At 40.4% G+C, this 240,406-nt stretch overlaps 9 protein-coding genes across 45 annotated transcripts in view; 1 reads left to right on the top strand and 8 right to left on the bottom strand.

Moving 5' to 3' along the window:
• Nucleotides 1-3,886: 3,886 nt before the first annotated feature.
• LOC134669369 (synaptotagmin-4) lies at nucleotides 3,887-64,679 on the bottom strand. Its single transcript, XM_063526885.1, has 10 exons — nucleotides 64,302-64,679; nucleotides 35,874-35,996; nucleotides 24,322-24,491; nucleotides 23,030-23,184; nucleotides 16,364-16,498; nucleotides 15,554-15,667; nucleotides 10,427-10,538; nucleotides 9,405-9,532; nucleotides 8,225-8,417; nucleotides 3,887-7,567 (listed from the first exon to the last, which is right to left on the bottom strand). The coding sequence occupies exons 1-10, from the start codon at nucleotides 64,351-64,353 to the stop codon at nucleotides 7,451-7,453; spliced, it is 1,299 nt and encodes a 432-aa protein (XP_063382955.1). The 5' UTR covers nucleotides 64,354-64,679; the 3' UTR covers nucleotides 3,887-7,450.
• Nucleotides 64,680-65,082: 403 nt separating this feature from the next.
• LOC134669423 (tropomyosin-1) lies at nucleotides 65,083-82,668 on the bottom strand. Of its 4 annotated transcripts, XR_010098896.1 has the most exons (9): nucleotides 82,507-82,668; nucleotides 74,681-74,844; nucleotides 73,945-74,099; nucleotides 72,426-72,530; nucleotides 71,628-71,745; nucleotides 69,920-70,021; nucleotides 68,851-69,028; nucleotides 65,712-66,683; nucleotides 65,083-65,375 (listed from the first exon to the last, which is right to left on the bottom strand). XR_010098896.1 is itself a non-coding variant. In XM_063526999.1 (8 exons), exons 2-8 carry the CDS (start codon nucleotides 74,792-74,794, stop codon nucleotides 65,293-65,295), a joined length of 855 nt encoding a protein of 284 aa, XP_063383069.1. In that variant the 5' UTR covers nucleotides 74,795-74,844; nucleotides 82,507-82,667; the 3' UTR covers nucleotides 65,083-65,292. The 4 variants fall into 4 exon arrangements, 3 of the variants coding, with proteins under 3 accessions (XP_063383069.1, XP_063383071.1, XP_063383070.1); XM_063526999.1 differs by lacking the exon at nucleotides 65,712-66,683 and having other exon boundaries at nucleotides 82,507-82,667; XM_063527000.1 differs by lacking the exons at nucleotides 65,083-65,375; nucleotides 65,712-66,683 and adding an exon at nucleotides 67,464-67,606.
• Nucleotides 82,669-85,284: 2,616 nt separating this feature from the next.
• On the bottom strand, nucleotides 85,285-129,541 carry LOC134669411 (tropomyosin-2). Of its 33 annotated transcripts, none has more exons than XM_063526952.1 (11): nucleotides 129,380-129,541; nucleotides 116,837-116,987; nucleotides 115,046-115,171; nucleotides 104,382-104,515; nucleotides 103,305-103,422; nucleotides 99,873-99,943; nucleotides 98,024-98,099; nucleotides 96,987-97,049; nucleotides 93,932-94,001; nucleotides 90,011-91,204; nucleotides 89,421-89,668 (listed from the first exon to the last, which is right to left on the bottom strand). In XM_063526952.1, exons 2-10 carry the CDS (start codon nucleotides 116,948-116,950, stop codon nucleotides 90,549-90,551), a joined length of 1,428 nt encoding a protein of 475 aa, XP_063383022.1. In that variant the 5' UTR covers nucleotides 116,951-116,987; nucleotides 129,380-129,541; the 3' UTR covers nucleotides 89,421-89,668; nucleotides 90,011-90,548. The 33 variants fall into 33 exon arrangements, with proteins under 33 accessions (XP_063383043.1, XP_063383040.1, XP_063383030.1 ...); XM_063526951.1 differs by lacking the exons at nucleotides 99,873-99,943; nucleotides 103,305-103,422 and adding exons at nucleotides 101,091-101,161; nucleotides 101,979-102,096 and having other exon boundaries at nucleotides 129,380-129,540; XM_063526973.1 differs by lacking the exons at nucleotides 89,421-89,668; nucleotides 90,011-91,204; nucleotides 96,987-97,049 and adding exons at nucleotides 85,285-87,656; nucleotides 96,523-96,585 and having other exon boundaries at nucleotides 129,380-129,540.
• Nucleotides 129,542-142,520: 12,979 nt separating this feature from the next.
• LOC134669421 (mortality factor 4-like protein 1) lies at nucleotides 142,521-150,757 on the bottom strand. Of its 2 annotated transcripts, XM_063526995.1 has the most exons (7): nucleotides 150,663-150,757; nucleotides 150,432-150,549; nucleotides 150,239-150,351; nucleotides 149,720-149,794; nucleotides 148,621-148,683; nucleotides 147,363-147,450; nucleotides 142,521-146,407 (listed from the first exon to the last, which is right to left on the bottom strand). In XM_063526995.1, the coding sequence occupies exons 1-7, from the start codon at nucleotides 150,688-150,690 to the stop codon at nucleotides 145,834-145,836; spliced, it is 1,059 nt and encodes a 352-aa protein (XP_063383065.1). In that variant the 5' UTR covers nucleotides 150,691-150,757; the 3' UTR covers nucleotides 142,521-145,833. The 2 variants fall into 2 exon arrangements, with proteins under 2 accessions (XP_063383065.1, XP_063383066.1); XM_063526996.1 differs by lacking the exon at nucleotides 148,621-148,683.
• Nucleotides 150,758-154,818: 4,061 nt separating this feature from the next.
• On the bottom strand, nucleotides 154,819-175,660 carry LOC134669366 (glycosylated lysosomal membrane protein B-like). Its single transcript, XM_063526883.1, has 7 exons — nucleotides 175,374-175,660; nucleotides 173,826-174,071; nucleotides 165,342-165,524; nucleotides 158,378-158,605; nucleotides 157,560-157,693; nucleotides 156,414-156,545; nucleotides 154,819-155,819 (listed from the first exon to the last, which is right to left on the bottom strand). Exons 1-7 carry the CDS (start codon nucleotides 175,434-175,436, stop codon nucleotides 155,645-155,647), a joined length of 1,161 nt encoding a protein of 386 aa, XP_063382953.1. The 5' UTR covers nucleotides 175,437-175,660; the 3' UTR covers nucleotides 154,819-155,644.
• An 898-nt stretch (nucleotides 175,661-176,558) lies between these two features.
• Nucleotides 176,559-186,725, bottom strand: LOC134669413 (tRNA (guanine(26)-N(2))-dimethyltransferase). The gene is made up of 10 exons (XM_063526981.1): nucleotides 186,594-186,725; nucleotides 186,271-186,495; nucleotides 185,847-186,034; nucleotides 185,238-185,466; nucleotides 184,754-184,902; nucleotides 184,511-184,679; nucleotides 184,107-184,327; nucleotides 177,646-177,783; nucleotides 177,095-177,262; nucleotides 176,559-176,753 (listed from the first exon to the last, which is right to left on the bottom strand). The coding sequence occupies exons 1-10, from the start codon at nucleotides 186,636-186,638 to the stop codon at nucleotides 176,618-176,620; spliced, it is 1,668 nt and encodes a 555-aa protein (XP_063383051.1). The 5' UTR covers nucleotides 186,639-186,725; the 3' UTR covers nucleotides 176,559-176,617.
• A 7,411-nt stretch (nucleotides 186,726-194,136) lies between these two features.
• On the top strand, nucleotides 194,137-235,470 carry LOC134669432 (nuclear cap-binding protein subunit 1). Its single transcript, XM_063527009.1, has 10 exons — nucleotides 194,137-194,285; nucleotides 194,374-195,155; nucleotides 197,387-197,805; nucleotides 198,263-198,400; nucleotides 199,723-199,826; nucleotides 229,431-229,684; nucleotides 230,242-230,485; nucleotides 231,368-231,483; nucleotides 234,272-234,460; nucleotides 235,259-235,470. The coding sequence occupies exons 1-10, from the start codon at nucleotides 194,240-194,242 to the stop codon at nucleotides 235,370-235,372; spliced, it is 2,406 nt and encodes an 801-aa protein (XP_063383079.1). The 5' UTR covers nucleotides 194,137-194,239; the 3' UTR covers nucleotides 235,373-235,470.
• Nucleotides 201,190-211,573, bottom strand: LOC134669406 (mucin-2-like). Its single transcript, XM_063526933.1, has 2 exons — nucleotides 211,455-211,573; nucleotides 201,190-205,231 (listed from the first exon to the last, which is right to left on the bottom strand). Exons 1-2 carry the CDS (start codon nucleotides 211,491-211,493, stop codon nucleotides 201,824-201,826), a joined length of 3,447 nt encoding a protein of 1,148 aa, XP_063383003.1. The 5' UTR covers nucleotides 211,494-211,573; the 3' UTR covers nucleotides 201,190-201,823.
• A 1,959-nt stretch (nucleotides 235,471-237,429) lies between the features above and the next one.
• The window catches only part of LOC134669441 (fructose-1,6-bisphosphatase 1), a 10,174-nt gene continuing 7,197 nt past the window's right edge, over nucleotides 237,430-240,406 (bottom strand). The window contains exons 4-6 of the mRNA XM_063527018.1: nucleotides 239,966-240,192; nucleotides 238,236-238,414; nucleotides 237,430-237,638 (exon numbers count right to left, since the gene is read on the bottom strand). Of these exons, the coding sequence (XP_063383088.1) occupies nucleotides 237,462-237,638; nucleotides 238,236-238,414; nucleotides 239,966-240,192 (583 nt within the window). The 3' untranslated portion in view covers nucleotides 237,430-237,461. The remainder of the gene's footprint in view (nucleotides 237,639-238,235; nucleotides 238,415-239,965; nucleotides 240,193-240,406) is intronic.

The following is a 240,406-nucleotide window of genomic DNA, read 5'->3' as shown; positions in this document are numbered from 1 at the left end:
ATTCATTTAAAACTATTTTTAACTTAGATCATATAAGTCACTTGCTATGTCGAACTGTAGCCTGGTCGTGTCAATTACTGTGTACAGGCGTAGATTTTAACGTCCACATTTTCGTAATTCGCATGGCTTAGACCTTGCTATGCTGATCTTAAACGGGGGTGTTACTAATGGAATATTTCATGCAAAAGTGTAATAAGACATTTTTATTGGAATTGTATTTTCTTCTACACTGGTAACACAAAATAAGAGTCGAAATTTGTGTCGTTTAGGAGAATTCGTAAGGAAGAATATAAGTGTTCAAAATATTTATATTGCACAAAAAATCTTGCCACTTTTTAAAACTATTTTAGTAGGTTTCACTAGTCACTAGTCAGTGTCAGAAAGCTACTTGGAAAGAAATGACATTCAAATATTTTCAGCATATTTACTTTGATATATCTCTGATAGTTACTTGGTCCTCTATCTATGGCCACGAAATCTTGTAATATAACACCATTGTTTTTGTAAATACCCACTCGCCTGCACAGTAACCTGGTACAGGTAGCTGTCATAGCTAGATGAAATCAAAGACGTCCAAGTAGGGATTGTATTAAAGTGACAATATAAATGTGTCGGAATACTTAATTTAGTTGTGTTACTCTCTACGTGGTGTATCCTAAGGCACGTCCAGACGGGACGATGACATTGACAATTTGATCAGAAAAAAAATTGGTCAATCTCATCTAGCGTCCACACGTACACATTTTCATAATGGGATTGGGATCGGCAAGCCAACGTCCTTCACTTTCATTATTGCGTCCACACCACCTGATTAAATTGACAATTTAATCCGATTGGGCGAGAAATTGTCCCGTTTGGACTGGCCTTTACTCCGATCAATGAGACACTTCAATCCAATTTTATAGTACCTAAACATAAACATGTCGCAGAGCGACTTTATCAAGTAGAACAATTGTGTCTCGTTGGCTGGAGTACTTTTGTATCATTGGTAATCCTGTCTGATTGGTAATTGATAAGGTAATTTTAACGCTTATTATCTTATATATTTTACACGAATCGCTTTTTTACACGTCGACAAACATTTTAGTTTCATAGCGTCACCTTTTATACTCGTATTGCAACTAGCGAAAATCTTAAATCAATCTATATATTTTTATGTTTTCGCTAGTCGCAACATGTTTAACTTGTATTGATAACGATAAGAAAACACGTAGAAAGCACTGAGCTTAAACGGAAATACGAAAAACAAAAAGTGTGCAAATAAGATTGATATTGTGATTATTGTGAACACCTTGGTTATAGTGACACCTTCAGAAATGTATCCTAAGATTGCTTTTAAGGGATATTTCGAGTTGAATGTATCTGTAAATAGCATTATTCTTCGTTATCCTATCTTCTATTTTTACACGACTGTCCAAAAAAGGAGTGTATTGTTTTTACTAGTGTCTCTTTGAGATGTAAGACTTGTAGAGCTCTTTTACTCTTTTAGCTCCGCCATTTTAAAAATATCAAAAAAATAAATCGTCTTAAAAATAGGTATCCTCACAAAATTTCATGAGTAGGTAGTGGTTAAGAAATGAGACCTATTGAGGCCGAATATATGAAAGCATTTTTGCCTAAGATGAAACGAGGCTCTTCACATTGCTCGGTCAAATAGGTAGTTGATTGTAAAGAGTGAAACTGAATTGAACTGTATTTTCGGATACGTAAACTTTGTGACTTTGAAGGTGTCGCTATTATCTCATTCCGTTTCTAAAAATAAGTTTCAAAATTGCCACCAATTCAGATGTGTTTGTCGTATTGATTTGATCAAACTCGAATATCGATCTAAAAGTTGTCACTATAGCGAAATTGGTCTCAACTGTATATTTCAAATTTGTTAAGCTGTGTTATATGTATTAAGATTTGATATCAAATATACAATTCATTAAAGAGATGTGATTTGTTTTACTATTCCTAACTACATTTTCGATTTCAACATATTATCAATGGAGTAATTTAGTTTTGATTTAATAATAATAGATCCATACATAAACGTGTATTTGCTATTTAATTAGTATGTCTGTTCGGGCAATGCGCATTTTCACCACCTCATAAACCTAAGCTCATAAAGTACCTATGGTTAGGTATGTCCTCATAGACCAGGTATACGAATACCGGTATTTTAAACATAGTTATGACATATAGTTCGTTTTTTTAGCATTAGAAAGAACTTGGAAGAAGGTAAGCGATTTTGGCATGTCTTTTAATTGAAAAACGCTTATTAAAAATCAGTAACTATCATTTATGAAAGCAGAAGAATATAAATGATTGTATTAGATTCATAATTGTTACATATTTGCCGTAACTTATTTTTAAAATGAGTTTTTCAATTAAAAGACACATCAAGATTGTTTACCTAATTTCTAATGCTAAAAAAAACGAGGTATAGGTAGTAATAAAACACACAATTATTGTGAAAGCACCAGTCAATAATTTATTCACTAATATTTCTTAGTATACAAACATGGTAGGTATCAGTGAGGTGACATCGACACTAATACAATATACGTGCGGCGAACGCGGGACATTACTCGAGCATAGTGTTCGGACTTAGGTTCGGTTGCACCAAACGGTTCGTATCGTTAAAGAGTTCGCAAAATTTTTATGTATGGGAAGTTCCATAGTAAAGCGCCGGGGCGCGCCGGCTGACGTTGATCAGTCTGTCAAATGTGGTTGGTGCAACTGGCCCTTAGACTTCTAACGGTCAAATTGTTGCTCTTTGGAAGTAACCTTTTGAATGCCGAGGAATTGAAAAGTTGTCTTGGAGTATGCTGAAAAAGTACACACCCGCAAGTCTTTTTTTTATCGTCTTATGTTGGTATGGCATTCAAAGGGTTGTGACATTTCAAAGAAGAGCAATTCACGCTTACCAATCAACATACTTTAACCATGGTGTCACTTTTCGAGTATAATCATAATAATCCAAGATGTTTAGTTAAATTACCAATTTTCCCCAAGTCCAAACACTTTCAATCTTATGATATTACAATAATTGCTCTTTTGAAGAGCTTCGCTACACACTCGAACATTTATTTATTAAAAAAAAAAACAATCGTTGCAGTTCACGAAATAGTTATTTCCATAACTTTCACATTATATAACGATTAAGGTCAATTCGAATTTAATCGAAATGACGTTATTCTTATTAGAAACACGATAGATTAAAAATGTGTAGTTACTTAATTAAGGCCAACTATGTCTACAATTTAATTTATTCCATTGTGTAACATAAATGTTTCACACAATTTATATGAAACTTTTCGTTACACAATGGAACCAATTAAAAAGTAGACATATTAAGGCATTCATTGTAATAACTTTTGTTAATCTATCAAAATATCGAAATAGGGGTATTTTTGTGTCACAAGCTTTAAATCAAAACAACTTTATGATCTATGAATTCGTTATGTTTAGGTTCATAAGTGTGTACTTACAATTAAGAATAGAATCAAACGGTTATTAACATTAAAGCATGACTATTTACATTTACACCAAGGAATGTTGAAGTATGGAGTATTATACAAGATAGTTCGTTATAGGCATAAGATAATCGTGTACACAGAACTTTGATTACCTAGTGCTTTCGGCAGGTACATTCAATCAAGCTCAATTTCATACCATACCAATATAGCTATTACATTTTTCTTTCATAAATGTAAGTAAGTATCTTTCTATCATTTGTACTTTTACTTAAAATGCAGATGTCGAAAAAGAATCAAGTGCTTAAGATTAAGTGAAATATTTGTTGGCTGTGCTGCGTATCGTGCAATTTATTGTCACAACATGAAAAATTATTAAATAATTGGTCATGACTATTTCCATCACTGTCTATTTTTGTTTAAACAAATAAATAAATAGGTAGTTTCGTTTTTGTTTCGTAGATTATGGGTAGTTATTTAATTGTTTTATGTTATGTTTTAACCATACTTACGATAAATTGTGACACTAAATATGTATTATATTAAACACATAAAATACTACCTAATGAGGCAATGGTTTTAAAACATTTCCAGTCATTCTGTAATATCCACTTTGTTTATTTTTTGTATAAGTTGCAAACTTCCACGATGATTAACCAGATCTACGCTTTTTTACATTCATGATTAAATAGTAATTAATTTTTTTTTTATAAATGTGGATATTTAAATGAGCTTACAAATATACACTTAATTATTGTAGAAGTAAAAGATTTATTCTACATCCACGAACTACGTAATGTAAGTATAAAATAGATTGATTTCCCTATCCTAGCTCTATACATAGTATTTCCTTCTGACTACACTGATAGTGTTGAGTATTGATGTTATACTAGATGTAATTACTTGAAAAATTATAAATATAGATAAAAAATGTTGTCTATGCTTAAATAGGACGTTTAAATCATTGAAATTTTAATGAACTCTATTAAAAACAAATGAAAATGAACCGTTCGCTTAAATTTTCTTTGTAAAAAATCAATCAACTAAATATGTCACTATATATTAATTCCAATTCAGATGAACAATAAAAAACAAGTCCATTCCATATATATAATCTCATTAAATAAAAAAAAAACTGTTGTAATTTAATATATTACGTTACACACTTAAATACATTCAGAGGCCCCATTCAGGCAATTAAATATTTTTTTTAACTAACCCTTTTAGAGTATTTAATATTATCTATTGTATTTAATTGTTACCTTTGTGTAACGACAAGGAATCATACATGTACCTATATGGGTAACTATCGTTACACAAATGAATAAATTTATTGTAGACCATTGAAAATTCTCAACTATGTAACTATTTCTCAAATCCATCCATAAAGCATAGACAACAATGATCGACTATGACATGTTTATCGTATTTGAGTTAGAAAGGGCCGCAAAATGTGACATTTTCAACTAAAAAGTACCACATTGTCGGATTTGTCTGTTGTCGATTAGTTTGCTTAAATTTTGAAGATTTATAGCGTCATAATGACACCCAACAATACTACCGGTTTGGTTGAAAAGGCCACAAATGTAAATATGTAACTTTACAAGTTTATGCACCAAGAGTAACTTGGACCATTCAACATTTCGTCAACCATGAGATGTTTCAAATGCCAACGATAAGTAGAATGACACAATTACTTTGACGATCTAATGTTATTTGCCACTCAATCAATTAATTAACACTGATACAGTTGACACCCAATCATATTTGGTACGAGTACCTATAACAAACAGTGTTCAGATAATGTTGTAGGTACTTTTGTACCAACGTATTCGATGTCGACTGTATCATCTCAGTAGTGAAGCTACTATCTATAGATACCTGTATTGATTACAAAGCCTTAACGATACTGTATGATAATTTATCTATTCATATGTCAATGGCCATCGTTACTAATTTACAAAATAATCTTGTAAGAACTGAATAACGTCAAAAAACGTATTAAGGAATCAAATCGCGATTAAATTGCATCAAGTGTAGCTTACTTACTGTCCAAATATCTTCAATACATATATTAATATATGTTCCTACTTCCCAATGTTACATCAAGTGTTTATATACAGATATGTAGAGTCGAAACGAAGCAGTACCGAGGTTTTACTTCTTCACAATAAACAATACAATCTACATCTATATTAAACACGAGATCCCGGTGTCTACATTCAAGTTAAACTACACATAAAAATATTAAAAACGTTTAGTTTTTGAAACATTGAAAAATCGAGTAGTATACAAAGATGTGTGCGTAATTCTTTAGCGGGTCCTGATATCGGTTTGGTCTGGAAATAAGAATGATTTACTAACTACATTATAATTACAAAATTATAGCTAACTCCATATCTTTGGACTTTGGTTTGACCATGGTGGTGGGAAACCTTCGAGCTTCGATTATACAAACGTGCATCAATAATAAGTGAAGTAAATATAAAATATTCGTAAAACAATTATAACATTTTTTTCCTTGTTTGTGCCTGTTATCCGGCTACAAACGAGTTCTAGTAAACGTATTTTGATAAATATTTATCAAAATCAATCGTCGCACACAGAAAATAATATATATTTAGATAAAGAAACTATAAATGTACGTAACAATAAACGGAATGTAGTTTTTGAGTAAACAAGGCGCTGTTGTGTTTTACGCTCATAACTACGAATAGATAGACATTCCCAATAATATTGAGGATGGAAGTATTGCAAAACATTCCTTCCTATTTCAAAGCAAAGTATCATAAATTTGACCTCTCCAATAACTGTCTTTACCAAAAACGCGTCAGGCAAATAAATATGGAAGAAATTAAAATTAAAAAGGGTGGTCAAAAAGATGGCATACGATAGATTGCTCTCGTCTAACCCACAGTTGATAAAATGTAACGTTTAATTCAAATCCACATACGTCCCATGATACCTTTTTGATCCGAATACGTTTTCTCGAAAACAAAAAAAAAATCTGATACTTAAAACTATATGATGTAGATTTCAGGTAAGTACCTCTTTACTTTAAGTTAGGTTTGTTATATTGCCGTAGAATTGTTCAACAGTGGTCATTAAGATGAAAATCCTGAAAAGTTTAGATTTAGAAGTAATTTAAACACTTTTTTTTTAAACTTCCATAGGTACGCGAAGAAACTTAGGTTTTAGTTCGTCATCAATTTATTCGGTTGTGTAACGAAACATAGTCATATATATATATCTGGAGAAAGTTTTCGTTACGCAATGGAATTAATTATATAATTTGTTAATTTGTTGACGATGCAATATTTTTTTCATCACACTTGCTCGGAAAAGATGTATTTACACGTAGGGCTTGCGGGCGGGAAATTGAAATTTTCGCCCTAGGGCGGAAAAAATCTTTTCCGAGCAAGTGTGATGAAAAACACTTATTTACACGTAGGGCTTGCGGGCGGGAAATTGAAATTTTCGCCCTAGGGCGGAAAAGTGTTTTATACAGAAGTTTGTTTTTATTAATTCTCCTTTTTTTCCTTACAAGTGTGATGAAAAACATTGTGTGTGCCACGGGCGGTAAAGAAATTCCGAACTCGTGAACATTTTAAGCCCTCGCTTCGCGTCGGGCTTAAAATTGACACTCGTTCGTAATTTCTTATTTCCCGCCCTTAATACACAATGTACTATTCAACTCATCCAAAGAAAAAAGGTGTCGTGAAATAGACGTTACAGACAACATCATGTTGTCTCAATCCTTGAGCCTATCTGATGGACTCTTTTTTTTTTGTTTTTCCAATACAAATTTAGGGAAAATCTCAAGTGGCTGGTGTTCTAAAAACGTTACATAAACCTACCAGGTCGGTTACGTCCAAGGCGTGAGACAGACTCATACAAACGTTACATTAGTCAAGTTTCAGGTTAAAGGAGGGTACATTGAACGGGTCAGTTGAGTGAGGCGGGCAGGCGCGAGGCGGGCACTTGGTGCCTCACTCCTTGAGCTTGTGCCAGTCGGCGATCTGGCGCCGCGGCGCCGCCTGCACCTCGCGCCAGTGCTGGCGCGCCGAGCCCGCGCCGCCCGCGCCCAGCTCCAGCCGACCGATCACCTGCACAAGGGATACAATAGTTGGCTCGGTTGCACCAAACTGTTCGTATCGTTAAAGAGTTCGCTAAATTTTTATGTATGGAAAGTTTCATAGTAAAGCGCGGGGGCGCGCCGGCCGACGTTGATCAGTCTGTCAAATGTGGTCGGTGCAACTGGCCCTAAGTCAAGCCAAGTTTAAGACGATCCTGCTCCTTGTACCGGTTGTCCGGACCGGAGTCAGTGGAAGAAAAAGATTCGAACCCTACACCCCAGCGGGAGGTAACGGCAGTACCGTCTTCACCATGCGGGCACACTAGGCCCGTGCCCAGGGCCCCCCACATCCTTAGGGGGCCCGAAAGACAGACAGTAACAGTATATTTGATTACCCATAATAAATAGAACATCATAGTAGAAAAATGTTAATTTAATTAGCTTTCTTTACTTTCCAAAAGGGCCCAAAATTCTTATGTGCCCAGGGCCCCCGGCATAGTTTAAGACGGCCCTGGGTAACAGGTAACTAACAGGATGGAAAGAATAACCCCCTTATTCATAAACGTTTACTAAACTTAACAAGCCGATAATAATCGTTTGTCGGAAAGGGACAAACGATTATTATCGGCTTGTCAACTTTAGTAAACATTTATGAATAAGGGGATAAGAAGATTATTAGAGAATGTACCTCGTTTTTGGTGACGCGGTCCCAATCCAGGACCAGTAGCTCTAGCGCCACGTGGTCGAGGGCGGCGTTGGGCGCGGCCGGGACCTCGAACACGAACGACTCGTTGAACACGGGGTTCAGCGTGCGTTTCTTCACGTGCGTCTTCTTCTTGGCGATGCGCTGACCATTGTACAGTAGGTACATTTTCACGTATCTGTAAAACATATGGTATAATAATATACTCCGCCTGGTACTCTCTTCCCGTCTTTTCTAGGTCACCTGACTGACACAAGCCTACGTCATCAAGCGACAGCGTTATATGATAATATGCGATAGCGCTATATATAGCGGCCATGTTATTGTGACGTAGGCTTGTGTCACTCTGGGAAGAGAAGACCATGTTTTATTAGACTATGGTAAAACATAAAAGTGTCGTTGGCATATGTGACGTCCCACGGGTTAAGGTACCTTATGGCGGTTGGCGCTTACGCTAATTAACGCCGCCGCTCCAATATTATTGCGGCGCTATGCGACATAAGCGCCAGCCCAGCCGCCATAAGGTACCTTTAACCATGGAACGTCACATATTATGACGTTTGATTTCATAAATATTGAGGATGAAATTGAAAAGTTTAGGGGTAAACATATTAACTCACATTTAAAGACGGGTTTATCGCGAATTTATTTTATTACCTCTATTTATCGACGTTTCAACACAGGTTCCACTGGTGGTAAAATCAAAACTGCCGTGCTTACGTGAGAGGCTTTAATTGAGCCTTAATTCGTCATTAGTTTAAAGTATTCCTCTGTGTAACTAAACATATTTCAGTTGGTATTTTCGTTACACAGTAGGTACTCTAAAAATGTAGTGTAAATTGAAAAAAAAATAAGTCATATGATATCAACAGTTATTAAGTATTGTTTACAGTTAGAATGGAGCATACCATCCCTTTTCATATTAGCAGATTTATCAAAGACAGGAGACGGATAGATAGAAGACTACGATAGGTTTATTTCTCGTTCAAAACCCAAATAACCAATTGGGTTTCTGATTTTTCTTCTTAAATAAAGGATGCCCTGAAGGCAGCGGCGTTAACAGCCGCGCCAGTCTCACAGGTTAAGTTTCTGAGGAGTGTATCGCGGCACAACAGATGCTCCAGTATTTTTTTTTGCTGTAAGTAGCAGTTTAAAAGGTCCTTACGGGTCGGCGAGGCCGGTGACGTCCATCTTGGGCAGGTTGCGCGCCTTCAGCAGCACCACGGTGAGGCGCGCGGCGGCCGGCTGCCAGCACAGCGACACCAGCACCTCGCCGCGGCCCACGCTGCGCATCTGCAACATTACACTTCTTAATTACGTTTTACAAGGACCCCTATTCGACAAGCGATGTTTGATCTATCGCGTTGATCTCCCGTTGATGTGGGAAAATCATTAAGTTCTCGAATACGTACAATGTCAAAATTTTACATTAACAATCCACAGTTAGGGTGACAAGCAAACCAAACCGAACCACCCTTAAGTTTAGAGTGGAGTTTTGGTTGTACCAAATGATATTATCCACCGTTGATGGAATCAACACCCAGTATGCAATAAAATCAACTGTTGATTTGACGTGGATGCGAAATCTGACAGTTGTACATGTCGAATTCGGCTCAAGTTATTACAATGTGATTGGCTAGCCTAGATCCTGCCCGCAAGCAAAAAAATGATCTTCAATGCAATCCAGGAATATCAGGGACCGCCATTTTAGCACTTCTCGTAACCGGTCGGTAATATAAAAGGTTCACTAATATTTTATTTGTTTTGAGGAGTAAAGACAGGTGTCGTAATGGGCTGGCTTAGATCAAAAATCACAACAAGCATGTGCATACGCGGTACATGGCACAGATTTAAATCCACAAAAAAAATCCTAGGCTTTGACGACGGGCCTACCGCAGCCCTAGCTCTAACCCACCACTACCAACCAACTAGCTTCATATGTGTATTTTGTATTTCATTATTTCAGTTTAAATAAATTTGTTGTTGCCGTAAAGACCCGGTGCATTATTTTGCTTAAGTATTTTTTAAATTGGGACTTGACCCGTATACCTACTTACATATAGAGCAAGGAACAATAATTTGAAAAAGTTCATACTTATACTATTATTCGTAAGTGAAAGTTTTTCCTCACTAGACTAGCCCATCCCCTTAACAGTATCAATCAGGATGGATTTCAGTGGACAGTACCTTGAGACTACGTGGTTGGATCTCGCGACACAGCGCCATGGCCTCGCCGCTCTGCAGTTGAAGCGTCGACAGTGGCGCCACCACCTCGCCGATTATCTCGTCCCGGGAGTATCTGAAAATAAATAACATTAACATTAGGTGTCTACCTCTAGCAGGCGTGGCTCACTTCACGATTTCGTCGCTTTGCAACAGCTAGCTACAAGTACATCCGTTCCACACCAATTTTGGTGGCTGGCCATAAGCCGCGCGTGGCGCTGTCGCCACCTAGCAGCCATATGCCATATCTGTCCATTCTGTCCTGGCCCCGTAGCCAAGATGCCGATCGCTTACACTCCGTAGCGATCGAAACGCAACTGTCACTGTCCCACTAATATGGAAGAGTGATAGAGAGACATAATGCTTTTCGTTGTCGAAGCGATAGCGATTGTAACCTTGGCTAGGCCGGCTGATCGTAACAGATGCGTTTTGTTAGAGAGTGAGTCTTCTGCACCTAGTACTATTATTATTTCTGTGCCTCTAGCCACAAACAAAGGAAAGAATGATGCTAGTACTAATTTGCAGACGGAGAAATTCTGCAAAATTTTCCACTTGGAGTAATCGCAAAACATTCTTACGATTCCCTACTGAGGTATGAATTTTCCTCTTTCCTTAAGTACAATTTATTTGTGACCACGATTTTTCCGTTATTTATGCCTTATCGATTCCATTGTGTAACGTTAATTAGCCGTTTCAATCTATAAATGTTTTTCGTTACATAAAGGAAACCATAAAAATGTAGGCGAAATTGGGTTCCATTCAATGAAACCCACGTAAAGTTATTGAAAAATTCACCCCTCAATATTTCTTCTTCTTCCTAGCGTAGTGTTATCTCGGCCTTTGCCAGGGTTCGCTTTCCTACTTGCTTTCCCCCAACCCCCTCAATATTTATTAAATTAAAATCAAGCTTCCCACACTGAGAGAAAAATCATCACCAGCAGTGGCCTATTTTATAAAGCTACAAGTTACAATTTACAAGCGGAAGTCTCGTTCTAATACATAGGGTGAGAAAGAGACTTCCGCTTGTAAATTGTAACTTGTAGCTTTATAAAATAGGCCACAGGAATTAAAAAACAGTTCTGTACTGGGGGAAAAAATTAAGTTTTATTAATAATTATGGACGTTTCACTATTTCTGTAAAGTTTATTTACTTCTACAAACAGCTCAGTAATCCCAAATATAATTTCAACAAACAGATAATAGAAATTGCAAGAACTAATAGAAATTGCAAAAGTCAATTTTGTTCCTATTAGTTAACTCTCCTTGTCCCCGGATTAAGTTTATTTTTGTAATTCTAAGTGTGTTTTTGTTGTACTTTTCTCTCAGTGCATGTTATGTCCGTAAACGTAAGTATTAAGTACCTATGACCGACAAGGAACCATGCAGTAGCCCGATAAATAACTATGTATATCAGAAAGTAAGGCTAGGAAGCCGAGTTTTTAATGTGGCAACACTGTCCAGTAGCCGCACAGCCCTATTTTCTTGGATAAAAATTTCGGTGTCATGGTTACTGTGGTTTGGGGGGGTTTCGGGGCCCTACCACCATCCTCTGGGCCCAAGTCAACCTCACCTGCTCGCGGTCCCCCTGCTGACAAACGGACGAGGCTATGGCGAAACGGCTTCTCCCGGCTCTGCCCGGGTTGCGCGGGTCAGATGGTAGTCGCCGCGTGTAAAAAGCCAAAACACCAAACAAAAATGGAAAATCGAAGAAGAAAACGCACCACGGATAGGGCGCCGCCGCATAACGGCGCGCAGGGGGATCGCCCTACCCCTGCGACAAGTGGGCGAGGGCTACCGGGTCAAGGGCGGGCTCGGCCAAAGACGTTAGCCCGAAAGGTCCGCTTTGCCACGTGGAACCTTGGCACGCTGTCCGGGCGTTCCCGCGAGCTAGCCGACGTACTCGCCAGGCGGAGGGTGGCAGTGGCATTCCTGCAGGAGACTCGATGGAAAGGCAACAGGTCCCGGAACATCGGGAATGGATACAAGCTGATGTACACGGGCTCTCCGAGTGGGGACAACGGAGTGGGGGTGGTGCTCTCTGAGGAGTTCAGGGATAGCGTTTTGGACGTAAAGCGTATAAGCGACCGCCTTATGGTTGTAGAGGTGCTTATCGAAGGGGTCGTGACCAATTTGATAAGTGCCTACGCCCCACAGGCCGGTTGTAGCGATGCGGACAAGGCGATGTTCTGGGAGCATTTCGGGGAACTGCTGCAAAGCATCCCGTTGTCGCAGAGTGTTGTTGTGGGTGGCGACCTGAACGGTCATGTGGGTGAGAAGTGTGAGGAGTTTGGGCGTGTCCACGGTGGTTTTGGTTTCGGGAGCCGTAACCCCGAAGGGGAAGAAATTCTCCGGACGTGTACGGCTGCTGATCTAGCCGTCGTGAACACGTTTTTCAAAAAGAAATCCGAGCATCTGATCACCTACAGGAGCGGGAGGAGCGCCACTCAGATCGACTACTTTCTCACTCGGAGAGACTATATCGGCAAAGTAGCCACCTGTAAAGTCATACCGGGAGAGAGTCTCACTGCCCAACACCGAGTCCTTGTGATGGACCTGCTCGTCAAGCCCCGAGGCACATACCGGGAGCAGTGCCGCCCCCAAACCCGGTGGTGGCTGCTTGAAGGAACCAAGTCCCATGAGTTTGCTGCCGCTGTCAACGACCTCAGTGTTGTGACGGATGGCCATTCCGTACAGCAAATCTGGGATAGAACTCAGGCAGCCATCACACGGGCGGCGAAGGCGGTGCTGGGGGTGTCTAAAGGGGGTCGCAGGCTTGACAAGGAGACTTGGTGGTGGGACGCCACAGTCCAGAGGGAGACTAGGGAGAAAAAAGCCCTCTTTAAAAAGTGGCAAGCGTCCAGATCTCCTGAAGACCACGCGGCATACAGGGCTGCCAAACGTGCCACTAAACAAGCTGTAGCCAGAGCCAGACATAACCACTTGCGTCCTCTGTACGATAAGTTGGAGACGTCTGAGGGGCAGAAGTTCATTTATAAGTTGGCACGATCGAGGGTCAAAGCGGCGCAGGACATCTCCAAGTGCCGCTGCGTAAATGACCCTCACGGTAACCTGCTATGCGAGGATCGCGCGGTAAAGGAGAGATGGCGCTCTTACTTCCACAACCTGCTGAATAACCAGCACAAAGAGGTGCAACCTCCGGATCTCCCTCCGAATCAAGGACTAGTGCCACCGATAACGCCGGAGGAAGTCGAGGCGGCTCTTCGCCGCATGAAGAATCGGAATGCTGTCGGAGCCGACGGAATCGCTATAGAGGCGTGGAAGTCGATGGGCTCTCAGGGTGTGAGCATACTCACTGATATTTATAACCGCATACTCCTCACCGGGAAGATACCCAACCAGTGGAGGCTGAGTATCATTACTCCAGTATTCAAAGGTAAGGGCTCGGTGCGGGAGTGTAGCAAGTATCGCGGTATAAAGGTTATGTCTCACACCATGAAGCTCTTTGAGCGCATAATCGATGCTCGGCTCCGACAGGAGTGTACAGTCTCGGGGTGTCAATATGGGTTTCGGCCAGGGTGCGGAACGATGGACCCTGTATTTGCCCTGAGGACCCTCATGGAGGGATACAGAGCAAAGAACACGCCTCTACATTTCCTGTTTCTGGATATGGAAAAGGCCTTTGACTGTGTCCCTCGTGAGATGATCTGGTGGGCGCTGCGGTCCAAGGCTGTACCTGAGGCCTATATTGACACTATCCGGGACATGTACCACGATTCTGATTCAATAGTCAGGACCGCTGTTGGTGACACCAACCCCTTCTCTGTCACTGTTGGAGTACATCAGGGCTCTGTGCTCAGCCCGTTTCTGTTTAGCGTGATATTAGACGCCCTGTCAGCCAGCATCCGAGACTACCATGAGCAGCCACCGTGGCTATTCATGTATGCTGATGATATCGCGCTGACAGACTCTGATAAGGGCCGACTTGTCCAGCGTGTGAACAGATGGAGGGGGTCGCTGGAGAACGGCGGTCTTAAACTAAATGTGGCGAAGACAGAGTACATGGCCTGCAATAGTACAGATCCTCTACCCGTCCGCATAGGCGTGGACATGGTCGAGCGCACGGATCAAGTTAAGTACCTAGGATCTGTACTTAGCACTACCGGGGACATCGACAGCGACGTCAAAGCCCGAATTTCCGCTGCTTGGGTCAAATGGCGGGAGATGACTGGGGTTATTTGTGACCCCAAAATGCCGATTAAGTTGAAGGGACAGGTCTATAAGACCATCATTAGACCTGCCCTTCTGTACGGCAGCGAGACTTGGCCTTTACTAGAGCGGCACAAGCAGGAACTGCGTGTCACGGAAATGAAGATGCTACGGTGGATGTGCGGAGTTTCACGCAAGGATCGCGTCCGAAACGCCCACATTCGGGGTAGTCTTGGCGTCCGTGACATCGCAGACAAACTGCAAGAGTGTCGCCTTCGTTGGTATGGCCACGTCTCGCGCAGACCGGCAAGTTACGTGGGTAACAAATGCCTGGCCATGCCGCCTCCTCCCGGTACGGGAAGAAGAGGCCGGCCCAAGAAGCGATGGCTTGATGTCGTCAAGGAGGACATGCGTGCCAACGGACTCACTACCAGGGATGCCGAAGATCGGGCAAAGTGGTCACGAAGGAGTCGGAAGGCGGACCCCGGGTCCTCGCGCCCCGCGCGGGGGCACCACCGGGATTGACGCCAGGATGATGATGATGATGGTTACTGTGGTTCCCAAGTCGGTCACTGCCACTACGTTATCTACTTGGAAAAACATTGACAATGGAGGAGAGTATTTTCATAAGGGCTTATTTCTCTATGGGCACCATACAAAAATAAGCCCTTTTGAAAAGACACTCCTCAATGTATAGTCCCGGACTCGGGTATGTCCTTAAACTACGTCCAAAACCACCGGTGGACGGGCAGCAGCGTCCCTCAAATTCGGTGTACTCGACTGCGATCGCCAACCCGCCTGCCAAGCGTGGCGATTATGGCATTCACCCCCCATCCGGCACGTATGGAGGTCGAAGGGGGAGGCCTATGTTCAGCAGTGGACGTCTTATGGCTGAGATGATGATGATGATGAATGTATAGTCACCTGTCAAAGCTAAGTACGACGAAGTGCAGAGTGATGGCTGGGAGCTGGTGCGGCGCCAGGCCGTAGAAGGTGAAGTCTTCATCGTACACGGGGCAGCGGGTCTTGCGGACCACCCTGGAATATGGAGCACATAGGATAAGTAAAGGATCTTCATTGTCACCCACTGCTGTTTGAACTTTATAGATTGTCTGGCCGATACAGTAAGGTAAGTATGGTGCATGGTAGGGACTGTATTAAGGTTGACTCACGCTAGACGTGCCGGGGCCGGGCCGGAGCCTCTGGCGCATCGTTTTCTATGGAAAGCACCACGTGATCATCGATCTGCCGTCATAGAAACTGACATGTCGGACGCCTCGGCCCGGTTTAGCGTGATCGTCATCCTTCAGTGAGACGTTGACACTCGAAACGAAAAAAGAACTAGGTGAAAAGGTAGGGGCTAGGGATTTTGGCTGAAAAGGGACACGACTAGTATCCGTCGACTCGCGCTGTCGGATTGGTTGCCCAATACGTTCTTACTCTCGAATGAAGTACTTAGTCGCGTGCAGTCTCCAAATAACTTATCAGTGTAGTATGTAGAGAGAGAGCAATAAAAGTACTTTCTCTAGGCGGTTGTTGTGCCTGGGGACCAAAGTCCGTCGAAAGTTAACTAAGAGTAGTATACATATATATGTAACTGACATTCGGATTTATGTAAGCGCAATGTAGGAAATGCTAACGCCATCTGTTAGAATTTTGCGTCACGACGTGGACAAAGGAGATGCCACACCGGGAAGGTGTTCCCATTGGATATATGTAGTTAACGATACCGACCTGGTCTTGACCTTATGTTGTTTGTCCGGCAGCAGCTGCAGTTTAACATAGGGGTCGGGGCCTGCGGGCTCGCGTCCTGGCAAGCCCTGGCAGGACACCACCGACACCACCAATGCGTTCTTCTCGTTCTCATATCTGAAAATAAAACACATGTAAAGACGTGGAACTTTATAAAAAGTAGAGTTCCATTGGACTTAACTTTATTGAGGTCCCTCTGTTTCCCATAGAGTTTTAAGTCATAATGTATTGTTTGTCATATTATCGTTAGTCATAAAACTGAAACCGTTAACTTTTCAGGATTTTCGTAAGGTTATTTTATATATACCTAGGTTAGGTTAGGTTAGGTTTGTTTTATGGCAATCATGAAAAGTTACGCGTTTCTGAAAAAAAAACAATTATGACTAACGAAAATTCGGACAAACAATACATTATGACTTAAAACTATTTGGGAAACAATAGAGACCCAACTTTATTTTGTGTCATAATCTCATAAGAGTTAGACCGAGATGAGTCTGCAACGATTTTGATGGTAATTTCCACCATATTCCATTTTGTAACGAAACGATCATTAAATAAATCCACTTTCAAGACTCCGAGCCACAAGTTTGCGTTTTCGAACTTTAAGATACGTCAATTAATAGATCTAGAAACGATATGGATTAGATATGTCAGTGTCAAATGAGACGTGCCTTCAATCAAGAACGTCGCTTTTGACACTGACACATCTAATCCATATCGTTTCTAGATCTATTAATTAACGTATCTTAAAGTTCGAATCGGGCAGAGTTTAATAGTTCTAAACTAATCGTGAAACCGCAAACTTATGGCTCGCAGTCTTGATTTCTAGACTAGACGCTCATTTATTTCCTATACCCTACCCTAGAGCCTAGAATAAAAAGCTCTAATCTGTCTTTTATTAAAACAGATATTAAATAACAAAATAAATTAATTATAAATCTAGCCCTAAATTAGCCTGAGGCATTGTTCCCAGGACGCTGGCCGCGTTGACCTCTGCACAGCGACGCTGAGTTTTTGTGCAAAAAAAGGGGCAGCTCGTAGGTCGCCAGACACCCAGACTAGTTTAGTAGTCTTTTACTAGTTTTTTGGTGTCTGACGACCAAGGACGGAGGACGGAGGACCAAGGAAGGAGTTTCAATTGCAAGTGCCGAAAATACGTACCTAGTTCGGTTGCAAAAATGTAATCTGTCTAGGTATAAATACTAATAAACATATTGTGTTACCAAGCCAACACAAATACATATTGAAAAGTTGAGAGCCACCACACCCGCAATACTTCAATAAAAACAAAACCAAAATCAATAGCGTCGGGAGCAAATATCGTGTATTGTATGAAGTTTAATTAGATACTTCAGTACTAGAACCCGTACCACGAGTTTACCGCGGCAGTATTCGCCAGCGCGCAACTCACTCGCAGATCATCTCAGATTTACCGTTAGTGAGAAGTTAATAAGAAGGTATTCTAATGATCTGAGTGCCTAGCCAAAGTGACAATCACTTGCGCTACGACAACGCAACGCTTTGTGTCTCTCTATCACTCTTCCATATTAGTACCTCACCGTTAGTGATAATTGCGTTTCGTTCGCTACGGAGCGTAAACGATTGGCATGTTGGTGACGAAAACGAAAAACGTTGGAAATAAAAACCATTTTGGCGACACACTCTTCTTAGCGTGGCCTGTTCCGGTGTAGGACTAGAGCTATATGGGACATAATCTATGCAAAGGGACCTTATTGTCGATGGCTTATTCGACGATAAGGTCCCTTTTCATAGATAACGTCACATATAGTCACCAGAATCTAGTGACTAGACTAAGCTTATTAAGCTTTAAATATGCAACACAATAAATAAATTGAATATTATATTGTTAAACTCATGGTAAGGGTACTACAATCGTGCGTCGGAACAATAAAAGCAAAATGGTTGCTGCCGGGTAGAGTTGGTCATTATTGTTTTATTTTATTACCATATTTGTACAATATATTTTAACTTGGTGTTTCATAAAATAGGTATTACTTTATATTTTGCAGTCAATTATTTCTAAAATCGAAGCTATGCTGATGATGATCCTTCCGGCCGATTTCGGCTTGATTCGATGATTTCTTGAACTCGCAATTGAATTGCAACTCTATTTTGGACTTATACAAGTAAAACTAAGAAATTTCATTCATTCTAATCATTCCACTAAATGCACATCCATCAGTACCTATACCTTTTAAACTAAGTTTAGAACTATAAAAACATTCTTACCACCTTACATTTACAGTTGGAAAAGCCAAAACTGGAGTCATTTAATGTAGAAAAATATATTACCTATAAAAGGAACAGTAGCGTCGTAAATTTAAGTTTGCACAGGCAACTTTACTTGTTTGCCGTTGGACAAAATATAAAGGTGGTTTTGTTGTAGGTATTATTACTTTGAGGGAAAAATAATGCACCCGTAGACTTTTAAATATAGCGGTATCAGTCACATGGGTCTCTATTGTTTCCCATAAAGTTTCAAGTCATAATGTATTGTTTGTCCACATTTTCGTTAGTCATAATTTGGTTTTTCTCCGAAACGCGTAACTTTTCAGGATTGTCATAAAACAAACCTAACCTAACTATAACCTATCTATTGGATAACCCTACGAAAATCCTGAAAGTTATCGGTGTCAGAATTATGAGGTTATGACTTCCCTTCCTTCTTCCCCGTATCCGGCAATGGCGACTCCATCAACAATTCTTATCCGAATTATGAAATGCCCTTATGTGGCTCGCAAAACCAAACTTTGTCTTGAAGATATGGTCACACGACCGGTGACCGAATGCGGTGAGTTATGACTAATGATAATCTGACAATCATTACATTATGAGTTTGAATAAGTATGGGACTTAAGGCCTATTTTTCCTATGGTTTTTTATTAAGATACTCGTATCCGCCCAGCAGCCGGTGCGGCTAAAGGTTAAGTTTGTCTGAAACAGGCCATAAAGACTTTTACTGCCGCCACGGGGACGAATAAGTATACCTATCAAGGCTTTACGTTTTATTTGTCAAGATGTCTGGTAACGTAGGATATGGAACGTGAGCTATTTATCCTGAAAATAATATTACTTAATAAGAAAGCTCTAAAGCTAAGCAAACCTTTAAGTCACTCCAGCCTGCGGCTGTTGTGATTCTATAGACCCTCGTTTACAATATTTTCCTTACCCCCCCTCGTACCATAATGCACTATTTAGTACTTTTCCACACTGTCAGTTCTTGGAGGATCTATATCTGAATCCCTAAAGTCTTTTCTCCTATCTTTGCATTCCCCAATATAGTTTGTCATAATGATCAGTGTCCTAACACTAAAAACCCTAATTTTGTTTTCCCTAATTATTATTTACTTATCCTAATGTTATTAAGCATATTTTCTTTTTTGCGAAGGTCGCAGTTCTAACCCTAACCTAACCTACTTTTGTGGCAGCAAATTCTAAAACCTAACCAGTTTTCAGAACCTTACATTATGGAAAATAATCGTTATGACAATTGATCGTTAGGGCATGTGCCCATTAGGACAAACCAGTTAGGGCAAGTGACTTTAGGATAAACGTTGTTAGGGATTCAGAATGACACCCGTTCTTGGAAGACTATTTGCAGAAAGTTTCCCCTTACCCGACGTAAGACAGCTTGTTACTATAAATTGCTGTAAATAATGAGTTTGACGCACGCCGCCGCGCGGGGGCGTGAGTGGGCTCCGATGGCTTTTAGTTGTTTACCACCTCATTGATTTTATGGTTTTCACATTGGAAGCGCATCCGCGGGCCGCTGCGGTGTGCGAGCGGGACATCGATGCGTTCATAGCTGTCGCGCTCGCACACGGGAGAAGCGTGTGACAATCGCGTATAGGCAGGGTTGCGAAACTCCTGACTTCGGCCAAACTCGGCTCAGCATTGCTCCGAGCAATTATTAGGGTTGACACGACTTGACGTCCCTTTGCTTGCACGACCACAGATGATAAGAAAATGGCTTGAATTTTGACAACCCTAAATAGCCGAAAGGGATAGTGCCATTTATTAGAAAGGGACAGCATGATTCGACCCTGAACCGCTGTCAAACTTCGGTTAGGAAGTTTCCTTTCTGTACCTACGGCAGTAGGTACCATTATTTATTATAGGTTGCCCTTGTTTACTTCATCATCATCATCATCATCTCAGCCATAAGACGTCCACTGCTGAACATAGGCCTCCCCCTTCATGATGGGGGGTGAATGCTTGTTTACTTATGTCTATCAATTAAACTAAGAACACCTCAGGGAGCTTTTAATTCTAAGCTATTAAGTTACTTAGTTATTTTTTATTTTGTATTGATTGCCTATTAAAGAACTCATCGCGTATTTGTTTCGCTATCAAATTTTAGCGTGGGAGGTACATATCCTTTATTAACTCTTAGTCTAGACGGGTATTAAGATATAAACTGAAATAAATGTCATATACCAAGAAAAAGATAACTTAACGCCTCATATAATAATGTTCTCTTGAACGATTTCCACAGGATATGACTTAGAGATCCAGTTCACATCTAATAGATATCTTACTCTATCTAACGTAAAAGTGACATTGGTTGCCCGAATTGCGCTGCAAAAGAGAACTAGTTGCTATCTAAACTATAACGTATCTAGAATGGATCTAGTACGTGTCGTCTCTTGTGAATATCTTGAAGTTCGAATACGCCAGTAGGTCAACAATTCAACATTCGTCTGGTCCTATCACCACAGTTAAACGTATTTGAGATGTATTGTCATGACTTTACACATATTTTTGAGTACGCATTTCATATTTAAAGGAGTAAGACCCATAAGTGACTGGTTCTCGATATCACCCACCTATATTTATTTAGTAGGTACTTAACCAATCGATTTTACCGCGTATTGCTTGTTTACCCCGCGTATATCCATCTTTATGGCTGTCATTGATGGATTGGTAATAAAAGAGAAATCGCATATTTACTATGGGATTCTAAAAATGCCTTAACGTGTTTCTAGATACTTAAAAGGTCATAATAGGAAAAACTGTGTCATTAGCAGAGTTTTAAACGGAATGAGGTAGTAACAGTTATCAGAATAGACGAATGTATAGTTTTTTTTAGCATTAGAAATAAGGTAAACATTCTTGATGTGTCTTTTAATTTAAAAACTTTATTAAAAAAGACACGTCAAGATCGCTTACCTTTTTTAAAGTTCTTTCTAGTACTAAAAAAACGAACTATAATAATAATAATATATGTTTTATAAATATCCTTGACATTTTTTTTTGTATATCCTTTATTTGTTTCAAACATCAAGTGATTATAAGTTACGGGTGTTTCGGTTAGTTGAAAGGTACTCGCAGGAAATCCCTCATTCCTGGTCTAGAGATGTCAGGAAAGTGCATAAGAACATAAGATGTGTCTTTAGGTAGAGTTGAACCACAAATAAACTGCGATACTGAGTCATCTTGTAGACATAAACGGTATTCGAAAAGTCATGTGATGTAGTCTTAGGATGTAGTCCTACTTTTTTTAACTATAACGTACTACTCTATACATTTTCTATGGAAGAAATACATGAGCGCTCATAGTAGTACCTATGGGCTTCATAGTTAAAGAAAGCTACAGACTGTAGATCAGAATTGTTATATTCCTATCTTTTAAACCAGCACTTCAGCATTGAATAGGTATCTTCCTTTAGCCTGTCTGCCTGCGGTCAGATTACGTCCTGATCGAAATATCGACCGGCTTCCCGGCCGGTACGTTGACACAAGCCAACAATGCAGCCTCATGTATAATGTAAGCGGTTTTCGATTCCTATTGTCCACGAGAAATGGACGTTCACTACAGTCTCGCATATTGGTATCTAGGTATTTTGCGGAGAAAGCACTGTAAGACAGAATAGTAAAAATTGTATTATGAAGTTGGACTATGTAGTTCAGAAGTAGGTGCCTTAATGCCCGAAAAGATGTATAACTAGTAGGTATAGTATTGTACAAACAAACCATGGTATAATACAATGGAAAAGGGTCGCATGGCACCCTGGTAGGGTATCGCAATCCCTTTAAACTCTCTTAAAACTAGATGCGCTTGGTATAGGGCATAGGATTTGAACAAGGAAACGCTATCATCTGTCTCTCTATTGCATATAATATGGAAGAGTTTTAGAGACAGAAGACATTTCGTTGTTGTAGCGCAAACGATTGTCATCTTAGTTAGGCCCCAAGGTCCCGGATCTTGGGGTCCTGAGCCGTATGGCACATCCGTTTTCTATAGAAAGCATTACATTATCGAGAACACATTTTGGGACAAATAATGTCAAGGCTAAACTCGGAGTTTCTGTACGTGATCGAATCAGAAATGAGGAGATCCGTAGACGAACTAAAGTCACCGACCGGATTAGCAAGCTGAAGTGGCAATGAGCAGGCCACATTACACGCAGAGAAGATGGCCGATGGGGTCGAAAAGTGCTCCGAGTGGAGACCACGGACTCGGCGCAGCGTAGGACGTCCACCCACAAGATGGGCTGACGACCTTATTAAGGTCTCCGGAAGACGCTGGGTGCGGGTCGCTTCCAACCGGTACGTATGGAGGTCGAGTGGACGTCTTATGGCTGAGATGATGATGACGATGAATGTCAAAGACAAAACGCGACTCACCGCAGTTTGAAATGCAAGTCGCCGAGCCGTCCCTCGTTGTTGTCGGAGTCGGCGGGCTTGTTCGGCTTCTCGGTGGCATTGGCGTCGGCGAGCTCCTTGCTCAACGGGGCCGGCTCCGGCGCCGTCGGCGTGTGCGGACTGTTGCCGCCGGATGACTGCAAGATAACATTTGTATATTGAGCGGCAGGTTAAGGATGACTCACGTTAGACCGGGCCGTGTCCGGGCCAGAGCTTCTATGGCAAGCATCGCCTGTCATGTCATAGAAAAGTAAGCTCCGGAAGCTCCGACCCGGACAGGGCGCGGTCTAACGTGAGTCATCCTTTATTTAGTCGTTACGTTGATATATAACCGCTCAAGTGTGGGGAAATTCTAATCGGGTTCTCTACTTTCGAGAAATTATAAATTTTTCAAGGTATTGAGCACGTATATTTCAGGACGGGCCTTACGGGCACTAAAAATGGTACTAGTTCAGCGGTGTCACTGACGAATTCGAGCTGATCGTGCAGTCTAACGCAACTAGTTGCGACCAATCGCGCGCGTGATGCGCACTCATCAACCAATCGCGTTGCAGCGGTGTCACACCGCTGTACTGGCCCCATTCATGTCCCATTCTAATTGCCCGTAAGGTCAGTCTTGAGATATACGTCAATGGTAATGAGCGGGTGAAAGACACTTGAGTGTAGGTAGTGGATGACAGTGCCCGGAAGGTAGTAACTTATTAGTTTTGTATTTACAAGGGTCAGCGGCGGAATCGTCGTGGTCGGCATGTCACGGGTGCGGTCGGTGCGGTAGGGTGACTTGCGTTGCGTAAGTGACGCTGAGCTTAGAGAGTAGTGACTAGTGTTGCACTTGCACTTGAGCCTAGAGAACGCACGGTAGTGGCTAGTGATGTACTGACCGGGATCTGCGCGTTAGGCGGCGTGGTAGCTGGCGCAGTCGGTGCGGTAGGTGACGGAGACTTGCGCAGGTAGTGGGTCGCTGAGCCTGGAGACCGCACGGTAGTGGCTAGTGATGTACTGAAGGGGATTTGCGGCGGAATCGGTGCGTTAGGTGGCGAGGCAGCTGGCGCAGTCGGTGCGGTAGGTGACGGAGACTTGCGCAGGTAGTGGGTCGCTGAGCCTGGAGACCGCACGGTAGTGGCTAGTGATGTACTGAAGGGGATTTGCGGCGGAATCGGTGCGTTAGGTGGCGAGGCAGCTGGCGCAGTCGGTGCGGTAGGTGACGGAGACTTGCGCAGGTAGTGGGTCGCTGAGCCTGGAGACCGCACGGTAGTGGCTAGTGATGTACTGACCGGGATCTGCGGCGGGATCGGCGCGTTAGGCGGCGAGGTAGCTGGCGCAGTCGGTGCGGTAGGTGACGGAGACTTGCGCAGGTAGTGGGTCGCTGAGCCTGGAGACCGCACGGCGGTGGCGCGGCGTGGCGGCTGGAACACTAGCGCCTTGTCTGGGCCACGCTTGCCTCCTAAGAGAAAAAAAAAACATATTTACCTATTTGAGATCAAATCACAGTGGAGACATTTAGAATAAAAAATAAGCACGTCCATAAAAAAATTAGAACGAAACTTTATTTTATTTACAGCGATAAATACAACTATATAATTCAGACGGAACTAGACGCAAACACGCATTGACAGATCTCTATCGGTGAATTTCGCGATTTACATGCTGTAGCGGAGTTTTACTTTTAGGGGGATGTAATGATAACCTCGTACTCGGATCGTATCGTACTCGTACATGGATCTCTAAATATATAAAGCACAGTATAAAATAGCTACTGCAATGACCATAAATCAACTCTCGATGGGCGCACAATTCCATCTCCTCTCAATCTCGTAGGTATCTCTTGTTATGAATGTAACCTCAACTCTCTCAGGGAAAATTAGAAGGGCCCCAAGTCCCGTGGCTTATATCGGTGGATGCACGGCACAACTGAATCTCCACAACACAGGAGAACTCATCGTGCATCCCGCAACTCATATATTCTCATAAACTCAGAATCTCATATATCTCTCAACTCATAATATGCGATGAGTACTGAGGTGGGGACCATGTGGTCCCCGACGAGCCTCCACAACAACCCCTACAGCTCATCCATCAGCCTCCATATAGAAACCTCCAGTAACTCAAACCGATAAACTCTAGCCACCTCACTTGTTACATTCAAACTCGAGTTACACACAAAGAATATCACACAATTCTTCAACTCAGATAGATCTCAAGGTCGTCGCTAATTCAAGGTCACTGCAATATCCATATATATCGAAATATAGATATGTTTCGCTTACCAAGAATCTCCTGTACGTGATGCACGCGCCACGGCGTCACACCACCTCTTACGTACCAGAAATTCAGACGACCTCTCTCAACTTGTCTCAACTCGGTTCCCGCCATCTTCCTCGCTGTCACACATGACACTGCCGACCTCCATCGCCAGTGTTACCAGCGAAAGTACGCTAAGAGTGACAGATAAGATACATACCACTATGACAGTCTTCGCGATCTCCGCGACACTCCCCAAGGCAAAAGGGTTACATCAGCAGCGTCATTAGCTGACGCGTCCATTCGGCTATTCGCTCTCTAGCCCAAATGGCAGCGTTCCTCCTTACTCTTGTCGCTTCCTCTGGCCGCTCTTCCATAACACTTGGCTCTCTCACTTCTGTCTCGTGTGTATCAGCAGCGGGAGCTTGCTCAGTTTGCGTAGGACTACTCTCTGAATCTAACACAGAAATTTCCTTCTCGGTTGCAGACTCAGTAGGGATTGTTAGTTCATCAATTTCCATCTCGGGCTCGGGTATTGTTTCTGATGCTTTTATGGGTTGCATAGCTTCAACCATCTCACTGTGTTCAATTGGTGTCTCTGCCTTCTCATTGTCTCGTGTTGGTAGTTGTGCATAATCCGTTGGGCCATACGTATCAGACTCTAAAGGATACAGATGGGCTATGGATCTCGTAAACTCTGTATTGCCAACTACTACTTTGGCTGCTCGGCATTCACCATCACGGCTTCGGATTAAACTTGATATTTTACCAACCTTCCAATTGATTCTATTTTTGGTATCATTCTTAATCTGTACTATGTCACCGACTTCTGGAGACTTCTTTGACATCACTCGTGGTTGTTTATGAGAGTGGCTGAATCTCTCTCGCAGACTTGGTAGATATTGATTGGTGAACATCTCTTTATATTCGTTAAGAATCCTCTGACCTCTCTTCCAGCCTTCAACCAAGTCGACTTTGGTATTGGTGCCTTGCGAGGTTCCCTCGCCAAGTTCTGGGTTTATTTCTAGACATTGACCTAGAGACAGAAAATAAGCTGGTCGCAGCACTCCCTCTGGGTCGGAACCCACTGCAGTCAAAGGTCTCGTGTTCAATACAGCCTCAATCTCCTTCACTACTGTATGCATTTGACCATCTGTTAGTAAATGCTTGTCAAGTGTGCGCTTTAAGCAGTGCTTTACCAGTGCTACTAATCTTTCGTAAAAGCCGCCTTGCCAGGGTGCAAGCTGCGTGATGAATTTCCACTTTATATGTTTCTCCTGGCAGTATGAATGTATTAGTACTTCACTCGTCAGCTTGAACTGTAGTGCATTGTCGGATATCAATACTTTAGGTGGTCCTCTGGCCGCCACGAACCGCCGTATCGCTAGCAAGCACTCCTCAGCTGTCAAAGCCTTGACCAACTCCAAATGTACAGCACGAACTGCTAGACATGTCAGAAGACAAATCCATCGTTTTTCTCTGCCAGTATTTGTTTCCACTAATACCGGACCCAGATAGTCCAATCCAGTAAAGGTAAATGGAGAACTATAATTAACCCTTTCACTAGGTAGTGCAGGTGGCGGTGGCAGTTTGTAAGGACCTCCAGAATACTTCTCACACTGCGAACATCTTTTCAGAGCTTTCTGTACTTGGGCTCGCCCATGAGGAATCCAATACTTTTCGCGTAATATACTTAGCGTGTGTGGAACCCCAACATGGTAGTTGTCTCTATGCGTCTTCAGTATTATCTGGGTTGTGAAGGGCGATTTCTTCGGAACAAGAATGGGATATCTCTTATCATACGACAAATTAACATTCGCGAACCTTCCTTTGCATCTCAAGATCCCATCTTCGTCTACAAAGAGACCTAAGTTTCGTGACAAACTGGTCACCTTTCCTGAAACTTCTTCTGAAAAGAATTTTCCTTGTAACTTTTTAATCTCAGTCACTGTCTCTTCAAACTTCTCTTCATCTGATGGGTTTTGAATAGAATCCACACTTTCATGAAGTGTAGTGACTGCAGGGTTATTCTCCAATTCAGAAAGGTTAAGATCACTATCTTGGTCCTCATAGCCTCTTATTGTCATCTCTGGACCATCCACCGTGTCCAGAGCCCTCCCGGCCAAGCACATTTCTTCCTTCTTCTGCTCCTTAGGCCAATCACTTTGGTCTTGTAGAAGAAAATCTGGACCATGGAGCCATAGATCCTGTTTATGATGCCACAATTCAGGTCTGGTAGCGATGTCTGCAGGGTTCTCTTATGAGTTGACATAGCGAAGCTCTGCGCCTAAGGTATCCTTAATTTGCTTGATCTCATTGACTCGTCTCGATACAAATGGTGGAAGTAATCTACTTGATTTGATCCAAGCTATGACAACTTGACTATCGGTCCACAAATATATCTTGCATATATCTAGGTCTATGTGGCTTTTAACATACCTCAGAAGTCTACTTCCTATCAGATACCCTAGCAATTCAAGTCTAGGAATTTTGAGGTCACTTTTGTCTTCTGCTGGGGTTACTCTGGATTTAGACATGAGAAACGCAGTTGATACTTGCTTTCCACTTATGACGCGCAGATAAACAACTGCTGCATATGCATTCATAGATGCGTCAGTGAAGCAATGTAATTCATACTTCGTACATTCCGACTTTGATCCACTTGCGACATGTCTTGGCAGTTCTACGTTCTTAACAACTTTTAAATTCTCAATTATGTTCCTCCATGATGTCGACAAGTCTTCAGGCAGAATCTCGTCCCATTTTAACTTCCTAGTGCAGATCTCCTGGAACAAGAGTTTTCCTGGTAGCATGAGTGGTGACACAAAACCACAAGGATCATACAGACGTGCTAGCACTCTCAAGACTCCTTTCTTAGTAATGCCTCTGTCTATGATCTCACTCTCAAAGGTTTCGTCACTCAGTTTGAGCTTTAAAGTGTCATTTTCCAAATTCCACACCAAACCGAGGATCTTCATCTCACTTTCCTGTTTAGCTCTCTTTTGCTTGGGAATCTTCTCTACAAAATCTTTGTCGTTGGACATCCAGTCTCGTATGTTCATTCCTAATTCTTTAAATGAGTTTGTAGTTTGAGCATACAAATTGAGAGCCTCTTCTCTTGATTGAACTGAAGTCACTAAATTGTCCACATAGCATTTATCTGCTATCACTGGAAGAAGACTTTTGTTGGTTTTTGAAAGGTGATATCGAATTGTTGCCGCTAGGAGAAAAGGACTCGATATTACTCCAAAAGGCACTCTGCAGAACCTGTACTGCATGATATTGTCTTCAGTCAGTTCCTTTTTCAAATCTTTGACCCAGAGAAACCTGGTCACATCTCTGTCCTCTTCTTGTAGACCAACCTGAAGAAAAGCCTTTTCAACATCGGCGGTGATAGCAATTTCCCCAATTCTAAATTTCAGTATCAATCCTGTAAGGTCTTCCAGCATGTTCGGACCTCTATATAAGCACTCATTCAAGCTCTTCTCGTTTTTCAGTTTAGCTGAAGCATCATAGACCAGTCGACCCCTTTTTCCCTTCTGTTGAACCATATGAAAAGGCAGATAGTGAACTGGATGGTCAGCAGGAATGGTAGGATCCACAACTTCTATTATATTCGCTTCAAGCTGTTCCTTCAAGATTTCCTCATACTCCGTCATGACTTCTTTATCTGATCTTCGTAATACTCCCTTTAATCTTCCAAAGGCAAGTCCAAAATTAGTAGGTAATTTTGGTGGATACTCTATCCACGGCCACTTGACCTGGTACCGTCCTCCACTGTATTTGACAGTATTGTTAAAGTGCTGAACGGCTTCTTCCTCACATGTAGTTTTTGGAGAATCACATATCCCGATGCTCTCAAGTGACCATAAAAATTTGACATCTATGGTGCGCAGAGGAAGATCTGGTTCTGTAAAGTCTTGATTGATATCATGGCACTGGCAATATGTAGCAACTGATAGAATGTCTCTTTCTCTGTTGTTCGTAGCACTTCCTGCGAGGAACCAACCAAAATCAGAATCTACTAGGTAAGTGTTATTTCCCATATCAACACTCTTCCTGATAAATGAGAAGTATAAATCATTTCCAATCAACAAATCGATGCCTTCACCAGTAGAAGCATCGTCCGCCCAGATGTCTATCATTGGTGACTCTATCTTAGCTATGGGTAGCTCTGCGGTGATGTGTGGAACTATATTCACTCTAATCAGTCTTTCAACATTACGTTTACTCACTACTGTTATTGTTGCATATGGGCATAACATTTCTCTGGGCTTTTCTGATCCAAACGTAAAAATCATCAAACAATCTTCTCCATCAGGTTTAATTTGTAATAATTTTGCTACTTTGTTTGTAATGTAAGTTCGTTGACTTCCAGAATCAAGTAAAAGTCTAATGCTCAGACTTCTCCCCTCCGCTGTCCTTACTTGGGTTACTGCCGTCTGTAAGAAATTAGATGGTTTATTCAACGGTACATTAACTGAAGTCATGTTTGAAAGAGCCATCTCACTAGCCTCACCCCTTTGCACCTTTTGTCGACACAGTGCTCTATTATGCATCCTAGAGCAATGTACACATCTCCTCTTTCTTGTGCACTTGGAGGCACGGTGTCCTATTTGAAAGCACACATAACACCTATCTTTGAGCTTCCCGATCCTCTCCTTATAAGTGTTAAATTTGGTGCAGTCCTCACTATAATGTTCTTCATTGCAAAATATGCACATTCTCTTAGGGCGTTTCTTGCTAGGTTGATTTGAAATTGCTTCCCTCCTCTGTTGCCATTTTCTCTTCTTTACAGCTCTAATTTGCAGCGTTGCTGTCGAAGCAGGTGTACTCATCTCCGTTGTGTCACTGGACTTTACTGGAATCACAGAATGTTCCATGTTTGTAACAACCGAACTCTCCATGGCTGTTATTACGGCGTCCAAAGCCTTCCAGATTGCAGCAAAAGAATCATCGGTTGACATAAGCCACACTTGGTATACCACTCTTGATGGAAATTTATTAAGTATGATAACTCTAAGGTGACTAGCATCAACTTTCTCCCCAAGAGCCTCTAATACCCTAAGGTGTTTCTCTATATTGTTCAGAGTGCGCCTACAATCTTCAGGTGAATCCTTAGCTACAGCTAAATTTTGCAAAGCATCATTGTGAGCATCGATGACCTTTGTAGGTTTACCAAAGCGGCTATTGAGAATGTCTACCGCAATCGGGTAATTCGTGTTAGTAGTTTCCAGACCCTCGACTGCTTGTAGGGCTGGCCCCTCTAATGACGCTAGCAAGTATGAAAGCTTCTCAACATTGGCAATGTCCTTATTATCAACATTAGCCGCGAATTTATCCCAAAAAGTGTTCCATTTTAGGATGTCACCGTTATATTTCCCTAACTCTAACTTAGGTAGACGCGTTCTATGATTGTTTTCCCCTTCATGGCAATATAGTTTTATCGCGATTTCTAATTCGGTCAGCGTGTCCTCCGCTTTTACTTGCATATCTCGACATTCATTGCATAAATCTTCTTTTATATCCGTCGCGCCAGACAAATATCTATTTAAATCTGTTGTGAGCACTGACAGTCTATTACTAACGTTAATTCTCACAGCAATTATCCTGTCCCTTGCTACGCCAGTCTCAATGCTGTTAAGGGCCTCTGCGGCTCCCTTTAACGCTTCTGTTAGCCTTTCCAGGCGCAATTGTAATGTGGAAAGCAGAAAGTCCATTTTGTACGCAATGCAAGCTATCGATGTACTTCATATGCTTCTGAATCTCCTGTTAATCTTGCATTTTGTTTGATGCTAATAATGGTTTATTTAGCAGTCTACTTCCACACTTTGGCACTCCTTAATTAAGTATTTGCACACTTTTATTAGTTTTCCACTTCTATAACAAACTTTTCTCACAACACGCAAAAGAAAAACGGGTAAGTTTGGAAAATACGAACCATAGACAAAGTAGACTAACTTATAAACTTCATTCTTAAACATCCTCTACACGACCAGACCGATCGATCTGTCGTATCCGAACGATTCCGTACCAAACATAATAAGTAATACGTGACGTAAATAAAGTCCGTAGGGAAAATAAAACAACAAACAAGTTTCAATATAATTTTTTTTTTTTTTGTAATAAAATTAATGAGGAAACGTGCGCAAAATGACAAATTTACTAAATAAATTTGACAATTGAATTTGACCGAAAGTAAACAGTGGCGTGTTTCTGAACGTGTTTAGAAATTAAATTCAGTATTGCCAGAATAAAAACATAATTACCGCTCCTATCTTATAGTTTGTCAAAAGACTGTCTCACTCCATAGACAGATAAAACTACACTATCTTTGTCCCACTCTAGCACCCAAAAGAAAAGGATGGGTAGATTTTTTTTTTAACACGGTATACAACCCGCGCAACAAATGCTGATTTATGGAAAAGAAAAAAAAAACAAGATCTCGTCTGTCGGCCGGTTCACTGTGTGATAAAACTCTAGTATCAATCAGTAGTATCAGTACTGAGTTCAAGCCATGCACATTCTCTTCATGGCTGGGCAATTCTCTCTTCTCATTCTCTTCATGTGTACGCACCACAATGGGCATACCCAAACCAAAAAAAAAAGTCAAGTTGAATAAAGAAATAGTTCAACATACGACAACTCTTTCTCATTCCAAACACGTGAACCGTAACCAACATATTTTTAAGCATTTCCACCAAAACATGTAGCGGAGTTTTACTTTTAGGGGGATGTAATGATAACCTCGTACTCGGATCGTATCGTACTCGTACATGGATCTCTAAATATATAAAGCACAGTATAAAATAGCTACTGCAATGACCATAAATCAACTCTCGATGGGCGCACAATTCCATCTCCTCTCAATCTCGTAGGCATCTCTTGTTATGAATGTAACCTCAACTCTCTCAGGGAAAATTAGAAGGGCCCCAAGTCCCGTGGCTTATATCGGTGGATGCACGGCACAACTGAATCTCCACAACACAGGAGAACTCATCGTGCATCCCGCAACTCATATATTCTCATAAACTCAGAATCTCATATATCTCTCAACTCATAATATGCGATGAGTACTGAGGTGGGGACCATGTGGTCCCCGACGAGCCTCCACAACAACCCCTACAGCTCATCCATCAGCCTCCATATAGAAACCTCCAGTAACTCAAACCGATAAACTCTAGCCACCTCACTTGTTACATTCAAACTCGAGTTACACACAAAGAATATCACACAATTCTTCAACTCAGATAGATCTCAAGGTCGTCGCTAATTCAAGGTCACTGCAATATCCATATATATCGAAATATAGATATGTTTCGCTTACCAAGAATCTCCTGTACGTGATGCACGCGCCACGGCGTCACACCACCTCTTACGTACCAGAAATTCAGACGACCTCTCTCAACTTGTCTCAACTCGGTTCCCGCCATCTTCCTCGCTGTCACACATGACACTGCCGACCTCCATCGCCAGTGTTACCAGCGAAAGTACGCTAAGAGTGACAGATAAGATACATACCACTATGACAGTCTTCGCGATCTCCGCGACACATGCCTTTATGCCTAGAAGCTAGAATGTAGTAAATGAAAGTAACCTAGCTTGTGCAGCGAATTGCGTCGCTTGGCGAGCCAGCAGGCAAGCCGAGTGAGCGTCGCGAGCACCAGCACTAGCAAACAGAATGTCAAGTCATGCCATAGTTACCTAGCTCGTGGAGAGAGTTGCGTCGCTTGGCGAGCCAGCAGGCGATCCCGGCGAGCGTGGCAAGCTCCAACGCGCCCGCTCCTAGCACTAGCAACCAGAATGTCACGTTGCCATAGTTACCTAGCTTGTGGAGAGAGTTGCGTCGCTTGGCGAGCCAGCAAGCGATCCCGGCGAGCGTGGCGAGCGCCAACGCGCCCGCTCCTAGCACTAGCAACCAGAATGTCACGTTGCCATAGTTACCTAGGTTGTGGAGAGAGCTGCGTCGCTTGGCGAGCCAGCAGGCGATCCCGGCGAGGATGGCGAGCGCCAACGCGCCCGCTCCTAGCACTAGCAACCAGAATGTCACGTTGCCATAGTTACCTAGCTTGTGGAGAGAGTTGCGTCGCTTGGCGAGCCAGCAGGCGATCCCGGCGAGCGTGGCGAGCGCCAACGCGCCCGCTCCTAGCACTAGCAACCAGAATGTCACGTTGCCATAGTTACCTAGCTTGTGGAGAGAGTTGCGTCGCTTGGCGAGCCAGCAGGCGATCCCGGCGAGCGTGGCGAGCGCCAACGCGCCCGCTCCTAGCACTAGCAACCAGAATGTCACGTTGCCATAGTTACCTAGCTTGTGGAGAGAGTTGCGTCGCTTGGCGAGCCAGCAAGCGATCCCGGCGAGCGTGGCGAGCGCCAACGCGCCCGCTCCTAGCACTTACCAACCAGAATGTCACGTTGCCATAGTTACCTAGCTTGTGGAGAGAGTTGCGTCGCTTGGCGAGCCAGCAGGCGATCCCGGCGAGCGTCGCGAGCGCCAACGCGCCCGCTCCTAGCACTAGCAACCAGAATGTCACGTTGCCATAGTTACCTAGCTTGTGGAGAGTGTTGCGTCGCTTGGCGAGCCAGCAGGCGATCCCGGCGAGCGTCGTGAGCGCCAACGCGCCCGCTTCTAGCACTAGCAACCAGAATGTCACGTTGCCATAGTTACCTTGCTTGTGGAGAGAGTTGTGTCGCTTGGCGAGCCAGCAAGCGATCCCGGCGAGCATGGCGAGCACCAACGCGCCCGCTCCTAGCACTAGCAACCAGAATGTCACGTTGCCATAGTTACCTAGCTTGTGGAGAGAGTTGCGTCGCTTGGCGAGCCAGCAGGCGATCCCGGCGAGCGTGGCGAGCGCCAACGCGCCCGCTCCTAGCACTAGCAACCAGAATGTCACGTTGCCATAGTTACCTAGCTTGTGGAGAGTGTTGCGTCGCTTGGCGAGCCAGCAGGCGATCCCGGCGAGCGTCGCGAGCGCCAACGCGCCCGCTCCTAGCACTAGCAACCAGAATGTCACGTTGCCATAGTTACCTAGCTTGTGGAGAGTGTTGCGTCGCTTGGCGAGCCAGCAAGCGATCCCGGCGAGCGTCGCGAGCGCCAACGCGCCCGCTCCTAGCACTAGCAACCAGAATGTCACGTTGCCATAGTTACCTAGCTTGTGGAGAGTGTTGCGTCGCTTGGCGAGCCAGCAGGCGATCCCGGCGAGCGTCGCAAGCGCCAACGCGCCCGCTCCTAGCACTAGCAACCAGAATGTCACGTTGCCATAGTTACCTAGCTTGTGGAGAGAGTTGCGTCGCTTGGCGAGCCAGCAGGCGATCCCGGCGAGCGTGGCGAGCGCCAACGCGCCCGCTCCTAGCACTAGCAACCAGAATGTCACGTTGCCATAGTTACCTAGCTTGTGGAGAGTGTTGCGTCGCTTGGCGAGCCAGCAGGCGACCCCGGCGAGCGTCGCGAGCGCCAACGCGCCCGCTCCTAGCACTAGCAACCAGAATGTCACGTTGCCATAGTTACCTAGCTTGTGGAGAGTGTTGCGTCGCTTGGCGAGCCAGCAAGCGATCCCGGCGAGCGTCGCGAGCGCCAACGCGCCCGCTCCTAGCACTAGCAACCAGAATGTCACGTTGCCATAGTTACCTAGCTTGTGGAGAGTGTTGCGTCGCTTGGCGAGCCAGCAGGCGGTCCCGGCGAGCGTCGCAAGCGCCAACGCGCCCGCTCCTAGCACTAGCAACCAGAATGTCACGTTGCCATAGTTACCTAGCTTGTGGAGAGTGTTGCGTCGCTTGGCGAGCCAGCAGGCGATCCCGGCGAGCGTCGCGAGCGCCAACGCGCCCGCTCCTAGCACTAGTAACCAGAATGTCACGTTGCCATAGTTACCTAGCTTGTGGAGAGTGTTGCGTCGCTTGGCGAGCCAGCAGGCGATCCCGGCGAGCGTCGCGAGCGCCAACGCGCCCGCTCCTAGCACTAGCAACCAGAATGTCACGTTGCCATAGTTACCTAGCTTGTGGAGAGAGTTGCGTCGCTTGGCGAGCCAGCAGGCGATCCCGGCGAGCGTCGCGAGCGCCAACGCGCCCGCTCCTAGCACTAGCAACCAGAATGTCACGTTGCCATAGTTACCTAGCTTGTGGAGAGAGTTGCGTCGCTTGGCGAGCCAGCAAGCGATCCCGGCGAGCGTCGCGAGCGCCAACGCGCCCGCTCCTAGCACTAGCAACCAGAATGTCACGTTGCCATAGTTACCTAGCTTGTGGAGAGTGTTGCGTCGCTTGGCGAGCCAGCAAGCGATCCCGGCGAGCGTCGCGAGCGCCAACGCGCCCGCTCCTAGCACTAGCAACCAGAATGTCACGTTGCCATAGTTACCTAGCTTGTGGAGAGTGTTGCGTCGCTTGGCGAGCCAGCAGGCGATCCCGGCGAGCGTCGCGAGCGCCAACGCGCCCGCTCCTAGCACTAGCAACCAGAATGTCACGTTGCCATAGTTACCTAGCTTGTGGAGAGTGTTGCGTCGCTTGGCGAGCCAGCAAGCGATCCCGGCGAGCGTCGCGAGCGCCAACGCGCCCGCTCCTAGCACTAGCAACCAGAATGTCACGTTGCCATAGTTACCTAGCTTGTGGAGAGTGTTGCGTCGCTTGGCGAGCCAGCAAGCGATCCCGGCGAGCGTCGCGAGCGCCAACGCGCCCGCTCCTAGCACCAGCAACCAGAATGTCGCGCCGTGCCATTCGCCCGCTGCAACAAACACAAAGTGAATATTAATTAAATAACAATTTGTAACTCCAAATAAATACTTTGTAAAAAATATTGCAATAATACCTATATCGTAAAATTAATCTGTCTCTTCTTTGTCGTACTAAAAGTTGTCTTGTTCAAGTGTTCGTTGTAAAGGCGTACCTACCTAACCAATAGGTACCCTTAATTAAGAACGTTCATTATGTATGTAAGTGCAGCAGCTGCATACGTACGTAAGAAGTTACGTACCTTAGGTTTAACGATATATGTATTTGTTGACGCAACTTTCAACTATTAACCACGTAACAAATACCATCAGCATACGTAACGACACCTCAAGAAACCAGGAAGCTCAATAACATAAAGTCTCAGGCTTCTTCTGACAACGTACTTATATAAAATGTATCGGATTCCTTCACGCTCTTACATGATATGCGTGAAAGAGAGAACGTTGTCGTTTCCATTCCAATATCAGTTTTACTGTAAATAGTATATAAAGGAGCAGCTTGCACATGCACTAGGCACGTGCACTGTGACCTACTTTCTTGGGAGTTACGACCCCATCTATATCCAATTCATTGCAACATTTATGTTAGAAGCTAGAAACAAATCAACGTTTGGTTTAAGAATGACTCACGTTAGATCGAGCCGTGTCCGGGCCGAAGCTTCCAGGGCTTACTTTTCTATGACATGACAGGTGATCACGTGATGCTTTCCATAGAAAGTGATGCGCCGGAAGCTCCGGACCGGTCACGGCCCGGTCTAACGTGAGTCATCTTTTATATAGACTCAATTCCACTCTTGCCTACAACGTCTTCCACATTAAAGGAGTTAAAATTTCATCCCAATTTCATATTGGTCATAGCTACACTACACCACTATCTAAGTATAGCTTACCTACACAAGAAAATAACTAATTAATATATCATTCCTTCAATTTGGTTCTTTCTAAATTACATTACATAATACAAGTGTTTGTCATTGGGTGGCTTTCAAACAATTTCCAACTTTTTAATTTTTGTTATAGCAGGTATCTTTGTAAGTAACCTGTCCAAAGGATATTACCTTCACCGACCCCCACTTTAGTATCGTAGGCACGTAGGCCACAAGTTATACAGTTTTGTGACATTACGGTAGAAGTTATCGTATGACATGTCCCCTGTGCGTCGGAAATTTGATATAGGTTACTGGATCCTCGTAATTTTTACGAGAATTTTCGTGTAAAAAGTTTTAGTGGATAAGTAATCCCTCAGTTTCTGTCCTGTTAAATTAATGCAATTTCCTGAGTATGAATATAATTCGCTTTCATAGTGTCAATCATTTTAGGTAGTAAATATTAGCAAGAAAACTTAAACGCCTTGCGGCTCGGCCACAACATTGAGCGACTTGCGACAGCGGCAGCGATAAAACCATAGGTAGGAGCCAGATACAGAGGTCGGACTTTTCGTTCCCACCTATGGTTGTCGCTGCCTCCGTCGCAAGTCGCTCAATGTAGTGGCCGAGCCGTTAAGCCTCTTCTACAGCTGAGATAAATTTGAGCTAAAAAATCCTATATTGAACTATCGACCCTGGGTAAAATTTTAAGTAAGCGTCGATTTTATCCGTCAATTGGTTATATTATAGCGATGGGACCGGTACCCGCTATGTTACTCTACAAGGTGAAATTTTATTAATTCACATCACATAGGTACCTACGTCATGTCAAGTACCCACAATAAATCCCTCAATGCTTGTTCTTTGAACGCCCCGCAGAATTTAAGATGTAGTGGAATTACAAATTTGCCTGAAATGGAACGTAGCGCTCATTTCCATATATTTATATTGTGAATACGCTTAAAGCTTCACCCTTTAGTGAAAAGACTTGAAAAGTAAACTAGCTTGGCTTTAGAAAATTTCGCAGTGCCTCAGGACACTCTCGAAATTAAAAAGAATCTGAAAAGATTGAATTCCCTAGCATTTTTGAAAGCGGACGTGTAGTTGGCATCTGAGCTCCTTTTGACAAAGTGTGCAGCATACTTAACAAGCTTGTTGGTGAGGAAAACTCACAATGACATCTTTGTACACCTGCTAGAAGAATTCACATATATTTTGGGGAGGGCTGTGTACTTTGTAAAATTTATCTGCAGTGGTATACAGAATCACAAGAGTAAAATTACTGAAGTATGGTAGGTACTAGAGATGCCACGAATATTCGGCAACTATTCGGTATTCGGCCTATTCGGCCACTTTGCCGAATATTCGGTATTCGGCCGAATGTTGCCTACTATTCGGCCGAATACCGAATATCTGTTGCACCTACCTAAAAAGAAAAATCACACACAAATATAACCAAAAACTAGGTATATTTAATATTTAAAATGGATTCCTGGAAAGTAGTTAAATACGAAGGCATGTTTTTGAGCATTAGTTGATTATATACAAAGTTTTTTATTTTTATCATGGGTCTGATTTGATTGACTCTAACTACATTCATTAAATTCTGTTCAACATAAAAATATATCTTAGCAAAAACGTTGTGCTTTGTTGGCAAACAGTTTTCATAATAATTGTGACTAAAAATGTTCGCATTACATGCCGAATATTCGGTCACCGAATATTCGGTATTCGGCCAAGAGAGGGGCTGAATATTCGGTATTCGGCCAAATTCACTATTCGGGGCATCTCTAGTAGGTACCTTTAGGTATTGCATGCTATGCACTCATATCAGATTCAGAATACTACATAACTAATCTCAATGAATACATCAAATTATGGTTTATATTATTCCGATCGAATATCCTTTGGTGTGCCTGGGTGGAATGCTACAACGCGATTGGTTGATGAGCTAGCATCACGCGATTAATTGGTCGCAACTAGTTGCGTTAGACTGCACGATTGGCTGAAATTGCGTGACACCCAAAATGACACCGCTGTATGACCATTCATAGCGCCCGTAAAGTCCGTCTTTACGAAATAATGATACGAGTAGGAGTAGGTATACTCGTAAGTTAATGTTCGCAACAAAAACGTACCTAAGGATGGTATGTGTTTGTTACTAAAATATTTATTGTTTGTATAAGGATTATTTAGCATACTTTTAACCTTAAACCTTTTCTTTTTCTGCTCAAAGCACCTCATTCTTATTGATGTGTGTCCTTTTTTCCGTTTCCGTGATTTTTCATATTAAGAGGCCTTGAAGAAAAGGTCGTGTCGTGTCATATAAGTATTATGAATATAAGCCTTGCGCTGTTGGTGTCTCTATTCTTGTTTTATTTTATCACATTGTGAAAGTTTAAATCCATTCAGAGTTCCGACAGTACGAGACGCAAGTTTAAAAGTACTTTGTACTTGGTCTCAGTAAGACAACCGTGAACATCTTTTTAACGAAACAGGATTACTTTTCTTCATTTATGTTCGAATAGAAAAGAATATTTTATAATGGTAGGTACTTATTTTTGTATGCTTACAGAGTGGTTAGTAAACGAATCAGGCCGCGTAGCCAATATGCCAATCGCTCGTAGCGATCAAAACGCAACTGTCACTATCACACTAATATGGAAGAGTGATACAGAGACATAATGCTTTTCGTTGTCGAACCGATAGCGATTGTAACCTTGGCTAGGCCGACTGATTACCTACTTAAAATTGTTTGATAACTTTGAGTTACTTATTTATCCACACCCACACCTAGATTAATATAGTGGGGCACTTCTTTACAACTAACTACTACTGTATTTCGTCGGGTGACAAGCAAAAGTCACTAAGTACTATCAAAAAAATTAAAGCAACAATGCACTTTATTACACTTGTACGTCCAATAATTTCAATGGTGTTAGTTAGTGACTTTTGCTTGTCAACCGACGATTTATTATATTGTAAAACGAAAAAAATCAATCGTACAGTTGGTGCCTTAACATAAGTAACCACTTTTCTGTACAGCTATATAGTAATGGCGACGTGGGTACTTACTTTCTGTACAATTCGTTGTGAGGTACCAGCGACGGCAGCGACTAGAAATTTCTTTAAATATATTATCTAGAAGAGGCGTATTCAGAGTAGATTCTTAAAGAGTCTTTTGTGTTATTTAAATATTCTACTTCAAACATAAGCATGTCAAAGTAAAATATCTAAGTTTTCAACAAAACAGATTTTAATATCTCAAGAGGCCGTGACCTTAGACCGTGAAAGAGAGATGTAATATAATAGCAAGGTGGATGGGGGAGGGGTAGGCGAGGGATGGGTGACCGCCAGCTGACCCAGTCCCGGACTCCTCTAATGGATAGAACGAATCTTATCCACTTATCACACCATGGCGTCTTGTACAGTACTTTCGGTGATCTAAGTTCTAGAGCAATGTTATGTCAGTTATGTGTGACCCATATTGGCGGCGCTTTAAGAGCCCTTCAACGTGCACACTAGCGCCACAGCTAAATAATCGTAATTATTTAAATTTAACGAAAGATATTGAAAAAAGGGGGCCGCTACGTACTGTATTGTGTATTTGAGTACCTTTTGAATTCATCAAACCAGTTTTTATGTTGCTGGTTTCGTCGATCTAGGAACTCAAAACAAAAACGGCCGTTTTAATTTTAGACGCATAGATTGACGAATCTAGCAACATAAAAACTAGTTTGATGAATTCAAAAGGTACTTAAATACACAATACAGTACGTAGCGGCCCCCTTTTTTCAATATCTTTCGTTAAATTTAAATAATTACGATTATTTAGCTGTGGCGCTAGTGTGCACGTTGAAGGGCTCTTAATTTGGGGGAAGTAGATTCAAATAAATTATTAATTTCATTACATATTATATATTTTGTACTAACACTATATGGGATTTGTGCCTGAAATAAATAATTTAAATTTCAATAACACCCATGTACATTTCATACATTATTTTGAACACCTCTCCCGCTTAGCAATTGTTGCTGCTGACTGTATCATACTCGTAGAAGCCGATTGAGAATTGTAACATAAACCTATATAATGCTATATATATAATTTAAATTATTAAATATTTAGCGTTGTGTTCGAAATACGTACTGGGTCGATCAACTATTTCTTGTTGTTATTTTGTCCCATCAGCCAGGAGACAATAGTAGCATAGTTTCTTAGAAGAGGTGCTGTACCATGTTCTACAAACGTGCTTAGTAGATGTCCCATTATGGAAAGGCTTTGTAACTACCAAAAAATTCAAGTTTGGTTCATTTAAATACGAAATAACTAGTATTTTAAGAGTGACCCAGGAGAACGTAACCATGGCAGCTAGTGACAAGAAAAAGTTGATTCACCCACCTAATAGACTCCATGGACGTGGAGTGGTGCACAAGTGCCTAGAACATTATTATTGAAATCAAATTACTATAATATTTTCCGTTTCTGAAAATGTTCTTTAAAATAACAGTCAATCAACCTGTAGGGATATGGTGGTCGCTCTTCTCTACGTGAAAGCGTGATAAAACGGTGTCTGTCACTTTTTATCCTAATACGGTGTTAAAGAGTGACAGTTATTTTATCACGTGGATAAAGCCATCCATAGTGCGCCGGCTGATATCATATTGTAGCTAAACAAAACCTTGTCACGTCTTGTCACCGAGAGCTTTTATTTATATCTCTAACCTTAACATAACCTTTATTAGCTTATTTGATTTGATGCTCACTTAAGCCGACGACGCAATAAAAGGGGCAGAACTACTGGCAGTAGGCACTTCAGTTTACGAGTGGCGTTATATCTAGATGGTGCCGACAATTTGAGCAGACGATGGAAATAAAATATAATGTAATAGCTTTAAGAGATTATGGTATTTTAACTGAGTAGATGACGTAAAATTTTGGAATATTATATGTAGGTACATGGATATATTCTCGCAATAGGCTAGAATTTTCCAAATGTTTACAGAGGAAAGGGGACGGCTGATTCTCCAATCTCCATACAAACGTAGTCTCCAACGCATTTTCCTCTCTGGATTAAAAAAAAAATTAAAACACTATGGAAAATATTTTTAATTATGGTAGGTATGGTATGGTAGTATCTTAATTTTTCCAAAGGTATGCCGCAACGATTGACTTTTTTCGCTTTTGTAATTATTGTAAAAATTAGGAGCGAAAAACAGATTTTATACAAATATTTAAATGCTCTTAATAATCTTAATATAATAAAAAAAACTTTTATAATACTTAAATTTTTTAAATAAATCTAACCTAGAGGCGTAGTTGTGGTTGATATAAAAGTGTTAAAATATTTTCAATAATAATGTAAATATCGAGAGAGGAACATGAGGGCCACGTTTGTATGAAAAGGCGATTTCGCGCGGGTCCTCCACTTTATTTATTTATACTTTATTGCACAAAAGTTAAACTTGGTCTACAAAAGGCGAACTTAATGCCATGAAGCATTCTCTACCAGTCAACGTTAGGGCAAAGCAAAGAAGATTGTAGTGGCCACTTTCCTCTTAGTGGACGAAAATATCTATACTGAAAACACATGTCAAACATCTCTTTGCTCTAGATTACATTTACAATTCTAAATCAGCACCATAGCTATGCCCCTTCGTTTGTTTTTTTTAAGATCTTTAGATTGTTTAGAGGCAGTGGCGGATTTGCAGTCTTTGCCGCCCTAGGCCCCAGGCCCTGTAGCCGCCCCTTTCTCAGCACCCATCATATTGACTACATTTTCAGTTCTTGTTATCATCAGCGAATTTTTTGTCACAATTTGCCGCCCCTAATATCTTGCCGCCCTAGGCCCGGGCCTACTTGGCCTTAGGGCAAATCCGCCACTGATTTTAAGAGTTAGGAGCGAACAACAAATTCCATACAAAATTTTAAATATCTGAATGCCGCTCCAATACCCATTTTAGTGTACATTTCCAAAGAAAGAAAACAAACTCGGTAAACAAGGTTAGACTCAGAAAACTTCGCTCCAAGTTACACAAGACGAGGAATCACAGTCGGTATCGGAATCCCAATCAGAATATATAATGAACACGAGTAAGGAGGCCAATTCGAACATACGTTTTGATGCCAAAATAATGTCGTTTTGTTATCATTCGAATATTTCGCTCATAATTGTTAGTGCTTTGGCACGAGCGAGACGCAGGGGTGAACGGTAACAAAATGATATCATTTTAACATCGGGAAAGTTCCAAATACCTAATAGCCCTTGAGATGAGAAATACTAACAAGCTGCCATATTCGAACTTCAAGATATTCACAAGAGACGACACGTACTAGATCCATTCTAGATACGTTATAGTTAAGATATCAACTAGTTCTCTTTTGCAGCGCAATTCGGGCAACCAATGTCACTTTTACGTTCGATAGAGTAAGATATCTATTAGATGTGAATTGGATCTCTAAGTCATGTCCTGTGGAAATCGTTCAAAAGTATCTCCAGAATCGCGCAAATGTCAAATTTGACAGGTTAGATCTTAAACATATCGTTATCGTATCTTAGTGATATCTAAAAGATATCTACAAATATATATCTATTTCAAAATCCGAATCGGGCCCAAGGACTTGGATTTTGACTGTTGAACGAAATGAAACCTTATTAATTGAAGTTGGTAAATTCAGTTTGAATTGTAAACCCAATATCAAAATGGGATAAAATTTAAAAGCATGTCACAATAAGTAAAGCAATGAGACTTGAAGTCTAATCTCGTATCTTAGGTGGAGTAAACTGGCGGGGTTCTTGCGCTTACATATTTTCAGTAAATCTTACTAAGTAACACTTAAGTTTAATAAACGCTTTGCCATACAACGTGGCAATGCGGCCAGCCTTCTGGGCACACTGCCCATCGGCAGTGACTTGGGGGACGTTTTTTATTTATAGGCTTTTTATTTTAAGTTTATTTAGTTTAGAGATAGTTTGTATTATTATTTGTAAGCTAATTTAATGTTTTATATTTACTTAATTATTTGTGAATTAAAATTCGAGGTAATTATGATGATAAAAAATTTTACCCTATAATAAACGCTACATCAGAAAATCCTAAATCACATGGTTGTGACATGGTCGCGGCAAGTCAACTGGTGTTGCCAGTGCCACTTGACTGTGTTTCGCGTTTAGTTCAATTTTATTTTATTTCTACAATTCTATGTAGCACATAACAATAGTTATTTGTTTTACAAGGGGGCAAAGTTGTTGTTTAACCGCTCGTGCTAATATTGATACCCGAGCAAGCGAAAGATTCCAAAATTGAACCACGAGCGTAGCGAGTGGTTCTAAAATCGAATCTTGAGCGTTGCGAGGGTTTCAAAGCACAAGGGTTAAACAAAATTTGCCTCCGAGTGAAACACAAAATTTTTCACCACACCAACCCGAAGCAAATATTAAATGTAAAATATCAAACAAAATCAAACCATATCAAATCCAAATGAATGTTATTAAATAGTTATCATCCAAAGTCATAATTTAAAAGTTAATTCTACCACCAAACATTTATATAACAAAACAACTCAAAATTTGCATTTGATTACTTTGCCTCACATGTGAATAAAATGCAACTTCGCTATCCGTTTTTGAAGTGCAAAGGAAGCCTTTCCGAGCTGGTATGGTGAAAAAAAATATACTCGGTATAGCTAAATATGTGTGTAATAAGTGAGGTCAATGTGAGGCAGTAAACAAAGAATCCACCCTAGTTAATTAATATTACGTTAATTCGTCACCGGCTGTCGCGGCATAATCAGATTACGACACGTCCACACTTCCATATTATGAAAGGTTTCACCTGTTAACCTTACCGAGGTCTGGGACGGTACACGTATGTACATGTGACATTGTTTACACACACCTAACGCACCTAATATCTTACTTATTACTAACATAATATGGATTTATTTGTATCCGAAATAAATGCTTTAATTTAATTTCATTTCACTGTTTATAGGGTGAAATTTTAACCACTGTAGTGACTTTATAGGTCATGCTGTCGTGCTGGCCCCACTGTTGCTGACGTCACTGTCATCCATGGGCTACGGTTACCGCCTACCATCGGGCGGGCCGTATTCCTGTTTGTCACCATCATTGTATTATTCAAAATAACTTTTTATTATATCGGCAAAAAACAGGTATTTCTCTTGCCAAATTTATGATGATGATGATGATGATAATTGTCACAAGAAAAATACCTCCATGTCGTGCTCATGCCTCTACGAAGCATTTTCACTACATATTGGGAAAACCTACACTATAAGAATGTAAGTTTACATTTACACGTAAGTTTTATGTACGCGATTAAGGGTCAGGGTAAGGGGCGCCTGCCGCCATAAGGTACCTTTTTCAGTTGAACATCACATATCTTTACTATTTCATATCTAGTGAGTCACTAATTCATTTCCCGAATCGAGCCGTAAGTCAAGTCGAAGCATGCCCTGAAAACCTTGATCTTCAACTGTTTTTCACTCAAGCAACTTTAATGAAAGGGCAAGTGGAATCCCAGCGCTCCACGCCTTAATAATTACGTCGAGGAATCGTCCAGCCATCGATCTTGATCGCTCAAGGGCAAGGTGAGATGTGATCAATAAGCGCCTACGTCCGACGCTATATTCGATCTTTACCATCAGAAACATAAAATAAGCCGAAAAATAAATTACACACAGTTTACACAACTAATAGGTACAAAAAGAGATACAACATGACGACATAAGTAAATACATGACACTAAGTTACAGTAGAATTATTATCGGCACAATTATTTGAAGCTGGGGGCTATACAGCAACAGATGTTGGGGTTTTCCAGTCGATATTGGCGGAACCCCTATCTAAACATGCGAAGTTCGTGTACCATTTCTTTGATATCTAGCAACACTAATGTAATGTAATGTAGAGGCCCAACGGAGCCGACATGTCCCATAGATAAAGGCTCCTTCTAAATACGTAGATAAAAAAAAAGTTACAGTAGAATAATGAATAATGTTATATAAATTCAATAAATGATTACGATTATAGTTATTGGCAAAACGCGAGTCAGTTCGGGCGATTAGATAGACTCAAATGACTCAAAGAAGCACGAGCGACTCACACAAACTTGGAGAATGTCCAGTCCTTAGTTCGAATAGGATTCGTGGTGTTGTGGTTTCATTGCTAAAGTGCATTCAATCCACTCGCAGCCACGTTACCCTTTAAGAAATGAGCGCTGACCGCGAGTACTGCGACACTCCGCGTGAACTTTACACCCACTGACGGCATGAAGACCATAAAACATAAGACATAGAGTGTTTTCCAATGCTCTTAGCGCATCTTGCACCATCCCACAAACCTGGGGTTAACCGGTTAAACCGCTAACTCAGTGTCAAATTGTACTCCAGTGTACCATGTTAACTCCAGGTTTAATCGGTTAACCCCGGGTAATTAGGATGGTGCAAGTGGCCCTTAGTGAGGTAGGTAACAAGGGATGTTTTAGAAATGTTAACTTGCATAAAAAACGGATTAGGGGGGACAAATCTGTCTTATCACTTATGTATAGCGGGATTATAATGTGTATGCAACTGCGTAATTTCCCGCGTACATTGACGAATTAGTCGTCACATCTGAAGGACATATCTGTAACTATATTCCTAGCTAATAGCACACTAATTTATACTTAATACTTATAACTTGTGAACTTAAGTTCAACTTACGCTACGTCTTACGTAGGCGAACAACGCGCGAACGCGGCGCGGCGCGGCGCGGCGAAATCAATCCTTTGATGCCCATAGAAGTGTCCTACGTAAACGATCTCGTTGCGAACGCGGTGCGGCGCGATTTGCACGCGAATGTCAGGCGGCGCGGCGCGGCGCGGCGCGGCGGCGGCCGCTTTCGCCGCGCCGCGCCGCGCCGCGTTCGCGCGTTGTTCGCCTACGTAAGACGTAGCGTTATAACCAGCCAAATTAGCCGGGCTATATGTTAGATTTCATACTGTGCCATTAGTAAGTACAGTCGCCATCATTTATATCGGAGCGGACAAGTTGCTCACAAATATCTGAACACGCCTCTATTGTTAAGGCTTTAGAGTCGTACACGTGTTCGGATATTTTTGAGCACCTCTGCTGTTCCGATATATCTGATGGCGACTGTACTTATGAGAAATGAACATGGTGACGTGATCACCAATTCGTTAAAATTGTGTGAAAAGTATAATAAATTACCTACAATTTTTTACTATGTATTCAGAATTCTGATACCTAGTTGTTTTGTGACGCATTTTCACACCCTTTGTTCATTCGAAGGTTTTTCCTCCTTTCGAGCCTTTTGTCAGTGAAACTATTGTTACATATTACAGTTTAGCCCGGAAAATGTCGTAATAAGGAAGGTACTAGATCTAAATCCGTGCCTGGGGAAATTCCATCTGGACGGCGCGTAAATAGGAATTCAAATTGTCAGCTCATTTCTGATTCGAATTAATAGGTTCAAAGCATCTTTGTGACGGATATTGAATTACATATAGGCAAATCAACTTCTTCTTCCTCGCGTTATCCCGGCATTTTGTCACGGCTCATGGGAGCCTGATGGGGTCCGCTTGACAACTTATCCCATGATTTGACGTAGGCACTAATTTTTACGAAAACGACTGCCATCTGACCTTTCAACCCAGAGGGAAAACTAGACCTTGTTGGGATTAGTCCGGTTTCCTCACGATGTAATCCTTCACCGCAAAGCAACTGGTAAATTTCAAATGATATTTCGTACATAAGTTCCGAAAAAGTCATTGGTACGAGCCGGGGTTTGAACCCGCGACCTCCGGATTGAAAGTCGCACGCTCTTACCGCTAGGCCACCAGCGCTTCCACATAGGCAAAACAATGAGTACCTATGAATACTGTATAAATTAATCTATAAAGGTCCCTATAAAAGCTGATTTCAAATTTTATTGAAATGGATAAATAACAAACATACAATAAAAATTAACCTAAAATTAAAACTACCTACAAAACTAAAACTAATACCCAAAAAACTAATATCTATATCTAAGGGGGGCCTCTGGGGCATAGTGCCAAAGATACTGGCAGCATTTCCTCGCTGACTCGCAATAACATTTAATAAGGGTTTACTAAGTTTTATGAATAAGGGGGTTAGTTTTTATCATATAAATCATCATGCTACGCAGACAAAGTCACAGAGAGAAGCTAGTAAAATAATTAGGTACCAATGTATTACGTTAACTGAAAATAGTCTACGGGTTAGGACTGTCATGTAGGGAAAATTCTGGGCCTACGTAGAAACGATATGAATTAGATGTGTCAGTCAGTGTCAAAAGTGAAGCTTTTGTTTAAAGAAACGTCATATTTGACAATGACATATTTAATCCATATCGTTTCTAGATCTATTAACTGACGTAAAGTTCGAATCGAAACGTCATCCGAGCCTTAAAATATTACATCTTGCGGGGTCACGTCGCGTCGGTCCGAAAATAGGACGGACATTGTTGGAAGAAAAGCAAGCTTTTATAAAGCTCCGTAGTTTGGGACTAGATCTATGTTAGATTGTCCTCAAATATTATTTGTTATTTTATTATTATTCCAAGTGTTCATGTCAATATATTAAATTTACACTTTCATCTAAATAATGTTGTTACTATTAGAATCTTGAATGTAGGTAGTTGTTATAATGTTTGTACTTAATACAGAACTCGCAGAATATCCTTGATTTATGTGCCTACTTAAAGACAAATTAAGAATCACACTCGTATTTATTAAAGTAAGTAGGTACCTGTGTATTTTTAAAGCCCAAAAAATTTAAGAGGGGTTGAAACGGCAAGAAAAAAAATAAAACCGGGCAAGTGCGTGTCGGACTCGCGCACGAAGGGTTCCGTACCAAAAAAAAACAAAAAAAACGGTCACCCATCCAAGTACTGACCCCGCCCGACGTTGCTTAACTTCGGTCAAAAATCACGTTTGTTGTATGGGAGCCCCACTTAAATCTTTATTTTATTCTGTTTCTAGTCTTTGTTGTTATAGCGGCAACAGAAATACATCATCTGTGAAAATTTCAACTGTCTAGCTATCACGGTTCGTGAGATACAGCCTGGTGACAGACGGACGGACGGACAGCAGAGTCTTAGTAATAGGGTCCCGTTTTACCCTTTGGGTACGGAACCCTAAAAATGAAACAGTATATTAGATGGTAAAAAACCAGATTTTATTTTTAGACTATTAACTCTATTAAGGGCCACGTGCACCATCCCACTAACCCGGAGCGGACCGTTAATCCAGTGTCAAATTGTACTGGTAACCATGGTAACTCCGGGTTTAATCAATTAATCAAAAGCATTTATTTTCAGGCAACTGAGGCCCGTATGTAGATATTTACTTATACAGTTATAAAAATCTTCTGGCTCCTCTATACGATGGGCCTACGCCGGCCACTCCAAGGGACGCCGCCAATATCACTTGCTCCCTCTAACGCATAAATGCATCCCTTGGAGTGGCCGGCGTTGGCCCATCATGTAGAAGAGCCATTAAATACTAAAAAATCATTTTCGTGACGCAGTTTTCTGTTACGGCGTCATCTGCTCTGGTGTAGAATAGGCGGTGGTGGCTGTGGTGGTGGTGGTGGTGGTGGTAGGGTGTGGGTTAGGTTTAGCCGGTCAACCCCGGGTTAGTGGTATGGTGCAAGTGGGCCTAACAAACTTAAACCTGCTCTTTTATACCCACAGAACTTAAAATCGTGAATTTAATGTAACAGTATTTCAACAAGCGTTATTAAATTACAACGAGGTTAGATAAAACAAAGAACACTGTAATGTCTGCTGTAATAACTCATTCAGCTTTCCAGACGCTTGTTTTACATAATGAGTAGCCCATACTCTAGGGAATAACCTTGAATCCTTGCTTAAAATGCTCGGTTAGAATAACATTTGATATACCCAGACTCAGACCTAATTCGGACTCAGGTTTTAATGGTGGATATAAATTATAAATATGTTTATACAAAAATCTTAAAACACACTTAGGCCCACTTGCACCATCCCACTAACCCAGGGTTATGCGATTAAACCGTTAACTCAGTGTCAATTTGTACTGGTAATCATGGTAACTACAGGTTTAATTGGTTAACTCCGGGTGGATTCGTACAAGTGGGCCTTAGAAAATTATATAATTGATTTCCACATGAAATAAAGTAGGTAATAATACTTATTCATTATTGGTATGAAAGAGATTAAGTGCCCATCGACGTGCATACTACCGCCATTGCTAAATAATCGTTATTATTTAAATTTAACGAAAGATATTTAAAAAAGGAGGCCGCTACACGTACTGTATCTTGTATTTAAGTACCTATTGAATACATCAAACTAATTTTTATATTGTAGAATTCGTCATCAATCTATGTGTCCAAAAAGTTAAAACGGCCGTTTTTGTTTTGAGTATCATATCTTTCGTTAAATTTAAATAATGACGATTATTTAGCAGTGGCGCTAGTGTGCACGTTGATGCGCTCTTAAGTTTGCTCATCTACTATCGGCGCGATTCGGGAAATGAATTAGAGATTCACTAGATATGAAATAGTAAAGATATGTGAAGTTCCACGGTGAAAGGTACCTTATGGCGGCTGGCGCTTACGCTATTATTAACGCCGCTCCAATATTCAGCCGGGGCAATGGTACCTTTTGCCGTGGAACGTCACATATCTTTACTATTTCATATCTAGTGACTGTCTAATTCATTTCCCGAATCGCGCCGTAGATTACGAAGTACTCCCGGCCCTTGAAACGGGCACAAACATGTTCTATACTGTCCGGCTCGCGTGTCTCGGCGTAGAAGACAATCCAGCCTTTGTTTCATTTTGGTTTGTATAATAATTATACAGCGTAATACAGTTTAGTATCTGCCCGTGTATACACTTAGTATGAGTGTGAAGTTTGCTCATACTAACGATATCGCGTGCATCCCACGCCACGCGTTCAATAGGATTACGGAGTACCTGCTCCCGGCCCTTGAAACGGGCACAAACATGTTTTATACTGTCAGGCTCGCGTGTCTCGGCGAAGAGAAAATCCTGCCTTACACGCGTATTCGGGAAACGAGATAATCACAAGGTCTAGAAACGATATAGAGATCAACTAGATTTACATTAGATATCGCCTAGATGTGACATGGATATCTAAGTCATAACTTGTCGAAATCGTTCAAGAGGACCTCCAGAATCGCGGAAACGTCAAATTTGACATATCTATCTTGTCGAGATCGTTCAAGAGGACCTCCAGAATCGCGGAAACGTCAAATTTGACATATCTATCTTACAAATATCTTTAAATTATCCATATCGTAACTTGCTGAGGTCTAGTAGAGATCTAATACATTTTCAGAATCGAGCCGTTAGTTACATTTGGTTAATATAATATACAGCGTAATACAATTTAGTATCTCACCGTGTGTACGCTTGGTATGAAATTGTGAAGTTTGCTCATACTAACGATATCGCGTGCGTCCCACGCCACGCGTTCAATAGGATTACGGAGTACCTGCTCCCGGCCCTTGAAACGGGCACAAACATGTTCTATACTGTCCGACTGATCGCGTGTTTCTCCACGAAGAGATAATCCTACATTAGTTACATTTGGTTTGTGTAATATATTTACAGTGCCTGGCGTCCGTTGGCTCGTTGGGTGGACGACGTCCGGAAAATTGCGGGTCACTTCTGGATGAGATTAGCTCAGGACCGGGACTAGCGGCGTAGTAGAAGAGAGGCCTATGCTCAGTAGTGGGCGATAAAAGGGCTGATATGATGATGATGATAATATCAGCTTAGTATCTTCCCGTGAGTACACCACGTATGAACGAAATTGTTCATTGCTTATACTCGTAGTATCCTTGCTTTACATACTTAGGGCCGGTTGCACCAACCACATTTAACGGACTGATTAATGTCAATCATCAGCAGTGTAGTATGAAACTTTCCATACAATCAAATTTAGCGAACGCTTTAACGGAGACCATAGACTAGGAATCCTCTAGACCGAGTTAAGAGCAATTATTTCATGCAACCGATGATGCCAAAAATGCGGGGGTGCGCGGGACGAGGTGAGCGAAGTCCCGTGCCGTGATTGGTCCGTTCAAATACACGGACGTCACACAAAGACACTTTCGACTCGAACATGGAGTAAAATTACCGTATATATGCGTGGCAGAGGGGGTAGCGCGACTATACTCAGTCTGGAGGATGTTAAGTCTGTGACGGATACAGACAGTTTGTTGCTACCGACCCTTAGGTACATTATATAACATGGCAGACGGGAGTGTATAAGTAGGTAACAAATAAATTATACCCAAGTGAGCGATCTCTATTTACAAGAGGTATTTTGTCAAAATCCAACAAAGGCACTCAGATAGCGGCCATATTTCAGGAGGCCGATTTCGATATCATATTTTGTTATGGTTTTCTTACTGACATTTAAAAAACCGGCCAAGTGCGAGTCGGACTCGCGCACGAAGGGTTCTTTAGCATTAGGTACGCAAAAAACGGCAAAACAATCACGTTTGTTGTATGGGAGCCGCACTGAAATATTTATTACATTCTGTTTTTAGTATTTGTTGTTATAGCGGCAACAGAAATACATTATCACGATTTATGAGATACAACCCGGTGACAGACAGACAGACGGACGGACAGACGGACAGTGGTGTCTTAGTATTGGGTTTTTATTCTGTATCTATGGATTGTGTGTTAAAAATTTTTTTATAGGTACCTATTTAGTTAAATTATATTCGATGATAATATTTATTCGTACCTACTTGAAGTACGACATTATAAATCAGAATCATCCCCCAGATCTCCGCCATTTTCTAAGATGGCGTTTGTTAAAAAAAAAAAATTTCTCGGCTCTTTTACAGAATAAAAATGTCCAATGGAGCGTACAGGCGAGACGAATATTTCTTTGAGTGAATATCATTTCACTTTTCGTAGAAATATATTAAGTTTGTCCCAATGGATTTACCTTAGCGTAAAATATCATAAAAATGTTAACTTTATTTACTTACTGTATATTATACACCTTGAAATTTACTAACTCTATGGTATTGCAACGCATATACATATACTCGTATTTTATTTTTAATGTCAAATAAGCTTAGTCACTACATCTTATATATAAAACAAAGTCCCCCGTCGCGCCTGTCTGTTTGTGTGTTTGTATGCTTGACCGCGATAAACTCAAAAACTACTGAACGGATTTTCATGCGGTTTTGACCTATCAATAGAGTGATTCTTGAGGGAGGTTTAGGTGTATAATTTGTTAACCCGTACAAAGACGGGGCGGGTCGCTAGTTGATAGTAAACCTAACCTAGGTTCTCGTCAAATATGAAATTAATATACCTACTTACCATATTTCCATCATATTTCCGAAACTTCTATAAAACGACACAGTAACAGGCCTATTCGGATTTCGAGATAATCACTAGAGACGATTTAGAGATCAACTAGATCTACATTAGATATTGACTAGATTTGACTTGGATATCTAAGTCATAACTTGTCGAAATAGTACAGTCATTATAGATTTTGACCCGTGAATAATTAGTTCTTGGATTTTTTTTTCGTAGGTCCCTCGGGGGGATCACTGGGAGTGTAAATTCAAAAAGTAGGCTAAATCAGGCTCCTGCGTATATTCGAAAAATGGTTTTTTTTCCAAAAAAAACGGTTTTTCTTCAATATCTCGGCCATTTTTGATTTTACAGTAAAACCGTAAGGACAAAACTTGTAGGAAATCTGATTCTCTACAAGTTAGTCCAGTCATTATATCCAAAAAACTGACCCTTTCCGTGAATAATCAGTTCTTGGATTTTTTTTCGTACGTCCCTCGGGGGAATTACTGGGAGTGTAAATTCAAAAAGTAGACTGAATCAGGGTCCTGTGTATATTCGGAAAACGATTTTTCTTGAATAACTCAGTCATTTTTGATTTTACAGTAAAACCGTGAGGACAAAAATTTTAGAAAATTTGATTCTCTACAAGTTTGTTTCCCTTCATTTACGCCGTAAAGCGTGGAACATAGGAGATAATGATAATATTTTGAATTTGTCGCGTTTTTCAGGTTTAATATCTAAAATATCGATTTTGGGGGAAAAAAGGTGGGAACCAAAATGGTTCAGAATTTGATTCTCTACAAGTTTAGTCCTCTTCATTTATGTCGTAAAGTTGAAAATAAACGAGATGTTTTGAATTTGTCGCTTTTTTCAAATTTTATTTCCAAACTATCGATCCTAGAAGAAAAATTGTGAGGACCAAACTTATAGAGAATCAAATTTTCTAAAATTTTTGTCCTCACGGTTTTACTGTAAAATCAAAAATGACCGAGTTATTCAAGAAAAACCGTTTTTCGAATATACACAGGACCCTGATTCAGTCTACTTTTTGAATTTACACTCCCAGTGATTCCCCCGAGGGACGTACGAAAAAAAAATCCAAGAACTGATTATTCACGGGAAGGGACGGTTTTTTGGATATAATGACTGGACTAACTTGTAGAGAATCAAATTTCCTACAATTTTTGTCCTTACGGTTTTACTGTAAAATCAAAAATGGCCGAGTTATTGAAGAAAAACCGTTTTTATGGAAAAAAACCATTTTTCGAATATACGCAGGAGCCTGATTCAGCCTACTTTTTGAATTTACATTCCCAGTGACCCCCCCGAGGGACCTACGAAAAAAAAATCCAAGAACTAATTATTCACGGGTAGGGTCGGTTTTTTGGATATAATGACTGTACTAAAATCGTTCAAGAGGACCTTTAGAATCGCGGAAACGTCAAATTTGACATAAGTATCTATCTTACAAATATCTTTATATTATCCATATCGTAACTTGTTGAAGTCTAGTAGAAATTTAAATCACTTTCGGAATCGAGCCGAAAGTATCAACTTTTTCTTATTAGTCCCTTTATTACTGTCATAGCTGGGAGGCTAACACAATTAAGTAATACCAGCCTCTGCGTGTAGCACCTGCTACGCCGTAGAGCCTCTACGCGACTACGACCTAAGGACATTAACACATTCAACACCAAGAACCCGACTGTCGGGTACACTGTTCGTAGCGACTACGCGCTACATACGACGAAACCGTGGCTACGCGCTACGAGCGTAACCCGTAGCACTTAGTGGTATTGAATGTGTTAAGGGTCTCCCCAAATATATCGACGCGCATTCGGCAAAAGCCGATAGGAAAAAGCTTTATGTCCGCGCAATAAGAGCGAAAAAGTCGTCGTTTGGCTCGGCTCGCGACGGCCGACGACGCCGGACGCGTCGACCGGTTTTTCGCTCTTATTGCGCGGACATAAAGCTTTTTCCTATCGGCTTTTGCCGAATGCGCGTCGATATATTTGGGGAGACCCTAAGATAAAATGCCTGTACCAAGCCGTACAGATACTACCGGCCTGATTCGAACTTTAAGTTACGTTAGTTAATAGATCTAGAAACGATATGGATTAGATATATCAGTGTCAAATGTGATGTTTCTTCAAACAAAACCGTCACTTTTGACACTGACACACTGTGACAAAGTACGAAATGGGTCGGAATTTAAATTCCTTGACTGTACATAAAACATCGAGCGCTATTCATTATTAATATGGTGTTGATTTCACATTATTAATTATTTAAACGTCGCGCGTGAATATTGAATTTCAATCCGGTTACAAAATCAATCTTAGTCTCCGAAGCGGAGTAGGGACAGTTCTCGTAATTTAAGAAGAAGCGAGGTAATGAAACTACGAGAAAACGAGGTAATGAAATTAAGTATAGTCCGTCAAGCCAGTTTCGTCAGTAGAAAATTCGTCAGGAGCAAATTTGAAAAATGTAGGCGCGAAGATGGTCCCATAGATATTTTGAATTTTTCGCCTATTTCTACTGACAATGTTGTCTGATAGACTTTAATTACCGTGCGCGTCGCCCCTTCAAACACTATACCTCATCATCATCATCTCAGCCATAAGACGTCCACTGCTGAACATAGGCCTCCCCCTTGGACCTCCATTCATACCGGTTGGAAGCCACCCGCATCCAGCGTCTTCCGGCGGCTTTAACAAGGTCGTCCGTCCATCTTGTGGGTGGACGTCCTACGCTGCGTTTGCTAGTCCGTGGTCTCCACTAGAGCACTTTTCGACCCCATCGGCCATCTTCTCTGCGCGCAATGTGGCCTGCCCATTGCCACTTCAGCTTGCTAATCCGGTGGGCTATGTCGGTGACTTTAGTTCGTCTACGGATCTCCTCATTTCTGATTCGATCACGCAGAGAAACTCCGAGCATAGCCCTCTCCATAGCTCGTTGAGCGACTTTGAACACTATACCTACCTATATTTAATCTCAAAAGGCTCTCAATAACTCACAGACAAAACATCCTCCAGACTGAGCATAGTCGCGCTACCCCATCTGCCACGCATACGGTAATTTTAGTCCATGTTCGAGTCGAAACTGTCTTTGTGTGACGTCCGTGTCTTTGAACGGACCAATCACGGCACGGGACTTCGCTCACCTCGTCCCGTGCACCCCCGCATTTTTGGCATCATCGGTTGCATGAAATAATTGCTCTAAACTCGGTCTAGAGGATTCCTACGGCTCGATTCTGAAAATGAATTAGATCTCTACTAGACCTCAACAAGTTACGATATGGATAATTTAAAGATATTTGTAAAATAGATATGTCAAATTTGACGTTTCCGCGATTCTGGAGGTCCTCTTGAACAATTTCGATCCAAATCACATCTAGTCGATATCTTATGTAAATCTAGTTGATCACTATATCGTTTCTAGATCGTGTGATTATCTCGTTTCCCGAATACGCGTGCTAGTCTATGCAATAGCTATTCACATACACCGCGTTCTTAATTCGTCGTATCCCAAACATGTCCTAATTGTATTGTCCGCAAACCGAATTACCCCGACGATGAAACAGTGGGGGCATCGCTAATCTAATTGTTCGGGAGTTCTACCTAACCTTACTGTCATTGGATAGCTTTTGTTTTATTTTTCTTTTGTCCATTCTGTTGTTTTTGTTTAGTGGAACCTTAACACACATCACATATAGTTAAGCTACAAAAAGTCTGCACCGATTTTGGTAGTCCTCGCAGTGCCAGTGTTATTTATACGTCATAATTTCATAGAAGTTTGACGTTTAAAATAATACTTGCACTGCGTGGGCTATCAAATCCGCTGCAGACTTTTCTTGGTCTGACTCTATTACGTTGGTAGGTAAATAGTTAATTAAAGCCCCTCTGGTAAGTTTGGATAGATTCCATATTTGAAATTTGCAATATCCTTCGACCGCCCACAAGTTCGGATAGATTCCATATTTGAAATTTGCAATATCCTTCGACCGCCCACAAGTTCGGATAGATTCCATATTTGAAATTTGCAATATCCTTCGACCGCCCACAAGTTCGGATAGATTCCATATTTGAAATTTGCAATATCCTTCGACCGCCCACAAGTTCGGATAGATTCCATATTTGAAATTTGCAATATCCTTCGACCGCCCACAAGTTCGGATAGATTCCATATTTGAAATTTGCAATATCCTTCGACCGCCCACAAGTTCGGATATATTCCATATTTGAAATTTGCAATATCCTTCGACCGCCCACAAGTTCGGATAGATTCCATATTTGAAATTTGTAATATCCTCCAACGTGAGTGTCACATATAAAACACAATAATCATTTAGAATTTAATAACAGAAGCTGACGCGAAGGCTGTTTTTATAGATATAATAACTGCTCTTTGCTTTGACCAAGGCTCGGAACCGGTTTTTTTTATAAAACCCCTATAAGCCCAAAAATTTTAATCATAAATAAAAAAACCTAAAACCTAAACTAATTGACTTCTAAAATCTCTGTACAAATAAGTAATTAAATATTTCAAGTGTTTGTGTTTCAAATTGTTGAGGTATTGTTATTATTTTTGCTTGTATGTAAATTCAATGTTGACATATAAAAGTGCCCTTTGGCCGTTTATTATTGAAAACCTTAAAATAGCTAATAACAGTGTCACCGATTTACAGATAAATAAATTTAAATTACTAAAAGACATAAACAAATATAAAACTAAAACTAACTAAAATTAAAATAACTAAAACTAAAAATTAAAAATACCTATCAAAATTTGGTGCCTTCGGGAGGGTGCCCAACACGCAGGCAGCGTTCCCGCGCTGGATTGCGATGGCAATTCTCTGCGCGAGAAAGCTGCCCGCGCGGGGGTTGCCCGTTGCCTCCCTCAGCCTTTTCCCGAGCGCCTTGAGGAGCTTCTGTGCGCCTCTGCCCCACGAACCAAGCGTCTCGACGCCAAATGCGACGAATTCGTATTGGACGCCGAGACAGCTGTATTTTAGCCACCTTTTGTCGCTCCCGAGTGTCCGCCCTTTGGCCTATTTGCTGAATAAATGTTGAAGTTTGAAGTTAAAATACCTTGTCGAAATTGGAATAGACGTTGAATTTGTGATACATTAAATCGTAATTTGATTAGCAGAATTAATCTCAGCTTCGCTCCCAATTAGGACAGGTCGGATTGGAGGCCTACTCGAAAGTAAAAATCTCAACTTGATTTGTTATTAAAACGATACAGGCTACACACGATACACAGCAGTGTGTAAAATTGACCTTAAATCGGACATCATCTAAATAATGGCAAAAGAAAATCTGTCATTTCTGACTACAGCTGCACTACTAGTACTGAACGCGTCACTGTCATTGTCAATTTCCGTAGTAAAATGAACAGTATTTTTTTTTATTGTTTATTAATGCAATGTAGTAATGCAGCTGTCGTTGGAAATGGACTGTCACCTTAAGGATCTCAAAACGTCGAGATGTAATGTAACTACATCGTGTAGTACTTATTGCAGTTACTGAAAACAATATTGGCAGTAATGGTCCTGAATGGAAGTACGAAACCTTACTAATCACTTTGTTCATAAATTACAATTTAAAGTTTGTCCTGAAAAACTTTGAAAGTACCGTAAGTTACATTTTATGAACACGTGCCTCTTCCAGCTTTTGTGTTATAGCATAGAATTAATTTTTAGGGTTCCGTACCCAAAGGGCAAAACCGGGCAAGTGCGAGTCGGACTCGCGCACGAAGGGTTCCGTACCATAATGCAAAAAAAGGCAAAAAAAAAAAACGGTCACCCATCCAAGTACTGACCCCGCCCGACGTTGCTTAACTTCGGTCAAAAATCACGTTTGTTGTATGGGAGCCCCACTTAAATCTTATTTTATTCTGTTTTTAGTATTTGTTGTTATAGCGGCAACAGAAATACATCATCTGTGAAAATTTCAACTGTCTAGCTATCACGGTTCTTGAGATACAGCCTGGTGACAGATGGACGGACGGACGGACAGCAGAGTCTTAGTAATAGGGTCCCGTTTTACCCTTTGGGTACGGAACCCTATTACTATCGTCTGTCTGTCTGTCTGTCAACTCTGTCATGACCGTATTTCTCTTGCCACTATAACAACAAATACTAAAAACAGGATAAATTAATATTTAAGTGGGGCTTTCAATACAACAAACGTGATTTTTTTGCCGTGTTTACGTAATGGTACGGAAGCCTTCTTGCACGAGTTGCGACTCGCACGTGGCCGGTTTTTAGGGTTCCGTACCCAAAGGGTAAAACGGGACCCTATTACTAAGACTTCGCTGTCCGTCCGTCTGTCACCAGGCTGTATCTCACGAACCGTGATAGTTAGACAGTTGAAATTTTCACAGATGATGTATTTCTGTTGCCGCTATAACAACAAATACTAAAAACAGAATAAAATAAAGATTTAAATGGGGCTCCCATACAACAAACGTAATTTTTGACCAAAGTTAAGCAACGTCGGGAGTGGTCAGTACTTGGATGGGTGACCGCTTTTTTTTTGCTTTTTTTTGTTTTTGTTTTTTGCATTATGGTACGGAACCCTTCGTGCGCGAGTCCGACTCGCACTTGTTTAAATTAATAATTTTATATATATTATTAAGCTATTAAGTGTGTAGGGGTACCCAATCCCACACGGGTGAATCAACTTTTCCTTATCTCTCGTTATGGTTAAGTTAACTTAAACAATTCTTAAAAGACCGATTTTATGGTAATTAAATTGATATTTAAATTTAGAAACTGTACCGCAATGTGGCTTCTGATTAAAAAAAATGTTGTCTGTAAAGTCGGTTTACGTATGATAATTATGCGTGATAACGTCACAAGAAAACATTACCATTACATTTCGTAACGTTACCATGGAGATCCGTCCACAACGTTACCATCGAAATTTGTCCACAACGTGACACTTTTTCGTGCATGCTACCGGTGTCCATCAATTTATAGTTATTTATTTATTTAAACCTTATTGCACAAAAGAAAACTTATCGTACAAAAGGCGGACTTAATGCCAAAAGCATTCTCTACCAGTCAACCTTAAGGCAAAGCAGAGAGATTGTGGGCGGTGCAACTGCTACTACTACTAACAAAGTTATCACGTCAAAAACAAATTAAGTCGTGATTCTAAACTTCGAATAAGCCTCCAGAGCTCAGCTAACATAAATTGAAAGCGACGACCTCGTAGCGGCAGAGGGTTGCTAAAATATTTACTCAACAAGCTATATTTATAGAGGAATGTTATTAATGTCAAACTTGAACGGACACTAATTGAAGCTCTCTTAGGCCCACTTGCACCATTCCACTAACCCGGGGTTAACCGGTTAAACCTGGAGTTGCCATGGTTACCAGTACAGTATGACTTTAGGTTAACGGTTAAGTTAGAGGGACTGAGTAGGGTGAGTAAAAGACTCCGTTGACTGGTAATCTTATACTGATTTATTCAATCATACATAGGCGTTTTATAAATCCTGTTATCTTAACATCACAAGTCTAATCGGCGGCGACACATACAATATCTCAACTGAATCAGCGCGTGCTCTAATCTATACCAAAGAGAATTGAATTTAATAAAGAGGTAAAGTCTAAGAAAAAAACGTTCCCCTTAGTTTGACATCCAAAACAGATGGCGCTGTACCGCGCCATATGTTTTGCGGTCACTGTATTGTCAAACGTCAACTTTTGACAATCAGAGTTACCGCAAAATGTATGAATCTGTACAGCGCCATCTCGTTTACCTGTCAAATTTGAAGCACGAGATTGTCTTAGATTTTACGCATCTTACTCTATCAATGTATCTTTGTCTATACTAAGCTATCGACACGCGCTGGCCGCGTAGCCAAGATGGCGATCGCTTACGCTCCGTAGCGATCGAAACGCAACTGTCACTGTCGCACTAATATGGAAGAGTGATAGAGAGACACAAAGCGTTTCGTTGTCGAAGCGATAGCGATTGTAACCTCGGCTAGGCCGGCTGATTATAATTTGCTGACCGCCATAGTACATACTCCCCCCTTAGTCAACCGATACGGTTGACGACCAGGTACTTCGCAGGAGCTGTCCTGAACAAGATATGATTATAATTTGCTGACCGCCATAAACGGTTTAACCACTTAACCCTGGGTTAGTGGAATGGTGCAAGTGGCGCTTAGTAATATTACTATAAAACATATATATGTTTTATTACTTGAAGCAGAGCTTGTAGCATACCCGTTGCTAGAGGTGGGGAGGTTTTGGGATTATACTGAGCAACTTTTACAATAGGACCACCCCCGAAAACGCGACATACATTTTGGCTGGTACATTTTCTATGGGAGGGTATACCGGGTGTGGCCTGTAGTATGAGCAAAAAATTAAACTGTAGGCTGTACTCCTCATACTGACCAACATTTGTTCAGCTACTTTTAAAAATAACTTGTGGTTTGATTTTTAATACACTTTAAAGTTTATTCTAAGACGCAATGTATTGCAAATTTTGTAGTTATTTACAATACAAGTGCGAAAAATAGGAAATTCGAAACGAGTGGCGATAAATTAAAACACGACCGAAGGGAGTGATTTAAATCGACACGAGTTGCGAATTACCTATTCGCACGTGTATCGTACAACGTTTTACAGTACATATGGCCCTTTAAACTTTTGACATCGCACGAAAAGTGCTATTTTACGTACTAGTGCGGGAAAATAGGACCATATGTACTGTAAAATATTTTTTTCGCGATTTCGGGGTTGGTCCCGTACTATAAGTTTCTCAGTGTAATCCCAAAACCTCCCTGGCAACGGGAATGCAGTTATTTTTTAGGCATCGTGTATAGGTATTTAAAGTGTATAAATATATTATCACCGAGGAATAGACCTACATGAGAAGCGTGGAGCGGTATTATCTTATATTAACGGCCCGAATAAAGAACTATTATTGGTCCAAATAAGATGAAACTGCAAAGTAGAACAAACAAAATAATTCGTCATGGCCGCAATTCAATCGTTGTCATTAAATTTGCATTCGTTTGCTCAACTCTTCAGACGAGTGCATGCGGGCTGTCTGTATTCAGCAACCACCAATTCAAAGTAAATTAAACTCAAATAGATCTAATTGATCAAAGACGATTGTACTGATTCTTCTTCTTCCTCGTGTTATCCCGGCATTTTGCCACGGCTTATGGGAAGCCTGGGGTCCGCTTGACAACTAATCCCATGATTTGACGTAGAGCCTAGTTTTTACGGAAGCGACTGCCATCTGACATTCCAACCCAGAGAGGCCCAGAGACCCAGGCCTTACCCGAACTAAGCCGACAAACAACAGTTGGACTTGACAAAGCGAAAACATCGCAGACGGTTGTCACTAAATCTAGGTTAGGTAGGTAGGCAGGTTGTCTACAAAACCCTATTCGATCACGTAAGTTGATTTGTTTTGGAAAAAATATGAGACTAAATCGCATCGCTTTGCGTAAAGGCTATATTATTATTATTTTGGATTTCACGGGCCTATAAATCCCGGTCTTTTGATAGCCTTACGTGGGGTATAGATCCAACACGTAGAAGCCCTTTGGAGAGCTCTGTCATGTAGAATTATTATTATTATTTATTGTGAAAACCAACAGCGCTAAAGAGTGTTTTTTCTTATGCTAATTTATACACTAGTATAGCCATAATTACAGGTTTTCCTGTGTATATCGATATAACCAATAGTTTGCTAATCCAATATCAACACGTAATCATCTCATTGCAGAACAGAGCCTCTACTTGTGATAGTGAGTGTTTGGATGACCCAGTTGGCTCGATGGCTCGGTGGATTACTTATCCATAAACGCTTAGAATGGACTAAGTTAGATGCGCTTGGGATTATCCAACTATATAGGTAAGCAAAACTTGTTAACTTTTAGGATATATAGCTCGGCTTTTGTGTTATATGTTTAAAAAAGTATTAACTTTTAAACTATCCTAATTTAAATAGATGATTTATTTATTTATATAATAATTTTGTTGTTAGTTATTTTTATGATGCTATTTTAGACGCAGTAGAGAATACAGCATGTATTTTTAATACGATCGTATATTCTAAGGGTACGATAGAGTTGGTATGGGTCCGAATAAATACATTTTCATAATTTACTGAAATATGAAGAACAGAAAAGCGTCCCATCTCCTCCTCCTGACGTAACCTCCCTTTTAGCATAAAATATGTCCCTTCATTCAAATTCATTTCATCTGGCTATAATTTGTTTGTCTTCCCCATACATTAGAATTAAAACACAACTTGACCGAATCATAGCATGAGCGATATCTTCAAGTTCGTGTCAAAATAAGATCAAAACTGTGACAGATTTTTTAATCAGAATCGGGCTCCCGTTGTTTCAATGCGTCTGTCGGCTTCAGGCTAGACTGGTTTGGTAAAGTAATGTTGCCTTAAACAGATGATATTGGTGGAACGACTAATTATGTTATGGACATATCTTAGTCTCCTGTAATTAAGGTGGCGGTACTGGTGCTCGACGCGGTCCCAGTACATGTCATCTTGAAACTTAAGTCATTGTCAATAGAGGTGACAACAGGGTCTCATCTATTGGGCATTAGCATGTCGAGCACTGGTACCAGTTACCACCACTTTACCTGCCTACACTTTAATAAGACTAATGTGAGGAAAATTACCTCAATATAATATGTTGTATGTAACATACTAAGTTTTTGTTATGTATGATTTTAAAAGATTACTTAAATTAAATATCTGTTACACAAAATACCTATCTTTTTCCTCAAATCATGTATATGAGAGTCGTATCTAATGAGAATGAAATATGGTCCCACTGGGCAATGTTGTAAGAGCTGTATATTTTGTCTACACTCCGATGTTATTGCGCATCATTTGCTCACACTCATTCCAGCTGTTTTGGTGATCATTAAAAACTTCTCAGTGAAGATTACATTCAGTATATTGTTCTGTTTGATTATTCAGCCTAAGATAATAGGATAGATTAGTATAAATACTTAATATTTAACTTTAACTTACAAGGATCAACGGGCGAGATCGCAGGCCCGTCGGGCGCTGCCAGGATCTTCATGGTGATGGCCCCCGGCAGAACACTACTGGACACAGACACCTTGACGTTTTTTGCACTCTATTAAGTCCCGAAAAATCCTCTCAGATCAGAAATACGTGCGCGGCCAACAGGCTGTTGTGCGACTGGAGTTGCACTCTATCGATTGGGGTAGGTGGTGAGTGCGCGTGTGCGGACCGCGGCCGAGCCTGCGCGCGCCGCCGGCGGCCATCTTGCGGCGGAAAGACGTCATTTGCCGCCAATTGTGAGGTTGACATGTGACAGATGTGGTTCCGGTTTCGTAGTTTATTTTCTAGTTGTTTCCTGAGGCTTTTTGTTGCAGCAGCTGGGGTTTTATTTTGTTATTTATATTCGAGTGCGGTCGGAGGCTAGTGGAATGATTATTTGCGACGAAAAGCTTTATTGAATCTCTAATAGGTGACACTTATCTGCCAGTTTATCTTTTTTTTTACAAGACTGTAGGTAGGTACTTAGTGTCGAATGTTGCTATGAGTATGTATACTTTGTCAAGCCATTTCCGTCAGTAGAAAAGAGCGGCAAATTTAAAAAATGTAGGCGCGAAGAGTTATCGTCCCATAGAAAATTTGAATTTCGGGTCTTTTTCTACTGACAAACCTACCTAAGACCTTCCTAAAAGACCATGAAGTACCATAGGTACTACTAGTATGTACAATACTTTATTATTATTGGACCTCGTTAAGAAATTGCTTAAACTAAAATAAGGAATCAAAAGATGTTATAAATTAATTTTATTGAAAATCGTAAATAAATTTACATAAAATAATAAATAGTTATTATTACATCACGATAGTCGATGTTCATTTCTGCAGGCAGCAGTATGAATTGTTACATAGACAAACGCAAGAGTCTCTCTCTGTCGCACGAGTGTGATAGAAAGAGATGGCTCGTGGGTTTGTATTGGAGTGCGCGGGAGCTTTTTTTTTAATATCCAGCCAGCTCGGCGAAGGTGGAGTCCATCTCGTCAGCCAGAGACTTGTATCTGTCCTTGTTGATACCCAGCTCGTCTGTAGAACGGACATTTTTTTATTAGAATAAAAAAAAACTTGGCCGCTCCTCTACGTTGGTGCTCTATCGTCTAAATTAATGGTGAAATTAGTTCATGAAAAGCGAATTGAAAGTTATAGCATTTTATATGAAATATTAATTGTGAAATCAGAAAGTTACTAAAATTATTATGTTACTAATTTAATTTAATTTGCAGCGCAAGCGTCGGCTTTATTTACTAAACTATTATTAAAATTCTACTTTAGAATAATTTTGGCAAATAGCAAAGTTCACACAGATGTCTGAACTTGTATATTTGCCCTAACTAGTCTAATTTAATTAAGAACAACCAGTACCTTGAAAGCATTGTCCGCCGGTAGCAGCAAAGCGTAAGACATGTTAGTCACAACACGAAAATCGGGGCCTTAAATCTATGCGATCTATACAGGATTGCCTGAACGTCAGCTAGCATGCTCGGAATTTAAACTTTATTTCCATGCATTAAAACAGCTTTTGCATGTATGCAAAAACCACCGTCGTCATTTAGAACCTTCGTGACAAGGATTTGCAAGCTTTACCTAAATGCCTTGTCAAAAATTGCTCCAAAAGCCGTCAATTTTTTAATTTTCTGTTTAAAAGCTAAACTACTCGACATAGACAAAATTTGCTAGACGTTCAGCTAAATGAGTATAAAAGAACACGTCTTTACACTTTAAGTTAATATCAAAATATTTTAAACTTTCGCGTTTTGAACACATATTAACTCACATTTATAGACGGGTCTATCGCGAATTTTATTCAATTACCTTGATTTACCGACGTTTCGACACAGGTTTCACTGGTCGTGGTCGCGGCTGACCACAACCAACTCAAAAACAGTTAAATGTGAATTCCAATTAAATTTTAGTCCTTTACGGAGAAACATTAAATGCGCTCGTTACTTTTTCTCGTGTAAAAATGTATTCTGACTCTGTCAACAATCCTCTAAAGAACAGGGGATTAGCGTGAAAGAAAATTAAAACGGAAATGGCTGCGCTGATTCTCTCATCAGCTACACGTAAACACGCGTAGGCGAGGAGTCTAAACTCCTCGAAGGGCGTACAAACACTTCTAACTGTACATCGGTGGCCCTTATTACAAAAGGCATAAGGTCCGATGTGCAGTTAATAGTGTAGGCGATGGTACAAAATGGACTCTACGGATAACTTGTGTTGGACGGTATTGTCTTAAACTAAGCTAGGGCGGTTAGTATCCTGTGAGTTCAGCGAATGTTCCGTCCAAGTCATCGCATATCGCCTTGTATTTCTCCTTCTCTTTCCACAATGAGTCTGGAAAATGGTGTTATGTGATAATAATAGTCCCTTTTGCAGCGAAAGTCAGGAAATAAAGTTGTATCCAGACGAGACAATTTCTCGCCAATCTGATGAAATTCTCCGATCGAACAGGGCCGTGCGGACGCAAATACCAATTTGATTCCCCGATCACATCAGCAGGTGCGGATACAAAAATGCCAATTTTTACAGTAGAATGCAAATTGGTGATTTAATTTGTGTTATGGACGCTAGATGAGATTGACCAATTATTTTCCTGAACAAATCGACTGATTCCGTCAGTCCCATCTGGATACCCCTTAAACTTGATGGAAAAGAAAATGATCAAAAATTATTAAGACAGTTTTGGGCCTCTGAAGTTCAGCGCGTTGAGAATCATTTAAAAATAGAAAGTTAGTGTGAAAAGTAAAGCATTAATAGTAAAATAGAAGACGGCACCCATTCTCCTATCCTACATAGCAAGGAAGAATTCTCATGGTGCTCCTTCACTGGCAGTTATATAACGTTAATACTTATATACTTAGTATAACATTATGTGGTAAGTACAACGTAATAGAACACTATCAATACTATCATATTGTCCCTTTTACAGATGTAGTGCATAATTGTTTTCCATCGTATTTTCTCGGAAACGTTCGTATTTGTCATGCTACTTCAGTCAGTCTCAGTAATATTTGTACCGAAACTGACTGAAGTAGCAAGACACGTTCGTACGTTTCCGTGAAAATACGATACGACGTTATAACTGCCTGTGTGGGTGCACTATGGAGGTAATAGGCTTAAAGCTATGGGCTACGGAAAGCGCGTTGGACTGTTTGTCTTCAAAGCTTTAAGCGGTTAGTATCCTGTAAGTTCGGCGAATGTGCCGTCGAGGTCATCGCATATGGCCTTGTATTTCTCCTTCTCGTTGAATAACAAGTCTGGAAAATGGTGTTAAATGACAATAATTGACCACTAAAACTAAAATCACGCGGGTTGATTCAAGTATAAAGTAAAAACAGTATCGAACAATTATTTAAAGTCGCCGTGATCTTTAGTTTCAATAGTGAATTTAGAAAACATATTTTTTAGTTGTTGAAGCTTGTTTTTGCCAATATAAAATCTGCTATATTGCTTTAATAGTCTTCTTCTGTTATAAATACAATATTATTAGGTATTAGGTATCAAATTTGTTAAGATACCATACGTCAATCAATACTCGATAATATTTTAATGCATTATTGTGATGAACATAGTTTTAAAATTGATTAAAAAGCTTCAATAGAGAAGTTATAAAGTTCTCCTTAATTGTTAGATCCAGCGTTAATTAAGTTTGAAGAGCGAGCTTCGTATTACAATTTATGATGAAAATTCAAGTCATTAGTAAACAATTAAAATCTACGAATATCATTTTTATTCCAATGAAAAATGCTGAAAATTGCTTGTAAAGTTATAGACATTTGTGCCATGAAATTCATGAGCATACAGTTGTAGTGCATAATTATGTTCCATCGTATTTTCACGGAAACGTACGAACCTGTCTTGCTATTGCGGTCAGTCTCGATACAATAAGTATTGAGGTATTGACTGAAGTAGCATGACAGATACTCACGTTTCTGAGAAAGTACGATCGAAAACAATTATGCAAACATCTGCACCTATTTGTGACATTTTAAAGTCCTCTGCCTAATCCTGTCCAGCAGACGCCTTCACGATCTTGACAATTGACACCTGAGGCCCTCCCTCGAAAAAGAAAACCAAAATTTCGTTGCTTGCCTCTCTATCGCATAGCATACAAGAGCGATAGAGCGGCAGACAAAAAAAATCGATTTTTGTTTTACGCGGTAGGGCTGACACTGATTTCTTGTCTACGTGACAGCGTGATAAAACGGTGTCCGTCACTAACTATACGGTTTTAAAAAGTGATAGTTAGAGCTCATTTAAATAGATGATGCGAGAACTTTACATTGCGATTAAACGAGTTTCATTACATTGCGTAATTTGATCGGTCGGCTGAATTATTGTAACCTCAATAGTCCGCAATGTAACTGAAATCGCATGCGAGTTCGCGCGCCGTCTAAATGAGCCCTTATATATTTTATCGCGTGGATAATACCATCCATAATACCTACGCCGGCTGGACGAATGAAAAAAAAAGGAAAGACCATAAACAAAGTGACCGTACCTTCGAGCCTGTCGACCTCCTTCTGCAGTTTCTTGACGGTCTTCTCGGCGTACTCGGCGCGGGCCTCCGCCTCCTTCAGCTTGCTCGTGAGGGTCTTCAGCTGCTTCTTGAACTCTTCCACGCGCTGGTTGGCCTTCTCCTCGGACACCTCCAGGGACTTCAGGGAGTTACCTACGACCTGGGGCAAGGAAAATTGGGTTAAATGTTTACAATGGAAAAGTAGATTTTTTCAACGGTTTTTTATACCACGTGGCAAACAAGAATACGGCCCACCTGACGGTAAGTAGGCACCGTAGCCTATGGATGCCTGCAACTACAGGTTGCCTTTGTTAAACGTCAAAATTCTAAGAAAATATGCAATAACAATAGCATAGGGTATCTATGCTATCAAAATCTCTGCAGATTTATCTTGGTCTTATAAAGTAGAACAAAAATCATCCTCGAAAAAATGCAAAAAGAAGACTAAAAATTCCACTTCCCACTTAAAATACGTGAGTGACCCGTTTTTAAAATTTAATTTGCAAAAAGATTAATCAAAATTCGGATCCTTATTATACCGACAGCAGGTTAAAATTAAAATAAGGTTGAGGAATACCAATAATGTCATACTTTTGGGATGTTGTGTTTGTCTGTAGAGTCAGACCGAGAAAAGTCTGTGGTTTTCATTTTCAGTTTTCATTTTAAGTCTGTTATATTATATCAAAAACATACCTAAGATATTACTGGACTTGATTGTGTAACTTAGATCTCATATTTCAATTGTATCTGGTTCCCCGCGACACAGGCGTAGCCTAGTGCGGAGACCCCTGACATATTCTGTTATGTGTTCTTTTGATAATAAACTTAAACTTAAACTTAAACTATAAATTACAGTTGCGCTGCGTGGGCTATCAAAATCGTTGCAGACTTTTAATGGTGTAACTCTATCTGTATTTGCTTGTGCATTTAGCTTTAGATAAGTAATCTACTCCAATTGTCCTGACGTAACAATAACTATTGGCAAACTTAATAAATAAAATACTGAATAGACCTTCAACTCTAGATAAAAACTACTAGACTAGATAAAAACCTTCAACTCCTCCTCAAGCTCGCCGATCTTGGAGTCTCCGGACTTGACGCGGTCCTCAGCGACCTCCAGCTCGTCTTCAACGAAGGCCAGCTTGCGGGACACCTGGACATCATATCAGCTTATTTAGTACCAATGTTGACATAATCTAAGCACGTCACCTTGCTACATATAGGTAGGTACAACTGTACGGATATGATGGTAGTTTTTGTCTACGTGACAGCGTGATAAAACGGTGTTCGCAGTGTTGGCCGAAACGTTAATGCAATTGACCATTTTTGGCCATTAACCATCATAAATTGAACCGTAAACTGTAATCGTCCGTTGCGGTTTACGGTTCAATTTATAATGGTAAATGGTTATGCAATTAACATTTGGCCAACACTGGGTGTTCGTAACGGTGTCCGATGTAAAGTATACCACGGTGTTAAAAAGTGACAGTTATTTTATCACGTGGATAGAGATGGATAAAACCATCCATAATACGCCGGCTGGACACCACTGGTGACTTAAGTAAGTACGATCATTTCTTGAAAGTCGTATCGCTCTGGAAATACCGCAGGCGACAGTTCATTCCACAATCTATAGTTCGTTTTTTTTTGCATTAGAAAGAACTTGAAAGAAGGTAAGCGATCTTGACATGTCTTTTAATTGAAAAACGCTTTTAAAAAATCAGTAACTATTCCTTATGAAAGCAGAAGAGTATAAATGACGGTATTACGGTAATGACGGTCTGGCCTAGTGGGTAGTGACCCTGCCTGCGAAGCCGATGGTCCTGGGTTCGAATCCCAGTAAGGGCATTTATTTGTATGATGATACAGATATTTGTTCCCGAGTCATGGGTGTTTTCTATGTATTTAAGTATTTGTATATTATATATATCGTTGTCTGAGTACCCACAACACAAGCCTTCTTGAGCTTACTGTGGGACTTAGTCAATCTGTGTAAGAATGTCCTATAATATTTATTTATTTATTTATTTATTTTTATTTATTAGATTCATAATTGTTACATATTTGCCGTAACTCATTTATAAAATGTGTTTTTCAATTAAAAGACACATCAAGATTGTTTACCTTTATCTAGAGCTTTAAAAAAACGAAGCTGTGCCAGAAAGAAGTTTCTGGAGAAACGTAGTACAGTTGAGGACTGCCAACCATCTTTAAGTAAATCGATCGATTTGTGTAACATTATCTCATCATCATCTTCCTCACGTTGTCTCGGCATTTTGCCACGGCTCATGGGAGCCTGAGTCCGCTTGGCAACTAATCAAGAATAACCAAGAAAAAAGAAATAACCAAGAATCGACTGTCATCTGACCTTCCAACCCAGAGGGTAAACTAGGCCTAATTGGGATTAGTCCGGTTTCCTCACGATCTTTTCCTTCACCGAAAATATATTTCATACACATAGTTCGTTTTTTTAGCATTAGAAAGAACTTGCAAGAAGGTAAGCGATCTTGACATGTCTTTTAATTGAAAAACGCTTTTTGAAATTCAAAAATTATTACTTATGAAAGCAGAAGAATATAAATGATCGTATTAGATTCATATTTGTTACATATTTGCCGTAACTTATTTTTAAAATGTGTTTTTCAATTAAAAGACACGTCAAGATTGTTTACCTAATTTCTAATGCCAAAAAAACGAACTATAAGTTCCGAAAAACATTGACATTATCTCATAATTCATAATATAAAAATAGAATGTACCTCGTCGGACTTGCCATCGGCGTCTTCAGCGAGCAGACGTGCCTCCTTGAGCTGGTTGGTGAGCTGATCCATACGCTCCTCGTCTTGCGAGGCCCTGTTCTCCAACACCTTGCACATACTGGAACAACAACGCCCCGTAAGTACCTAAGTTAAGAGTAAATAGAGTCCATTTACGCTTAGCGGTACGTTAAGCGACGCCAGCCAGTCACCACGGTGACAGGTGCGACATTCGACATATCTCACTGTTGCTGACGTCACAGGCATCCATGGGCTACGGTTACCGCTTACCATCGGACGGACCGTATTCCTGTTGGTTTGGCGTTGTTTATGATGATAATTATTTCGGTAATTCTTGACAGCAAATGAGTTCTGTGTCGGAATTTCGTGACAATTGTCGTGTTTCTTATGACAATTGTCATTAGCTTCGCAAAATAAGTACTTATTAACTGGCGATATAGTGGAGTTTTTTTTAAATGACATGTTGGTGGCAAACAAGCACACCGCTCGTCTGATGGTAAGTGGTTACCGTAGCCGATGGAGGCCTGTGACGTCAGTAACAGTGATGTCGACAATTGTCGCACCTGTCACGGTGGTCCGTCCGTACTCGCCAGTCCATCGGGCTTGAAAATGGTGATCAAATTTTTCTACCCGGACGAAGTTGCTAGCGGAGGCTTGTCTACTATTAAATAAGTCTGGTACAATCAGCAACACCCTTAATTGTCTTTGTGATGTGGACCTTGTGCCTTTTGTAATAAGGTTTACGAACTGTCAGTTAACAGTGTGGGCCATGGTACTGACCGGTTGTTCTCGTCAGCGGACTGCTGGGCCTCGAGCAGCTTCTGCTGGGCAGTGCCGGACCTCTCCTCGGACTTCTCCAGGTCCTCTTCAATCTGCTGCACCTTCCTGTGTAAAGAACAACGTATTAGTACATACCGAAGGCACCAAATTTTGATAGGTATTTTTAATTTTAAGTTTTAGTTATTTTAATTGTAGTTAGTTTTAGTTTTATATTCCTGTTTATGTTTTTTAGGAATTTATGTAATTTAATATTTTGTCAGTGCAATAAACATTCTGAGTTTCCAATGAATGGAAAACATCCATAACATATTAGTACATATTGTTACCTTCTCTAGGAGGTAACTGCACAAAAAATCCCTATGAGTCGTGTATCCGCGTGTCGTGAAAGTGTATCCGCAAGGGCCCCCGAAATCAAAAAAGATAAGATAAGACAAGACATATTTATTGCGCATCGTGTGACCGCATCTTCTAGACAAAGGTTGGTTTTGCAAGTCACATTAGGGCATTTCATAATCCGGATAATTGTTGATGGAGTCGCCATTGCCGGATACGACAAGGAAGAAGAGACATATCGCGTTATTTAAGACGTTTTAGGTGCTAGATCCTGTGGTCAGAAGGTATAGAAATTCTACATGGGCTCGTAATTTCATAAATCTCATAAATCTAAGCGAGTAAATAGAGCTCTTTGCATAATACTCGTAAGAGCTGTTGAAAATTCTTTGCAACAAAGTCCAAATTCATACTGGTTTTTCCACGACACCTATAACGCGGAATGAGGCAGGCCAACCGTATGGTACATGGCCAAAGATTCGTTTACATAGTTCCTTACTTTACATCGAGTCAGAATATTATTCCTCTTTATTAAGAGGAATAATGAAATTGCAAGGGAGAGGCACGACTTCTGAGATGATAAGTGAGTTGGTATGAGCTGGACACAAAAGTACAGTAGCGTTCAAAAGTGCATGGATAGATGTCGACCGCATCATCATCATCAATATTAAGAGGGCCTGGCCCTTTGTCGCTGCAGCACTTTCCATTCGAGCCTATTCTGGGCCTTCGTTTTTAGGGTTCCGTACCCAAAGGGTAAAACGGGACCCTATTACTAAGACATCGCTGTCCGTCCGTCCGTCCGTCCGTCCGTCTGTCTGTCACCAGGCTGTATCTCACGAACCGTGACAGTTGAAATTTTCACAGATGATGTATTTCTGTTGCCGCTATAACAACAAATACTAAAAACAGAATAAAATAAAGATTTAAATGGGGCTCCCATACAACAAACGTGATTTTTGAGTCCGACTCGCACTTGCCCGGTTTTATTCCTCAATTCTGCCCTCCAGTATAATTTTATTTAACCCTTCGTGTCGGACTGTGTGACCTATACATTTAGCTCTACGTTTTTCAATGACGTGCATTATTTGTCTCTTCTCTTTTGCCTTCCGACCCATCGACCGCAATGCCTTAATATTACGGTTCATGCACTTTTGAACGCCAGTATACCTATACGATAGAAAGTACGGACCTGTTGAGGGAGGCGACCTCAGCCTCGGTGGTGGTGAGGGTCTTCTCCTTCTCCTCGAGGGTCTTGGTGGCGGTCTCCAGCTGGTTCTTGCTCTGGGTGAGGATCTCCTCCACCTGCAACAGCTTCTTCTGGAGCTCACGGACTTCCTCATTCACCTGGAAAGAAGATATTTTGGATTAGACAGGGTATGGAAAGAAATGCTCTGTTTCATACTACGAGTAAAGACTAAAGAATAAAGGTAAGTAAAATATAGGTAGGGATATTATAGGCCTGTGGTGCTTTGATCAACAAATGGCACTATGGTCCATCGGATAAATATTAAAGATATGGTTTACAAAATATTTAATTTCTCACTTCACTCACTCACTTTATTTAATTTTTTACGTCGACTGGACGGAAACGGCTTTGGACAGAGTAGCATGGCGGTCTTTGGTGTCGGAGGCCAAGATCCACTTCGGGTCGTTGCGCCACAGCAATGAGTAATTTCTCACTCTCTAATCTTAACGTAAATTGAAACGTAGGAGTAATAGACTTATGTTCGCTTTAAGGAGTGAGACGGAGGGATGGATTGTGCTTTTGGAAGTTTCCCCTTACCTTCTCGGCGCGGAGGTTGGCATCCCTGGCCTGCTGCTCGCAGGTGTCCGCCTTGTCCCTGGCATTGTCTTCGAGCTTCATTGCCTGCTCCTTATCTAAGTCCTCGAGTTCCATTGCCTGCTCCTTATCTAGCGAGCCTTACCTTCTCGGCGCGGAGGTTGGCGTCCCTGGCCTGCTGCTCGCAGGTGTCCGCCTTGTCCATGGCGTTGTCCTTCTCCAGCTTCATCGCCTGCATCTTCTTCTTGATCGCGTCCATGGTGGCGGCTTTGTGTGTTTGCTTTTTCTACAGAAAATACGCCAATGGGCCTGGAATATGAAAAATTATGTGTTATTCAAAGTCATAATCAGGATATTAGGAACCTAATCTACTAGGTACTGGCATTTTTTTTAAACGGATCTTTAAAGTAATTGATAGTAGATTCGTAAAATCGATGCTTCTTTATCACCCCTGACACCTTCTGTAGTAAATAGATTTGTCAAACATCTCTTGTATTGGTAATATAGTCGAATTATCGGTATTCAAGGCTGTCGGTATAAAAACTAAATACTTCATAATGTTCACAATTTTGGCACGATACCTAATTGTTTTGCAATGTCCGATCTAATATATATTTGATGAATACCTGCCTATTTGTAACTAATTAATTTTCTTTGCCAATTAAATTCCTGTAGGTAATAAATATTCACAGTTAATTTGTCGTGATATAATGTGGAAGCATTTATTATAAATAGGGTTTCAGCAGATGTGTACCTAACCAATTTCATAATATGTATGTACCTATATAACTAAGTATTTAAGAAATAGGTACACTAAGTAAAAACTATTTCTTTAAGAACAAGACGGATCGAAGTTAAAGAGAGTCTCTTTCGCTCTTGCATTATGAAAATAACAGGCGGCGCGATTCGGGAAATGATTTAGAGTTTAACTAGATACGATATAGTAAAGATATGTGACGTCCCACAGGTAAAGGTATCTCACGGCGGTTGGCGCTTACGCTATTATTAACGTTGCTCCAATAATACTGCGGCGCTATGCGATGTAAGCGCCAGCCACCATAAGGTACCTTGTGCCGTGGAACGTCACATAACTTTACTATTTATTTATTTATTTATTTTATTTATTTAAACTTTATTGCACAAGCACAGGAAAAATGTACAAATGGCGGACTTAATGCCTAAAGGCATTCTCTACCAGTCAACCATTGGGTCAAACAGAGACAAATGTTGGTGCAGGAGATACATAATTTATAAAGAGAAATGTAACCGAGAAGTCAAATACACCTACTACATACTATTTCATATGTAATGAATCCTAATTCATTTCCCGAATCGCGGCGCCAGCCGCCATAAGGTACTTTTGCCGTGGAACGTCACATATCTTTACTAAATCGTATCTAGTTATATAATCTCTAATTAATTTCCCGATTCGCGCCGAGGAACGCAGAATATTAGAAAGCTTTCTTATTGCGATGTTCGCAAACTCTACATAAATATCATAATATCTCAGGAACACATTAGTATGCGTCACGGGAGCGGCGTTACATAATTTTGTGACCTTGTTTTTTTGTTCAGCGAACTAATTTCATTTGGCTGTTATTTCAGTATACCTAAGCTCAAAGTATTCCTCGTATTGCTCTAGGTACTGTTCAGATACAGGGTCTTCGTGTCAAAAGTTAATAACGTGTCGCTTTCAATCAGGTGTCTATTTAGGTATGCGAGATTTTGGTGTTAAAATAGATTCTGTAGCAGATTTTATGTTTCTTAATGCGTCCAATAAGAATTATTAAGCCATCACTTTTTGTGTTATTAATTCAGGGGTCGTACAAAAAGTGCGGATGACGTCAAACCACTTATAGGATGATTTCAAATAGTATTTTTGATTTTCATAAACAATTATCACGTATCATTTATCAACCTCTTTATTAAACGATATCGCCACTTGAAATGAGTAAGTACGTTTTTGACTGACACATTGTCAATCAGATGAACAATAAATTGACTTCGTTATTGTTTAGCTATTGTATCTTCACGATTATATTTAGCTAAAATTTATATTTACTAATGTATAAGAAAACGCTCTAAAATTTCATCTTTACTCGAATATTGTGGCAATTTTCCGTTTTTGGAGGTACGTGACAAACACGTATACTCTTGCTGTAATCAAGATATACCAACGAAGGTAAGCAATATTAAAAGACATTTACATATTCGTGAAATTAATTTTATTCACTACATCACCCCTACCACCTGTATTATTAATTCAATGGATTTATTTACGATTATTTTGTTACTTCATTAATACTACTTTGTTACTAGTTACATGTCACACGGAAGTTTAAATACAAACTCAAACATCATCCTGTGTGCAAGATTACGTCATTTTTACGTCATCCGCACTTTTTGTCCGACCCCTGGATTATGTAAAAGGTTTTTTATTTCAGTTCATAGATGTCTAATAAAATAATAAAGTTATTTTATAATACCTACTGCTTTTCATATTTAATTTGTTTTTGGTAGTTTATGTTGCAGGGTTCATGTAGAAACTGTATTTATATCAGAAGATCCTCTGTACACATGAAACGCAATACCTATGACTATGAGTACCTAATGACTTAACCATCATCTTTCTCGCGTTGTCCCGGTATTTTGCCATGGCTCATGGGAGCCTGGGGTCCGCTTGGCCAGTAATCCCGAGAATTGGCGTAGGTACTATTAGTTTATACGAATGCGACTGTCATCTGACCTCCCAACCCGGAGGGTAAACTAGACCTTATTGGGATTAGTCCGGTTTCCTCACGATGTTTTCCTTCACCGAAAAACAACGTACATAAGTTCCGAAAAACTCATTGGTACGAGCCGGGGTTTGAACCCGCGACCTCCGTATTGAAAGTCGCACGCTCTTACCGCTAGGCCACCAGCGCTTGTAATAACTAATGACTAACTATTAAGAAAGCACCAAATAATATCTTCGTAATAAAATTCGGATTGTTGGTCTTGTTACGAAGTCTTTTCCATAATGAAATTTTAAATAGATTATGTCGTGTATAATGGCTTTTCCTGCATGGAATTATGTAACTACTGGCACGGAGCCAATACCAGATGGGTGCATACCTAATAATTAAACGCATTCGGGTTCACTTTGACTTTATGTACCTAATGTTACATTGATTTAACCATGTTTAATTATAGAAAGTTTGTTTACCATACGGTTTGATAATTTTGTCAGCTAAAATATACATAAACTTAAGTTATGCAAATATCTAGATTTATATCTACCGGTATCTACCGGTCAATCTTCTTAAAGGATCTCAATGAATCGAAACCTTAGCAGGCAGCTAAAGACGTAGGTGGGCAGTTTCATTTTTTTAACTTGCACTTGACTTAAGTCGTGTTTCAGTAACGTCTAACCGTTACATTCCTGACAAAATGTATGGGATTTGACATTGACCGTCAGTTTTGTAACGATTGCTAACCGGCCGTTAAAGGTGCACAGACTGCACAGTTAAGTGAAAATGCCCACATGGACCTTTATTATATTTATTTATTTATTTAAACTTTATTGCACAAAGTATATACAAAAATGTACAAATGGCGGACTTAATGCCAAATGGCATTCTCTACCAGTCAACCATAGGGTCAAACAGACATCTACAATTGTAATATATATAAATTATATTGTAATAGTGTTACCCTTTTCCGTAACAGTAGGTATATTATAGTACATTGTGCAACATGGGGCGTAAGTAGAATATTGCAAACGAGAGTAAGTTAAATCGCGACGGCTTGCAATATTATTACTCGAGTTTGCAATATTATTACGCCCCGAGTTACACACAATGTTTTTCATCACAGTTGCGATACAAAAATTAAGTATAAAGACAAAAAACTGTTAATTATGGCACTAGAAACTTCATAACTCCCTAGGGAGAACGCTTTTTCTATAACTCCCGCTAAACCTGCGTGCAATTCCACATTTACTGAGCGAGTGTGATGAAAGTATATAGTGTAACCGAAATGTACTAAGTATATGGTTAAACCCGGGGACAATCCCTCTGGGTATTTTCTCGTGTTAATGGAATCTGGTAACGGCCTGACAACCCCAATTGATTATTATTGCCTCTACGATTAAATGCGTATATTAATACCAATTTTAGGCGTCCATAATTTCAGCAGTCCTTCATCTGAGGTTTAACATGTAGCGTTTCGCTTTAATTAATAATAATTTTGTTAATTGAATTTAAGCTGTTGTGAGACATACTAACATTGAATAATTTTACCTAAAGGAGACCTAGGCTCTCCGAAACATGTCGCGCGAGTGACTAAAAACAAGTGAGTCTAAACCGTAAAATTATTCAATTTTGTTAATTGTATGAATTTGAGACTAAATTAAATTAAGAGCCCTTTTAATGTTTTATATAGATAATATTTACCCTACATTATCTAAGTGCGTGTCCGTTACGATTGTATATTTACAGAGACCACGTATATAAAAGTAATGAAAGTGATTACTCGTAATTTTAAGCTAAATATATATAGCCAACATATTTGGTTAATCGATATTAAACTTTATTTTTGGTAAAATATAAATATGTATATTACTGTATGCTCTTTTATTTATTAGGTATTCATGTTCGCGTTTGTTTAAAAGTAAATAAATCCCTGGCACTGAACAGCGGCACAGTTATTATTTTTGTCTGTAGATCTGGGTTGCAGATCATACATATATAAATTAATGATTGAAGTCATTGAAGATTAAAATAGCCCGTATTAATCAATATGGCTTCAGAGTTGCGCCCGTTGCACTATACTATACTTGCACTGAGAGTTCAGGCCTATTCGGATTTCGAGATAATCACAAGATCTAGAGACGATTTAGAGACCAACTAGATCTACATTAGATATCGACTAGATGTGACTTGGATATCTAAGTCATAACTTGTCGAAATCGTTCAAGAGGACCTCCAGAATCGCGGAAACGTCAAATTTGACATATCTATCTTACAAATATCTTTAAATTATACATATCGTAACTTGTTGAAGTCTAGTAGAAATCTAATTCATTTTCCGAATCGAGCCGTTGTTAAATAAATACCAGATACTAAAGTTTACTTCTTCCTCGCGCTATCCCGGCATTTTGCCACGGCTCATGGGAGCCTGAGGTCCGCTTGACAACTAATCCCATGATTTGACGTACTAGTTTTTACGAAAGCGACCGCCATCTGACATTCTAACCCAGAGGGGAAACTAGGTCTTATTGAGATTAGTCCGGTTTATTCACGATATTTTCCTTCACCGAAAAGCAACTGGTAAATTATCAAATGTTATTTCGTACATAAGTTCCGGAAAACTCATTGGCACGAGCCGGGGTTTGAACCCGCGACCTCCGGACTGAACGTCGCACGCTCTTACCGCTAGGCCACCAGCGTTTTATCTATTACTTACTTAAATAACTTATTTACAATAATAACTTAATCACCATGATGTTCGTGAGAGTAGGAAACGTTTTCTCCGTATACCTACTAGTAATTAATACTGTATGTATATAGGTACCTACTGTATTATGATGACGGCAGGAAGCGACCGGATTACATTTGATGTATCCAATCCTAAACGAGAAGCAGTACGGATATGATGGTCATTCTTGTCTACGTGACAGCGTGATAAAACGTTGTCCTTCACTTTCTATCCCGCGATGTTAAAAAGTGACAGTTATTTTATCAAGTGGATAAAGATGAATAAAGCCATCCATATTAACACGCCGGCTGATTTGACTAGTAGGAAAGTAGCCTTTTATATACGGGGATATGAAATACGTTCCGATTTAGGTATCTGACAGTTGGTGCACTGTGTTTGTGTAGGTATCTAGGGATATTTTTTTTCAAAACTCTTGAAATGTTACAAGTGTATAAGGGTGCGATTCCACATTACTTTTCTCAGCTTGTGACATCGAAAATATTTTGACACATCCGTCAAACAAAACTTTGCATTTTCAATTTCAACATTATTAAAGTATAATAATATTTGAAAATGCCGTTATTCTTAAGACTAACTTCATTGACGTCATTCCACAATCTGTTCCAATTTATTTTGTTTTGATTAATAGTTTTTAACATTCTCCAGTTTTTCTAATTCCAAAACTATCTAAACTATCCAGTACATCCTCGCTGATTCCATCTGGCAAACGCCCAACGTGTGGGCAGAAATTCTAGGTCCATCTATCGTTAAAACCCACGTCAAATCTAATATATAACTACCATTGTCTGTGTAATGACGAAAACCTATTTCAAAAGTACCCCAACTAGAATAACAACCGTAACGGCCAAGAAAAAATATTTTTTTTGTAGTATTCTTGCGCTGTCAATACGAAATTTAAACCGGGTTTTCAATAAAAATGTTATGGGTAGTGTGGCAAAGTAAGCTGACTAAATACTGATTTATATTTATAGTACCTACCTATGGCACACAATGTTTCTTGTCTAAATAATCCACCGAAAATTATTTAAGGGAGTTGATTGGAATCATATTGGCCTGTGCACACCCCATTAGGACTTATATATAAGCGAAATCAAAATCCGACCTGCTAGCATCGTCATCCGCATATCATCATGCTAGACCGCCAGACAGTAACTTTACGTGGACCACTCGCTTAGCTATGGGTATATACTATTAAAAATCGCAAACATGTGAGGCATATTTGTCATTTAAAGTGTTAGGACATGGTCATTGAACTTTACCTTCTGTTAGTATTGCGATTAAACTGCCGCTAAAAAAACATTAACGCGAAACGTTAAAATAAATTTGACACCCACTACGAGGAACGCGATTAAGTACCTAATTGAATGTATATTATAAACCAAAAGAAAATATATTTATTTAAATCATGATTTTCGCTTATTGTTTAAACAGAACGCTTAACATTCTCGTAAGTAATAAAATTAATTAGAGGAGATCTATCTAAAACCGAATCTACAAGATATGAAATGTCCCCTCTATTTAGTTCGTACTAATATTTTTTATGCATAAAAAATATTCGTTACATAGTATTTTTTATGTTTCCACTAGTTTAAAAAGTTCTACAAAGAATTCAACAAAGATCCATTCTTTTTATTAGTTTTTATTTTACTGAAATCTAAACCACTTGTATCAAAGTATCTCCGGCCCAAATATTTCAGTTGCGGCCTCGGATCCCGTTTGATCTGGTGCCAACATTCCCCACTGTCACTTACAGCTGTTAACTACCATATCGCTTTTCTACGATACTTTCCACTCAAAAGGTCGTGTCGATAAGAGTCTGTATCTGTATGTATGTATGATACATTCCACGACTCTTCTCTTTCCGAAAAGACTTAGCTCAAACCCTAGTTTAGTCAGTCAACCCTAAAGTTGCATCATATCGTTTTCAAGCGTGTTTCACAGTGTGAATGTGTGCGAATCGTGTCAAATTGTGTTAACTCTGTGTGAGCCAAGCGTATAAATAGATTAGAAAACGGAAACATTCGACATGTAAAGCTCCAGTGACATTCCAGAGCGCCCTAATTACTTGATATATGGGCCATGTCTAATTCTAAATAAAAATTGAGGCGAGTTTCCTAAATAACCGTCCGTGCGCATGCCGCAAATAGGTCGGAGCGAAGGCGGGCGCGTGGGCGGGACGAGGTATTTTCAGCGAGGCCGCGCCGCCGCTGAAACCCGAGTCACAGCAGCGCGGGCGCACCATAAGAAGCATCGCGTTCACTTTCACACTGTGACGTCACTTAGAAGTCTTAGAACCCAAAAAAGAACACAATCCAGAGTTAGGATACTCCACACTGCACAGGCACAATATCCACTTCCTGATCACAACGTGGTTGGCTGCAGGGCCGGATTAAGCCAAGTACTAGTCCTGATAAGGGTCGCGGACGGCGAGGGCCCCCAGGCAGGACACTGCCTCAATCCGGCCCCGGTGGAGTACCCGCGCTCCTCACTCACCTCACGAGCGGGCTGTTCACACGGCGGAGCGACACGCACTGCGCGAGCGCCGCACACCGAGCGCCCGCCCTGCTATTTTCGGTGCCAAAAATCCAGGATCCGATAGCGAGAGACTCTGCTGCCCGTCACGCTCTCGCGCGCCTTTTCAGCTATAAAACTATTCCAATTCAAAGGGTATAGCGATGATGCATCGGGTCGATAGATCGATGCACTGTTCGCAGTCAATGCCGGCTAAATCCGTCGTGATTTGTTAACGGTCTCGCTTGCTCGCACGCTTGCAGAATTTCTCCATTTTGCTTTATCGCCTGGACTATATTTAGCCGGTATCGAACGCCATGGGATCGTGCTTTCATCGCGGTAACATAATCTATGACGGTATCTGTAAATAAAGTTTGTTTGTATTCATTGCGTTAAACTTAAAAGCCGAGAGTTTACAGAGGCGTTTCTTGTTTATCGTAGTCCTTAACTGGTTAAAACGATCTCAAAGTTAAATAAACATCTCTCCTGTACCCGACTAGGTGTGACATTAGTTCAAAACCGGTCACGGTTATCTGCTATAGGTACCTCTCAAAATTGAGGGCATTTTAAACTTCATAGCTTTTGGGAACAAAAACAAATGAAAACACTAAATCGCATACGCTAAATGGGATCGGTACGCCCAGGTACCATCGCCCACACTGTCAACTGTCCATCGGTAAACCTTATTACAAAAGGCATAAGGTCCACTGATGGACGTTAAGGTGTTGATGTTTGTATGCCCTTTGAGGCGCTGGGCTGTCTGCGACTGGCAGCGTTTTGGCAAGCGCAGGTTGGGACGTTCAGCCAGACCCAGAACTCGAAAGTTGTTTGAATGTGTATTGATATATATACTATTTGAGTGTAAATATAGTTACTTGTAGGTCGGTCCTAACAACAACTCTTAACTTATAAGTATGTTTTGTACGAGTACTATTTGATACTACTATTAGTATTACTATTATAATATTTCTAAAAAAAATAGAAGTAATGAAGTTAATGCTAAGTATTTAAATCCATTTTCTTCATCTTTTTTAAAGTGCTTTTCATTCGTTTTTGTGCTTTTCTTAAAGAACATCAATTAATAAACAATATAAAACTAAAAATTTTCACAATTTCTTTCAGGAAACCATTACTAACTTTTAAATTTAATCATCCTAATAACAATTCCAACCTTAACCTTATATCTTATGTGTATACGCGGAACACGGCACAGATTTAAATCCACAAAAAAATTCCTAGGAGAAGCCTAGGAATTTTTTTGTGGATTTAAACGACGACGAGGCAGCCCTACCGCAGCCCTAGCCCTAACTATCACCACTACCCACCAACTGTCTTCATATATATACCTACTTAATGTATTGTTATTTCCTAGTTTCAGTTTTAATAAACTTGTTGTTGCCTCTTATTTTATACCTTTAAACGAACAATTCTTGTTTATTTATTTATATGGTACTTATTTCGGGGATCTCGGAAACGGCTCTAACGATTTCGATGAAATTTGCTATATGGGGGTTTTCGGGGGCGATAAATCGGTCTAGCTAGGTCTTATCTCTAGAAAAACGCGCATTTTTGAGTTTTTATAAGTTTTCCGAGCAAAGCTCAGTCTTCCAAATATTTATTCATATTTGAATGCAAGCATTTTCACAGTAGTCAGACTGACCCTCTCGGGGTGCAAGCTTCGCGCACCCGTGCTACGCCGTAGGCCGTAGCGTGTCAATTTCATTTGTAGGGAACATTTTGCTACGCGCTGACAAAGGGAGCCCGATTCTGATATAAGTATTAGTTATGGTTTTGATCTTATTTTGATACGACGTGCAAAATGAAGCGGGAAGTGGAAGTCGTGCGTGAGATCTGCGCCAATCACCAAGACGATTTAAAAACAATCAATAATAATAATAAATCCATCAAAAATCAAACGCAGATAAGTAACTAATGTATAAGTGTAATAAGAATAACGTAAGTATAAAATAATAAATATTAGCTTTTAATCTTATGTTGAACATAAGTATCAAAATGCGTTTAAATATTTTAAATTATGTACAATATGTACACATGTGCCTGCACTGTACTATTTATGTTTAGTTTTAAGAAACATTTGCTGTGCCCTAACAGGGTTGATGTGTGAACTTACCCTAATGTAATATCTGTCTTGTAACACATAATTATTATGCAATAAATTACGAATTATGAATTATGCTCAAAACCAGTTAAAGTCAAGGTCGTATCGAAACCAGTTAGAGTTAGACCAAGAAAAGTCGTGGGCTATCAAAATCGCTGCAGACTTTTCTTGGTGTAACTATTGTACCTACCGCAATATTAGATATCATAGGAAAAAGTAAAAACCACTACTTTTGAGGTAAGTAAAATTCTAATCTTTAGTGCGAGTCGGACTCGCCCACCGAGGGTTCCGTATTATTTAGTATTTGTTATTGTAGCGGCAATATAAAGACATAATCTGTGAAAATTTCAGCTAGCTATCACGCTTTCATGAGATTCAGTCTGGTGACAGACAGACATACAGTCAGAAAGACGGACAGTGGAGTCTTAATGATAGGGTCCCGTTTTTACCCTTTGGGTACGGAACCCTAAAAACGGAGTAGGTCATAGCCCCTAAGAAGATTTTCGAGAAATATCTGAACACGCCTTTTATTGTCACGGCGTTAAGAGTGCATGTTAAGCCCCCTTCACACTCGTGCGCGTATCGCGCGCGAGTGCGGAACGGGCTTTACAAAGCAGCCAAGTCGGTCACAGTAAAACAAATTATTGTAAAAAGTATATTTTATTGGAATGGAAAGATACAGCAGGTAAGTTTCTTGAAAAGGGAAGCTACATTACAAACTAAGCAGTCATTGAGTTGTAAGTATGGAACCAACATAAGCTTAATCATTAAAAATATTAGAAAATCTACCTATTTCAAGTCATTTTAACCCTTTGACCATCACAGACTGCGATTGACGCGTGCGGCTACAACGCAATTTCAACCTTCGTGTATTGGCATGGCATTCAAAGGGTTAAGGTCTGGTTATAGTAAATAACAACATTCACACATTTAAATTAGGAATTTAATAATGCTGCAACACCTTTGCCAGAGGGCGTACAAATCCTATAAGTCTGTATCTTTAGGTATTTCAATAAAAGTAAACAATTTGTACATTTTCGGGTAGTTATAAAATTTATTGGTTAACCGACCAATTACAAAACCGCCTGGATCAGTCACTGAACGACCTGACTTCAACCTACATTATTTGATCGTGTGTTATTTTCATCTACCCTCAACTGGCTTAACGAGCCATTTGAGGGTAGTTTTTGTTTACTTTTATTTAAATACCCAAAAATACACAGTATAATTATAAGTAAGAAGGGGAAACCGAGGTCGGTTGAAACAGAGTTCCATTTGTAGACGCTAGATTCATTCCACCTTCGAAGATAGATTCACTATGTCCATTTCCATCAAGCTACCTAGATTATCTAATATAATATGCTACGTGCGTCGCGACGTCAGATTGAGAGAATCTCTGTGCCAACCTTCCCTCGTGTCAAGTTTTCAACCTGCCTTGGTCTACCTACATAACATAATATTAGGTATTTTAAATTGTAATCAATGAAAAAAGCTACTTTTATATTGGTTTTTGAAAATTAGAAAGTTATACTCTCGATCTAGTCTTCATGCTTCCTGTTGGTTATATTTGCTACTATTTTCGCTGTTTTTTTATCGGCAAAATCATTTTGTATCAAATATTCCCATGACTCCCATGAGATGCGATTTTGTACAGGAAAATAAGCGACGTCCCACTTTCTAGGTTTGGGAACAATGTGCGCTAGTCAGTCTAACAGCTGTATAAAAAACTCGCTAATTTTTTTCACGAATATGATCCAAAACATACTTGTACATACTGTGACTTATAGCAAAAAATCATGTTACTTCACTTCATAAGATCATCTTTACTTAATTATAAGTAAATGTAGATATTTCAATAAAATTACTTACTCGATAAAAAAATATGAAAATCGCAACTTACGAAAACTACATTCGTTCGTACGTTTAAAAGTAAAAAGCATCAAATAGTCAATTAGAAACTTATTCTAACTCAATTTAGATTGTTTAGTGTTTCTTATTACTTTTAAACATACGAATATTTAAATTACATTAAAAATTTTAATTATATCGGCAGTGATCTACTAAAAAGCGCACTTTGGCCAAACGGAATTATTTGAATTTTCCGGTATTATTTGTCTCCATTTCTTAATTTTTCTTCTAAATAACAATTTTGTACAGGTATCAAAAATTACAATTTTAAAATTTGATGATTTTTTTTTATTTAACATGTTCAATTAATGGCCTGGTTGAGAATTGAGAATAACAATAATATTTCAATATTAAGGTGAACGCTAACATCCATATAAGTATTAGGCATTTTCAAAATTGCTCACCATTATAAGCCACTCTACTTAGTCACATACAAAACCAAATAAATATTCTTTTTTTCATGTGCACATAGCAAAATATAAAGAGAAAGCAAATTGAGCCCGCAGTGCGCGCTGTTATTAGGATTAAAATACTAATTCTCAGTACAGAAGGCGCCCATGGATTTATTGATCCTCTTTAAGTGGAGTCCAGACAGGATGATTAAACCGACCGATTTGATCAGAAATGAAATTGGCGTCAATCTCCAATTTAATCACAAATTTTACCTTTATGGTGATATCTAGCCGTTTTTTCATGACATCGTAGCTTTTAGACTACATTTATCTAATTTTTTCTACTGATTAAATAGGCAGACTAATGGTAATGTCCTCTCCAAACCTCACCGATAACCGCATGCGATTTGCTACACTGTATTGCTGCATTTGATCAATCGAATATTATAATTCATTGCTCCTACGCTTACATAGTCAGCAATTATCGAAAATCGGCAAATGCAATTTGTTGCGCCGTCTGTAGAAGCCTTAATCAGTGGTTTGACTATATCCATAGAGCCCCCTGCACGAGCGTTTAGTTTTTAATCATTTTCCCGCCACATCGCGCAAGATGGCGGCGCGTTTAGTTGCTCAGTAGCCGGACAGGTCGGCGAAGGTCTGGTCCACCTCTTCGGCGATCGCCTTGTACTTACTGCGCTCTTCTAGCACCTCGTCTGTAAGGGTTAGTGGTTAGTAAATATTCATTGTTTTGTAAAACATCTAAGACATAGATGGCGCTGTACGGCTCCGTACATTATAAGGTAATCTTTTTTTGGCTGGGTTGGCAACTGTCAAAATTTATAGATGGCGGCAAAATAGGTTTCCCCGTTTTCTTCTTTGGATTGACATTATGGAAAATATGTTTACATATTTTGATTAATTTGATGTATAATTGTATACTAACTACAACTTTCAATACAATTTTTTTCTAACGTAGTAGGAGTAGACCCCATAGGTGATTGATATACAACAAATTATGTCAAAATATTTTCAATGTTCATATCCAGAGAGGATTCTAATCGGTACCGATAACCCTGATGTTTGATAATTAAGGTAGGGTTTTCTCATCAAATATTTCATTCTAAACGCCAGACTAAAACGAGATATATTTGATTATAATGCGATTGCAATTTTATCAATAATTCGTGTCATCAATGCGTGCATCTACTGTGTATTTAGCAAATAATAAAATACATAAATAAACTACTTACCACTTTAAACCATTTACAAGCTTGATGAATCTAGCTAATTGCAAAATATAAATAAATACCTAAAAGCATAAAAAACCTAGGGGTGCTAAAACAAGCTACTTTGTTAACATTAAATGAGGATATTTCATTTGAATCCAAAGGTCTGTGAATATAAATGGCAATAATTGTAAACAAATATGACTGCTTCGGTAACATCTGGCACAATACGTTTACTGAAATATAGGTAAGGGGTCCATTAATTACATCACACGTTTAGGGGGAGGGAGGGGGTCAAGAAAATGTGACATATTGTGACATGGGCGAGGGGGGACACACAAACTTTGTGACGTCACTTTTTTGTGACTTCATCAGTAACCGAAAATTTATTCAAATTATTTTATTCGCTGTAAGTACTTTTTAATAACAAGTTTTTAAAACGATAATCGTTTTTATTCGTTTAATTTTCTTTCCTAAGCAGTTTTGGGTTATAAAATTACTAATTTTAATATCGACAAAAATATTTTGATAAAATATTAATAATATTTAGGTACTTACTTAATTCGATTTGGCGATTTCGTAGAAAAAATGTGACGTCACACTAGGGGGGGAGGGGTTTGCCAAATGTGACCAAGTGTGACAAGGAGGGGGGAGGGGTCAAAAAACCTAGAAATTCGTGTGACGTAATTAGTTAATGGATGACCCCTAATTAGGTACCTAATAACTCTAATAAGGTATCAGATATTATTATTTTATTAAAATTTAATTTATATAAAGCATTGGAATTAGAGCCAATATCGTTATTAAAGTTAATTGGTTGAAATTTTTGCCATTTTTATTAAATTCCATCTACTTTTCTGAGCTAGACTGAATATATTTAAATACCTTGAGTATTTAATTTTAATACACAATGATGTCCGTGATGGCCACTTGAATTGTCTGTTAAATTAATCCATGACATTATGGGATACTATGCCAAACTCTGCTTAGGGGGCGCCACTAGCACATTCTGAGGACTTACCGCGAAACACGAAATTTCGTTATCTGCCTCTCTTACACTCTAGATTGCATATTCGAACGATAGAGGCAGATAACGAATTTTCCATTTTCGCGGCAGACTTTTTAAGGCAAAGTATGTATGTACCTAATACCCCCTATTGGAAGGATCGTCAATGTCATGTCACGAAATAAAATCTTTTTGAATATGACCTCAAACTCTATTTGATCAGTAGATAAATAAAACAACAGAGCTAATTAATAAATTATTTATTAAATTAAACGAAAATAAATACCGCCATAAACCTATGGTTTTTAATACTTTAAAATCAGGAGTATAAAATATAAATTAAGATACGTTTATACAGATAATTTGAATCGCGGGCAGGTGGTATTGCCAGACTCGGCAGGGCTCGCTTATTCCTTGAGGATGAGTTCCACGAACGCGGTGTCCAGGTCGTCTCCGATGTCCTTGTATTTTTCCTTCTCGGCGACGAGCTCGTCTGTACATTTTAAGATATATTAGTCATAAATTAGGAGAAAATAAGAGTAATTTTTCCTTTTCAACGCACTTTATTTATCATTGAAGTCAATATATACTCTACTTGAGGCGTATACGTTACTTTGGTAGGCTTATTCGCGTTAGAGGTGCTTTTAGGTCTTCGGGATTGGAAGAATCTATTAAAAACGCCTGGAATTTTGTATTAGCAATATTCCGCTTAAACATCAATTGCGCCTACAATTTTCGTAGGCGCAATTTCTAAAAGTAGTAAATTTCCTTGATTTTCTCCAAGTCAAGTATTGCATTTATTAGCAGCGTATGAAAAAAGAAAATGAGTGCTTACATGTCGTGATCCTGTTTATTCCGAAGCCATGCGCCGGTCTTGCTGTTACCTCAAGCGTTTCGCTCGAAAGTCAAATCGTTCATGCGGTTTTAGAATTTAGTAGAAGCGTTTGATAATTATATGGGTAAGGTTTATAGGCTTTAAATGCGTATGAGAGAGTGGTTTGGCAGTAGATCAATGGCAGCAAGTGCAGAGGTCGCATGTGGCCGGGGGGATGGCGTGGAGAGGCCCGTGCACGGGCGGCGGGGCCTCCAGGCCTAGGTCGTTGAACGCGTGGTCCAGCTCGCCTCCGATCTCGTGGAACATCTCCTTGCTCGATATCAGCTCGTCTGCACAAACCGACGCGGTCAGCCCACGGTCGACAGTGGCACGCGCATGCAACACGGACACTAAACCTAATTGAAATACTATTCCATCAGCTATAGCTCGTTTTTCGTTTAATTTGACGATAAAAAATTGAATTCACATTATAATTTGCTACGCCGCAGTTTCGGTTATATAGATTCGAAGCGTATTTTTTGAGGTACAGGCGATTTTTTTACGATGGTGGCGCGGCTTCGGCAGCGGGGGCCGCTTCCGCCGGAGGCGCGGCGGGGGCGCCTTCTGCGGGCGGCGCGCCCTCGGCCGGCGCGGCGCCCTCGGCCGGCGCGGCGGCTGGCTCCGGGGGCGGCGCGTTAGCGGCAGCCAGCGCCGCCGCCTCCGCCGCGGCCTTAGCGGCCTCGAGATCCTCCTCCGTCGTCTGCGTGAGATGGGACACTGAGCCCTCGCGCTCGAAGATTCCCTCCTGCGACAGCGCCGCCGCCTGGAAGACCTCCTCCTCCGCTTTGCGCTGGCGCTCCGCGGCCAGCCGGGCCTGGAGCTCGACGTCGGCGAGCTCGGCGGCTATCCTGGCCTCCTCCATGAGGCGGATGCGGTCCTCCTCGGCGGCGGCGGCGGCGGCCGCGGCGGCCTCCTCGGCGGCGCGCTTGGCGGCCTCCTGGCGCGCGATCTCGGCGAGCCGCTCCTCCTCCTTGCGCTTGGCCTCGGCGATGCGCTCGGCCTCGATGCGCGCGAGCTCGGCGAGGCGCGCGCGCTCGGCGCGGATGGCGATCATCTGCCGCTCGGAGGGGTCCACGCCGGGGATGATCTCCACGAAGGAGTCGTCCAGGTCGAGCCCCATGTCGTTGACGCGCTCGCTCTCGTTGATCACCTCATCTGCGGCAGGCCGAGCCGTCAGTGCCGGGTCGCGGCCGTGTCATGCCCATAACGAACAATGCATAGGATAAGGTCGGGCCATGCCCCGTGCCTCGTGACAATGTACGTTCGATGCTTCTTCGTGATGATTTCGTTTTTGATCATTCCTCTTCCGAATCGTTGATGGATCACAAATGATATGAATAATTACAATGACTTTATTTATAGCTGATAGAATCGATGATATTAGTGAAAGGGAGGTTAGAAGGAGCACACGGATTAGTATCAAAAAAACAACACCGAGTTAAAAATAATGATAATATATATTTATAAACACTTGTGTTAGAATACTCTTAAATTCATTAATTTATTTCTCACGAACTTATCTACCATTTCATTAATCGATAACATTAAAAAGACGGATTCCCCTCGATTTATCGAACGTAATTTTATATTTTTCACATTTTCATAAGTATTTGTTTGTATGAACGGCGAGCGGTACTCGACGCGCCGAACCAAAATCGCGACACGGTGCGGACAATTTCATCGATTAATTTAAATAAATAGCAACAAACTCAAATTATGACACAAGAAAAAATCATACTCGAAACAAAATAGAATATCAAAATACTTCATAGCAAGTATATTCTTATAAATATCATATGCTTACCATCACTCATTAAATAAAACATCTACTTAATCTCTTCTCTAAAATTAAGTAAGAGCTCATTGAATTGCAAACAGACTTGCTAAAGTCGATATCTGAATAATATCAGTTACTGTGGAAATCTTATTTCATTGACGTTGGTATCTATTTTGTTCTACGCTACTGGAATGACTTTATAGTATGACAAACGCTGCATGTATTTAACATTTTGGTCCCCATTTTGGAATGTCAACATTTCCCCTTAGATACTAGAGTGCCGTAAGATCTTACTAAGCTGCATACAACGGCCGCAATCGGCTAAATCAGTCACTCTCGATAAATAATGACTAAAACAAATGAGGATTTATACGAGTACACTTCTCAACAAAAAATATTAGTAAATTTGTGTATCAAATTAAAAAAAATTGCACATGGCAGTGGTGTCGTAGCGAACACTCGACGTTACAATAGAAGCGGCTGGCAATTACTCTATAGCTAGTAACATCTAAGCGCCGGCCGGCTCAGCGGGCATCGATTCTCAAGTCAAAAAAATAAAATAATATCTATGCCGAGTTGAAAAAAAACTAGCGCGCGTTCCGATTTCAAATGACAGTTGTAGGGTTGGGAAAGCGCGCTAGCGTGTCGGGAATCGATATCGATGAGCGGGCGGGCGCGCGGCGGTCACGCGTTCACATGTTCTGGATGTCGTGGAGCGTGGCCTCCATCTCCTCCTGCAGGAGTTTGCTCTTTTCGCGCTCGGCAACCAGGTCGTCTGCAAGGCGACGCGGCCACGGTCAGAACACACAACACATTCAAACATTATCTGTCGTGGTGACATGTAGGGTTATCAGAGCGGCAACATTTGTTTGATCTTACTCAGACTCTTTATCGCGATATGATCTGAACTTAAATCATCGTTGCGTTGAACGCTGCTTAAATACAATGTTAAGACTTTCAAGTCCATATTGAGTTTAAGAGAAAAAGAAATAGAAACTAATAAATGCATCAATCTCTTTATGTGTGAAGGAGAAGGGTGCACTTAAAGTTTTATAAAAGTATGAAAATGGTCACCAAACGACAGAAAATATGTGAATCAAAAACAAAGAAAAAACAACATAAATCAAAATCCATGCTTCAATATGTAAATACAACGATCGAGCAGTCTAACACAAAGACATGCTAAACTATGTAATTAAGTATCAGAGCTCACCTACAAACTTTTCGCATGATATGTAAGATTTACTATTGGAGTTCTATGTTGTTCAAGGTTGTTTTGTAATTGAGCTCTAATATTGATAATTAAAGTCGAACACACAATCGTTTCGGGCACATTTTTGCGTAATTAATAATACATATATTCAAAAATTAATTTTCGGGTGTTTAAAATACCATGTTTGACAAAATAATATTGCCATATCGATTACGATACTATTAAATCACTACTTTACGTCATTTTTTTCTTGCTCATGTGCCAGTAACGACTCTATAATCGATGATGCTTAAAAAATAAAATTATAAAAAACTAAAACTGTTACTATGATTTAAATAAAATCAGTAATTAATAGCGCAATGAAGTAAGTAAATAAGCTTTACGTCTATAGCTGAGCTTAGCTTTGAGAGTCAAGAAGAAAGCCAGTTCTGATGACTGTGCATTAATGATCAAGCTCTGTCAAACATGTTATAACTTGACTTGAGGTACTTTAAATTGACTTAACCGTACTGCTGTAGAGTGTAATAGATCTGGAGAACCTTGAAAACTAGCAATTGGTAGATCATATTATTAATTTTCCTAGATTTTAATTTCATATTTATACATTTTGACGAAGCATCCATGATAACTATCAGGTTTAGTGTACCAAAATTTGATTATTGTCGCTTATATAACTGTTAACGCGATTTGAGAAAAGCTATACACTACACTTACTATATATGAGAATAAGACAGAATATGAAAGTCTGACTTTAACAAATAACTGGATGCCTTACGTTATTTTCTCGGTGCTCTAACTTGTTTTTTTTTTATATTCTAGAATGCTTTGTCAAAACGTCACCCGACGTTTCTTATACAATTTCTAACATATTTGAAACAGGAATATATATTACCTTCGAGCCTGTCGACCTCCTTTTGGAGTTTCTGCACAGAGCGCTCAGCGAACTCAGCGCGGGCTTCAGCCTGTAATTGTTAAAAAAAAATTAAACACCTGCCCTTATGGCGAAAACAGTCCAATTTTACCAAGAATCCAAAAATGTAACGAAAAACGATACAGAATCGTAATCCAATTTAACATTTACGAATTATAATTACTTTAAATTGGACTGCTTTCTTTTTAATCGACCAAGAACATGCAAACTTTCTTTAGTTAATTTTATATTGACACAACGGATTCGGTAGCAGTTAAAGAAATATCTTTTGCAGAATAGGTATTTACCTATTCTGCAAAAGATATTTTGCATCGTGAAATTATTTGAATCGTGAGATTTACTTTTTTCCTTTTACAAACATGAACTACAGACAGGTATCTGACATCGGTGTATTATTCAAAATGATTTTCGAGAAATATGCATCAACAATTTATATTAGGAAAATTTATCGATTAAACTTGTCCCCACATTAATCAATAAAGTTAAAATGAGAAATAATCGGACAAGGAAGTTAATCATAAATCTACATAATTATAATAAAGAAACCTTATACAATTTGCTACCGAAAATCCCAGTAAAGAACTTTAAAACTGTTAAATTTAATTAAAAATATATCTATAAAAACAAATAACACATTGTTAAAGAAAGCTGAAGCACCACAACTCATGCATTTACCTTCACCGCAAGCAGCTATGTTGCCGGTCACTAACTAGACAACAATATACCGTTACCCACTACTAAAATACTGTGTAGTGTGACTACAAAATATGATCATGATGTGATGCTTATATCTAGTAATGATACTTTAATTGTATAAGAAATATAGAAATAAAGAGTGTTCAAGAAGATTAATTTCTGGCAGTTTTTCTATACAAAAATGGAATTAGATGTTTGTCTTTCGACAATTTTCTCCCATATAATTTGTGCCTTGTTGTATAAGGATACCGTTTACATACACAGAGTGACTGTTAAACCTTTCTCTAATTGAAAAGGTAAAACAAGTTTCTTTTTCATATTTACTCAATGAACATGACTTAAACGTTTTACTAAACCAGTACAATTTCGAATTCAGAAACAATCAAGTTCCCGTATTCAAAACAAACTTTTTTTTTATAGAAGAACTGTCAGGTACTCGATATAACTTTATCAACATTGGTACTTATTTCCGCGCTCCATCACTGAACCAGAGTAACAGCTATACAAACCAAGCTAAGATAACAGGGTTTGTATAGGTGTTTCTCTGCCCCATGTCCCGCGACTCACCTGCGACAGTTTGGCGGAGAGGCCGTGGATCTTATCCTCCACATGCTCACGGGACGCCATCGCCTGACACACACTAGTATTTACTCACAGCTCGAGCACGCCCGTTGCGATTGTACGATTCGCTTGTACCTGACTTTTCCAGACGTCCTTTTTACGAATCCCACAGTAAATATTGACAGGGTATGCATGGCAGTAGAGTCCGTCTACGCTAACTTCGAACCAACTTGAACACAACAGTGTGGAGTGTCATTATAAACGTCATATTTTCATAGTTTGACATTAATGATGACATATCCGCACTTCGTTATTACAAATGCAGAGTTAGCTTGGTCTGACACTATGCACGACAGTAATGGGTCAATATCACAAGCATTTCAACCGCCTAATTTGTTTGGACACATTTTTGACGTTATTTTGATGATATTTCTGAATTGTTTAGGTTCCTCTTCCAAACAACCAAAAATCGTGACTACTTAAAAAAAAACTCGTATCTTGTTCTGTCAATAAAAATAAAAATGTGGTATCTATGTATGCTATGCATACAGAGTTACTGCGTTTTATCTTTCGAGTAGCAGTGCGAGATACGAGATTTTTTCAAAGTAGTGACGAAATATCATCAAAATGTCGAATTACTTCATCAAAAATGTGTTCTAAGATATAAAAGGGACAAAAACGCTTCTGACTTTGACCTCGAGTTGTTACATTTAAGCCTTCATTAGAAATATTAATAAGACACTTGGAAAATAAATCATGACATCTGGAGAAGACAAGCACAAGTTGACTAAAGGAACATAAAGCGTACAGTCACAAAACAGGCGCAAGACATACATAAGGGATAGAAATATTGCACAGAGGATAGACCTGTACATACATAGATGAAGCACCAACCGCTGCTCGGGTCTACACCATACCTAGCCTAAGGACGCATTAAACTGTGCGAAGATCCTAAGAATGCCACGCAAAATTAGCACCAACTATTACGAGTCCAGAGGAACCCGTGGCCAAAAATCTGGTTTATGAACAACGATATGCTTTTATTACATGAAAATTTATTTTAAATTTCATGTTATTTCAGAATGTTTTAAAATGAGAGCGAAACTTCAATAATATGGCGGCGACTAGGTTCGTGTAACTCCAAAACAAAGATCGAAGGTCCCTCGACTTGTAGCGTGACATTCGCCTAAGTCACTCTTCACACAGTTTAAAGCAAAACTACAACCCCAACATGATGGCGATGGATGATCCTATCTACAACCTCAACCGCTATCTACTCTCAGACCGCGGTTTACCTCTCTCAGTTGTGCGTCCAGAAGTTTGACCTGTCCCTCGAACGTCTCTTCCCTTTGCGTAGCCTGCGATTGTTACTTATTAACGAAAAAACACAACACGAAAACGAAACTTCATGCACACACAGCGTTGCCTTATGTTACAGTATTTTTGGCAACGCCGCGCGTAGAAAACAACGGATATACACTAGATTAGAACGCTAGAGAAAGAAAACAACAGCCAAATAAAAAAGTGAGAGGAGGGTAACGTAATACGAAAAGTTTAAAGACGCACTACGTTCTATGCCTGATTGACATTTGCTAACGCACCATGTGGTCAATACGCATATCAGAATTGTTACGCATCGTTTTCGACGCCGACTCAAACTTGAGCGTTTTTGTATATGAATCAGACATAGAAAACACACTACAGTGAGGCAGTATGCAGTTAGGCAAGCGATCAGTCGACGGTCTGGTCGCATTCACACCTCCTTTAGGCGGGTGGTGAGGGTTTTGATCTGATTTTTGTACTCCTCCTCGCGTTGGTTGGCCTGTATTAAATTATCAGCTTAGTTATTGAACTCCTCTATTTGAAATAACCTAACAAGTTAGTTTACACATGATGTCTGCATTTACAATCGTTCAACAAATATTACGTCAGGACTTTAGGTTAATTATAATCGTTTGCAGAAGATAAGACCTGGATAAAATTTTGGTTGGTGCATCATAATCTTAAAATTTTACATTATTAAAAGACATTTCAGAAATTATTTTTGTCCAAAACATTGGACAAAAACAATAAAGTGTTTTTCCACAGGCGAGATGAAAAAACAATTATTTTATTGGGTGAATTCTTGTAGAGCCTCTAACAACAACATTAGAGCTCCAGTCAAGTAGATTTCAAAACGCTGCGCCTTTATTGAAATACAAATCAAAATGACGCTAATGTAAATAGCTAAACCCAATTCAAAAATTATACTTCATATTTCTTTTACTTATTTAATTTTCAGTGCAATTAAATTTTCCTATACATATAAGTTTAGTTTGTATGTATAAAGAAGCCGCGTTCGGAAACCTACCTCATGTACTTCGGCAATCTAAGCGCGCATTAAAGACAAGATTTCACTGCGAGTTATTTATACTCTATCGAATCTATCGAATCATAAATATATTGATCGGCTGATGTGACCTATTTTACATATTCGTTGCGCTGCGTAGCTATCTGATGTACATGCTACAGAGCCTATCTTTAGAATTTTATAAATAAACTGTACAAAGATATCAAACAGGTGCTTTCAATGTTATTTAAGTAGTCATTACTCTTTAGTTTTTGTAGAATTAGCAATAGAAAGTTATTTAAAGTCCTCTGATAGTTTGGAATGCGGCCTATTAATTATTACCTACTTGAGTGGTAAATAAATACTATAAGAATACACATTGTCTTTACCGCACGCTTAGATGTCCTTGTATAGATTGTACAGACTAAGGTCGGATAATGATAATTAGATAAGATAAGATAAGGTACCTTCTCCTCGGAGACCTCCAGGGACTTCAGGTTGTTACCGACGACGCGGAGCTCCTCTTCAAGCTCGACGATTTTGCTGGAAACATAAGGAGCCCCATCAGAAAATATCATGTCTCGTGACCCATTGAAAGTTCTAATTGAGCGTTGCTTTTATTTTTTGCCATTTTTATATATCGTGACCTGTTTGCCACTTTTGTGTTATTTCTAGTCAGGATCGCGAGCCCTTTTCATCCATATAGGAAATAAGTGTACTATAATTTCCATACATTTTTCAAACTTTCCGTTTTGTTACCGCCATACAAAATATATGGGAAAATGGTAACACAATAGGAAAAAAGCCCTGGGACATTTTTTTATCCCATTAGGATCGAAAAAGCTCGTGATTCTGAGTAGAAATAACACAAAAGTGGCACAAAAGGTCACGCTCAATTCGAGAAAGATTTGATAGATCTTTATGGCCAGATTCTCTAGCCTACGGCCCATTTCTCGAACGGTATTAGTCTAATATTATTAGTGTGTTGTCATGGCAACCCATACGTTCGTGGACTAATCATATTAGCCTCATACCGTTCGGGAAATAGGCCCCTAGTATTAAAGGAACGTGGCCCAATTGGGCAATTAATGCAATTATAGCTACCTTAGAATACAAGTATAAAGAAAGGGTTGGGTTGCTTCGGGCGTGACAGCGTTGCCTCTTTCCTTATCGGAAAACTATTGGGAATAACTTAGGGAATATTTGCTAGTTGAAAACAATATAACTTTTTCTATGTTTCATATCTAATGTTCATGTATGAGAGTAGATTTATAGGTACATACTATCATATAGAGTTGGCGCTTTCACAACAAAGGGCTAGTCAATCAATATCAATTTAAGGACGTACTGACCTAAATATTTGAATTCAATATCTAGAGCAAATACAAACTAGTGGAATCAAAAAGCGTGCTGGTTAATGTTGAATATTTATAAAACTTTGGCATTTATTTTAATTTAAACATAATTTACAGTACTTGCTTTATTAGAAAATTTTATTTTATCTTTCTATGTATGGTCAGTCAGCCACCATTTTAATCAGTCGATAAAAAATGTTACATGGCTTTAAGATTGCTATTTGTACATATTTTTTGCACGAAAATGTTTAAATTAAAATAAATACCAACTGTCAACAAGAACATGCATTTGCATAGGTGATTAAAAGCAAAGATTAATTAAAATCCTTCAATTTAATTAAAAAATAACGTAACTTTAATTACATTTTTCGCTCGTATGTTTATCGTAAATCTTTGCTTTTTATTACCAAATTAAAATGAAAATAACGATCACGCAATATTCTCGTTTGATTATCTAAGCATTTCTTTGGCGAAAAATTAAAAAAGGAATACGTTTAAATACAACATCTATCATAGTTTTTACTAATACTACAATAAATGCAAATTTTATAAAGGAATTCGTAGATCCAAAACTACTGTTATATAAATTAAATGGTTCTTGCCCACTTGGGTTGTTACCCATTGCGCATCGTGAAATTAGGTTATGTCTTCAATTTGTTGTTTCACGACACGGCAATTTAATTGTATGCAGAAGGCATTTCTCGATCCACACGCCATAATAATAATATCTGCATTATGTTACCGGTTTCAACTTGTAAAATTGTATGTATAAGATAACATGGTTTAAGAAATTTACCACATTACACTGCACTTTCTGAGCTTTTATCCATATTTTATTGTATCGTCCAATGCATAATGCACTAATGTATTTTTAAGGTGTGTGAATCGTAATATCGACACGATTAACTTCCAACCTTATCCCATCGACATAAGGTCGGTTAAAAGTGTCTCTTCCACTTACCTATCGCTCTGGTCGGCCCTCTCCTCGGCGCGTTCGAGGTCCTGCTCCATCATAACGAGCTTGCGCGCCACCTGGCGGCCGGCCGCGTTAGTACACGCACACACAACACACACTACGCTACGTTACGTTTGAGCGCGCCGCTCTCGACCCGCTGTGTGCAGTGGCGGTGCTATGCGCCAAGTCATGTGCAAAGGACGTGGATCTAAGGATGGGGTTAATGCTAGATGGAAGGGTGGGAGAGTCGGCGATGTTACATATAAAAGGTGCTAGGACGGAATCGCCGATGCTAAAAAGAAAGCGAAGCGAAAAAAATCACAAGCTTAGTCGAGGGCGGCGGCGTAAGATTAAACGAGGGTTGTCCCAAAACATTTAGCTCTAAATTTTACTTTTTGTAAACATTATAAAAAATATCTATGTGCTATCTAGTGCTTTAAAGTTATTACTATGTGATGTGTGCGCTTGTATATGTGCGGCACGCATACGGCCAGTAATTCTGGTGTAATGCCGTGCATATCTGAAAACAAAATTGCCCTATACCACACATATTTCCTGGCCTAGCCTACAGCCACTACGGTACACACATTGAAGAAGTTTAGTCGACACATGGACATGATAGTTAACGCATAGAAATATCCATGAGATGGGGCAACCCTTGTTTTGATTATCTATCGGCACAGAGTCATTTAAGTCGCGTTACGGAAATAAATGACCCTGAACCGTACTTAAAAAAAAAGGCGGTGTTGCCACTTTAGGAAATGAAATGGAACAACACCTTATCGCCATCGCACATGGCAATTGTTTGCAAAGATACAGCAGCGTATTCTAAGTATGTTGTACTAGATTGCTGCTAACGCACAATCGTCTGGGGCAAATTTATCTATGCTGTATTAATGCAAAAAGCCGTGTGCGATGTCACTTAACGATGCAAATTAAATGTAAAAATAAATGTCTCGTACGCCGGCTCGACCTAGAATGGGACATGCAATAAAAAACGGTGAACCTATGTTAAAATACCAATGTAGGTAGATCGGGTTACGGTGCGTTAGGAATTCTAATCAACAACCATGCAGAACGGCGCAAAAACTCGTCTCAGAATACCCTTCTAGCTCTGTATTGCTTGGTATGCAAATATAATTGCTAATTTAAGGGTGTTTCGATTGAATTTTGCTTGCAACCAAACAATACGAAGTGTGGGGGGGTCAGAGATTGGAAACCTACGATTCGCCGGCCTCGGCGCGCTCCTCTGCACGCTCCAAGTCAGCCTCTACCATGGCCAGCTTACGGGCCACCTGGACATCAAAACCCAAAAGTCAGCCATCGATATAAAAAAAAAACTCGAGTCCATCACGCAGCCGCTGAGACCGAAATTAATCGGGACATAACCAATTAATCATACTTAAATCTTCAGTCCAAAAAAAGACGTTATCAGTTATCACCTTCGGCTGCTATTTATGAGTCATTTTAACACCTATAATTTTATCACTGCTAATATTTGTAACAAAATTGAACAATTCAAATTGTTTACAATAATTCATAGCTTCATCAAAATTAAGTTACTGACGAGGCCTTTTCCCCAATGTAATTTCAACATTTAAAAAATATGTCTACATGTTGCGCGTTGTCAACATTTTTGGTCTTGAATTACAGTTGCTGAGTATAGTAATTACGGGTATCTTATCACGTTCGGTCTTGACGACTACGTATATGGCAGTAAAGCTTATGTAACGACATGCGACCGAGGCCTGTCGCGCCTTTTACGGCGAAAGCCAAGATCAGGCGACACGACACGACTCCTTCTAAGGGACAGTGTCAGAGAAATTAGGACGGACCATCTGGCCACTCCATCTGTTTCCAATTATTGATATCTGCTTGAAAATGCAATATCTAATCACGTGAAAACGTGATATAAAAGACAGCGTCATGCTACAGAACACGTCAAATAGGGAATGCAACATCGTTGCTTGTTACTAGGCCATTAAATGTTAGTGTCAAACAAAACTAAACTTGGATTAGTCTGAGTTACGGTTTGAGACATCAATGGGGGGTTTTCGAAGGGGAAATCTCCACACGTAGTAAAGCGCAACCCAAACGACATCGAATAAAGACCTCATCGTATTTCTTGTCGGCTTCCTCAGCGAGGAACCTGGCTTCCTTCAGCTGGTTCTCCAGGGCGTCCATACGCTCCTCATCAGTCAGGGACTTGTTCTCGAGGACCTTGCGGGCGCTACATCCAAAACAACATCAGTAACCAGAAAATTCCTACCAATAATCGTCATCAAGCTTTTTCTTGAGATTTTGTACGTAAATGGATGAACCTATCGATTTCCAAGGGTGACCCAAGAGTTAGACATGCAACGGAAGGAACACACAAAGCGACGCGTCCGACTGGATACAGCTGTGAAGGAAATACTTTGCGACAAGCATTAACTTGTATATCGAAACCGCAAACATGACGGTTCTATTTCGAAACACATTGTAACCATCTTAGTCTTTCGATTTTTTTACGATTGCGGTAAATATAACAGTTAATGCCCATTACAAATTCTTAACACATAATGATCAGAATCAGTATTCTACAGAACGGTAAGACACAGTACTGCAAAATACATATAGGTATGTATTTTGCAACACTAAGGTTAAGTAAGGTTGACATTTAAAATCTTAAATCCAGTTTTGCATTAACACCATACAAGTGTATTCTTTAGTTAATTCAAAACATGATCAAGTATCTAAATGTCAACTATGACGTTATAAGGCTATGCGAATTTTTATATCACCAACATAGAACTTTTTAACCCCTTGACAGTCAATCACAGTCACAGAAGTGCACGGTCACAGGGTCAGATTATTTGTGCATTCCGGAAAGGTTTACGATGGCGTGGCGATGTACGTGGCGTTAAGACTTAAATTCGTGTAGCCTTATAACACAATACGAGAATGTAATGTACACTGAATACTATTCTTGAGTCACGACACTGGTGACATAACGCGATATACATCAATTATTAGTATATATGTCTGGACGCACGATGGTCACAACAGTCATTAAGACGAAGTATAGTGAGTAATAGAGTAATAGTATTGAGTTTAACATTACATTCTTTACAACAGCTCATAAATACATTTGAAAGTCATGTAAAATAAATCAATGTTACTAAAATAACGGCACTATAACCAGTCAGACTAGTGTTTTTTCTAATGATCTACTAGTAGAGAACTGTATTTGTGAGCTCAGTTATACCTTAGTCTAAGAATGACAAAAATATAGACAGACAGTAACCGAGTCAGTAATTCAGTATTAAATATGTGCGTAATTTTTCTAAAATAGCATAGCATTTCATAAAAAGGTAGGCTGATTAGCCGACTTTGAAAAATACTGTCCTAAAGTTACTGATTGTCTCTGGTTCAATAATGACGATGATAAGCGTTCACCTCTTCGTATTTTTTGTCCGACTCCTCGGCGATGAGCTTTGCCTGCGCCAGCTGCGCTTCCAAGATGGCGACGCGATCATCCTCCATGTTGGTTCGGTTCTCCAGCGCCTTGCGTATTCTGGTTAGTGCGGGGCCAAACACATGCGTGTTACAAACATCGATATCGATAAAGTGGCTTTTAACACTATTTTTCATTTGGTCTAGAAATATGGTGGTTATGGGCGAAAATAAAAACGAAAGCACTCATGCACACAAAAACTCAAGGGCTAATCCATTTACAGTTGAATGGAAGCCATACAATAAGGTTTTATAAGAAATGACTGTCTGAGTCCGTATTTATGTTTTGTTGGCATTAAAACCTTGTTGTATGGCTGCTCTTCAAAACGATTTTGAAACAGGTGGTTTTTCTTTGAGATAAGGTTTTTCTGGCGCCAACATTCTGTTTAGTCGCTCTCACGTTCTTGGAAATCACACTAACTAACACTTGCAGTATGTCAATGTTGAATTAAAGCTGTTTTTGGATTGACACAGCCAGTGACTAAACAAAATGCTTTTGCCTCTCTGCTACATCATGTTATGTAGTAATTGAAAAAGAATAAACGATTGTAAAAAATAGCGAAGAATCACTCTTAATCTTAATCAGATAGTGATATCTAGGTATAAATCCTCGTAAGTAATTAGGAGGCAAATATGTCTGTTGTTTTCCTGCATTTAAGCGATTTTCTTGCAAAAGGCACCACGTAGTCCGTTATGATAAGGTTTTAATGGGGTTGGCAACTGTCAAAGCTTTTTATAGATGGCGGCAGCATAGGTTTTACCTGTCTTTCGTTTTGTTTTATGGGATTTAGCTTAAAGGGCTACCTACTAACATTCAGGTTATAAAATAAAAAAACTATTCGTAAAACCTGTGCTGGCTCCATCTGTAAAATACTTCGGCCGGCCACAAAACATATTTATGGCAACCAGTGAACATGGCAACCGCCAAAACATATCCTAATGCCAGAAAATGGAACCTACTACTAACTTGTCAGAATGTGACATATATTTAGTTTACGTCAGTTTTGTTGTTCGACTCACCGTTCGGACTCATCGGCGGCCTGGCTGGCCTCCGCGAGCTTGGCGGTGGCGGTGGCGAGACGCTCCTCGGACCTCTCGAGGTCCTCCTCCAGCAGTTGGATGCGTCGGTTGAGGGCGGCAACCTCGGACTCAGCCTGGAAAGGAGGTTAATGGCTTAGTGACCTTGAAACATTTGTCTAATGTGTTAAAGGTTATTCGACTTTCCTGTGGATATCATAAAATAAACGGACTTTAATTAATAAATATTCTTTATTTCAGACTCGGTCCATATAAAATTAAAATAAGTAAAATTAAAATTAAATTATAACACTATGCCTAATTTTATTACTTTATCCTTATAGACACAACCTACTTCTATAAAGTTGTATATAGGCAGGTAATAAAGTTTTAAAAAATATATTCAAATCGTTAACTTTCATAATGTCCACAGAAAAGGCGCCGATTTTCCGAAACGCTTTCGACCCTGATGCTTAAGGCTGCATTGAATTTGAAAAACCAGTTTTTAAGCTTAAGTGGCCATAACATTTTGTTTCTCATAACACGGGTTTGAATAAATGACGCACTTATACTAGGTACCTATAGTACGATACATTCATGTATTGTATTACCATAAGGCTTTCTCTTTAATCTCGCTATGGAAATGTAAGTTTAAGTACCTGTTAACCTACATACGGTAACTCCCAACTCCATAAATCAAAACTTTAGACATTCGATTACTAACCTACCTTAAAAGGCTTAAAGCCACAACGATAAGGGACCTATGTTGAAACAGTAACCGAATACTATTGGCATTTATAGCGACAGTAAATAATATTATTAACGAGTTGACATTTACATCAATCATTAAGTTACGAAAATATCCATTGCGCTTATTATCTGAAATAAGATAAAACTACCAACAATTGTATAACTATAATTTTCCATACTTATAAGATACCTACATATCCAGGCAAATGAGCATGTGTAGAATATTCATCTGAATTATCCTTCACAGAAAACGTAGGCATGTTGCATAATAATTATTAATTGCTCCAATTTCATACAAATTAACAACGCTAGTGAGGCGTGTAGTATCGATAACCATAAACAATCGCGTGATTTATTACGATAAAAATATTTAAATTTGTCGAATGAAGAGAGCAAAAAGCTCAATACATTCTAGAAATTGTTGCATACAAGATGTACCGACCGATTTTAGTGATTTGCGGTAAAGCAATTTCTTGCAAAACGAAGATACCTAGATTATTTCCCACTAGAAGACTTTTTCATTTTTGTAATAAAGTTTACGATTAATCACTGTGTAGTCAAAACTAAATACACATTTTTCACTCTTATTACAACACGGTAAAAGCACAGCAAAAGTGTACACATGTTTTGGTTTTGGTCGTCGCAACTCCGCATTGCCAAAGTCGCATTGTTAAACGTCTACACAATACACGTGTTTCGAATTCACGGCACGACAGTGGCATACTGATCGCTATACTACCAACTGCCGAATTAGGCCTGATTTATTCCAACCGGCGCGCGGCGACTGTTTATACAAAATTCCTTTAAGGATTTTTCCACAAAAACATTCCTACAAGCAGTTTTAGCTGTTCTTTTATCAGAACCGTAGACACAATTTCTTTTTATACATAAACCCATTATGGAAGAGGACTTTTTGATATTTCCTTGGTCAATGTGTCAAATGGTCTTATTAAACTTAGTGAAAATAACAATTGGTAACTGTCAACATAAACAAATCCTATAATTCCACATATTTGGTCAACATTAAATCATAACTGTAGCAGTAATGCTGATCAGCTAGGATTGTTGACGTTAGTTATGTGACAAGTGTCGCGCCGATATAATCATAATCATAATCATAATCATAATCATTTATTGTATAATATTAATATTACATGTCACTTATTTACAAACAATATTGAATAAAATTAATTAATAATATAGGCGATAATCATTAATAAAATTAATTATACTCTAGGTATAAACTCATAATTTAAGTTTTAAATATTCGTCAATACTGTAAAATGTGTGTTCGAGAAGCCAACTTTTTAATTTATTTTTAAAACAAGCTAGAGACGGAGCCGAGGTGATTGACACTGGCAACTTGTTATATACAGTCGGGCACATCACGCGAGTTAGCTTCCCCGATCTCGCGAGTCGTCGCTTTACCGGCAACAGCATGTTCGGGTGACGAAGATCGCGGGCTGAATCAGCGCGTTTTTTAAAATGGCACATATTTTTATAAGCATAGGTGGCAATCTGTAATATTATTACTGACGGCACGGTTAGTATACCAAGCTCCTTGAAGTAGGTCCTTACGGAGGTGTCTTGAGACAGCTGCATCACCGCGCGCACGGCTCTTTTTTGGAGTCGGAATGCTCGTTGCCAGTCCGCGGCGCGCCCCCACAGCTCTGTGCCGTACTGCAGAAGCGAGTGGATGGTTGCAAAGTAGCACGTCCGTACTACATGCCTCGGCACGACTCGAGCTATATTCATGACATCACGCGTCCTTGCCCGCGAGGAAGCGCTAACGAGTCCCAGTTTCTCCTCCTTTTATCCTGTGTCGTCATCCGTGCGTGGCCTCTATTTATAGACACACAATCACCTTTTTATAACTTTCTTTCAACCAATTAACCGAGGCAGTACGTAGAACGATCTGATAAAACCTGATCGGAGTCCGATTGGAGTAAAAAAGTTACACGTAAGCTCACATAAGTGTTTATTACCTCGAGACGCTGGACTGTCTCGTCACCTTGAACTCAAACATGGCTCTAATTGATGTTTAAGGCTATTTTATACACATTAGTCAAATAGCCTGAGGTGGGGTCTATGAACTGAACGACGAAACGAATGAACCTGCTCCCTTCGGCAGTTAGTTCCGGATGAGTCTTTCTGATAAATTTTAACATTGTTTAATTTGATGGTATTGGGAAACGTAGGGCTAGTGGCTATTGATATGAGGACAATGGCAAGCCCAATGGATTGTAATACAATAGGCGGCGTACGGCCACGAAGGGCTTAACTCCCTGCCAAACGGTGCGCTACGATTGTGAAATTTAATATAGTAACCAAAGCTTTACGGTAAAACCTTCAAGTTCAACTTGTCAGGGTTAGACTTGAAATAAAGGGTTTCTCAAGCAAGTATTTTATACACTAGAGACAGGTTAAAGTCGGCTCAGGAGCTTATAAGCATGTCGAGTTATTTTGCAATTCTTAAGAGGAATTTAAGTGTGGATGTTTTTTTTCTGCATAAGAGCAGTATGTCAGTCATATGTCCCTTTTAATAGTGGAAATATTGAGTCTTAATACTGCTTTTCCTTAGTCGGTCATGACATCAATGGCAGTTAAAAGTGTAATAACAAAACTAAACAGTTCAATGTTAGTTTTTACGCCCACAGTAAACGCGGTGGTCATTACACATCTCTTAATTTGGGTTTGACTCATCCAACCTACCAAATCATTTCACCTAAGAGACTAAAGTACCTTTATTGCCCAACTGTAAATGTCTTATCGCACGTCTGATTACACGTAAGCTGATAAGGCAATGTACATTCTAAGGAAATTGAAAATATGAAGAATAATTTCGTAATTGGAATTTAACAGGAGATAATTAAGCCGTCCATAGGTGTTGGCCGGTAGGGCATCGTCGCCGTACAGGCTTACGTCATACGGCGATAACGGCGAAGAGGTCGGACACGCCTTCCCGGCGCCAGCGGCCCTCCGAGGACGTCCGAACAACAGGAATGCATAAAGGGTGCCGGCTCGCGGACCCGTCGCCTCGCTCTACATGTGCCACAAAAGACCGGTACCTATACGACCTCCAACGCAACCAAACCTGTTACGTGTAACATAAAAACCGCACGAACCATTCAACAGGCAATTATGTAAGGTTAATTTCACGGACTAAGGATATATCTCGACAGACAATTGGGATTGTCGATAACATGTTTCTAGTTTCAGGACATCACTAAATTTTAGGAACACGAAAAATATTTTCCGCCGTCTCTTTTTCGCGAGATGAATCGGAGAGAGACGGAAGTATGCGTACGTCGCCTGCACACCTAAGTATGGCCGGACATTACTCACTATAGGTAGATAGTAACCGAACGTGATAACTTCCATATTTCCTTGTGATAATCGTGTCACAAACATTTACACATTGAAACTAGAATTACACAGAACACTATACACAGTAACAATACACAATTCTTACTTCTTCTCTCCGCATTATTTCCACTTGTAACCGTTTGTGATATTCCTCGCACTCATCCTTGTATTTCTCCATTTCCTCTTTAGTCTGGCGCATTTTCTTCTTCAAAACGTCCAGAATCGTTCCTTGCTGCATGTTTGTCGTCATTTTTATGCACTTTTGTGTTTAGATTACAAGCCTAAAAGCTAAAAACTAAGGACACCTCCGCTCGAGTCGCGAAAATGCCAACTGACTGGCTCGGTATCGCAGAGATGGGCGCAGCACGAATGAACACAGCCGGCGAGTAAGATGGCGGACACCAACCTCGGCGCACAACTTTATCGCAATACTAATGACGTGCACTTTCGTGCATTCGACGATAACTAATAATCGGAAACCACGGCGATAACAATTAACACGAATCAAATTAGTAAATGAAACAACCACGCATTATTTCGAATAAAATGACTTTGACAGAACTCAGACACGGCAAACGTCACGTCACTAAGCGATCGACCGTGCGACTAGCAGCACCACCTGTTACACATCACAGGAACTACATCCTGTAGGGTCAAAAGTGGGGTTTTGAAAGAATCCAAAATCATGGGATGGGTGAAACGGTCCAATGACCACACAACAAAGTGACCGGAAGTAGACGATAGTCATACATAGTAAAAGGGCATTACATCATTAAATTTTTAACGTGGGAAAAAATATTACGGTGGCAATTTAGAAATGAGCTTACGTAATTACTATGGATAGATAATTATTTTAATTATATACGAGCAAAAATAACTTTTATAATTCAAGCCACATAAATGCTCTTATCAATTATTTTCGATATGACCATAGTTAAATTGAGACCCGTAACGCCATCTAGGGCTCTTCATCGGAACCTTCAAAGATATGCGGGCGACCTCAGCGCCCTCAGCGGCAGCCGGCAGTAACCGGTATTAAGTCGGTTGACCGGGTAAGTAGCGGCAAACACGGAGATGCCCGAATTTTGTAAAGAGGTGACGTCATTTGGAAAGCATTTGGCCGTTTGAAAATTCCGCTAAGTAATGCTCTGACAAAGGATTTTTTTTTACTGACTCATGATGTCTTAATAAGTATTGCTTCTAAAAAGTTATTTATACAAATGACTGTTTACGCAACCTAGGTAGCATTGTACCTAATTAACAAAGTTTGTAGACATCTAAACTACCACTCATGAACAGTTGCCGCTCTGCACTTCTTTTGTGCAGGAAGTGTTCAATTGTGTTCATTTGACCTTAACCAAAATTCAGTTGCACTTTGTAATACCTACCTGTGAATTAGATCTACCAACAAATTTCTAGTATTCATGAATTCTTTGACCTGGATGAGTATTCTATAATAATGTTTTTTTTTAATATTGGAGAACATTATTTATTTATTTGTACTTTAAAGTACAAGACGCATTCTCTGCCAGTCAACCATTCAGTCAAACCGATACATACATACATTACATTATATATCGGTGTATAATATAATAATAAATATAGGTAGTTATGTTGGTGCAGGAAAGATTAACATTAAAGACAACACATTAAACATTGAAATTATAGATAAACCTATTTTAATTAGGCATTATTCAATTGTATTGCAATTCATCACCATTTGTGTATCACTGTAAAAACATACTAATGATATATTATCATGTAGCCATATGTTCAGCCATATTAATGTGTAGTGTATGGCCTTACATGGACTTGGTTTGATGCTCAATGCAATGACATCTGGAGGCTGACTCATAGAGTTATATATATATTTTATATTATTTATAAGAAATATAAGGTCAGGTCATGCATGTCTTGCTTAACTATCCTTATTCCAGCGTACCAACTTGTACAAATACAAATTACATCGAGTTTTGAACTCATAAGAAAAATACTAATTCAAATGTGTAAAAATTTGCCAGATGGGCTTACAAGGCTATAAACTGGTGAATGATAGTTTTCAATGTTCCATTTTTTACTAAGAAGTCTAGGAACACTGATCTGCTTTAACTTTGAAAATACCTACTTTACTTCGTTTTTTTAGCGTTAGAAATTAGGTAAACAATCTTGATGTGTCTTTTAATTGAAAAACACATTTTAAAAATAAATTAAGTACGACAAATATGTAACAATTATGAATCTAATAAGATCATTCATATTCTTCTGCTTAATAAGTTTTTGATTTTAAAAAAGCGTTTTTCAATTAAAAGACATGTCAAGATCGCTTGCCTTTTTGCAAGTTCTTTCTAATGCAAAAAAAAACGAACTATAGAAATGGAATTGATTTCATTCTCTGATACAAAAATTATATGTATAAATAGGACTAGGACTCTTCAAATGGCCATAAGTAATATGTAATATGTGTTTAGCCTGCCTTTCATCAAATACACCTTATATGATAGAAAAACTAAACAGCTTAGTTGGTTTTCTTACTAATCTAAAATATCACTATAATGTTCTAATTTTGAAAAAAATTCAGTTTGTACTTTTTTCTTTGTTTTTTGTGCAAGAAAAGTTTAGTAAATAAATAATTATAGCATTATTTTTAAAAATAACCTAAATCAAGGATTGATCAGTATATCAGTTGATCAACATAAAGGGCTGATATGATGAATATTAAGTACGCATATTAGTAAAGATTCTAGCGCTGGTGGCCTAACGATAAGAGCGTTCAATTTTCAATCCGGAGGTCGCAGGTTCAAACCCCGGCTCAATGAGTTTTTCAGACATTCATCAATGAGTTTATTGACATGAATAACTTTGCATAATGTTAAATAGGCTATTGAAGGGAAATTTTATAATATCTTGATCCAATGTGTATTTCGTCTCACATTTTGCTTAATGAGAGAGTGAGACACAATGCAGTGTACAAAGAAATTGGACAGGTGGAATACCACCCTAAGTTGAAAAGCTAAGTATGTAAAGAAAATGTATAACTGTTGTGTAAGTTCCTCAACCAGCGGGTGTTGAAGTGGCATTTACAACTGCTCACTGAGTATGTAATGTTGAATAATTTAGAAAGTTCCCCGCCCACACACAGCTATGCTGCTTCATGTACTAAAAGAAATGTGATAATTATAAAAAATATAAAGAAAGTTGAATTTGCAAATTAATTAGTGTACCCAGTGGCATATGATTTGAGTAATTAAAAATGTTAATACATAGTTAAACTTGATTTTTGTCTGAAGTTAGAATGTTTTATCTAAGTAGCACAGAGAGATCTTATCAGATGCTCTTGTCAGATTCTAAATACCTACTAGACCACTTAAGATAAAATGAATGAAAAGATGTAACAACGCATAGTTAAATTATTCGCAACTGTAAATCCCCAATAATTTAAATCAAGTTGATTTAATTAATAATAGCATTTAAATATTCCGATCGTCGATTATTTATAAATGTAATCAAGCGTAAGGCCACGTGGTCTCGGCGACCGCAGCGACATCTGGCGAATATCAATGCACTACTAAGCGTAAACATGTCAAACGAAATGTCAGGCTCAGCTGATCGGACGCGAGTATGCTCGCCGCCCCGTTCAGCGTCAACATTCCGCCTCAACCCGTATAAAAATAGTTCTGGCGCAGTTGGCTGCCCAACTCGCGAGCGCGGCCCACCGATAACTCAAATAATATAGGACATTACCCTTTTCAAAGCTGTGTTCTTGATATTCTGCAGTTCATTCTTGATGATCGAAAATTTCATCATCGTGTCTGATGAAAATATTGAACTGCCGAAGGCCAGGCCCGGGTAGTCGGCGCAGCGCCGCCGCCTGCGGCTCTCTCGCTCCGCCAACACCTCCGTGCACACGCTGGTGCACCGCAGCCGGGCCAGCTCCGCCGTCTCCGGATCATCGTCTGACGCATCCGTGAGCGCGGGGACCTCTGCACCGTCTCCCGCCGACCTCTCTTCTTTATTAGAAAAATCATCGTCCGAACTATCGCGCAATTCTACGCTCGCTATTATTTTATCAAATTCATCCTCATCGTCAATATTCGAAAATTCCTCTACTACGTTTCGATTCGAAAGTGTATCGTCACCGTTCGTCCTTGTCACTTGTTGAGATTCACTAACACTATTGACACAAGGCACAACATCGTCTGTTTGACTGTGTAAGGTCACTTGTTTGGACGGATCAGTGTTCGCGTTTGTGGGGGCGGGCGCGCGATCGCCCCGGAGCCGCGGGTGGTGTTGGTGCCCCCTGCGCCGCACGGGGGTGCGCCCGTGGGCGTGGGGCGCGGACGCGGACATCTCTGCTCGAGGCGCGCTCCGGCCGCGCTGGCTCAGGCGGCCGCCATGTTGACTGGCGTCTGCATCGTCTCGCCGCGCGCGGCGCTGCCGTCGCCACTCTGCTGCCATCTTTTGTTTAACTTTCCGATCTGCTTTACCGACCGAGCGGAAACTTTTTGTTTACACTATGACGCGCGAGTTCTTAAAACTTCTTTTGTTGATACTGCAGAAATTATTATTACTAGACCGTTTCAAGTAGTTTTACCGAAATACATTTTACCGGATTGATGTTTATTTGTAAATAATGTGAAATGAGACTAAAGAATTCAATCACTCGATCAAAGCGATTGATGGAGTCGTTAGAAATCTCACTCATTCAGAAGGCACGTCGATGTGAGCGCGTCTATTTTTACCGAAACACCGGGCATCGGGGCCATATTAGGTGTCAGGCGCTGAAAATAACCCCGCGAGCGTGTCTAGCCCCCCTGGAGCGCGTATTAAACTACGTTATGCACCGAACAGCATCTTATTACTACTACTAAACGCTGAAAGTCGGTAGTTGGCAAACAATTTTGCTTCTGTCATCCAGCGTCATTTTATTGTCATCGAACGAAATAGATCCGAAAGTTTTTATCACTTTAAAATTAGAGTTTACGTTCGCGTAGCGTGCTGTAGGTGACGTCATGATAAATTGGATACAAACAATAAACAAAACAATATTATACTACCCCCAAGATTAAGGTTTATAAAACATGGTGCAAGAAGTTAATTTAATTGCGACAAAACTATACCAAAGTAATAATAGCTCGTAATTATGATCTTATTTTTATTGCTATCATTTGTTCCATTCTTTTTCCCTTTTGTCTTAAGGCGAGATGAGAAGTTAAGTACTTAATCATAACTCTTTTATGATTCTAGGTTAGGTACGCAAAGTATAGTATAAGTACCAAGGTAAATTAAACTCAAAGTAGGTTATTAAAGTAGGTAATAACCAGGCCCCTGTTTCACCAACGTGACAGGTGGGACGAATTGTAAAATCACTGTTGCTGACGTCACAGGCATACATGAAGTGGTAATCGTAGCCCATGGATGCCTGTGACGTCAGCAATAGTGATTTTACAATTCGTCGCACCTGTCACCGATGTGAAATTGGGGCCAGCTGAACTAACAAACGTGCAATGCAACGTAAAATGGATACTATACCTATATACCTATGAATGAAACAAGTAACACCTACTTATAACAATTTCGGTTAAACTTACGAAGTTTTACTATGGCGAAAGATTGTCAAAGACGTTAATTGTTAACTGTATGTATGTCATAGGGTTAATAGTGTGGCCAAATGCGTCTGAGGGAAATTCCTTATCTCTTTCAACCGCAGAAATCCTGTACTCAGGCGAGTGCAGGCCGGTCGGCAGAACAATAGGATAAGGAAATTTTTTTATGTATTCAGCGCTCAGTGCAGTGGTGTCGGTTGTTGTAATTTAAATGATAGATTAAATTGAGCATGTTATGAATATGTAAGTAGTTTCTTAAGTTGTATTCTTTTTTTTTTCTTAAGATATTAGAGATTTTTATAGTTCTTAAGATATTTTATTGTTGTAATATGGTTGTAATAATAAAATAGGGCCTATCTAGCTGCTTTTGACGGCTGAAACTAAAAGTAATAGCTGCTTTGTCGATGAAGTTAACGAATACTATTGTTTTTGTTTAAAAAGGGCTCGTGTACGGAATTCCCCTCATGGCTCCTCTACACGATGGGCCAACGCCGGCCACTCCAAGGGACGCAGCCATGCGGTAGAATGAGATGGCAATATCACTTGCTCCCTCTAATGCATAAATGCGTCCCTTGGAGTGGCCGGCGTTGGCCCATCGTGTAGAGGAGCCTACAGACGGATTTAATTGGCCACGTTGACATTATAACTTTTCCAATCCTCGGAATCTAGGTATGTAATAATAAAGTCAGGCGGCCTAACCGAGTAGATGATCGCTAGCGCTTCGACATCGAATTGCTTTGTGTCTCTATCACTCTTCCATATTAGTGTGACAGTGTACGTAGCGTTAGCGATCGGCATGTTGTCTACGGGGCCAGAGGGGCTACCGCTATAACCGAAATTCGCAAATAGCGATCTTTCTCTTTTACTCCACTGAAGGTGTAATTAGAGTGACAGAGAAAAATGCCCGCTATTTGCGAACTTCGTTTTCTAGTCACACAATGTACTCACGTTCTGCAGAGCCTTCTCCTTCTCCTCCAGCTTGCCGTTGACCTGCATGAGGGACTCCTGGGTCTGGTCCAGGTCGTTCTCGATGGCCTGGATCTTCTTCTGGAGCTGGCGAGCCTCCTCCTCGGCCTGTGGGGAGAGTTTTATTAGAGCGGGATTGACATTTTAAACTACGGTTCGAAGGACCACTTTGTTTAGAGCTACGCAAGTTATATTATCAATATTTCTAATTCACAAATGCTTGTATTTTAGTACATATATAATCGTAGGGGAGAGGCCTTTGCCCAGCAGTGGGACTAGCAATGTACAAATTGCAGAACATTCCCAAAAAGCGGAAACGTTCTCGAGAATGTTCTCAGAACATTCCTGCAACATGGAAATTATTGTTTAAACAAGAGAATATCCTTGAAATAAAGTTTAAATAGGCATAACTTAAAACTAAATGTTATTATGCATATATTATTGTCTATTACAGTTAGCTATTTTGTTGATGTGATAAATTTACCAATAAGTTGCTTAAATTCTCACTGTATATCAGAGAACATTTCGACTTTCGACAATTTTGTCCAAAATTTTTTTTTTGTTTTAGTAGAATCTAGAGGCCTCTATCTCCCTCCATGCCAAATCTCAGCGCGCTCGGACCAACTTGAAAAAATTAAAAAAAGTCGGCCATTTTGATTTTTTTTTAATGCAGTTTGTTTTGCCTCGGGGCCCTCTATGACATTTGGTCGAGCACCCCCCACCTATCACGCACCGTGGCCTGCTGCTCGCACATGAGCGCGCGGTCCAGCGCGTTTTCCTTCTCCATCCATCGCCTACATCTACAACGAGCCTTACCTTCTCAGCGCGAAGGTTGGCGTCCTTGGCCTGCTGCTCGCACATGAGCGCGCGGTCCTGCGCGTTATCCTTCTCCATCCATCGCCTACATCTACAACGAGCCTTACCTTCTCAGCGCGAAGGTTGGCGTCCTTGGCCTGCTGCTCGCACATGAGCGCGCGGTCCTGCGCGTTATCCTTCTCCATCCATCGCCTACATCTACAACGAGCCTTACCTTCTCAGCGCGAAGGTTGGCGTCCTTGGCCTGCTGCTCGCACATGAGCGCGCGGTCCAGCGCGTTATCCTTCTCCATCCATCGCCTACATCTACAACGAGCCTTACCTTCTCAGCGCGAAGGTTGGCGTCCTTGGCCTGCTGCTCGCACATGAGCGCGCGGTCCAGCGCGTTGTCCTTCTCCATCCATCGCCTGCATCAACGAGCCTTACCTTCTCAGCGCGAAGGTTGGCGTCCTTGGCCTGCTGCTCGCACATGAGCGCGCGGTCCTGCGCGTTATCCTTCTCCATCCATCGCCTACATCTACAACGAGCCTTACCTTCTCAGCGCGAAGGTTGGCGTCCTTGGCCTGCTGCTCGCACATGAGCGCGCGGTCCAGCGCGTTATCCTTCTCCATCCATCGCCTACATCTACAACGAGCCTTACCTTCTCAGCGCGAAGGTTGGCGTCCTTGGCCTGCTGCTCGCACATGAGCGCGCGGTCCAGCGCGTTGTCCTTCTCCATCCATCGCCTGCATCAACGAGCCTTACCTTCTCAGCGCGAAGGTTGGCGTCCTTGGCCTGCTGCTCGCACATGAGCGCGCGGTCCTGCGCGTTATCCTTCTCCATCCATCGCCTACATCTACAACGAGCCTTACCTTCTCAGCGCGAAGGTTGGCGTCCTTGGCCTGCTGCTCGCACATGAGCGCGCGGTCCAGCGCGTTATCCTTCTCCATCCATCGCCTACATCTACAACGAGCCTTACCTTCTCAGCGCGAAGGTTGGCGTCCTTGGCCTGCTGCTCGCACATGAGCGCGCGGTCCAGCGCGTTGTCCTTCTCCAGCTTCATCGCCTGCATCTTCTTCTTGATCGCGTCCATGGTGGCGGTTTGTTTTGTTTACTCCCTGGGTCAAAGTCTATGAACAAAGAAAAACTATTAGCCCAAAAATTAGGATCATTTTCTTACGCTTGTTCTTATTACCTAATGTTTTCAGTTTTCAGCAAATACCTAATTATCTTATACCTACCTATGCGTGTCTTGTCTGACTGACATCAACGCAGAGCCGAAACTACAAAAGCTAGAAAGTTGAAATTTGCACATCACATCAAGTTACACAATATTTATAGCAATAACGTCAACGTAACGTCTATAATATACAAGAAATAATAGGTGTATATAAATATTCAACTTCTACTGGGGTTAAAAAGGGAGTTGAATTGTATGTGGTAGAACGTAGACGTTTTATTTTGAGGTAGGGAGTTGAAACTTAGAAGACATTTTTATAAAAATACTCACTTAAAAAGTAATAAAAAAATAAATTTATTTAATTAAGCAATATAAATAAGAACAGGAATATAAAACTAAAACTAACTACAATTTAGGGGGCTATTTTAGATTTAAGCTAGTTATTAATTTCGTTTAGTTGTACCACTGTATATATATTGTATGTAAATAAATGATTTAATAACTACAATTAAAATAACTAAAACTAAAAATTAAGAATCTATCAAAGTAGGTAATAATAAAAATATTGTTTCAGAAAAATATAAATCGGTATACAATGGTAGGTAGCTAAGTAAGGTAGCTAGTGCAGTCAAGAAGTAGGTAGTTAAATCGACCTCTCATTGTTGTTAAAACTGGTCCCTATTCTCCCTAATCTTCTTTAAAGCGGTAATCCGACGGTATGTTCGAAAAGGAATGCAATGCACTCAATGCAGTGTAAACTTTTAACGGATTGACTACTTACCGACTTGTCACGGTGTGTTTATCGTTCATCGTATTTTTTTGTTTTAAAATAAATAAAAATTAAACTATATCTTGACATCATTTAGGTATAATTATAAACTGCTCTTAAAAATAATTTCTGAAGTCGACCTCTAGTATGATAAGGGTCTTGACCGATTTTCAACTCTGAGGACCTACCGCGAACCACGTTCGACGTGTTGCCTCCTTGTCACCCTTACGTACGAGTTTACAAGTGCGACAGAGAGGCAACACGTCGAACGTGGTTCACGTTCGCGGTAGGACTTCTGTCCAAGGTTCACCATCACCAACGACCGCTGACCCTACTCAACCGAACAAGCGTGAGTTATGGTTTGCAACGGCTCGGTCAAGTTTCAAGGTCAATGCACCCAGGCTAAAAATAACCCGCCATTTTAAAATGATTTTACATTTCTTAACTGCTCGAAAGTAAGGATTATGGTGTATGGTAGCGGTAAACACGGTTTGTAAATGAAATGGGTTACTTTAAATTTCTAATTAATTAATATTAAGTAAGGTAGAAAAGTACTAGTGCTCGACGCTGCACTAGTATTCGATATGGGCACTTTATGTCAGTGACAAGGAATAAATATGAAATTGAATACAGAAAAATCTTCGCCGTTCAAATTTAACCTATATTACTTTGCCATAAAGTGCCCATGTCGAATACTAGTGCAGCGTCGAGCACTAGTACACTACCGTGGACCGTAATACCTCTTCAAAACTTAAATTCTGAATTTCTGGCAGTATTACCTGTTGTTTTATTAATTTCTAACATAGGTCCAACTAGGCAATTTAAGAATAGAGATCTTTATATTTTAATTTGCCTACATTTAACCCTTTCCACGTCAATTATGAACACTAAATATTCTCTTAAACGATAGATTTACATGATAAGAAGGGCATGCATGCTGTTTTCTTTACCTATTTACGAGTATTGTTTTTTTTTGAGATTATAGAGGAACCTATTGCAGGTGCAATAAGATAAATTGAATTCTTAAAAATAACCATTAAAACCAAACATTTTAAAATTTTTGCTATATATAGTGCCTCTTACTGAAAATCTAACTCATTTAAGAAACCATTCAATCAAAATTCCACTCTAAGAATGCAATACGAACTATGAGAACTAACTCAACAAACCACGGTGTAACAAACGATTAAAAAAGTTTTTCCAACGATCATCGGCAAAGGTTAAACACCTAGCCTATTGGCAAGCTACCGAGCGAATCGCCTACACAACCAGTGTAGGGGTTAATCTTTGATCTTTTGACCACCAGTTGCAGGTACAAAATATTAATTTACGATGTTCGCGGTAGGCCTTCTCCAGCAACACATCAATTTTAGTAGGGAAAAGACAGGTGAAAATTGATAAAGAATAAAGTACATAAATAAAACAACAAAATTAATACCCGGTTTTAAGTAAGTAAGTAAGTAAATATTCTTTATTGCACCAATAATTATACATCTTACATACATGTAAAATTACAATAAAATTATCCACATAAAAGGGATAAATTCGGATTAGTTAAATTGTATTAACTGTTGATTAATCTCTTAAGTACCTAATTATAAAAAAACGATCTCATAAAGTTTGTGTCAAACGATAACTTGCTAACTAAATGCTAATATTTAAACTTACGCATTTTTATGAAACCTTAATTTGAGCTCTATAGATATGAAGCTGTCCTTTTGGGCGCTTTTGAGATTTATACCTTCGTTCTATTTCGAATAATTTGTAAGGATTTTTAAAGATGTGGCACTTGGATACTTTTACACAGACACACACTTGAGCAAAGAAAACTTTGCCCTCGGCGCTTCGTCGCTTTGCTACATGTAGCTAAAAGTATCCGTTCCACACCAATTTTGGGGAAAGCCATAAGCCGCGCGTGACGCTGTCGCCACCTAGCGGCCATATCGGTGCTGATCGTAACAGACGCGTTTTGTTAGAGAGCGAGTCTTCTGTACCTAGTACTATTATTTATTCTGTGCCGTCGGAAACGTTATAAGCCATGGGATCAAGTTATACTAGCCATGAACTCTATCGGTATAAATATTTGTGAATGTTATACCTGGAATGGCGTCTAATTCTTTTATAGCCATTAGCTTTGGAACGGTAACGCCACGGTGATTGCTAACCACAATGCCTTGTTTTTTAAACGGTGACGATAATTTTTAAATCGTCTTCTTTGGGCAAGACTCCATTATTGTTGTTATTGTTAAATAAAATAAATATTATAAGACAATAATAACGATAACACTGTATAACACAATGTTATGGCAGGTGTCCGAAACTTAGCAATAGCCCAGACTTATTTTCCACCCAAATTTAAACCATAGACCAGGCCGCGTAGCCAACATGCCAATCGCTTACGCTCCGTAGCGATCGAAACGCAACTGTCACTGTCACACTTATATGGAAGAGAGATAGAGAGACACAAAGCGTTTCGTTGTCGAAGCGATAGCGATTGTCACCTTGGCTAGGCCGGCTGGACTCTTTCCATTTTTCTATAATAGCTCCCAATGCCTGCTGAAACCGGTTTACGGGTATCTATTTATGCACCCGTGAATGGGTTCCAGCAGGCGTTCTACATGACATCAAAGCTCTCCAGATGGCCTCTACGTGTTGGATCTATATCCCCACGCACGCCTTATAAATGACCGGGCTTAAAAATCCGAGAGTTTGTAACGGAGATACAAATAAAATACAAATAATATTAACTTTTTTTTTAAATTGAGTTATAAGGTGACGATTTTGGGTTACCTTTAATATAATTATGGATTTTGTTAAGGTTAATGACCGTAAGATATTTCGCAGGAAATTAACCAGATAAAAAATTAAATGATATTCACTGAATAAGTCCTCTGGCATTAAGAACACAATAAAATACCCGAACAATTACATTTTTCCGCATACAGGGTGTGGCCTGTAATAAGAGCAAAAAATCAAACTGGAGATTCCTTGGAGTACCCAAAGTTACCACCAAGTGGTCCCGATGGTTCAAAATTCTTATTTTAGGAGAAATTTAAATTTAAAGTCAAGTTTAGCAAGCAATGGATTTTAACATTGCGTTACGGTCGCTTAACTGTCGTAAGATGTCATGGTACCGGGACGTCTTGGTACGCGCCTTTTAGTACAAGTTATTTTAAAAATGAATACAGAGAAAAGTAGCTCTTATTATTAGGAAGTCAGAACTCATTCAATATGCAATGACACGTTATGTTTTGTTGACAAACTCGAAATACTTTTTATTGCTATGTAATGGAAATAGTTTTTAAAATAATTTATTTTCGTAATAAAAACCTCCATAATACACTTAACTTCATTACCTACCTATTTGAAAAATGCTTTGAACTTTGTCAATATTGACAACTGTCAAGCGAATGCACAACAATTATTTATGTAATCCAATCTTGTTTATGATGGAATTACATGACTGAACGGTGGAGCCAGAAGAAGTTCAAACCAAGCTGTTGCACCGCAAACGATTTCCCGATCGGAGGCAGACTGACAGTGTCATCGTCAACGTTGAACGTAGTGCCACGTTTGCGGGACAACGAGCCTGTCCGGACGGCGGTGCAGCCTCAGCCAGCGTGCAGGCGGTGATATGCGAGTCAGCGTGGCGTTATACTAAATAATAGTCTGCAATTTCGACAACCACCAGTACCAAAAACAGAACTACGTGTATTCTATGGATCTGTCACAGAAGTCTTATTAGAGGAGAAAAAGTACCTACCTGATTCATAACAGAGTCATTTGAAAGAATAAGGATACCTACTGCTGATACATCGTATTATCGAAAAAGCAAAAAAGCAATTTATCGGCCAAGATTATGAATGGAAACTGAAAAGTGTTTGTTATTAATTTGTTAGTTGTGAAATGTAAGTACTTGTGTTATGTAGTTGTTCAAGATTAATAAACTCAGTAACTGTACCTTTTTGTTTATTATTTTTTCTATGTGATGTAATTATTTACTTGAAGCAATAGGCGTAGCTAAGGGTGGTATTCCATCTGTCCAATTTTTTGTCATTTTGTGTCACTCTGCCATTAAGCAAAATGTGAGACAAAATACACATTGGACAGGTGGCCAAAATGATCTTAGAGTCAGTCCAAGAATAGTCTGCAGCGGATTTGATACCCACGCGAGAGTCTCGGGCGAGAAGCTGTCGACGAGAGCACACCATGTACACACTCGTTGAATCATTCACACCGCGGAGGCCGCCACGATGGACATAGAAACCGTTGCCCTCTGTGCTGCTAGCTACTATAATTATTTAGGCCTATATCATAAAAAATATTTATGTTTCATATTTTTGGGGTTCCATACGACTCTATTTGGTAAAATTTTAAAAACTGCAATTCAGTCTCGTTGGACCACATTTTAACGGCTGCACGGCTGATCACCAAAACGTCTTTACAGAAACACACCGGGTAATTATTGATAATAATATTTAACATACGTAATTTGCATTTGTGATGTCTAGCTCCAATTTGTTCGTAGGTTTTGGTCGGGTAGTTACACAAATTTCTGTTTTAACAATGAGTGTGTACATGCCCTGCCCCGCTGTCCTCGCGAGAGCAGCGAGACCCTTTGACTCGGCCGGAAAAAGCCGACCACATGACAATCGGAGAACGGCGAGACGAGACAAGGAAGACCGAGACAAGACGAGAACTGACTGTACACACTCGCTCTCGGCCTGTCTCGGGGTGTCTTGCCGAGAGTGTACAGCCGCCATAAGCGTGAGCGAGTTTACAAGAGTTATGCAAAAGAGTTTGTTTAAAGTAAAGGGCAACGAGACGGTAAAGATAGAGTCGGACCAAAAAAAGTCTGCAGCGGATTTAATAGCTCATGCAGTGCAAGTGTCATTTATACGTCATAATTTCATAGAAGTTTGACGTTTTAAATGACACTTCAGTCAAATCCGCTGCAGATAATTCTTGGTCTGACTCTAGCGACAACAGGATCAGTGTGTCCCTTTCTATTATTGCCAGGTAATAAAGACGGTACCTATCTATCCAGTTTAGTTTTTAATTTCAATTTGTATTTTCTATTTTAAGGTTTTGTAGGTTGTTTTAATTTTAGGATACATTTTATTGTAACTTTGATATTAATTATGTTTTGGTTTAAATAAAAAGTATTCATAATAAAGACAGAATACGTAAAAACAGTTTGTTTAAAGTCAGACCAAGAATAGTCTGCAGCGGATTTAATAGCCCCCGCAGTGCAAGTGTTATTTTAAACGTCAAACTTCTATGAAATTATGACGTATAAATGACACTTGCACTGCGTGGGCTATCAAATCCGCTGTAGACTTTTTTTGATCCAACTCTACAACTGTTTTCTGCCGGGGTACGTCGCCTTTCAAAATATCATAAATATTGTAATAAACCTCCACAGTAACCTAAACCATGTATTAGATTGTTTAATCTATTCTCTCTTACAACATACATGACAATGTACGTCAAGTTGCTAATTTATCAAAATAAAGCAAACTTTACAAATAATAATATTAATTTAGTAAACTAATCAATTATGCACGTGAAATATGAAACATATGGTTTAACGAAACAACAGTAAATGAAAACCGAGCTTTATTGTCAAATCAGAGTTACGAATGTGGGTTGTGGTTGCACCAAATGTAATTTTGGTTGTGATCGCAGTTGTACAGCCAGATGAATTAGCAGTGAAATTCTTCGTTATTTTTGAGAAGGCCCTCCACCCAGTATTGCACATGTTGATGTCGTGTCGGAGCGAAGTCAAACGGAGAACAGGTTGTACCATCGTTCGTAGTCGTTGTCGTGAAAAAGAATCATCCTTACAAAATTTTAAAAGTGCAAGTTATCTCATGAAGTGGTTATCCATTTAGATTGGCATAATTATTATCATTTATCAGTGATTTTATTGCACAATTTTTGTTGGAACTGCTTAATAAACAATTCAAGTTGCTTTATAGCGTTTTACTCATTTCATCCTTTTGTCCGTTAGGCCTATTTGATAAGAAAACTGTTAAGTAATGTTGATTTCCACATTAAGTACTGAACAGTAATTGAAAATTGCATACGTTTAAAAAGCGATATTATTACATTTAATAGGATTTTCAATATTATTGAAAACGATCGTAAATGTCAATGTCAAGTATTCCGACTGGACACATAACGTCTGCAGTACATTGCGGGCTCGATTAATTTTGTTAGAAAATAACAGAAAATTATTTCTTCATTTTAATTAATTGAAACTATTTGGACTTAATTCCTCATTACTTAAAGGGCGTATATTTTAATTTTTTGCTCTTATTACAAGCCACACCCTGTATATGCAGTCAACGGAGATGATTCATAAGAAAGCGATTTGAACCGTGAGGTGAGTCAACTTACATACTTACTAAAAGAAAACAGGATGGTCCCAGTTCGGTCGGAGGAAACTGATTTCTTCACACCATCCAGTAACAAATATTTCGTCAATGATTCATTATAAGTAGGTATTCTTATTATTCTCAACTTCATTGACAAATAGATATTATTGCTTTTAGTTTCATTAGTCAAAACCGAGTCAAAAGTTCAAAACCAGATGCGCTCTATTTCTACAGTTAAAACTTTAAAAAAACGCTCGTGTGGTAGACCGCTTTCTTGGCTGACTATACGGAATTTCCAGCAGACGGAATTGGCCGCAATTACCTGTACAGTCGCCATCATATATATCGGAGCGGCCAAGGTGCTCACAAATATCTGAGCACGCCTCTATTGTCAAGGCGTTAGAGTGCTGGTTCAGATATTGTGAACACCTTGGCCGCTCCGATATATCTGATGGCGACTTACCTACTTATTAGGTACAGTCACAGACTTCAATTAGGGTTCAAGCTAATTTGGTTGTCAATACTAAATGTATAAAGTCCAATGTAATGTGAACCGTAAATGGCTCAACAATTGAAGTCCGCGACCGTACTACACTACTGACTACTGTATCAAAGTCTGTGTTTTTCTCTCTCGGATACTAAAACGATTGTTTTTTTTACCAATATATCTAAAAATCTTGTTTTGTACCAATTTTGTACTAAAAAGGCAGATCGTTAACTGGCACTGTCATATTATATTATATTATATTATATTATATTATATTAAAACAAGTATTTTTAGGTCACTGCACTTCGAATATTACCTACAGAATACGATTGCTTTTGAAACGGAAAATATGTAATACCGTTATACCTACGTTTATACAGGGTGTAAATGGAATACGAGCAAATATTTAAACCAGATTTTTTTTTATTTGAGACAACGGTGACAGGGGTAAACAAGCATACGGCCCGCCTGATGGCAAGAGGTCACCGTATAAATTACCTGATTAGAATACATATATGTATCCTTAATTATTTTATGGAATTTCCAGCAATCGCAAGTCTTTAAAATGATATAATTTAAGCTGTGTTATTTATTACTTTTGAAATTCAGCTCTTACGTTAAGGGGGTGAAAATGGGGTTGTAACTTTTGAATGGCTTCCATATGAATATGCGGATGAAGACTAGAAGCACATGTAAATATACCTAAGTAGTTAAAGTGAGCACGTCGTCAGTAACAACAGAGAAGGAATGTCATAAGGCTTAAATCACAGGCCTTTAACGCCGGACCGGTTTCCGCTGTGATCCTCAAACGGTTGTTACAATTACAATATCATGTATAAGTTACAAAGGATTAGCCGTCGGGGTCTATTAGAAAGCTACAAACTATACCTACAGGTAAGAAATTATTAGGCCCTCCAGGGGAAATACCTACAATAATTCAGGTAGCTCACATAGCTGAAAATACGTTTTTTTTTTTTTAAATACATATCTCTAAAGAAATATATTTTGATAAAATTTCGGAGCACAGGAGCAAGCTAGCCACAGACTGAGTCCCAAAGGATGGATCTCGGGACAGAGGCAGACCAAAACGGACATGGCGAGACGACTTTGATACATTTTGTAAAGAGTGGCAGGATTGTGCATTGGATAGGATAGGACCAAATGGCGGCAAGTAGGGGAGGCCTTTGCTTAGCAGTGGGACACTCTAATAGGCTAATAAAATTAAAAAACAGTAACCAACGCTTAATGGGTGCTTGGGCTAAGCTATCTCTAAACCTTAATTCGCTTGGAACTCTTGCTTCGAATCATATAACTCTTTGAACAGGTCTGATGGGAGATAGCAGATCAACATAGCAGACCTTTCTTCTGTTCTTGCAAGACGGCAAGGATGATCGTTTATTTTATGTATAAATGTAAATAGAAAATAATATAGCTATCTAAGCAGTAAATCGAACAATTTTACTAGTTCTCTGTTACCGATTACGTAAAGATGAACTATATGATTCCGGTGGACACAATTACGGTTAGGTACTTAATAATAAGGTAACGTCTGTACATAAATTATGGTGGATGAAAGATTGAGAACCACTATTATCATATAGCCATCGCGTTTAAGAAATATTATAATCCGTGTTCAGTAAAAGCACGTCCGTATGCCGTGACGATTGCATCTTCTGCATTCCATCCGTGCATTATGCCTGTTTATCTGCATACGTTTAATGTTTATCGTTATAGTCACAAGATTGTTGATAAATATTCTATTATTAGGATTTCTACATAATTTTCATAGAAATGTGCTACAACTTTTTATATTTATGTAGATATCGTAGTCTCTTTTACCCCCCTTTTTCATACATTAAACTTTACGGGCCTGATTTAGTTAATTATGTTTTATCCCTTTACTACAAATACATAAGTTAAAATGACAGATAAAGACAAACGATTCATAGCTAATTTATGTTATGAATAACGCCATAAATATTGTTTAGCTTGTTCATAATATTCATTTTTAAACGAATGAGTGCTTGAGTACCATCTGTCCCTAATTAATCCAAAGATTCAAAATTCAAAATAACGAAAGAAAATTTTGCAAATAAAAGGGCATGAAAGTAAAATAATAATGTACCTGTATGTCTAAAAACGAACCCAAACAATCATCATATAACATATTTGAACTTATACAGGATGTAAGCAGATGACGGGCAAATATTTTAACAACAATGGTAAATGAAGATTATTTACGTCTAGCATCAAACAATTTGACATTAAACGTCTTCAATGACCGGTAATACATACATAATATATTATTAGTTCAATTTAATAAATAAAATTACTATGCATTATGTGCAAATTTTTTTTGTGTTGTCATTGTTTCGCGCTGACGATTGCTGACGCAAGACGCTTCACCAATTGGCCACCGTCCAAAATGTACCCAGTTAATGGCTACTTGTCAGCTAACAATTATCTATTTGTGTTTAGTTATGGTCGATTAGAAATACCGCCCTAATTACTGAGATTGATTGGTCCGAGCAACGGATTGGTATTGCTAGATCCAAGGTCTATGGTGCGTCCAAATGCGTCATTTCATTGGTAAATGATTTAATTTCACTTTGAAAGATGAATTCGACACGGGCCATGAATTATTTTATTTTATTGAGTAGTGGGCTTTGATATTTTTATTTTTGGTTTTCTTTACAATATTTGATAAGTTTGATAACCTGTCACTTAATTAATGAAGTTGCTATGTCAAGGGGATTATTAAAATTAAATCCGCTAATTAATCGCGTAATCATTAGGTTATTGCAGGCCGCATCTTTTATCTTCACATATAGTTATTATTTCCAGCACCTTAGTTATATACATTGCAGTTTTATTAGTCCGCGAAAAGGCCAGGTGTATTTAAATTAAATGTAATAAAATAAAAATAATGTAATAAAATTAAATAATAAGGAAAGCGTCGCGATTGCGACCTCGATTCACTTTAGCTTCAGTCTTGAAGGGTAAAAATATTTTCCGGTATTTTAAGTGTTTTAATTTTGAAATAATTACAATAATTAAGTTTTTTCGAGAGCCAACTCACTCGAGTTCATCAAAAAGGAGTACATATAATGTAAAAGTCCCAGAATTTGACGGTCTAATTCCGATAGGTAACAGCCCGTTTGTCGCCTCTCCAACTTAGAATAATTAAGATTAAAAGTGGCAATTATTGGCACAGTGTCCGAATTTACTTTAAAAATTTTCAAAGCCAACGCATATGTTGACAATCCCTAAATTTCCTTAATGCTTAATGTTGTATTCGGTTACCGCGATAGTTATTCATGAAATAAAAGTATTCAAACGGATTATATACAGGGTGGAAAAAGTAATAAGACCTTAAAACCTTATCTCGTTTTACTTAAAGGAAATATTATTTTATTTTTAAAAAAGAAACATAACTGGCTTTCAAAGATTTTTTTCATTCCCTTGTCTTGCTTGGGAATATATTGTATTTTGAATATTGGAGGGTTGACCACGACACGAATGCTGTGAAGTGAAGAGTTCAAAACGTCTGGATGTATTTTAAATTCATGATACGTTAATACTTTTAAATAATTTTATTTCTTATCCTTGTTTACTGGCATTGACTTAGTGGAATATAATACAACATTACGGTTATCCATAACGGGCATTGATTTTATCGCGACTTATTACAACTTAATGAAACGTGTTGCCCAAATTGGGAAGGTGATCGTACCTGTTGAGTGCCGAGTATTATGTCAAGGCAGAATGTATTCATGTCAAAGTCTTTAGGTTGGTTGTAAAAAAAATACGTTGTATATACGTAGGTATAAAAAAGTAGGATACCTATCGATCGATATCGGTCGTCATCGAAGATCAGAAAACATTTTAAACTTTCAACATACATAGAATAGATTTATTCGTTCATACAGTAGTATTAAACTTTAATTTAAATTATAATACCGAATTACGTGTTCTAAGTTTTGTTTACTCAATCGAGCAAACACAAGTTTTTCTAACGAGTTAAACGTTTAATATACCTACACCTAAATAAATACATATTTTTCCTGTAGCTGCATTAAAATTTTAAAAGTATCCAGAACATTTCTTTCATAAGATTTCCCCTCGATATCCTGATTTACTGGCATCTAAAATTAACTCGGCTGAAAAAAAGTTTATCTACCGCTCCGCGCATGCGTCTACCGCCTCCGCTCCTCGCTCGCTCGCCATTGGCTGACGTTCTGGCCGGCTGCCAAAAGCGCGGCAAAACTTTGGCATAGACAGTTTCTATTGGCCGCCCGAAATGTAACCAAGCACCGCGGTATTCAAAAATAGAACGAGCGATTACAAAATTTCTGGCTGCTTTCCCGGACTAATTATTGAAATACCGGTTATAACTGTTATAAGTTTACGTGTTTTAACTATTTACTTCATGTTAATACATAAATAATGGTACATAATTAGATATTAAATAAATTAATAAGATAAATACACTTTAAATATCAAGCATACAGTACAATAATAAAATCGACACCGGCACTAATTTCGCATCATTTTTTGGCGTTTAATAACAAATTGATCATCCAAAAATCAAAACTAATTTTTATAATCCTATAATATCCTGAATCACTGCACTACCTACTTACCACCAACACGTTAATAAAAAAAACACTTTTTTTTTTCACGGACACTATGGCACGGTTACTTACATGTCGAGTCGACGCGAGCTGTGGTGCGACTGGCGAGCTGGCGGCGCGCGGTTGCTGGTGTCGCCTTACGGCCGCGTAAGGAGATGGCCATCTTCCCCGCTCCGAGAATAAGTGTGAAGAAAAGCCTTCCGAATTGCGATTAAGTTGGCAATTGGGATATGCAGAAAGCTTTCTCTTGATCACTACAATGATAGAAATTGTAATGTCAATGTCTCTGTTTGAGGTTTAAAGACAATTGAAAGCCAGAGAGCCATTCAAATGCAATGGCAATAATTCTCGTACAAACTTATTTAACAAAAAAAGTATTGCTTCCCTACAAATAAATACAGCCGTGGTATGGTTTATTGAAATTTCTAATATTTCTAATTATCCTAACCAAAGTTTGCCTACCTAAGCGTTTAACTTTTAGGAATTCGTTTGGAAGAAATGTAAAAAAAAATACTGCCATTATATTTTTTTAAACTGATACTTACATTGTTTTTTTTTGTAAATTCCAACTGTCATCCAATTCCAATTCCAACCAAGTGTGTTCCAATTGTCAACTGTGTGATGATCTTAGGAACCCATTCTTTTTTATTAAAAAAAAATTGGTTCCTAAGATCATCAATTTTGCAGCTCTACTTTTGACCCATTAAAATATTCAACCTGGCCCCTGTTTCACCAACGTGACAGGTGCGACGAATTGTAAAATCACTGTTCCTGACGTCACAGGCATCCATGGGCTACGGTTACCGCTTACCATCGGGCGGGCCGTATTCCTGTTTGCCACCATCATTGTATTATTAAAAAAAACTTTATGATATCGGAAAAAAACAGATATTTCTCTTGCTATGTTTATGACAATTGTCACAAGAAACACTACAATTGTCACGAAATTTCGACATATAACTCATTACCTGTCAAGAATTACCTACAATTCTTCTAAATTTTTGACAATTGTCAGAAACTTCGCAGGAGAAATATCTGTTTTTTTCCGATATCATAAAGTTTTTTTAAATAATACAATGATGGTGGCAAACAGGAATACGGCCCGCCCGATGGTAAGTGGTAATCGTAGCCCATGGATGCCTGTGACGTCAGCAACAGTGATTTTACAATTCGTCGCACCTGTCACCGATGTGAAATTGGGGCCTGTATAACAAAAATTCAAAGAGTTTAGATATTGATAAGTACTCCTAAGGTTTCATTCTAGAGTCACAAGTAATTTTAGCCTTAATGATAATAATGATATTGCGAATTATTTTCCATTTTAATAAACATTTTCCGTTAGTATAATATAGCCTTAGCCTGAAAAAGACTTAAGGTTTTTCCATAAATAATTCTGTGTTTAAAGTATAGATTTCAAGGAAAATAATTAATAACATCTTCAACGTATTCTGAATTCCTCCTAACCTGCTGCGTTGACCCAATTCAGAAGAATTCGTACCACCTTGGCTTTCGACACATTTGATAAGCAGCCACAGCTATTCACGGCTTGCCAATGAGAGGAAAACTGAATCACCCAACAGCTGATCATAACAAAAGGTTTCGCAGTGTGTGACGTGCTTTATGGCGGATTTTACATAGAATTAAGTAGTTATTCTTATTAAGGATGGTACGCGATGGTAAGGGCGGTAGCGCCACAATGAGCCAAACCTCGCGGTTTGCCAAGCCAAACCTTTCATAATTGGTGTGATGAAAAATTTCGTGTTTGACTCGGCAGCAACGTTTGTCTAACTCTAACCTAATCCTCACCCCCTCGCCTTTTGTGCCTTGACCCCCTCGCTACGCTCTTTATTCAATATTGAAAAATGTTACTAAATAAAAACTTTGCTCCCTTCTAAACTGTTGCGTCAGAAAGTAACTGTTTGTCATTAAAAATATGAAATATATACTAATCTTAAATTTGACTTTTATCGCATACTTAGCAGTATCTCTATACTTAAAAGCAAGTCGAATTAGGGCCTTATCTGCCACTTTTACCAAGTACTTAATTACCAACTACATACATTCTGGATGTAGATGCCATCAACCGCCACTTTAGCGTTTCTCCTGTGGAGCTCGATTCCTCTGTAAAGCAACGAACTCTATCCCTGCTTGATAATACGCCACGCCCCGATACACAGTTGTTCCAGTTCGACAAAATTTCACCGCAGGAGGTTCTTACTATCCTTAAAAAAATTAAAACGAAGGCCGTTGGTCAGGACAACATCAGCTTGGACATGGTTTTGCTCGTGGCGGAAGATATTGCTCCCATTTTAGCTCATATAATTAATTTTTCCTTCTCCTCTGGCACTTTTCCCACCACGTGGAAACTTGCTCAGGTTATCCCACTTCCTAAAGTCCCTAGTCCCACGTCATTCTCCCAGTATCGTCCTATTTCTATTCTCCCGATCCTTTCAAAAGTCATTGAGCACTTTGCGAATGAGCGCCTGTCCTCTTATCTCAATCGTTACAGCCTCTTCAACACACTTCAATCCGGCTTCCGCCCGGGACATAGTACTGTCTCTGCCTTGGTGAAAGTGACCGACGACATTCGTTTGAATATCGAGAACCGCCTGTTGACGGTGTTAGTCCTGTTGGATTTTAGCAGCGCTTTTAACACAGTTGACTTTGATATTATGTTAGCTCTGTTGCGTAATCTAAACATGTCCCCGTTGGCACTGGCCTGGTTCCGAGACTATCTCTTTGGGAGGCGCCAGCGAGTCAAGGTTGATGACAGTACTTCTGACTGGAGCGAAATTACGGCTGGTGTTCCTCAAGGTGGTGTGCTGTCCCCACTGCTATTCTCAATTTTCATTGATGGTATCACGAAATCTCTGACTTCGTCATATCATTTATATGCAGACGACTTGCAGATATACGCAGCGGCTAGCGTTGATGATGTCGAGTCGTTGATAAGCCAAATAAATCACGATTTGACTTCTATTCGTGACTGGGCGGAGTCGTTTGGTCTAAAGGTAAATGCTAAGAAGTCGCAGGCAATTATGGTTGGTGGCGCTTATTTCATCTCCAAGTTGGCTGGTCAGATAATACCCAATATTTTCTTTGATGGAACTCACATTCCCCTCTCCTCTACTGTCAAGAATTTGGGCATTATCATGGACCAGACTCTTTCCTGGTCAGCTCACGTTACCGAGGTCAGCAAAAGACTTTTCGCTTCACTGCACTCCCTGCGGCGCCTACAAAATTTTCTCCCACTTCGTACGAAGGTCGTCCTTGCCCGCTCTCTCTTGCTTCCTCTTCTGGACTATGGGGACATCGCGACCCTGGACCTTAATGAGGAACTCCTTAATAAGATGGAGCGCCTGCAGAACGTCTGCATAAGATTTATATTTGGCCTGCGAAAATTTGACCATGTTTCATCGTTCCGTTCTCAGCTTGAGTGGTTACCTATCCGCCGCCGGTAGAGACTTGCACATCTTATCTCTACTTTATAAGGTGCTGTTCTGCCCCTCTTCTCCAACTTACCTTGCAGAACGGTTTAGGTTTTTGGCGGATGGTAGTGACCACCGGCTGCGATCTAGTGCGGATCTATCGCTCGCCATTCCTCCCCACAAACACCGGTCTTACAATAAGTCATTCACGATACACTCTGTGAAGCTATGGAACGCGTTGCCATCCCCGTTAAGGCAGTGTCAGTCTGTAGCGTCGCTGAAGGCAAAATTAATGAGGTTATGGCAATAACACAAAATGTCAACTGAAGGACACGTAGGTAGGATTGTGCGGTTATATATATTTATATATTTGTATGTATTTATATATATGTATGTATATATTTATTTATTTAGAAGTAATCAGTAATATTGTTATGGACATGTAATTGTTTCGTATATCTATATATGTATATGCCTTTGCACCTAATGCATCACATTGTATTAAGTTATGTTCCTAGGGTTAGCTACTTCTTTTAAGTCTCGCCGTCATGTACATTTTATCTTAGTTTGACTACCATTTCATATGTATCTCTCAGTTACTTAAAGGTTAGCTGGAAGAGATCCCTTAACGGGATAAGTTCGCCTTTGTACACATTTATTGTATTCTCTCTGTGTTATGTACTTGTTTTGTGCAATAAAGTGTTTACTACTACTACTACTACCAACTATTATATTAATAGGCCTTTTCATCCGTGTCAGATGTTTTAAGCAGCATCCCGGTAACGACACATGCGTTCGTGGTTCGTGGCTGTATAGCCCTATGCGGGAGAGGATCCCTCGTCCATCTGCTGGGGGGAGCATACACCAAATCATATGCTAATAGCGTACTCAGTACATAATTGTAAGTATTTGCTCTTAGGTAAAGGCAACACCTTAAAAAGATTCTGGGTCGGCGCAGCTGGCACGGACGCTGAGTCACCGACGCATCGAGGAATTCGTGGCGTAATTACGATATGTGATTATTGTGAATATGTCACGGTTTGGAAACACTTGTATTGAAAACAAGGAGTACGTGTAGTTATGTACATATTAGTTTATCCACTTAAATATATACCGGGTGTGGCCTGTAATAGGTACGAGCAAAAAATTAAACTGTAGGCTGTACTCCTCATACTGACCAACATTTGTTCGGTGACTTTTAAAAATAACTTGTGGTTTGATTTTTAATACACTTTAAATTTTATTCTAAGACGCAATGTATTGCGAATTTTGTTATGTTTAAGGCGTGACAAGCAACGTCAATCACAATGATAATGGCGTGGCGATGGCGTCCATAGAAGATAATATTTATTTTGTATGAAAAATAGGGAGTCTAAATACTTCATAATTTTTAAAAGTTGTTGAACAAAAGTGTCACATTTTGAGGAGTACATACAATCTATGTTTTAATTATTTGCTCGTGTTACGGGGCACACCCGGTATTGGTTAATGATAAGACACTAAAGGCTGGCGTTCAGTGGCGGATTTGCCCTAAGGCCAAGTAGGCCCGGGGCCTAGGGCGGCAAGATATAAGGTGCGGCAAATTTTAACAAAAAATTCGCTAATGATACAAGAAAAAACTCAAAATGTAGTCAATACATAATGGGTGCTGAGAAAGGGGCGGCTATAGGGCCTGATGGGGCCTAGGGCGGCAAAGACTGCAAATCCGTAAACTGGGCAACTGTTTCCATTTCTACGCGTGACTTTTTCTGCTTGCTGAAGCAGCTCAGCTTTATTATTTGGCAAGCAGTTGTCACTGCTATAAATAAGACATGCACGAAATATGGCCCTTTGTTTTATTTATGCTACAGTCGACGTCAAAGACATGTTTACACTTTCAATTGCACCTCTCCTTTGTAATAAGGCGAAAAATGTAAACATATCTTTGATGTCAACTGTACTAGCGGAAATCGACGCAAAATTTGAACCCATTCAATACTTATTAAAGTATGAAATTTTGGAAGTCGGCAAGTTAAGAACCGGGCCTTATTTGATGCAGCTACTTTAGTCGTTGTCACGAAAAACACTGACTTTCCATATCTAGGTATTATGTCTTCCTTCCAAATAGAAAACCTTGGGTTTATCTGATGGCGTCAACGTCTTATAAAAATAGCCATAATAAGTATAATTATGGAGGACACCACAAGGTTAGGTTAGTCACACTAGAACTTCCGGACCATATTTGCTGAACAAAACGTCCAGAATACTATAAAAGAGTCACAATGGAACAAAATGAAGCGTAATAGGATTCTAAAAATCTCTAAAATGATAAGTACCTGTTTACAAGAGTTTTGCTATTGCCACATGACAAATTGCTTTTCACACCGTCTAAGGCCCACTTGCACCATTCCACTAACCCGGGGTTAACCGGTTAAACCAGGAGTTGCCATGGTTAGCCATACATTTTGACACTAGGTTAATAACAGTTTAACCGCTTAACCCCGGGTTAGAGGAATGGTGCAAGTGGGCTTAATAGGAGGAAACTCATTTTGCGACTCTAGTATCGTCGTGCTTATGAAGGGGATATTAACCGGAACTAGTTTTGGCATAAGTCCTTTTTTCTTTTAAACCAGTGGGCCTACCGCGAAGCACGTACGACGTGTTGCCTCTCTGTCGCGCGTGTAAATTCGTACGTAAGTGTGAGAGGGAGGCAGCACGTCGAACGTGGGTCGCGGTAGGCCCTCTGAATCTGAACGATACGAAGGTGTTATTGTAGCCTATTATAGGCACGTATACAGTCTGAGAGTGTGTGTTTTCAACGACCACAGCATTCCTTTTTCATCCAATAAGTATATCATTTTAGTTGGGATTAGAAAATGTAGCCAACAAGGCAACCACCACTAATTACAGGACATAAAGACACTCTTCATTATCGCCATCAGCTACCCCCCTCTATACAGACTGGCTGTGGCAACGCGACTCTAAATCTCTCTACATTTAGAGTTAAAGAGAGAGACTCTTTTGTATGTTACGTACCTATACCTATCGTTTTCCTCCTCCTATTGGCTCCTCTACACGTTGGCCAAACGCTCCGCCAACGCTTGGCCCATGAGTTGGCCGTGCCTTGGTCGGAACGCTACTACACGTGGCCACGTATTCATCATTTTTAATTTTAAAAAACACAAAAAGCATGAACGTCCACCTTCGACTGCGTCCAAGCACGGACTGCCGATTAGGCCACGTGTAGATGCGTACCGCAATCGCTTGGCCAATCCCTTTGATGTGCGGCCGAAAAACCGACACCGCGGCCAACTCATCGCTATCCCGCGCGCCAAAAGCCAACCGACACCAATACCCCCTCTACACGTTGTCCCAACATATTGGACCAATAGGCCATATAGTATAGGACGCAATCAACTGATGATGAATGATGTGTCCGTACGCGGCCGATGACGACACGCTGTTATAACAGGCAAGACCCTTCTAAAGCCGCCAGTGGTCAAGGATGGTCCAAAAGCCATCGCAATTGTGTACGGTAATGGCATACAATGGCGGACGACTGGCCATCAGTTGTCTATCGTGCTGGTGCTCAATCGGGGATCTTGTCGTAGCTTGGGTTCACACAGTCACCCATGACAGTAGCTTGGCATGGCCCATCGTTAACCACTGTGTACTTGGGCCTTAATAGTTCAGCATTGAGAGAAATTCTTTCACATGAGTTACGTATTGTTTGCCTCCCCTTGTATAAGGACGCAATCAGTGATGTATCGTACGCGGCCGATGACGACACGCTGTTATTTTAGACAAGACCATTCCAACAGTTCAGCACATTCTTTCACATGAGTTGAGTCAGATCAGACCAGGCCGGGCCCGGGCCAGAGCTTCCGGCGCTTCGTTTTCTATGGAAATCACCACGTGATCACCGATTAGCTGTCATAGAAAATGTCGGTCCAGGCCGCGTAGCCAAGATGCCAATCGCTTACGCTCCGTAGCGATCGAAACGCAACTGTCACTGTCACACTAATATGGAAGAGTGATAGAGAGACATAATGCTTTTCGTTGTCGAAGCGATAGCGATTGTAACCTTGGCTAGGCCGGCTGGTCCGATCCGCGGCCTAGTCTAGCTAATAGTCATCCTTTATGGCTCCTCTACACGATGGGCCAGCGCCGGCCACTCCAAGGGACGCAGCCATGCGGTGGAATGAGATAGCAATATCACTTGCTCCCTCTAACGCATAAATGCGTCCCTTGGAGTGGCCGGCGTTGGCCCATCGTGTAGAGGAGCCATTACGTATCGTCTTCCTACCCTTGTACGAGTATAGGATGCAATCAGTGATGTATCCAGTACGCGGCCGATGACGACATCTTTGTTATTTCAGGCACGACGCCGAAAATAGCCGGGGGCCATGTGTCTTCCAGGCGATTAGCGGTTTTATAGGAATTTTGTTGGTGACAAGGAAGAGTTTTAAATATTTTAGGTAAATATACGGAAGCGGCTCCAAAAACTAGTGCGATAAGGACAAGGCGAAAAATCCTGCGTAAAAATCTCAAAAATCGAGGTTTCGTACTCGACTGTTTCCTCCTCCAAAACTTAACCAATCGTAGCCAAAGGAAATCTAAATGATTATGAAATTATCTCTGTCGGGCCGTTTTGCTTTTTTGGCTAATGGATATCAGTTTTGAATATGTACTACGCCTCTCATTGCGGCATAGCCAATGAGGCCATTTTGGCCATTTTTGAAGGGCTCTAGCACCTTAAAAAACAAAAATATCAAAAAAAGCAAAAGGGTCCGACTCAGATATCGACAATATTAATCTGTGTTGAAAAAATCATTGCTCTAGCATCAAAAGTCAAAACCCATTGAGGAACAGTCGAGTATACGTTATACGTTTGTATGGAGAAATGACCACTCCTGTTGGCTCTTAATACACTGTTAATGTCACGGTGAATGTACCTTTCCTTTTTAACTTTTGAGCTTCTTCAGAATCTTGATAAGTATCAAACATAGGTATGGTACGGTGGTGGTACTGGTGCTCGACGCGGTCCCAGTACATGCCATCTTGAAACTTAAGTCGTTGTCTATAGAGATGACAGCAGGGTGTCATCTATTGGGCATTAGCATGTCGAAGCACTAGGATCACCACGTTATAAATAGAGGTTTAGGTAACGTAAATTTATGTCCCATGTGCCGGGCACAGTCCCAATAGAGTTAGACCAAGAAAAGTCTGCAGCAATTGTGATAGCACACGCAGTGCAAGTCTTATTTAAAAACGTCAAAGTTAAATGAAATTTTAACTTATTAATAACACTTGCAATGCGTAGGCTATCAAAATCGCTGCTGACTTTTCTAGGTCTGACTCTTATAGTTGCCTTAGCCACCTTCAATCGTAATTCCAAGTTAAAGGTGGCTAACTGGTTGTCAACTAATGTAATTAGGCTGTAAAAAACTAGGTCTAGAACTTTTACCTGAAATGTAAAAAAAAAACTGTTTTCTTAAAATATTATAGGTATTTCTGCCTCGTCTTGTCACTAAGTACTCTGTCAGCAGGATGAATCTAACAGCAATAGAATTGCCAAATTACATTGGCAACAATAACGTAGTGTTAATAAAGAGTGCCCAATAATAACATATTCAGATTTTCTTATTTTGCCCTAGCTCTTCCTGAAAGTTACTATTTATATGTATACCGTATAACAAACTCTGTATGGATATGATAATTATGATGGTCGTTCTTGTCTACCTGACAGCGTGATAAAACGGTGTCCGTCACTTTCTATCCGACGGTGTTAAAAAGTGACAGTTATTTTATCACGTGGATAAAGATAGATAAAGCTAACCATAATACGCCGGCTGGTCATCTTGGTACAGCCCAGAAATTTAGGACGATAAAGAAAATTAAAAACTTATTTCAGACAACTAATGGCCCATAACCTACCCATCAGTAAATAGGTGTTCTTAACTGATGGGCAGGTTATGGGCCTTTTGGAGTTTACTTACGCCCACATCATTTTCGAATGCCCAAGCCCTAGCCAAGGTGATGATCGCTTGCGCTTCTCCATCGAATCAATACTCTCTCTTCCATATTAGTGTGACAGTGACGGTTGCGTGATTGGCATGTTGTCTACGGAGCCAGGGGTGGCAGAGTACCGAGCACAACACCTCGGCTCACCGGGGTCTCTCCCAGAAGTCGTCGACAACGTCAAGGGTCTGCTAGGCTTCTTGGTAGCGTTGGGTTGGCAAGAATATTGCCGACAACCAATCAAGCAAAATAGGCGCAATAATATGACGTCGAGTTGCGGAAACCAGGCCACGAGATATAACCTAGTTTTGGGCCAAAATTGCTAGCTATCGGAATTAAGTTAGGTAAAAAAAATGCATTTATTTCAGACTACTGTTTGGGTCCATAATTTAATTTACTATTACATTAAACTTACATCTTAAGTTAACTTAAATAACTATCTTTAGGACTTAAACTTAGATGTAGGTGAGACCAGTGGTTTATCAGGCCACTGTCCCACCTATCGGCCACAAACTAACGTAAAGGATGACTCACGTTAGACCGAGCCGTGTCCGGGCCGGAGCTTCCAGCGCACTGTTTTCTATGGAAAGCATCACGTGATCAGCACGAAGCACGTCAGCAAGAAGCACCTGTCATGTCATAGAAAAGTAAGTCCCGGAAGCTCATACCCGGACACGCGCCCGCTCCGCGGGCCGTGTCAATACTGAAATTGGAATATTAACTCTGACATTTATCTATATTTTGGAAATTTGTGTATTAGTTAAGGAACAAAATGACATATTTATTAAAAAAAGTGACTCAAAAAATAATATAAGATTGCAATACAAATATGATGTTTGTACGATTAGATCGTCTAGTTTTATACTAAGCAAGAGCACATATGCCTCAGGAATAAAAATTTTTATCACTTGCCTGAATACATTAAGGCCCAAGAGGGGATCAGATTTAAAAACCAGCTCAAGAAATGGCTGTTAACAAAAAGTTTCTATAATTTAAATGAATATTTTATGTAGGTATACATAGACAATTAATAGTTATGATATGATGTTATGTTATTGTTTATTTGTTTTTTTGCATGCATTAGGTTAGTTTATAATAAAATTGTACACTCGAAATGGGCAAGCTGATGGACTTCTGTAATATTTATAAGACCTATGTACCAACACAGCTTTGACAATAAAGAAATCTTATCTTATCTTATTGAACTTTATGCATATGCACGTAGGTCTTAGTTGCTCTGTGGTCTGTGGCCGTTTAATCAGTTATTGGCGTTCAACCTGCGGTGCGAATATAGCGATCATTGGCGTCCAAAAGGTTAATTCTACGGTATATTAGGTTTCGCATCAAACCTAAGTGTGTCCAAATTACTTGAAAGCATCCACCAGCTGTCGTCGGACCTCGGTTTCGCAAGCGACCTCGGCCCGCCATTTCTTCCATTTAAGGCAGTCGTGGACCCTGGCTATTTAGCGCTCAGCTTTAACGATTAAAACGTATTTATTACGCTAGTTATTTTCCTGTTTATGATTTGTTCGGTCTGTGACCATATGTGGATGGCGACATATTCTTCTTCTTCCGCGCGTTATCCCGGCATTTCGCCACGGCTCATGAGAACCTGGGGTCCGCTTGACAACTAATCCCATGATTTGACGTAGGCACTAGTTTTTACGAAAGCGACTGCCATCTGACCTTCCAACCCAGAGGGTAAACTAGGCCTTATTGGGATTAGTCCGGTTTCCTCACGATGTTTTCCTTCACCGAAAAGCGACTGGTAAATATCAAATGATATTTCGTACATAAGTTCCGAAAAACTCATTGGTACGAGCCGGGGTTTGAACCCGCGACCTCCCGATTGCAAGTCGCACGCTCTCACCGCTAGGCCACCAGCGCTTCCTGGATGGCGACATATTGATTGAATGCAACAACTACGTGACTGTTAGGTACAGTCAGCTGAAGAAGTAGATAAGCGGGCCAGGTGTTCAAAATAGTCAGCACACGGCGCGCGGCTTTTTTATAGGGTTCCGTACCCAAAGGGTAAAAACGGGACCCTATCTATTACTAAGACTCCGCTGTCTGTCTGTCAACAGGCTGTAATTCATGAGCCGTGATAGCTAGACAGTTGAAATTTTCACAGATGATGTATTTCTTTTGCCAACATCATATAACAACAAATACTAAAAATAAAATACACATTTAAGTGGGAGCCCCACTACATACATTAAACGTGATTTTTTTGCCGTTTTTTGCGTAATGGTACGGAACCCTTCGTGCGCGAGTCCGACTCGCACTTGCCCGGTTTTTATTTATTTTAACAACTGTGTTGTGGTCAAATCATTTAGAAACACCTCGCAAGCTTAGCCTCTGATACAGGCTATACTATTTGTAAAGACCGACCTATCAGTCATCCAGACCCAACAAATCAATCGAATTCTAAGTAGGTACCTACTATTTTTTTTTACTTGTGAGGGCGGCCCTACCCCGAACACCGGAGTTCGTAAATCTTTCTCTTTTACTCCAATTACGGCATAATTAGTGACAGATAAAGATGCCCGCAGTTTGCGAACTTCAGTATTCGCGGTAAGCCATCTGATATTGAAAAACCGGGAGCGTACTTCAGATTTAAATATCCGTTATTAATTCTGTTATTTTGGGACGATATATCGAATTGCATGTTCACAAGCGTTATTAATTAGATATGATCATGCTGCTTCACTCTTCCAAACGCGCTCGCAGAGAGTAATAGTTATCAGTAGCAAATTTTTAGAAGCTGGACGCCGCCGGAGCGTGCTATTTTTACCGGGTTTATATTCGAACTATTTCCGCATAACTCCAATGGCGCCAAAGCAATACAAACCAAACAATTACCATTTTATACTCCGCGCCAGAACATTTATTATGTACATATTACATTACCAACTTAATACGGCTAGTTTTTTACCGTGCAAATTTGCCAATGCGTGTGACTAACATGTTGCTTTATAGTTATTTTAAGAGAGCTGCCGTGTGTTGACGGCAGAGATAAGTTGGTAAGTATGAGTCAGCGGTCGCGGCATTGGCGTCAGCAAGGTTTCGCAGCATGATCCAGTTGGTGACCCCTGGATTTAGCACAGTAGGTAAATAAATAAAACTGTGGCCGTTTAAAAAACAAGTGCGAGTCGGCCCCGCCCACCGAGGGTTCCGTACTTTTTAGTATTTGTTATAGCGGCAACAGAAATACATCTGTGAAAATTTCAGCTGTCATGGTTCATGAGGTACAGCCTAGTGACAGACAGACAGACAGTGGAGTCTTAGTAATAGGGTCCCGTTTTTACCATATAGGTACGGAACCATAAAAAGGCTGCAGTGTTCTATATCGTTTAACCTTTTCGACGCCATGTCAAACACAAAAGCTGTCACTCGGACGCCACGTCACCGAAGTATCAAAACTGAAATTGAACTTTATGCATATGCACGTAGGTCTAAGTTGTTCTTTGGACTGTGACCGATTAATCCGTCTTTGGCGTTGGACCTGCGGTGCGGATATATCGGTCATTGGCGTGTGACTTCATATCCTGGCGCAGCAGTTGCAAATCCCATTCAACGGAACTTCTTTTTAGGGTTTCGTAGTCACCTAGAAACCCTCATAGTTATGCCATGTCCGTCAGTCTGTCCGAGGCTTTGCTCCGTGATCGTTAGTGCTAGAAAGCTGCAATTTGGCATGGATTGCATAAATCATGCATTGCGACAAAACGGTACAATTAAAACCATATTTTATTTTATAGTTAAGTACTCGCAAAAAAAGGCAATAATACTGTAAAGAGATTTATTCCAAATTATCATTGCCTCCAAGGCAAACTCATACCGCATGCTTTACTAACCGGTACTATAATAAAAAGAGAAATATATGAAATAACTTACACCAAAAGAATTTGTAAAATCTAAGAAATAGTGCCCTGAAGTAAGCTGAAGTACTCACAAAAAAGAGTAGAAATTAAAAGGTGGCAATACTGTAGTGTCATCCCTTTCAAATCAATCTAAGAAAACGGGACGACACTACAGTATTGCCACTTTATAATTTCTACTCTTTTTTGTAGATGCAACGGATAGTTGTTTGTCCGGATACCGGATATTCGGCCTGACCATCGGCCGAATATCCGGTATCTGGCCGCCGAATATTCGGCCAGCGGAACTTAGCTACTTAACTACATTTCGGTTTTTCAGGTGCGCATTCCGCAGGTTTAACCTGTTTCTAATGAACTTTCGCGCGGACACATTTCTAGGTTCGAAATGAGTGCGCGTGCAAGTCAGTGGAATGTTTAAATTGTTTTAAAATAATAAACAAGTACGATTATGATCAAGACTGTTTCTTAAATCTCATTAGTTTACTCCGAAATCAAGCAATGTTACTATGCGGTATCCGGCCGGATAGTAGGTCACTATCCGGTATCCGGCCGGATATTAAAAAAATGGCCGAATAGGCCGGATACCGGATAGTAAACGAATATCCGGTGCATCTCTACTTTTTTGTCAGACTATAAATAGCGCTTTTATGGCGCCATGTTTCGTGGAAACTAAACTGTCAAATGTCAATTTTTGACAAGCAGGGTTACCGCATAATGTACGAGGTGTACAGCGCCATCTTGCATCAGCTGTCAAATACGAAGCACGAATTTTTCTTAGACTTTAAAACTCTTTTATAACCTATAACTCTTTGCTTACACTACATCTCACAAATATTGTATTTTAGTAAATACATTTTAGACTTACACAACACTTATCTACTTAGGTAGGTAGGTAGGTACAGTCGCCATCAGATATATCGGAGCGGCCAAGGTGCTCATAAATATCTGAACACGCCTCTATTGTCAGGGCGTTAGAGTGCGTGTTCAGATATTGTGAACACCTTGGCCGCTGCGATATATCTGATGGCGACTGTGACGTACAATAAAGGTCAAAAATACATATAAAATATTGAGAATAAAGTTAGTGTTCACATAATTTTGACACTGTCCCGATTGATATTTTTGACCTTAAATGTATCCAATTTTCTCGTTATCCTATTTAAAATAATATCAATGTCCTAATCCTAATTTACATTACAGGAATTATTTTCAACAATATTAACATTGATTACTTTCACTTCAAATATTCAGTCAATTAAGCTAAACTAGCGAACCAGCCCGGTTTTGCTTGTTTTTATGGTTCCGTACCAAAATAAAGTACTTATGTTAACCACAGGAGAACCCCGAATGTGACGTTGTCATCTAAAAAGCATTAGTTTGTCCGTTTTAAAGTTAATTAATTCATCAGTTGACCAGTTTAGTTGCCTATTAAGAACCAACAAAGAAAGTACCTTTTTGTTGAGAACGACACAAAATTTCATAACATTGCTTTTCTCTGCCTTTGTAGTAAAAAAAGTATGGTCAAAATTCATTTCTGCAATAAATTAAAATTTTAAAATATAATCATGTTTTTTTAACAATTATAACAGAGGTGAGTAGGTATACCAGGTGTGGCCTGTAACATGAGCAAAAAATTAAACTGTAGGCTGTACTCCTCATACTGACCAACATTTGTTCAGCGACTTTTAAAAATAACTTGTGGTTTGATTTTTAATACACTTTAAAGTTTATTCTGAGACGCAATGTATTGCGAATTTTGTTATGTTTAAGGCGTGACAAGCAACGTCAACCACAATGATATGGCGTGGCGATGGCGTCCATTGAAGATAATATTTATTTTGTATGAAAAATAGGAAGTCTAATAACTTCATAATTTTTAAAAGTTTTTGAACAAAAGTGTCATCGTTTGAGGAGTACAATCTATGTTTTAATTATTTGCTCGTGTTACAGGCCACACCCGGTATATATTTTGTAAAAACGACTGCTAATATCCAAACAAATTGAATATAATCCGTGGGTTTAGCGATAAGTATTTCACTTTCAATGATTCGATCCGATCGAGATGCATTGTAATGCCACCTAGTGCACTCAATTTGCACCAAAGGACAAAAAGCTGTGAAGATTCACTAGATGGCGTTAAATAAAGCAAGATGACGGCATGTAAAACCCAAATGATGCTAAAACCATTTAAAAGTACATATATTACCTTCAAATATATTATATTGGAGCGGCTAAGGTGGTTACAAATATCTAAACACGCCTCTCTTGCCAAAGCGTCCGAATAGGGAATATTAGGCAAAGCTCTGCGTAGATGGCACCTTTGTGGCAAATACAGTAAATACAAGTACATCCGTCCCACACCAATTTTGGTGGCTAGCCATAAGCCGCGCGTGGCGCTGTCGCCACCTAGCGGCCATATCTGTCCTGATCGTAACAGACACGTTTTGTTAGAGAGTGAATCTTCTGTACCTAGTACACTACTACTAGGACTGTAAATAAATATAAATGCTACAGTTAACTTCAAAAGTATTTGGCGCCATATTAAATATATTAAGAACGCAACCACCTACGCAACGCAACGCAAGCTCCTGATGACACTCCTCGGTACGGAGTGAAACATGTCGAGCGTTTTTCGACTTAAAATACGTGAGTGACCCGTTCTTAATATATTTAATATGTCTGTGTCTCACGGAAGTTTTGTTATTTGGCGCCAGTTTATCCTCTTGTCTGAGTATGATAAAAATCCTGACCGATTTTTAGCGATCCTTTTGCATTTTTTTTTCGATAACGATTTTTTCTGCTCTGTACAGCACAACTGAGGTTTGAATCCACGATTTTCGGCCACCACATAAATATGAAAGATTAATCTATCTGTTTCAAAGAACTACAACTTATAGTGCCCGTGCATGAACTATAGGGGGCAGCATAGAAGCCGTCAGATTTTTGGCGCGAGGCGTAAATGTGTCGTTTATGCTTCCGATGTAGCCCACAGGATGGCAGAACCTACTATGCAAAGGAAAAGTACCGACGAGAACGGTAGATGGTAGCACTTGCTTTGGCAATACACATGTGCACATATGTTTCCGATTCAGGCCACAAGATGGCAGATCCTCCAACGCGCACGGTCCCTATTAGTGTAATAGCAGTTGTTTTCAATTATTCGACTCTGCTGCACACTTTTTGTTCTATACAAACATCCAGGCGGCTTACAATGTAAATACTATTGTACCTTCCTGTGGTACTCCGGCGTAGCGTTTCCATAGTCTTGGAGATTGAACAAAGTCGATCTATTCGTCACCATATACTTCAAAAAGTCCTGTATATGAGTTAACACGTGTTGAAGCGACTTTTCATCAAGCGCTGTATATGCTAACATTGGACCCATCTTGGAAAACAGCCGGAGCAAATGTATAGCACCATATATTTGTGCCATTGGTGTATCGGGGTATTCTTGCAATATCTCACTGTATTGAGGCCTTTCGAACTTATATAAGAGTTGAGATCCTAAAGTAGCGTTGAAATATTCTTTGATACCTTCAGTAATATCTACTAAGACGGATTCCTTCGCTTGGTTATGCGTTTTGCTGGATTTCTTGAACGCTAGATAGTTGTCGACAATTTGTTCAACGGTGAGTTTGGCCGGGAGGATGGCCAGTTTCTGCTGTCTCGTGATGACGTCCCAGTCGTCGACTAGCCAGACTTTCAGTTCTTCGGGGATTTTGATCTTAACTTCTACTTTAGCTAAGTATTGCTCTTCAGATTCAATGGATAAGTCCAGGCGGCCCCGTTTTTTCCTGAAAAATTAAATAATAAAATAAGTTGGTAGTTAACGGTGTTGACGATGATACAGTCGCCGTCAGATATATGTATAGGAGCGGCCAAGGTGTTCACAATATCTGAACACGCACTCTATCGCCTTGACAATAGAGGCGTGTTCAGATATTAGTGAGCGCCTTGGCCGCTCCGATATATTTGATGGCGACTGTACAGAAAGATGCAGGAACATTTCCGTACACGGCGGGAAGAAATTGATAACTCGAGATAATTTATAAAAGAAATTTGACCTTAAAATTAAAATAAAATGACATAAAGTTCAAATTTCATCAATTTTTTCCCGCCATTTATAAAATTGTTCCCGCCGTGTACGGATTTATGGGCCCTCTGTACTGTAGACCATTTTTTGTTACGATCATACGCGTGTTTTTTGAAACATTTACATTCTACTTATAAGTACCAACTTTTAGATAACATACAAATAAAAAAATTAAAGAAAAAATAAATTGAAAAAAAAATGGTTAGGATAACTGTTATATAGGTTCTCGCGGGCTTGGTTTCCGCAATTCGACGTCATATTATTGCGCCTATTTTGCGTGGTGGGTTGGCGGCACTATTCCTGCCAACCCAACTCTACCAAGAACCCTAGCAGACCCTTGACGTTGCCGACGACTTCTGGGAGAGACCCCGATGAGGTGTTGTACCCGGTATTCTGCCACCCCTGGGCATTCAAGAATGACGTGGGCGGCTGTCTCCTTTGCCGCCATGATAACTCTTCCGAGGGGGCTATCAGTAACACTGTAGTGTGCACCATATATGACACGCACACTCTCACATGTACCCTATAACTATTTTACCCTAGCATAAGTCTCATATCCTATACTCCTGAGATAGTGTTTGTCTTTACGTCCCATCTCACATGGCGACCCGGCCAGGATGGCGGTGGCGGGTATAGGTTAACTGTTATAGACTCACTTGGGCTGGTCGGAGCCTGAGTCAGCAGGCGCGTCCTTGCTGGAGGTCTTGCTGGCCTTGCCCGCCGCCGGCGTCTCTGCATCTTTACCTTTAACACGAACAACACGCTTTAACACTTCCAATGCCACGCCAAAGAGTTAACGCTCAAATCTTCCTTGACTGTTGTCAGATTTGAATGGACAGGCTTGAACAGGCTTTATTGAGTTTTGTGGGTTTGACTTGAAATAAGACCTATTTGTCAACAAGTTTTATACAGTCACGAAATTTAGTAATGAATTTTGAATTCGTTTTTTTAGCATTAGAAAAAGCCTACGCGATATTGAAGTGTCTTTTAATTGAAAAACGCTTTTTAAAAATCAGTAAGTAACTATTACTTATGAAAGTAAGATTGTATATGATTCATATTTGCTACATATTTGCCGTGACTTAATTTTCAAAAGTGTTATTCAATAAAAAGACACGTCAAGATTGTCTACCTTTTTTCTAATGCTAAAAAAACGAACTATAGACCAGGAATTCCCAACCATTGCAATGTATCGTACTGGTATAGAAAAACAGGCTTGAAGAACACAAAAAAACGGGACTCAACTGGGAGAAGATTTTTTGAATTTCGATCGTTTGATTTCGCCATTCGAAAATCGGTGGAAAACGGCGTAATGCTAATTTATGGAATATGGAATCTAGTGGTATTGACCACTCGTTTTCAATTCTATTAGTAGAATTTAAATGCATAGTAGTGGATATATTATTGAACGAAATACACGAAATCGAGCGGTCGAAATTCATAAATCGACCCCCTGGGGTAACTCAGCTTTTAATGTAGGTATAGTCTGGCAATGTTTCCAGGTGTTTAAAGAATTATATACTATATGATTATTTTTTTGAACTTTAATGCCTAGACAGGCCACAGAGAAGGTTGGGATCCCCTGGTCTATAGTCTGTATCTTTAGGAATTTAAATAAAAGTAAACAAACAATTTGTACATTTTTGGGTAGTTATAACATTTGTTGATTAACCGACCAATTACAAAACTGCCTGGATCACAGAACGACCTGACTTTAACCTACATTATTTGATCGTGTTGTTTACTTTTATTTATATTACCTAAAGATACACCCCCTTATTCATAAACGTTTACTAAAGTTAACAAGCCGATAATAATCGTTTGTCCCTTTCTATCATACCAATTAATTATCGGCTTGTCAACTTTAGTAAACGTTTATGAATAAGGGGGACAGAGTATAGTGGGAGTCAGTACCGGCGGGGGTGGAGGCCCGGGACTCGTCGCGCGCCGCCTCCGACTTGCGTCCCTTGGTGGCCGCTGCAGGGAACAACTCACAGGTTAGTATCACTTTACAAGTTAGAACATTAACAAGACATCAAGCATTCAAGGAGTGTTAGATATTAAAAAAAATACTTTAACAAGGAAAATAAATTGGTCATATCAAATAGGTATAAAATTATCCAATAAAAAAAAGTACATATTTAGTCTGATATTATTAAATTATGACAAAAATTTGCTTCATAGCATTATCAAAAGTATTAAATGAGTTAAATTTTGTAGTTTACACTGTGAAACCATTGATTAAACCCATGAATCTAAACTGCTAATTACGTTTTGCAGTTTAGATTCATGGTTTTATTTATTTTAAGACCAAAAAAAGTAAGAAATGTTGCCACTTTTCTACTAGCGTGTCTTGTATTTATGTAAAAATAAGTAAATAAAAGTACTTTATTAAATAGTAGGAGCCATTTAGTACCGCTTTTATGTCTAATGTTCTCCAATTCTCCCTCAATTGCTCAAGGGTTAACTGGAAGAGTTCCCTGAAAGGGATGAGTTCGCCTTTGTACTAATGATGTGTGTTCTTTCATGTTTTATGTGTATTTTTGTACAATAAAGTATTTTACTACTACATACTACTACTAAAATTACTAATGAATAAATAATCTTATCATGATTATTTATCAAAACGAATTTACTATTTTAGAAACAAATTATTGCAGTGGCAACATTGTCTTACTTTTTTTGGTCTTGAATTACGTTTTGCAGTATAGTATATAACTGGATCAGGCATGAGGGGTGAGAGGAAATCACCAAACAAGATAGTCTTATGTATCTTTCAGAAGGAGTAGCAGCAAAAGAGCTATTATTGTTTGTCCTTGTCACAGCCACACATTGTTTTCATTCCCCACCGTAAATTTAGTATGGATTATGGTGGGCAACAAATAAATTTGACCAATCATAGCATCATATTGCATATGTATTGTCCCTCATGGAGGCACACATATAGCACTTGTACAGGATCCTACCTTCTATGGATAAAACCCACTTATTAGGCTGTAACAGAGTAACATACCGGCCGGTGTAGCTGCCTCCTCCTTTCCAGGTGTTGCCGTTGCAGCTGATTCAGATTTACGACCCTTTGCCGGAGCTGTGGAAATAATTATAATTAACACTTTACACACTTCGCATACTTAACCCTTAGCCATCAATTTAGAAATTCAGCAAAACATCACAACAGCTTTGTACCACTTTCAGACATAAGTGGTTAAGGGTTCAGGCCAGGGGTCACCAATTACTTTCTTCAGGGGTTCTTTAAAATAAAATGGACATCACAGTCTGTTTCTACTAGACTCTCGAAATTTAAATACCTTATAACAATAAATTAAACAATTTATACTTCCCACTGTATTCTAAGTTAAGATTCATAAGGAATCAAAGCATACCTATCAAACAATTTGATGGGCTAGATCCCGATTCGCCAGATTCATGTTTCGCCGGACCGGATTTATTTCAGTACGTCATCATCCGACGACGACGAAACAAGAATCCGGCGAATCGGTAACTAACCGTTAACCAACATAAATTAGCTTACTTTTCTTGGTCTTTGCGGGCTGGGCTGAATGCGCCCGCTGCACTTCCTTCTGCCGCTGCACATTAGCCTCGTTATATTTCAATACACGGCTTTCCGGAACCCACTCATCCCAACTGAAAAAGCCGTTTACAAAATGTTAGGTTATGTTCTTCATTACAACGTTCACAAGCAGAATAATTACTGAAATACATACTTTTTGTTCCATCCTGCGTAATGTATTAGGTAACGGACGTGTTTGTCCTTGGTAACGCTGCTTTTTAGACATTTTGCCTCGTAAATTAGAGGACCGTGAAAACACAGTACTTTCTCACCTGGAAAACGAAAGAATCTATGTGAAATGTTTTCTTAACGGATGAATCACAGAATCACTTGTAAAACAAGACAAAGTTAATAGAATATTACGAATAAATAACACAATTATTACCTTCAGCGAACTTTTGCTTCGGTGCCATATTTATTTATTCACAAAATAAAATAACACGTATAATCAAAATGAATCAAAGACAAATCCACGTTCCAATTAATTTGTATTAAAAAGTAAGCTTTATATTAAAAGCAACAAGGTTCAAATTCGATGTATAAGAAAATGAGATAATTTAAGTTAAATGAGGTCAATAGCACAAGCAATATTCGTTACGTTCCGTTCTAGTCACCGTACGTTTTAGACACAAGTATCTACATACGACCATAACTGTAATATGACACAATGACATGGTGATATTAGAAAGAGAGGCAAACAGAGAATTCGTAATTTGTTGCAAGTTATACTTGGTCAAGCAGATCTTGTCAGTAGAAAAAGGCGGCAAATTTGAAAAATGTAGGCGCAAAGGGATATCGTCTCATAGAAAATTTGAATTTCGCGCCTTTTTCTACTGACAAGATTTGCTTGACCATCTATACATCTCCACTTACTACTCTTTGTCTCCACATATCGCCAATTATCGCATGCAATGCGATTTCCTACATTGCTGCATTTGGGCGATCGATCGAATTTATATTTAGTCAGCAATTATATATCTAAATAAACTAAAATCGAATGCCATTTTGTTGCGAATGTCCTTTTTGATTGTACTGTCTTGCAATTTGCAAGGGTTATCAAAAGGTTGAGGGTATTGCGTAGTGCGGGTTGTCAATTCTAATTACAATGGTATCCTACCGAGCGCTAGTAGTATAAACGAACTTTTGAAGGGGACATTTTTTTGTATGGAGTTATCGTTCTTCTCCTAGTGAGTATTATATTCTTTGTTTGTGATGCAAAATTGTAACAGGAATGAACTGGATACCTGATTGTAGAAAGCTTATAAACAACGGAGATAACAAGCCATTTCTGCATGTTGCATTTGGTCGGAAATATAGAGTTAGACCAAGAAAAGTCTGCAGCGATTTCGATAGCCCACGCAGTGCAAGTGTTATTTGTACGTCATAATATCACAGAAGTTTGACGTTTAATATAACACTTGCACTGCGTGGGCTATCAAAATCGCTGCAGACTTTTCTTGGTCTAACTCTACTTATATAGTCTGAAGCCCCCTCCAGACTATGCGCGTGAATCGCGGGCGAAGCCGCGAACGCGAGTGTGGAGTCGATTTCGCTGTCTGCGAAAATCGACGCTACACTCGCGTTCGCGGCTTCGCGCCGCGATTCGCGCACGAGTGTGGAGGAGGCTTGACAACTGACAAAAAAGGGTAGGAATTAAACAGTGGCAATACTGTAGTGTCGTCCCTTTCAAATCAATTTAAGAAAACGGGACGACACTACACGGCTGTAACCACGAAAATCGAATGCCGCTTTTTCAAATCCATCCTCAGAAGCCCCCTCCAGACTATGCGCGTGAATCGCGGGCGAAGCCGCGAACGCGAGTGTGGAGTCGATTTCGCTGTCTGCGAAAATCGACGCCACACTCGCGTTCGCGGCTTCGCGCCGCGATTCGCGCACGAGTGTGGAGGAGGCTAGATACTGGACTACAAACATTAATCCATTTACTTTTCAGCAAATGGGCTCAAATGGAAGGAAAAATAAATGACATAACAAAACAGTATTAAAATTATAATATATTTAATTCATCTAATATACACGTCGACTATAAGTCAGATTAATATCACATCAAAATACAATTACTTATTATGGCTCCTCTACACGATGGGCCAACGCCGGCCACTCCAAGGGACGCAGCCATGCGGTAGAATGAGATAGCAATATCACTTGCTCACTCTAACGCATAAATGCGTCCCTTGGAGTGGCCGGCGTTGGCCCATCGTGTAGAGCAGTGGTTCTTAACCTAGGGGTAATTACCCCCGTGGGGGTAAAACTGGTATTTTACAGGGGTAATAAGCTAACCTAATATAACAATACAACAAACGTACACGTTTTATTTTTTATTACCATTGGGAGGAGGGGTAAAATCAGGTTCCCTAGTTAGTCATAGGGGTGACCGGCCTGAAAAGGTTAAGAACCACTGGTGTAGAGGAACAATTAAACGTAAAATTTGTCAGAAATAAAATGTTAGGTAGTGTTTTCAAAAAAATCACTTATGATTATACAATCGTTAGTTTTTTTGCACAATATCCAACTTGTCCAGAGGTTTCCAACCTTTTCTAACGTCGAGACCAATTAGTAAAATAAGTTTTTTTGATTTCTAATTAAACTAAAAATACTAATACATCACATTTTATTAGAATTAGGACTGAAAGTATTTTCGGACATACTATAGACAGATATATCTTATGGAAGTATTATTAGCTATACCTACAGTTTAATAGCATTCAATTTCAATGGTCTTTAATATATTCTAATATTCTATTACTTTCCATCTAATGTTACTTATTACATATATAAAAATATAAAACTTCATTTTCTATAGTTCGTTTTTTTTAGCATTAGAAAGAACTCCACAGAAGCAAGCGTGCAGTTTTTATCAGGCTCGTTAATTGTTAATATAAATTGAATTATTTAATGTAGCATGGTCAATACATATAATTTACTTCAGTAATTCTTCAGTAATTTATTGCTTTCATAGGTACAATTAGGTCTTACATTAGAATGGTGAACAAGCTATGAACCCTGTAAGGGCACTACAATTTAAATTGTTCCAAATTGTTACCGCTAAAAGTGCCAGATTTAGAACCACAAGCGAACTTCTGCGAAGTTCTTTCTAATGCTAAAAAAAACGGACTATAACAGTTTTTTTGAGATTATGAATTAGTACATGCTGATATTTATATAATGATCGATTTAGGCCCCCCCCCCCCCCATCTGGCGTCTTTCGAGCGTCGGCGTCTACAATTCTATAGCCGACGTCGACGCAACGTCGACGCAGCGTCGACGCAACTGCGCAGCGACGTCATTTTCCATAGCGCTGGACCGACGCCGACAGACGCCGACGCTCGAAAGACGCCAGATGTGGGGGGGCCCTTAGTCTGCCAATAAAAAAAGATTATGGAATATTTTAAAGAAAAACTATGTACAAAACTAAGTATCAAATATACATTTTGGGACTTAGTCTACTCTTTAATACACATTTTGACAAAATGCAGGCACTTTTTATATTCACTCACACTAATCTTATAATTTCTAAAGCGGTATCCAGACTAGTAAATTTTTCGCCAATCTGATTAAATTGCCCGATCGAATCAGGACGTGCGTCCGCAAACACCAATTTGGCTCGCCGATAATGACCGATATTACCGATAGAATGAGATGCGGACGCATGAAAACCAATTTCTGACGCCAGTATTTTCGTTCTGGGCCATTTTTTCAATTTAGAGGGCTCTAATATCATCATAAATCTAAAATTGGCGATTAAATGGAGATCGGCGCGATCAAATCGACCGATTTGATCAGGCCCGTCTGGACACCTATAACTTAATAGTTATAGTTCAAGCAATTATTGGCCAAGAGGTTTTTCGAGAATCTTCCGAGAAATGCTACCTGTGTGGCTACCACCAGTTTGAGAACGTAACTTACTTTCTATGCATCTTGCTCGTACTCGCATATTCGTAACTTACTTTCTATGCGTCTCATTATTCTCATTCGTACTCGCATATTAGAAAGTAAATTACGTAGACGTTAGCGTATACAGCCTGGCAAAAAAGAGTAGAAATTAAAAAGTGGCAACACTGTAGTGTCGTCTCGTTCTCTTGTATATATTGATTTGAAAGGGACGACACTACAGTGTTGTCACTTTTTAATTTCTACTCTTTTTTGCCCGGCTGTATTGTATGTTAGTTTTAACACTGTCAGTGACTCGTGGACGGTCGGACAGACATACGAAAGCATTTTTGCCCAAGCTGAAAAGGAGGCAAGGAAAATACATTTCAAAATATATAAGCTTGAAATAATGTTTAACAATTTCGTTCGAAAATTGCGGGCATCTTTTTCTTTTATTTCAATTAAGGCGTAACAAAGAGTGACAGAGAAAGATACCCGCTATTTGCGAGCTTCGGTATTCGCGGTAGGCCCTCTGCTGGTGCTGAGTCATGTACACATGTAATACATAAGGTCTCTCCATGTTCAAACATTTGTATTAGTGTTATTACAGCTTGAGACATATGTATCTTTGAGTATATTCATTATATGATATAATATTTTACAAAAATAAATCAGGAACATCACTTTACTCGACTAAATATTTTTTTACAGTAAATATACATTTCTATTCTTTTATATACATTTCTAGCATTTAAGATTGATTATCTATGACAAGTACTTCAATAGGCATACATTTATGAATGTTTTTAGGATATTCGAAATTTTTATTTAAATTAACTATTTGTATTTATTTATTGCAACAATTTAGTTAGTATTACCTATAATAGGGAAAAACACATAATCCGGCTTTGATTCTGGGTACTAAGAAAACAATTCCCAAATGTTACCATTAAATTAACCAATAAGAGAGATCAGCCATAATATAAGTATCTTCGATATTTTAATATAACTTTACTTTACCTTAACACAACAGTATTATATAGTGAAGTCACCAACAAAATTTTTTTCAAAATATGCACTCAGACGCCTTGACAATAAAGCCGCATATAAATATACAAACAAGCGTTCATAGGCTGCGGTATCCGCTTAACATCAGGCGCGTACGCGTGTTAACCATCAAAATAAAACAAGTTTTAAAAACAACTAAAACAAACGCAACCTCTCATGGCGACCGCGCCACTAACGCAACTTTTGCACTTTTGAATCGCTGTTTTTCCGCTATTATACTTGGTCAAGCAGATCTTGTCAGTAGAAAAAGGCGGCAAATTTGAAAAATGTAGGCGCGAAGGGATATCGTCCCATACAAAATTTGAATTTCGCGCCTTTTTTTACTGACAAGATTTGCTTGGCCGTCTATATTTCACTAATTATTTACGAGTCCTCGACATCGTCCTGGCTTAGCAGCCTGAAGCCCGCTAGTCACTCCTCTCGCAGCCTAGTGGGTTCGTTCCCGTGCCGGCAGCGCCGCGACACCACGTACGCCACGCCTGAGAGCGCCAGTAGTACCGGCACGGACAACCCGACGGTGATCACTAGGATGACGAAGAGAGAGAAGGTTTCCACGGGTGGTGCGCCATAACCGAATGTTGTGGACCTGAGGACGATTAAATACTTTAGACTTATGACAGGCGGGGCTCACTCCGCGATTTCGTCGCGAAGTTACAGGTGCATGCGGCCACACCAATTCTGGTGTCTAGCAGCAGGCGTGGCTCACTCCGCGATTTCGTCGCCATAAGCCGCGCGTGGCGCTGTCGCCACCTAGCGGCCATATCTGTGCTGATCATAACAGACGCGTTTTGTTAGGGAGTGAGTCTTCTGTACCTAGTACTATTATTTATTCTGTGCTAGCAGTAGCGGTTGCCGCGCACCGCTACGGAACGAACACCTGCTCGTGCTTGCGGTCATAACTGTCGTAAACGCGTTTTGTTAGAGAGTGTACCTTCTGTACCTAGTATTATTATTTATTCTGTGTTTAAATCGAAAATTAGAACCGGGACAACGTGGTATATTGGGCGACTATAGTATACATTAGACACTCACCAAGCAGTATAGTTGTGTTGTCTGTAGAACCGGTCCTGTGGCTCGCCGAATGACACGATCATGTCTTCTAGCAGCATCTCGTCGATGTCAGGGTAGAACCGGGACAACGTGGTATATTGGACGACTATAGTATACATTAGACACTCACCAAGCAGTATAGTTGTGTTGCCTGTAGAACCCGTCCTGTGGCTCGCCGAACGACACGATCATGTCTTCTAACAGCATCTCGTCGATGTCAGGGTAGAACCGGGACAACGTGGTCGGCGGAACTATGTGGGTACTGAAAAAATATTCAATCTTTATTTCTTACTCAGGAAAGCGGACCCTGGCGCTAAGCCAGGAAAACGCTAGGATGATCAAGAATTAGAGTAGTTAGAAGACATTCAATACATAAAAGACGGGATTCCACCAGTGCGGCCAGCACTGTGCGGCTCAAGCATTTTCGTACTGAATATGCTTGTGCCGCACGCTGGTGGAATCCCGCCTTTACATTTTTATTTTTGTCTTTTTTTGTCCGTTTTATGTAAACCCGTTTAAGTGCAATATAGTGACATACATACATACATATGAGCACAATTTTTAAGTTCCATTATGTCAATGATTGCTCGGGGGGTTAATGAGTTATAGCGAAGGTTTCTCTATCTGTGTCAAATCTATTTTCGGGACTCTTACTGAGACGTACAGTCACCTGCAATAATATGTTACTGTTCGAAGGCCGCAAAAATATGTGACACGCTCTTATGGATCTACAAATAAGATCGTGTCAGATACTTTTGCGGCCTTCGGTGTGTAACATATTATTGCAGGTGACTGTACCTTTCAAAATCTGAGACACGAATGAAGGTAGACGAGGTGTCTCGCAGAAAGTCTGGCTAAAGTTGACATTAAAAAACTTGGCACAGCGATATAATATATTCGCGACAGGTCGGAACTGTAAGTAGTCCCCCACGACGGTAGTACAGCCAGCAGCAGAAGTTGCTAAGCGGGCGAGGTGTTCAAAATGATCTTGACGCGACGTTATTGTTAAGAGAATAAAAGCGTGTTAAGGTCATTTTGAACACCTCGCCCGCGTACTAACTTCTGCTGCTGACTGTAACACACGGGGACGTTTTGTCGACCGAGTGATCTGTCACAAGGTCTCATGGGGCCCACTGATTATCAGTTCGCCAGTCAGTTTAACGCAAAATTTGACAGCTCCGAGCAACTGACAGGCTGATATCGTCCGGCGAACTGGTAATCTGTGGGCCCCTTCACAGAGGTTGTATGTATGTTCGAACTGTGAACTAATAGTTACCTGTTGAAATCCGACACGTGTACGACGGTAGAAGAGGTGACGCTGCGTTCCTTCTGCGTGTACGCGACGGGTCGGAACTGCATGTATCCGCCCGCGCCTGTGGTGACACACCGGGGCGTTTTGATTTCGATGATCTGCGGACAAAGACATAATTAACTTCAGTAAAACCAGCTTAATAAAAACACAACAAGAAATTTAATATCACAAACACATATCGTGAAACGTAAAAATCTTTGACCCGTTCCCTGAGTCGACGGAGCCCCGCAGCGGGGCTCCTATTTCTGGGCAGTTTGCCCTTCGGGCATCTGAAGCAACCTAACGAACCTATCTAGGTTAGGTTTAATGTGACTATCGTCAAAACATTACACAGGAACATTACGATCTGATCTTACGATCGGCCGCCGACATATATATATTATACCCCCATTTGGTATCACAAGAGCTCACCTTGAACACGCCAGGCGTGTGCTCGTCGTCCAAACTCTTCTCCACTCGCCGCGACAATGTACCGTTGGCGTCCGACGCGACCAATATCAGTCGCAGCGCGAATCGCGACGCGTTAAAGTCGCGCGACTGCGTCAGGTTGGCTATTATGACTAAAATAGTTGCGGTAATCTAAGCACATAAAGGTACCTAAATATACGATTTCCCGCTTAGGCGCTTAACAAGATTGGAACTTAACGAATAATGTTGTTATGTTGTCTTTGTTCGTTTGTTCTGCTTGGGAGGTCACATAATGGGCGATGCCTTTTTACTGTTTATGTATATATAAATAATATAAATATATTATACCTCCATTTGGTATCACAAGAGCTCACCTCGAACACCCCAGGCGTGTGTTCGTCGTCCAAACTCTTCTCCACTCGCCGCGACAATGTACCGTTGGCGTCCGACGCGACCAATATCAGTCGCAGCGCGAATCGCGACGCGTTAAAGTCGCGCGACTGCGTCAGGTTGGCTAGTTGGACGTCTATTAACGTTGAGTTGGCTGTGTGGATGAGGTGGGGTAGTTGTGTGGCGTAGTCACGGAATGGTAGAAGGTCGAGCTGTGGACAAAATAAATAATTTAAAAAAAATGTGTAAATGTTATTAAATTTTTAACTTAATGCTACAGTTTGACGTCATAAAGCGATTGTAAAGTCCTATTATGAAAATAAATGATATGGTATGGAATGCTTGATGTTAGTTTCTGAATATTTAAATACACGTCGAATGTACTTAACGGTGAATTGGACTGATCAAAACGAACTCTAGGGGTCTACTAGCCACCGAAGAGTTCCATTTTTCATCTTTTGACTCCATAATCCTTGATCAAATATTACCCTGAGACAGAGTAGGGCCCAAAAAAAAACTTTCAGAAATACTACAAACCCAAAAAAAAACTAATCCGGTCAGTTTAATATAATCATTCATCATATATCGATATGTCAAATCGTCGGGTGACAAGCAAAAGTAACTAAGTACTATAAAAAAATTAAAGTAATAATTAGGGATGTACCGACTAGTCGCCGACTAGTCGGGAAAGCCGACTATCCGGCCACATTTGTAGTCGGCGATTAGTCGGCGACTAGTCGGCAAAAATGGCCGATTAGTCAGCACTTTATTAGTGAAAGAAAAAGGAAAAAAAAAAGAAATCAACAGTCAATATTTGCCATATGTTTTGTGTCTATTTTACCAAAATACCTATTCAGGGTGCAGACGAAAACTTTTGTTCATATAATTAACCGTATGATCGTTATCGTATGTTGGGTGGGCTGGTGTTTTCGTCTACAGGTCGATCTCAACTGATTCTTGTGTAATTTCATGGCCAAGTTCTATAGTTAAATGATTTTATTATTTTTCAGTTTTTTTTTTTAATGGTCTCCACCATGGGGAACTGTTAACGTTATTGCAAAATTTCGAGACTTATAAACAGTAGGGCACCTTGCTCGTAAAGACGGTGACCACAGGGGATAGGTTCTTAACTGGCGACTACGTACAGGAAATAGAGCCTTAGAAATACCTCCTACAATTTCTACTGACGATCTGCTCATGGTTCGCAAAATAAAAGAAAGACAGAAATTGAACGAGGATTCTTATGATAGTTCTTTGAACCAGTAGAGAACACCTTTTAGCCAAGCTAATATGATGAATAGCGCTACCAAAGGAGCAAAACTATTATTTTTTTTTTTTTTATTATGAATGGGCTTACTCATGGCCACAGACTAGCCGAGGCGTAGACGTGGCCTACGATGGAGCGAGCTCGCCCAGAAGGTGCCTGTTCACTCTTGATTTGAAGGTTGCCGGGTTATAAGAACACGGAAATATAGACGCCGGCAGGGAATTCCATTCCTTGGCAGTTCGCATAAGGAAAGTAGAAGCAAAGCGCTTCGTGCGAATTGGTGGAATATCTACCATGTAAGGATGGAAACCGGCCGTGCGTCTAAAAGTCCGATGGTAGAATGGGGACGGTGGTATAAGCTCGTGTAGCTCTTGGGCACACTCCCCGAAGTGCAGCCTGTAGAATACCGACAGGCTGGCGACTTTCCGCCGATGGGCCAAAGACTGAAGCTTAGCCGTTAGCTTCTTGTCGCCAATCATCCTCCTGGCTCTGCGCTCCACTGAGTCCAAAGCGGCGAGTTGGTATTTAGCTGAGCCATCCCACAGGTGGCTGCAATACTCCATACACGACCGGACTTGAGCTTTGTAAAGTGTTAGAAGCTGTCCAGATGTGAAGTATCGCTTCACCTTATTTAGGACGCCCAGCTTTCTGGCCGCAGTTTGAGCTTTAGACTCAATGAAGCTGCCGAAGCTGAGGACTGAACTCAGCTCCATGCCGAGGAGTTCCAGACTGTCGGCAATAGGTACAGATGCACCCCGGAAAGAAGGAGTCAGGTCGAATGGACTCCGTTTTGCGGAAAATAGACACGTCTGCGTTTTGGAGGCATTGAACGTGACCAGATTGTCATCACCCCACTGGGAAACGAGACTAAGGGTCAAGTTCATTCGCTCAACCATGGCCTCTCTCTGTGAACGTATATCCTCCCTGCTGTCCCCTGCACTAGCCAAATATCTTTCAACAACCGTACTGTCATCTGCATAACCTACAATGCTGGGTTGCAGCATGTCGTTAATGTGGAGCAGGAAAAGGGTTGCGGAGAGAACAGACCCCTGAGGAACACCAGCGTCAATGGCCATGAGGTCCGAAGAGCAGCCATCAATAACTACTCTGATCGACCGTTCACTCAAGAAATCAGATAGCCAGCTACAAAAGTCAGCAGGGATGCCGTATGCAGGAAGCTTGCTAAGGAGACTTGCGTGCCAAACCCTGTCAAAGGCCTTCGAGATGTCCAGTGAAACAGCAAGCGCTTCACCGTTCCTCTCGATGGCCTCGCCGCAGCAGTGCGTGACATACGCTAAAAGATCCCCAGTAGACCGACCTCGGCGAAAGCCATACTGACGGTCACTGAGCAGATCATTTGCTTCGAGGTATGCCAGCAGCTTGCCGTTAAGTACCCTTTCCATGACTTTACAGAGCATGGAGGTAATGGCGATTGGTCGGTAATTGCAGGGATCAGCACGACTACCCTTCTTGGGTACTGGCTGCACGTTTGCAAGCTTCCAGGATTTCGGCACCGTTCTTGTTTGGAGAGAGAGGCGGTACAGGCGTGTCAGTACAGGAGACAACTCAGGCGCACACTGCTTTAGTACACGTGCAGGTATACCGTCTGGTCCATTGGCCTTATTCACGTCAAGATTCTGCAGAGCTCGGCGTACCTCTTTTTGATGTATAGCAATTCTCTGCATAGAGGAACTGCATGGAGGTAGCGTAGGTGGAAGTTTTGAGCCTGCATCTAGACGTGAATTGCTCGCAAACAGAGAAGCAAACAAGTTAGCTTTCTCTGTCGCGGAGTGGGCCAGTGTCCCATCAGGTTTCTGCAGAGGTGGCAATGTGGGTCGGCAGAAGTTGGATTCGACCGCTTTCGACAGGGACCAGAACCGCTTGCTACCAGGAGGGTAGGAGGCGAGTTTGGCCCCTATTCGACTGACGTGGTCGAATCGAGCCTTTTGAAGCACCCGTTTGCAGGACTTGGCAGCTGAGTTAAAGGCTTTTTTCCTCGCGCGAACCCTCTGTGCTCCAGCTTTGGTATCGCGGGCTAATACCCAAGCCTGGTATGCAGACTGCTTAAGGGCCTCGGCTCTAGCACAGTCCGAATTGTACCATGCTCGGGTCTTGTGATCGAGCGATAGGTCGGAGAACGGAATGAAATATTCCATTCCCTGCCGAATCACATCAGCAACAGCCTCAGCAGAACAAGAGGGGTCACCCGAAGAAAAACAGACCTGCTGCCAGGGGAAAGACGCAAAGAAATGCCGCATCTCATCCCAGTCCGCTGACTCGTATCGCCATACTCTCCTCGTGCCCCTAGGGCAGAGATCAGGAGGAGAGTGGATCGACACGGATTTCACTAGACAGTGATCGGACGATCCTAGCGGAGCTGAGACCGAAACCGAGTGCCTGTCTGGATCAGTTGTCAGCAGAAGGTCAAGGCAATTGGGTGTATGGTCAGTAACATCCGGTATCCGCGTCGCAACATTTACCAGCTGGGTAAGGTTTAGGGATACAGCAAATTTGCGCGCTTCCCTCCCAGCGTGGCAGGTATTCTTGAACGGGAACAGCCACTCCTCGTGGTGGGCGTTAAAGTCCCCAAGGAATACGAGTTGAGCCGCAGGGTACCGCTGTTGGGCTTTATCTGCCATCTCAGTAAGGTGGTCAAAGAGCCTAGTTGTCTCCTGGTTTCCGCTGTGCGATCGGTAGACACAGGCATACAGAGTTTTCTCTGAGCCCGAGTCAACCATAATCCACAAAATGGAAAACCCGGCAGCCTCAAAGCAACGGAGACGCTTGCAGCAAATGTCATCGCGGACGTACACACAGACCCCAGCACGTGCTCTGAACTTATGTTCCAGTGAGTAGCCTGGGTAGTTGAGGTACGACGCGTCCGCTGGGGTTTTGATTTGCGTCTCCGTCAAAAAGAATAGGTGCGGTTTTTCGGTTTCAAGATGGTGGTGGACCGGATCGATATTTGAGTGCAACCCCCTGATGTTGGTGAGGTGCACTTTCAATGGGAGGAAGTGCAGCCGGTGTTTAACCCTATTCTTTTTCCTTTTCGACTTCATGTTTGTGGAGTGTGGGATGGGTGAAAAAAATGCCTGTCGAGGTGTTGTGTTTACCAATTGGATCACTTGAGCTAATCCGGACAATGAGGAGCTCACTTGGAGACTGCGGGGACGCCCGAGCCCCCCTGAAATAACCCACCGGGTCCTCCCGTCCAGTCGCCATCTGGCACGGTGGAGCTATTCCAGGATTTTTCGCTAGGTGGCGGGGCAGCCTCTCGTACGTGGCTGTCGTACAATTGGGCCCCCAACTTCCTGCGGTCGGCCACCGGCAAGACCGTGCCTCGGATCCCGCTACCCTCCAGCGTGAGCCGCTCGGCCCGACGTCACTCAAGAATCCAAAAACCGGCATTATGCAACACAACTGACAGCCAATCATCCCCCAAAGGCACTGGTACTCCCGCACATAGACGAAACGCAGCAAGGCTGCTTGGCGCCTGACTCCGGCGGGAGGGTGGTAGCAAACCAGGCGGCCCCTTGCGGGACCTACCACCGCTGGTTTGGACGTAGTTTAAGGACATACCCGGGTCCAAATTATGGGTATTGTTTTTCACCTGAAATTATACAAAACTAATGATCTGGCCGACTGGCCGACTAGTCGGCCGACTAATCGGCCATTCGAGGGCCGATTAGTCGGCTAGTCGGCTAGTCGGCCAAATCAATAGTCGGTACATCACTAGTAATAATGCACTTTATTACACTTGTAACACGGTTTATTGTCCAATAATTTCAATGGTGTTAGTTTGTGACTTTTGTTTGTCACCCGACGAAATAAAATAAGCTTGCTTAATTCCCTATGAAGTATGACATCATTACGGCTTCCACTAGATTGACACCGACATATTCGCTAGCGTGTGCGTAACTTACTTTCTATGCATACGCTCGTACTCGCATATTAGTGCGAGCGAGATGTATACAAATAAAATTGCGCAGACGTTAGCGAATACGTCAGTTTGACACTGCTAAGGCAGTCGTGTAGTTTTACTACTTATAATTCTTAAGTAACCTTTACGAGTACACATAGGCACCTAAATAAAGTTCAATGTATGTATGTATGAATGTATGGTTTGACGACCAGTCTGGCCTAGTGGGTAATGACCCTGCCTGTGAAGCCGATGGTCCTGGGTTCGAATCCCAGTAAGGGCATTTATTTGTGTGATTACACAGATATTTGTTTTGATAGATATTTCGATTGTAGTCATGGTTGTTTTCTATGTATTTAAGTACATATTTATATATTATATATATCGTTGTCTGAGTACCCACAATACAAGCCTTCTTTAGCTTACTGTGGGACTTAGTCAATCTGTGTAAGAATGTCCTATAATATTTATTTATTGATTTATGTATGTTAACATAGTTGTGTACAAACCGCACTCTTAACTGGCCATCGGTGGACCTTATGCCTTTCATAATAAGGTTTACGAACTGTCAGTTAACAGTGTAAGCGATGGTACTACCAGTACCGTCTTTACCATGCGGGCACACGGGGCCCGTGCCCAGGGCCCCCATCCTCAGGGGGCCCCGAAGGACAGACAGTAACAGTATATTTGATTACCCATAATAAATAGAAGATCATTGTAGAAAAATGTTAATTTAATTAGCTTTCTTTACTTTCCAAAAGGGCCCCAAATTCTTATGTGCCCAAGGGCCCCAGGTTAAGACGGCCCTGGGTACCACACGCGTATAATCTTGTCTTTTCTAGTAATCATGGAATAAGCAAGATCACAAATGCACTGCATTCGTTTTTATCATCTTACTATTATGAATTATGATTATTACATAAGTGAAGGTAATAAATAATGATTGCTATAAATATTGCGAATATCCATGTCAAGGATTATTCGGTTCAACAGTTAGTTGCTGATAAAGGTTTTGATATATTTGCAGGCGACTGTTGGTGTTTTGTGCGAATTCATACATTTGATATTTGCGTTTAGTAGCAAATGTATGACCTCGCATAAAAACTGATCAATGTGTAAACAGAGCCTTATGTTCATACTCTGTATCTTTAGGTATTTAAATAAAAGGAAACAAACAATTTGTACATTTTCGGGAAGATATAACATTTATTGGTTAACCGACCAATTATAAAACCGCCTGGATCGGTCTCTGAACGACCTGACTTTAACCTACATTATTTGATCGTGTAATGTTTTCATCTATCCTCAACTGTCTTAAGGAGCCTTTTGAGGGTAGATTTTGTTTACTTTTATTTAAATACCTAAAGATACAGACTAAGTATAATACCCATAATCTTTTCAGCTCCACCCATAGGTACTCCTTTTGCGAACGTGGGCAAAATTAATTTTGTACAGTCATCAGATATATCAGGGCGGCCAAGGCGTTCACAAATATCTGAACACGCCTCTATTGCCAAGGTCTTAGAGTGCGTGCTCCAATATTTTTGAACCCCTCGGCCGCTACGATATATCTGATACTATGTCAAAATGTTCTCCTCTCCCTCTACAGCTCGCATATGTCAACCGATTCTCGTGAAATTTTATGAGCAGGTTCAATAATTACATGGGTTTTTTATCGATTAAGTTTTTGGAAATATTTCATAATGGCGGAGCCATACATTTATTTCGTTTTAGCTATGTCTTACACACAAGCTGGCTGTACCTTAATAGCGACAGTCCCGTTCCTATGCCGACTGTACTGGTCCGCCTGCATCACGAGCGTGGCCTCCTGCTCGGTCAGCACACTGTCTTGCCGCGCCCAGCTCAGCTCCTTTAGCGGGTAACGCCTGAACTTGGTGCTGCTGTTAGGATGCCCCCTGTCTTCTAGATCGTTGTATTCGTATATCTGTGAAAAAATGGCATGTTAGGACATGTTTTGTTCATGAGTTTTAGTTTATTAATAAAAATGTTTACGTGACATTACAGTTAACTAAACCGATGCGTCACGAAACTTAGACTAACAGCAATAACAATACTTATACGAGTAACAGCAACAATTATAACAACAATAATACCTTATTACACTAACATAGACAAATTATACCTATTTGAACAGTTGAGCATCTAACATCCATTGACTTACAGAATCGTAAGCATTCACTACACTCATGATAAGTCTGCCCAACCTGTTAGCGACCGAGTTAAGTCACGCGTGGCTCACTCCGCGATTTCGTCGCTTTGCAACAGGTCTGGTTTTAGTGTCACGCGCAGGGACCGTTACCGGTATTCTGACTACAGGTTATAATTGAGGTATAACCGGTGTAATTTGAATTTGGGTATTTATATCACTTAAGCTCCGAATAGAGGTATTCGAATACCGGTATTCAATAGTGTTATCGGTTTAGCCAATTGACAACAAATACCACTATTTGATAGTTTACTCCTAAAGCTATTACCGGTAATAAGTAAGTCCCAATACCGGTTGTAGTAGTACCACGATTCGTTCCTTCGCTACTCGTCAAGGACATTGTCCGGCCCGCTTGTAAAGTTGTAAATACTTAAGATTCGGATCTTAGAATGCCCGTTTTCATGTTGCTGGTGAAATTAGCTGTTAGGTGATGATTTTGATGGATAAATATTTAATAGCGTTCATTTGATTCTTTTAATTGTTTTTTTATTGTTGATTTAATTGTATTTTATTATGTATGTAGTTTATAATCTCAAAGATATGAGCGCCGATTAGACGTGCGCGCCGCCGCCATAAGGAGTCCGCGCGCCGCCGCCGCCGCCGGTAGTTTAAAATTCGCGCCGAATATTTTTTTATAAGACAGTATTATGCAGCGTTAAAATATGTAATAGGTTATAGTCCGATAAGAAATAGTTGAAAATTATTGCGGGCGCCACTTCCTACGAGCCCCGATGCATATGTTTTCGTCAGGTGACCCCACTTTTTGAGGTTCACGCGTTTGTTCAAAAATAATGTTTTTGTTTAAAAATTACTAATATTTAATGCTTATACTAATGTAATTTAATTTTATATGGTAATACTCTGCAATAACTAAATCCAAATACAAGAAATACCGTTTGTACTGAAAGAAAAAAAATAATGATTTTTTTTTTGACGGGTAGTATTACAACATATGTGAAAAGGGCTATTACCAGAGGAAGCAATAGGGCTCTGCCAATGTACTGAACATTTTGTTTCGAACCCATGCATGCAGCAGTGCTGTAAGAGAGGACAATATGATTTGGACAACGTTTTTGAAAACTCCTTTTTTTCAGCAATAAAAGTCTCATGCAATTTTATTATACGATCAAAATAAACTACATTAAACATTGCTATTATGGTTCCCATTACTGGGTCATTATATGTTCATGTGTAAAATTTATTAAAATAAACAAAATTGTTGCGCGGAACTAGACGAAATCATTTGCATCAGGGCTCGTACGTAACTCTCACATTATTGACGTAAAATACTTACTTAAAAATGGCAATAATTACGTACTTACGGAATTTTTCTGGTTATATAATTGAATTTCTACTATTTTATGTCGCACCAACACCATACTAAGTCATTATTTGTCGTATTACAACGTAATGAACCAAATAGATAAAAAAATATTATTACGGATTTTTTTTCCTGTGCGTTCATCAAGACATCAAGAGACAGGCCGCGTAGCCAAGATGCCGATCGCTTACGCTCCGTAGCGATCGAAACGCAACTGTCACTGTCGCACTAATACGGAAGTGTGATAGAGAGACATAATGGTTTTCGTTGTCGAAGCGATAGCGATTGTAACCTCGGCTAGGCCGGCAGACCCGATTTCATTTAAGAAATTTCTTACGACTTTCTGAGGTTAATATTGATAAAATTACATGCATTATTGTATACCATTGTTCAGATGTTGCTGCATCCTACGATACCCCGCTAAGTTTGATTTAATGTTAATAAAATGACGCCAATGACTGGTAAAATTTTACCACCTACGAGCTATAAACTTTTTGGAAAAATATAAAAATAATAGGTTTTACTTTAGTTTATAAGTTGACATTATCAGTAAGTGTATTTATAATTAAAATGCAATTATTCTATATTAATTTAAAAAAAACATGATATTGACAAAAAAAAACCTCATGCATATAAAGTACTGTATATTCGGCAACGTCCAAAATACTAGACGTCTTTTCATTATGCGGCGTATCTTTTTATTTACACCGAACCTGGCAACATCCAACATATTTGTCATACCTATGTTTTTTTCGAAACTATTATAAATAGATTTTTTTCATGATTTTTCTACAATAAACAACCACATACCTAATAAGATAATAACACCAAAAAAATGATACTAACACAGTTTTTAAGATTTTTTTTTCCCTTGTCGATTTAAGGGTTAAGCATGACTTTTCATTATACGTCTTAATATTGAAAAGTTGAAAAATTCCACGCCGCCGCCGTGGATTTTAGGTGGCGCGCCGTTGCCCAATTATTTTCGACCGGCGCGCACGTCTAGCGCCGCGCCGCCCGATAGGCATTTAGCCGGCGACGGTTCGCCGGTCAAAATTGGTTGGCGGTGGCGGCGAATCGGCGGCGTAGCCTTGAAAACTTGGTTTATGCGAAGATAATTCAAACCTTTTAATTTCAAGGATTATTTATTGAATTATGGTAGGAAAAAAGTTTTTCATGCCATGAACTGTAGATAAGCAGCACAATGAACATCTTTATATTGTGAGGTTACTGTTAATTGAATCTATCACTAATTCACTACACCTTATAAAACAAAGTCCCCCGCCGCGTCTGTCTGTAACTATATGAATGTATGTTCACGATGAACTCAAAACCTACTCAACTGATTTTCATGCGGATTTCAGCTATCAATAGAAAGATTTTTGAGGAAGCTTTAGTTTAGGTGTACAATTTGTTAAGGTTTTGTGTTATCCGTGCGAAGTCAGTGCGGGTAGCTATAGTCAAATATAATAGTTATTTAGGGTTATGTACGTATCGCCAGGAGAGGTGAATGATTACACACACTGCTCGCACAGAGTACCTACTAATCGCAAACATAGTATGAATGAATCAATGAGTGAATGCGACTTAAACGTACGATATTAAAAGCCTATAAAAAAAACCTTCAAGAAACTTTTTTACAGTTGATATCAACTTGATATTGGTACGAAATACGGAACCCTAAAAAGAATATTAATTTCAAAATCTCACTGTCATTACATGATTTTGTTGTTGTGTGCGTGACTTCAACTATCGTGCTCATACCTTTACATGCAATTGTTGAGGATATGTTCTGGAATAGACGTAGTAGGTTAGGCTCCATATCACCTATTTCTTATTCATTGACATTGCCTGGCCACCGAATCGCTAACTACTGCCACATGTTTAGCTTAAGCATAGACAAGAGAAAGCATGCAGTCTAATATACAGGGTGATTCATGAGACGTGAGCAGGACTAATCCTGCACACTCAGTAACTGATAATTGATCGATCACCGTCGTATTTAGGTGAAACAACCACACTTTTTCCTATTTTTCAACTTTTTGGTGAGGGCAAATTTAATTCTCTACAATCATGGTCACCCTACAAGACCTAATTAATAAACATAAAACCTCTTTTACGAAGAAAATAAAATGTCAAACCTGAGTGAGATACGAATTTTGAAAAGTAACCAGACCGTGATGACAGTGATGACACTGATGACATTCAATTTGACACAGAATATCGGTAGTTTAGTATTCTAATGTTAGGGTGACCATCCTTGTCGTAAATAAATTAATAACTTTTTTTTTTCAACACGACTAGAAAATTAACGTTAACCTCACTAATACTGATAGGAAACAGTTGCTTATAATTTACGAAATGCGCAGTGTTAGTCTTGCTCACGTCTCCTGAATCACCCTGTATATTAGCCAAAAAATTTATATATCCGAACTTAATATAAGGTGCTAACAAATTAGCTACCAATATTTTTACAGCTGATAATACTCGACTCCTGGAATATATTTAAATATGAAACATTTAGGTTTTATGTTTTTTTGAGAAAATTGGAAAACAAATTTGCTACGTAAAAACACCCTGTTAATGAGATAATTAAATGAGTCCTCTTTTTAACTGGCCACTTCACGTTGATAAATGAAATGACACGTTGATGATAATGACATTTAACACAAACAATTGTTGACAAAACAGAAAGCGTTAAACATCTTGTCAGTTAAATCATAGACAAATATAGTAAGCATAGAGTGCTCACTCCGTACATCAGTTTTGGTACCAAAAAGACTATTATTTTCGTAGTTGATATTTAGCATCGAGTAGCGGGATTATCAGTACCGCTACTTGATACTAGATGTCTCAAATGTCGCGACTCACGAAAATTGTATTGAACAACTATTTACAACTAATATTAAAGCAGAAGGAGTTGAAAATAAGTTCCAGTTAATCCTTGTTTAATATTCGCTGAAAGTTGTTGAGCATTAGACATTTCGGTCGGTGCAACATCTATTGTCAAGTAGCAGTACTGATAATTCCGTTACTCGATACTAGATGTTGACTACGAAAAGAATAGTATTTTTGGTACCAAAACTGATGTATGGAGTGAGCATGAGCACTCTATGTATTTTTTCTTTATGTGGTTAAATGCACGTAATGATTATTTTTAATTAATTTTTTTAATATAATTCTAATTTATTTTTTTGTTCGGTAAATAAAACAAAAATATGATATGAAAAGTTTTCTTGATTTCTATTTAAAGTTAATTGTTTTTATATAATAAAGTACCATCTCTTAAAATATCGGTACCTAATTTGTTAATTTGTTAGCACCTTATATAAAAGCAATAAATTCCCGATCAAACTAATCTGCATAGCATTTGCAACGACAACGTGTGAACGATGAACGATGATATTTACATCGTTAATGTCAAATTTCTATGAAAATATGACGTTTATATTATAATAACACTCCCTCACTTTGTTCTGTTCAAATCGGTGCAAAGTTAGCTTAGACAGACTCTAGTATCTAACAAGGTCACGCCGATGCCACGGCGATAGCGCAGTGTCGGCAGCGGCGACGCGAAAATTTTGGCGGCGGCGGCGGCGCGAAAATTTTGATGGCGGCGGCGGCGCGCCGGCGCGGCGCTCATATTTCATATGGAAATGTTTTCTGGGGTTATTTCTTTTCATTAATTCATTCATTAACCTCGTGCTTTGAAACGGTCGCAATTTCGAACCACTTGCTACGCTCATAAATTATGAAATATTTCGCTTGTACAGCGATCAATATTAGCATGAGGACTTAACAAAAACTTTAACCTCTTGTCGCAAAGTTTTTGGTTACTCTTTGATCAAGTGCAATGAATACCGGTATTAAATACGATAACCATTACCGGTATACTGAATACCTGTTATTATTGAGGTATTAATGAATACCGGTATTTCATTATGTCAATTAGTGTAGTTTAGCGATAAAGACAAAAACGGAATGACAGCAATACCTCTAATTCGAATATAGGTATAACATTTTAACCGGTATTCGTTTGACAGTTTATATACAGGTATTTAATAAAACCGGTTATACGGTCCCTGGTCACGCGGACCGTCCGTGCGAATCGATCGGACCAATATGTATTGAGTTCAGGGAGCGTTATAGCGTAAGCTGACGGGTCCGCGCGGACAGCTTTCTCATACAATTTGGCGGCGCGGAGCGATCCGCACGGACGGTCCGCGTGGCACTAAAACCAGCCGTAGCAACCAATTTTGGTGGCTAGCCATAGGCCGCTCGTGGCGCTGTCGCCACCCAGCGGTCATATCTGTCCTAATAATCGTAACAGACGCATTTTGTCAGAGAGTGAATCTTCTGTTCTATTTATCTGTGGTTAGGTATTAATATGGGAATTAATTAGTCCACGTTTGTAATGAAAATATCATTCAAACACGCTAAAAAAGGTTAGTGATCTCCTTTCTATAGCAAGCATTACGTGTTTGTACATTCGAACGACCCCATGTCTGTATTTGAGCCATGAATCATCACACCAGCATGTTTAGATTAACCCAATTGTAAACCCAATAAGCGATTGTATTGTATTTCATTTCACTGAGATTGCCTGCAAATGTAATTTAATTGGTTTAACTATGCGTCGATGACGCATGCGGGCAATGGGCTGTGGGATATGAGAGATTCAGTGAAACTGCCTTATGAATTATAAATCATTTCACTCTAAACTAAAATAAACACCTAATGAATGAAATAATAGACTGAAGCAGGCGTGTCTCACTCCGCGATTTCGTCGCTTTGCTAAAGGTAGCTAAAAGTACATCCTTTCGGCCCCAATTTTGGGGTTTGCCATAATCCGCGCGTGGCGCTGTCGCCACCAAGCGGCCATATCTGCGCTGATCGTAACAGACGAGTTTTGTTAGAGAGTGAGTCTTCTGTACTTAGTACTATTATTTATTCTGTGACTGAAGTAATTATTTCACTCTTTGTACAATCAGCAGCAGAAGTTGCTAAGCGGGCCAGGTGTTCAAGATGATCTTGACGCGACTTTATTGTTAAGAGAATAAGAGCGTGTCAAGGTAATATTGAACACCTCGCCCGCTTAGCAACTTCTGCTGCTGACTGCATATAATTTTGATGTTTATACTTATTTTATTGTCAATAGGTAGGGCCCCCCCACATCTAGCGTCTTTCGAGCGTCGGCGTCTGGTCAGCGCTATGGAAAATGACGTCGCTGCGCAGTTGTTGTTGCAGACGTTGCGTCGAGCAGCGGCCATAGAGTTGTAGACGCCGACGCTCGAAAGACGCTAGATGTGGGGGGGCCCTTAGGTACTCTGACGTGAGAGCGCGTCGAGTTGCGGAAAATTGCCCGGGCTACAATACATACAAATCACACAATCAGTGGCGGATTTGCAGTCTTTGCCGCCCTATGCCATGCGCCAGGCCCTGTAGCCGCCCCTTTCTCAGCATCCATCATATTGACTACACTTTGAGTTATTTCTTGTTATCATCGGCAAATTTTTTGTCACAATTTGCCGCCCTAGGCCCGGGCCTACTTGGCCTTAGCGCAAATCTGGCGCGCTCATTCTTTCTTCCGTGTCCACTGCACACAATACTTTGTAGTATAAATGGTATGTAAAATCTTAAAAAGAATACTTAGGTACATATTTTTAATGTGTTACAATTTATGTTTAATTCTTATTAACCCACAGATAAACACCTATGGTTGCTACTTGCTATATAATTACTGAAAACAAAACTTATTAGTCATTTCAAAGTAAATAATAATGGGCGTCAATGCCGCATTCAGCTGTGACTCACATTATTTTCCATTGTCATCAGTTATGAAAATAAGGTCTGTCAACATAACAACAATAAAATTAACTATAATGCAAAACGTAATTCAAGACAAAAAAGTAAGACAATGTTGCCACTGCAAAAATTCATTTGTAAAATAATTGTCAGTTCGTTTTGATAAATAATCACGCTAAGATAATTTATTTATTCGTAATTTTACTCCTATAATTTTTAAAAGTACTTTTATTTACTTATTTTTACATAAATACAAGACGCGCTAGTAAAAAAGTGGCAACATTTCTTACTTTTTTTGGTCTTGAATTACGTTTTGCAGTTTAGACATAAATAATTACCTATTTCACATAGCTGAATGTCGAAAGAGTTTATTCTGATTTCAGTAGTAGTAATCATATGGCTCTTTCACGGCTCTCAATTTAGATCAGAGTTATGTTCAATATTTCGTATCTAGGTTGCACACCCTTTTGTTTTATTCTCATTTACAAATATCATAACTTCCGTGAGATAGACATATTAAATATATTAAAAACGGGTCACTCACGTATTTTAAGTTGAAAAACGCTCCCGGCTTGAGGGCTGCGGCCGGCAGTCTGCGCCGGTCCGTCACCGTACACACAAGCCGACAACGCAAGCTCCTGATAACACTCCTCGGTGTGTCTGTGTCTCACGGGAGTTTTGATATTTACATATATATTTTTGACCCCCCCCCTCCTAAAATCGTCCAAAAATCATGCTTCGAATGATCCCGTCTCCTCCTACTTCACGCTACCATCATCCGATGTCCAATTTGACCCCCCCTCTAATTTGAAATAATGACGTAATTTATGAATAGCCCCTACATGTAACACAGCAAACATCTTAGACAAAATCCATAAAATAGTAAAACTCACATCAGAAATAGCCATAGCGAAGCTATAACTAGGCTCCTCAGACATATTGAACTTGACGGGCTTGTCATGCGCCCATTCAACTTTCAGCGACGAGTTGACACCAGCGATGGCGTAGACGATGGTCGGAGTCCCCCGCGTGAAATCCCAGAGCTGGTGGATGGTGTTGTGGGAGCCTTCGGCCTTTATGTACACGAGGGTTGTGTTTGACGAGCATGCTTCGCAGTCGGGGTTTAGTGTTGGTGTTATCTGTGGAATTTGTGATTAATTATAATTAATGCATGGATTGTCATTGCCTTTTGTACTTATGACTAATATTCAGCTGTTAAGAAAAACTTTGCCAGAAACAATAGAAACAAAGCAGGGATATTGAGGATGCAGATTTTTTGACATCTGCGGATGGGATGCGGATATTTAAACGCCCACATCCGCGGATGGGGATGTCAAGTTTAGGTACTTAAAAAAACGTCAAATATTACATTTTAGTAATTTTTATTCAAAAAACTAATTGTTTAGTATTTAGGCAAGAATTTGCTTTATTGCTGATACTAAACATAAATACAACATATTTTACATACTTAAAATCTTATTAACTATTAGCACATCGGTTTTCCGGTTTAGTGGTCAGTGTGTCAAGTGACACATAGGCCTCTTCCAGCTTCCTCCATTCTGTTTTGTCCGCTGCTTTCTTGGGCCATTCTGCTCCTCCGATTTTTTTTATATCATCTCCCCACCTTTTGAATTGGCCGCCTTGTTTCCTTTTGCCATCCCGTGGGAACCACTCCGTTATAATTTTGGTCCATTTTGTCCTGCTATCTCTTGTCATGTGTCCCGTCCATCGCCATTTTAGCTGTCTTATTTTCATTACTATATCCTCCACTTTTGTCGTCGACCGTATTTCCTCTGCTCGTTTGCGGTCGTTTAGCCGAACACCAAGCATGCTCCTTTCGATTCCTCTCTGACAGGTTCTCAGTTTAATGAGTTGTTTTTGAGTCAGTGCCCATCAAGCCCTCAAGGAAGTACTTAAAAGTCAACACTTCCCTATGTCAGCCAAGAAAAAAGTGTTCAACTCATGTATCCTACCCTGCCTCACGTTGTCATATTAAATAAATATCAAAATATTTTTTCAATTATGTTTTAGTTAACAAGTTCAACATACATACTTTAAAGATGAAGAGATTAAAACTGATTTCTATGCTAAAGGTAGATGAAAATGTATCTTTCAACCATGTTCAAATTTCACATTGACTCACTATAGTCACTATTGTTACGTGATTGTAACTAGACACTACGCCAGTACATTCAATTTTAACCAGAAGTAGGTCATTTTTGTTTTACAACATATGCTATGAGTAAAACCATAAATTATTAAGCTAATGCAAATTAATAAGCAATTTATTCTATAAATTAACTTGTATATTACTAAACAAAGGGCCTTTGAACTTGAACTAGACCAAGTACATTTATAAGATAAAGATTTAGGCTACCTTTCAATAAAATTTACATAAAAAAACTGGGTGTTTACAAACATTAGATAAAACACTTCCATACCTTCCTGTCCTGTCCTAAAGCCAAAGAAAGCACGCAAATTAACACCAATGTCCGTAAATGCATGTTTATCTCAAAAGGAAACGCTCACTTCCTTTAAATACAACAATAACAAGCAATAATTTGTTGCAAATAAAATAACACTCTCGTAGGTTCACAAGTCAACTGCAAACAGATAATTAGGTGGCACGTGTACAGAGGATGAGCAATTGCGCGATAATTGTGCAGTGTAATAATTTATATCTGTTTTATTCGATTTCGATGAAAACAATGTCCTCGTGGTAACAACAAATCGAGTTTGCGTCACGCGATCCCAATATGGTAGTGTTATACGAAACCTACTTTTATATGTCATTCTGGCGCTAGTGTATTAACTATGCCTTAAGAAAGGAAGAGACAAGAATATAGTTTTCTAAAAGTTTCATTCCTTCTTAATTTAGTCGGTTTACATTAACGTCATTTCTGGTGCGTTTAGAAACTGAAACTTTATGGATATGAAATGACAGAACGTTGTTTGACTTTTATTTTTGATTTTGGCCATCATTTTACTGTTTTTAGAAGCACAGTAGTGTGACAGCAAAGTTCGGAACATTTAAAACTTATAAGTCGCTGATCGAACCGCGTCCTCAGCTGTTCAGCAACATTTCACAGGAGTTCAGGAAACAGGGCTATAACCGCGAAAATCGAATTTCGCATATTGCGGGCATTTTTCTCTGTCACTAATTACGCCTTCATTGGAGTAAAAGAGAAAGATCCCCGCAATTTGCGAATTTCGGTTTTCGCGGTAGCCCCTCAGAGGTTTTTCAGTCACGCGGTTATTAGATTTTCTAAGTATCACTCAAGCATCAGAATATGCTAGAGTGATAGAAAGGTAGATAACGAAATTTTGAGTTTCGTGTTTCGCGGTAGCCCCTCTAGTTCAAATAACCGCTATATAGAGATTCAGTCCAATCGCATAATTGTTATTTTTCTTATTTTTTGCCTTGGTTCTCTTTGTATCTTGATTATGTAGTAAGCATATCAGTCAACTCTTGATAATACAAAATCCAGTAAATACAATTTATGTCAGTAAAAGAAGGACTTATTTCCTCTTGTATGTATGTTATGATCAGCAGCACAAGTCTATAAGTGCCCCATAAAACTATTCTGCTGCTGACTGCATGTAGATATCGTATAATAAAATTCCTATAAGATATTTAATTATATCTTTATTTACATGTAAATGATTACTTATATCAAATACAAATTTACGCTTCCACTTCTTCCACATTTGGTTTCTTACGCGTTTCCTCTTCGCCCGGCGAATGTTGTCGTTTTGTGGTTTTATTTTTTGAGTGTTTGTTTTGATTTCGTAATGCCTTGGACATTTTTTCCTCTCCCACGCTGTAAAGAAAGTTCATAATTAACAAATAGTATTGAGTTTCATTGAAAGCCCGTGTTTTATTGGAAAATATAAATTGATTAAGTTAACCCTTAACTGCACATAAAAAGGGAGCGATAATGAGTTCAAAAGTCGTTGACGCGCAATCGTTCTCTCCTAACGATTCAGAGAAAAACTGAAACGTCATATATGTATACCCAAATCCAATGATGTACAAAATCCAATTCTGTAAGATTTTAGTATGTATAAGTTAATTAGGTGTTTTCAGAGAGTTTGCTTTTTAATTATTACGTTTCTGCATCAGGAAAAAAGTGTATCATAGACATAGGTCAAAATTACTCACTTAACAGCAGCCCTGGACCCCGGACCCCAGTAAGGGGTAGGGTTGAACTGGAACCGCAGCTGACCGTCGCGCCGACTGATAGGGTTCGCGTCTGCCCTCTGACTCAGGTCTATTGAGCTGATGATGGGTTGGCTCAGCAGGTGTTTTGTGACTGGGTCGGCTTCAAGCCTGTTGAAATTGAAATTCATCTTAGTTGGACTTCTTTTTATAATTGCATTGGAAAGAAATATCTATTATAGAGTAGAGAAGCGATGGTTGTGGCTAAGCCATATCCGTATGTCCCACACATATTGCACCAGCATCTTGGTCTTCGAAATATTGAATGTGTACATATGATACGGTTACGACGGCCGAGTTGTTAAATACGTACGTAAAGGATATTCTTAGCTGGCTTGATCAGATGCGACTTATCCCATGTTTGTACAATGTCCCTGTGTTCCACACGTATTGCCTCAACTCCGTTAGTCTTTCACATTTTGAGAGAATGCGAGGATTAGATTTGTGCAGGATGGCTGAGCTGTTATATACGTAAAGATTAAGAATCAACATACTTGGCTGGTTTGATCGGATGCGACTTCTCCCATGTCCGTATAATGTCCCAAACATATTGCGCTGGTGCGTTAGTTTTGATCGACATTTTGGACGCGTGCGAGTAGGATACTTTGTAACCGCCATTCAGAATGGCCGACCTGTTTAATAAAATTTATTTAATTAGTACCTATGTATTACATATCTAATACCAAAGTATCATAATCTGTATGTGAAGCGAAAGTGACAGACAGTTAAAAAAGGTGGTGAGTGACACCTGTCTCCTGCCATGTCTAGTCTATGGTTCACAAACATGGGTATACACCAACAAAGTGAAGGAAAAAATAAGAACTACGCAGAGAGCTATGGAGAGAAGTATGATGGGGCTGCGGAAAATATACAAAATACGACACACAAGAATCAGAGAAAAAACCAAGGTAACCGACGCTCTTACCCATGCTCTCAAGCTTAAGTGGAACTGGGCTGGCCATGTAGCTCGCATGACAGACAAAAGGTGGACCATACAAACCACAAAATGGAAGGGACCACACGGAAAACGCCCCCCCGGCAGGCCGAAGAAACGCTGGTCCGAAGACATTACCCAAATAGCCGGAAAACACTGGATGGAGACAGGAGAAGACAGAGAAAGTTGGAAAAAACTGGAGGAGGCCTTCACCCAGAGAGGGATCCATATAAACAAAAAAAAAAAAAAATAAATAAATAAATTAAAAAAAAAAAAATAATAATAAGGGCAGGGCAGCTTGTGGCGAGCTGTTGGGGAGTAACGACCCCACGGACCCGAGTGCTCCCGAGAGTCGGTCAGGGTCTCCGTCTCCGGCGTGTCTTCGTCGGTCGGAGTGGACCCCAAGGAGACCCGCAGGACTCTCAGCTCTGGCTTGCCTTCATTGGCCGTCCAGAGAGGAGTCGCTAGAGCTATATGCTCCAGGGGTGGAAGTGAAAGATGCATAAGACGCGAGTTGGCACAGTGGCTGGTAACAGCCACTGGGTAGAAAGCGGCGCACACCTCTCGACACCCCTGAGCCGCTCACACCGATGTTGCCCCTGGTCGTCTTCGCGACGGCAGTTTCAGGGGCCCATCTAGTCAGCGGCGAGTCACCGCCTGCCTCGATGACGGTGTTAACATTGTTATGGCAGGTGTCCGGACCTCTTTTACAATAGCCCAGTCTCATAGTCCACCCAAACTTCAATCCATAGACCGGTATACTGTTCTCTTTTTCTACAATAGTCCCAATGCCTGCTGAGACCGGTTCACGGGTGTCTATTGTTGCACCTGTGAACGGGTTCCAGCAGGCGTTCTACATTACATAAAAGCTCTCCAAGGGGCCTCTACGTGTTGGATCTGTGTCCCCACGCAAGCCTATCAAAAAACCGGGATTATAGGCCCGTGATATCCAAGGAGATACAAATAATAATAATAAGCCCGCAGGGCAGCTTGTGGCGAGCTGTTGGGGAGTAACGACCCCACGGACCCGAGTGCTCCCGAGAGTCGGTCAGGGTCTCCGTCTCCGGCGTGTCTTCGTCGGTCGGAGTGGACCCCAAGGAGACCCGCAGGACTCTCAGCTCTGGCTTGCCTTCATTGGCCGTCCAGAGAGGAGTCGCTAGAGCTATATGCTCCAGGGGTGGAAGTGAAAGATGCATAAGACGCGAGTTGGCACAGTGGCTGGTAACAGCCACTGGGTAGAAAGCGGCGCACACCTCTCGACACCCCTGAGCCGCTCACACCGATGTTGCCCCTGGTCGTCTTCGCGACGGCAGTTTCAGGGGCCCATCTAGTCAGCGGCGAGTCACCGCCTGCCTCGATGACGGTGTTAACATTGTTATGGCAGGTGTCCGGACCTCTTTTACAATAGCCCAGTCTCATAGTCCACCCAAACTTCAATCCATAGACCGGTATACTGTTCTCTTTTTCTACAATAGTCCCAATGCCTGCTGAGACCGGTTCACGGGTGTCTATTGTTGCACCTGTGAACGGGTTCCAGCAGGCGTTCTACATGACATAAAAGCTCTCCAAGGGGCCTCTACGTGTTGGATCTGTGTCCCCACGCAAGCCTATCAAAAAACCGGGATTATAGGCCCGTGATATCCAAGGAGATACAAATAATAATAATAAGCCCGCAGGGCAGCTTGTGGCGAGCTGTTGGGGAGTAACGACCCCACGGACCCGAGTGCTCCCGAGAGTCGGTCAGGGTCTCCGTCTCCGGCGTGTCTTCGTCGGTCGGAGTGGACCCCAAGGGGACCCGTAGGACTCTCAGCTCTGGCTTGCCTTCGTTGGCCGTCCAGAGAGGAGTCGCTAGAGCTATATGCTCCAGGGGTGGAAGTGTTAAAGGGCATAACGCCGCGAGTAACTTCGGAGAAAGCGCAGCACCACCTCTCGACACCCCTGAGCCGCTCACGCCGGTGTTGCGCCTGGCCGTCTTTACGATGGCGCATCAGGTGCCCATCTAACGAGTGGCGAGTCACCGCCTGCCTCGATAACACTGTATAACACAATGTTATGGCAGGTGTCCGAAACTTAGCAATAGTCCAGACTTATTTTCCACCCAAATTTAAACCATAGACCAGGACTCTTTCCATTTTTCTATAATAGCTCCCGATGCCTGCTGAAACCGGTTTACGGATATCTATTTATGCGTCCGTGAATGGGTTCCAGCAGGCGTTCTACATGACATCAAAGCTCTCCAAACGGCCTCTACGTGTTGGATCTATATCCCCACGCACGCCTTATAAATGACCGGGCTTAAAAACCCGAGAGTTTGTAACGGAGATACAAATAATAATAAATGGATGCAGGGTTGGGTCCCGTGGTACTAAAGAGCTCCTCCTCATAGACATGACCATCTGTCAACGAATCCGGCGGAACAGGGGGGCCCTCTCAGCAGCCTGGATTGACTACAAGAAGGCCTATGATTCGGTGCCTCACTCATGGCTGGAGAGGGTCTTAGAGCTGTATAAAGTTGATACAGCTTTAAGAGCCTTTCTCAGCGCATGTATGAGGCAATGGACCACAGTCTTACGTCAACCAGGAGGCGGGGATGAACGCCCTGACCCGCAGGATTTTATAAGGATTGAGCGAGGAATATTTCAGGGTGATAGTCTGAGTCCTCTGTGGTTCTGCCTGGCTCTGAACCCTCTCAGTACCTTGCTGAAGGATTTAGAACTAGGTTGCCGGCTTCGGAGAGGGGGTGAAGTCTTTTCTCACCTTCTGTACATGGATGATCTCAAATTATTTGCACCAAATAGCCAAGAGCTACTGAAAACCACTGAAGTCTTCAGTAATGCCATCAACATGGAGTTTGGTGTCGATAAATGTGCGGTTATGCATGTACAGCGGGGGAAAGTTGTAAATTCAACAAATTTACAACTTTCTGAGACAATGTCTTTCAGATCCATCTCTGAATCAGAAACCTATAAATACCTTGGTATGTCACAGTCGTTTGGTATTGAGGAAGAAGGTATTAGACGGTCGGTGAAGGAGCGCTTTTTCAGTCGGCTTACAAAAGTACTTAACAGTCTTTTGTCAGGAGGCAACAAAGTGCGCGCCTTCAACGCCTGGGTAATGCCTCTACTCACATACTCCTTTGGCATACTAAGGTGGACTCAGACCGAGCTGGATGCCCTGGATCGGAGGGTCCGACAGCTGCTCACCACACACCGTATGCTGCACCCACGCTCGTCTGTTATGAGATTGTACATCCCACGGAAATGTGGAGGTCGCGGCTTTCTAAACGCCAAAAATCTCCACAACCGTGAGGTGTACAATCTCAGGAATTACTTCCTCAACCACGAGTGTGGGATGCATCGTGATGTGGTGGCAGCTGACAGGGGCCTCACGCCGCTCTCCTTGGCGAACGAGAACTGGCACAAACCTGTAGTACTAAGCACCGAGGACCGCAAGGCGGTATGGAAGGATAAGCAGCTACACGGGCGGTTCTACAACGCCTTCATGGGACCTGATGTAGACCTACCCGCGTCGGTGAACTGGCTACGATTCGGGGACCTCTTCGGAGAAACCGAAGGTTTTGCCTGTGCAATTGCGGACGAAGTTATCATGACGAACAACTACCGGAGATATATCCTGAAGGACGGTACGGTCGACATTTGTCGGGCATGCCGCCGTCCCGGAGAGTCACTCAGGCATATTATCTCCGGTTGTTCTCATCTTGCTAACGGCGAGTACTTGCATAGACATAATCTCGTAGCCAGAATTATTCACCAGCAGCTTGTCCTCCTATACGGCCTTGTGGACCGCGAAGTGCCGTACTACAAGTACTCACCTGCGCCAGTTCTCGAAAATGGTCGTGCCACGCTCTATCATCACTGACAGGACTATTGTAGCCAATAAGCCTGACATCGTGCTGTTAGATCGATCGCAGCGCCGGGCCGTGCTCGTCGACGTCACCATCACCCATGATGAGAATCTCGTGAAGGCCGAGAAGGACAAGTCCAGCAAGTACCTAGACTTAGCTCATGAGATTACCGCCATGTGGGATGTTGACTCGACGATCATTGTTCCGATAGTCGTGTCAGCGAACGGTCTCATAGCGAAGAGTCTCGACCAACACCTAGAGAGACTCTCGCTGGGTGGTTGGATCAAGGGTCAGATGCAGAAGGCGGTAATTTTGGACACGGCGCGTATAGTACGTCGGTTCCTCACTCTGCAGCCCTGACCACCGGCAGCTTGGGCCCTGCCCCGCTGCTGGCGGCACCCTAGGTTAGGTTTTTTATAATGTGTTTATATGTATTTTTTATTGTTTTGTAAGTGTTTTTATATTTTACTTTTATATTCATATTATAAAAAAACCTAACTTAAGACGTGAAATAAATAAAGAGAATAATAATAATAAGCCCCCAGGGCAGCTTGTGGCGAGCTGAATGGGAAGTGACGTCCCTTGGGTCCCATACCCCCGAGAGTCGGTCAGGCCCCTCTCTCCGGCTTGCCTTAATTGGCCGGCTGGAGTGAACACTGAGCAGGGGCCGCAGGCCTCTCACCTCTGGCTTGCCTTAACCGGCCGTCCAGAGTGGGGTGTCAGAGCTATATGCTCGCAGGGCGGAAGTGAAACATGCCTAAGACGCGAGTTGGCACAGTGGCTGCTTACAGCCACTGGGTAGAAAGCGGTGCACACCTCTCCACGCCCTGAGCCGCTCACGTGATGTTGTCCCCTTGTCGCTCTGTGCGAGCGGCCGTTTTCGGGGACCCATATTGTGAGTTGGCGAGTCACCACCTGTCCATTTTTTCGTGTTTTTAAACATAGATTGGGGCAGGTGCCATAGTATTTCCATAGACCCGGTTACCAGTACACTAACATCTCAAGACAATAGCCCAGTTTCTTTTGTTTCTTATCATTGCAATAGTCCTACACTAACCGGGGCTTATCCTTGGGTGCATTACTATAGTGCATACAGGGATAATCGTCGGGTGGTGTCACATCACCTTTTAGAGTAAATTGTCTTTTTACAAGGGGCCTCTGCGTGTTGGCTTTGGCTCCACGCACGCCTTCCAAATGTCCGGGACCCCATGGTCCCGAGATTATGTAAAGGACGAACATAATAATAATAAAAAAAAATCTAGTTCTAAAAATACACAGCCATACTAAAAAGAATATGGAATATATAAGGCTATAATAATAATAATAATAAGCCCGCAGGGCAGCTTGTGGCGAGCTGTTGGGCAGTAACGACCCCACGGACCCGAGTGCTCCCGAGAGTCGGTCAGGGTCTCCGTCTCCGGCGTGTCTTCGTCGGTCGGAGTGGACCCCAAGGGGACCCGCAGGACTCTCAGCTCTGGCTTGCCTTAATTGGCCGTCCAGAGAGGAGTCGTTTAGAGCTATATGCTCCAGGGGTGGAAGTGAAAGATGCATAAGACGCGAGTTGGCACAGTGGCTGGTAACAGCCACTGGGTAGAAAGCGGCGCACACCTCTCGACACCCCTGAGCCGCTCACACCGATGTTGCTCCTGGTCGTCTTCGCGACGGCAGTTTCAGGGGCCCATCTAGTCAGCGGCAAGTCACCACCTGCCGCGATAACATGTTTTAGCATTGTTATGGCAGGTGTCCGGACTTCTCTACAATAGCCCAGTCTCATTGTCCATCCAAACTTCAATCCATAGACCGGTATACTATTCACTTTTTCTACAATAGTCCCAATGCCTGCTGCGATCGGTTCATGGGTGTTTATTGTTGCGCCTGTGAACGGGTTCCAGCAGGCGTTCTACATGACATTAAAGCTCTCCAAGGGGCCTCTACGTGTTGGATCTATATCCCCACGCAAGCCTATCAAAAGACCGGGATTTGTAGGCCCGTGAATTCCAAAATGGAGAAACAAATAATAATAATAATGTGAAGCGAAAGGCAGACAACGAAAAAACACCCTTAAAATATATTTTAAGTGTAATGTAATTGCAGTAAAGTTAAAAGCATCTAGAGGCTATGGTGATCACTCATCACCATCATAAAAAGTAACTAACCTCATAACCAACATAGGCATGGTCTCCAAATGCACGCGCCCAAAAAGTTTATCCATAGTGTAATATAGTGGCGTCTCGTGCAGTTCCTCTCGTACCATAGACAAAACTCCCTCTATTCGCTTAGCTGTGCCAAATAGTTCTGGTTGCTCTTGAACGCGAGTTAGTACGCGGGTCACAAAAGATTCGTCGTGGATCGGGGCTGACCAGATTGGACCACCAAGCTGATAGAAAAAAAATGATATTCTCAAGAGCAATGAAAACGAAAAGAAAATTGTGTAAGATTGACAGTTTATCCCACTGATTAAAGTCAAAGTTAGCAATTACCACTTTTGCCGATTTCCATACACCCACGGATATGATGGAGCTTGAAGCCCAGTGGCTCAAGGTGATGATTTTATACTTACATGATGCCTTTGATTGCAGTGCACACAGAACTCGCCCACCGGTGGGACGGTGGGCAAGTAGGCCTTCGTCTGGGTCGGATTCTTCTCTGTAGGATTGGGCTTGAAGCCACCTAGGGGCTGTAGGGTGATGTTATCGCAGCCTACGCATTGATACACCATTGATAGTTTGCTGGAAGCAAGTAACCAAGTTAATACAATTAAAGCACATCTTAACAATCTTGGCTCTTACACTACAATGCTTACCTCGTAGTTTTCTTACAATGTATTGCACCAGAATAGACTTTGACGAACACGCGAATGTAGAAATCGGCCGATATGCTGATGAGTGGTACAATGTAACGACTGTAGCGATTGGCGTGCTGCTCTATGCATTGCAGAAGAATTCTTAATGCCTGAAAAAGTAAACGTGATTTTTTAGATTAATGAAAATTGAATTTTTAAATCTCTTAAAGTCTGTCAAACAACTGTGTCAGTAGAAGAAGGCACGAAATTCCAATTTTCTATCGAACGATAACCCTTTCGCGCCTACATTTTTTCTACTGACGGGAATGGCTTGACAAACAACATATACAAGAAAAATTTCGCACTATAAATTATTTCACCCAAAAAAAAAAAAAATTATTTGCCATTTTCAAGAATTGAAACCAAAATGTAAGAAGACAAAACTGCATATGTTTATTCACATTCATTTCTGCTTAAAATATAATTATATTTAACAAATACCTACCATTTCATGACAGCATTTAGTCTTCAAACTGACTGCACCATACTTGCAATAACATGTCTCTGGGGAGTTTCCAGCCAACACTGCCATGTCTGTGGCAGTGACTAACAGCAGCCCGCCGTCCTGCACACTTTGGACTGCAGAGTCGAGGAAGATGGATGGACAACCATATGGGTCTAGGTCTATTGCAGAGAATCTCTTTTGTGGGTGCTTGTGTTTGTACATTAGCATGCTGAAAATTTGTTTCTTCAATATTATTCTTTGTTAAGTGTTGTTAAGTACATTATTGTTAGATACATTATTTTCAACCTGAATTAAAGTCATGTGTACAATCTAAGTCAAAATTAATGCAACTTGCATGTAGTAAATAAAGAAAAAAAAATGATTTACATATTTCTGAACTTGGCCATCACCCTTCCATGCATAAAATTTTTTGTACTGTCGAGTTTCGTTTAACATGTCCATGGTCAAATAGATCCCATATTGCAGTTTTATAAAAGCAAAAATGCATGATCTATCAGAACTATCAGAAGTGAAGTGATAAAAAAAACATCTTATTTGGAGCCTGTCAGTTACACAATGAATAAACACATAAATGATAAAATTACTCACCAAGCATCATCATGGCTGGTTTCAATGATGTTGTCTACTTCATTATGCACTATATTGGCCTTGATTGTCTCTACAGCTTGCTCGGACAAGTCATTGGCTACAATTTTGGTCACATTTGGCACTTCCTTGGCATAGCGGATGCTTCTCAGTCCAGTAGCTGATAAGGCTTCCAGTATTGTCACCTCAATCTGAAAGTGTTCACTTTTTTAGCAATGCTACAAATAAGTAAGACGAAGCATTAGAAAACAGGTAGGAAAATAGTTATAATGTTATTTATTAATGGGCATTCCTATGAATAATTTCACTCTTCATTTCTGATTATAAAACTTTATTATTATTATTTTTTTTACTTTTTTTTTAACCTCAATTTTATGAAAGTTATGAATAAAAGGTATAGGCACCAAAAACTATTTAAAAATCATACCTCCGTTTCAGAGTCTTCCTTTTCTTGTCCTGTCTTTTTCTTCTCAGCCTTCTCACGTTTCTCCTTCTTATAATCATCAGAAAAAACGGTGAGAACTGCGACACTCAAGTCTCTGTTAAATTCTTGAACTGGATTATAAAAAACCTTCTCCGTACTCAACTTTATTTCAGCTTGGCCCTCCTTAATTGATTTAGGAGCTGAAGAGCTTTCCATTTTCATAATTATCTACGAACATAACATAAAGGTTATAAAGTAATATATACAGTTAGTGTTTCATTAGGTATGAGTGTCAAGTTTCAACTCAGTATATGAACAAAACTTACTTGGTAAGCTGGTTTAAATATAAAGCGATATCTTCTTGTAAACATTAACTTTTATTAAAAAAAGTTTAAAAGTTCCACATTTTACGACTATCGATACTGCACATTATTTTGACAAATTGACAACACAGTGACGTATGAATATGAAGCTACGTTTAGAAGATTGAATTGAGACCAAGGCCTATTGACTTCCTTGGAATGACGTGACCCTTCATAATTGTACATGTGTGCTCCGTTTCTAGAGCTGTATTGCCAGTAATTACCATAAAAATATTTTACTATAGCAACATTGCTGGCTTTGTCTATACGATTTCTAGGAACAAATCCAATTATTTTATCAAATATATTTTGATTTGTATTTTATGAAGTAGTCAAAGTCATATGTAAATTATTATTTATTTTTTGAAATATATTATCTATTTCAGTTTGTCTTTGTCTATGTTCATAAAATCAATGAAGGGTAGACGTGCCTCTACCCTCCTTGATAAAATTTAAAAAAAATCTTTGTCAATAGGCCTCTTTGATAGGCCTTGATTTGAGTCTGGCCGGTAAGAACATAGACAAGACAAAAGTCTGTAATGTCAATGCTGTCATTGAAGTCATTTAACGCCAAAAATATAAATTTTCATATAAAACGATTTATTCACTTGAAATATATTTATTTACCTATTAATTTAAAAATAAAAACTATTCATATGTACGAGCAACATATCTAAATGCGTCTTCGCACAGACTTAGTTAAATTTAAACCGTTGTCGCTCTTCCTTCCTTGCTGTATTATGTATCCGGCAATGGCGACTTCATCAACAATTCTTATCCGGATTATGAAAAGCCCTAATGTGTGTGTGGAAACCGTTGTAGTAAACCAGAAACAGCGATAATTTCAAGGTAAGAAATATATCAATCTTCAAATAAACATGAGCGTACTAATTACCAAATTCAAATATAATAATTTAATCTTACTATCCCCGTAAGTCCCGCGGACGCTATATCGCGTCCGAAATTATAATCTAAATTCATCATAGATGTAAAACCTCTCATTGTTTACGAGTAAGCTGGTAAATTTAGACCTTAAGGAATTAGCGACGTTAGTAATTAGGAAGTTAGATTATATTGTTTAATTTGTGACTATTTTGTTTTAGAAAGTGAATCATGGCTTGAGCGTGAGATAATAATATAATCCTGGCCCGTCATATGATTTCTTGGAAAAAGCTCAAAGGGCACGTATCTGCTGCATATACAGACTAGTTTTCCGGTGACCAAGAACGCTGCGTGGAGCTGTGGAGCAGAAATGTCCGATAATCGGATAGATGTACATAATAACAACTTGTAACCTTTTGCCATATCAATGTATGTATTCATATGTATTGCTCCTAACATATATACACTAATCCTAATAGGAATGAAAATATTTATATCTTAATAATACGTAACTTTTTGTAACCTTTTATATTTGACGAATTTTTAAATATAGTACCTAATAATTATCTTATAACGTATTTCTTTATTTATTTGTGATATGCTAATTTAAGAGCCCAACAACGTGCACACTAGCACCACTGCTAAAATAAATAATCGTTATTATTTAAGTTAAATTTAAATTTTACAGGTATTTAAAAAAGTGGCCGCTACTGACTGTATTGTGTATTTAAGTACCTTTTGAATACATCAAACTAGTTTTTATGTTGCTGGATTCGTCAATCTATGAGCTCAAAACAAAAACGGCCGCTTTAGTTTTGAACGGGTAGGTTGACGAATCCAGTAACATAAAAATTAGTTTAATGTATTCAGCAGTGGCGCTAGTGTGCACGTTGATGGGCTCTTAAAAACCTGACCCCAACAAAAAATAAAATAATACAAAAAGAAATTCCCTCTCCGGGATTCGAACCCAGGACCATTAGCTTCCTGAACTGGATTACTGCCAATACCCGCTAGGGGCGCTAGGCTAAACGGGTTGTCAATTGGACGTAGTTACGCGAAAACGTTCCAACCCACAAGTCACTCGAAAATGAGTTACCATAACCAGGGTACTATTTTTGACATATTACATCATGTGCACACAAAGATGCTAGTATTTTTAGGTTAGTTTCATCAATAAAGTTTGACCCAAATGTTCCAACCCACCATTATACCAAGGACGTGTACTCAAAATAAAGTAAAAACATTACATGCATACTGAAACATATTGTTAAAAACTCCTTATAGAATAACATATCGTTATAATGTTCCACTTGTCTTGAAACATTATACTAAATTCATAAAACGCACATTTAATTTTTTCTTAAATGATCCATGTATGTTGGAACGTTTTTGCAAAATCTTTATACATTTTTTATTTCTGCAAAAATGTTCCATGTAATTTGAAACCTTTTAGATTAATCCATACTGTTTTTTTAAGCTGCGAAGACTGTTCTAAATAAATTGGAACATTTTATTATAACATATTATTTTCTAATTTTTTGCTATAAACGATCCACATATACTTGATCCATTTTTGCTATTAAATATGTTCGAGAGAAAAAAAATTTTTTTACCAAAATAAATAACTATGGTATATTTAAGTTTATGTATTTAGTCAAAACAATCAATGGACTATTTACAATAAAGGTGGCAACATTATTACTCTTTGCTCTCGTAAAATGACAGCACCAACGAAACGCACATGTGAAACGAAACGCCGCCGCGGACCTACCTGTCATTAAATGTCATGTAGCTGGTTTGTTAGCGCACACCGTTGTATGGGGACCTTGCACTTTGTGACTATGCGCTGAAACTTGGCACAGTTGATTCTTAGCTGGTCTTGAGCAGATACAGACCGGGGAGACATCGAGAGCCACCTCTCAATTAGTGGGGGGGGGGGGAAGTTCAACACTGCCGCGCTTCACTTGGAGCTGCATTTCTCTAAAACTATACCTATTAGGGCATGTAATATATTATTTTCGGATAAATTAAGGACAAGGAATCTACTTTTAGAACAAAAAATGCCCTTTCGAACAAAAAAGTGAGTAAAGTAGAAAAGACTAAATAACGTATTTTACATTTTTTTATAATAACATTTAAAAAAAAAAAAGAGTTGCAGGAATCTGAAAAAAAATGCCGATGTGCCGCCGACATATTTATGAATATGGAATTCTTAGAGATTTTTGATTAAAATAACTCAATTTTAGTTACTTTGTCAAATTCGATCTCGTCGAGATATTAATCTCGATCTCGAAAGTGTGACTCTCGAGATCTCGAAACACCCAACCTCAAAAAAAACAAAAAATTAAAATATTATACCCAATCTCGATTCGGATATTTCGTGCGAGATTTCGAATCGCCAATCTTGTACCTAAAGAATTTTGTAAACCCATGACCATGCAATAAAATAAATTTCATATCAATTTCAATTTTGAAATATTAGAATCAAAAAGTTCAAAATAGATTTTATAGGTACATAACTTCAAAAATGTGTTCCCTCTCAACCCAAAACCCCTTGTCTCTCAGGATGATCTAGATATTTTCACACAAGACGGTTTATCGATAACTTCTTACATCACTAGATTCTTCTTCCTCGCGTTATCCCGGCATTTCGCCACGGCTCATGAGAACCTGGGGTCCACTTGACAACTAATCCCATGATTTGACGTAGGAACTAGTTTTTAAGTAAGCGACTGCCATCTGACCTTCTAACCCAGAGGATAAACTAGGCCTTATTGGGATTAGTCCGGTTTCCTCACGATGTTTTCCTTCACCGAAAAGAGACTGGTAAATATCAAATGATATTTCGTACATAAGTTCCGATAAACTCATTGGTACGAGCCGGGGTTTGAACCCGCGACCTCCAGATTGCAAGTCGCACGCTCTCACCGCTAGGCCACCAGCGCTTCTTACATCACTAGATTCTTCTTCTTCCTGGCGTTATCCCGGCATTATTATCGACATTAAATGTCGACGATTGCCCATCACTTTTCTGCCTGTGTACTTATTTAGAAACTTGACTCCGCCCTTAAAATTAGTGCGATAAGTACAACTGCAGCACAGGCGAAACATACTTATTTACTTACTTACTTACTGCCGTGGCGCAGTGACCCGAAGTGGATCTTGGCCTCTGACACTAAGGAACGCCATGCTTTTCTGTCATGCGCCGTTTCTGTCCAATCGACGGCACCGAGCTCGTTCAGATCTTTCACGACCTCATCGCTCCAGCGATACCTAGGACGCCCAACCGGTCGTCGACCCTCCGGACGGCCCGAGTACGCTCTCCAAACCGCTCGATCTTCACCCATACGGACCACGTGCCCGAGCCATCGGAGTCTTGAGGCTTTCGTTTCTCCGACTATATTGGGCTCGGCCACTAGATCTTCGATTTCCTGGTTCCTGCGTAGGTATCCTCCATGAGCCATCTTCTCCGCGAGTGGGTCCAAGTATCTTCTGGTAGATCCTCCGTTCAGCCACCAGCAGTGCGTATTCCTCTCTTTGTGTTAGGGTCCAGGCTTCGCATCCGTACATCAAGATCGGTCTGATTATAGTCTTGTATATACGGAGTTTCGTCTTTCTGGTCATTAGCCTGGACACCAACACTTTAAGAAGAGCAGCTGTGCACCGGAACGCGTTCTGAATTCGGGTTTGGATCTCCTCTTCCCTCCGATTGCTGTCTGTGACGATACACCCAAGATATTTAAATTTCTCTACACCTTTGTAAGAGGTTTGTCCTATAGTGAGATCTTTCCTACAAATAGAGTTATTTCTGTATCGCTTCATATGAAGGTACTCAGTTTTCTCCCGACTAATTCGTAGGTCAACCTTCACTTCCTCTTCCTCAACGAGCAAAATGACGGTGAAAACGGGAGTCGGCCTAACAGACCGGTTTGATGTCGGTACGGGTCTCAAGCAAGGGGATGCTCTCTCTCCCATACTTTTCAACTTGGTGCTCGAATATGTCACCAAGAAAGTTATAGCCTCTGGTGGCGGAGTAGAGTTGAACGGTAGCCACCGAATTATTGGGTATGCAGACGACCTAGCCCTTCTGGGGGAAAACGAGGCGGATGTCCGTAGGGCTGCTCAGAGCCTAGAGGACAGGCGAAACATCCTGCGTAAAAATCTCAAAAATCGAGGTTTCGTACTCGACTGTTTCCTCCTCCAAAACTTAACCAATCAAACTTAAATAACCAAAAAGAAGAAAACAATGTTATATGCTTTAGGTCAATTTAAATTCATTACATACACTTAAATTCGTTTTGGAACGTTTATGCATAATTGCTATTTAACAAGTTTCATACAAAATTAAATTTAGCGAAAACGTTTCAAACTCGTTTTACCTATTTATATGCCCCTTGTATTATGTATTTACAAAAAATATGCATATCATTCAATAACCAGTTTGGCATTCCACAGTAAAACCAATAGTATTTGCCTGAAATAATTACAGGGAAAAAGTGTACCGCTAAAACACAAAATTGCGTTTATCTCAAAATGGGGTCGCTGTGGGTTGGAACGTTTTCGCGTAACTACGTCCAATTCTAATTACAATGGTATCCTACCGAGCGCTAGTAGTATAAACGAACTTTTGAAGGGGACATTTTTTTGTATGGAGTTATCGTTCTTCTCCTAGTGAGTATTATATTCTTTGATTGAGACTAATTACCGAAAGCGGTTATTATTTAATATCGAGCACATAAGAAACAGAATTTATTTCTCAAAAGATGTTGCTTAATTTGGCTTTTAAACATTATTTTTATTTATTTAGTTTCAGCTCATTATTTAGAGTCTGTGCGGAAAGAGAAGAGTCGTGGGATTTGAGGGCGCGCCAGTGCTATTTTATGGTTTTTGCTATGCTGACAACACTGGTCACGTGATTATAGTACGACACTAAAGGTCATGATACTTGAATCCCTTTTGTTCCGGTTTTTTACCACGGCTTACTAAACGGAGCCTGGTGGTGGTGTCGGCTCATCAACTCAATCCCCTGATTTAGCGCAGGCACTAGTTTTCTTTTTAAAACACACTTGTTTTTATGTCTCAGATACTAAAAAGTGACAGTGCGATTGACAAAACTGCTAAAAGTGCTAAAACTAGTTAAGAATCTGCCCAATACAACTGTAATTTTAGTACCAAACAAGATAGAGTCTCATTTATGTACTGCCTAATCTGTGCAGTCCAACAGTTATTAAAACCGGGTAAATCGGGTAGAAATTGGGCAATAGAACTGTAATTTTATCTGGGATATATTTCACCCATTGTAAACTTGACTTGTAATGTATGTGTACATTATTAATAATAAATATGGATATGAATAAAAATAGTGCATAAGGAATCATCCATTAATTACGTCTCACGAATTTCTAGGTTTTTTGACCCCTCCCCCCCTCCTTGTCACACTTGGTCACATTTTGCAAATCCCTCCCCACCTTGTGTGACGTCACATTTAGGCAATTTTGTTTTCAACGAAATCGGCAATACTAACTCGGCTGTATTTTTTTTATAAAAAAATATTTTTTGTAAAAGAAATATTAGTAATTTTATAACGCAAAACCAATTAGGAACGAAAATTACATTCCTACCTACATCATTATTTAAATGTACAGCGATTAAAAAAATATAAATTAATTTTCGGTTACTGATGAATATTGATGAAGTTAAAGTGACGTCACAATGTTTGTGACTCCCCCCTCCCCTATGTCACAACACTGCTAAATATGAAATATAATTTCGTAACTAACAGAACCTACAAATAAAGAAATATTTTATTAGAAAAAGTTTTATTCTTTGTAATCGAAGTCTGAATTAAAATATTCAATGTCACTTATGTTTGAGCTAGCTTCAGAACAACCAGGGACACTCATAGAACTATCTTCATCTGAACTGGATGTGCTTGAATCCGGCACGTAGATTACGAATTCTTGCATATCACCTACTTAGCGGTCTTTTATTCGAGATGCCGTAGGTACTTTTACACAATCCTGAAAAAAAAAATTACATATAAATATGCATAAAATGGCAAGTATCAAGACTATTTGTCAGTTATTTTAAAGACCATGAATGACCTGCATATTTATGAAAATTAATATATTTTGAATGAATATACTTACCGATTATGTACCGGAGACCAGTTACTTAGGGGCCTTATTAAATAGGTAATTATTTAATATTAAATACAACATCAATACCCGCGAATAGCGGAAACACGTTCCGCGACTTTTTGTAAGTCGATAGTCGGCTTTTAGCCGTTTTCTTCCCGCTGACAAAACCGAACAATGTTAAATATAATTTTCCTTGTGGTTTTATGTACGGTTTTATCGTGTTTTGAAAATATATTATACATAAAACTTGCGGTTTTTGTTAATAAATATACAATGACAGAAGTTTGTTTACTTTTTACATGACAAGGTGTCAAAGGTTTGATTGCCATATAAAATTTAAAATGTTAGTTCCCGTTTCTGCCACGACTCTTCTCTTTCCGCACAGACTCTACCAATTATTACACTATACATCCAGAAATTTATATTCAGAACGCATATTGTGGTGTTGCAACCTGAAAAATTATATTATGTGACGTTTGTTTGACGCTCGTTTCGTTTGACGTTGCGTTGCATTTTGCTTTGGATATTTCGTCGGCATTTTCTTATGAAATATTGTTTTTGTGTTTAATTAAATAAACAAAAGCAAGTATGAATCGTAGGAGGGGTCATGGAGATGAAGATGGAGACGGTTACGGTATGTCTTGTTTTGTCTAATTGGGTTTTTTAGGTTATAATTGTTTACTCCCATAGCAAATTACTATTGTAATTATTATTCGTTCCAGATCGCCTTCACCGTAAAAGACGTCGTGTATCAGAGAACCAGGAGATAGAGGATAGATTAGAGTCCCTTATTTTAAGGGTTGGAGAGAAAAGCAGTTCTAGTTTAGAGAGTAATCTAGAAGGTTTAGCAAGCGTTCTAGAAGCGGATTTGAACACTTTCCGCGTGAAAATCCTACGTATCCTCACCGAATGCGCTATCCGTATGCCAGAGAAATGTACAATTTATGCTACACTCGTTGGTCTTCTCAATGCAAAGAACTATAACTTTGGTGGTGAGTTTGTAGACTACATAGTTAAGACGTTCAAAGAAAACCTGAAAGCGGGTAAATGGAACGCCGCTAGATATTGTTTGAGGTTCATATCTGACTTGGTCAACTGTCACGTGTTGGCTGCATCATCCCTATTAACCTTATTGGAGACGTTAGTAGACTGTGCTAATGAGGATGGAGTACCGCAAGTCAGGAGAGACTGGTTTGTGTTTGCGGTACTCTCCGCTTTGCCTTGGGTGGGTCGGGAGCTTTACGAGAAGAAAGAATCTCAGCTTGATCATCTACTCGTCACCATTGAAGTGTTCTTGAACAAGAGGAGCAAGAAACACTGGCCAGCCCTTAAAGTATGGTCTGCAGACTCACCACATCTTCAAGAGGAGTATCTGGATTGCCTCTGGGCGCAGATTAAGAAGTTGAGGCAGGATAATTGGTCAGAGAAGCATATTCCTCGCCCATATCTGGCTTTTGATTCTATTTTGTGTGAAGCCTTGCAACATACACTGCCAACAATACAGGTAAATTATTTTTGAGTATAAGTACATTTAAGATTTGCTTATTAAGATGGAAGAAATAGATTATGCAAACCATATTTTTAAATCAGTGCCACAAAACATTGTTTCATCCTTATTCTATAAAGAAATATAATTTTCGTTTCGACTAAACTTATTGTTAGTGCATGCTGTGCCCATTAATGTCATTTGACCTATGGAAGAGAAATGCTGACAAATAGACTGTTTTTGTGCAATTTTTTATGTCCAAACCAAAGGTTTGGGTTTGGTCAAAAAAATGTTGGACCTTTATTAGCCGTGCCGAAACTGTATTATTGGTCGCTTCCAACTAAAGTTTCACTTTGGCAGGTTTCTGCATGGAAATTGGAGAAATGACCCTTCGGTTTTGATATAAAATTCGGTTTAGGTTGGACACCTGTTGCTCACATATTTTTAGTGACATGTCTTGGTTAGGGAATGCAATACCGGGATACCAGGATCCCGAAATACCGGGATCCCGCATGCAATTTGCGGGATTAATCCCGCTCGTAAATTAAGCGGGATCCCGCGGGATTTGCGGGATCGAAGAGCGACGTGGTTCTTACGTGTTACTACAAGGAACACAGGATCGGGCACGTGCCTACTGGCGAAAATTCTTCACGGAGCCTAAATGCATCTATGGTGGAAAGGGGTAATGACATGGAAGAGCATTTTGCCCGAATTTGTCTATTTATTTCATCACACTTGCTCGTAAAAGTAAAAGGTGTTATTTTACGTAGGCGATGCGGTACGTTAAATCTTAAATTTGTACCCAGGGAATTTTGTTATGTAGGTACGTCCGAAATTAGGCATTTTTTTTATTGTTTTCCCTCTTTTTTCCTCACAGCTGTGATGAAAAACATTGTATGTGCCACGAGTGGTACAGGACTTACGAAATCGCGTTAATTAAGCCTTTACACACGTTCTTAAATTCTTGATTACTGTCATTATACCGTATTCTTTTAATACAAAATGTACTATTTCTAATTTTAGTTTACTTTTTGTTTTCAACCTTCAAATTTAGTACTAATTCGTAAAATTGTATACTAATTTGCGGGATCCCGCAAATACCGGGATCCCGCGGGACTTAAAATGGCAATCCCGCGGAATACCGGGATTGAGTTCCTCATGCGGGATTGCATTCCCTAGTCTTGGTGAATGTAAGGGCCCCCCCACATCTGGCGTCTTTCGAGCGTCGGCGTCTACAATTCTTTGGCCGACGTCGACGCAACGTCGACGCAGCGTCGACGCAACTGCGCAGCGACGACGCAACTGCGCAGCGACGTCATTTTCCATAGTGCTGGACCGACGCCGACGCTCGAAAGACGCCAGATGTGGGGGGGCCCTAAGTCCTAATTTTTAAGCACAGTCGCGTTTACTTTCTAATTTGTCAGTTAACTGTATGAATATCAATCAGTACTATCTTACTTAGGATTCAAAACCTGCTATGTTTGTCATTTAAGACTGCTAAGCTAAGCTTTTAAAGTTCTTTCCACCACACCATCCCGAACCAAATATTAAATGTAAAATATCAAACTAAATCAAACCAAATCAAATCCAAATGAATGTTATTCAATATTTATCATCCAAAATCATCATTTAAAAGACAATTCTACTAGCAAACATAAGAAAACAACTCAAAATTTGCATTTGATTACTTTGCCTCAGCTTTGCTATCAGTTTTTGAAGTGTAAAGTAAGCCTTTCCGAGCTGGTGTGGTAAAAGTTCTTTTACCTGAGAATTTTTGATTTTACTCCTGAGTTTTTAATGGTTTAATGGCATATTGCCCCTCCTTCCTCGCGTTATCCCGGCATTTCGCCACGGCGCATGAGAGCCTGGGGTCCGCTTGACAACTAATCCCATGATTTGACGTAGGCACTAGTTTTTACGAAAGCGACTGCCATCTCACCTTCCAACCCAGAGGGTAAACTAGGCCTTATTGGGACTAATAATTGGGTTTAATGGCATATTGCCATTATTGCCTAATACGTAGTGGGGCATTTAGGCCCCCCCCCCACATCTAGCGTCTTTCGAGCGTCGGCGTCTACAACTGTATGGCCGCGCTCGACGCAACGTCGACGCAACTGCGCAGCGACGTCATTTTCCATAGTGCTGACCAGACGCCGAAAGACGCCGACGCTCGAAAGACGCTAGATGTGGGGGGACCCTTAGTGCTAGTCTTTCAGACATAAACACTCATTAGCTTTTCTACATTTCAGCCACCGCCCCACAACGATGGTGACTCCTACCCCATGCCCCGCGTAGTGTTCCGCATGTTCGACTACACCGACTGCCCGGACGGCCCCGTCCTCCCCGGAGCGCACTCCATCGAGCGCTTCCTAATCGAGGAACACCTCCACAACATCATCGAAGCGTACCACTTGGAACGCAAAGAATGCGCCGCTCAACTACTCTGCTTCCCGTACAAGGGAAAGATACCCTTAGAGTACTGTATCGTAGAGGTGATTTTCGCTGAGCTGTTCAACCTGCCTAGGCCGAGGTATTTGGAGATCTGCTACGGGACGATATTGATTGAGCTGTGTAAGCTGCAGCCGTCGACGATGCCGCAAGTGCTGGCGCAGGCTACTGAGATATTGTTCCTGAGGATTGATACTATGAATGTGGCTTGTTTTGACAGGTATGTATTTTTTTCTGGACATATTGCTTTAACGGACTTCCGGTTAGCGCCATATTAGTGTTGACGTTTCTCCATTACTTTTTAGGGTTCCATACCCAAAGAGGGATAAAAACGGGATCCTATTACTAAGACTCCACCCTCTGTCCGTCTGTCTGTCTGGAATCTTTTCGAGCGATGGCGCCATAACCTTTGGCCTTCTGTCGAGTAGATGGCGTTAATTGCAATATTTAACAAATTAACAGTCATATCTGTGAAAGAATAAGGATTCAAGTCAAATGGCGTTCTAAAAGTTTTAATCTTCTGTCGAAAGATGGCAGTAAATGTACTGTGGCTACATAATTTACCATGACAGTAACTCTCTATACACTCTATTCTCTTTGTTTTTAGTAAATTGCGTAATCTTACACTCATTGAAATATTGATGTATTTATTGCTCAAATTTTATATTGCCTATTAGATTCGTCAACTGGTTCGCGTACCACCTGAGCAACTTCCAGTACCGCTGGTCCTGGGACGACTGGGAGGCGTGCACCCAGCTCGAGCCCGACCACCCCAAGCCGCGCTTCGTGAGAGAAGTACTCGCCAAGTGCTTGAGGTAAGGTGCCAGACATAAACTGGTTCGTCAACTGGTTCGCATATCACCTGAGCAACTTCCAATACCGCTGGTCCTGGGACGACTGGGAGGCGTGCACCCAGCTCGAGCCCGACCACCCCAAGCCGCGCTTCGTGAGAGAAGTACTCGCCAAGTGCTTGAGGTAAGGTGCCAGACATAAACTGGTTCGTCAACTGGTTCGCATATCACCTGAGCAATTTCCAATACCGCTGGTGGTGGGACGACTGGGAGGCGTGCACCCAGCTCGAGCCCGACCACCCCAAGCCGCGCTTCGTGAGAGAAGTACTCGCCAAGTGCTTGAGGTAAGGTGCCAGACATAAACTGGTTCGTCAACTGGTTCGCATATCACCTGAGCAATTTCCAATACCGCTGGTGGTGGGACGACTGGGAGGCGTGCACCCAGCTCGAGCCCGACCACCCCAAGCCGCGCTTCGTGAGAGAAGTACTCGCCAAGTGCTTGAGGTAAAGTGCCTCTTCAAAACAAAGAAACTGAATACTTAGGGCCACCCCACATTTAGCGTCTTTCGAGCGTCGTCGTCTACAATTCTATGGCCGCTGCTCGACGCAACGTCGACGCAACTGCGCAGCGACGTCATTTTCCATAGCGCTGACCAGACGCCGACGCTCGAAAGACGCTAAATGTGGGGTGGCCCTTAAGCTCTGTTTTCCTAGGATAGCGGTGCCGTCATATAGCGGCCGTCTCCATACAAAATACTACGACATCCATATTTAGTCGTATTATTTTGTATGGAGACGGCCGCTATATGACGGCACCGCAATCCTAGGAAAACCTAATCAAGTGGACATCTTTACTCTGAGGTCTAACATTGTTCCGGTGTCCGGAATGTATGGCATGGAGGTTACACTAATGCGACCTTTGATATACCGCTTATTTTCTTAGCAGGGCAGTATTAGGATCACTTTGTGGTCTGTCTGTCCATCTGTCTATCAAGAGTCAAGGTCAAGACCCTTTATCTCGGGAAACCGTGGAGGTATCGAGTTGAAATTAAAACTATATACTCAGGTCCATAGTCCCTGAAAGCTGTGAAAAAATCAAACTTCTAAGTTAACGTAAAAAAAAGATATAGCCGTTTAAATGTAACACAAAACATACATTTCGACACTCTCAAGGGAACGAAAATGTATAAGGTGCTTCCCATTGACCTAGAACTATGAAATTTTGCAAGTAATATCGTCTTACATTACAAATACAGGGAAAATTCTTGAAGAACCCTTTCTAAAATGAATATTTCGAAAACTGTTTGGAAACTCTTCGAAACACTAAATTTTTCATTGTTTGGCAGGTTGTCATATCAGCAGAGATTAAAAGATATGATGCCCGAAGCGTTCGCGTCGTTCGTGCCTCTCAAGCCTGAGCCCATCTACAAATACTCTATGGAGGGTGCTGGTAAGTCTACATACATACTACATATAACCATGCCTTTCCATAAGATATAGAGATCACCAATCGGCATTTGCTAAATATATAATTTTAATCAAAGTGGGAAAAATGAAAAAACATTTTAATAGTAATAGGAATGTGATCGCTATAAAGTTAAAAATTGGCCCTTCGAAATTCGTACCCGCGAGTAGGGTTGCCATACGTCCGGATTTGCCCGGACATGTCAGGATTTTTGACCCTTTGTCCGGATTGCGGACGGACTTGGCAAGTGTCCGGATTTTTAGGAATGACCTTATAAAAAAAATGTTTGCGTGATATACTGCGTAACGAATGCGATGCGGCGCAGGCGCGGGTCGTACGCCAAATTAGGCTCCAGTATCCTTAAAATCTGTATATAAGAGTGTAGGATTTAGTTTAGAGTCAGACCGAGAAAAGTATGCAGCGATTTTGCTACCCCACGCCACGCAGTGCAAGTGTAATTTTAAACGTCAAACTTCAATGAAATTATGACGTGTAAATAACACTTGCACTGCGTGGGCTCTCAAAATCCCTGCAGACTTTTCTTGATCTAACTATCAGCCTGTCTATGAACAATTTTGTTGAAGAATCTGAAGTTCTTTTCATTTTCACTTTCTTTTGATTAAACATTTTTTGTCCTCTTGTATTTTTAAGGTTAGTAAAACGCCATACAATTTTAACCGTTTTATTTTTCATATAAAAATAATTTATTTCATCTTATTCTAAACTAATCTAGAATGTTGAAATATTTACACATCGGTAACACGAGCTGTGGGCAAGAGTGCAATTCGATAGTTACTATGAGTTCACAAATAAATGCTTTTAAATATTTTGTAATACTAATTCCTATTTATCCTACGTACGCTTACAACAGTGATCTTGACTCTAACTTCCACCACTCACAGAAAAAATCATTAGGGGTCATCCATTAATTACATCACACGTTTAGGGGGAGGGAGGGGGTCAAGAAAATGTGACATATTGTGACATGGGGGAGGGGGGAGAAAATCATTAGGGGTCATCCATTAATTACATCACACGTTTAGGGGGAGGGAGGGGGTCAAGAAAATGTGACATATTGTGACATGGGGGAGGGGGGAGACACAAAGTTTGTGACGTCACTTTAACTTCATCAGTAACCGAAAATTTATTTAAATTATTTTATGCGCTGTACATTTAAATAACAAGTTTTTAAAACGATAATCGTTTTTATTCGTTTACTTTTCTTTCCTAAGCAGTTTTGGGTTATAAAATTACTAATATTTATATCGTCAAAAATATTTTGATAAAATATTAATAATACTTAGGTACTTACTTAATTCGATTTGGCGATTTGTAGAAAAAATGTGACGTCACACTAGGGGGGGAGAGGTTTGCCAAATGTGACCAAGTGTGACAAGGAGGGGGAGGGATAAAAAAACCTAGAAATTCGTGTGACGTAATTAATGGATGACCCCTTATGACATATAGTACTTCTAATAGTTCTTGTCTTAAGTATCTCAAGGTTAACATACTGGCTCTTGAAAGGTGTTTTTTCAGTAAGTGATAGAAATACAAAATCTGTAGTTTTTGAGATCAGAGCAGGAAAGAGTTAAAGCTATGATATGAGTATTTTAGGAGCATTTCCGCAAGTATATCCCGTAAAAAACATATTTGTGGTTTTCCAACTTTTCCATCAGAGAAGGGAAGGGAAGAAGAATTTCCATTAATGTACATATTTATGCTTAATGGACATTTTCATCAGAATTTCTGTTGAAATTTCAGATGGAAAGGACCTTATTGCACTCTAAGCATAAGGACTCTTCTAGAAAGCCACATTTTTTTTGCCAAAATATACAAGACGCACTATTTTCCTAAGCATTAAAAAAATGTCACAGCGATATACTTTTACATCTATAACGCTAAAAAAAAATCGTTTTTGTACGGGACACAAGGTAGACCAATAATTAAAATGCTCCTTGGAAAGGTATTGCAAAAATTTTAGTCTACTCCATGGCCATGAGTTCTAATAAACTGAAGGGACGTTCCTGATAATCTTCATACGATTCCTCCTCGTCTTTCACGTCTCTCGAACCTCTCCGATCCTCGTCGCCTTGGTACTGGAACTCATCATCATCCAATAAACGTTCTTTGTCATCATATTCATACTCATCATCATATTTCCCATCTCTATGTTGTCTGTGTTTCTCATCGAAGGCATCAAAGAAATCTGCGAAATCGTCCTCCGCTTTGATGAATTGTTGCTGATTGGTGCTTTCCTGTTCATCTAATTTTGATGACTCATTGTTTTTTGATTCCGTTACGGAGTCGTCAAACGTGAATCCTCCGAAAATTTCTTCGAAGATGTCAGGCGTTGAAGATGGTTCAGTCGTTGTCGTAGTACTAGTTGTTGAACTTGTTTGTTCTAATGCTTGAACTGCTAGCTCCTCTTCTTCTGGCTTCTTAACCTCTACTTTTACTTCTTCTGACCTTTCCTCTGGTTTTTCTACTGATATTGTCTCGTGTACAGTCGATTCCTCTGCCCTCCATTCCTCAGTCTTAACTTCTTCTGTAGTATTGTTATGGGTATGTAGTTTCTTCTTCTTACATTTGGTTTTGTTTTTTGCTGCGGATAAAGGCGTCGTCGCTACGACTTCTGCAGTTGCTTCCACCGGCTCTTCTTCAATTTCTACAATTTCGTTTGTAGTTTCATTCGGAGTTACCAATGCTGATGTAGAGGGAAGGAACTCTGAGGTTTCCCTTGTCTCCTGTTCGTCATCTCTTTCATCTGAATCATCAAAATCATCGTCAGGGCCAAAGGAATATTCTGGTAATTCACTAGTGATATAAATATGATCTGCTACCTCCTCGTACGCTGGGGTAGTTGGTTTCGAAGCAGCATGATTAGTAGTTGTTATAGACTCTGTAGTAGTAGATACAGATTTTGATTTGTACGGACTGACGACATGATCTTCTCGGCCTTCTTCGTCAAATTGCATATCTGAGAATTTAGGCGTAGACGTAATGTAGTTCGTGTATTTAGTTCCCTTCCTTCTCGGTTTGATTACACCCGTTGGTGGTATGATCGTCCGTGCCTTTTCTTCTTTCTTATCATGGCCTGTTAGAACACTTCTGTATCTTAACGTAGATTGCCTGTAGCGGCTTTTTGCTTTTGGTGGTTCAGTTTCCGGGGTCGGTGTCGGCGTCTCGGTAGTTGTTGGAGGTTGTGTGGTAGTTGTCGTCGTTTGAACGGTGGTTGTCGTGGGCTCAGGAGTAGTAGTAGTTGTTGTCGTTGACGTTGTCGTAGTAGATTGCGCGGTGGCAGACGCTGAACTAGCTTGAGGCGTCAGATCTTGTTCTTTGCGTTTGGATGGACGTTCAGTTGTAGTGGTAGTTGTTGTAATGCGCTTATGTTTCTTAACCTTTTCTGGTTTAGTGAATTTCGGTGGCGGACGCGTGCGTTTCTTGGGCTTTGGCGTTGTTGTAGGCGCTTCAGTGGTAGTAGTTGTAGTAGTTTTCGTTGTTCTCTTGGGTAACCGCTTGGTGGTCGTGGTTGGAGCTGGCGTTGTTGTGGTGGTTGTTGACACCGTAGTCGTCGTCATAGGAGTAGTTGTTCCAGGCGTTTTTGCCTTTCCTTTCTCAGCGCTCTCAGCGGCCATCGGCGTAGTCTTAGCGAACGCGCCCAACACGTTGGTCCACTCCGCATCGCTGTCCTCTGTCACACTGTGCGCGGTTATAATCTCGGGTGCTGTCGTTGTAACTCGTTGTGTATTTACGATTTCGTTCTTCTTCGGTGGCTTCTTGGCGGTCGAATTAGATTTTCGGAAATGATTGTCGCTCGCGGCTTCAGCTTTCTCGGTAGTGTTGCTGTTTGCATAATTCACTGTGATTGGCCTAAATGCAGTGTCAAGTAATGGATCCGGTTCTGAGAATGAGGAAACGTCTAAAACTTGAGGGCTTGGTCTGAAGTCGGTCGGCCGAGGAGTCTTATGGAGCTTTGACGAGTGGACGAGTCTCAGAGGTGGCATCGGCTTGAAAGGTTTCTTGTCCATTGTCACGAAAACTCCAGGAGGCGCGTTGTAGACGGGCGGCCTGACATGATCCGTGACGTAACTAATTTTCACCGTCGTCGGCTTCTGTTTGTTATAAGTTTTCGGTGGATGCACTTCAGGTTTGTGAGTAGTCTGAGTAGTTTCTTCACTGTTGGGTTTCAACGGTGTTGTAGTTTCGATGGTGAAGTTCTTTTGGGGCAAAACCGGATTGGGTGGAGTTGGTAATACTGGTGGCCGTTGCGTCTTTCCTGGTTTGTGAGGCGGTCCATGTCTGTGGTCCTGGTGATAGGGGGCGCTGACGACTCCTATCTGCTCGATGTCTAAGTAGTGTTGTTGATGATGCGGCGGGGGTGGCGGGGGGATGGGGCGACGGTACTGATTATATTTGTACACATGATGGGTATTGTGAGGTACTAACTTCTGCTGATGCTCGCTTGGAGAACCTACATATCCTGCCTTTTGATGGTCATTCGGCGATCCTACGTACCCAGCCTTGGAATACTGTTGGTATATAGGAGGGGGTGGATTGTACTGGTTGTGCTGGTACTGTTTAGGCTTGTACCGTAGTGGGGGTACGTCATCATCATCATCAGAGAACAGTGAGGACCATAGTCTGTCGAGGCCGTTATGATGCTGTCTCGCTTGGTTCCGTGGAGCGATGTTCTTGTGGATCCAAAGCGATCGATCAGCGCGCGTTGGCTGCACTGCTGCCGGTATTGGTACCGGTGGTGTTGTAGACTCATAATACCGGTTCTCCAACGGTGCGTCCACTATTCTCTCCGGAGCAGTCTCCCTGACAGTAAACGTTCTCGCGGGTTTCTCATGCTTCTTATGTTTCTTCTGCGTGATCACTGAAAACGTGAGCTCGTAATGATATCGCCCCGTGACGTCCGAGTCTCTCTGTCGTATCCTCTTAACCGACCAGAGCGCTTTAACACCGTCCATGCATTTCTCCCTGCACTTATCTTTGAACTTATCGTCTTCTTTGAACCTGAATCCGCCGTTCTCTTCCATCAGTTTACCCTTGGCCATCATGACAACATCTCCGACCATGGGAGGGTCTTCGTTATCATTTCTATCGAAGGGCGCTCGCTTGACTTTGTCCCAGAGATCTCTGTCGTCAAGATCGTTGGCGTGTTCGGGACTCCCGTTTGCTATGAGCTGGTCTATCTTGTCTCTGACTAGGGTGAGGTAGACGCTGTGTCTGAGTGCGTCTTCCCAGTAGTGGGCAGGCGCGTGTAGAACTTCTTGCAGGGTGGGCACCCTCTCCGCGCGCTGCCCCCTCCACCCCCGCACCTCGTGCCACTCGTTCAGCGGTATCGGTGTCGGCCGGAAATCTTCATCCCCTGCTCCTTTTCGTATCTGAAACCAAGGAAATATTTAATTAGCATAATTTATAGATGTTCATGGACCCCATATGTCCTTAAACTACGTCCAAGACGACCGGTGGACGGGCAGCAGCGTCCCTCAAATTCGGTGTACTCGACTGCGATCGCCAACCCGCCTGCCAAGCGTGGCGATTATGGCATTCACCCCCCATAAGGGGGAGGCCTATGTTCAGCAGTGGACGTCTTATGGCTGAGATGATGATGATGATGATGATGATGATGATGATGATGTTCATGACAATGTCATTAAATGTATTGCTGATTGATGTAATGCTGAAATAGGTAAGGCTATGCAAAAATAATAGTGACAGTCAAATTATTTTTTATCAAATATTTTCATTTCTTTTTTTAAGTAGTCACAGTAGGTACTATACATAAATTATAAACTAAAATGGCCTTCACCACTGGATATGGAGGCCTTCGTTACGTTTTCTTTAATATATGACATCTATTTCGATTTGTAATGCGAAATTCACCCGGTGATAACCAGAATCCTGTCATGAGGGAACGGCCGAAGAGAGAGATTACAATGTAATTTAACTAACTATTATGGCTCAGCGATCCAAAGAGAATCTTGGCCTCCGAAACGAGAGCGTGCCACCTGTCTCGATCCTGCGCAACTTCCTGCCAGTTACTGACGCGAAGCTGAAGCAGATCCACCGCCACACTGTCTACCCAGCGATACCTGGGCCGACCCACCGGACGGCTACTAATCGGTCATCCCAAGAACGCCCTCTTGACAGCCCGATCCTCATTCTGAGTACAACGTAATTTCGTCGACATATTTAGCTTCAATACCGCAAATACAATTTCACGAATGGAGTAAACAAGCTATTATTAGAATTGTAAAAAATGTGTATTTCAGCGGTGCGTTCGAAAGTAAAACGGGAAAGTGTGGCGTGCGCGCGTCGCGTGCCTGTCGGGCCGTCCCCGCGCCAATTTCCAATGCACAGATTACAACAGAATTTTGTCTGAAATTCCTTGATGAACGCGGATTGTTGACAGATTAATAAATAAATAAATAATAAATAAATATTAGGGGACATCTTACACAGACCTAGCCCTAAACTATATGTATAAGCAAAGCTTGTATTATGGGTGCTAAGCGACGACATACATACTTATATACATAGAAAATAACCATGACTCAGGAATAAATATTTGTGTTCATAAATGCCCTTACCGGGAGTCGAAACCAGGACCATCGGCTTCACAGGCAGGGTCACTACCCACTAGGCCAGATCGGTCGTTAATAGGGACTGTATTATTAGTGTGGCTGTGTGAACTGTAGACCTCGCGAACCCCTCTCTCCGTCATTTTGAAGACATTCCAAACATTTAATCGGCAATAAAAATCTATTAAGCTCTATAGTTTCAGTTTTTGAAATCTAGATTCTATGACCTACTCACAAAATTTCACGCGAATCGGTTGAGAAATACGACATGTAGAGAACATTCGAACATACGGAAGATTTCTTGCTCAAGTAGAAACGGAGAACTTCGCTTCGCTTCGGTCAGTTATAAAAGTAATGTTTATTTAATAACAACAAAAAAGTAAACAGATATAACAGTAATTAAAAACTAATTTCATTATAAAATAATATGAAAAAAAACTAATGATAATGACATATCTTTATTCACTTTAGAATTTTACAAGATTATAAACTTATTTTATCTAGTAAAAAAAAATTAAGGATGCTATCTACCTAAGGCCCACTTGCACCGTTCCACTAACCCGGGGTTAACCGGTTAAACCTGGAGTTTACCATGGTTACCAGTACAATTTGACACTGGGTTGACGGTTAAACCGCTTAACCCCGGGTTAGTGTGATGGTGCAAGTGAACCTAAGTGTGCCCTTTAAAAGGTTAGTTTTGTAACGTCCTGTTTTTACGAGAACGCTAAATTATTAAATTTCTTCTGAAAATTCAGTTTTTAATTAACACGGATTTCTTGAAATGCATGGTTTGCGCAAACCCGTAACAATGGTCTAATCTCGACCAAATCGACCAATAGACTATTTAGGCGCAAAGCTGCGTGTAAAGTGTACTTGCGAAATATTCTCACCCGTCTGAGTGTCAAGAGCGAAGGTTAGCTTAATTTATATAGATGTTCATGACATTATGATTAATGTACATAACGTTGGAATAAGTCTATGTAACAATACCGTTTACGCTACACTCTGACCACGCTAACTTTGCACAAACCTGGCAATAAGAATGCATACATATCGATCTCTACAGGGTGATTCAGGAGACATGAGCAGGATTAACACTGCGCTCTTCGTAAATTATAAGCAAATGCTTCGTATCAGTATTAGTGAGGTTAACGTGAATTTTCTAGTCGCGTTGAAAAAATAAAGTTATTAATTTATTAACGACATGCATGGTCACCCTAAAATTAGAATACTAAACTACCGATATTCTGTATCAAATTAAATGTCATCACGGCCTGGTTACTTTTGAAAAGTCGTATCTCACTTAAATTTGTCAGTTTATTTTCTTCGTAATCAAAATACTGTCATTACGGTTAAAGAGGTTTTATGTTTATTAATTAGGTCTTGTAGGGTGACTATGATTGTAGAGAATTAAATTTGCCCTCAGCAAAAAGTAAAAAAATATGAAAGTGTGGTTGGGGCCGGGTCATCCATTAATTACATCACACGTTTAGGGGGAGGGAGGGGGTCAAGAAAATGTGACATATTGTGACGTGGGGGAGGGGGGAGACACAAACTTTGTGACGTCACTTTAACTTCATCAGTAACCGAAAATTTATTTAAATTATTTTATTCGTTATACATTTTAATAACAAATTTTTAAAACGATAATCATTTTTATTCGTTTAATTTTCTTTTCTAAGCAGTTTTGGGTTATAAAATTACTAATATTTATATCGTCAAAAATATTTTGATAAAATATTAATAATACTTAGGTACTTACTTAATTCGATATGGCGATTTCGTAGAAAAAATGTGACGTCACACTAGGGGGGAGGGGTTTGCCAAATGTGACCAAGTGTGACAAGGAGGGGGGGGAGGGGTCAAAAAACCTAGAAATTCGTGTGACGTAATTAATGGATGACCCCTTGTTTCACCTAAATACGACGGTGATCGATCAATTATCAGTTACTGAGTGTGCAGGATTAGTCCTGCTCACGTCTCATGAATCACCCTGTATAAGCTAGACGTACTCGTAGCACTGCAATAACTTAGCGTATTCCGACTGTTTGTACAGTCACCATCAGATATATCGGCGCGGCCAAGGTGTTCACAATATCTGAACACGCACTCTAACGCCTTGACAATAGAGGCGTGCTCAGATATTAATGAGCACCTTGGCCGCTCCGATATATCTGATGGCGACTGTACGCCAAATGCCACGTCAAGTATGACTGTCCTTTTCAGTATCGTTGCCAAGTCGGGGCAAACTTAGACGGTTACTATTCTAATTTTGAATTAAACCCACAGGGTGCTAGATTTCTATTCAAACTCAGTCCCGGAACCGAGAATTCCCGGTTCCCGTCATACAAATTAGTAACTCATCTACTACAAGGTACCGGCATTACCTACATACGAGGATTATAAAGTAGGCAAACCGAAACAAACCTAGTTTGCATATTTATTTTATTGCATAAAAAGGCGGACTTAATACTTCAACTTCAAGGCATACTCTATCAGTCGATCATAGGGTCAAAATAAATTTTCAAACCTGCTAGACAACGGTCTAGGCGCTAATTTCGTCGGTCATGGCATCCCAACGGAGCGGCAGCTGACGTCCACGAGGGTTCATTACACTTCGCCCTTGACGCTTTACGAGTTATCACCGGGAAGCTATTGGTCATGAAAATCTGTTCATGGCCTGGTTGGTTAAAGGTTTTTTTTTTCAAGAGCTTTAGGATAATATTATCAATTTCTTTAAACTCGACAAACTGGTGGCAATCGAGTACAGTCGAGCACAAAATTTGTCGATTAATGGAACGGATTTCTTTTTCCATTGTGATATTACAGCATAGATTATCTGAATTATTTACTAGGGAGTGTATGATCTAGACCCAGTTGTGCACGGAGCGCGACGACTTATCGTAACGATTTATACGCCACTTCCATTCAGTTTTCCATATGATAATCATAGCAAGGTAAATGGATTTTTATAGATTATATATATTTCGTAGTTAGCTGGACGTTGAATGAAGGGTATTATTTCTTATTTCTAACACACTGTTATTAACTTTACTTGTAACATACCTAACTTGCGTTCAATGTGGTTAACGCAATTCTGGCAAGTAAATTTTTATCGACATATTAAATTATTTATACTGAGTTTAATCCAAAATAAATAAAAAATAAGTTTAGATAGGTATGTATGTATGTACATACCTTTATTCAAGTTTCACGTTTATAATTTATAATATTAGCTGGACTGAAGTAGTATATTTTATTGCAATATCCATGTAACTAGTACCAACCGACGATGCTTATTGAATTTAATTTCGATTATTTCCGAATATTGTTATAAACCTTAATATACCTCGTGATAGAATATCATATTAAATATAAACAGTTTATTAAAATTTAATTGTCAAAAAAGTACAATGTTTTACATTACATTATAAAACGTATAAAGTCCGGATTTTACAATCGTCTGTTGTCACGGTAGAAATCCGCCAGTTTCATAATACATATGTAAATAATGCGATAAAACTCCAATACCCAATAGCAATGTCACTAAGGTGACAACAAAATACGAATATAACCATAACATTACACATACACATACGCAAACATAAATACAAACGCATATAAACAAACGTGCTGTTTCCGTTAATATGTTTATTTTATCCGTACGATGTTCGTTCATCCGCCGACACAAATTTTATTGAAAATTTATTTACAATTTCACACGACCCAATTGGTTGAATCGCCTCAAACATTTATCAAAATTCATGATGCCAAAATTTACAAGAAACAACTTGAATACGTTTATCGCGTATGTTCTTTTCTTTCAACAGGCAACTAATAGGTAACTACTCATCAGAACAATTTTAACAAACCGAAATACATTAGGTTATGTTATGTTGTTTTATCGCAGAGATCCTTTGGCCACCTGTGTCCATCATCAGATCAGCTCGAGTACCATAATATTAACACCCCAATAATCGATATTTTAAGACCCAATATTCGACACCTTGCTGTCAACTTTATTGCTGTGATATTATGATTGTAAATGTCGATTATTAGAGCTGTGTCAGGCACTGGAGCCTCTACGTTATGCGTTATGGGAAATGGGTCTAATTTAGCTTGCAAGATTTGGCCCGAAACTCAAACATATCATAAACATTGCAAGTTAAATAACAGTTTTTAAAAATCCCCACAATATTGTCCCACAGTTAAGACAACACGGAGCGTAGCCGTAATAAACAGTCGTGATATATGATTCGAGTAATAAGACGCGCTGATATCCGCCAACGCTCTACTTCGCTGGGAAACTCACATTCCACAATAGAAGGTCATTGTCTAACGTTTGTCACTTATTGGATGAGCACGTAACTTACTAATTACTATTATAATTATAACTATTGTGTTTTGATGTAAAAGTTTTCCGATATTTGGTTCATATAACTCTTTAAACTTGATTACACTTGATTGACTTGGTAGATTGCTTTATTAGGTAGTTAAGTAGGCAAACAGAAGAAAGGGTAGTTTTCAGCTCAATTCAAGCAGGGAGGGGTTTAAAGAAACGAAAATGAAGTTTACTACGAAATAAATTAATGAAAAGCACATTTTTTGGAGAAAAGCGATGACGTTTTCCACAAACTTTGACTACTTTGAGTGCCAGTGGTTTTTAGAGTTTCTAATTTTCGAATCCCATGATTATTTTAATACTAGCGACCCGCTCCGGCTTCGCACAGGTTACATAAAAACGTAACAAATTATACATCTAAATCTTCCTCAAGAATCACTCTATTGATAGGTTGAAACCGCATGAAAATCCGTTCATTAGTTTTTGAGTTTATCGCGAACATACATACACAGTACAGACAGATGCGCCGGGGGACTTTGTTTTATAAGGTGTATTGATATTTATGTATTACAAAGTTCTACGTATTGAAGTCTTTTATCGCAATTTTTCATAAATATTTAGCCTAATTTTAATTGTTAAATAATCTACCAATGTCACTATAAAAAATACCAAATTACTCACAAGTAAAACTAACAAAACGCATATAACCCCGGACCGCATTGTTAATCACTGATTCACAGCACATAGATGATCGATATGTATCATAGATCAGACGCGTGCGGCGCCGTGGCACCGAGCATCGCGGACTGACGACTGCGCAGCGTCGGGCGCACAGCTCACCCCTAGTGGGGGTGGCACGCGGAAATATCAAGCATTACACCAAATAGGCGTCTATTCGTTTATATCTCTTTCAGCTTAGGACTTTTTCGATTGGAGCTACAGAAACTCAGAAAGTATTGTATTGATGGACGGTTTGGTTATTTGATTTGTATTGAATAATTTGTTTGTGTTTTTTAGTGGAAATTGTTGGGTATAAGAAATATTGTGTTAGCGTTGTTGCATATAATGAATTATGTATGCTGTTTACTTCTTCTTCTTTATATTTAAGAGCTGTGCTCTTGTCGGTGGAGCAATCTCCAACTCGTCCGATCCTCTGCCAACTCCTTGACCTTCTGATATGACACGACCTGGACTTTTTCTTTTATTTGGTTTCTTTTATATGCTGTTTACAGTAAAAGTAAATTTAATTCCATATGTAATGTGGGGCGTCGCAGGGTAGTAAATAATACTAATAACGTCTGCTGATTACTGAACATCTTTATTGAGTAAATTGGTGCTTATATACTAGTGGCCTACGTGAGTGGCATTTAGGTGACCTTTATGAAAATGTAATTAGAATTATTGTTTATTTTATTAAATATATTTTCTATTTATTAAATGTCACCTTAAATTGGTTTAAGTCGTATTGTTTGCTCATATAAATTCATAGTGCTTAATGAGTCACCTGGTAGCTGAAATATATCGGCATATTTGGCGCAAATGCTTGAAATGGTGGTTTTTTCTTCTTCATTTAGATTTTCAAAATTTAGTAATGAAAACAATGATTTTACTCTATCTGCATTATTTTTACATTTATCAAAAGAAAAGCATTTATAGTCCTTTAGTGGCGTTATTTGTGGTGTGAAATTTTTTATGATTATATCATTACTACGTGTGTTTAGCACTTTTACTAATATCTGTCCATTGTTATTTGTAGTCACGGTGTTAGCTACAAATATTCCTTCTCCAATCTCGCTTGCCAATATGACACAATCACCCATGTAATTTGTTGCTATTTTTACTATTGATTCACTTCTTGCTGGGAGTGTTACTTGGTTTGAGTTAACAATGTCATTATGGTTCATGTTTAAATTTAAAGGTATGTTATGTAAGTGATTTATGGTAATAATTTGTTTTTCGTAATCTATAAGACATTTATATTTGACTAAAAAGTCCTGACCAATGATTCCGTCAACATTTAAAGGCAAATTTGAGAACACATGGAAACGATGTTGGAATTCCTGTTCTGTGTCAGTTTTTAAACTTAATCGGATTTTACCACATGACATAACCTTACCACCTATTCCCTTTATGCGTGTAACTTTCGGGTAAATGGTTCTACCTGTTGCCAAAGCAACTTCTTCTTTAACTGCACTAAGCGAAGCCCCTGTATCCACTAACCATGTATATATTTTTCCGTTTACTGCTAATTTCACCGAATTTAAATGATTGTAAGTTAAAATGTATGCGTTCTTAGAGAAAAAACCGCAGTCCGTTATTTCCCTTATCGCTGTTGTCTTGGTCCAGTACGTTTACGCGTGGGCGACTATATTGTCGCCGACCTCGGTTGGAAGTTGGGTACCTTGGTTTGCCTGTACCTCGGGGTTTACTCTGCTGAGGAGTTATACCACTCCTAGCAGCACTGCCGTATTGACGCTGTGGTTGGTAATGTCGCTCCCTCGGCTTGCTGTAAGTCTTAAAAGGTTTCCTGTAGGGGAACCCTTTATTGCGCATATGCAGCATTTGCTCAGAGCGAGGTGACGACGACGAGGCCATTGATACTTCTGCATCTTTGGCACTTTGTATCGCGTCTTTGAGTGAGTCAAACCCCCGGGCAGTTAATATGGTACTTAATTTTTCGTTACGCAAGCCTTCAGCAAACTTCTGTATTGCTGTTTTCTCATTTAGCGGCTTTAGAACCTTATACGCCTCCGTATTATTACCCGCCTGCGTGACCGTCAGTTTTACAAATAGCTCTTCTAGCTCCTGACCGAATTTTTCAATGGTCCTATGTCCCTGTCTAACTGTCATTAATTTACTCTGAATGGCGGTAGCTGACTTTTTGGTGAGAAGATGTGTTTTCATGTCGTCCACCAAGTCTTTTACAGCTTCATGTGTTTTCTAACCTAAGTTTGGCACTTTGCGTTAATCTAGTTTTAAGCACAAAATTTATTAATAGCTTTATATCAGTTTCTTTAATCATTGTGGAATATAATTCAATTGCGTCAATCAACTGATTAGTGACGTCTTCTGTGCCATTCATAGTTGGCAACAAAGCCACTGCGGCCTTGAGTTCAAAATTATCCCTAGAAGCCATTTTTGAATTTTCTTGAGATTGATCCTCGTAAGATGCTAATATTTTATCGTATATTTCCTCAATTTTTTCGTAGTATGATTCTATTAATGTGCTGTCTTCTAAAGATATTTCCGAATTCTCTACTTTATCACTAATTTCTTGAACATACTCTTCGTATTGTGCATAGATTTTGCGTACCTGCTCAAGTTTATCCTGTCCTAATTTTTCTTTCCTACGTCTAGGACCTAACTTCCTAATATCTTCTTGTAATTTTACTAACTGTTCGCATAAGTGCACAATCCTAGTCATAGCTTATCCTAAGTACGTTTGACACATTATCTCCAGAGTAGACTACAAGACACACAGTGTAAAATATACAATTAAATTAGAAAAATAATAATAATAAAAATTAAATTAATTGGTACCGTATTCCATTCTCCTCTGCTGGCTTGATGACATCACTGCTGGCTGCTTGGCTGACGTGGTTCAGGCGGAGCTCGTTCTACGCATCGCTACTGCCACTGCTTGTCGTTCTATCTTCTTTGTCAGGCATTTATGCACCTTCTTCCAGAGCCCGTAAATGAACACGATGAGCATCAATGTCATTACCGTGGCTGTGATGTATGTAACCACGCTTACTTCTTTCTGTGCTGAGTCTGCGTTGTTGCCGGCGCCACTCTGAGCTATGATGACCTCCTCCTTTTGGTAGGTTTTAGCGGGCTGGCTGCCCATGACCTCGGGTTGACCTCGGGTTGATGCTGGGCTGGTCTCGGCTGGGCTCGGCTGGGCTGGGCTGGGTTGGTTGGCGTATCTCAGACGATTCCGAAGCTGGTGACACCAGGACCGCTGAGCAGTTCCACTGGCAGGGTCGCCATGTAATGTGGGGCGTCGCAGGGTAGTAAATAATACTAATAACGTCTGCTGATTACTGAACATCTTTATTGAGTAAATTGGTGCTTATATACTAGTGGCCTACGTGAGTGGCATTTAGGTGACCTTTATGAAAATGTAATTAGAATTATTGTTTATTTTATTAAATATATTTTCTATTTATTAAATGTCACCTTAAATGTCACATGACGTGTTGACCTCAATACGATACAATACGTCATGTGTCTACTCACCGTACACATATTGCAGTTGTCATAAATGCTCGAATTTATTTTAAACTAGCGACTCGCCCCGGCTTTGCACGGGTAAACCTTAGCAATTTATACACCTAAACCTTCCCCAAGAGTCCCTCTATTGATAGGTGAAAACCGTATGAAAGTCCGTTTATAGTTCGTTTTTTTTAGCATTAGAAAGAACTTGGAAGAAGGTAAGCGATCTTGACATGTCTTTTAATTGAATAACGCTTTTTAAAAATCAATAACTATTACTCATGAAAGCAGAAGAATATAAATGATCGTATTAGATTCATAATTGTTACATATTTGCCGTATAGATATTTTAATAGTAGATTGTTAACCAAGGGTGGAAAGTGAACCATTTCACCCGAGATATTTTGGCGCTCGAACGAAGAGAGAGCGCCAATAGTTCGAGGGTGAGATGGTTTCTTTTACCCGAGTTAAACACTCTACTTTTCATTTCGACTATGAGGAAAGTCAAACACGAGAAATGTAGGTTTATTATTGGTAAGTATATTTCTTTAGAACAAATTATTAACAGATACATAGGTTAAACCATATAACTATAAGTCACTCGAATTACTTGAAAATGTAAACGGCGCCAATTTCAGTTATGCGGAAGCTAATATGAGAGCTTTTTACTGAATAATATGGCTGTTAGCCGTTGCTCGAAGTAAAAATAAAAAAATAAATTACTTTCCACCCTAGGGTGGGAAATGCAATTTTCCACCCGGTTATCAGCCTATGAAAGGTGAACTTTCCGAACAGGAGAAATGAAAAATCTGTTTTTCAATTAAAAGACACATCAAGATTGTTTACCTTATTTCTAATGCTAAAAAAAACGAACTATAGTAGTATTTGAGTTTATCGCGAACATCCATAAGGTGTAGTAATTTTAGTATCAATAATTAGAACCTGGTCTATAAAATATTTTCAATATAGGTGTTTATTCGGATCAGAGGTTTGATGTCATAGATATAAACTATGGATGAGCGCATGCATACGAATTGCCCGTTGCGATCTTCATGTCAGCAAAAAAGCGCCATCTGTTACACACTGCGTACAACTACGTGAGCTCGACTCTCGCGATAACTTTGTACGGGCGTACAAGGCTTGTTAAGTTTATTCGCGGTTTATATCAGAAGAGCGTCGATTAAGTTTATGGTTAATCAAAATTATTTGTTGTATTTGTTGGCGTTGTTTGATATCCGTGTCGTCGACACTGACGCTCCTTCTTACCTCTCAAGACCCGTGACATATTATCTGTACTAAAATCAGCTGAAGACGAAAAACAGAGAAAATATTCCACGGCCTGTGAAATGCGACATGCAACTTTCACACCACTTGTAACATCTGTTGACAGCGTCTATGCACCCCAAATGTCCTCCGTTATAAAACATATGGCAGAAACCATATCTCAATGTTGGAACCGATCTCTAAGTACTGTACTGGGCTGGCTGAGATGCAGGATCAGTAACGCCGTTATACGTGCCACCACCATGTGCATCCGAGGCACACGCCACCGGTTTAAGTCCCCCGCCAGGTGGCTTGGGTTCGACGACGGTGCCGCCCTTCCCCACATCGACTGAAACCCCTTTTCTACCCTACCTACATATGTCTTAACCTAACCCTTTGCCTATGTATTACTTATGATTCTCGTAATAAATGCTTTAGTTAACATATTTATTGTATTAAAATGGGCGAACTTATCCTTATAAGTTTCCGTTCTTCTACGTTATTTCGTGATGTCATTATCGTCTCAGGCGGCAATGCAATATTTTAAACATTCGCGCAGTACGGTGTGCCGCCCTGTGTAAGCCGGCTCTGTCAAGGTCGACAATTTGGCCGAGCTACTAGCTACAGCAGTACAGTTCGATAAGTACCTCCCGAGCTTTCGCGAGTAAAATGCGGCGAACAACTATTTCTGTTAGTTTCTTGCTTGCAAAACAGGTAGAGTAAAAAAGAAGGAAACAGCAATACAAACTAACTATTTTGGCTCAGTGATCCAAAGAGAATCTTGGCCTCCGAAACGAGAGCGTGCCACCTGTCCACAAATATGATGCAAAAATATAAGTAGGTAATGGAAAGTATTAAATACAGCGATGTGAATTAATCGGTGTTTGAAAATGCGCGCTTTGTTTCTAGCGCTCACCTGTTAATTTTTTTTGAGTTTTACCTACAGTTAATTAAAAACTTATACCTGACAAGAATCAATATACTAATAGGTACCTAAGTCAACGAATAAAACAATAACAAATACTTGATCTTGTTATTTCGAATGTTTTTAATAATTATGTAAAAGAAACGGGAACAAACTCTGTAAGACAGACAATAGGTACTTTAATTTCGGTAATTATATCCGGTAGGTAATCAACTAATCATATTTAAGTAGATTTACCTATACAAATCACGCAGTATGCATTTCTACTTCATAATAACTTCCAAAGAGAAATGACGTCCTTACAAGGTTAATGCATTAGCGCTATGACGTACGAGCGAACATCAGTTGCTCGTGAGAATGAAATAAAATTATCGTTTAAAATTGGTTTTAAGCAATAAATAAACCTAATTGGAAATTACTTACCGATGATATGAGATCCCATTTTTTTTCTTATACTTCCTATAATGGTTTTTGCACCCTTTTACAACGCAATAAGGCATTTTTGTGTTATGCTGCGTGACAACTTTCTACTGCGCAATTCGCCACACGACTGAGCGCCGGGGTGTGATAAATGCAAATATCACACCCATGTAGCGGCCCCCTTTTTAGTGCTCGTTAGCCGCGTCCTTACGAAGTAATATATATGTCCATGTTTGATGTAGACTTAGTTCAGGTGCGAAATGACGTTAATCACACATACCTAATATTATTTTAGGAAATACATAAAGATCATTTGATAGGAAAATGGACACCTTTGAGAAATACGTTTTTAAATGCGAATTTGACTAAAGATTTACGGTAAAAAAGAGACTTTTTTTTAAGCGCAAAAAATCGTTAAACTGAGTTGATTAACTATGATCTTTGTAACCAGGATTCGAAGCCAACCCGATAGCTAGAACCGCTAAATTCAATACAGCTTTTTCGTGTGCCATTACAAACATTTAAACTGTCAATTAAACTTTTTATACAACAAAATTCCTTAAACATTCAACCGCGCCGACGATCCGGGAAACTACATTACGTGTGTTACACCCATTATGTAACCGCACTTAATTAGAAACATGCGATTTGCAAGGGAAAGCCAATGAAAAACAAACTTGCGATGTCCAGTCGCCATCAGATACGGGGCGGCTAAGGCGCTCACAAATATCCGAACACGCCTCTATTGTCAAGGCGTGAGAGTGCGTGTTCAGATATTGTGAACATCTCGGCCGCTCCGATATTATTCCGACTGTCCGTCAGGTCTTGTGGACGTTTCTGGGCGGACAAAAACTGACAAGATTCGCGACTGTAATTAAGACTTTTCTGGTGTGCTTTTTAAGGGTGCCGTAGCCAAATTACTAAGACTCCGCTGTACGTCTGTCCTTCTGTCTTTCACCAGGATGTAACTCATGAACCGTGATAGCTAGACAGTTGAAATTTTCACTGACTTATTTCTGTTGCCGCTATAACAAGAAATACTAAAAATAAAATAAAATAAATATGTAAAGGGGCTCCCATACAACAAACGTCATTCGCGAGTCCCACTCGCCCTTGGCCGGTTTTTAATTTGCTATTTAGGAGATGATTGTGTTGTAATATGAAGTCATTCTAGCCGTCCACTCATTAAACACACTCTCGCTGTCAAAAAAAAAAACAACAAAAGCGTGCACTCACAGAAAAAGAAAAAAAACAACTACTAGGTACTACGAGTAGGTATAGGTAGTGTTTTTACAACGCTGTGTTTTAACGCAACATTTGACAATTAAACTTTTTATGTGTATGTATGTATAATTAATACTTGGCGAAATACCTTTTTATGTGCCTTATATAAACTTGTATTAACTCACAAATTAACTGCACTGGTAAAATTCGTGCAGGTCGATTTTTTACCGACTTTCCGTTGAATGTTCTTTTTCTTGTTATGAATGGGTATTGGGTAAGAGTAGTATTCCACCTATCCATTTTCTTTTTCTAATGTGTATTTTGTCTCACATTTTGGTTAATGAAAGAGTGAGTCGAAATGACATTGGACCAATATATTGGTGCACCTTAAGGTGCATAATTAACGGGGTTTTGAAAATGGCAAATAACAATAAAAGCATATCATACTTTGACAACACTACCGCAACGCTTACCAAGGCATCTTGCTTTACTATTGCTAAAAAAGTACTTCTAGTATTACTAGATAATATTTGCCATTTTAAAATAAAATCAACACAAAAAAAAAACATTCAGGATGTGTCTTGGATGGGCTCAGTTGACCCAGCGCGCGGATACTTTTTAATCCTTTGTATAAAAGAGAAGCGTATGAAATTGATTGCTATGTAAAAGTATATTTGCTTACAAATTACAATTAATGGGTTGTAAATTATAGCTATAAATCGACACTTCGTAATACTTATGATCGATCTAGTTGGCAATACGCATGCAATGTGATTATAAATCGTTATTAGCGAGGAATCTTTAATAATTTGCGTATCACAAGTTATACGGAGAACAATATGTTCTAATTGTATACAAACACTTTCTGAGCAACCGAGTAGTGAGGGCTTGGAACAAACTCCCCGAAGATGTGGTTTCAGCAAAAAATGTGAACCAATTTAAAAATAAATTAGACAGACACATCAATACATCTACTTGTCAACGATAACTATTAATGATTACTGGATACAGCCAATATCAGTTGTCACAACTGCCTGCCTGCTTACACAATAATAATAATAATAAGCCCGCAGGGCAGCTTGTGGCGAGCTGTTGGGGAGTAACGACCCCACGGACCCGAGTGCTCCCGAGAGTCGGTCAGGGTCTCCGTCTCCGGCGTGTCTTCGTCGGTCGGAGTGGACCCCAAGGGGACCCGCAGGACTCTCAGCTCTGGCTTGCCTTCATTGGCCGTCCAGAGAGGAGTCGCTAGAGCTATATGCTCCAGGGGTGGAAGTGAAAGATGCATAAGACGCGAGTTGGCACAGTGGCTGTTAACAGTCACTGGGTAGAAAGCGGCGCACACCTCTCGACACCCCTGAGCCGCTCACACCGATGTTGCTCCTGGTCGTCTTCGCGACGGCAGTTTCAGGGGCCCATCTAGTCAGCGTCGAGTCACCGCCTGCCTCGATGACGGTGTTAACATTGTTATGGCAGGTGTCCGGACCTCTTTTACAATAGCCCAGTCTCATTGTCCACCCAAACATCAATCCATAGACCGGAATACTGTTCACTTTTTCTACAATAGTCCCAATGCCTGCTGCGACCGGTTCATGGGTGTCTATTGTTGCGCCTGTGAACGGGTTCCAGCAGGCGTTCTACATGACATTAAAACTCTCCAAGGGGCCTCTACGTGTTGGATCTATATCCCCACGCAAGCCTATCAAAAGACCGGGATTTATAGGCCCGTGAAATCCAAAAGGAGACACAAAATAATAATAATAATAAGCCCGCAGGGCAGCTTGTTGCGAGCTGTTGGGGAGTAACGACCCCACGGACCCGAGTGCTCCCGAGAGTCGGTCAGGGTCTCCGTCTCCGGCGTGTCTTCGTCGGTCGGAGTGGAACCCCAAGGGGACCCGCAGGACTCTCAGCTCTGGCTTGCCTTCATTGGCCGTCCAGAGAGGAGTCGTTAGAGCTATATGCTCCAGGGGTGGAAGTGAAAGATGCATAAGACGCGAGTTGGCACAGTGGCTGGTAACAGCCACTGGGTAGAAAGCGGCGCACACCTCTCGACACCCCTGAGCCGCTCACACCGATGTTGCTCCTGGTCGTCTTTACGACGGCAGTTTCAGGGGCCCATCTAGTCAGCGGCAAGTCACCGCCTGCCTCGATGACGGTGTTAACATTGTTATGGCAGGTGTCCGGACCTCTTTACAATAGCCCAGTCTCATAGTCCACCTAAACTTCAATCCATAGACCGGTATACTGTTCTCTTTTTCTACAATAGTCCCAATGCCTGCTGAGACCGGTTCACGGGTGTCTATTGTTGCACCTGTGAACGGGTTCCAGCAGGCGTTCTACATGACATTAAAGCTCTCCAAAGGGCCTCTACGTGTTGGATCTATATCCCCACGCAAGCCTATCAAAAGACCGGGATTTACAGGCCCGTGATTCCAAAAAAGGAGATACAATAATAATAATAATTAGCCCGCAGGGCAGCTTGTGGCGAGCTGTTGGGGAGTAACGACCCCACGGACCCGAGTACTCCCGAGAGTCGGTCAGGGTCTCCGTCTCCGGCGTGTCTTCGTCGGTCGGAGTGGACCCCAAGGAGACCCGCAGGACTCTCAGCTCTGGCTTGCCTTAATTGGCCGTCCAGAGAGGAGTCGTTAGAGCTATATGCTCCAGGGGTGGAAGTGAAAGATGCATAAGACGCGAGTTGGCACAGTGGCTGTTAACAGCCACTGAGTAGAAAGCGGCGCACACCTCTCGACACCCCTGAGGCGCTCATACCGATGTTGCTCCTGGTCGTCTTTACGACGGCAGTTTCAGGGGCCCATCTAGTAAGCGGCGAGTCACCGCCTGTCTCGATGACGGTGTTTACATTGTTATGGCAGGTGTCCGGACCTCTTTTACAATAGCCCAGTCTCATTGTCCACCCAAACATCAATCCATAAACCGGTATACTGTTCACTTCTTCTACAATAGTCCCAATGCTTGCTGCGACCGGTTCACGGGTGTCTATTGTTGCGCCTGTGAACGGGTTCCAGCAGGCGTTCTACATTACATTAAAACTCTCCAAAGGGCCTCTACGTGTTGGATCTATATCCCCACGCAAGCCTATCAAAAGACCGGGATTTATAGGCCCGTGAAGTCCAAAAAGGAGAAACAATAATAATTATTTGTGAATGAAGTTTTTTGACCGATAATAGGCCTCGGAATCTTAATTTTACTCATGGTATACATGGCCGTGCCTCTAACAAATATTGCGGAAAGTTCATTGCGATGATTCGAAACCCAACGAAAGCCGAAGGCTCAGCTCCGCGTAGGGCCGAAGGCCTGGAGCGTCCCACAGGTTCGCCCAAGCACGCGAGGCCGAAGGCCGAGCTGCGGGAGTTCAGTGCTAAGCAGATACAACTGCATGTTCTAGCTGTCCGTCTAACTAACCTATTCATCGTACCGTAGGATGGACAAGAACATCGTTTGGTGTTGAAAATTGTAAACATATAATTATGGTGATCAGCTACTTGATGCATCTTACATCAGATGTCTTCCTGTAAAGCGTTAGGATAACTGAGGAAGCCAATAGACAGCTTCCATATGCCAACCAAAAATCTACCTTCAGCCGATGACTTAAAGATTTATATATTCGACATGTTGACATATAGATGGTTATAGCAATCTTAAGGTCGATGTATACATGCCGATCGGAACAGCTATGGGTTATTTTATTTTTGCATGGCCACGTCGTATGGCCATGCAAAAATAACGGACAGAATAACGTCAGAGATACGAGTAAAAGCCACATTACAGGCTAGCATACACCGGGCCCAAGATAGAGCGGCTTGGAGAGCACTGTTGAAGAGAGTAGGAATTTTGTACCTAACTACAGCCGGTCGCTTTAACTATAGTTTTCCTGAACCCGTCGTCAGTAAAAGTCACCGTACGTTTGAAGCGACCATTATCTATTTTTTTTGAGCCGTGCAAGTCGCTTTTCCACTTCATTCACCAGCCAATAGGCGCACATATTTGCACTGTACGGCGAAAAACGGGCAATTGGCAGGCAAATCTGTGCCCAGAGGGGCTACCGCGAAAACCGAAATTCGCAAATTGCGGGGATCTTTCTCTTTTATTCCAATGAAGGCGTAATTAGAGTGACAGAGAAAGATGCCCGCAATTTGCGAACTTCGATTTTCGCGGTTATAGCCCTGGTCTCACCATATATTGACCGTTTTGCCCGCCTGACCCACACAGACACAGGTAGATCTGACAGAGTGAGGGTCGGTTGCACCAAACGTCTATCACTGTTAAAGCGTTCGCTAAATTTGATTGTATGTGAATTTAAATACCTAGACTTCTGCTGAGTGATTTTGATCAGTCTGTTAAGTGTGGTTGGCGCAACTGGCACTAAATCTGCGCGTGTGTGGCTACTCGCAGCGGCGCCATGTTTTTTTTTTCAGAACGGAACGTATGCAGCGTCCTTTAGTAAACGGACTGCGATTATTACTTTGCTATGTAAGCGTAAACGACTCGCGATTTAAAATGATGGCCGACTATCTGTCCACATCGGAGACAAGGAAACGGTTTACGACGTCTTAAAATTGTCAACTGCTTCCCGTGTCAACGCTCTGCGTGTTGCAATTGTTTTAATCAATTAAAAATAGATACGCAGTTTTCCGGCTTTGCATTGTGTTTGTGAAAACGCAATAAACTATTTAGAAAATTATAAAACGTTAGTGTTATATGCTTGGCATTTGGTGGAACGATGAATAAATAAAATAAACTTGCTGACATATTTGTATGTTTAATGAATCTTTTTTTTTGCAAACGACATCATTGTCGGTACGGTACGGTAAAACTAGTGCCTACGTCAAATCATGGGATTAGTTGTCAAGCGGACCCCAGGCTCCTATGTGAGCCGTGGCAGAATGCCGGGATAACGCGAGGAAGGAAGGAGACATCATTGTCGGTACGCTCCAAAAATACGAGTAGGTACTCGTAAAGGCACAGTTACCTAAAACTTACTCAAGTATTACGAAATCTATAGTAAGGGGTCATCCATTAATTACGTCACACGAATTTCTAGGTTTTTTGACCCCTCCCCCCCTCCTTGTCACACTTGGTCACATTTAGCAAACCCCTCCCCCCTAGTGTGACGTCACATTTTTTCTACGAAATCGCCAAATCGAATTAAGTAAGTATCTAAGTATTATTAATATTTTATCAAAATATTTTTGACGATATAAATATTAGTAATTTTAGAACCCAAAACTGCTTAGGAAAGAAAACTAACGAATAAAAATATTAAAAATGTTTTTTATGATTATCGTTTTAAAAACTTGTTATTTAAATGTACAGCGAATAAAATAATTTAAACAAAATTTCGGTTACTGATGAAGTTAAAGTGACGTCACAAAGTGTGTGTCTCCCCCCTCCCCCATGTCACAATATGTCACATTTTCTTGACCCCCTCCCACCCCCTAAACGTGTGATGTAATTAATGGATGACCCCTAAAACGTATATCCCTCATTATCCTGATTTGATACTAATTTTGTTCCGAAATGACAGATCGATCAGTATTAGGGTTATAAAAAGGATTAGCTAAAATTAAGCCGTGTGAAAATCCACAAATCTCGTTAGAAGATGTATGACTGTGTGCAAAAATGTGTCCGTCTGAAATTATACCCGCGTCCACGCGAGCGCCGACCGGTCTGACCCTGCCTATGAAGCCGATGGTCCCGGGTTCGAATCCTGATAAGGGCATTTATTTGTATGATGATACAGATATTTGTTCGTTTGTCATGCTGGTTTTCTATATATTTATATATTATATATATCGTTGTCTGAGTACCCACAACACAAGCCTTCTTGAGCTTATCGTGGGGGTTAGTCAATTTGTGTAAAAATGTCCTATAATATTTATTTATTTATTAAAAAAAAAACTGTGTGCAAAAATGTGTCCGTCTGAAATGGTACCGCGTCCACGCGAGCGCGCGCGGCGCGGCTGGCGAGTGAAAACCTCGCGTGCGCACTTTCCATCTCGCGCGCTTTTCGCCGTTTTTGCGAACGGGGTTCCTTGCGCATTTTTCTTTTGAATATAGTAAACTGGCTTCTGCTTCGAAAGGTTGATTTAGTTTTTATTATATTCTTTATAATAAAAATGAATATTATAAAAATTAAATCAACCTTTCGAAGAGACTCGGGAGAGCCACAGGAGACCGAAGAGCTGGCAGCTTCCTCGTATCAGCTTAACAATCCAGCAAGGAAATGCTGTCAGCGTTTTCGGTATCATGCAGTAGGGGCCATTTTTAGAATTATTATAGTGATAATGCAGATTTATTTAGTCTTATTTTAATTCTAGTTACGTTAACAAGTATAAGGGCGGGGCGTCCATATTCATTACGATTTTCATTCCTTTGATTTAGGAATTCGTTTTTGAGACGAAGTGAGATGAGTATTATCATCGAAAAAAATCTGCAGAACCTTAAGTGCTAAAAAAATTAATCTTTACCAATTCTTCATCATGTCCCTGTCGCACGCGGAACGCATATTACATACACATTCCCTCCTGCACACCCAATTTACAACTTTATCTGCAGCCTTTTAAGGTTCATTATCACTAAACCAAATTTATCTTGTATAGTAATAAATAACAAATATTCGCGAATATTAGAATGTATAGATCAGTGGTTCTTAACCTAGGGGTAATTACCCCCGTGGGGGTAAAACTGGTATTTTACGGGGGTAATAAGCTAACCTAATATAACAATACAACAAACGTACACGTTTTAATTTTTATTACCATTGGGAGGAGGGGTAAAATCAGGTTCCCTAGTTAGTCATAGGGGTGACCGGACTGAAAAGGTTAAGAACCACTGGTATAGATGCATGTGACATGCGTAGAGATATGCTTGAATAGACAATTGTCCGCGCTTTCCTTAATGAAATCATCATTACATATTTACTGACTTATGTGGATTTGACACTTTAAACTCTCGCGTTTTGTACACATATTCAATTACACAAACGGGTCTACCGCGATATAATTTCATTGTTTTTACCATTAATTCCGACGTTTCAGCTGAGTTGCACCAGCTGTGGTCACCGAAAGACTGACGTCCCAACAAATGTCAACGGAGATATTAATAAAACACCACTAAACTAACCGAAATTAGTTTATAAAAATGTTCGGGGTAGACAAAAAAATCGAATTAAAGGTAAAAAACAATGAAATTATATCGCGGTACACCCGTTTATGTGGATCTGGCTTCTGGCCTTGTACTACATGGAGGCGATCAGTTGAGGAGGCTGGCTCAACTGGTCTCGGCTGGAAGTACCCGCTCAAGATCGTGACAAATGGAGGATTCTTCTGTCATGCGAGCCCTATGTCCCTAATGAGGGATAGCAGGAATTTATTATCATCATCATCATGTTGATGTTGGATTGATGGTATAAGGATCATATCAAATCAAATAGAGTCAGTCTATGAAAAGTCTGCAGCGGATTTGATAGCCTACGCAGTGCATGTGTCATTTATAGGTCATAATTTCATAGAAGTTTGACGTTTAAAATAACAGACTTTTCATAGACTGTCTATACCTTGGCCGTACGTAATTCAATAGTTAATTGTAAGTAGGTATATGAGTTATACGAGTGCACCTGGGCCGAGTTATATACTACTCTCGTTTTTTCTTTCGTCAGATTTCGATAAAATTTGATGGATAGATAAAGTTCCCTATGCTCTACATTCTACAATATAATAAGCGCAATTTCGCTGTGTGTAAAATATTCCCTTGAGTTATGAAAACGTATGGATTTTTGTTTGAACGGAAAATTATATACATTTTACAGTACATATAAGCTACTTTACCGCCCCTAGTGCGGTAATTAGCACAATACGTGCCTATGTCGAAAATATAAAGGGCCACGTTGTACAGTCATCAGCAATAGTATCTTACACAACTAGGGCCGCAAAAATATGTGACACGTTCTTATTTGGAGCGCAATAAGAGCGCGATATATTTTTGCGGCCCTAGTTGTGTAAGATACTATTGCTGATGACTGTACAATACACGTGCGAATAGGTGATTTACAACGAGTGCCGATAAAGTGAAACACGACCTAAAGGGAGTTTTAATTCGACACGATTTCCACTTGAATCGTAATACTATTTTTTATTCCGCTCAAAATGAGGAGCTCTACAATATTACCAAATTTTATAAATTTTTGACGAAAATGAAACAACAAAATAAAAATCAACCCAGCTATCAAATGATATAATCACAGAAACTCAATATACCAAAGCATTTGAAGTCTTTACAATAGATTTCATCTGCAATCGCTATCCGCTGTGGGCGCTAGAGCAGCAAGTTCGGTGATGAAATACGATTTACGTACGGCATGCTTTGATACTGTATCTGTTCACACATGGTTGCTTTTAATTGCATTGATTTGGACCCAAAGATAACAAATAAGTATGTTCAATGACTAAAAATTCGGTGAAGGAAAACATCGTGAGGAAACCTGCATACATCTGCGAAGAAATTCAAAGGTGTATGTTAAATCCCCAATCCGCATTGGGCTAGCGTGGGGACTATAGCCCAAGTCCTCTCGTGCATGAGAGGAGGCCTGTGCCCAGCAGTGGGACGTATATATGCTGAATTGTTAATGACTAAAAATTATATATTTATACAGGGTGCCCAGTAATTAATAGATAACCTTCTAACCACCGACAAGGCACCTTAAGCTTACCCAGAAAATGCACTTATAGGTCTAGTAAAAGTTTCGTGGTTTTCGAGATAATCGCACTTTTCATTCTTTCAAAAATGAAAAAAAAAACAATTATAGTTGAAAAAAAGCTACCCAGTGCATCAATACCGTTGAGTCAGAACTAGATCAGATATCCTCAAGATTGTATGGACTAATTGGCTACTTTCCTATTAGTCAAATCAGCTTCTTTTTTAGAACTGTCAAAACGATTTGCTAATATGGAATTTATATGAAAACGTGTGTAGTGACGTCACAGTCAACTCACCTACTTTTTATACTTCCATCCGATTTATTAAATAGAAATTGTGTTTAAAAATAACTGCTATCTATGTTTTTCTAATAATGATCTGGTGCTTTATTTGGTGCACGTTGTGAAATAATTTATTTTAAGTAGAGGAAAGTACCCAATTAATCTCAGAACAAACTATTCCCTGGCCGAATTGACACCAAACCAGATATGTACTTAGCACTTGTCTCGTTCCCACACTAGTTGCCCAACGTATTGTGTATCTTATCGCACATCTACATTAATTACGACGTTGCGTTATGTCTCATTGGACTTATGCGCGGGAATTTTTGCGCCATCTCGCCGAGGAGACGCACAGTCGCCATCAGATATATCGGAGCGATCAAGGTGTTCACAAATATCTGAACACGCCTCTATTGTCAAGGCGTTAGAGTGCGTGTTCAGATATTGTGAATACCTTGGCCGCTCCGATATATCTGATGGCGACTGTACCATCGTTGACACAGTTGGCTGAGCTGACGTGAACTCTATTGCGGTGAGATAAGATCTACTAATGTTCAGTTAAATGTGTTGCTGTTAGAACATCGTTGAAAAACAGAGGTCATAGGCAAGATGCCAATCGTTTGCGCCGTAGCGAACGAAACTGTAATCCTCTATCACTCTTCCAGATAAGTGCGACATTAGCGTTTCTTTCGCTACGGCCCAAACGATTGGCATTTCGGCTAGGCTCCCAGAAATGTGCACATATATGGCATGCCACTCTAGTCTCCACTCGATGTCCGAATCTAGAAATAAGAATGAAACTGGAGTTTCGTTGGTCTCGAAAATTGTAAGCTTTCTTAATTTTAAGAGTTTAATTATATACACGGTGTAACATGAGTAAACCGAATAATTTTAACAGCGTATTCCTGATCATATTTAGAGACAAAAATGTCATATAAACTTTAAAAAAAAACGCCTAGTTTCAGAAATAATATTAATTTAAAAATAAACAAGTTTTTGTTGTTACATAATGTAAAAGGCTTTTTTGATGGTAATGTTGCTGCTGGGGGACGTAGTCTAAATATCCTTATTTATAGATGTCAAAAAGTGACAAGTAACACTATGCAAAAAGAAGGTTTTACGAAAAAAAAATGTCAAAATCAATTTTAAGTAAGTAACAAGTTTACCAATAAAATTTATTTTTTATTTACAAATACCTTTAAAAAATTGAAAAAACAAAACAAAAAAAAAATTTTTTTTGGCGAAATTGACCTTAACTTATATTAATTTTTTTCCTTCTTTTGACCTCAGCAATGCGTGGTTAAAATTATTCGGTTTCCTCATGTTAGTTACACCGTGTATGTCTCATTTAGGATCGGTTGCACCAGACCGCCCGTCAGCGTTAAAGCGTTCGCTAAGTTTTATTCTATGGTAATTTTCAATTTTTTTTGCTGAGAGACATTGATCAGTCCGCTAATTGTGGTTGGTACAACTGCCGCTTAGACATTTAGGTGCGATTGATTGCCTTTGTATTTGGCTTTGATTGCCTTTGGCTTAGTCATTTCGACGTCATTTACTACTACATTTTTGTACACACAATAATGAGACGGTTTTTAAACATATCTACATTTGTTTCAGCATCTCTCCCCGGCACCGAGGCAGCCCACCAGCTGGTAGTCTGCGTCCGCAACAAGTGCACCCCCGAAGAAGCCCTAAACGTTCTCCGGGAGCTCCCGAACCCCCTCCGTGAGGGCGAGCAGCCCTCGGCAGCGCAGGCCGCGCCTCACAACCCTCTCAAGATCGATGTGTTTGTCCAGACACTACTTAACTTGGGCAGCAAGAGCATTTCTCATAGCTTTGCTGCTATATCGAAGTTTCATTACGTTTTTAAGGTGAGGTTTCTTTGGTGGCGCATGAGGGGAAATCAATCATCAAGGGACGTTTACAAAAACAGCTCATATTTTTAAAAATGGTTCAATAGCTGCTCTAAAGTGACAGCCGTAGGCAGCGCAGCGCTATCTCACATAGCTTTGGTGTTACAAAAAGCGAGAGTTTAAAGTGTTTTCGCTTCGTTTAAAGTGTAGTGTACAAAGATGTACATTTTCTGCAGCTATGCATGTGCACTTTGATCTGACCCAAAACAACATCTCCGTGCAAACGATGCATCTGTACTTTGTCCAAACAGTAGAGCGTCATCTTGCACACGCATCGCAATTTCCCACTCAACCTAGCTGTAATTATTACTAAGATCAACATTTTGTATTCATTGTAATTTCTAACCTTGCAGTAAAAACTCGCTTCTTATATTTGACATCTTTTCGTTGGTGTTTCGGCACCTCTCCTTACATTTGACATAATTTAACATTCCTTGACAATTCATTGGCATTCGATATGGACATTCACTTTACAAAGCACATTATCAATTAACAATCGCCTGTATTTCCCACAGATCCTCGCCGAATCCGAAGAGGCTCAGATCTGCATCCTCCGCAACGTATGGGAGCTCTGGCAGCGGCACCCTCAAATGGTCTGCGTCCTGGTGGACAAGATGTTAAAGACGCAAATAGTCGAGTGCAGCGCCGTGGCCACTTGGCTGTTCTCAAAGGAGATGGCGCCATACTTCACGGGCGCGCAGCTGTGGGAGATCCTGCATCTTACTATTGACAAGATGAATAAGCACGTCTCCAAACTCAGTGAGTACCTGGATTATGAATCGTTTGTCTTTATCTGTCATTTTGACTTAGTGTTATTTTAAGAAAGGGATAAAATATAAAGCTTATTTTATATAGCCAGGCTGTCAGTCGCCTGTGGCTTTCGTTTAACCGAATCCTCTGGAGTTAGAGCTAGTTACACTCAGTGTTTGCCGAACTTTAGTGCAATTGATCGTCAAAAATTACAGATTGAAAATGTTAGTAAATATTAACGACGAAAATTGGTGGTTATGGCGGTCAGCTTGGCACTAACCATGTTGTACGTGTAGTCATCTGCCTGTTTCTGTGGTGCTACAATTGCTTCAAATTGCGTAAACCACAACCGCGGAAGGTCCCTTGAAAACTCTGGAATGCGGGACATCACTGATGTTGTTGATATTTCCATTACGTCGGAATTGGCGCCGCTCGAAGACTTGCTCTGACCCGGTGGAGACATAATGACGCAGTAGGTAGCAGTGTAACGAAATCAAACACAGCGAGATAACTTTGTCGGTATTTCTCACCAGTAAGAATTGGAATCTGCAGACCTTACTCCGCTTGCTGCGTCCAACCGTCCAAAAATAGAGTGCTCTTCTTGTTCTTCAAGGGGGTCACCAATTTAGTTTGGTGGCATTGAGGCCGGCATGCAGCCTCTGTCAGGAGTCAGAGGAGACTGCAATGCACATTCTCTGCTCCTGCGGACACTTATGTCAAAAAGAAATACCTATTTAGGGCGGCACGTATTGCAAACTTATGACGCCATGGGATTTCCTAGATTCAATGGGCATTAGTAATGAACTTTAAAGGGCCGTCAGAATAGATCACTGCTTGGTTGACGTGACCAAAAGGGCCTGCTAACATACACATGATTATTGTAATTTCCAGGTCGCGAACTGCAGGAAGCTCGCGCGGAGCTTGCAAGGGCTGACTCCTCAAGCTCGGACTCTGAAGATGAGGGCACCAGCAAGAAGAAGAAAGATCAGGACAAGCCCACTGAAGAGGTAAGCGCACCTGATCAGACTTCACCATAGACCACAGACTAGTATTATAGTTTGTTTTTTTAGCATTAGAAAGAACTTGCAAGAAGGTAAGCGATCTTGACATGTCTTTTATTTGAAAAACGCTTTTTAAAAATCAAAAACTATTACTTATGAAAGCAGAAGAATATAAATGATCGTATTAGGTTCGTATTTATTACATATCTGCCGTATCTTATTTTTAAAATGAGTTTTTCAATTAAAAGACACATCAAGATTGTTTACCTTATTTCTAATGCTAAAAAAACGGACTATACATAAATGAGCTATACGCGTGCCTCCGTGAGGGACAAAACATACGCAAAGCGACAATATTAAAACACGTTTTAACATTCCTGACAACATACCAAAAAAAAATCTACGTAATTCGGTCGGGTTATTTGTTGCCCACCATAAACCAAACTACATTTTTGGTGGGGAACAAACAAAAAGTGAGATTGTGACAAGGATAAGCAATACTACCGCTTTCTCTGCTACTCCTACTGAAATTTCCATAAGTGCATCTCGTTCGGTCGTTTGGCCCCTCCCCCGTGTCATCTCTATATTATTGTACCTCTATGGACTTCACCCTTAGACCGGGACACAGGGCGGACACGCCATACATCAAAAATCATTTGCGTTTATGTGTGCGCGGCACGTCTGTACACGACACGCGTCATTGTGTATGTGTGGGTAAGTCGCTTTACTGAGAGGACGCCAGAAGTCCGCCAGATTCATGTCGCGGCCAGTCGCGGGGCGAGGTAATGCGAGTCGGGGCGGGGCGGTGCGTGGCCTTTCTGTAGATAATACTATTACTTATTCTGTAATCAGGGTTTCTAACCTGTGAGGTGATTACAAGAAGCGCAGCGAACGCCTCTATAGTCTGTATGTTTAGGTGTTTAAATAAAAGTAAACAATTTAATAAATAATAATAATAATAATTGTGGCGAGCTGAATGGGAAGTGACGTCCCTTGGGTCCCATACCCCCGAGAGTCGGTCAGGCCCCTCTCTCCAGCTTGCCTTCATTGGCCGGCTGGAGTGAACACTGAGCAGGGGCCGCAGGACTCTCACCTCTGGCTTGCCTTAACCGGCCGTCCAGAGTGGGGTGTCAGAGCTATATGCTCGCAGGGCGGAAGTGAAACATGCCTAAGACGCGAGTTGGCACAGTGGCTGCTTACAGCCACTGGGTAGAAAGCGGTGCACACCTCTCCACGCCCTGAGCCGCTCACGTGATGTTGTCCCCTTGTCGCTCCGTGCGAGCGGCCGTTTTCGGGGACCCATGTTGTGAGTTGGCGAGTCACCACCTGGCCCATTTTTTCATGTTTTTTAACATATGAGCAGGGCAGGTGCCATAGTCTCCTCCATAGTCCCAGTTACTAGCCCACTAACAACTCAACGCAATAGCCCGGTTTCTTTTTGTATCTTTTCTTGCAATAGTCCTACACTAACCGGGGCTTGTCCTTGGGTGCACTACTATAGTGCAAACAGGGGTAATCGTCGGTTGGTGTCACATTACATTTAGAGTAAATTGTCTTATTACAAGGGGCCTCTACGTGTTGGCTTCGGCCCCACGCACGCCTTCCAAATGCCCGGGACCCCATGGTCCCGAGAATTTGTAAAAGACAGAAATAATAATAACACCGCAGACTCACCTCTCGACAACTTTACAGCCACTCCAAAGTGTTGCCCTGTTGTCGCACTGTGCGTGCGGCCATTGCGGGGCCCACTCAATGAGTTGGCGAGTCACCACCTGTGTTTAACAATATTGAGACTGATTGTCACGACAGGTGTCCGCTAGTCTCATCCCATAGCCCGATATCCAGTCCATCCAACATTCAAATCAATAGCCTATGACATTAGTTCCCATCGCAGCACAAAAGTGCTGCACTGCAATAGTCTTTGCACCTGGCGGGGACCATCTCCGGATGTATCATATTGTGCGCTCGGGGATGGTATCCGCCACGTGTATCCCTTGTTTTTAGATTAAACTGTCTTAAAGGGCTTCTGCGCTGTTGGCTTCGGCCCCACGCACGCCTCTCAAAAGTCCGGGACCCCATGGTCCCGAGATCTGGAAAGGACAAACAAATAATAATAAAACAATAAATGAGAAGTCACTATGACAACTTCAAAGTGCCACGAAAATTCCAGCCTTTGTTAATTTGGATAATTGAACTTAAAACATAGAAATTAAATATGGTATACACTTTTTCCACTCTCTAGGGTCCTCACATTTTTCTCTTTCTCATAAGTTGTCAAAAAAAAATACTACATTAATGATGGTGCGATTTTCAAGTCTGATTGCAAAGTTCTATGGACATGTTTCATGAGTCTCTTGATTTTTAGGGTTCCGTACCCAAAGGGTAAAACGGGACCCTATTACTAAGACTTCGCTGTCCGTCCGTCCGTCCGTCCGTCCGTCCGTCCGTCCGTCTGTCACCAGGCTGTATCTCACGAACCGTGATAGCTAGACAGTTGAAATTTTCACAGATGATGTATTTCTGTTGCCGCTATAACAACAAATACTAAAAACAGAATAAAATAAAGATTTAAATGGGGCTCCCATACAACAAACGTGATTTTTGACCAAAGTTAAGCAGCGTCGGGAGGGGTCAGTACTTGGATGGGTGACCGTTTTCTTTTTGGTTTTTTTTTTTTTTTTGCATTATGGTACGGAACCCTTCGTGCGCGAGTCCGACTCGCACTTGCCCGGTTTTTATGGTTAGTTTAGACTTTAGTTAGAGTATTGCTACTAACACTAATTTAAATTTCCAGGCAGTGGAGCGCATGGAAGAGCGTCTAGAGGCGGCGCACATGGACCAGAAGCGTCTGTTCCTGATCGTGTTCCAGCGCTTCATCATGATCCTGTCCGAGCACCTCGTGCGCTGCGACACCGACGCGCGCGACCCCAACACGGGCTGGTACCGGAGCACCGTCGGCCGCCTCAGGCAGGTCTTCCTCGCTGTGAGTACTGTGTGTCCCCCCCCCCCCCTACATGGACCAGGAGCGTCTGTTCCTGATCGTGTTCCAGCGCTTCATCATGATCCTGTCCGAGCACCTCGTAAGGTCGTAAAGGAAGGTGTATGTCATCTGCCGCTCCGTTGGCGGATTGAAGAAAATGATAATTTTGAGTGAATTGTTTATAATGCTAAAATAAGTCCAATTGCAATTTACATATTGACAGACTAGAAAAAAACGTCTTATTGCATTTAAGAAACAAGAAGAGGCATGATCGTAGTTTTGTCCTTAAGAGCCAACAGGAGTGGTTATTTCTCCATACAAACGTACTCGACTGTTTCCTCCGTGGGTTTTGATGTTAGAGCAATGATTTTTTCAACACAGATTAATATTGTCAATATCTGTGATTGACCGTTTTGATTTTTTTGATATTTTTGTTTTTTAAGGCGCTAGAGCCCTTCAAAAATGGCCAAAATGGCCTCATTGATTATGCCGCAATGAGAGGCGTAATATTCAAAACTGATATCAATTAGTCAAAAAAGACACAGATAATGTCATAGTCATTTAGATTTCCATATTTGGTTACGATTGGTTAAGTTTTGGAGGAGGAAACAGTCGAGTACGAAACCTCGATATTTGAGATTTTTACGCAAGATTTTTCGCCTTGGCTTTATCGCACTAGTTTTAGGAGCCGCTTCCGTTAGCGAGACGGGTATATTTACCTAAAATATTTAAAGCTCAGCTCCTGTTTCGTCTTAAGATCAAGTGTTTCCAAACCATTAATTAGACCTGTTTCGTTTCCAGCACCACGAGCAGGTGCAGAAGTACAGCAGCACGCTGGAGACGCTGCTGTTCACGCAGGACCTGGACCCCCACATTCTCGACGTGTTCCACCAGTTCCTCGCGCTCACGGCCTAGGCCTGGTTAGCAAACGTGGATTTGTACCTAAAGTGGGCTACTCTCACATTTGCTACTAAATATAACCTTATGAAGTTATCACCGAGCAATACCACAGAATAAATAATAGTACTAGGTACAGAAGACTCACTCTCTGACAAAACGCGTCTGTTACGATCAGGACAGATATGGCCGCTAGGTGGCGACAGCGCCACGCGCGGCTTATGGCTAGCCGCCAAAATTGGTGTGGAGAGATGGATTTAAGAGACAAAGCGACGAAATCGCAGAGTGAGCCACGCCTGGCAATACATAGAAGACTAGAGAAAACAGTACGAAAGAGCACTGTGTCTCACTTAGGGTGGTATTCCATCTATCCAATAATTATTTTGTCTCACATTTTGCCTAATGAGAGAGTGAAACGCAATGACATTGGACCAAGAAATTGGAGGTGGAATACCAAATTACCATATTGGTTTGTCACTTTGGCAATGTAGGCATTCTTGTCAAATGACGGCAATTCCGGGATTACAACGACACAGTGCTCTTGTTTGACTTCTCTCTCGCACACTTTTTAATCGTAGCTCAGTTCACGTTGACAGACCACAAACTAAATATATAGAATATTAAATATGATTATGATATACCAGTGCCCTGTTTATCAAAAGCTTGTAACTTGTAATACAAGTGGAAGTCCCTTTCTAACAAAAGCTGTCAAAAAGGGACATCCCCTTGTATTACAAGTTACAAGCTTTTGATGAACAGGGCACAGGTGTGGCCTATAATACGAGCAAATAATTAAACTGTAAGCTGTACTCCTACTCATACTCTTTTAAAAATAACTTGTGTTTTGATTTAAAGTCTCTTCTAAACTTTAAAGTAACAGTAAAAACAATTCTTAGCAATGTATTGCGAATTTTATTATTTTTATCACAATGATAATTGAAGATAATATTTATTTTGTATGAAAAATAAGAAGTTCATATTTTTTTAAAGTAATTGTAAAAAAAATTGCTTGTGTTACAGACAGGCCACACCCGTATGATATGATATTTATTTAGTTCGTAATATTACATCTACAGCTTATAAAACAAAGGCCCCTCCGCGTCGGACTGTTTGTGTGTATGTATATTCGCGATAAACTCGAAAAACTACTGAACGGATTTTCGTGCGGTGTTCACCTATTAATAGATCACTATATTCACTATCTGTTTTTTAGGAAGGTAGGAGTATAATTTATTAAGGTTTTTGTAACCCGTGAGAAGCCGCGGCGGGTCGCTAGTATATTATTATAATCCTATTTATTATAGTATGTGCGGAAAGAGAAGAGTCGTGGGATGTAAGGGAGCCCATACCATGTCGGACCAATAAAAGTCTGCAGCGGATTTGATAGCCCACGCAGTGTAAGTGTTATTTATACGTCATAATTTCATAAAAGTTTGACGTTTAAAATAAACTGCGTGGGCTATCAAATCCGCTGCAGACTTTTCTTGGTCTGACTATTCTACGACACTTCTTTTTTCGCATCGACTCTACAAATTGACAGTCCATGATATATTGTGTTTTAAAACAGACTGTTATGTTTTATTGATTTTCTTAATAGAATAAGTGGATTTCTGGTAAGATTAAAGGAAGTGTATTTCCTGTAAATAAAATAAAAGACTAAGGTTCGAATTCTGTTTTTTTTCTTGTCCCTGGCAGTTTACAAATGACGTTTAATATTTATTATTTTAAAGCAATGTGGAGCCGACCACAGAACAAGTATAGTGCGTCATAAAATAGTAGAAATTAAATAAAATCGAACTAAAAAAATTCCATACCAAATTGTTGCCAGGTTTAAGCATTTTACGTCAAAAATGTGATAGTTACGTAGGAAGTGGCGCCCTCAATAATTTTCTACAATTTCTTGTCAGACTAAGGAGTATCGTAAATTAGAGAAAAAAGTGTGTGATGCTCAGAAAAAAATTACGTTTATTTTCAGTCTTCATTCTTATTAACTTTTACTTAGCATTATTTAGTAAAAAATGCACAATTTTTCACAAAAATTACAATATTCAGTATTAAATAAAATCATTCTGCATTTAAAAAAATCCGTTGGCTTGGCACATTAGTTTTATTTCAAATGCTTGAGCAGTTCTTCGACGTCTTTCTTGGAGCCGAGATAGCAGGGGGCGCGCTGGTGTATGGCCGCGGGTTCGATGTCCAGGATGGGTATTTTACCGTTGCTGGCCACGCCGCCCGCCTCTGTGACTATGAAGGACATTGGGTTGCATTCGTAGAGGAGACGCAACTGGAAATAGAGGCTTGTGTTAATGAAATTAAGGTTTAAAATCGACTAAGGGTTCACATATGTCGACGCGGAATCGGCAACATCCGATTTATGTCTGCGCAATAAGAGCGAAAAAGTCTCCTAGGCTCGGCTTGCATCGGCCGGCGCCTTTTTCGCTCTTATTCCGCGGACATATATAAACTCTTTCCTATCGGCTTTTGTCGAATGCGCGTCGATGTATCTGGGGAGACCCTAACCTGATTAAATGATTTCTATTGAATGCCACCAAGTTATACTGATGACTACGAATAACTCGATTGATATTATAAACAAAATAGAACGAAGCATAAGACAGACACATTGTGTTCGTAAATTTTACCGCTGAAGTAGATGGCGCTGTACGCCGGTGCAATACGTTTGGTGATAACCGGCTCATCTATCGTTACCTTTCCAACGGCGGTAACACGGTAACAATTTTATCGCTTGTCACCACATGTCTGTCATGTTCTATCAAGTATATGTATATAAGTGCAAAAGTGAAGCATAGTGACAAGCGAAAAAAATGGAACCTGCAATTTTTAGTAAAACATCAGACCTACGCATATTTTGTCATATTACCTTCCCATTGGGCGCAGACTTGGTGGCAGGGTACATGAAGATCCCGCCATACTTGATGGTGCGGTGCACGTCAGCCACCATGGAGCCGACATAGCGTGCTCCGTACGCCTTGCCGCTGCTGGGACTCTTCTTCTCTTCTACGTACTTCTTTAGGCCTGGCTCCCATTCGGCGGCGTAACCTGGGAAGGATTGATAATTATTAGAGCCCGTGGTCCTTTGATAGTGACGTAACAGGGTAAATTAGGCGCTGGAACGCACACGTTTTGCGAATACCAAGAAGCAGAAGTGGAATTCACTTCCTGCAAATTTATTCCCAGTCCACTCTATAACTTGATCTTTTTAAATCGAGAGTGAATTCGAGTGAATCGTTTAGGTAAGCATGTTCCATCCTAGACTGCATCGATACTTACCATCAGGTGAGATTGTGGTCAAAGGCTAACCTTTTTCTAATAATAAAAAGATAAATACCTACCGACATGTTACATATATGTCTGTAAGTTGCGAGGAATGACATGAATATGGTCCCAGCTGAAAATACAACTGGGATAATTGGTAATTTAAAGATACCGAGAGACCCTAGTACCTATTCTGGTCCACGGCAGTGTTAAAGTCAGTGTCAGACACAATCGTTGTTTCACGCTCGGATTCAAAATCTCTTGTCACCCGTGTGTGTGTCAGTTCACTCGCTACCATATTAAACAGTAAGTGTTAAAGAAGGCAAGGTAAAGAAATATAGGTAAACGTAATAGAAGTCGATTTCCAGGGTTCATCCACTAAACTTATACAGGACACTATTAGAGTACCTATAGATAGTCCAAAACTTACCTTCATTTATAGAATAAATGCTCCCCTTCTCCGGAATCTTCATTGAAGGATCAGTCAGGATGAACTCTCGAATGCTAGGATCGTACGTGAAGCCACGCGCGCCTCTGCTCGTACCAAGTGAGAGCACCATCATGGTAGCAGAGCCGTATGGTGCCCAGACGGCCATCAAAAACTAACCTTCATTGATAGAATAAATGCTCCCCTTCTCCGGAATCTTCATGAAAGGATCAGTCAGGATGAACTCCCCGATGCTAGGATCGTACATGAAGCCATGGGCGCCTCTGCCGGTACCAAGTGATAGCACCATTATGGTAGCAGAGCCGTATGGTGCCCAGACGGCCATCAAAACTAACCTTCATTGATAGAATAAATGTTCCCCTTCTCCGGAATCTTCATGGAAGGATCAGTCAGGATAAACTCCCCGATGCTAGAATCGTACATGAAGCCATGGGCGCCTCTGCCGGTACCAAGTGATAGCACCATCATGGTAGCAGAGCCGTATGGTGCCCAGACGGCCATCAAAACTAAACTAACCTTCATTGATAGAATAAATGCGCCCCTTCTCCGGAATCTTCATGGAAGGATCAGTCAGGATGAACTCCCCGATGCTAGGATCGTACATGAAGCCATGGGCGCCTCTGCCGGTACCAAGTGATAGCACCATCATGGTAGTAGACCTACTACTAAGGGAAGCTCGCTACAGAATATCAAAAACTAACCTTCGTTTATAGAATAAATGCTCCCTTTCTCCGGAATTTTCATACTATGATCAGTCAGGATGAACTCCCCGATGCTGGGATCGTACATGAAGCCATGGGCGCCTCTGCCGATGCCCAACGATAACACCATCATGGTAGCAGAGCCATATACTAAGAGAAGCATGCTACAGAATACCAAAAACTAACCTTCATTGATGGAATAAATGTTCCCCTTCTCCGGAATCTTCATTGAAGGATCAGTCAGGATGAACTCCCCAATGCTAGGATCGTACATGAAGCCATGGGCGCCTCTGCCGGTGCCCAGCGATAGCACCATCATGGTAGCAGAGCCGTATAGCGCGTAGCCGGCCGCCACGAGCTCCCGGCCGGGGCGGAGCGCGTCCGCCACTGATGGCTCACCTTCTGATTGCTTCCTGGAATATTGAAGTACCAAACTGAGACCCTACAAGGCTTATGTACAGCACGCTTAATGGAACTAACGGCCTGATGGCCACGACATGGCGCGACCGGCGGTGGCGGCGGCGGCAACCATAGGTGGGAACGAAAGGTCCGATCGCTGTGTCTCGTTCCAGTATGATTGCCGCCGCCGCCGGTCGCGCAAGGTCGTGGCCGGGCCGTAATACCTAG

The sequence above is a fragment of the Cydia fagiglandana genome, chromosome 12, assembly GCF_963556715.1.
Source record: "Cydia fagiglandana chromosome 12, ilCydFagi1.1, whole genome shotgun sequence".
Taxonomy (NCBI): domain Eukaryota; kingdom Metazoa; phylum Arthropoda; class Insecta; order Lepidoptera; family Tortricidae; genus Cydia; species Cydia fagiglandana.
This window is presented reverse-complemented; position numbering and strand designations above follow the sequence as displayed.

Coding starts and splice junctions, on each gene's coding strand:
- LOC134669406 (XM_063526933.1), bottom strand. CDS start 211,493: ATGCGGTCCGGGGTTATATGCGTTTTGTTAGTTTTACTT. Junction 205,232..211,454: donor GCGTTTTGTTAGTTTTACTT/GTGAGTAATTTG, acceptor CCTTGGTTTCAG/ATACGAAAAGGAGCAGGGGA.
- LOC134669369 (XM_063526885.1), bottom strand. CDS start 64,353: ATGAAGATCCTGGCAGCGCCCGACGGGCCTGCGATCTCGCCCGTTGAT. Junction 35,997..64,301: donor GATCTCGCCCGTTGATCCTT/GTAAGTTAAAGT, acceptor TGTTTGTTGCAG/CGGGCGAATGGCACGGCGCG. Junction 8,418..9,404: donor GTCACCGGCCTCGCCGACCC/GTAAGGACCTTT, acceptor TATGTTTTACAG/ATACGTGAAAATGTACCTAC.
- LOC134669413 (XM_063526981.1), bottom strand. CDS start 186,638: ATGTTTACAAGAAGATATCGCTTTATATTTAAACCAGCTTACCAA. Junction 185,467..185,846: donor ACCAGCCATGATGATGCTTG/GTGAGTAATTTT, acceptor ACAAATTTTCAG/CATGCTAATGTACAAACACA. Junction 177,784..184,106: donor ATGCCTATGTTGGTTATGAG/GTTAGTTACTTT, acceptor TTTATTAAACAG/GTCGGCCATTCTGAATGGCG.
- LOC134669421 (XM_063526995.1), bottom strand. CDS start 150,690: ATGGCACCGAAGCAAAAGTTCGCTGAAG. Junction 149,795..150,238: donor GCCCGCAAAGACCAAGAAAA/GTAAGCTAATTT, acceptor TTATTTCCACAG/CTCCGGCAAAGGGTCGTAAA. Junction 146,408..147,362: donor TCAGGCTCCGACCAGCCCAA/GTGAGTCTATAA, acceptor TTAATTTTTCAG/GAAAAAACGGGGCCGCCTGG.
- LOC134669411 (XM_063526950.1), bottom strand. CDS start 112,949: ATGGCAGCAGAGTGGCGACGGCAGCGCCGCGCGCGGCGAGACGATGCA. Junction 103,423..104,381: donor GCCGCCGATGAGTCCGAACG/GTGAGTCGAACA, acceptor CGCACTAACCAG/AATACGCAAGGCGCTGGAGA. Junction 94,002..96,522: donor TGGACGCACAACTGAGAGAG/GTAAACCGCGGT, acceptor TAACAATTACAG/GCTGAAGCCCGCGCTGAGTT.
- LOC134669432 (XM_063527009.1), top strand. CDS start 194,240: ATGAATCGTAGGAGGGGTCATGGAGATGAAGATGGAGACGGTTACG. Junction 199,827..229,430: donor ATACTCTATGGAGGGTGCTG/GTAAGTCTACAT, acceptor CATTTGTTTCAG/CATCTCTCCCCGGCACCGAG. Junction 234,461..235,258: donor TCAGGCAGGTCTTCCTCGCT/GTGAGTACTGTG, acceptor TTTCGTTTCCAG/CACCACGAGCAGGTGCAGAA.
- LOC134669423 (XM_063527000.1), bottom strand. CDS start 74,794: ATGGACGCGATCAAGAAGAAGATGCAGGCGATGAAGCTGGAGAAGGAC. Junction 70,022..71,627: donor CCGATGGCAAGTCCGACGAG/GTACATTCTATT, acceptor TATGATGTCCAG/GTGTCCCGCAAGCTGGCCTT. Junction 67,607..68,850: donor GGAGGTCGACAGGCTCGAAG/GTACGGTCACTT, acceptor ACCATTTTCCAG/ACTTGTTATTCAACGAGAAG.
- LOC134669366 (XM_063526883.1), bottom strand. CDS start 175,436: ATGCATTTACGGACATTGGTGTTAATTTGCGTGCTTTCTTTGGCTTTA. Junction 174,072..175,373: donor CTTTAGGACAGGACAGGAAG/GTATGGAAGTGT, acceptor CAAATTCCACAG/ATAACACCAACACTAAACCC. Junction 155,820..156,413: donor CAACACAACTATACTGCTTG/GTGAGTGTCTAA, acceptor AATCGTCCTCAG/GTCCACAACATTCGGTTATG.